The sequence below is a fragment of the Paramormyrops kingsleyae genome, chromosome 4 (assembly GCF_048594095.1).
Source record: "Paramormyrops kingsleyae isolate MSU_618 chromosome 4, PKINGS_0.4, whole genome shotgun sequence".
In the NCBI taxonomy this organism is placed as follows: domain Eukaryota; kingdom Metazoa; phylum Chordata; class Actinopteri; order Osteoglossiformes; family Mormyridae; genus Paramormyrops; species Paramormyrops kingsleyae.
Genome location: NC_132800.1, coordinates 21,028,036 through 21,316,393, shown reverse-complemented (window position 1 = coordinate 21,316,393; position 288,358 = coordinate 21,028,036). Strand labels below are relative to the sequence as shown.

General features: G+C 45.0%; 9 protein-coding genes and 1 long non-coding RNA gene across 51 annotated transcripts in view; 4 read left to right on the top strand and 6 right to left on the bottom strand.

The window, feature by feature from the left end:
• The window catches only part of ptprn2 (protein tyrosine phosphatase receptor type N2), a 132,236-nt gene extending 65,015 nt beyond the window's left edge, over positions 1-67,221 (top strand). Inside the window, exons 12-23 of the mRNA XM_023804876.2 lie at positions 12,284-12,348; positions 38,579-38,791; positions 46,413-46,604; positions 51,554-51,701; positions 51,815-51,888; positions 56,238-56,315; positions 57,070-57,189; positions 57,441-57,607; positions 60,462-60,515; positions 61,565-61,629; positions 63,490-63,563; positions 64,948-67,221. Coding sequence (XP_023660644.2) covers positions 12,284-12,348; positions 38,579-38,791; positions 46,413-46,604; positions 51,554-51,701; positions 51,815-51,888; positions 56,238-56,315; positions 57,070-57,189; positions 57,441-57,607; positions 60,462-60,515; positions 61,565-61,629; positions 63,490-63,563; positions 64,948-65,019 — 1,322 coding nt within the window. The 3' untranslated portion in view covers positions 65,020-67,221. The remainder of the gene's footprint in view (positions 1-12,283; positions 12,349-38,578; positions 38,792-46,412; positions 46,605-51,553; positions 51,702-51,814; positions 51,889-56,237; positions 56,316-57,069; positions 57,190-57,440; positions 57,608-60,461; positions 60,516-61,564; positions 61,630-63,489; positions 63,564-64,947) is intronic.
• LOC111840239 (uncharacterized) lies at positions 57,601-78,704 on the bottom strand. Its single transcript, XR_002837370.2, has 3 exons — positions 78,477-78,704; positions 77,883-78,034; positions 57,601-57,894 (listed from the first exon to the last, which is right to left on the bottom strand). It is a non-coding gene; the product is annotated as an uncharacterized lncRNA (long non-coding RNA).
• Positions 78,705-84,783: 6,079 nt separating this feature from the next.
• On the bottom strand, positions 84,784-101,070 carry LOC111840242 (dnaJ homolog subfamily B member 6-like). 2 transcript variants are annotated; one of them, XM_023804881.2, is made up of 8 exons: positions 100,910-101,070; positions 90,765-90,849; positions 90,549-90,658; positions 89,126-89,182; positions 87,410-87,520; positions 86,459-86,602; positions 86,081-86,240; positions 84,784-85,776 (listed from the first exon to the last, which is right to left on the bottom strand). In XM_023804881.2, the coding sequence occupies exons 2-8, from the start codon at positions 90,827-90,829 to the stop codon at positions 85,671-85,673; spliced, it is 753 nt and encodes a 250-aa protein (XP_023660649.1). In that variant the 5' UTR covers positions 90,830-90,849; positions 100,910-101,070; the 3' UTR covers positions 84,784-85,670. The 2 variants fall into 2 exon arrangements, with proteins under 2 accessions (XP_023660649.1, XP_023660648.1); XM_023804880.2 differs by having other exon boundaries at positions 100,905-101,069.
• A 3,671-nt stretch (positions 101,071-104,741) lies between these two features.
• Positions 104,742-202,619, bottom strand: ube3c (ubiquitin protein ligase E3C). Of its 6 annotated transcripts, XM_023804820.2 has the most exons (25): positions 202,489-202,619; positions 151,663-151,742; positions 122,656-122,776; positions 122,277-122,330; positions 121,804-121,878; positions 120,572-120,724; positions 119,678-119,793; positions 119,408-119,565; positions 118,003-118,156; positions 117,520-117,740; positions 116,967-117,118; positions 115,566-115,753; positions 114,059-114,145; positions 113,553-113,710; positions 112,849-113,090; positions 111,108-111,212; positions 110,643-110,730; positions 109,408-109,505; positions 109,189-109,321; positions 108,660-108,907; positions 107,777-107,989; positions 107,350-107,538; positions 106,344-106,410; positions 106,126-106,256; positions 104,742-105,670 (listed from the first exon to the last, which is right to left on the bottom strand). In XM_023804820.2, exons 3-25 carry the CDS (start codon positions 122,719-122,721, stop codon positions 105,500-105,502), a joined length of 3,267 nt encoding a protein of 1,088 aa, XP_023660588.1. In that variant the 5' UTR covers positions 122,722-122,776; positions 151,663-151,742; positions 202,489-202,619; the 3' UTR covers positions 104,742-105,499. The 6 variants fall into 6 exon arrangements, with proteins under 6 accessions (XP_023660588.1, XP_023660587.1, XP_023660593.1 ...); XM_023804819.2 differs by lacking the exons at positions 151,663-151,742; positions 202,489-202,619 and adding an exon at positions 126,687-126,807; XM_023804825.2 differs by lacking the exons at positions 151,663-151,742; positions 202,489-202,619 and adding an exon at positions 124,231-124,585.
• Positions 126,299-131,788, top strand: LOC111840216 (motor neuron and pancreas homeobox protein 1-like). The gene is made up of 3 exons (XM_023804839.2): positions 126,299-126,840; positions 129,960-130,120; positions 130,712-131,788. Exons 1-3 carry the CDS (start codon positions 126,381-126,383, stop codon positions 130,823-130,825), a joined length of 735 nt encoding a protein of 244 aa, XP_023660607.1. The 5' UTR covers positions 126,299-126,380; the 3' UTR covers positions 130,826-131,788.
• Positions 176,695-231,478, bottom strand: rbm33b (RNA binding motif protein 33b). 35 transcript variants are annotated; one of them, XR_011989964.1, is made up of 20 exons: positions 231,297-231,478; positions 229,770-229,848; positions 229,106-229,172; positions 227,776-227,843; positions 227,193-227,391; positions 225,821-225,940; positions 225,137-225,308; positions 224,066-224,205; positions 217,696-217,852; positions 217,299-217,432; positions 216,576-216,653; positions 215,803-216,045; positions 214,337-214,828; positions 212,499-212,636; positions 209,366-209,397; positions 206,222-206,355; positions 205,957-206,127; positions 205,571-205,684; positions 179,043-179,275; positions 176,695-176,879 (listed from the first exon to the last, which is right to left on the bottom strand). XR_011989964.1 is itself a non-coding variant. In XM_023804827.2 (18 exons), the coding sequence occupies exons 1-17, from the start codon at positions 231,313-231,315 to the stop codon at positions 206,236-206,238; spliced, it is 2,313 nt and encodes a 770-aa protein (XP_023660595.2). In that variant the 5' UTR covers positions 231,316-231,478; the 3' UTR covers positions 205,988-206,127; positions 206,222-206,235. The 35 variants fall into 35 exon arrangements, 9 of the variants coding, with proteins under 9 accessions (XP_023660595.2, XP_023660597.2, XP_023660596.2 ...); XR_002837340.2 differs by lacking the exons at positions 176,695-176,879; positions 179,043-179,275 and adding exons at positions 203,683-203,814; positions 204,061-204,106; XR_011989970.1 differs by lacking the exons at positions 176,695-176,879; positions 179,043-179,275 and adding an exon at positions 204,061-204,184 and having other exon boundaries at positions 214,337-214,549; positions 214,640-214,828.
• On the top strand, positions 197,428-204,247 carry shhb (sonic hedgehog signaling molecule b). Its single transcript, XM_023804838.2, has 3 exons — positions 197,428-197,982; positions 200,415-200,676; positions 202,257-204,247. The coding sequence occupies exons 1-3, from the start codon at positions 197,680-197,682 to the stop codon at positions 202,949-202,951; spliced, it is 1,260 nt and encodes a 419-aa protein (XP_023660606.1). The 5' UTR covers positions 197,428-197,679; the 3' UTR covers positions 202,952-204,247.
• A 4,424-nt stretch (positions 231,479-235,902) lies between the features above and the next one.
• On the top strand, positions 235,903-248,540 carry cnpy1 (canopy FGF signaling regulator 1). 2 transcript variants are annotated; one of them, XM_023804726.2, is made up of 6 exons: positions 235,903-236,003; positions 238,575-238,683; positions 242,244-242,359; positions 247,043-247,252; positions 247,810-247,906; positions 248,346-248,540. In XM_023804726.2, the coding sequence occupies exons 2-6, from the start codon at positions 238,584-238,586 to the stop codon at positions 248,384-248,386; spliced, it is 564 nt and encodes a 187-aa protein (XP_023660494.2). In that variant the 5' UTR covers positions 235,903-236,003; positions 238,575-238,583; the 3' UTR covers positions 248,387-248,540. The 2 variants fall into 2 exon arrangements, with proteins under 2 accessions (XP_023660494.2, XP_023660495.2); XM_023804727.2 differs by lacking the exon at positions 235,903-236,003 and adding an exon at positions 236,013-236,232.
• Positions 248,541-256,606: 8,066 nt separating this feature from the next.
• On the bottom strand, positions 256,607-264,455 carry en2b (engrailed homeobox 2b). Its single transcript, XM_023804743.2, has 2 exons — positions 260,984-264,455; positions 256,607-258,653 (listed from the first exon to the last, which is right to left on the bottom strand). The coding sequence occupies exons 1-2, from the start codon at positions 261,453-261,455 to the stop codon at positions 258,337-258,339; spliced, it is 789 nt and encodes a 262-aa protein (XP_023660511.1). The 5' UTR covers positions 261,456-264,455; the 3' UTR covers positions 256,607-258,336.
• A 19,955-nt stretch (positions 264,456-284,410) lies between these two features.
• On the bottom strand, positions 284,411-288,252 carry insig1 (insulin induced gene 1). Its single transcript, XM_023804883.2, has 6 exons — positions 288,094-288,252; positions 287,518-287,860; positions 286,733-286,857; positions 286,289-286,455; positions 285,925-286,024; positions 284,411-285,837 (listed from the first exon to the last, which is right to left on the bottom strand). Exons 2-6 carry the CDS (start codon positions 287,846-287,848, stop codon positions 285,808-285,810), a joined length of 753 nt encoding a protein of 250 aa, XP_023660651.1. The 5' UTR covers positions 287,849-287,860; positions 288,094-288,252; the 3' UTR covers positions 284,411-285,807.
• Positions 288,253-288,358: the final 106 nt, after the last annotated feature.

Sequence of the window (288,358 nt, the reverse complement as noted above, 5' to 3'; positions counted from 1 at the left end):
TAGGCGTCTCCATATTGTTGGAGGCGCCACCTGATGTTGCCCGGATTCTCTGGGAGTGTCGCCGTGGTGATTGTTGCCCTGTTGCCATGGGCAACGCACAGAGAGAGCCTCGGGGCTCTCTTGAAGCCCAGGGACGGAGGGCTGGGGAGGCAGACGTAGAAATGAGAGCACAAACGCCAGTGCGATTTTTACATACAGCCTGCATATTTCTGATGAATGGAGAAGGTTTCATCGAGGATTCTCCAGACAGTCCATGCCACTTGCATTTCATCCTGGGAGACAGACCACTAAGCATCATTTACTCTGATAGGATCTACAGACTTCATCATTAAAATTTTTATTGGGCCTAAATTTTGAAGGACAGACCTTCAAACACCAACACACCATCCGTCTGAAAGGTTCGCTTCGAAATCACCATGCACAAACTATGCTAAATTTCATAACTATAGAAAAACATTCTTTTGGCTCATTAAGAGGTGCCTCTGTAGTCTCTCGGGTGAATTTTAAAACAGGCACTGGATTGGACGCCCTGATGTGGAAGGCCCAGAGGACACTTTCAGGACCTTCAGGCTCTTCAGCAGGCAAACCGAATGATAAGCACACCATGGGACAGACTGTAACATATCAGCCATTATTCTGAGAAGCAGAAAAAGGCACGAATCTAGTTGCCAATATAGATACAGAACAATAACATACTAGGACATTTTGTCTGCAAAAAATAGGACAAAAATAGTTGAATCCTGCTGTTAATGTTGAATATGGACTAAAACTCAATTCATGGATAAGATTCACCTAATAATGCTGTGATATTAACGTTGTTGGCGCCTAATTATGGGCTGTAAGGTACAGAAGTCTCCAGCTTCAGAATCCCACAACAAACAGACGTGGCCGTAATCTGACTCTCAGTCTCCTTTCTTATATCTGTAAGGAGGACAGTTTTTTTTACAGTCTTAAAATAGAATCTTCCACATTGATCAATGTGTGTTGAGTTAAATATGGACGAAAAGTGGAGTCTATTATTTATTTCGATCAGGCCTTCTATATGGGAGAGAATTAATTAAGGTAGGTGTCTTTGAGCAGAATTTAGCAGGTAGCAAAAGAGATTGATTTCTTAGTTTGAGCATTATTAAAGTGTAATAAATCTTCTCCCCACTGCTAATTGAAAAAAAGAAATTCTTTTGCAAGGTTTGGAGAATGTGATTTCCTTCCCTTCACCTCTGGTTAAGAGAGATTAGGTCTGCGTTTGCTCTGTTACCTGTGTGTTCATTAGGTACGGAACCAGGTCCAGTATGATTGGTTCTTAGGATTCATCTCGCACGTGTCATTAGCTCTGCAAGGTGATGCTAAGGATGGTGGGGATTGTAGTTTTTGGGCTCACTTGTGTGGCAACAGCTACAGAATGAAAACATGGAGTCATGTGACATTTGGAGGAAAAAAACAACAACACTGTAGCTTTGCTGGGGCTTTATATACCTAATGGACATTATTATGGAATACAATGTATCATCAGAACATGGAAATTTCACGAAGAATGCAGCAATATGGCAGCTTCTGTAGTGTCAGATCTCTGAGGACATTGTTAATGAGTGAGATAGTGACAGCGTTTCATGATCTCCTTTTCTCCCTCTCCCTTCTTAGACTCTATTTAGATGCACGAACACACCGGGGAAGTTAATCGTTTTGCATAGACGCCTGTGTTTATTCAAACTGGGGGGGTGAATCGCGTGGATCCATGGGGCAGCTACGCAGAGCAAACAGGTGCGCAGAAACATGCAGGTGTGATTCAGTAATGCGGCAGCATCCCGCATGACGCGGGTGTTCCCACTGCGCCTGGGCCTCACGCGCATCCCTGAAGCGCATGCTCAAGGGATACAGCAGTGCAGGATGCAAAGAACACACGCAGTTACCTGTGTGCCGGTGCAGGGCTCTGTGCCTCTCTGCCAGAGAGCACAGTGTGCCTTTATTCTCAGTGTAGTTAATTTGTCACGTTTGCAAAGTGACGGTTGCAAGAAGAGGGAACTCGGGTAAATAAATGAGAGCAGGCAGCACAGGTAAATAAATGTGATGAGGCAGCAGAGGCGAATAAACGTGAAGAGGCGACACATGCGAATTAACGTGAAGAGGCAGCACAGGCGAATAAACGTGAAGAGGCGGCACATGCGAAATAACGTGAAGAGGCGGCACAGGCGAATAAATGTGAAGAGGCGGCACATGCGAAATAACGTGAAGAGGCGGCACAGGCGAATAAATGTGATGAGGCGGCACAGGCGAATAAATGTGATGAGGCGGCACAGGCGAATAAATGTGAAGAGGCGGCACAGGCGAATAAATATGATGAGGCAGCACAGGCGAATAAATGTGAATAGGTGGCACAGGCAAATTAATGTGAAGAGGCGGCACAGGTAAACTAATGTGAAGAGGCGGCACAGGCACATAAATGTGATGAGGTGGCACAGGCAAATTAATGTGAAGAGGCGGCACAGGCGAACAAATGTGATGAGGCAGCACAGGTGAATAAAAGTGAACAAGCAGCACAGAGGAATAAATGTGAGGAAACGGCACAGGCAAACAGCTCATATCTCTGGTGTTCACCACTTGCTAATTTCATCGCTATTCATGTCAGGAACAGCAGCGGTGTGTAAAGGGGGGGGGGGGCTGGAGTGGAGCAGCTAACCTGTTAGAAACACCCACCTGCGTACACTATGCCCCCTCCCCCCCCGACCATGGTAACGTGGCGGCGATGAAAACGTCGCTAACGGACCGTGAGGCTCACGCTGTGGAAATTACGCCTTCGCAGCAACGCTGCACCTCCTCTTTAATCCATCAAGGTTAAGGATCCGTGCGACGGGTTTTATCCGGGCCTCGCTTTTTACAGGTCGCGGAACATTCCGGTGTCGCCGAGGCTGCTGCACTTGCACCAACTGGTTTGAACCAGTCTGGGCCCGGGCTGCGGATTTCAGACCACTTAGTGAGTGGCGGCGACCCAAAGGTTGGCCCTCGGGGGGGGGCATAGGAGGCGTTAAGTGCCGGGGGGGTCGGCTCGCGGTTCTCCTGCCGTCTCTGGTGAGCACTCCCAAAGTGCTCCTGCCTCACAGACCTGGGGTAACTAACCACAGAGGACCAAGATCCAGTGCAGGTCCGACATGTTTCTCATGTGGAGACGTGTTTTGAAGCTGTATTTCGTTTTCCTCCATCCATCCATCCTTCCATCTTCCAAAGCCAGTTACCCAGGGCAGGATCTCGATGACCCTGGAACCGATCCCAGGAAGGAGAAGTCTTTAGGCAGGAGGCACCCTGGAAGAGATGCCAGTCCACCCCAGAGCTCACATGCACTGTGGGAAACTAAGCATCGCCGCTGTGCCCGACTTCCATGCATTTCAGAGTTTTGTCAAATAAAACTGTGCTGAAGTCCAGCTCTTTTATTCGTTGTATTTGAAGCAGCACATTTAGACTGTTAATACAATCTGTTTGTGTGTAAAATAAAAAGCCATGGAAGCCATTTGAAGACCCCAAAGGTTGATGGTTCCAGTTCCATATCTGCCGTCTCCATGGAAACTTAATCACACTTGTTGCTGTAGTGAAACCTCCAGCTGTGTAAAGGGGCAAGCGCATCACTCCCCGCAGTACAGTGCTGAAATGCGATTGTCGGCCCCCAGTCTCGAAAAGATGTAAATCATTTGGTGCACCAGCCATAGTCGACTGGCCTCTCCGGAAGCCCTGTGTGACATCACCGACGTCTCAGACGGCGAACGGCTTCTGCTGTTACGGCCGGGATCTGCGGACACGCCCCTCGTGGACCCCCCCCGCCATCTCCGGAATCTGCCACAAGGGGATGTGATTAGAAATGTGTCATGGGACATTATTGGAAGGGGACAATGACGGCGTGTGACCTGCAGAGCCAGAAAGCCAGACATCGCCGGGGATTATGGGTATTAAAGACAATGCCTGATGGCACGGACTTAGCACCGTCGCTCATACGCGCCTGCATAGCCAGTCATTCCCGATTAGTGCGGATTACAGGCAGCTAACGGCTAACGGAAAGTCTTTTTCCATTGCCAATGAATTGATGGATGGGGGCCCAAGTCACATTGGGGGGGGGAGGGGGGTAACACTGCATGGATACTTGATCCTTCTCTCCGGTCCCTGATGCTCAGTGCCGACCAGGATGAGGGCTTCCATTTGGATCTGCCGCACCCGCAATTAGGCCTGTGCTCGGATCTGACGTTCCGCCCAGGGTGTACTTCACCTCACCCCCAGTGCATTCTGGGAGAGTCTCCCTAACACTGCAGCCTTACTTGGAATGAAAGTACTTCCTGTACAAGGATGGGTGAGAAACATTTCTTGCTGATGTGAGATGTTCTCAGGAAGTTTCATGCAGAGATAACTCATCTATCACTCTGTTTGGTTCTTTTTGACACAAGCCTAGCTGGTGGATTCCAGTAAAGTACTGTCGTACATACTGCTCACTTAACATTAAATTATCTTCATTTGGTTTATTTTTAGGCAAGGCAAAAACAGCAGCGAGTAAAAGTAAACCCAGTTAGATTATTGAATTGTGGTAATATATGAAGCAGAGAGTGATTCCCGCTCCGAGATCCAGCTAGGACAGAGCTGGTTGGTCTCCATATTTCTCTGCTGAGTTTCTTGGGTGGGGGGGGGGGGCACATAACATGCTTAACAGCAGCGTAAATGAAAAACCGTCTATTTACGCGATGCAATATTCTAATCTGACACTGATGCATGTACAGTATGCGGTCGCCATTTTTAAGCCGTTAAAAGTAATCATCATGCTGTTTTCAAGCAGCCCTCATTAATTTCCCTTTGAATTATTCTTATTATTTTCATTTAAAAAGGGCTTAAAAAACATTTATTAATGTGGTTGTCCGACAGAAATGTTGCTCACCTCAGTACTTTGGACTAGAGCAGGAGGATTAACGGCGGCAGCGGACGTGGCGGGCAGGATGTTAGCCGTTTGTGTCCCTCGATGTTTATCTCTGCCGGTCGATGCGGGACACGCTGATAATGAAGCCGATTTTAATCTCGTTTCTCGCCATCGCTCTGCTCTCCGCCCCGCCAGGGTATCGACCACTTCAGGAGTGGGGGTCGGGGGGGGGGGGGTGGTTATGGAGTGACCACTGGAAAAGTGGTCGCAGGAGCGGAGCGGAAGTGAACGAGATCGTCAGAATCAGGAGTTGAGTGCTAAAGCCTAACAGACAGGCAGGGAATCGGGTGAGCCCCCTCTACACCGGCGTTTCTCAAACCAGTCCTGAGGGACCCCCAGACAAAATATGGACTGTGTGGCATGGAGCTGGAAGGGAGCAAAAATGAAGACCATCTGGATATCCCCGAGGAGCAGATTGGGAAACGTTGCTCTGTACATCCTACACTCAGTGGTACCAGAAATTGGCCAGACACACAGGAGAAAAATCACATTTTAGAAGCAGGTATAACATTTGTGGTAAAGAGGAATGAACCTTTAACTGGACCGACGAGAGCGGTTTGAGTCTGATTTCCAACACAAACGACTCTCCCCGCCACATTATCGTAAGCGAGACTAAACATCGCTTCACCTTTGACTGGGACTGTTTGCATAATCTGTAAAAACACACATACCACAAGACCACAACCTGTAAGTCAGTGCTCCGCAAGACCACAACCTGTAAGTCAGTGCTCCGCAAGACCAAAACCTGTAAGTCAGTGCGCCGCAAGACCACAACCTGTAAGTCAGTGCTCCGCAAGACCACAACCTGTAAGTCAGTGCTCCGCAAGACCACAACCTGTAAGTCAGTGCTCCGCAAGACCACAACCTGTAAGTCAGTGCTCCGCAAGACCACAACCTGTAAGTCAGTGCTCCGCCCCACACCAGCAGGGAAGGCTGATTCAGAGGCACCTCATGATGGTTAGATGTATGGAGGTCAGCCCCCCCCCCCTTCTTTCTGTATGTATTATTTATCCTGATCTCACCTCAACCCTGGTCCGAGTTATTAAGAAACCCCCCCTCCACTGAGAGAGGCGCAGGGCTAGCCTTACACACGCCCACAGAATCGCCGCCGACAGCCAGCACACCCAGCCCCCCCCACCCCCAGACAGTCCGCCTTCACGATAAATGTTTCCATCTCGCCACGTCGAGGCAGAATCGATGGCGACAGGCAGGTAACCTTGGAATCGTGGCGATGGGGGTGTGCCGTCGGAATTAGGAAATCAGCGGGGGCTTTCAGGAAGCCATGCGATCCACGGGTGCGAGACGCATCTCATCCCGCATCTCCTGCAATCTGCAATTCAATCCCATTAAAATAGAAACGCCCAACAGTCGCATTCAGTGAATACCGGGCTTGATCCTGCGACTGTGGGGTTCACCCTCAGCCCTTATAACACCTGCAAATATGCATATACACACTATATACTGTATGTGGACACCAGCTTGTCCGATACCTCATTCCGAATCTAGGAGTATTAATATGAAGTTGAACAAAATCATTTGAAGACAGAGAGGTCTGTCCTTTGTTGTTCTGAGATTTACCATTTGCTGGTGGGATTTGCTGCCATTCGAGTTTTGGTTCGTTTGGTTAATTCAGGTATCGATGTTGGGCTATCAGATCCTTTTCTGTGAGATCCAACCACTTTGGCAGCGGAAATGGCTCCCATCACTTGAATCACTTCAATTGCATTTGAACGAGGCAGCTCTAACGAGGCAGTTCTAGCGAGGCAGCTCTAGCGAGGCAGCAATGCAGCGATCTTATTTATACGACCACAAATTCTGCTGCCAACGTTTGTTGCTGAAGATTGCATAACCGTGCATAATTATACACCTGTTTTAGCAATGGGTGTCGCTTAATTAGCCAATTCCTCTAATTAATAGGAGTGTGTCCACGTACTTTTGGCCATATAGTGTTTATTTGGAAAATATTTGGATTCATACTCGGGTTTTCTGTTTAAAACCTCAGGAAGACTGGAGGCAAGATGCTTTTCCCATTAAAATGGACTCAGTTTGACCCCCAAAAGCAGGACCTCCTGTCCTCAGTGTCCACCTGAGCATCTGATGCTCTTCTCTTTGCTTGCGTAGGCTTATTAGAAGACTAAGATCAAAAATTCAGCATCAGGAACACCCCCCTAGAGATCCTAACAAGCTGGTGGTTTGTCTGCTTACCCTTCAAGGTCATCACAAAGCTCATGGGAGTTACACGAAAATGTTCTGTGGGCAGAACGAAAAATGATTGGTTCAGAAAGATAACCAATCAGATTGTAGAGGAGGTGGGCCCAAGCAACTAGAGAAGGCAGGACAACCAATCAGATGTCTTGGGCCCACCTCCTCTATAATCTGATTTGCTATCTCTCTGAACCAATCATTTTTCGTTTAACAAAAACAGCTTAACAAAACCCCGTCTTTTAGGCTGACCCCAGACATCTTCAATGAGACGGGTGAAGGTCCCATTGCGCCCTAGGATAGCTCCCTCCTCTCCTCCTCTTCCTCCCTGCCATGACTCTGTTTCAAGTAGCTGAGTCGCAGTGTGAAAAATATTAGCGGAATTTCTGTTATTGCTTATGAGCTGCATTTCTTTTATTTGCTTATGAGCTGCATTTCTGTTATTGCTTATGAGCTGCACATGCTAACTTGCTCTGATTCCCTGCTTGGGGCAGGAGGTTGGGGTAAAATGATGGCTGACCAATTTTTGGGTCTTAATCTGAGATGAAGGCTCCACGACGACCCCTGCTTGATCCCCTCCCCCCCATCCCCAGAGGCCTTCCCAAGAAACATCTCCTAAATCCTGCAGCTGAAGGAAACGCATCACCACGAGGCTGTTTTTGCAGATTTTCATTCGAAAAAATGAAGTCCACTCTGCCCGGCCTTCCATAGCAGAAACCCCACCCACTTCCTGTGAAGGGCCCAGCCCCAGGTGTCTGCAGATACGGTTCCATCCCCTGCTTTTAATTTTATTACATATTAGCTATCATACTGCCTTTGCGAAGCTGTACGTCTCATATTGCTTGTGCTCCATATTGCAGTTTAAATTACTCAAGGCAATACGAACAGGGAGAGAAGAATCATTTGAACAGATTGAATGGTGAAATGTTGATATCAGAGATTAAATTAATGCAAGCGAAACCAAAACAATATCTAATTAAAATCATTTGAGAAATGACTTGAAAATTGATTCTGACATCGGCATTTACAGAGCCTGTCATAAATATCACTAGATGTCAGGCGTGTTTTTTTTTTTTTTTTTTTTAACACTCCATAGAAAATGAACGGGAGCAAAAATGGACACCGGGCCTCCTTTGTTTTCCGTCAAGGCCCGAGGCTTGTCACGTCACAATAGCACTTTCGTTTCCACGGCGATGGGAAGATGCTCTGATATGATAGGCCGCCGTCAGGGAGTCCCATTACGCCTTTGCACCCTGTCATCAAAAAATGGGTTGTATGGGGGGGGGGGGGGGTTCTGTATTCCCCTGGGGGGGGGGGCATTTCCTTATTATTGTCACCTGAGATGCATACAGAAAATGGTCTTGTGTCTGGCACAGTCATGAGAAAAAGAAAATACACCCCATTAAAGTCTATGCTTCTGTTTATCAGGGGCTGAATAACGATTGTGACGGTCCTCAGCAAAATCCACGAACAAACAAATATAACCTTGGGTGACAAACGAAAAAACACGACAGATTTCGATATGTAAGCAAGCCACCGTTCAGAAAGTAGGGCTATTCTCTCACACCAGCCCCCAACGTGTTCTGCAGGCATGAAGAATTTTGTTCCCTGGGGCCCTGCTGTTATTTTATCTTTTACATTTAGCAGATGCTTTTGTCCAAAGCGATGTCTAATTGAGAAAAGCTTGGGGACAGAGAGCTGGGTGGGATGCCGTCCCTGGAGTGCTTGGCGTCAGCTGTGGGATTTGAACCCACAACCCTCTGGACACGGGCGCAGAGCTGTAAGCCCCTGGGCTGCATGCCCCCTTTCCACCCCTCCCACCATGAGAGCTGATGTAACAGGAAGCAGGCAGCGTGTCAGGTGACTTAATTCCTGTGTGGAGGATGGGACAGAGAACCCTGCTTTCTTACGGGTTACTAAGCAGTGACGCGCGTCGTGTGAGCGGTGGGAGTCGGGAGATGGGGTCGTTCTCTGTTACCAGGCAGCCTCTGGGAACCTTTCTCCAATAGCCTGTTCAATTTGTATTTTACTTAGTTTTACATACAGCTTGCTCCACTTACATTGCAGTGCCTGGTGCTAGAGCCGCAGTGAAGCTGGAATGGGCAGCTGTCGGTGTGGTTTCTGTAAAGAGCACCAATAAAAGCAGCTAATTAGCTTAATTGATCATTTTATTTTTTGACGGGCACAGCTATTTGGGCCAGCGTCGACAGCCGAAGTCTGGGACGTTCCAGGTTAAGGACATGTCCGTGAGGGCATAGAAACAGGTGCACGATGAAGAGGAGGAAATCCCGAATCGGAGGAATTATCGGAATAAAGGGTGGCATCCCCCCCGTCTCATATATAAACGTACACACATATGACACCTAATTCAATTTAACACCTACCGTATTGTTAAAACAGACGTGTTCGCTGTGAGAAATGCGCTCATACAAAATTCAGGGGATAACTAAATGAATTCTTTGTAACAAGAGATGGGGTGTGTGGGGGACAGAGACTGTAAATAGATCAATAGCCCTTTGCCATCCTGAGCATAAAAGGATCTTTTAGGGAAGGGGATTCTTAGAGGGTGATAAGGATGGAGAAGCAGGCGAAATGCGTGCATTTTATGGAAGCTCCGATAAATCATTCGGTGCATGTGTGGAGTTCTGCATGCATTTAATCCTGTAATAGAGTTTATCTGTGGCGAAGAATAGTCTGGGGTTCACACAATTATACACACACAGATACACACACACACACACATATATATATCCTACCAAATGTCTCCCACAATGTAATAAAAACCTATTATTTTGACCTTGTGAGGACAATTTTTCAGGTCCCCACAAAAATTTGTGAATGCAATCAAAAAAGTAAAAATGCTAAAAGTCTCATATTTTGTTTGGTTACTAATGGTTAAGGTTAGAGTTGGGTAGGGGTTAAGGTTGACATGTTGGGATTAGGGTTTTCCCCATAGAAATGAGTCCCAACAGATATAATTACAAACCTGTGCGTGTGTATTTGTGAGTGTGTCTGCGTGTGTGTCTGTCTGTGTGAGTGTGTGTGTCTGTGTGTGTGTGTGAATGTGTGTCTGCATAAGTGTGTATGTGTGTTTCTGTGTGTATTTGTGATTTTGTGTGTCTGTGTGAGTGTGTGTGTCTGCGTGTGTGTGTTTGTGAATGTGTGTCTGCGTGAGTGTGTATATTTCTGTGTGTGAGTGAATGTGAGTGTGTGTGTGTGTGTGCGCAGAAACCCTCAGACTGGGTGCCTGGCGACTAACAGAGACACAGGTCTGGCCTCACATTTTCCCACTGTCCAAGATCTCTCTAACTTACGCTCATTACGGCAGAACTCTGCACTTCATAGCCGCTTAATAGACTCACCACTCTCCGGTAGAAACCTTAATTAGGACCTCTGCAGTTTCCCTCTTGATCGCCAAAGGAGATACACTTGTAGTATTATCGGAATGGAAAAGCTGAAAGACCTACGGAACTGAGTACTATTTATTTTTCTTTTTTTCCTGGGCATTATTTACCGCCTTCTTCTGCTTAGAAATACGCTTTCTCGCAATTATTTACGACGGCAGTCTGTCGCCGAGTTAAGTTACCTAAAATGCACAGAAACCGGTGTTGTACTACGTTGGTGCTGTTATACCGACGCACCTTCACGTTGTCCAAGTGTCCATATGCTTTTATATGGGTGTTCCTACCGGGCTGTGATTGTTACACACAGGTGCCTCCTGTTGATATTATAACGGCTCTATTAATTTGATCATTTTACAGACGCCGGTGTACGTGGGCGGGTGTGCGGGGCGCTTCCATCTCTTTTTAAAAAAAATCTCATTTCTCCTCATCCTCTTCATTTTTAAAACGACGATACTTTCCAGTTTACAGTAACGCCTTTGCGACTGCGTCATACATTTATATAAACTGAGCTAAAAATGTAAATACACATAGGTGGGCTACTTAAATGATCGAAACGAATTACTTTTGGAAGGAAATCTTGCATGTCTAGCTTTGGTATTAAGAACCCCATTAAATTACCGAAGACGTCGTTTTAATGCATCCTGTGTTTAACTTTTTTTTTATTTGACTGCTCTTCAAATCATATAAATTAATGCGCAATATTATTTTCACTGTTGCATATTCATTACCGTCAAGTAGGCCTATACCTGCCTGGAGAATGTCAGTTTCAGCGTGTTCCATCGGTACTTGGTTTGTGTAAGTAGGCTACTTTAATAAAGTAGATTAAGCGGGAGAATAATACAGATTATGCAGCATAATGGCAATGCCGCAGATCCATCAAAGTAAGCGGAGCACTTCGCTTAGAAATGCTTAAATGCACGCCTCCCTCCTCGGCTGTATACGGCTTCAAGATGAATAACAATAAAATAAAGAGCGGCTTTAATGCGTGGAAGTTAATCAGGTGCAATTAAGCAGATGCTGTCTGAGGGGATATACGCGAAGCAAGACTCTTCGCTCCAGTATTAAAATTTAATACCCGGTACTAGAGGGGCATCTCAGGGCGGGTCAACGCGATGGTCCTGCAGACCGGCCGCCCGAAAAGGAGTGCTGACCGACCATTAAGGCGCCCTATTGTCCATGCGATCACTCTCGGAATAACCGCCTAGAAGAGCATCAATCAAATTATTCCTCTGATGCTGCAGTACGTGCATAATTATATGGAATACTGCATATAAATTCTCAAGTGCACGGAATTATTCTGATAGATTAAAATACTAATTAGGTAGGCATTGCAGACTTTTGAGAACATTACAGGGTTCAGCACGCTCGCGTGATTTGCATATTCTTCATCTGGCGAATGTGTCAACAAAAGGACTTTTTCCCCCCCTTTGTAACGCATTCATATGCAAACAAACAGCCTGGAATTATGCATCATTTTATAAATGCGTTTCTTTTGCGTGTAATGCATCGAATGCAAAAAAAATGCATTTGGTGACGGCTTAGTAGGTTTTGGTAAGTCCTCATATCACCAGTCCACTGACATAGGCCGCTTGTTAATCTGGCAAGGGTGCTCTTGTTTGGAACTTTAAACTTGGGGAACATGCCCTGTTGTGTAATCAGGCTGCATGATAAGTTTAGAAGCTGTCTCTGTCCTGATCGCCCTCTTTCCACACTGAATCCCTGTTCTTTTTCACAGCTAAACAGGAAGATAACCTGGGAAATGAATCGGCAGTGCGCATCCTACAAGCAGGAGTCATGGACGTAAGTCTGGATAAAAATTCCTGTTTATTCCCCTTTTTATACGCTACTGAAAGACGGTGATTCATTATGCTTGAAAAGCACACACAAATAAAAAGAAATACAAAAAAATAAGGGCGAGTTCAACAAAACAAAAACAATGGTGAGTATTCATGCGTTACAATGAAGCGTGTGTGTGTGTGTGTGTGTCTTATTTAATATTTTAGGGTCTCAGCAGATCTACGGCATGTTAACATGGCACTCACAGTAACATTGCCCGTCAGCACTGACGTGATCTGCTTCTTTGTAACCGGTTAGCACTCATTCACACCAGCCGAGGCGAACACAATTCTGTGCCGCCGACTCCCGATTTTCCGGCCATCGGCTCGGGAGGGGTGGCAGACTGAGGCGGGGCGCCGGCAGGGTCCCGGGCTCCATTCAGCCTCCCGTATCACAGAGCCGGTGGCTTGGGAGGGGTGGCAGACTGAGGCGGGGCGCCGGCAGGGTCCCGGGCTCCATCAAGTCTCCCGTATCGGAGCCGATGACAGCGCCGCGCCGCCGCCCGTCTCCTCGCTCCCGTCTGCGGGAGCTTAGTGGCGATTTGTCCTACGTGACATGAATAGATGGATGCAGGTGTTGTTACATAAACACGTACATAAATAATATATTTGCATTTAAATTTATCTTGAGCGCTTTTCTGAGTGATCAAAAAAAAGAACCGTCAACCTAACGAATGGTTTTGCCCAGCTGACATAAATCAAATATTTTTCTTCCAGCAGAGAATAAAAAAAGCCCATCTCACAGCTGAGCGGGGGCTTGTATTCTCATAATCCGAGGGTTAAAGCATCATTTTTTATTTTATTTATTTATGGCAATAACTCTCTGAATAGCAGAATACTGTCGATATCTGAGGTTTTTGTAGCATCGCTCTGGAGTAGAATTAATCCTATTCCCCATATTCATGCTTTGCTTCTGTCTAATACCAGGCACTTTAGGTCTCACGCTGTCTGGAGGGAAATTAATTAGGAATAGAGCTGTTTTTAGGTTGCAGATTGAACTTACTCTGTGAAGAGCGGCTTTCGTACTGCTGCGTTTTGTGTAAGATTGAAGATTTTAATATATAATCTGCCAAATTCCCTGCTAAGGAAGCGTCTGCTTGAGATGCCGTTCTGTCGCAGTGACGCTCGCTCTGATGTTTTTAATGATACTTCATTATTTAACAGGGATTGATATTTTTTTGTATGGATTAATGTAAAATTCATTCTGACGAGCCAAGGTGCTTTGATGAGCGTGCTTTGCATTCGGTTACAGTTTGTCTTGTATGGAGGGACAAAAACGTTAAGTATAAATGTCTTTTCGAACGAAACCGGGTGAACATTGTGAATCTAAAACTTGCATTACGATTTTGAATATCAGACTGATCAGATTATTTAATGGGAAAATCCATTCCGCGCGCATTTTAAAGCCGAGGCGCCGCATCCAAACAGGGTCAGATATGCAGATGAGCCGGTGCAGCCAAAGGGACGCTGGAATTGCGCTGGAGGTGTCCTGCTCAGCATCGGGCATCTGGCATCTGGCGCTGCTGTTGATAACAACCGAACAAAACGCCTGGGTCACCTCCTGGGTCAGCACCCCCCCCCCCCCCCCCCCCCCGAGCCCCCCTTCAGCCTGACACCCCCCAACCCCCACTGGCTGTCACCCCCTGCTGGCTCTCCTGTGTTAATTGTTTCTCCACACTCCTTTCGACATGCGCATTGGGTCGTAGCTACCTGTTTGCGGGTCTATGTGTGTGTGCCGAATTAGTTTGTATTACAATGTGGGGACCAAATGTCCCCCCACAATGTAGTAAAAACCTATTATTTTGACCGTGTGAGGACAATTTTTCAGGTCCCCACAAAAATCTGTGAATGCGGTCAAAAAAGTTAAAATGCCAAAAGTCGCATTTAGTATGGTTACTTATGGGTAAGGTTAGGGCTTGGCAGGGGTTAAGGTCGTCATGGTGGGATTAGAGTTTTCCCCATAGAAATGTCCCCACAAAGTACAAACCTGTGTGTGTGTGTGTGTGTGTGTTTCTGTCCGTTTACTTGAAAATGGTGGGTAACTCCAGCACCCATCACCAAAAACAGGCAGCGGTGGAGAATTTTTCTGCTGTTTTCCTTTTTTTTCCTCTGGAAAGTCACTGTGAGTCGGCTGGAAATTAATTCGCGCCGCGTCATTAGCGGAAACAAAGTGTCCCCAATGTGTCACCGTTGTATAACGTTACTTTATAAAGCTTTTACCTCCGAATGGAGAGGTATATAAATTAACCTGTGACATTCCTCAAATCGAGGTATGAAGGCGGAGAGTGACAGTGAAGCGCTCTCCTGAATGGGTCCGATTCGCCGACAGGTTCCTCGCCTACCCATGGCGTCTCTGATAGGGGGAGGGGTACCTTCCTGTCACACAGTCTCCCAGGTGTCATTTAAATGACAGCAGAAGGGTTTATGAGCAGAGTCTGTGATGGGGAGGTGCAAACGCAGGGCTGGAGCCCAGGAGGGGCAACGCAACTGGGCAGCTGATACCGACACCAAACTACTAACAGCTCCATATTATCATTTATTATTATTACTATGATTAATATTCAATTAATCTGTTTTCCTTAACTGTTTATCTTGGGGAATAGGGGTAAGTTTGGTGCCTGTCCTAGGATGCACAAGACTCCCAGTATTTATTATTATTATTATTATTATTATTGGTAGTAGTAGTACTATTTATTGCTTTCAGACGGACTGGCATCTAATTCAAGGTTTGTGCCCCCATGTGCTGTAAAGTGGGGGGAACTAAGGAAGAATCTTATCCTGTGTTCAATTATCTCTCGGAAGTCTGAAATTCCAAGGTGCGTGACGTCACGTCCGACCAATCTCCCGTTCGAGCTACACATCTCGGAACAAACGTGGCTGCCTTCATCAACACGCCGTTGTGTGTTTTTGCTTTATATTTTAGCAGATTTGGAGTGAGATTCTTTTTTTCTGAGAGACAAACAAACAGCTAGAGGAGGCAGGACTAAGACATCTGATTGGTTGGTCCACTGAACCAGTCATTTTTCCTTATGCCCTCAAAACATTACTGTGTAAGTAAAACTCCAATGTGCTATTCCAAGGGCCCCAAAATGTTGGAAAATAATTGGATTGGTTTGGCTTGGGGGGCCCTGGATGCTCTCCCCACACAACCCTGACCAAGATAAGCAGTTTCAAGATGGATGGATTATTGGTATAATGAAAGTTAGAGGTGCCCATCTGGGCCTTGTGCTACATACATGACATATGTCATAGATGTGTAAATCCCCTCGACTCTGACAGTCAACATGAAGATGGTGCCCAAGATAAGATTAAGTCAAACTGAAAGATGGATCAATCCTGCATGCTGGACAGGTGCCGCCCGGGAGAGGCTCTGAGTGGCCGGACCGACCAATGAGGACGGGCAGGGTGAGAGGCCAAAATGGCTCCATTCTAATGGTGTCCTGTTATGTCACAGCGGTGACTATTGATCCAGTTAGTGTGTCGATGTTCTAGCTATTCCTGGGTGAACAGAGAAGTCAGAGATGGAGATCGAGATGGCTCAATTGCACGAATGGAGATTTATTTTACCGCTATAGTCTCCGGCATATTAGGAATTACTCATTTTCCCTTCCCCCAACAAACAGCTTTTTGACTATTTTTACACAGGAGTGTGACGGACTGGTCGGAATGCAGCATGAGTGGCTGTTATACGATACTCAGAGAACAGCGCAGCAGTTGCGATTAAAAACCCTTTCAAATGGCACAAAAGAGACACGTTCCCCTGAGGCTAGAACCCGGAGCACTTCTTTCATTGGTCCAGACCTTAAACTGCAGTAGAAACAAATAACCCTCTAATGTTTTGGTCAAAGCAAAAGCTCATCTACAGTCACCATACTGCAGAATTTATTAATCAGTTTTTTTTTTTCCTCATGGACATAAACCACTTTTTTTTCAGTTTGAAATTATTAGGGAGGAAGAAGTCATAGAATAATGCATTGTAAATAAAAGGACACCTCTATTGTCCATAAATGGCAGAAATTAATTGAGCCACATCCCTGATTAGTATTTGCTGTCTTTTTTTAATTGGTTCTCATCTTCAGCTCGAAGGAGCAGAGGCGCTGTATTATCTGCTGAAGTCTTAGAACTCAGATGACATTTTTGCAGCTTTTGAAAACAGCTTTGGTTTTGTTTTATTTGAGTTCAGCCACAGAAGGATAATTAGGAGTTAATCAAAATAAAACACAACCTAGCTAATTAGTCAAACAGTTTAATGTTTTTTTTTGGTTTTTATTCTGTTTCTACTCTTTGTGTGAAAGTAGCAAATTGCAGTATGCTAATTCTTGCAATTATGAAATAATGTCGCTTATAATAAATGAATAATATAATACATCTAAATTTAAATCTAAATTTGAATTGCATTATTGTTCTTTAGAATTGCTTTACTGCACTGTTTGGACTGTAGAGGGTGTAGTCATTAAAAAACTGAGCTAATTGATTAGAAATCGCTCAACCCGCGTAATCTGGTGAGCCAGGGGCATGCTGGGATAGCTCTGGAGGTGTCCGTCTCATCTTAAATTGCTGCTCATGGGAGTTTTACTTACGCAAAAATGTCCCTTCTGCCCAAGGAACATTTTTTGCGTAAGTAAAACTCCCACGAGCTAAATTGCTTCAGTGCATCCAGAGAAACGTTTATAATGATTAGTTCGCAAGGGTTTCTGGGTAATGTCATCTTAAGGGACAATTTAGCATTGTTATGTTCAGACACACAGTTTACAGCCCGTCCTGAGACTGCCGGTTTATGCCTGCGCGGCGGAGGACCTGGACGTCCGCTACGGCGGCGGCGATTTTTTTTTTTGAAGCCCCCGGTCATTAGCATTTATAGTGCTGTTCCGTGCCTTCCTGGTAATTCGGTCCCCCCGGAGGATTAATGCCACGCACTGTTTGGTCCAGCAGGTACCGTTTGCTCTCCTTGTTCCGGCTGGCGCCTGCGATCTCCTGTGAAAGGCAGAAAATTCTCCAAAAAAAAAAAATGCCAGACGTCCGAGTCGTTTCGCATTCGCCGGCTTTGCTGACGCAAAATGTAAACCGGAGTGTGTGTGTGTTGTTTTTTTTTCCTTTGGTGTGCGGCTGGTAGATGATATTAAAGCTATTTGTCACCAAATTAAGGCTTACTGACATTTGGGCATTCGTTAATCAGGAAATCCCTGCGCTCCGCATTATCGAGCAGTACAGGAGGCGTCGGGTAAATTAAACATGCTGGGGTGTGCGTGCGTGCGCGTGTGCGCATGCGCTTGTGCGCCCGCCGAGGGTCTCGGTGTCACGCCTCCATTGCGGCACCTTCACGGCTGTCAGTTAACCACATAATGGAATTGGACGGCAGGTACTTAAATACATGCATATAATCTCAACATACGGTGAGTGGGGTGGAGGGGACTCCCCTCCCCCTCCCAAAGACAACGGGGACCACTTACGGCAAAGGTCAGCGGTGACCTCACACTGTTCAGACTGTTTTCATCAGCAAACCCCTCCCTAGGTTAAAAGGGGGGCTGGTTTGCTAGTGGTGCCTGTCACTGTCATCAACTGGTATGTTTATCTCCATGGAGAAATACAAATATCTGCCTTAACAGGTGCACAAACTTTGCATACATGAATACATTCCTAGTAATATTTGAAAGAGCCTGTTGTGTTAGCTGCTACATTTTATGAAGAAATTGCAGGGGGGGTGGTCATTTTATCACCTAGTTTCATAATAGTTTCTTCACTTTGGAGATAATCACCAGCAAACTGCACGTTTGCGAAGCGACTTGTTGTTTTCAGACGCCTTCCACGGCGTGACGGGGGGGCTCGTCTGTTTACAATCTCAGAGAGGCTTCATTTATTACCTAAAGGGCCCCCGGGGCTGTTTTCCGGGGGGGGGGAAAATCACCAGCTTGGCCTTGCCGTTTGCATGCCGCGTTCTAGTGCCTCTCCCAGGCTGAGGCTAATTTTAGCCTTAATGCGCAGCAGGAAAATGTTTCAGCGCTTAGATTCATATGAAGCACTTAGTCGGACGTTTGCATTGATGCAGTATGTAAACTGATGCTGATGAAACTGTTAATTGTTAGTTTAATCTCGCTGCTATTAAATATTAAATGTGCAGTTAATGGTTTCTCCGGTAATAGCAATAAGCTGATCCAGGGTCAGATCTGTGAATGTTGTCATGCTGTTTACGTCAGGAAATTCGACACTTTTACCCAAAGCAGATTTAACTCTCCGCCACGTATCTCCTCCATTTTATCACTTGTGCGGTTGAGGTTAATCACGTTCCGCTTCACTGGGCTTAAAGCAGACGTCTAACAGTACGCAGCGTATCCTCGGTTTCATTCCAGCTGAGCCTTTAATTAATTGTCCTTTAATTAGCTCTTGATTGAGCGAATTGCGTAATTCAAATCGGGTTAAAACAAACACGTGCGGCAGGAGGCGGTTCTCTGTGCCGCGGTTAAATCGGAGCCTTTCGCCGACGTGCGTGTGCAGTGGCCGAGGTTGCTGCAGCTGCTTGAGCGGAAACGTGTGTTTTACGAAATCAGAATAAATTAGTACCGACTCACAGCAAAAACAATGGTAGCGCTCCTTTATTTTAATTACGTGACTTGTGCAGTTCCTCCAACAGCGTCACAGGTATCCAGTCGTTTAGTCAAAATCAGTGTTTCTCAACCCAGTCTTCAGGGAGCCCCAGACAGTCCGCGTTTTTGCTCCCTCCCAGCTGTCTGGCCCCCAGAGGACAACGTTGAGAAACTCTGCTCTAAGTCATTTAAAGTCCCCAGGACGATGGCCAAAAATCTTCTTATTTGGATGCAATAATGAGGTTCCTCTCAGCATAATATAAGCCCATAGTCTTATATTATACCATAGTCTAGTATTGAAATTTAATAGTAGATTTGGTCATTTGATCATTGTTGAATCTGGGTGACGGTTGGGGGAGGAGGGGGGGGGGGGAAGATTTTATGGAACTCTCTAAGCCCCGCCCCTCTGGTGCATTTCATCATGGGTGCGTCACCGGTGTCCGTCTTCAGTAATAACAAAGCGCTGTTAACGCCCCCACCCGTTTTGCGGGGTCCCTTGGTGTAATAAGGCAAAGGGGGCAGTAGAGCTTCAGTGGTGGGGGGTGTTGATGTACTTCTTTTTTATTATTTAAATGATGATTAGCTGTGATATTAGTATTGTTGTTCCGTGGGTAAATTGTCCCGAGTTTAATCAGGACACAAACTGTTTAGCGCGCTATTAAAATGCATCGTGGTTATTTCCCCTGAGCGGCCTGTTTTCACGCCAGCCCGGAATCAGCGGGACGCGCGTCTGCTGCTGATTTTTTGAGTGCCTCTTAATATGATGAGCGAGCACTTCCTGTCACATGGTCCAAAGGCACCTTATGGGATGGAGGGGAGGGTGGGTGTGGCTTCCCCCTCTCCTCCTGACCTTCGTCGCCTTTATCATCTAATTGCTTGTGATTGCATCATTTCTGCGGGGGTTCCGACATGTTCGTCCATTTAAAAGCCGCGCACATATCCTGCCCCCTGGGGTCACCTACCTCCTGGTCCACGTTCCATCGGGCTGATCGCTGCTAACTTGGTGAGTTTGGCTCTGCGGGAATCACCCTGAACCCCAGGCCCCTCATCACACTGATGCTGACACAGACTGATCTGTGGGGCATCTGTGGCCCCTGGGAAGGGCGGGGCCGATTCGAAGGGGCCCGAACATGAAGCAGTTACATTCAGGTTCAATCAGGCCGCAGCCGTCATGCACACCGATCACGGTCGTCACGGGTAATGAGCGTGCTTCCTTTCCGAGGTCCAGTTACCAGCCAGCTTCTGATCAAGGCACCAAAGCCAAGCTCGGCAATCCTGCTGTTACGGGGGGGGGGGGGGGCACTGGAGCGTCATTTTACATCTGTCAGTTTATTCTAATTACTTTTGGCTTTAATTTAATGCATTTCTTCAATTCATAGCATAGTAACTTGTGCATTTTTTAAAGCAAAATATATCAGGTGAGCTGAGATCGATGGCCGTATTTCAGACTCCGTTTGTCTGCAGACTGGGAATCAGCCCCGGAATTCACTGGGGCGGATTTTCACTGCAGCATCCTGCATGTGATGAGGGACCGGCCTGGACGGCCACATCGGTGCAGACAGACCCGTTCGTGTCTCGTTTCATCTCTGAAGATGCAGCGCCTCTTCTGAAATCCTCCGTCCTCTTTTCATTCAGACGAGAAAAAAGAAAAAAACACGCCGTCACAACAATTGCAAAGCCAATTCATTACCCGACACTGAGTCGGTTTGCTAACAAGAAATTTGGTAATGAAATATTAAATTATTTTGCTGCTTCGTTTTGGATTTAATTTAGAGAGGTGCTCCATGCTGTCACGCAATCAAAATGCTAATGCTGGCTGGGGTGTGGTTCCAGGCTTAAACTGACTATGAATATTTTATTCTTACTCACGTCATTGTTTTTCTACTTTGTGAAGAAGACTTCAGAATACCATGGTGGGGCTTTATGTATCCCCGTGGGCTTTTCAGAGACCCGTGAGAGACAGTGACACGTGTTTACAACTGACGAGGGAGTGTGGGGTATGAGAGCACGACCAGCCTGTGTCCATGGAGATGTTGGGGTTAAGGGTCTTGCTTAGATCCTTTAATGGTGGTACGATTATTCTGCCAGCCATGGGATTTGAGCCCACAACCTTCCGGATACAGGCCCTTTACCTGCTGAGCTACACAGAGTCCTAACAATTGTCTGTCTCTGGGAATCTGGAAGTGTGGTACAGTAGTTGTCAGGAGGCCGCGGAGATATTCGGGTCGAGGTGCAATGATTGGTTGAGCCCCGTGTGTAAGTTGCACCATAGGGTTAAGGCATGCCGGACAGCTCTGCCAGACCAGATCAGCGTGAGGCTTTGGTCCAGAAGCGGCTGGTGGGGCAGCGCGTTGTTGAAAGGCAGGCTGGTGATGGTCTAAGGGGGAGATCTATAATTCATGACCTTTAGCCACTGGGTGACCTTTTCCGAGATGGAGTTCCATCGACTCGCCTCAGAGTCAGGCCCATCGGCAATGATGTGCGTGCTCTGCCTCATGTTGGGGGTGCGGGGGGGGGGGTCATCTGGTAGTGTGGCAGGGTAGCATGATTAGCAGGCCACCTTGTGTTGTGTGCATCACTACCGGGGACGTCTGCTTGCTGCCTGAGCCCTACACGGGGTCCGACACGCACACACACACACACACACACACACACTTGCTTGCTCTCACTTTAATATACTTGCCCTAACAAAATGCAAAGTTTCATTTTGACTTTTAATTTTACCTCCGGGGCCTCTTCAGGGTCTGCCTGCCTCGGGTTGCTGTCTCTGTGGGTGGCTGGGACGCGTTTAGGATAAACACGTACATGAACGCACATCGCAGCCCGATGGCTCCGGCCCGCCGTCCCGGGGGCCCGCCTCTCCCGAAGAGTGTGCCGTGATGTGTGGGTCGGGGGGGGGGGGGTGTAGCTAGAGCAGAGTGGCCCGCCTACGTTTAAGTGCCGAAGCTTTCCTCCCCCCTTCCCGTGTGTCGACCTACCGCTGGCTGAATAGATCTGGCAACCCTGGTGACGTGGACACACCCACAGCGGAAGCGGGTTTGTGTGTGTGTGTGTGTGTGTATGTGTGGGTGAGTATTGCCATGTGTATATTAGATGGTGGGGTCTGAATGTCCCCACGATCTGATAAAAACCTGTCATTTTGGCATTATGGGGACCACTTTTTCGGTCCCCACAAGGGGAAATGGAATTTTATTTAAAAAAATCTGTGACTGCAATCAAAAAAGTAAAAATGCCAAAAGTCTTGTATTTTGTCTGGTCACTTATGGTTAACGTTAAGGCTGAGTAAGGGTTTGGGTTTTCATAGTTGAGATTAGGGTTATACCCATAGAAATTAATCGAGAGTCTCTACAAGTATATAGATAACTAGTCTGTGTGTGTGTGTGTGTGAGAGAGTGGACAACAATTTCCCTTTGTTCCAAGATGGAAACATGGCTTTTTCCTATACATACAGAGGTCTTTCTTCATTATCCAGAAAATACATTAAACTGTGGCACATATTTTAAGTGAAATTTGCAACACGCCTATATTATATTATAAAATATTTTATTAGATTAGGCAATCCCTGCTTTGCAAATAACATATAAACCAGGAGGCTTAAATAATAATATTTCATTTTTAAATTACCCTGGTTAATAAGTCTTTGCATTTATTCCCACAGCTTAATTGAATTGATAGCACTGCAGCAAAAGGAAACTTAGTGATTCTCTGCTTCCCCTTCATGTTAAGACCATAAAAGCGGCTTAGATCTTCAAGGAGACGGACGCCAGCGGAGAGCGACTTATCGAGCGCGGCGTCGTTCAGCGAAAGCGGGCGAATTAACACGATGCAGCCGCCGATAGTGCCGGCAGCTGGGAGGCGCCGGCGAGCTTTAATGTGATCAGAGATAAGGTGGAGGGAGACGCCGGGCCCCGCTGATGGGCAGAGGGGCTGCCGGACACATAAACGCCCATGGGGCGGCGGGGCTGGGGCGCGACCATGGGGCGATAAGGCTGGGGCGCGACCATGGGGCGGTAAGGCTGGGGCGCGACCATGGGGCGGTGGGGCTTGGTTGCGACCATGGGGCGGTAAGGCTGGGTGGCGACCATGGGGCGGTGGGGCTGGGTTGCGACCATGGGGCGGTAAGGCTGGGGCGCGACCATGGGGCGGTAAGGCTGGGGCGCGACCATGGGGCGGTGGGGCTGGGGCGCGACCATGGGGCGGTGGGGCTGGGGCGCGACCATGGGGCGGTGGGGCTGGGTTGCGACCAAGGGGCGGTAAGGCTGGGGTGCGACCATGGGGCGGTAAGGCTGGGGCGCGACCATGGGGCGGTGGGGCTGGGGCGCGACCATGGGGCGGTGGGGCTGGGTTGCGACCATGGGGCGGTGGGGCTGGGGTGCGACCATGGGGCGTTAAGGCTGGGGTGCGACCATGGGGCGGTAAGGTTGGGGTGCGACCATGGGGCGGTAAGGCTGGGGTGCGACCATGGGGCGGCGGGGCTGGGGTGCGACCATAGGGCGGTAAGGCTGGGGTGCGACGCTTTTCCCAAAGGCTCCATGCTGATTTACTGGTTTGTCGGTGCCGGAAAAGTTCGAGGGATGGTCTTTCTCGGGCCCCTGGCATTTCCTGGTCCTCTCCTTCCTGAATGGGTTGCATACCTCTTCAACTCTGATCATCCTTCTTCGCAGACCATAATAAGTGTCCTTGGTGATGCCGGTGCAGGATGTGCTCCTCCCATTTCCCCCAAGGACGGACCCCCAGCCTGGCAATCTGGTGCAGCGCCTGCTCAAACGGGCACTATCCCGCAGACTCCGTTTCTAAGTGAAATGGCATCACGCCCCATGCCCTTTGTTCACTCGATAGGTCACTGGAACATCTGCCTACCTTTTTCTAAAACAAGCACAAACGGCCCTCTTCACAGTCAGTTACGTAATCGTGTGCAGTAAATAGTAGCCACAGTGGAAGTAAAGGGTGTATGCAAATGAGGCTCATGAATATTTAATGAGGTGGGGTTAGGGGCGTGGCCAGCCCTCACGCCATGCTTTCAGGGGTCCCTGCGAGGTGCTAGATAATGAGTGAGGAAAGCGCACGGCGGCCTTGAGGGGAGCGTGCTCGGCTATCGGAGCAGCTTAAAGGCTGCTGTCAGCGCAGGGGGGGGACACATCAGCGGCCGACCCGCACCCCCCCCCCCCCTTCTCGATTGGCGTCGGCTCATTAGCGCTGGCCGAGCTCCTTCAGATTAGCGGTAATTAAACTGTGAAATCAGGGTGATTGCCTCGAGTCAAGACACCGTATCGGGCTGTCAGGAGGGATGACCGGGAGGGGGTCTTGGTGTGTGTGCTGGCACCTGGCCATGGGAGGGAGGGCCACTGTGGGTGTCCACTGCTGCTGTGCCCTGCTCGTGGCGCGAGGGGCGGGGACTTGAGGCGTTGCCATGACAACTGCGGGGGGGGGGGGGGGTGGGGAGCAGGGGACTGTTAACAAAACGCAGTAACGGGCTGCTCCCTCAGCCTGCACTGGGGCCCGGCCCTCCTAGGGCGTTGCTCGGCATGTTGGGAGTACACTCCCCCCCCCCCCCCACACCCCTGTCTTATATAAGCAGGAGCTGAGCAGAGCAGGACCTACCTGGCCAATCAGCTTCAACAGCATTGATCCCCCCAGGGAATAAGTAAAAGGGACCGGGCAAAGACTCTTAAATAGCCCCTCCCCCCCAAAACAGCCCCATTGCTGTGTCAGTCTGCTGGATAATCCTGTTAGTGTTGCTATATATATATTTATTTATCTGCCAGTTGTTTGTTTCCGCGGCAGGTTAAACATGGCAGTCAGTACTGTAGGTATTTAGGGTAATCTCCTTGATCAGCCCTGAAATCGCACCCCGAGAGGGGTGGGGGGCAGCCGTTTGGGACCCCATATGACTGGGATGCGGCCATGTTCGTACCGTGGCACAAGCTAGAATGATAATCATGCCCCCCCCCTCCCCCGTGAGTGGTGTGGTAAAACACAAAGCGCTAATCCCTTCCCTTCCCGCGGACGTGTAAGCTCAGCCCCCTGAGCGCTCAGCCGCCTTGTAAATAATTGATCAGAGCGCCAGCGGCTGTGGCCCCGTCTGCCTAACCCCCCTCCCCACCCCGTCGTGCCGGGCGTTCCGCTCATCAGCGCCACTGCACTCGAACTGCAGCTCAAGCGTGAAGGAAAACGCACCTCACTATGCGTGTGTCTGTGATTCTGTGTGAGAGTGTGTAAGTGTCTGTTTGTGCGCGTGTCAGTGATTCTAAGTGAGGGTGTGCACATATCTGTGATTCTGTGTGAGGGTGTGCACATATCTGCGATTCTGTGCGAGGGTGTGCACATGTCTGCACTTCTGTGCGAGGGTGTGCACATATCTGCGCTTCTGTGCGAGGGTGTGCACATGTCTGCGATTCTGTGTGTGGGTGTGTACATGTCTGTGATTCTGTGCGAGAGTGTGCACATGTCTGTGATTCTGTGCGAGAGTGTGCACATGTCTGCGATTCTGTGCGAGGGTGTGCACATGTCTGCGATTCTGTGCGAGAGTGTGCACATGTCTGCGATTCTGTGTGTGGGTGTGTACATGTCTGTGATTCTGTGCGAGAGTGTGCACATGTCTGTGATTCTGTGCGAGAGTGTGCACATGTCTGCGATTCTGTGCGAGGGTGTGTACATGTCTGTGTTTGTGTGTGTGTCAATGACTCTGTGAGGGTGTGTACATGTCTGTGATTCTGTGCAAGGGTGTGTTCGTGTCTGATTCTGTGCGTGGGTGTGTACATGTCTGTGATTCTGTGCAAGGGTGTGTTCGTGTCTGATTCTGTGCGTGGGTGTGTACATGTCTGTGATTCTGTGCGAGGGTATGTAGGTGTCAGTGAGTCTGTGTGAGGGTGTGTACATGTCTGTGAGTCTGTGCGTGGGTGTGTACATGTCTGATTTTGTGCGTGGTTGTCATGTGTGTCTCTGTGAGGGTGTGTGTGTGTCTGATTTTGTATGTCTGTATGTGAGTGTGTGTGTCTGCGATTGGACATAGCTATAAGGGTGTTTACGTGTGATTGTGCATGTGTCAGTAATTCTCTGTGTCTGAGTCTTTGTATCTGTGTGAGAGTGCGTATGTGTCTGATTGCATGTGTGTCTGTAATTGGATGTGTCTGTGATTATGTGTGTGTTGTAATTTTGAGTATGTGGCTGTGATACTGTGCGTGTGTCTGTGATTTTGTGTGTGTCTGTAATTGGATGTGTGTGGTCTGTGTATATGTGTCTGTGATTAGATGTGTGTGGTCTGTGTATATGTGTCTGTGATGGTGTGTCTGTGATGGTGTGCTGATATGGAAGTGACGTGTGTGCCTGTAACTTTGTGCGCGCATAGGCATCTGTGATTGTACATTCGTACACACCTGTCTAGAATTCTGGTTGTGTGTGTCTGTATTTTTTTAAGTTCACCCCCCCCCCCCCAATAGAATAGTCTGCTGGGTTCTGCAGCGTGTTCGGGATTCCCCACATCGGACCTGACCCACCGGGCCACATAAGAGCCACATAAGAGTCTTGCCTCATCGGCCCCTCATGGCCGCTCCTGGACCACGGAGGGACATCGCCCTTCTTTTTCATTCATGTCACGTATGAAACACGTGTGATCTGCCTGTTCCGCCTCACGTATATCAGCGTGGATGAACCCTGCCGCTCGTCGCGTTTGATTCCCTTCCATCACGCGACGTCACGAGTTTGCCTGCTCGTGGCGTGAGACGGAAGTGGCACCCTTCTGCTTGTAGCCCCTCACCAAACGAGCGGAAATTAAAACACGTGTCTCCGTTGGGGGCTCGGGGAGCATCCTGCCGCGGTTGTAAAGTCATACACTCCTGGTTTTTGTATGGTATTTCCAAAAGGGGCTTACACCGGCACAGGGATTAGGTTAATGCTCCGTGTCACCGACAATGCCGAGATTGAAACCAAACCCATTCTGTTCCCCGTCTTTCTGCGGCGTCTGACAGAGCCCTAGCTCGGGCTGAGCCGGACGATCTGGTCCTGATGCAATCTTAGCGCACCCAACAGCAACCGGAGCAATGCCGTTTTAAGGAGATCTCCTGCATCGCCAAGCGCGCCGACTTCTACCTGCTCACCTCTCCTTTGTTTTTTGTCGTTTCGTTGTTTTTCTTGTGTTTTTTTGGAGCTGTCACAGAGCGGCCGGGACTCTGAGGGCTCCGTTCATCACGCTGCCGCCGCCGCTCCCCAGCGCCGAGGAGCTCAGCCGCCCCGCCTGGCGTTACAGCACCTTTAGCTGGCGGGGGGCGAGTTGCCGAAGGCACCGGGATAATTACGCGTTTGCTGGTCACGGCGCCGGCTCTCCTGTTGGTCTCTCCAAGCGCCTGATTCTGCTGCAGTCGATGACCCCTTTTGATTTACGCCGCACGCAGGGCCACGTCTTAACCCTTCAGCCCTCCGGATGTGTCATTCGTCTTCTTTTAAAGAAATATGAAGGTTTGATATTTAGCCTTACAGGAAAAGTAAGTAAATAGTGAAGTGGTATTGGTGGGGAAGAAGTGACATGCCTCTGTGTGTGTGTGTGTGTGTGTGTGTGTGTGCAGGGACGCCCCCAGTATCCAATGCTGCCCCCACGAAGAACCCGGCCAGCTATTTTCCTCTCTGACTGAGCCTGTGAATCCTGCTTCCTGGCCTTGTTCGGAGCCCCTCTGCGCACAGAATTATTCCTCATTTAACTCCTGGACGTAGTTATTGTACGACAGAGGGGACACAGGAGGCTGTAAATTACAGGGCGGGATAGTTTAATCATAGTGGGGCTGCAGCTTCACTTACCGGCGCTGATCGTTTTTGAGTGAATCTAGTATTAGAGATGTATTTCTGTACACCGACTTAACATGGCGATTAAAAAAAGACATAAAATGAAAGGTATTGTGTGACGTCTGTAGGTGTACTTCTGATGTTTTTCTTTGCCTAGAAACTTGATGCCTGCCGTGCTATTATAAACACAGAAATGTCCCCTTTACGTCTTCGTGCATAAAAACCATAGATCAAAGTCAAGGCGACAAAGATTGAAAATGAAAAGTTTAACTTTTAAAACCAAAGCAACTCAATTAGTTTAATGAGATCTAAGATTTAAGGGGGAAAAATGACATTATTCCTAGTTTTTTTGTAAGCCATACATCAAAGTCAAGAAGCCGAAATAGGAAAACAAACATTTAACTAACTAAGGCGTATTTCAAATCAGATGAACGTTGATAAATCGATTTAATTCCCGGTGCTGGTATAGCTCAAACCTGAAAGTTGTGCTGGTGCCGCGTCTGTATGGAATATAGGCCCCGCCTCTGAGCAGGCATTCGGCTACGCCCACCTCCTATTTGGAATGGACTAGAACGGTTTCCTGCGCTCGCAGTGTCCTGTCTAATACAGGAACCCATGTTACACTCACCCGGTCTGAGTGATCACCCAACCAATTAAGTTGTGTGATAGTGGTGAAAGCTCTTGTGAGAGTTGTGGTGAGACCTGCTCACCATGAAGCCTTGGGGCTCCAGCGTCCGCCCGCCCTCTCGGGGTCACGTCCAGACCGCCGGCCTGTTTGATTATGCTCGCATGCCGACTGCCTGGCTGCTGCTATTTGCTGTTCTCTAGCACAGAAATGCCACGGGTCCCGTGACCTTACAGGGCTCCAGCCCAGCGGCGTGGAGACGTTTTAACATTTCTGCAGCATTTCTGCGTCTAAAAGCTCCTCTTCGCTTTTTTTTTTTATTTCACGAGTAAGAATGGCGAAAGGTGAAAATCCCCGTGCTCTCATATTTACACGGTCACTGTTTTCAGGTTTTTCACTTTAGCAATTTTCTTTTATTTGCTTTTTTTCTTGCTCATTTAGGCAGTTAATTTTCTAGACTGGGTCTCGCTTTCAGCGTTTATTACTGAGGACACCTTCCTCTTGCCGCTGTGACTATCACATTGAATCGGCCCTTAAATCTTCACAATTATTGTATTCACCGTCGCCGTAATGCTTTGATTCACACCTACCGATGCCATTATGGTTGTACCACGTCGATTTTGAAATTAGTTTTGTGAAGTCTGCACTCCTGTAATGGCGTGGAAAATTATTTTTTCGAAGACAATCTAGCAGGAGATTAACAGTATTTTTATTTTTTTTTGGGTGGAGTCGGGTTTTTGGTGAGCCAGAGTCAGCGTTTAGTTAGCTCTCACCTGACGACCCGGTTTAAGCCTTTAGTTACGTGGTTTAAGCCTTCGTTTAACCTTACTTCGGTGACCACGAGTAAGCGTTTAGATACCCTTAATCTCGTAGACCCCCACATCCCATATAGGACCCTTTGCTGTATGGCATAGCCCACAGATCGCCCCCCCCCCCACCGTCCCTGGGCTGCCTGACCTGTCTCCAGCTGCCTTACACAGAGAACAATGGGAGAGGGGAGCGGGGAGGGGGGGGTGCTGAAAGTACAGATAGAGTAGGGAGGCCTCACCCCTCCCAGGGTCATCTGCTCCTCACAGGACCCCTTCATCCCAGCCTCAGCAGTGCCCCCCCCCCCAAAACCTGTGCCCTCTGCCACACAATTACTGTTCATTCACTGTTCCTGTGTCGTTTTCCCCGCAAACTGTATATGTTGTATTTAGGATGCTGGATTAGCCGGACATGCATCTTGCGCCGAATGAGCAGAGGTCGTGTGCTTCTTTTGCTCCTGGTCTGAGGGAGCGTGGCTTAATGGCCAAGAGGAGCTCCTGGGGAGTTAGATTGGGCCTCGGGTACGAAGAGACCAAACGCCTCGGATAGGCACAGCGGCGCCCCCCAGAGGGAGTTACGGGAAAATAAAAGATTCGAAAGGGCATTTTTAAAAATCATTTATCTGTCTTTATGTTGGTCCTGGGCACCATCTTAAGCTCTGAGATTTTCTCACCGTTTCTTTTTAAATCGGTGTCGGGCTCCTACGAGGTGCGGGGGGGGGGCGCAATTCAAACAAAAAATGAGAAAAAGGGGCCCTAAGCAGCTTTACAAATGAGTGACAAAACCAGGACCCATTCACTTTCCCCTTCGGCCACCAGCTGATTAACATCCCCCGCTCTATAGACCGTCACCGTCGGCAACATGTGGAGGTATCGCCATAGCAACCAGTGGATGTGACATGTGGTACAGACAGGCAGCGGACGGCTGCTATAAGGAGGGGCTGAGCCCCACGCTTGGTAATCACAGGGAAAAAGGCAGCCTCCCTCCCTCCCTCTCTCCCTCCCTCCCTCGCTCTCTCCCTCTTTCTCTCTCTCAATCTGCCGGCACATGGCCGCTCAGGAAGCCTCCACGGAGCGCGCTCACTCGGAGCCAGGGAGTCCTAGTGGGCTGGGCTTTTTTTTTTTTTTTTTCTCCCCCCCCCCCACCACAGCCAGACCCCTCCCCTTTCCCGGCGAGTGCGGGGTGCCCGGCCTTTGTTGCTGCTGAAGTGGACGGGAGGCTGGTAACTTTTAGGCGAGGGCTGGTACAGGGATGCAGTCAGAACGCAGCCGCCGGTGTCACCGCTGCCGCTGTCCGTCAGGAAGCCCCGTGTCTGGAGTAGGAGACGCCCGCCCGGGCACCCCCGCCCCGCTGACAGAACGCTACCTCCGGGGACGCCCCCTAGCCATGGATCCAGGTAAATGCGTGCTCGTGTGATCCGCGCGCGGCGGCTCGTTCCCGTTCTCCATCCCGGCTCCGGCACCCGGTTTCCATGGCGCCCGCTCTCTGCGCCTCCGTGGCGGGCGGCACCGGAGCGCTCCGGCCTCCCCGCCTCCCTCTCCCACGGCGGTCCGGAGCGCGCGGGGGCTCTGTGGCCACTCTGCCGGCGACCGGCGCGGCTCTCCGCGGATGCGTGGCTTCCCCGCAGGCCGGCGCGTGCTCCAGATGCCGGTGGCTTCCTCGCCATCGCGGAGCCGCCGCGCACAGACAGCCGCGTCTCAAACCTCAAGATGGGGCGTGTTTGCGCGGCCGGGGCTGTGCGTTACGATACGGAGGCGATACCTGGATCAGGGATATTTCCCATATTTAGCAGGTGCAGGGAAATGCTGGGCTTTTGGTTGTGTGTATGGGAGTATGTTACATATGACTGCATATATGAAGCATTGAGGGACATTTGGATTAGTAATTATGGGTATTTATGGAGCAGTCTGGCAGGATTTCCAGCCTTCAGGGTGTTTTGCTGTGTTCTTCGCATGCCAGTGCAGTTTGTATGTCAAATAGGCCGTGAGTATATGTCAGGTCAGACACTCTTCCTATTTATGATGGGGTGTCTTGCGGATATATTTACTTGAAATCTCGAAAAAACTAAATGCTCCTTTTTTTGGAAAACCCATGGATAGAATTAGAAAAATCTTTTTTTATTATTATTTTTAAAATATCTAACAAAGTAGTATTTTGGTTTTTTTTTTTATTTAAGATTATTTAAAATATTTTTTAATTTAATTATTTAAATTTTTTACTTATCTCGTATATAAAAGTAATGCCTTCAACAGTGTTTCACTTTCTAACAACATCCTATATCTTATAATGTTTTTTTTATTTCAAACTTCCTGAAACAATTTAGGCCAGTCTTCTGTACAGTATATGTGTATGTGTGTGTGTGTGTGTGTGTGGGGGGGGGGGGGGGTGGTTTGCACAAACCTGAAACTTCCTTACTTACTCCTAATTTTTCAGGTCCCCATTTGGATAACCTCAATTTCACAAAAATATGTGAATGCGATCAAAAAAAACTCTTGTGTTTTTTTTGATTACTTTTGGTTAAGGTTACCGCTGGGTTGGGGTTAAGGGTGTCGTGATTGGGATTAGGGTTTTACCCATAGAACTGAATGGACGGTCCCCATTTAGATAGGTACACCAATGTGTGTGTGTGTGTGTGAGTGATTTACAGTCCTCTCACTAAAATATAAGTACAAGATTGTTTTAATTGCATGATTTCAGATCAAGTGTTTAAGAAAAATCATTGTGAAAAAAAATCACCTCTTGAAAAAAATCACCTCTTTTTTCATATGTACATTCTGGAATCTAAGGCCTTTTGGAATCCCTACCTCTAACAAACCCTTCTTTTGCCTAACATGTCAGTTGTTTAATCACATGCACGTAAATCAGAGTTAAAAAGGGCCAAGCTCATTTTAGATACCGTAGTCCAGTGCGGCGGGCTGGCTGCTGATTGTGCATGTGGGTCTGAGAGTCTGTCTGACAGATAAATATAATTTTTGTTTTTAACGTTAGCAAACGGGGGCTGAGGATAACTTTGGCGAAGCTCGGTTTGGCTCCCTGAAGGGGCCCGCCAGAGATCATTGTGACTTCACAGATGAACGCACGAGTGGCTCTCCTTGTGACCCCTGTCAATGATTAGAATAATCCAGAGCCTCTGTAATCCATCTGCCCTTTGTCTCGCGCAACTTTCCTGAACGCCCCGAGCCCATTCTCCAGCAGGAGGAGCAGCACCGGGCCCCCCCCCCCCGCCCCAGCGCGGATCCAAAATGAAACGCACACACACACAAAAAGAAAAGGGAATGCATGGACCGTCAGACCTGACCTTCTCACGCGTACCAGACTGGTCCAGTCCACTCCGCGCTGAAGGTGGACTGGTTTTGGCAGTATTTTATACTGTCACTCTGGTTCATACTCTGTTGCGTGTTAGTATAGTGGCCTCCAATCATTAATGAATGCTTGTTTAAAATCGCCAAGGTTTCGCGGTGCTTATAAATACTTCAGGAATATGGCTTTTGTTTTGTAACATTCACCTTATACTGTCATGGTTTATCCGTTTAAATGTTAATACAGCAAATACAGAATAAAAATGACTCTGAATGTAGTCAAGGTTCTGAGATATACACATAATGATACACAAAATTGTGTATTCGTTTTATTTTCTATTTTATATTTGTGTTTTCAGTATTTGTCCGGTAGTTTAAAGGCAGCATGGCTGGTTGAGCTCGGGTGGGGATGTGGAATCACTGGCAGGAGCTCATCCACACTGACCCAGCGGCTGCCCTCTTCCTCAGCCTCACAAATCCCCAGCGCGAGTCAGAATTTCAAAATTTGCAAGTACAATTGCCTCCGGACAGAGGGACAATAGATCCACTTCACCATAAAAGGGAGTCCTCTCCTCTTGTTCGCTCAGACAATACTTTTTGTTTTTGGTTTTTTTTTTTTTTGAAAAGGACGCGGAGATGTGAAGAGTTTAAATGATTATTTCTGCTTGGTTCAGCGTGGGGGTTTTAACAGAGGGAAAGAGCTGGATGTTTAAGTCGCAGCGTCGCTGAGACCCTGAAACCATTTTAAGGGAGAGTTTTAACTTGCAGGTTTTCTGACTGAAGAAATGAAAAATAAGTGTCCAGGCGGCTAATACAATAGAGTAAAATTAGCAGCATGTGGGAAAATACTGAATTTGTGAATTAATTAACAAGATGCTGTTTGTTTTTTTGCTTATTTTAAACATCACTATGACCCTGTGCTGAATCAGAGGTGATGGATGGATGAATGGATGGATGGATGGATGGATGGAAACTCGTCCAAGTATGCACTGTCCAGTGAACCAGTAATTCCCGTCTTGACGGCGTCTTATCCGCAGTGCTGCCGTCAAGAACATGCCGTTTCTTTCAGCCATAATTACGTTCCCACTTCGCCGCTTGTGTTCCTCTTCATCCGGAAGCTTCCACTGACTCCGATAAGACCTGCTACGCTGGACAGACCTGTTTTCAGACAAGATTTATACCTGCCTTCTCATTTATACTTCAGCGATAAATAAAGTGTAAATAAATACAAATAAAGTGGTAGAAGCTGTAGGCTTAGAGGAGTCAGTCGAGCGTCACTCAGTCAGGCAGCCGGCCTTCGGTTCAGGCAGGGCCGTTTAAGCCCTTATTATTCTTGTTTGCTATCGGTAGGTCACCTCAGGCTTTGTCCGTCCGCTATCTCTTTATCCATCCACCCCTCCGCCCAGGACATTCTCCGTCCGCTATCTCTTTATCCATCCACCCCTCCGCCCAGGACATTCTCCGTCCGCTATCTCTTTATCCATCCACCTCTCCGCCCAGGACATTCTCCGCCCGCTATCTCTTTATCCATCCACCTCTCCGCCCAGGACATTCTCCGTCCGCTATCTCTTTATCCATCCACCTCTCCGCCCAGGACATTCTCCGTCCGCTATCTCTTTATCCATCCATCCCTCCGCCCAGGACATTCTCCGTCCGCTATCTCTTTATCCATCCACCTCTCTGCCCAGGACATTCTCCGTCCGCTATCTCTTTATCCATCCACCCCTCCGCCCAGGACATTCTCCGTCCGCTATCTCTTTATCCATCCACCCCTCCGCCCAGGACATTCTCCGTCCGCTATCTCTTTATCCATCCACCCCTCCGCCCAGGACATTCTCCGTCCGCTATCTCTTTATCCATCCACCCCTCCGCCCAGGACATTCTCCGTCCGCTATCTCTTTATCCATCCACCTCTCCGCCCAGGACATTCTCCGTCCTCTATCTCTTTATCCATCCACCCCTCCGCCCAGGACATTCTCCGTCCGCTATCTCTTTATCCATCCACCTCTCCGCCCAGGACATTCTCCGTCCGCTATCTCTTTATCCATCCACCTCTCCGCCCAGGACATTCTCCGTCCGCTATCTCTTTATCCATCCACCCCTCCGCCCAGGACATTCTCCGTCCGCTATCTCTTTATCCATCCACCCCTCCGCCCAGGACATTCTCCGTCCGCTATCTCTTTATCCATCCACCCCTCCGCCCAGGACATTCTCCGTCCGCTGTCTCTTTATCCATCCACCCCTCCGCCCAGGACATTCTCCGTCCGCTGTCTCTTTATCCATCCACCCCTCCGCCCAGGACATTCTCCGTCCGCTGTCTCTTTATCCATCCACCCCTCCGCCCAGGACATTCTCCGTCCGCTGTCTCTTTATCCATCCACCCCTCCGCCCAGGACATTCTCCGTCCGCTGTCTCTTTATCCATCCACCCCTCCGCCCAGGACATTCTCCGTCCGCTGTCTCTTTATCCATCCACCCCTCCGCCCAGGACATTCTCCGCCCGCTGTCTCTTTATCCATCCACCCCTCCGCCCAGGACATTCTCCGCCCGCTATCTCTTTATCCATCCACCCCTCCGCCCAGGACATTCTCCGCCCGCTATCTCTTTATCCATCCACCCTTCCGCCCAGGACATTCTCCGTCCGCTATCTCTTTATCCATCCACCCCTCCGCCCAGGACATTCTCCGTCCGCTATCTCTTTATCCATCCACCCCTCCGCCCAGGACATTCTCCGTCCGCTATCTCTTTATCCATCCACCCCTCCGCCCAGGACATTCTCCGTCCGCTATCTCTTTATCCATCCACCTCTCCGTCCAGGACATTCTCCGTCCGCTATCTCTTTATCCATCCACCCCTCCGCCCAGGACATTCTCCGTCCGCTATCTCTTTATCCATCCACCTCTCCGTCCAGGACATTCTCCGTCCGCTATCTCTTTATCCATTCACCTCTCCACCTTCATTCCCAGCAAACACTAGTTAATTGTGGATGCTGCTCCACTGGCCACAGCCTTGGTGTTCACCATGTAATTCTGGTAAAAATGATGGGTTTCCTTATTAAACCACGGGGGGTGGGGGGGATTAGACCATCCACCATACACACTGTCAGTCACTGCGCTACAGGGAAAGACCATCTACCGTACACACTGTCAGTCTGCGCTACAGGGAAAGACCATCTACCGTACACACTGTCAGTCTGCGCTACAGGGAAAGACCATCCACCGTACACACTGTCAGTCAGTGCGCTACAGGGAAAGACCATCTACCGTACACACTGTCAGTCTGCGCTACAGGGAAAGACCATCTACCGTACACACTGTCAGTCTGCGCTACAGGGAAAGACCATCCACCGTACACACTGTCAGTCAGTGCGCTACAGGGAAAGACCATCTACCGTACACACTGTCAGTCTGCGCTACAGGGAAAGACCATCTACCGTACACACTGTCAGTCTGCGCTACAGGGAAAGACCATCTACCGTACACACTGTCAGTCAGTGCGCTACAGGGAAAGACCATCTACCGTACACACTGTCAGTCTGCGCTACAGGGAAAGACCATCCACCGTACACACTGTCAGTCAGTACGCTACAGGGAAAGACCATCCACCGTACACACTGTCAGTCAGTGCGCTACAGGGAAAGACCATCTACCGTACACACTGTCAGTCTGCGCTACAGGGAAAGACCATCTACCGTACACACTGTCAGTCTGCGTTACAGGGAAAGACCATCCACCGTACACACTGTCAGTCAGTGCGCTACAGGGAAAGACCATCCACCGTACACACTGTCAGTCAGTGCGCTACAGGAATAGACCATCCACCGTACACACTGTCAGTCAGTGCGCTACAGGGATAGATCATCCACCATATACACTGTCAGTCTGCGCTACAGGGAAAGACCATCCACCGTACACACTGTCAGTCAGTGTGCTACAGGGAAAGACCATCCACCATACACACTGTCAGTCAGTGTGTTAAATATGAAAAACCCTCTCAGATATTAGAACCATAACACACACAGTATATTGTACTAGAAAGAATATGTAATAATGTTAAAAAACAAACATTAATTTAGGTAACATGTAAGATAATCAAAATACTTTTTTTATTTGAATTTCCTATTTTAGTAAACAGCAGTCAAAAGCCACCTGTGTCATAAAAGTTACTAAATTAAATGTAAATTAAATGTAACAGGCTGTTGACAACGCAGGAGAATGTAGGGGATGGTTTTTCTTGCGTACCTTAAAATTCTCCGTAAACAGCTTCCACACTAACAGCTAAAACACTAACTTGATGTCGCTAGCTTATGTTGTGTCACGTTCCAGAATCAATGCACTCAGTGTGTGACATTTTTCACACTTCCATCACTCAATATAACTGCGTCCACGAGTAAATAAAATGTTATCGTTTAAAATTGCGTTGTCTTTAAGTGTCTCGCTGCAGCAGTGCCCCATGCGCTGATGAATATGTTAGCAAGGATCTTGAAATGGATTAGCATATGCTGTTAGCTGTTCTGCCGCGTTCATCCTAATTGCGGTTCGACTTTTAGTCCTTTTGACAATTTCGTTTGCGTTTCATTCAGCAGAGGCAGACATAGGTGAAATCAACGCGAGCCCGGTCCGATCCGCCACGGCTCCCTGTCGGTTTCACGCAGTGCTGGACAGGGGAACCTTAACAACTCTTTGCCTGCTGAAAGGCCGACACACACGCAGACTGTGTACAGCTGGACGCCTCCTCTGCAATTTAGCTCCGTGATCGGACAGACGCAGAACAGAAAGGGAATCTCGCAAAGCGTGACACAAAGAACAGGGAAATGTTCAATAAGATCTGTATGTGGAACAATTACTGGCCCATTGGTGCAGCTAGCTAATATAAATAAACGTCTTGCCTAACTCTGTTAAAATAGTGAAGGGAGGTAGCTTTGATATAACTATATGTATATATAAATACAATATGACACAATGAGCTTTACTGATCACGGGGGATATTTTTATATAAACATACTGTAAATTCAAACGTAAATAATGATGCACAGGTGGTTTGGTTGACGTGATGCAGGACTGACCTGGGCAGGCCTCAAACATGGTGCTGCCGTTTTTTGCTGGTATCGCACTAAGAGGGTTCCGGAAAGATCTGGAGACACAGCCTTTGAAAAGCAGGCCGGGTGTCGTTCTGTCAGAAGACGTCATTACGCTTTCCCTCAACGGGCACCTTTCCGCTTTCCCGCGTTACGAGAGTGCGCCGGGAAATTATTAAATGATGAAATCCTGGACAAGGGGGTGTTGAGATGGCTTAGGTAGGGTGGCAAGGGGAGCGACGGGTCGCTAATTATTGCCGTCATGTGAAGGCGCGAATTTGGCCGGTTGCTTTATTTTCCCTTTTGTGCATTTTTTTTTTAGCGATAATTGTGGGGTGGGAGTGGCTGTGCGCGCGACTGTGACAGGCATTCACAAGGGACGCCCTTTTTGTTCTCGGCTCCCGACGACGGCGGATCATGGGGACGTTGTTTTGCGTATGTGGGAGTGAGGCAGAGAGCCGTCTGGCTGTTAGCCACGGGCCCCCCCGGGGGCTCCCAGCGGGCTGGGCATCGGCTGTCACCGCAAGGACGCCGAGAGCGTCGTACGACTCAAACCCTGGGCTGCTTTTCGCCAGGCTAGTGAGTCATCTAAAAGAAAAATAGCCACAGGGTTTTCGAAGACGCCTCGTTCTAAATGGGGTAATTCGGCTGTTTATGTTATTTTAAACACCCCGTCTCTGGTTTTATTTCGGAAAACGCGTTTGTTCCAATCGTGCGTTACCATGGAGACGACGTCTCCATCGCTGACGGCAGGACACCGGCCCCACCGTTTTCATTCATCTTACGAGGCGTCGTGACCGTTCATACAGACGGTAATTTCGTACCAGTACGTATCCTGTGAACCGGCATCATGTGAAATCACAGGACCCACAATCCTCCAGGAGTGGAGCTTCAAACCCCATTAAGGTGTGCGCATCTATGTCTGTGGTCCAATGTGGAACCAAGGTGTTAAGTGCTTTCAGAAGGCCTATAAAAGCGTGTGGTTTTAGACGGCGAGCTCATGCAGCACCTGCTCCTGTGTCCTCCTTGCAGAAGAGCAAGCTGTCGGAGCTCCCCACCAGGAGCAACGAGGCCGAGTCCACCAAGTTCCTCATCCTGACGGTGATCTCCATCGTGTGCATCATCGCCGTGCTGCTGGCCTCCACGGGGGTCTACGTACTCCGGCATCGCTCCCACCACAAGCTGAAAGAGAAGCTCACCAGCTTGGGCACCGACGCCAGCTCCGGGGCCTCCGCCACATACCAGGTAGGCACGCTTTCAACTGCCAGGATGCCAGGGTGCGCGCGCCAGACCGGCGCGGCGCTAATTAGCTTAGCACAGCGTAACCTATTGCAGCCGTCTCAGGATCTGAATCCGTGTGACGCTTTCCTGACTTCTGATTGGCCGGTCTGTGAATTTTTTTTTCCGCAGGGCAGGCTTTCATGTCCGAAAGTGTCTCTTAAGAGAATAACAGAGTGCAGCAGCTTAAGTACGCATGGTACGGCTTATCGTGCTGTGTCTGACCATTAAGATGTTTGGTGCTGCTTTTGGAGAGGATAATTTGTGTGATGGATACAGCGCAGCAGCCCTTCAATAAAATTCACGGCTTTCTTGGACAGTATTAAATAACGATAACGCCTGTGATGAATTTACTGTTTTCACTAAACTGACAGTCTCAGGTCCCTAAGTAAATTGTTTGAATTTTAATGAATGTAATATTTTAATATAGTGACAAGCTATTTATAATTTGAGGAAACTTCACAACGTCAGTGAAGGATTAAGTCGGCCTATTTCATTTTTATAAACACTACTAATTCGGGCTGTCGTGTCTTTCCCGTCCTCGTGCTAGGTCTGTTGTAGCTCAGCATCGCCCCCCACAGGCTGTCGCTCCTGCCGCGCGGGAAACATTTAAGCGTCCGCCCCCCCCCAGACAGCCCCCGCGCGGTTTCTGTGCCCGGGCATGAGGGCGTGTCCCAGACGTACCCGTTATTCCCGCGGCGTGATAAGCCAGCCGCCCGCCCGCTTCCTGGCGCGGCTGATTAAAAGCGCGTTTAACGGTTCGGTAAAGGGTTTACCCGCCCCGCGCCTCGGACGGTCATTTACATCCGCCTGGCTGCTCTAATTAACATGCCATGAAAAGCATGATGACAGCCCTAATGAATACAGTCCATAATTAAAAGTGTGCCTTTTATGTGGGGAAATAGTTTAAATTTCACTGGCTAACCCCCCCCCCTCGCACCCCCCCGCTACCCTTCGTCTGGGGGCCTGTGCAGTGGGATATTGATTTTATAATGAAGTCAGCTCTTCAGTGGGGTGCTGAAGCGCTGGATTTTTAATGCACCTTGATGGAGAGAGACGTGTTCCTTCCTTTGGGTGCGGCTTGCATTGCTCTGTTCTTTCTACATCTGACACCAAGCTGCTATATGAAAATCCGTGTCGTTTTCCTATTTTTATTGCATATGCTGGAGTGGAAGCCATACCCCCCCCCCCACCCTCTGCTGGATGGATGGATGGATGGATTTGGCATCTACTCTGACATTTTAGAGCTTAAATAGTGGCATTTTGTCAGTCAAATACCAGATATTACTTCTGAATTCTTATCACGAGTAAATTTGGCGCCGGTGCACGCCCACGCGTCACACTCACGATTTACGTGTCCCGCATCCTGCTGCAGATGCTCCGTGGGGCTCCGTACCGGCCGAGAAACTTCACAGGTCGACGGCCGCTAAGAACGGGGGCTTCCCTCCAGAAACGGGAGGCTGCCGAGGCCTCGTGCGATGCGGGCAAGGTCGCCCCCCCCCCCCCTTCCCAATCCCAGGACACAAACCCACACGCCGCTGGCCAGGCCTGGGCGCATACTAATGAAGCAGTCATTCACCGACCCGTTTGAACATTCCGGTCACGGCATTCTGCTCGGAGGTTCTAGAATGAGAATCGCGGATGCGTTCCGTTTAACGAGCTCGGATACGGCTCGTCCGCCCGGCGCCTACCTCTGTCTGCGATCGTTTAAGGTCAGAGAGGAAGTAAGCACAGAATGGAGGATAATCCTGGGGGCCCCTGTTTTTATAGCACAGCGGTGGACAGTCGAGGGATCGCCGGTGGGCCGTGAGGTCCAGGCATGGGTAAAAGGTCAGGGCCGTTAATGCCGTGTTCAGACACTCGGGGCTGTTTGTGTGTTTATGAACCAACGTGACTAGGATGGAGATGGACTTACTGCGTGTGGGGAAGTCACTGGGGAAGGAGGAGACACTGAGCACTGTCAGGGAGCAATGTGGGAGGAACAGGCAGGAGGTGAGATGGGGAGTATGTTTAGATGAGGATGAGATAGAGAGGATGTCACAGTGGGATGCAGGAAGTCTGTTCAGATAGTAAAGGGGTATGTTAAGGTGGGATACAGGAGGTGTGTTCAGGTAGTAAAGGGGTATGTTAAGGTGGGATACAGGAGGTGTGTTCAGGTAGTAAAGGGGTATGTTAAGGTGGGATACAGGAGATATGTTCAGATAGTAAAGGGGTATGTTAAGGTGGGATACAGGAGGTGTGTTCAGGTAGTAAAGGGGTATGTTAAGGTGGGATACAGGAGATATGTTCAGATAGTAAAGGGGTATGTTAAGGTGGGATACAGGAGGTGTGTTCAGATAGTAAAGGGGTATGTTAAGGTGGGATACAGGAGGTGTGTTCAGGTAGGATAAAGGAGCTGTGTATAGATAGAAAAGGGGTGTGTTAAGGTGGGATACAGGAGGTGTGTTCAGATAGTAAAGGGGTATGTTAAGGTGGGATACAGGAGGTGTGTTCAGGTAGGATACAGGAGCTGTGTTTAGATAGAAAAGGGGTGTGTTAAGGTGGGATACAGGACGTGTGTTCAGGTAGGATACAGGAGCTGTGTTTAGATAGAAAAGGGGTGTGTTAAGGTGGGATACAGGAGGTGTGTTCAGATACTAAAGCAGTGTGTTAAGGTTGGATGCCTGGGGCGTTTTTCAGATAGTAAAGGGGTATGTTAAGGTGGGATACAGGAGATGTGTTCAGATAGTAAAGGGGGTAGGTTAAGGTGGGATACTATAGGTATGTTCAGATAGTAAAGGGGGTGTGTTAAGGCAGGATACTATAGGTATGTTCAGATAGTAAAGGGGGTGTGTTAAGGTGGGATACTATAGGTATGTTCAGATAGTAAAGGGGGTGTGTTAAGGCGGGATACTATAGGTATGTTCAGATAGTAAAGGGGGTGTGTTAAGGTGGGATACTATAGTTATGTTCAGATAGTAAAGGGGGTGTGTTAAGGTGGGATACTATAGGTATGTTCAGATAGTAAAGGGGGTGTGTTAAGGTGGGATACTATAGGTATGTTCAGATAGTAAAGGGGGTGTGTTAAGGTGGGATACTATAGGTATGTTCAGATAGTAAAGGGGGTGTGTTAAGGTGGGATACTATAGGTATGTTCAGATAGTAAAGGGGGTGTGTTAAGGTGGGATACTATAGGTATGTTCAGATAGTAAAGGGGGTGTGTTAAGGTGGGATACTATAGGTATGTTCAGATAGTAAAGGGGGTGTGCTAAGGTGAGGTAGAGAAAGCGTGTTGATGTAATGAACAGCCAGTGTGTTAAAGTAAGATGAACTGGGGTTGTGTGTAGGTGAGGAGGATAAGGTGTAAAAGGAGAGTTTCAAGGAGAGATTTGGGGATGCAGTATGTTGAGGCTTTTTCTCCATTTAGCACATTAAGGCATAGAGAATATATGTCCAGGTGTTTACCTTGGAATTTGTCCTGCTGAAAGACATGAAGCTTTGAGCAAAGCTTTCCTTTCCTGCAAAGAGCCACGGATATTTTTGGCATTTCATTACATTTCAAAAAAGCAGTTCGCCTCATTTTAGGCAGGGGGGTGCGGTGTTTAGCAGAAAAGGCCACAGCTAGCCAAGGAGCATAGGTGTGGTCCCAGGGTCCTGAGTGACAGCTGAGGTCCTTTGCGGAAGCGATGTCCGAAGGGGGTGCTGGGTTAGGGACAGGGAGCCCTCACTTACACGCGTGTGGGGGGGGGGGCTTATAGCCCGTTCTGCTGCATGTGTCCAGTCATGACATCGCTGTCAGGAGCTGTGAGATGTTGAGGTGTGGTGAGACAGTGTGTCCCTCACCAGCGGCGTAACCCCACGCGCAGTCAGGCACAGAAAGTAGGCTACCGACAGAGCGGTTTGAGGACTGGGGGGGCCATCGGCTCACCACTGGGGGGGGGGGTGTATGTCGAGTTTCACTGGGGTCGCTGTTGGGCTGTGAAGTGAGGTCAAGCACAGGGAGGAACAGCAAGCCCTACTGACTCAGATGCTTACTGTGCTGCAGTGCTGTACAGCCTGTGTGCAGACACACATTTACAGGTATTCGTGTGTGTGTGCGTGTGTGTGTGTGTGTGTGGCCTTATTGTCATCCATCCATCCAACATGCAACCATTATGCAGTCCAGGGTCCCGGTGAACCTCGAACCCGCTTCAGGAAGCTCAAGTACTGGGTGGACGCTGGAATAAAAGTGTTGTTCCTTACTGGATAACGACATTAAACTGGGGAGTAAAAATCCCATCTTAGTGCTGCTGGAAGGGCTAGGGGGGGGGGCCTGGAAAAAACCAATCACACACAAACCATTTAGGGAATTGGGAATGTCTCAGAAATTCAGCTGTCTTCCAACTGTGCGTGTGTGTTTGAACAGCGGGGCTGTAAAAACATTAATATTTCAGAGTGTCAGACTTTCATTTCAGATAAATTCCAGCTTGGTTAATTTCAGTGTTATTTGAGGTCTGAAATTCAATCTAAAGTGTAGCACTTCTGATGTGATACTTGTCAACGAAAATATAAATGGGAAAGTAATATTTATTTGTTTATAAATATTAAATGATTTATTATATGTGTATGATGATGTGATTGTATTTGGTCTGATAAAAAATATTTGATTGTTAATGGTAGAGTGGTGTGGTGGACAGCTCTGCACCAATAGGGTTGTGGGTTTGAATCCTGCTCTGTGTGTGTGCGTGTCTGTGTGTGTGTGTGTTTGTGTGCGCAGGCGGGTACACCTTACCTTATGGGGACACAATGTCCCCACAATGTAATGAATACCCGTTTTTTTTTTCCTGGTCCCCATAAGGGAGAACTCAATTAAATAAAAATCCATGACTGCAATGAAAAAACTAAAAAATGCAAAAACTCTTGTGTTTTGTTTGGTTACTTATGGTTATGGTTAGGGCTGGGTAGGAGTCAAGGTTGTTATAGTTAGCATTAGCATTTTTCCCATGGAAATGAATGAGCGGTCCCCATAAAGATATGATCACATGACTGTGTGTGTGCGTGTGGGTTTGCATAGATCACATCTGAGGACCAAATTGTCCCCATTTGGATAACCTCAGTTTTATAAAAATCTGTGAATGCAATCAAAAAAAGTCTTGTATTTGGGTTGGTTACTTATGCTTAAGGTTAGGGATGGGTAGGGGTTCAGGGGGTCGTGATTGGGATTAGGGATTTTCCCATAGAAATGAATGGACGGTCCCCATTTAGTACCCCGTCCCCGACGCATGAGTGCATTACAATTCACCTTGTGTAAGAGCCCTATTACAGGCTGAGGTACAATAATCCCACACACATTAGACATCCATATATGCCGCTTAACTGCACACGGTCAGCAATCAATAGGCCATAAATAGAGATGGATGTCGTCGCCCTTCACGAGGCTCCCGCTCGACATCTACACGCCTTTCTTATTCAGTTTGAAGCTGACCTTGAACGCTGATTTTTCTTTTAATTCTTTTCTTTTTTGGAGAGTAGATTTCACTCCAGAGGAACTATTCTTTTCTTTTCTTTTTTTTTTTTTTTTAGAAGTATCAAAGATTCAGTCAGGGAGGCGTTACAACAGTGTAGTACCACCACCCCCCCAGACATGTTCTCCAGCAGGTGCTCCGGAGGCAGTACCCCCCCCCCCCATCCCCCACCCACGCCAATCCAAAAACAGGAGATGATTTGGTGTGCGAGGCTATTGGCTGAGGCTGCTGACCTTTGATCTGCAGGCACTGCAGGGGGCGCCGGAGCGGGCCGCCCTCACCCGCCCCCCCCACGGTGCCTACACTCGGAGACCCTAACAGAAGCACACGCTCTCGGTGACCCCCGAATGTCCGTCTAATTGGCAGAAGCCTCGCTTCCAGATGCCTGTGACTCGTGTAAAATGCGCCGGCCGGCGGCCGCATCACGTCCCGGCACTTAAAGGAGAAACCCCATGGGGGGGCGGATCCAGAGTTGCAGCTGACCCCCAACCCCCCTGCACCCACTTCGATCTGAGGCTAAGGAGAGGTGCGTGAGGGCTGTGCTGGCTGGCCTCTTACCGCGGCTGGCCCCGCCCCCAGGTGCCAGTCTGCATCGTGATTGGCCGACGCCAGGGGATCACCCATTGGCTGGGGTCGCTTGGGTGATTCCCTCAGGGCCCAGGGAAGGCGTAAGTGATTTCCTGTGTAGGAGTCACATCTGCTAAGTAAAACGCAGCCGAGACCCAGGGGTCCTGCTCCAAATTAATGGATGCTGCCTGTCTGTGTTTCTCTGTCCTTCTCCCATGTGTCTGTATGTCTGTCTGCCTTTCACCTGCGAGGCCAAGCCAGCAGATTAGGTAATACGCTGCTCGCTGGTACACCTGAGTCATTTTTCTTCTGCGCAACTGCTGTCGAAGAAGAAGGGACAGGAACATAAGGTCATTAGTGACAGCGGGTCATTAATGACAGCGATTATTACTGAGAGTTCTGTCATCCATTTCATTTTTATTCCTTCACCTGCCTGGCACCCGTCGATTTGCTAACATTTGAAGTACATCCATCCATTTTCTTTAGATAAACTGTATTAATCTTCGTGGGGAAATTCAGTGCTGTCATTAAGTGCTGAATTGCAGGGCTGTATATACACTCTGTATAAATATGAGTGATACAGATGGATCCGCTTTCTTGGGAAAAGTTTCTTGTAAAACAGCATTTCAGTGCGGAGTTGATGACTCATAAGGAATGCAGACGGGGACGACTCCAAAACTGGTGACATTTACGAGCAGACGCGAAAGCAGCGAGAGAATTAGCAGGACGGCCCATAAAGACGTTATGCGGCAGAGTGGCGTCGTTTTGGGGGGGGGGGGGTAGCTCTCGTGACGGATGAATGTGAGATCTGCCGATGCTCGTTAATGGTGTGGCGCTGTCACGATGGGAGATGTCACGGCCATGCTGTCTGACTTTATTGCATTTTACTGTCGTCAGATGTGGACATGAATATTATTATATTAAACTGTTTTGCTCAGGGCTGTTTATTGTTTTCTATAAATGTACTGTGAGTGTGCGTGTTTGCGTGTGTGTCAGTCTGCGTGGGTATGCTTGCGTGAGCGTGTGTGCTAATTGCTAATGCGCTAATCGCTAATGTGCTAATCGCTAGCCGAGGTAAACAGCCGGATTCTGTATCGGTGTCGCGGGGGGTAAGAGAGATGGATGATGCTGTAAAGCGTAATGAACAGACTTCATGGCACAGCTATTTTTTTTTTTTTTTTAAGAAACTGTTATACCTTATTATACACAGGAGTGGGGGGGGGGATTTGAACCAACAACCTTCTGGACGTAGATCTCCGAGCGACACGCCACCTGGCAGTATGGTTTGTGGGTGCACCGTGAAAAAGCAGAAGAATACACAGAGCGTTTGGTTTATTTTGTCGAATGACGCAGCCCACGCCTGCCTGGTAGAGCCACGCAGGGCCCTGCTCAGACAGCCGCACGCCGGGCCACGTGGGGGAACCTTCAGGTGCACTGTGTGTTTGTTCAGAAGGCTAAACGCCGCAGGGCAGGAGCCGAGCGTCTGCGAGGCGGGGCGGTCTGAGAGCGCCCTTCCCACGATGCAATGCGCTCCACAGGAGCTGTGTCGGCAGAGGATGGCGGTGAAGACGGAGCGGCCCGAGCCGGCACACGGGTCCCGCATCAACAGCGTGTCGTCGCAGTTCAGCGACGGGCCCATTCCCAGCCCCTCGGCCCGCAGCAGCACTTCCTCCTGGTGTGAAGAGCCTGTGCAGTCAAACATGGATATCTCCACCGGTCACATGATCCTGGTGAGTCCCCGCCCCTTTTCTGGATCCACGCTGTCCCACACACACACACACACACACACACAGCCCCCATTACATCATCCCTCCATTCCCACCTTCGTTTCCCTGACGACAGGAGAGAATGACCTTTCCCAAGTGAAATACGATTCCCTCATCGACTACCACTTGATCACTCTTCCGTTATTTTGCCGGCTTCCCTCCAATTTATATTTTCCATATTATTGATGACATCTCACTCTTTGGCAAGGGGGGGGGGGGCACGGAATGCCAGATACCTTCCAGTTTGTTTGTTCACGTCCACGGTGGATTTATAGAGCTGCGATGCTTCTGCATGATCTCAGTGATAGAGCCCCCACCAGGCCAAATCGTTTCGGGGTGGGGGGGCTGTTATCTGATGCGTCACCTGCACCGCTTACGTCTCTGTTTCCAGCCGCCCCGCCCCCCCAGCGGCTGACTAGGCGTGAGGGATCTCTGGCTTTCGGCACGCATGCCAGCGCATGATGTCACAGTGGGTTTGAGGCACAGCCCCCCCCCCCCCCCCCAGCCATGCCTGCTCATATTTACCGCACGGGGGTTTTCACACTGATCACCGTGTGTGAGCCGGTCCACTGTGGAGGGGCGGAGTTTCTGTGGGTGTGGGTGGTCGGGGGACCCTCTCCCTCTCTCGCCCATCTCCCTGCTCATTCTCTTCCTCCCCTTCTCTTCCCCTTCTCTTCCTCTTCATCGTTTTGTATCCATCTCCATCTGTCTCGTGGATGTTGTACAGCATCCCCGTACGGCATCTACCAGTGATGAGCTGATTGGTCGGTTTTCCCTCCTCCCTTGCTCAGTGAGTTTGGGACGCACTGTAGATGCCTCTGGACAGCTCCATCGTGTTGTCCTTCTCCCTCAGGGTCTTTTCTGGTGTCCTCCGGTTCCGATTGGACAGTCTGTGGATGAACCAATGACAATTCGGAGTGAAAGATTATGTCCCCGCCCACTGATAATTAACATCTGCTCTTTTACAAGCAACATCAAGCTGTCTTCCCCTTACCCCCAAACGCTCGACCCCCCCAAAGCAGCATATTTTCCGATCACATTTAGAAAGACTCATCAGCTGACCGGGATCATAATTACCGATTAACGAACCATCTGCAGAGCTCCGCTAATTGCAAGACTTGAGTCCTCAAGTGCAGTTAAATCCGACCCCCTTCCCTCTCGATTATGGATATGGTTGAAATTTCCCACAATACAGCTGGAGTGGGACTGCTGTGTGCGTGATGATCATCGAGGTCAGAACATTCTCAAGAGTCACAAATCTGTATATGAACAAACACACACACCCCGCCGAGTGTTCAAGCCCCCAAAAAAGTGCGTTCATTAATAGCCAGATTATGACCCTTTCTAAACGCGTATGGACAGTCACTTAGAACAGTCCTTGTGTAGAACGTTCTGGATAAGCCGGCGTCCTTCCCTGCGTCAGAGCAGACAGGGACGCGGAAAACGTCAGCCGACATGAGCCGGTGTTTATGACACTTGGCTTGTTTTACTTCCTCTTATTGGCTGAAACTCAAAGAAGGGACACATTAAGTATAAAAAGGGGGCACGCCACAGGTGACCCCCGCGCCGAAATCACATTAGGGAGCGACCCGCTCTGTTTACAGCGCGGCTTCCCTGCGCCCCGTGTCACTGAGAGTAACCTGAGTTCACGTCAGGGCTTACTGAGAATTAGTTTGTTTTAAGAGGATTAACTTTCTCTCTGTCTTTCGTTCTCTCCCTTTTAGTGCTGCTCTCACTGTATATACATTCTGTGTGAGTGTGTGTGTGTGTGTGTGTGTCTGGTCATGCCCTCACAATGTGATAAACACCTGTCATTCTGGTGTTGTGGGGGCCGCTTTTTTCAGTCCCCACAAAGCGAAACTCAGTTTTATAAACATCCGTGACTGCAATCAAAAAACTAAAAATGCTAAAAGTCTCGTATTTTGTTCGGGCACTTATGGTTAAGGTTAGGGCTGGGTAGGGGTTAAGGTCGTCATTGCCGGATCGCTGGGGTTAGGGTTATGCCCATAGGAATGAATGGAGAGTCCCCACAAAAATATAGATACCTGATCTGTGTGCGGCTTATAGATTTGCGGTGCAGGCTGCGTGGAGATTGGGTCTTGATTTTGTGATGAATACCAGTTTGATACCAGCACACATGTGATAGTTGTGAGGAAGCGCTTGACTGTTCCGCCGGTTCTCCTCAGCTCTATCTGCCTCCGTATTCTGGCTCCTGAAGTATCTCTTCGGATCTCCACGGCGACCACAGAACCGTGAGAGTGAATCTGCTGTCCGGTCCGAGCGGGCCCTCCCGGGCTTCCACGGGCACGTCTTGGCAGCCGTGAGCGGAAAGGGGGTGGGGGGGCGGATTAAATACTGTCCGTTGGAGACGCAGCGATCCCGCCATCTCCTGATTGGCCTGCCGGTAATCCCTTTACTCGTCACGAAACCCCATTAATTTGGCATTAGCGACGCGCCAGGAGGGCAGTCGAGGTCCAAAGTGCCAGATAAGCTGCGCGGCGGGCAAGGGGTCCTCGATGCCGGCCTCCGGAGATACGGGCGTCTGTCTCGCGCCTGTCTCCCCAGGTGGGCCTATGCTGAATGCACTGAGACGCCTCCCTGAGTGTGAGGATTAGCCGCGTGGGCAGGTTGGGGGGGGGGTCACTGTATTGGGGAGCTGGGGGGAGGCACGCCCATGTCCCTTCTCTGTTGGAGGTGGGGGGGGGGGGGGCATCTTCCTTCCCTGGACGTCGGACTGGGAGCAGTCGCCGTTGGCGCTCTGGGAGCCCCCTGGCACGATCGGTGCGCGAGATCACATGACCATGCCCACAATGACTTAATGCCATTAGAGCCGTCCTCTGAGTAATGGGACCCCTAATTTTTTATATATATATATACACACACACACGAGTCCTTCAAGGAGCAAATCCTAAAAATTTTCTAATTTACTGTGACAAGGTGTGGTGCTGTATAATTATACAGCTAGCTATCACAGTTATAGTAATACAGATAGAAATGTTTGTGAGAATTAGCCTAGACAGACAGGCATTTTCTAAACCCATCACAGCATAAAAGTGTAATTTTACTGTTGGCTGAGTCTTCGCTGGGTGTCCGGCTAGCTGGACAGGGTAATAACAGAGCCCCCGGTGTCACTGCGTGTTAAAACAGAAGGTCCGCGACGTTTGGCGCCGAGTGACATGAGGGGGAGAGAGGGCAGAACATCAGGTGTGCCTAGGAATCAGAGCGGAGCGTCTCTGGAGCGGAATGCTGCGTGAGTCTCTCTGACTCCGTCTGCTGTCTGCGTGTCTATTTTCCGTAGTCTCTCTGAGACCCAGATCCGCCTCATTCCGGATGTCCAATCAGCATGTGCAGCACACCCGCCTGCCCCCTGCCTTGTTCCCGGGAACCCCACGGCTCTGCAGCCATTGCGGCTCACCAGTTTCCTTTGATTAGCAGCTTTTCAGCAGCAGGTTCCTGAAACTGCCGCTCAGGCCCGCGGCTCAGGGACGTGTCGCTAATGCTAAGTCCGCGCGTAAGACGCTCACGTCCCATTAAGCTGCTGTTTCCACCCCTGTCGTCAGATGTGAAATCGGAGAGGACCGTGATCTCTCTTGAACCACGGGGTGACCGTGCCCGGCGCTGAGTAGGCATGCCGCAGAACCCTGGCTGAACACACTTATATCGACAGCCCACGGATGGCACACCGTCCTGACCACGCCACCGTGACCGCGTTCCTGTGGTCACACTATCACAATAAACACACCCCCGACCGCACACACTGACAACACTCACACACCCCGATCCCGCACCCAGCCTCACCTTGTCTCTGTCGAGCTGTACAGTCAGCGGTTTCATAACCAAAAAAGTGCTTTTTCCTTATTAATATCACACTCGCAGAGTGAGGGCTGCCCTATTATAGGTACAGAAACGGCAAGCTGAAGCTTCGCATGGCATATTTTACCCTATATTTTACCATATATAGGCCTTGGTGTCAGCTCGAGGTTGAGGTGTGGTCAATATGAAACATAGACTACATGGGGGGGTCACCTCACTTTCTCATTGATCTCGCGACACCTCCCTCGTCATCTGTCCGAAGGCGGCTGCGTAGCTTTTAACTTAGCGTTTTGACGGCTGAAGCTGGGTCACATGGTCACATTTTGAAGTCAGGGGCGCTTTGGTCACATGGTCCCATTCTGAAGTCACGGGTGCTTTGGTCACATGGTCACATTTTGAAGTCAGGGGCAGTTTGGTCACATGGTCCCATTTTGAAGTCAGGGGCAGTTTGGTCACATGATCACATTTTGAAGTCAGGGGCGCTTTGGTCACATGATCACATTTTGAAGTCAGGGGCAGTTTGGTCACATGATCACATTTTGAAGTCAGGGGCGCTTTGGTCACATGATCACATTTTGAAGTCAGGGGCGCTTTGGTCACATGGTCACATTTTGAAGTCAGGGGCGCTTTGGCCACATGATCACATTTTGAAGTCAGGGGCGCTTTGGTCACATGGTCACATTTTGAAGTCATGGGCGCTTTGGTCACATTTTGAAATCAGGGGTCCAGGCGTTTTGGGCACTTGATGAGGCCTGAGACATACCTCCGCAGACCGTCTTGTTTGTGGCAGACCCTCTTAGGGCACCGGTACGGCCATCTAGCCATCAGCTTCAGTCATTTTTTTTTTTTATATTGAAATTGCAGGGCTGATGCTATTTGCCGGATTCCATTTAGGCACAGCTGGAGAGTATTATAAATGGCTCAGACCCCATCCACAGGCTTGTAACCCCCCTCTGTGTGTCAGACACCCACACACACACACACACACAGACACACTCTCTCGCAACGCCACTGATACAGAAAGCCGCCATTCCCATAATCCTGTGTGCCCTGCCAGCCACGCCCCCGCTGTACTGAAAGGTCGGTGTCTGTCTCCACAGTCCTACATGGAGGACCATCTGAAGAACAAGAACCGCTTGGAGAAGGAGTGGGAGGCGTTGTGCGCCTACCAGGCGGAGCCCAACGCCTGCACCGTCGGCCAGAGGGACAGCAACAGCAAGAAGAACCGCTCCGGCACCGTGGTGGCCTGTGCGTCTCATCTCCATGGCAACCCCGCGGCGTGCACACGTGCCGTTCCCGTGTTCTCCCCGTCCGTGTGTGGGTTTCCTCCCATAACACACACATACGCCTCTGTGTTCCAGACGATCACTCGCGAATCACCCTGAAGGCGGAGAACAACCAGGGAGGCTCAGACTACATCAACGCCAGCCCCATCGTGAGTGTATACAAATATATATACTGTGTACGCACACGCACGTGCGCGCCCTGCGGCTCAGAACTATATTTACAGTTGAATTTTCATTATCTTCTGAGTATTCTTACTAAACCATAAAACAATGGACATTTTAAATTCGAAAATCAAATTCCCACCATAACTGCCTTTTACAAATCTACACAGTATAAAATAAATTGATATGGATAGCATTATGTAACCATATAATTTTACACAAACACTGTATACTTATACGCCTCATTTGAAGGGGCCACAAACTTTTTATTTTTATTTTGTGTGCATAATACACTAAATCATGTACACAATTTAGCTTAACGTGCCCATAGAATGATAAAATAAGCTCGTGCAACCCTTAAGATGTCAGCCCAATTTATTTTTATTTCATGCAATTTGCTATTTCAAGCTCTCAAATTAATTACGTCGTCCTCGTGTTTTGGTTATTCGTGCCTGCAAAGCTAGGATCCGGTGCATACATGTGTAAATGGTAACAAGATGACCACAAAGCGAAGTTTATGCCCTTTAAAAAATACAGGAGATCAAGTCTGGAATGGGAGACATTCTGCATTATGATAAAGGCTCAGAGATGCATACATACTGGTTATTAACTTGTGCGACATTAAGGATTAGATGACCATAATCCCTAATTTCCAGTATAGAATTGTTCGATATTTTGTGTGGACATGTGGCAAATCTGCCAGAATAACAACAATCTGGACTGGAGGGCATATTTTGCATTATTAAAAAGATAAGTGATATATGCATGTTATTTGTTATTAAAGTATAGAATCTGACTGTAACCCCTAATTTTAACAACAGAACTTTGTATGGCTACTTCTCATATACGGAAATCCATTTTCAAATTGGAACGGGAGACGTCTCATCACAGAGATTTACGCGGATACATTTCCTATGGTGATACCGTAGCGAACGCGCGCCCGCAAACTGTGTGGGTGACATGTCCGCAGTCCCAAGTGCACAAAGAAGCAAAACGTGTTCAATTAATTAACTCCGGAGCTCAGAATAGCAAATTTAGAGGACGAAAAAACGGTAAATCCCGCTTTTAGGGATTCCGTGAGCTCGATCGAGCATTTTCGTGTGCGCATTAAGCTAAACTGTGCACACAATTTAGGGGAAAAAAGAAACTGTTTGTGACTTCATTCCTCAACTGTAACCCTTCAGCATTTATTTATATACACGCAGACACACAGAAACACGCACACACTCTAATCCCAACAGAACACCCCTAACCCCCACCCAGCCCTAACCTTAACCATGAGTAACCAAACAAAACATCAGACTTCTGGGAGTATGAGTTTGTTTTTTTTTTATTGTATTCACAGATCTTTATGGGGACCTGAAAAATGGTCCCCACATCAAAAAAACATTTTTATCACATTGTGGGGGATATTTGGTCCCCACAATGTAATATAAACACAATCCACATACACAAGTACATACTACTGAGCAAGAAAATAGGCGAAATGTAGATGTTGTGCAATTTGGGTTTGTCCCTGTTTTTGCCGAAGAGTGTATATACGCAAACATATACACCGTGTTCTGTGGGTGTTTATATAGGTGTCTTCCTAATAGAGCAGCATGGAATATAAAACATTTATATATACATTTATCATAATTGTTTGGCTTGTGTGTCTGTTTCCCAACATAAAAGGAGGTTGTATATATTACAGATCCGTGTGTGTGTGTGTACACGTTCGCGTGCTGATATACACGCACACGCGTCGCCGCACTTTTCCGTGTGCGTGATGTTTCTGGTTCACGCCACGTTTTCCAGGCGGATTCTCCGGGAAGAGCCACTCGCCCCTTCATTCCGCGCGGACGGGGATTATAAGGTGCAGGGAGGCGGGCGTTTCCCTCTGCTCCGGGACAGACATGCCGTGTGATTTCCCCGGGGGGGGCAGATGGCGGGGGCCTCCATTAGAGGAGCAGCGGAGGGGCTGCATTTCAAACACAGAAGCCCCCCCCCACCCCCCACCCCCCAGAAGCCCAGACTAGCTGCTTCGCTTACAAGCGGCAGGGGATGAAAACAAGGACTCCTGCGGATTATTCGCAGCGAGATGCTGGAGCTGCCAGCTCCACTCTGTGTTAGACGTTTGCCGGAGCACAGCCCCCACACCAGCGCTCACGGGGACCCCCCCTCCGCGACGCCAGAACTCGCTGCCGGAGATGGACGCCGTAATGTTCCCTGCGTTCTCTGTGTCCGGAGTGTGTCTCATCTCCCCTTAACGCCCCAGCCTGCGCTGTTTTTATCCTAAAAGGCGCCCTGATCTGTCAGCATGAAGCTCAGACCGTCGGACGGGACGGAGGGCAGCCCCCCCCCCCTCCCCACCTCCATTTCTTATCTTCCGCTGGGGGAAAGGCTGCGTGTGTTTGCACTGTTTTATTTCCGTCAGCTCAGGGACTCACTTGTGCAATGAGAGAGTTTGATAAACCCTCAGGAATATACTTTTCAACTGAAACAGCTCACTTTCTCATGTAGGGTGTAATGCAGACCCGGTTAGTATCACTCAGCCATAACCCGGTTAGTATCACTCAGCCATAACCCGGTTAGTATCACTCAGCCATAACCCCGTTAGTATCACTCAGCCATAACCCGGTTAGTATCACTCAGCCATAACCCCGTTAGTATCACTCAGCCATAACCCCGTTAGTATCACTCAGCCATAACCCAGTTATTATTGTATTGCAGTAGTAACAGAGTTACTGGTATTGTGCAGCCATAACTAGGTTATGCCTGTGCTGCGCAGTCATGCCCAAGTTTTCAGTGCGTATGCGTGGTGCACTAAGTGTGGGAGTGCGTGTGCTGCGCAGTCACGCCGGAGCGCGTGGCCGTGCATCTGCGTGATTGTGCCAAAGCGTGTGAGCGTGACTCTGGATTACTTCATCCCAATAACGGCACAAAAAACCACACACTTCTTAGCCTTAAATGCCCAGTCATTAGTATTCATGAGATGGAATAACCCCCCCTCCCCACTTCCAGCCTGCGTCCCCCCCCTCACAGATCCCGGCTGCTTTTCCTTGTCTGCATACATTTAACGTTACATATTTGTAAAAATGTGTCATTTTTTGCATTAGACACTAGCAGACTTTATAGTGTTTAATTATTTAACGAAATTACAGCGGGGTATTATTACGTTTCCAGCCATTCCTCATTAATTACCCGTCCAGTGGAAACATTATCCGTGCCTCATGAGTCTGTGGGCGTTCACCTATAGCGGAACATGGGCGGTATCTGCTATGTTATCATTTTCAGTACGCCTTGCTGCACTGGCGGTTCACGGCATCGACGCATCGTTTAATAGCACCCCCCCCCCCAATTAACAGCTGCTGTGTCTGTAGCGATTGGGAAATGGCTATTGCTCTGCTTTCCGTTCACACCAAAACCAGCAAGCAAAGGGCCTTTAGTAACACTTTACTTAGAGCAGCCCTCATAGTGCATTATAGATGCCTTTATAATGCATTATAATGGTCTGTATAAGCATTAAGGATGCTTTAGACTCGATTATTAAGGTATCTATAGTGCATCATAGATGAGAGCTTCATAGAGCATTCATAATGCATAATACACATGGTTATAATGTATTACGCCTTTTTATAAATAGTAATAGCCATGTTTATAATACTTCATGAATGCGTTATAATGCATTATAATGCAAGTAAAGTGTTACCAGGCCTTTTTATTAGGGATCAGTCAAGCTAGCATAATAACAATAAATACTGTAGCATAACAAAAGCCAACCTTTCCCGTTATTTACCGGAATGAAAGTCCATGAGGAAATGAGGAGAGGAAGAGACACATGGTGGACACAGGGATACAGATTCCCTCCTCCTTTTCTTAGCATCGTGTTCAATCCAAGGACCAGTTCTGCCCAACTCCATTCTTTTGAAGGCTGCAGACACATGACTGATGAAGACAAACTCTGCAGCAAACGGCTACTCTGACTGGAGCCTTTGAAACTAATGATAATGAGGACTCCGGTTACCTTGCTGCAGGTTTCAGCAGCAACATCTGAGGTTTTATTACATACCAGTCGCAAGTTATTCATTTTCGGGAGAGATTAAGCCACGTAGGGATGCTGATGGTGTGAGGTCAGGTATCACACCAAACCCTGGTGCTTTTTGTGTCATTCGTGGACACGTCTCCAGTAAATATCCCCCGAGAAAGTTTCTGGAAACAGCCGCCGTTCTGTACGTCTACCACAGATTTGCCCCTTCAGAATCTCCGCGAGCCTGTCGCCATGGAGTCGAGGGCGGGCCTAAACGGTCTCCATGACGACATCCAGCCATGCCCACCTTCTTCATTTCTCACTCAGATGGACCACGACCCCCGAAACCCCGCATACATCTCTACGCAGGGACCTCTGCCTTCCACTGTGGCGGATTTCTGGCAGGTAACAGAACTCCCAGCTGGGCACTAGATCTTAGATGCTAGATGAGCTTCCGGAGCATTCCGGAGCGTTCAGGCCGGAGCGTTTCCTGGTCTAAGATGAATTAAAAAGGTTTTATTCCAATTGCATTCAATGAATTTACTGGACAATGTACTACGCAATGTGAACCATTAATGATCGCAATTACAGTTCTGTACATTCATGTCATGTCTGTAACATTCATTCATTATTTTGCAGTAACTTTCTCCCAATAAACACAGCTGTTTTATGTGTTCAGAACACTTAAATGTAATTAAAGGTCCATTAGTTCAGAATGGATCGCTTGGCCTGCACAGGCTGCAATGCTTCTCATGGGCTGCAGTGCCGGCTATTAAGCTTCCCGTCAGATCATCGCTGCCTTTTTTATTAATGTCATAAAGTTGGCATTTGTGACAACCTCAGCAGTCCCACGTACACCTAAGAGTGCATGAAATTCTCAAAATGAAACCCTGTAATGTGACTGGGAGTAACGTTGTGTGAGTTAATTGTGAAAACAAGTTCGAACCACGCCGGAGTCACTCCTTCATGGAGCGCTTCGCTGGCAGTCGATGCAGCACGGCGTTTCGAGGTTCCTCTGCGGCCGTTCGGCCTAAAGAGCGCCCCAGTCTCCTCGGCTATTGATAGAACCATTACCAAAGGGTGTCATGTTAGACGTCAGTTACCTCCAATCGTCTGGAAGGATATATGTGTAATTCGGCTTGTTTGTCTCCGTCCGCAGATGGTCTGGGAGAACGGATGTGTGGTTATCGTGACGCTGACACCCCTGACGGAGAACGGAGTCAAGCAATGCTACCATTACTGGCCAGACGAGGGCTCGAACCTCTATCACATTTACGAGGTGCCGTTGACAGCCCCCCAGGCTCTCTTTGTTTTTGTTTTTAAGGCTGTTTTGCTGTTCCTGCATACATGTCCCTCCCTTTTCATTTATTGTAATGACTCATTTAACACGTCACTTTTAAAAATGGCTTAAATTTCTGGCAAAGTGTCTGAACCGCAGCGTGATTAATGATATATTCATTCATTATGCAGAGTTCATTATAAGAGTTAATGATCAGAATTTTCCTTCTGTGAATTCCCCCCCCACTAAAGGTGAACCTTGTATCAGAGCACATTTGGTGTGAAGACTTCCTCGTGAGGAGTTTCTACCTTAAGAACATGCAGACAAACGAGACTCGCACCGTGACACAGTTCCACTTCCTGACCTGGCTGAACCAGAACGTTCCGGAATCTAGTAGGACCCTCCTGGACTTCCGCAGGTATAGGAGCTTGCGGGCACTCGGGGTGACCTTCTGCCTGCCTTGTGGCGGTTTGAGCGGGTGCCTTGTGTTCTTGCGCTGCCTCTGGTCCTCTCTGCCCCGTTTCCTCGTTAACGCGATGCTTGGCTCTGCTGTGCGTTCGATGGCTGGCCCGGTAGCCGTCTCATGCTCCTCAGCCCCAAGGCACTGTTGCATTGGACAGGACAAAGCCAAATATCTGCCCCTCCCCCCGATTTACCAGTAGAAATTTCACCAGTGGGTTCCCCCTCCAAGTCCTCCTGGAAAACCTGAAATGAGATCCCCAAAATTAGAAGATCCATGACATGCGGACGATGTTTTGTTTGAAGCCCGATAAAGCGGAGTGACCGAATTTAGTGCTGTGGACTGGCAGCCGCAGACACCGGTACATGGTTACGCTCTCAGGGGAGGGGGGTGTGCTGCCAGCACCCCGGTGATGCCCCGGTTATAACTGCGGGAGCCGAAGCAGACTTTGTGTGGGAGGATGCAGGCTGAGAGCAGATGGAGAGAGATGCTGTCCTGGGGACCTAGCAGTGCAACACAGACACATACTCACAGACAGACTGTCACACAGATACACACAGACACACTCACAGACAGACTGTCACACAGATACACACAGACACACTCACAGACAGACTCACACAGAGATACGGACAGACTGTCACACAGATACACACAGAAACACTCACAGACAGACTGTCAAACATACACACAGACACACTCACAGACAGACTGTCACACAGATACACACAGACACACTCACAGACAGACTGTCACACATACACACAGACAGACACACTCACAGACAGACTGTCACACAGACACTCACAGACAGACTGTCACACAGATACACACAGACACACTCACAGACAGACTGTTACACAGATACACACAGACACACTCACAGACAGACTGTCACACAGATACACACAGACACACTCACAGACAGACTGTCACACAGATACACACAGACACACTCACAGACAGACTGTCACACAGATACACACAGATACACTCACAGACAGACTGTCACACAGATACATACTCAGACTGACAGATACGTATCCACAGACACTGACACACAGACACACACCCAGACACACAGACAAAGACACGCACACAGTGTTACACACACAGATGCATACCCAGACAAACTGACAGACATATATCTGTGCATTATTGTTTATGGTGTCAGACTTACCCAGACAGACAGACAGTACAGAGACGTACAGACTGATATACTCACAGCTTCACAGCCGCCCTCATTAGCTTCTCACTAACGCGTCAGTCTACACTTCGTGCCCATGCATTTTTATTAGATTCCTTATTTTAAAATTAAAATCGGATCCCGCCTCACCAAACACACCACTCACCTTTAAGTGGCTCGTCGCTATGGAGGTTTGCTCGATACATGCGGTTACACCTAATTAAATGCTTCCTAAATCCTACAGGGAGCAAATTAGCACAAAGGTAGAAAGTAATGGAAGTACACGCAGAAGCTTTCAGAGATATAAACTGCGGCCTCATCTTTCCGGGCGTGCGGCAGTATTTACTAACACGACTCCCGACCGAATGGGCTTTTTTTGTTTTAATTTGTATCCCTTTCCGCCAGCTAATTAGCGGTTGCCAGTGTCATTTTTGTGATGTTGCAGCTAGTAATATGAGCCCAGTTGCATAGTCACAAAAGTGATCATTGGAGACTGTAACTCTGCAGCAGGGGCTTATGGGAATTCCCTGTCCTATTTTTTACAGCCTCTGACCACCTCTGCCCTTTCGCTTTCGCTAATGATTTGCATGACTATCTCCTCTTTGCATTTTTATCGGCCGGCAGACTAAATACCTGATTCCTTTCAATGATTTACGCTTCTGGTTTTTGCATCGGTGACGTGTCTCTGTGGGTCAACTGTTGCTTACTTGGTGTTTATTTTTTTCCTCTGATCTGATTGGCTTTCGAGATGATCAGCTGCTTGTGTCGGTTCTTCCCTAATGTATGTCATCGCTCCTATTGAGGAAACACAGACTTTTCCTACAACGTATGCCGTTTATTTCTAAGGTTTTCAGGGCATTTGCGGTTATTGAAAGTATTTGGGGGGGAGGGAGTTCATTCCCCTGGCAGCTAATTACAACCTGAATTCAGTCCTTTTATTGGATTTTTCAGTCATAAACTCAGGTTTGTAAAAATGATAAAACAGCATCTTTCATACTTGGTATAATTATGTTCTTTTAACTTCAAATATTTTATATAGACATTAAACTTTACTGAACGATTTTATGATTTGTTACCTCAAAGAATTCTTAATGTATTCTGCAAAAAAATATATAATTAGGTTGATATATCGTTGAAATTAATCATTCTTAGATGACTTTTTTTTAAGTCGTCTTTGAAAGGTTGGTCTGAATTCCGTGTGTTTTAAATGTGCATTAAAAACAGTGGGTACAGAATAATTAACAGGCTGGCTGTCGCCATGGGAACGGACCCTTTGGACCTGCACATCAGTGAGGTCTGCGCATGTTTAATTCTTTTTGCAAAGGTCTCACCTCAGTGCTCCGCACCCCCGATAAAGCTATGCTTAATTTGAAGGCGCAATTAAATTATTTTAATTGCGTGATGGTCAGACCTGGAGTTGTAGGAGGCCTGTGGACGCCGTCAGTCCGTCAGGTAGAACATGCGAGACGAGGGCTTTCTGTCGCATTTCCCATGTACATTTGACTGGGCAACTCTGAGGGATGAGCTCGTCCTCAAAAGCTCACTCAGGCCTGTTATGGCGTAATATTATTTATTATTATTTAGATATATATTTTAATATTTATTTTTCCTGTTTCTCTTTTACAGAAAGGTCAACAAATGCTACAGAGGTCGATCTTGCCCAATAATTGTCCACTGCAGGCAAGTATAAAAGGAACAGGTGTGTGTGTGTGTGTGTGTGTGTGTGTGTGTGTGTGTGTGTGTGTCTGTGTTTCTGTGTGTGTGTCTGTGTGTGTGTCTGCGTTTGTGTCGGGGGGGGGGGGGAATGGGATTATCCCTTCATTTTAAATCGTATGATTTTGATGAATGGTCACATAAATACTTCTTTCTATCAAGCTGCAAATTTTGATGAAACCCAGTCATTTTAACGTGACATTAGTGACAGACTAAATATTGACGGGTTTAGGCAGTATAGTTGTTTAATGTCCATGGTGGCTTCGCCCTCGTTTATGGCTGATCGCCCACCACAGCCTGTCAGCAAGGTAAGCCGTGTGATGGTGTAAAAAGCATTCCATAAAAGCATCCGTTTACTTCCCAGGATAACAGTGATTTTAGCAACACAGCGTGTTTTTACAGAATAACAAAGAATAACACTTGAATTGCAGGTGGCTTTGGGGGCATGGCCTCTGAGGGGCGGGGGGTGTGCCCTGTGGGGTGTGCCCTGTGAGGCATTGCCTGTAAAGGATGTGGCCTGTGGGGTTGTGGCCTGTGAGGCATTGCCTGTAAGGGATGTGGCCTATGGGGCATTGCCTGTAAGGGATGTGGCCTGTGGGGTTGTGGCCTATGAAGCATTGCCTGTAAGGGATGTGGCCTGTGGGGGTGTGGCCTATGAAGCATTGCCTGTAAGGGATGTGGCCTATGGGGCATTGCCTGTAAGGGATGTGGCCTGTGGGACATTACCTGTAAGGGATGTGGCCTGTGGGGGTGTGGTCTATGAAGCATTGCCTGTAAGGGATGTGGCCTGTGGGGGTGTGGTCTATGAAGCATTGCCTGTAAGGGATGTGGCCTGTGGGGGTGTGGCCTGTGGGGCATTACCTGTAAGGGATGTGGCCTGTGGGGGTGTGGCCTGTGGGGCATTACCTGTAATGGATGTGGCCTGTGGGGGTGTGGCCCGTGGGGCATTACCTGTAATGGATGTGGCCTGTGTCTCAGTGCTTCATCATGCTAACAGTCCTCTCCTCTTGCTGCAGTGACGGCGCCGGCCGCACCGGGACCTACATTCTCATCGACATGGTCCTGAACAAGATGGCCAAAGGTGCGAGCCGCCCGGCATTCCCCTTCCTCTGAAACGCTTGCGTGGAGATGTCACCATGGCAACCCCCAGGCCTGGGCTCTCGGGGAGAAAGGGGGGGCATGCAATGCATTAAGGGATGAGTGAAGATTTTCCTGAACGCTAAATGGATATGAAGATACGGGGCGGGGGGGTCGCAGAGACACATTAGCGGTTCTGTGTTAGATCAGAATAAGTGTGTTATCTGAAGGCTGTGATATCTCAGGAGGCTTCTGTCAGCTGGCTCTTCAGGTGTTTATGCTGGCATCTGCTCTATTTGCCTGCTGTTACTAGTCAGTAGGGGGCGCCATGAAGCTCCAAGACACCCCAGTCACATTATTCCTTCTAGAAGCCTCATTTTATAGCACCAATTGGACACAATTTTATTTGGCATCTTCTTATTCTACTGCACTCCTCCTGCCTTCTTTACATCTGATAAAAATGGACTTTTTGTGGTCGGCCATCTTCACAGATCGGGTGCCGCTCGTCTGATGGGACTGTACGGTCTTAGTGTTGTTTATTATGGAATAATTCATGTGAAACTGCCCCAAAAGCAGGAAAGCCTAGAGCCTCCCCCCCCATGGGGAAAGGTCACCCATTTATTTGTCCTTAACCCTCCCCTCCCACCCTCGTTCACTTATGGGCCGGACGAGTGGAAAAACTCCAGCGTCCCTCGCCTTGAGGACAGATCAAAGAGCGAGGCGGCCATCTTTCCCTGCTGCCGTGGCCGTTCTCAGGCTGTTGGGCGATGGGCCGGGGGGGGGGGCGGTTCCGACAGGAATTTGGGCCTGGCCTGTTAGGCCCGGGTCCCTTTTGTTCGGGCCTGAGAATGGAGGGGCCCAGGTTGCCACTCCAGCCCGCCTCAGCTTGATCAAAAGGCCCCGCGGTCCAAACGGCCAAGCCGTTACCCCTCTCTCTCCCGGGATGAATTGTAAACCGCCCAAGAATGCTGCTTTCACTCCCCTCCCCAAAAAGCCCCCCTTTTGTACCATCGCACCCCCCCCCCCCCACCCCACCCTCGGCTGGGGAGTCCAGCACAGAGGGCGAGGCCGTTTTCAGAAGGAGCTCAACTATATCCCTAGCCTCCTTTCTTTGAAAACTCCCAAAGGACTTTCTGTTGGATTTCCTTGGAGGGATTGTGTGTGTGTGTGTGTGTGTGTGTGTGTCCCAGTCAATCTCAAATGAACCATTATACCTCTTTTCCAGAGTTCAGTTGATTAGAATCCTTCTAATAGTTCGGTTGTTAAGTTGTCCAAACTAAAGGTGGAAAAGCTTTTTTTTTTCTCCCCCTGCTGAAAAAGCCCATTTTTCAGAATTCATCGGCTGCATTGTCCCCCGCCCCCCCCCCCAGAATTATGTTCACATAACTGCATAATGGGCCGGCTGCCGGTAAGAATCGACTGGAGCACAATGCACCTCACAGCGCGCTTTCAAGTGGGAAAATGACACGAAAGAGCCGTTCGTGAAAAAAAGAATAATTTCCATGTTTGTGTGGAATGGAGATCCAACTTTTTTAGTGAGAAACAAGGGCCGTGTAAGAAAGGGGGCGCTCCATGGCCTGGGAACAAAGCAGGAGGTCCTGAAAAATCCCAAGAAATCTTTGTTAGCGACTTTCTTTCTGAAGCCGGCCACCATTGGCCAGTTGGGGCTGTGAAGGGGTGATGTCAACACAGACCAATCGCCGCCTGTTTTTGCTTCAGGCGGGATTTCAGTTCTGAGGTGGAGCCTTGAACAGAGGCCCTTGTGAAGGAGGCACTTATCCAGAAGTACTCCTTCGGCGCGAAGAGGCGCAGCGCGGGGCTGCCATGACCCCGCTAACCCTGACCGGCCTGCTGTCCTTTGCAGGTGCCAAGGAGATTGACATCGCCGCAACTCTGGAGCACCTCCGGGACCAGAGACCAGGAATGGTGCAGACGAAGGTACAGACCGCCGCTTCAATGGAACCCACAGGGGGCGCTAGGGAGCAGACTGCCAAGGACTGGGGGGGGGGGGGGGGTACTGGGACAAGAGGAACCGGGAGCATCTATTACCCAGAGCAGACCATCGGCGCTGAATGCCGTGGTCCGCTCCCTAAGGCGCGAGGCCCAGCGATTTGCAATTTGTACCCAGAGAGTGATGTATCCAGCCAGGGAGTGTGGCCAGTTTGTTTCAGACAGAGACCCATTGCACATTTTAATAGCTCCCAGCAGCCCCAGCGGGGCACAGCCCCCTCACTAACAGCGCCTCTATTTATAATCTGTATGTCAGCGCCGCCCTGCTGGGGGGGTTAGGCGGCACCAGGCAGAGCTGTGACCTTTCTCCCTTAGGCCTCGGGCTGTGGGGTGGCCTCTCGCAGGGCCGTGTGCCCCCCCCCCCCCGTGTGGGGGCAGGTGTCTGCTGTGGATGGATTTAAATGTAATCAGGCTTCTGCACCAGTAAGGACCCCTCAAGCTCATTTAGGGTTTAACGTCAGCCTGAGGATGGTGAGATGATACTAATGCCCGATAAAGTTATGAGACACAAAGACTCCTTATCTCTGAGAAAATTCAATCCTGACTGACGTCCCACACTATGGGTTCACATTGGCAGCGGGCTGGAGTCAAACGACGTGCGGTTTGTCTCCCCCTAGTGGTGGTTAAATTGAGTGGCTAAAACGCTGCACAGCACTTATAAATCATAACATAAACTGATTATTGTGTAGCAGCGCAGTTTCAGTATCAACTTAGATTTTATTTCATAACCAAGTGCTTCAGCCTGCATAGCTTATGTCTGTAATGGATTAAAGCTAAAATACATTTGAAGCCCCGTGTAGCAGGGACTAAAGGAGACTTTAATTTACTTAGCTAAACAGACGGTGATGGATCTCATCTGGCCTGAAGTGACAAAGAGTTAGCTCAGGCTTCAGTGATCCAAAGAGTTAGCTCAGGCTTCAGTGATCCAAAGAGTTAGCTCAGGCTTCAGTGATCCAAAGAGTTAGCTCAGGCTTCAGTAATCCAAGATGCTCATCTGCTTCCATTAGCTGGAAGGCCTAAAACTGTAATTTTACCTTAGATTTTAAAAGTATTTGACAGAAGGCATCTGTATGCTAAGACGAAGAACATAAAATGAAAGGGCATGGTCAAACTCAAGGCCCCGCCCAGCTTCCTGTTAGGTGAGTAAGAGGCTTCACTCTACACCGACCCCCCCCACCCGAGCTGTCAGCCTCACAGTGCCTAAGCAGGACAGCTCGTGGTCAGAATGCGGTCGATTCTGGAAATGGGCGGTTTCCCATGATGCCTCAGAGAATTAAGGGTGAAACAACACTGTCTGGTTCTCTCCCCGCAGGAACAGTTCGAGTTTGCGCTGACAGCTGTAGCAGAAGAAGTCAACGCCATCCTCAAAGCTCTTCCTCAGTGAGAGGCTTCTGGCCCTGTGCCCTTCCTCCTCCTCCTCTTCCTCTCTCCCCAAGGACCACCCAGCCCTACATGTCTCTCTCTGTGGATGTTGCACCAGAACCCTAACCTATTCTTAGCTGTCTCTCTCCCCTAAATCTCTCTCCCTCTTTCTCTCTCTCTCTCTCCCTCCCTTCTTTCTCTGGAGTTCTTCCCAAGCTGAAACTTCAATGTTGATAATGAAAACAGCTTAAAAAAAAACACCATTTCTGTAAATAGAGTACAGTAACTATCAGATTAAAAACGGTTTTAGATTGTGAGTGTGCATCATAATTTGGGTCAGGAAATCGTCACGTTTAGGCTGCCGGTGCTAACGGAGCCCAGGCCGTTCTGACCTTAGATGTATTTACCTGAGCTGTACCTATTATCCCGGCTTTTTAAGATATTCGGCTGCCGGCTGAGGTGTCGAAAATAGCCGTGCGTGAGCGTGCTTCCTCATGTGACATTAGGGACCATTAGAGGTGTATAGAAGTGCCAAGATGTGCGATGTTTCATCATTTCATCATTCGTTTCAAGCTGGTGAAGGCTAGACATTTTTCAGTAATAAATTACACATAAGCAATATAACGTTTCGTATTTGACGGCTAACTATTTTATTTGGACCCGTGTACAGTTATACGCTTAATGCGCAATCGGACATGAAGCCCTGCTCTACCATAATCTGCTGTTAGTACTTTGACCATCTTTGTGCTAATTAAATATTAGCCACTATCTCGGTTTTTTAGCTAACGTCCAGTTGCTGCTGCCGGTTTTGTGTTTCCCGCCCTGTGCTGTGATTGCCCGTATCTCACAGCCCGTGTTCTGCCGCGGGATTTTTCGGCTAAATATGCGCAGTGACGCTGCTGGTTTCACCCGTCTTGTTAACCGTCAGGTGAGCCGGACGAGGGACTTCTGAGGCATCGGTTGCCAGAGCGACGCTGATCTTGTGCCGGTTTCCGTGACGCCGTCTTACTATGTAGCTGAAGAATCGCTCTGGGAGACGGTAAAGGCACGTGCCGTGTGGAGGCCACTGGCATCGTACTTAGCCAGCTGTGCTAATGTTCATAGAACAGAACAGCTTTAGATGCCAAGCAGTGAGATCTGTTGTGCAAAATTAATGACCTGTAGCTTAATGAAACGCTTATTTTTCAAGCATCACCTTCATTTGGGTCAATTCACTGGAAAAAATGGGTTTTATTGTGATTTTTGGAATTTGGTCCAATGGCGTAAGGTTCTCATTTTGCAGAGGCTTGAATTTGCGCCCCTATAATTTTTGGGTCAGTGGTTTCAACCCGCTTTCCTGAACAGTAGTGACTGAGTAGCCGTTTCCATTAATTTTTTTATCAAGTCCTTCACCAATTACGTTTGTTTTGGTTTCTTTAAATCAATTATCACGTTTAGAAAAAAAACAGGTTTTGAAAGCAATGGTAAGATTTATAAGCCAGATGTTGGATCGTATATCCACATGGATCCTTGTGAAATCCGGAGAACATGACTCACGTCGACAGTCACTCAGTCTTAACGCCGTCCGTCTGCAGCCATACGGGGGGGGGGAAATAAATGCCGTTTGGGAGAGGAATCCATCCTCCACCGCGTGAGCGAAAGAGAGGTTTGAGGAGCGGGAACGCGGCTCAGCAGGCAGTGAGTAAGATGTGAGCGAATTAGCCCGGGAACGAGCCGGGAATGACGATGAGGACACCGCCATTGTGCCAGAGATACCCGAGCCGTCAGACGGCACGCGTGGGCCAGCAGATAAGCCAGTCAATAAACAGGTACGTCAGGGGAGGTCGGGGCCGCACACAAGCCAAGGATACTATCGCCACATTAAAGCTGTTTGTTTATCTAACGTTTTCACAGCAAAGGGTTGAGATAAGGTGCCTGTAGAAATATTTATCCTGATGTAATCCTTTGCATTTCCAAAGCTGAAGGTGACATTCATGGGGCTTGCGTTCTCCATCATCATCACTCCGTGATGCTCGTTTGATAACCGTACGTGTGGCTGATTGCTCGACCCTCCATTTTCTCTGCCCGCCGCCCTCGTGCGCACTCCCATTATTGTCCAGTTCTTTGTACATAACGGCCGAAATGACAGAAAAAGATATTTTTGTTCTATCTGTGTAAACAAAAGGGGAAAAAAAATACTTGTGAATAAAGTTGCTTTGTCTGTGGAAAACTGTGAATATTGAAATTGCGTCGCTGTCAGTTTTGCGTTAATAATTTCCACACTCGTGGCGAAAGACAGACTTGTTTTGCCAAGCCGAAGTGGATGTGTCACAAACACGCTGCTGTCATTGTGAGTAAAGAAGCACCTACACATTATCCCACGTCAGCCTGCTGACAGCGTTGCGGTGTCTACGGCGATGGACTGTACTCCATTTTGACATCACCTTCACGATATTCGACATCAATGCAATGGGACTCATGAGAATGCGGTCCGTTCCATTGTGACATCACTAGTAAAGCTGGGCCAATGGTCCCAAGTAGGTGCTTTTCAATTGGCAGGGAGGGGCTATTCCTCGGTGGACCAATGCCTCAGGACAATGACAGGATTAACAAAGCCACTTATCGGGTCTCAGAGCATTAACATAGCTTACTTGTCTAAAATTATGAGCCGGTTAGGTCAATCCGTCATACTCAGACGGTTTCAGAATTGGCTTAATGGCATCAATGGTTTATGCGCCAGGTGCTGTTTTTAGGTGTGAAATGCAAGGCTTGTGTGGGTACGATTCTTGGCATAAATGGCAGGGAGTACCCTTTTACTACACTGGGCATTCTGATTTACGGGGTGCTTTGGTGGGATTTTACACCACTGTGTCAGCCATCGAGTCGGCATTACAGTTTGAACTCCGTGGCACTATCCTCCAGGCATTTATAACCCGAGTGAAAAATTGATTTCGGTACAGAAATAAATGTAAAAAATGTCATTTTTTCTGATAAAATGCTGCATGGCTTCGTTTAAGATGATTCACCCCTATTTACGCCTGGGTCCGGAGTAGAGGTCTCGCTATTCTGTGATTCCTTAGAAATCTGTTTGGTTTGATTGCTCCTTTCGAAATCAGAAGGTGAAATTAAACTAAAGCTCGAGTGCCAGAGAAGCCCCTGTCAAAAATCATTTAACACATTTTTAAGTCTGGGGGGGGGGGGGGGAGGCAAGCATGCCGACTTTCTGGACCTGAAAATGACAGCCTGCTAAACAAGTTGTTCTGAACTTTCAAGGTTGAAGACGCAAAGTCCATAGCCACTACACACAGTGTGTATTAAAAAAGTAATCAAGACCAGCTGTTTGTGATAATCCATCCTTATTGTCTATCCATTCTCGAGGCAGAATCCCCCACCAAAAGGTTCTCAGTCCTAAAAGCTGTTCTTTTCTTGGGCCCTTCATCAAGGTACCACAGTAGCTCTTCAAATTTGGCATTAAAAAGACATTATGACCCAAACCGATTTTACGCCAAATCTCATTTCAACCCAAGCAGTTTTTGAAAAGATTGTTTGCATTAATCACTCTTTGACAGCTGAGCCATCAACCCCAAATGGCAGATTTAGGCGGTCAAATAGATTTCTTTTATTCTTTTAATTCTTCGGTGGATCAGGGTAAGTCACATTAGAGGGTAAGATTTAACTGACAAGAATCATTGAATACAGATTATAGAGCCTCGATAGCCACAAAGCCAGACTTATGAATATGTGTATGTGAGGTAACATTTACTGAGTGGATTCTGAGTCCACGGGTTCTCCGGAACGGGTTCCTACGGAACCGCGTCCGACAGGCCTGCCGTTTTAAGCGCGGCGCGTACACCATTAACGTGCCGCTGAGCTGCTGTCCTATAGCCAGCTCCGTGGTCGGCATTAACGGTGATACGCGGTGCCGTGACTCATACGGATTCAGTGCAGGCTGAACCGCGCTTCTCGAGAAATCCAATTATCCCGCTGACAACACAGAATAGCTCTCTCTGAAAATACAGACTGCAGACACCATTAAAAACAACTCGCGGGTCCCAGTATAATTCGGGGTCCACCACTGGAAATTGGATATAAAGAGACCTACTTTCTAAAGTCAATAAGCCCTGATTATGCACCCCCCCCCCCCCAGTAAAAAGCAGCCTCAGCACACCATCTGTGTGTCGTCGTTAGTAGAAGATGAAACCATGAGCTACGTAAAACGGGCAGCCGGGAAGCTAGCAGGCTGACATCCGATCTGTTTAATGTATGTTGTCGGGTTGGAGTATAAATAGGATCTCGACGCTTTTTTGTAGTTTTGTTCTCAGTGAGGGCAGTGGGTCTAGCAACCCGTAATTTTCATTATTTACGTAACTCCGTTCTTCTTTGAAGCTAGCTAGAAGCGATGTAAAACATCTGTAGGTGTTGTGGATTCAGATGATATCTTCTACGGCCCCTCCTGGAAACAGGCAAATGAAATGGGCCACTAGCGTTCCGTGTGTCCTGGTTAATGGCGGGAACATCCCCCCCCAGCCCCGTACCGAGGCTCCCAAACGGCTTTTAACAGTCTGGCCCAGACGCTCCCTCTGCGCGAGGACCTCTCCCCCGCCATCTTGCCGGTCATCTTCATCAGTGTCATCTCTGGGGGTGCCCGGCGCGACCCCAATACTGCGACCTGCCACTCACCGCGATGGAGTTTACCCACACGCCCGTGCGTCCCTATTCACCGGAGACTTTAACTATTTGCATACAAAAATTGCTTTCTCCGTGCTTGATGAAGAAAGCCTCCTCTACGTAATTACAATCGATAAGGAGATCGCTGACAATTGTGTAATTGCAAATTAGAATGAAAATCTAAATTGAAAGGGAGAATTAGAAAGGGGGGGGGGCAAGCTGTGTCAAAACTGAATGCTACTTATATTATCTATCTTTATATCTATATCTGTGTATATATGTGCATACAAACCTAGATATAAATATATAGATAGACAAAGTAAGTATCTTCCAGTTTGTGTGTGTGTGTGTATATATGTGTATGTATATATATATATATATATATATATATACACACACACACATATATATTACACACACACACACACACACTCATTGTCCTATCTGCATATATACACATTAAAACATTTGACTAGATGTAAGACTTGCAGTCGTAATATCGGTGAATAACCACTTGCATCATTTAAATATAACATGCAAGAGTTATATAACCACAAACGTATTATGCAGTTGCCTGGACAAGTTTCTTTTGTATGCTAATGTATCAAACTACTGACATGAAAATCAAATCTGTTAGCAGCTCCACTGCCGTCTGCGGGGCTGCTTCACCACAGTGTTTGAAACAACAAAAAGACCAAAAATCATCATCCAGAAGCCTACAATTCATCCTAGACTGCGTGTAGAAGTGAGAGTGTCTTTGAATACTGTGACACGTATGCTGTTTTATGCCTATAAATCCTAAATGTTGCTTCAAACTGTGCAAAACTCATGTCTGTTTACAAGTTCACATTCTTCTAAATTTGCACATGTCCTGTATCAAGATAATTATTATTTATTGAACTGCGACCATCACCAGGGGCAGAATGAATCTGATTATTAATCAATTCCTTGCATTTCTACAATAACGCCAAGTATCCTCAAACTGTGTTCTGCGACATTGACTCAGAGTATCTATGGGTCCATGTGATTGTTCACAGTTGTGGGTGAAACACCCTCACTGTGGAGACCCTCAATCCTCCAAGCTCTTTGGCTACATTCTGCTTTTTTTCCACCCGTGGTGCCTCTAGTTGTCCTACCAGCCTTTTGTCACGCCTCTATAAATAATCCCAGGGATCAGAGTAATCATTGTCAAGCCCCCCACTCTCCCCCAGCTTTCCAGGAACAAATAACTAATATTGACCTTTGACCTTTCCTCTGCATACAAATCGACATCGGTATTCTGGAGCCACTGTTGTGGCAACTGGGACAACGCAAACGCCGGCTCCCAATTTAAAACTCCCGAGTTTTTAATGAACCTAGAAGAAGAGGTTTGAGGGAGAGTGAGCCTGAGCTCATCTGCATTACAGATTAGGCCTCTCTGAGAAAATCATCCATCCATAATTCATTACATGTTTCCTGCGGAACCTGGAGACGGCGGCGATCCTAGCAACAGAATCCTAGCAACTGCAACAGCTCTCCCCAGCCAATCAGGAGCTCGGGTGTCTCCACCAATTCAGCCAATCGAAAGAGGCGAGAGAGGTAATGTAATGTAATCCCACCCACAAATGGCTGAAATGACATAGACCGCAATGCAATGAACTTGTTAAGCCCAGACTTACTTTTAGCAAATTAAAAGAGGTTTTTACAGTCAAGTAAGAACTGTAAGTAAGGTAAGAAATTCGGTACTGGTGGGAATGCAACACAAATTTGAATTTTAAATTATGTTATAGATTATTCGTATTTCAAAGCGATTAATCGTGATTATGGTCAGAAGTAGTGGAGTCATTATAAAGAAAATTATAGAAAATAATAAGATAAGACAATGATATTCGCCAACCCATAATTATTATAAATATATTTCGATGTGTGATTAGCACTGCTGCCTCATGCGTCCAGGGTCGAGGGTTTGAATTTTCCACATGCTGCATGGGATTTCTCAGGGTCCCTGGAATGGTTACATTGCCTATACTGTGTGCATGTAGACTAGCATCTAGGGTGATCACCAGCCTTATGCTGCCTGGAATATTCTCCAACCCACCGCCTAACTGGGGTAAATGGCTCTAAGACTCACGGCTAATTCACTTAGAGGGTGTTGTGGAGCCCTGTGCCCTCATACTTCCAGGTTCTTGACTGTGAAGTTCACATGCTGCTTAGGTTATCTGCTGGCTCTAAATAGCCCTTAGTGCAGGGGTGGGCAATCTTATCCAGAATGGGCCGCTGTGTGTGCGGGTTTTCGCTGCAACTCCCTAATTAGGTCGCTAATTAGAGGACTGATCGGCTGAAGAGTCCTCACACCTGGGTTTGAACAGCTGACCTACAGGTTATCCCAAAAACCTGCACAGACACCGGCCCTTTGCGGATAACATTGCCCACCCATGCCTTAGTGTGTGACTGTGAGTCCTTATAAACCATCCTGTCTGGATGTGTCCCTGTGATGGATGAGTACAGCTGAGGAAATGAATGCATGTGAGTTATATCTCAGCTCACTAATCATATATTATCATGCTCGAGCATTGACTTCTCCGCTTTTAATCTACTTTTTCATTTTCACTTAAAAAAGACCTGTAGCTTATTATAAATAATGAACAGTACATGAAGTTAAGAATGATGCAGATCAAGTCCAGTGTACAGTATATATGTTACGCAACCCGTGTTCTTAACCGGGCGTCAACCCGTTACGTTCAGAACAAGCCACGTGTGTGTGCCCAATTCTCTGCTACCACACCTCCAAATTCCAAGTTTTCTGTCTATCCCTGTAAACGGGGAACGACCCTTAGTCTTTCTGTGATGCCGATTCTCCGGAGCCATGATCACCTGAAAGACCAGCAGATGTTCCATGATTCCTTCAAGGGAGAGCTGCCTCCAAATAGCCTTCATACGTAACATAACAGTCTAAGCCAGGCCTTGGTGTAAGTGGTGACAAGCACATAGAGACGGGATTTTAACGATTCGCCACAAGGATAAAATCCCTAACCCTAACCCATCTGGACTGGAAAACATCTCCAAAAAACTTTCTCTTTTGGCATATTTTTTGCTCATTAAGGTAAGGCAGACTGATGAATCCTGTGTAGGATGAGCTCACAGTCCACTTTGTGAGGGTAGCTGTGGGTATTTGAGTGAAGTGGACATCCAGTAATGCACTTTGGGACACCTCTAAGAGGGAAAGACAAGTCATTACGGGCGTCTTGTTCATTCTCGTGGGTGGGCAGGGACATTAGCACCTCCGAGATTACTTTCACTTAATTGGCATTTGTGAAGCCGGGATTGTGGTCACCGACCCATTATACATTGTGTGACAAAGCGCCCCCCTCCCCCTTCTCCCCCTTGACTGGCTTCAGCCCTCTAATCTAGTTTAAATAAGCAGGAGCTGATGACTGAATCCACACACCAGCAAGCACATCCAAAACAATTTAGTCTCACAGAAACACACGCGGCCCCTTCAGCCCCCAGCCCTGTGTAACCTCGGCAAATCGTGCAACTTTGTCAAATCGTACTTTTGACGTTTTTTTTAAACAAGTAAAACTAAGTTTTTGTTAGTGCTTAAACACCAATACTAGGCTCAGATCTGTGCTAGTGTAGTCTAGTTAAGCTGGTGTAATCAAATCAATGCTACTGTTATTACAAGTAGAAGTGCAGTCTCAGGAATCTCCTTTGACATTTTTCCATTAGGAGAAAGAGGAAACTACTCTGGCGCCCCCTGTGGTGAGACCCTGTTCCCGCATGTTCTTGATAGGAGATAAATCCATTGGTGGCAGTGACACTTTAAACTCAGCCACCAGACCCTTGTGAAAACTAAACATACATAAATATAAATGAGCCTAAATAACTGGCAGCCTGTCCATTGCCCAGAATTACGCCAATTGCTGCCTGCAATACCCCCCCCCAATCCTGAGCAGGATTAGTAGTTGGAAGATTGCTCAACCTAAATCAACATGCATGCATGCATATATATATATATATATATATATATATATATATATATATATATATATATATATATGTATATATATATATATATATATATGTATATATATATATATATATATATATGTATATATATATATATATATATATGTATATATATATATATATATAAATTAGTGATGGAAATTAGCCTGACTGCATGTGTTTGGACTCCAGGAGGAAACCTGCACAAGGGGGGGGCGCGCAAACTCCACACCCCCAGAGCAGAAATAGGATTTAGACCTCGACCCGGGAGGCGAGAGGCTACAGTGCCCCCCAATGAGCCAGCGTGCCCCCCTACATTAAATATACATTAAGTGTGGTTTACTATGATGTTTTTAATTTCTAGCATTTTGAGATTCGTTTCAAATGTTAAGTGCTTGACAAATAAAAACGATAATAATAATAATATTACATTAAGTATAAAAGAGCTGTAAAATCTTTCATGGTCTATGACAGGTTCACATCTGTTGGACAGCTGTGTCCCAGTGGAGACCGGCCCGATAGGAACGTGACACTCTCACATCCCAAACCCCAAGTGTATTTTGTTCTGGTCACACATGAACAAGGTGTGTCATACCCTGCTTGACATTCACTGACATTCACATAAGGAATCCCTTGGTGATCTATGACAGTTAGAGCACGGTATGAGCTTGTATTTATTGATAATTACCATTGATTCGCAGTAGTGATTAATGATAGTGATTATTAAGAGTTCATGAAGCGAATCCATCTTTGTGGTGTCTCCTCACTGAGACTGCAAACAGAACTGCGTAGCCAAAACCGATACAGATTTGTAATATTTCCATTTATCAGGCAGTGTGTGAATAATGCCCTTTGTAGAAAGTTATAGTGTTAAATACTGATTAAAGCATCTGGAATTAGATTATGGAGAAATCCAAACAGTGGCTGAGGTGGGGAGGGGGGCCGGTGTGGGGGAAATTAAACTAGGAGTGAAAGCAAATGGGATCCTGCCTTTCCAGTCGCTGAAGGCTGGGAGTCAGCAGGAATGTGGCATGAGAGCGGATGGGAGTGGACGTCACTGACAGAATTCCAGTCAGGATCAGAAGGGGGCGCCCAAGCAGCAGTGAAGGACATGGAGCTCGGGGGTCACCAAATAAAAAAAGTGTTTTTCATCTTTTTCATCTGACACTCCCCCCCCCCCCCCCACCACTCAGCAAAGTTTTACCATAGGGAAACCGCCCCCCCACACACATAGCTGAGTATCCCTGAAATACAAAGTCTGCTGTTACATTGCTGGTTTGGGGGAGAAAGGGGTTGTGGGACGTGAGCAATGTTTTTTTTTTTTGGGTGGGGTGGGGGGGGTACACATCCTCACCGGCTCCCACACGCCTGTTTAGATGTTTGAGGACCACTGATACAGAGACAGAGAGAAGAATGAAAGTGACGATGGTCATTCCTACAGCCCTTTCGGAGTTCAGCTGCCAACGTTTCATTCACAGTTTATTCCGTTCCTGTGTTGCTCGAATCGATGCTGGGCACGTTGCTGACAGAGAGCCCAGTTAAGCTGAAGCGCAGCTATCTCACAGGCTGTGCTTCCACTTAATGTGCACGTAAATCTCATAAAAACACTCCCTGTGCCACGATTGTAGTTTTAGTTTCCATCGATCGTCCCTTTGCGATCTTTTGATCTTCTGTAAGAGCACACATAAACAGGAAAGAACAGGTGCATTATGGGTGCGTGCAACTGTGCAACTGTCAGTATTTTGAGATGTTTAAAAAAATGTATCCATCTTGCATGCAGAGTTGTAGCCTGGTACATTATATGGACAAAAGTATTGGGATACATCTCTTAATCATTGAATGCAGGTGTTTCATTCAGACCCATTGCCACAGGTGTACAAAATCAAGCACCTAGCCATGCAGTCAGGTTTACAAACGTTTGTGAGAGAATGGGTCATTCTGAAGAGCTCAGTGAATTCAAACATGGTTCTGTCATAGGATGCCACCTTTGCAATAAGTCAGATATTCCACGGTCAACTGTAAGTGGTGTTATTGCAGTGTAAGTGTTTATGAACAATAGAAACTCAGCCACAAAGTGACAGAGCACATGAAGTAACAGTGCGGGATTGCCGAGAGCTGAGGGGCATAGTGCATGAAAGTCACCACACTGCCACTGGACTCTGGAGCAGTGGAAACGTGTTCTGTGGAGCGACTGGCCCACACAGAGTCCTGACCTCAACCCCATAAAACACCTTTGTGATGAGCTAGAATTAAGATTGCAGGCCAGGTCTTTACATCCAGCATCAGTGCCTGACCTCACAAATGCTCTTCTGGATCAATGGACAAGAAGAGTGGCAGCTGTTATAGCTGCAAAGGGGGGGGGGGGGGAGCAACTCCATATTGATGCCTGTGGATTTAGGATGGGGGGTCATAAAAGTTCCTGTGGATGTAATAGTCAGGTGTCCCAGTACTTTTGTAAATATAAGCAGGAAGCATGGGGTGACACTTTAGACAAGTCAGATGACACTTTAGACAAGATTGCAGGACACAGAATCATACATGTTATCACAGACTAAGAGCGATGTAGAGATTCACCAGTGTGCTTTTGGACTACAGGGGGAAACTCGTCAGAGGAAAAAAGTCACTGGTTTACTATTCACTGTCCTCTAGTCACTGTATTACGTGGGTCATTCAAGTTTCACTTTGTGTACTTCGGAAGTACTGAGGACCTGGGCTGTATTAAGCTCAGAAAGGCCACCACTTGCTGTGGAACGATCCATTTTGAGACCTTCTGTGGGAATGATCACGCAAGTAGAAAAACCCACACCACCATTTATTCACACCCTGCATCGTCCAAGTTTTACCTATTTAACCTTTATCTTACTGATTTATCTCTCCAGGGCATTTTCATATTTTCATTCAGGGACGTTTGACTAAAAACGGGGCTTTGACTGAAACCGTTCTAGCTCAGTTGGCACATAAAAGATTTACGGAGCGGCTAAGAAGGCCTGAAAGAAAGCAGATGAATTGCATGTTGGGCAAATGGCTCTGAACAACTGTTATGTGAAACCCCTCACTCAGCCTGAGCATCCATTATTGAAGGTCTGTTCCAGGCCAGTGAGCCAGTCCAGACCAGTTCTTGTCACTGACCTCTCTAGTTTCTCAGCTTCCTCTACTTGGTGACGTGGAGTCCTGGTGGGAGGTCAACACAACGCAGCAGCCAAAACGAAGAATTTACACAGCGTGTTACCGCAGGCTCTGCCAGCCAAAGCCGCTTCCCTTCTCAGTCTCTCTAAAGATCTCTTCTCTTATTCTCTTCTGTACACAAGACAATGACACCGTACTTCCACATATAGGCGTACTGTCAAAACTCAGCCAATTCAAATTAAATTAAAATAATACATATTTTATTGTAAATAACTGTCTATTAATATAGTGCATTGCTTCCCTTATGCTGATTTTAGTCTTGCTGAGCTCTCAATTAGTTAAGCTTGATCAAGATATTAATTGAATTTAGTGCACAATTCAAATCAGATTACAAAATAGATTAAATGGGAACTTGTAATATTTCTTAATTGGCCTGAACCAAATTAAACATGTTCCAGTTATTTCATCATTTGTAAACTTTAGCACATATGAGTATACGTTGTAATTAATTAACATTATCTTGTTGAGATTGTTGAGATAATCATTAACTGAATGATCATTGACCATGACCATAATTCATTTTAAGGGCCAATAACTAATTCTTTTTAGCACTGCGTTTGTTCTTAAAAACATTTAAAGCCACAAATTAAAAATATTCAGTTCACACATTAAGCTCAACATAATTCTGATTGTGCTGTTACTTTAATCAACAGCTCAATCAGCTTAATTAATAAAGAACCCAGCTGGACTAAAATCCAGCGTGAAGACAAACAGTGTGAGCCACCGACAGAAATTGTTTCAGTTGTTTCTACAAAGCAGCTCAATCCTGTCCTTGTCAATCCTTGTCAATAGTTTTAATCACTATGCTGTGTGCATCATATAACCATGCTACAAGAAAATCACAAAAAGCGATTATACTCCTCGTACCACACCGGGGGTTCAACAAAGCCAACTCCCTACCTGTTTGTGCTGAAAGGATAAGAATTATGTTGCTGACCGATCAAAGTCCCTAACATGGCACTTGGCACTGGGATGGCCCACTAGGGGGCGATATCCTTACTAACGCACAAACAACCCCGCCTCCCGGTTTTCTATGCAGAGGAGAAGCTGTTTATAGATTCTTACCTCCAATCTGCTGTGGGGTTTGCGGCTTGTTATCTTCTTCCTCCTCCGCCTCCTCCTCCTCCTCATCTTCCTGGGGAACATCGGCTAGGACGCGGCCAGACCCAGGCTGTCGCGCCCTGTATCCTCCAGAAGCGCTGCATCCGCTGCACCCGCTGCACATTGACAGGCCAAAATTCACTGTATAATTCTTCGAGCACAGACATTGACTTTCCATGCATAAACCACTGGCTTTTTAGCCTCATCCTTAACCCTTTTAAACATTGAAAGCAATCACGAGTTTTAAAATCCTCCGACTACGTTCCATTTTGCAAGCCATAAAGGTGCATTATTCATATTATGATGTAGGTCATCTGCTTAAAGTCAGTGGAAATTATTTAATGAGTCGAAAACAGGTCCAGTTATACACAGTTAAAACAGGACAGAGGCAGATGGTTGGTGCAGCACAACGCCAAAGTCAAGCGTCACATGGTATTTATTTCCCCTCTGAAACGAAACATTAAAAAACAATCAATATATTCAAAACGCTCAACGTTTCGTTGTTCGCCAGCCAGCTGTTCCACCATATTGTATTCAGTTCTATAAATAATTTTCTACCTTGGTCGCCCTTGATTTGGGGTCCCGGGGGGCTGCAGGGAGGGTCTTTGATGCTAAAGATGCTGAATCCTTAATGAATTCGCGGTCCGGAGGCGTCCAGACTCGCTCTTAAAAAGCCCTTTCTTTCTTTTCATGCTCCCTCCTTCAATATTCCGTTCACAATTATTGTGATTAATCATGTAAATAAAAATGAGATTTCTTTATTCCTTTCGCCTAGCGATTTACATTTATATTGAATTAGCGGCGGAGGAGGGAATAAAGAACGGTGATTATACGGCGAGATTACCGGCAGATTGCGCCGCCATTGTGTCGGGTAATTAAAGCGGGGGTGGGCGAGAAGGACTGCGTGCCCCCTGGCTTCGCTCGTGTCATTTACAATACAGTCTGCCACCTTCCCTTGCCCCTGTAAATATTTAATAGTCGTGTATGTTTAATAGCCACACAAATTAGACAACAAAGATAAAGTCTCGGTTGTAAAATCTTAGTGCTTCTTTATTATTTTCCGTCTGCTTCACGTGTTCTTAAAATAGCCGGTATTTTAGTTAAACAAGGGGCTCGCCGGAATAATTCTTTCATGGATGAGACGTCTTCATTTTGTTGCAGACTGCAGGTTAGACATAGTGACCCATGCAGACGCCCAGTCACTGCGCCTCATTTTACGGCACGTTGCCCAAGGCCTGAAAAGGAGGGGGTTGGCCTATAATTTATAATATGGCTACAATAAAACTGGAGAATGACAAGGGTGGTGTGATCTAACACGAAATATATATGATAAAGCATATTTATCAGCGCTCATCGGCAGTATAATTCAATTCGCTTTCTAATGTTATTTTAAGAATTTCTAGCGTAAGTTTGAGAATTATTGTAATATTGTAGGATGTAGGTGTCTGAAATGAAGAGTTGCTTTGATCGCCAATTACAGGTTACATTGTAGCGATCAACAATAAATATTCTTCCGGGAAATTAGCGCGTGTAAGACTGTAAGAGAGACGTCAGCTCCATCCCCGATTCATCACCATAGAAACGGGTGATTGACAGCAGCGATGCCTTCGGTTGGCGATCTGCCCCAGTGGGCCGGATAACCGAAACCCGGTGGACCAGGAGGGATCCAAACATCCACGAAATTTAAAAAGCACCGTAGCATGCAAGTGTCACACTTAAACATCCGAAGTCGCGTCGTGGATTTCATTATGGGTTATCAACATCACACGTTGTGTTGTTTTAGGCTTGCTTTCAAATGAGATCTTTCTAAAGCATGTCTGGGCCCACATATAGAGGTTTGTATGTGCGAAGACAGGTCGAGTTTTTAAGATCCCTAATTAGGCTACGTCCTTTCCAGAAAAGCCCGGACCCGGCTTGATGCTCTTACAAAGTCTTATCTCGTCACTTCGCGAGCTGCATACGAAAAGGTGATTATAGAAATCAGAAAGGCAATAGAAGTGCAGGGTCTGGAGAGGAGCTCGCTGAGTCACATCTGAGCGCAGCGTGAAGAGGGATGACGACGTGAGTGTCCCTCAAATTAGCCTTAAAACCGCTATTCGTCCTTCACTCCCAACGCCCTGCACTAATAACGATGCATCTGACCGCTCCATGATAAACGCTCTAATTATGCACTATCGTGTTTATCCAGATAGAGAGATTTTATTTGCATAGCCTACATAGTATACACTACTTACTTAATCAGTGTCCATTATAACGGCAAAACCTAGTGAAGACTAATATTGCAAAAACAAAGCACGCTAAGAAAGAAATTATCATTCAACTAAAGAACAAGAAATGAACCATTCAGTATTTTATACCCACTGAGTGTGTCTATTGGGCTATTTTCGATTTCAAGGACCCGTTTTTATTTAAGAAGCAAATTGCTTGCGAATGCTCCTGCTTTTCGATGAACGAAATGACAGCCGTCGTCGCTCTTTTGAAATTCTTGTCCCTTCAGCGGGCTGTCGGTGCCCCGGCGAGTGGGGGCGCACTATAATTAACACGCCGCGCGCCCCCTGACCTCCGCACGCCGCGCGCTTCCTGACCTTCGGCGTGACCAGCCGGTTCAGACCCCGCAGCGCAGGCTGCGCTCGATACCCCTTCGCTCCGCTGCCTCTCGCCTGCTTTTTTTCTCGCCGATCAAGGCTGTGTAACTTGTTTAATGCAAAGAGAACTAAGATTAATAAGGTCCATTATAGGGCTGACATCGTCGCGGATATGAATGAGTTTTTTTTTGCATGATTTTTATCCTTGACATATGATAGTCCTTTACGTTCGCTATGGCTACTTTAAAGGTGCATTTCTTTCTCCATTACAGAACAAAATACGGAGTTGACGTATTGTGTTAGGAAACAATGAGTGAATTCAGAATGAAATTCGTATCGAGAACGTGTAATCCGAAGGTCTATACGCTCGTTGTTTTGTATGATGCTATTATATTTCATATTAACTTTGAATTTTGTGGGGAAAATGAATGACATGAAATATGTACCCCCCCCCCCCCCCAATACACACACATACACACACTCCCAACCTCCAAAACAGCTTAAAAGCTTTATAAATCTATAAAGTAAAAGCAACGCCGTCGGGTGCACTAATTACTTTGACATTTTCTATATAAACGTCTTGTTGGCAGTGATACCCTGGGGGGAAGATGAAGGTTGCGAGGAAAAGGCATTATTTAAAATTCATTATCATACACGGAAACTAGTCATGAATAATACAACCTTTCAGCATCAGTCTTCTGTCGAGGATGGTGGATTCGAATTATATTTAAGTAATGTAATTTTCACATAATTACTTTCATTGCTTGACAAAATAGAGTAAATATTTGTTAACCAAAACCTATTCCGCCTGGGCTTCAGACTTCAACCCCCACTCCCCCCCCCCCCACGCGCGACCCCATTTATAAGCATAAGCTTTTGGATGGACAGATGGATGGATGGATGGATTGATGGATGGAAAGCTCAATGAACATTTATAGCGTCCAGCAGAGGGAGATATTGTATTATAAAAGACGCTAAGCCTAGCGTAAGGACGGCTAACGGTACTTGAGTCACAAGCGTAAAAAGTCCTCATCATCCATAGCTTTAATATTCAGCAGTTGAAACAATATCAAATGCCATTATTACGAATAATGCATAGGCCTACTAATATTGCTATTAGTATTTTATTTTAAAATATAAAATTATCTTTCTAGATAATTTAAGTAATACCTGCTAATACAATTTGCTAATAATATTATTCGGATGAGTTGTTCAAATAATAAAAAAATCTTTTCTAATTCAAACAAAACGTGATAAATCCAGGCCAATTTACTGCACCACCAATCCGTTTCAATAGAATTATTTTACTCAGTAGGCTAGTTTCATTCACAGTCAGTATTAGTTACAAAATTAATGTATAATTTATGACGCATGTTTTTTTTCTCTGTTTTTTTTCTTCTGTTTTTGTGTATGTGTGAATATGGAGCGACGCATGTTGGTGAGTATCCTGTTTTTCACTAGATCTACTTTCGCATCCCGGCTGGGTGTGTCTATGGTTGTGTCTTGGCGGTCCCGACCCCCCACCACCACCTGTCATTACGTCACCACAAATCTCCTTTTCGATTGGCTGATTCCGAGATTACCACTTCCTTCAAATGGCTTGTTAAACACCGATGCGGGAAACCATTCACGTTGCTTTTGTTTCGTACTTTTCTAACTGTAAACTTCTCCCTGGTCATTCGTAAGTATGCCGTTTGTTTGATTTATCTTGTCCTTCTTTATGCCGGGGTAGGGATGTTTTGTGTATTTATTTTAAACTTTCTGTATAGTCAGGTTTAAAAGCTTATTCTATTTAGTGTTGGCCAGGTCGGCCCCCGAAGCACCCGTATTTACCTTCATTAATAAATTGGAAATAGTCAAAATTGTTGTGTTCAGTGCTTTGTTACATTTAATTTCTGGATGTGGTTTTAATCAGTTAGTTATATTAGCTTTGCTCATTATTTCTCAATGGGCCATTTCTCACCCTGGTCCTGAAAGTTATAAATGCGTTGATTTGAGTCGGTGAGTTTGTGATTCATTCCCCTTCCATCTGGTGCATTCAAGTGTTGTATTAAGAAGTGAGGATTGTGGATTGTGCTATACGGGTGTATTTGCTCGGGGTCTGTGACTGGAAGGTCGGTTGCACCAGTAGGGGGCGATCAGTACCGCACATTCTAGCATTAACGGTGGTTTCCTCGACCATTCAAGTGCCAACTGGACACAGCTAGTAACCAGTTATTGATATAACTGGGGGCGCGTTTCCCAAAAATAGTTAGATCTATTAAGTTGCGATGCAAGTGTTTGCCGAAAGCATAGTTCGAATTATGGTGATGCAGGTGTTTCCCAAAAGCAAAGATAGCGACCATCTGCGAACGTTCTTTCTAAGTTGTGCATTTCGAGCTGCAGCGGTCGAGCTTTAGTTAGAAGCTTAGGTGTTATCGATGGCGGAAAATGCAGCCAATGGAGGGTAATCGCCTGCTGAGTAAGGGGGAAATATTAATCTTGCTGTACACACCTATGTATCGTGTCGGGTGCTTTGAAAATGTAGTTATAAGAGTACTTTATATGTACTTCTCCGTTCACGAGCATGGTAGCCAATGATTGGAGAGGATGTTGTTTACCCACTTTTTGTGCTATATGGTAGAATTCACTGCATCTATATTTAGGGCTGCGAGATTAGTATATCTCGATATCACATCGAGTAATATCGCGAAATGTATAAAACTATAAGCATTAAATTACCCGAAATGAACGCCTGCCAAATAAAACTTAACAACAGAATGAAGGTGGTGGTGGTGCTGCCGAGAATTGTGGCGACAGAAAGCGACGAGATTATTATATTATTATACAGGCGCGCGTTGCCACAAAGCCGTCGAAACGCAAGGGATCTACGTCAAATTTGTGTTATTTCATTATAAATGGAAAACTCGAGCCGATCGCTACATCAAAACCTTTGCGGTGGTTTGCAAACCCTACAGACTATTTACATGTAAATGCGTGTGCAGACTTGTCTGGAATTGAAAATCCCAGGCCAGTAATCTGACCAAAGTATGGAAAAAAATATGGGGAAAGCAAAATAAAACACAGGCAAATTAATGATTAAAATATTGAATCAGTTCTTAATGAGAGCTTTCATTGCCATATGAAAATAAAAAAGAACGCGGTGTCTGAATAATAACCCATGGCTGTGAAGGCGTGTTTATAGTGCGATTGAAATTACATAAACGTATTTAGAGAGCATATTTCACTAAATACATTATAATAACTAATAGTTCCATGTTTTTTTCTCTACAAGAAGCGTATCATTATTATTACGTCACTGCTATTTTGGAATTTTTAATATTATATGACAAATTAATAGTGTAATACAGCCACAGCTGTCATATTTAGGAATAATAATATAGAGGTTGTACGGTTTTCCACGCTTCGGGCTGTAAAAGTTAGACCAAGGACGTCTGGGACCATTGCAGTTCGGCCTACTGTGGTACTAAAAGTATTTCAGATGATAGTTTAATGACGCGTCGTACCATGTAATTCAATTCAAACCCCTGTCGTTGTACCGGAAACGCACCCTAGGTGGCAGTACTGGTTTGTTGTAGTGTCTAATAGTCTGTGCTGGGAAGAAGGGGAGAGTAAGCTGTGTGTGCCGGCTATTTTAGAGGGGGATACTGGAGGATGACTGCCCTCAATGGACTGGCATAAAGTGCTGTCCTTAATAATCTTCAACGGGCTTTTGTCTGTACCCTTGTATCCTCACTGGAGGCTCTGCCTGTTGTTCAGTTGCCATTGATTTGTGGTGATTGTTTGCATGCATCTATTTGGATAAACACTCTGTTTCTCCATAATTTGTCTTTAGAAATGTATATAATAAAATGCAGATAGTGACCGGCAGTGCATATCGTCATCCCGCACTGCAGCATGACGCCGAAACTATTACTTACGACTGAGGTCACTGCGCCAGTGAATAAATGATCCTCCAAAAGCATAACTGGTTCAGTGTCGCAAACTGGAATTTCCAGTCACCTTTGTCATGCCTTCTGCTTCCAGTGATGGTATACATCGTAGAGAGTGCCTCCCTTTTAAAACACTTAAGAACCTAGAGTGGAGGTTCTTAAGATGCTGTCACACATCAGTTCTTGCTTTCCTGAAATATTTCATTTAACCCAGGGGGAAAATACTTTTTTTTTTTTCCCCCACAATTGTTTGTTTTTCAGTTTTTGGCCATTTTGTGTTTTGTACTTTTTATTGAAGTTCATTGTTTAAAAAAAGCCATCAAATGAAAAAACACAGCACAAAAGGTGTTATGAACAAAGGCTGAGCTTTAATAAACGTTGTAAAACCAAGAGCATAAACCATTGAAGTATATATTTTAATAGGGCTGCTTTCACCTCTTCAGAAACGTGTATAGCAACCTGTCTAAGCTAGTTGGGCTCCTTTAAGCTAAACGCCACACATTCAGCCACTTGCATCGTACTCAAAATGGTTCGACAGTTCTATCATGTTTGCATCCAGGTCGCTGCATATCCGTGTTTAATCTAATCTCTTTAGACTGTGTTTCAGTCTGACAGGGGCACACACCATTACATTGGGCTACATTGACTGTCTTATTATCAGAGGAAGGATGTTTGGTAGGTGTATAGGCTGACAGCATATAGGCAGGTTTTTAAACTAACACAGAGGTTTACAAAATGGAAATCGATATATGACCACTCCGCCAACCACAGAATCTGAACCTGCCACTTTCTGATCAGTGCTAACCCACAAAGCCAAACGAACATTTTTCCTTCAATGAAACATTAACCCTCAAATGTAAAATCATATCATGCTTTATTCAAATGTACATTCCCCCCCCCCCTGGATAAAAAAGGCAATGCACATCCACATATAAACTGCAATACTCCAAAGTGCATACAAAGGCTGGTCCCAAACAAACCACAAAAACAACCGGGAAAAAAAAAACGAACAAAACAAGTCACAACCAAATGCACTCTTACACAAAACGTTTAATCCCCCTCCCACCTCATAAATACTTTGAATTAAAACATGGACGTTTCACAGAAGGTTAACCTTGCATTACAAATGCCAACAGAGAAAAAATTAAAAAACAACAATGAACAAACAGACAAATCTGAACATCGCCATGATGACGTTTTGGCCCACACAGGTCCTCACATTGATTCAGGGACTTTTACTTGTTATCCAGTTGCAGCACCTGCTCCTTACCATTAACAGACAGAGATTTCAACTGTCCGTCCTCTTCCACCTCTACCCGCTCCTGTCCATTCTCCACAATTCTAAAGCACACAGAGTGGAAGAAGTGATGCTGGATTATCATTCAAGGATTACAGGATTCTGCCTGTGGTTCTAAATAAGATCACAACATGCTCTAGACATTCTGTTAGCAGTTAGGCGAGACCAGCTAGGGTGAGTGTAGAGTTACGGTACAAGATCATGTTCGCAATGTGAAATTCAGTAGGGTATAGGCTATTTTACTTATTTAGCAGATGCTTCTGTAGTGGTACAAGTCAATGGAGGAAGCTTCATTGTAAACTCGGAATGAACACTGGACAGGAGAAGGAAAAAATGCAAGAACTGTACCTTTTAGTTGTGATCTTTCTGCCGTTGATATATTTGGTAGAAGTGGATACGGAGCGGAAATTCCCCATCCTACTCCCGCCCCCACCTCCACCACCGGCCAATGATGTGGAGGAGAATGAGGTGAAGCCCCCACCTCCCATGTTGCCGAACGAGGTGAACCCTGAGTGGACGAGACGTGAAACGCTGCAGCAGAAAATACCAGTCCTCTCCCCCAACAGGCCTCTAACTCTGCTAACACTTAAAAGCAATCCCACAATGCATCAGCAGTTCTTTGCACATTCTCCGATTTAACACTATAAAAGCAAGATACTAGCACCAAACACAGGGTCACTAGGTCTAAAACAGCCAATAATCGTACACAGGGACACGGAAACTAACCTGTATCAAACCCTGAGAATCCAACCCCGAAGGGTGGAAATCCACTGAAACCATAGAAGAAGGGACCACCGGTGCTGCTCCGGTGAATGCCGCGCTGGTTCCTGCTACTTCCCCCGAAGAAGTCGTCGGCGAAGGGATCGGGGCCTTTAGGGGGGGGGAAGGGGAGATCACAGGGTGACCGTGAGAAGGCTCCGGAAAGAGAGGGGGGGGGGCGGGGTGTATGGTGACAAACAGGGCAACCTAGGAGGTTTGCATTGAGCTCCGGCACTGAAGTGTTCAATCACGCTTAGACAGGGACGAATATGACAACCTAGACAGCAATAAGCACGATAATCAGGAGAGAGGAAACCGTTACTGCCCCCCCCCCACCTTAATCCTGAACTGAAAATTTCCCAAAGATAAGGCAAGATATAACATTGACATGCCCACTTCTGTGACTGCGACACAAGTGGATTTACTCACTCAATATAAAAAATGTTACCTTTTTCGGTATATTGATTTGGCACCTAAGAGTCTCTAACAGCCAAAACACTAAACTTCGCACAATTCACACACAATTACAGCACAGCGGAAACATCAGTTAACTGACCTGGGGTGAGTTTCCCGAAGTCTCCTTAACGCTACATCGTTCGGAAGTTCTACGTTAAAAGATAACACTACGTCGTCCGTAAATTCTAAGAATGCTTTGGGAAACTCGCCTCTGATTGTGGCTGTGGTACGGTAATTTTATATTGCTGATGCTGTACCGTGGCCAGTAACAAACTCAAAAGCAAGACGACAAACATGCTTGATGTTTAAACTCCACATTTCGACATCTGTCCAGTTCTGGAGAAGCTCTTAAGGTAAGCTGTGAGTTATCCAAGGAAGGACATTCAGTATAAAACACAGGCACTTTTAATAACGATATTCATTAATCCACAACACGGCTGAACAAGAAGATGGGAGACCCACCAAAGAAATCGGCAAATGGGTCCCGGCCTCCGAAGAACTCCCTGAAGACGTCTTCTGGATTGCGGAAGGTGAAGCCCCCACCCATGTGATCGCCATTTTGGTAATTCCCCCCTGTAGAGTTAAAGGGGGCAGGTTGGCGTTCAGATGCTCTCAGTACTCACAAAGATCCTGAATGAAACCTTGACAGCTACAATCCTGGGAGCTTATTGATCAAGGGCTCATATGAACAAAAATGACGAGAAACATTCGAGTGAAACGCACATTTTATACAAAGGAAAAACACTCTGGGGGGGGGAAAAAGTCTGCACAAATGGTCCAGAACAGCCGCACAAACATTTTGGAGGAAATGGGGAAAACACAACAGCTAAAGATCAGATTGGAATGTGCATCTATGTTGAATAATTTTTTTAGAGCCTGGTGAAATGCATGTTAAAATAGAAACATTTTTATTATATCTGATACACAACTATTTAAACCAATATATTTATGGAACAGAATGCAAGTAAGAGGTGTGTGTATTGAAAAGTCAAAGTCACTAGGCACCAACACGTGTGCAGACACACGTAGCCTAACCGGTATAGAACTGCCCATGTGTACGTATGTCACACGTAGCATCATCATGTCAGGTCATATTTTGCTTTGTTAGAGGACCTTGTGCAAACACAACCGAACACAAAAGAAGCAAGGAAAACATCACAATGATAAGTGGCTAAACCGGTTTGAACCAGCAAGAGTGATTCTGGTGGAATCGTGTGATGTTCCGGCCCCGGCTCTTGAATGACCTACGTTACGAAATCATGCTGTTCCTGTCCATCTTTATGTACTGACAAGACTTAGATGGTTTTTTTTTACATACAGCAACATATCAATGGGACCTGGCTGACAGATCAGCGATATCCCAACCCATTATTTTTCAAGTTTTTCAAGACCGCCTATGAAGTTTCCCTAGAGTGGCCGTACAGGCAAAGACATTACAATACAATTTGCAGCGACGTCCGACTTTGTATATAGGAGTTTTGCGTTGACTGATTTTACATGGAGACACCAGTTCTGAAGTTTTGATTATTAACCCTATTTCATCAACCATATAGATAAGAGGAACGTCTGTTCTACAGCTTTTACATCCAGGTCATTTGTGTTTTTTAAATTTTTGTCATTGTTCGGCTTGTTGAGCTGAACACTTTAACGGCAGCAGTCGCCGGCAACCGATTATTTTACTTCTGTTTGTCACACCGGCAGATGCACAACCAGATAAAATGGGATTGGTGTTCATCAACCTCAGACACTATCAAGTCTGCTTCTCACAGCCTAAGAAATTCCCTTTCCCCCCCCTCAATTGTAGCTCCATTGTCTCTAAAATGCTGTTACAAACATAGTATATGCTTGTTAATATATACATGACTAATATGCTTTGCCAATTTAGGGAACTTTTTAGGTGGGGGTGGGGAAATCTCTTAAGCATACACACATGCAAATGTTTCTGTTACGCGTTGTGCAAGTTATAAACTTATCTTACATAAGGTTTTACAAATCTGACTGTTACTGCTCATGTGAACATCGCATACAAGCGTTTCCTTCTTCTGCAGGAGTGTATGAACATTTTTATATATATATTATATATATATATATATATATATATATATATATAAATAAACGAGCTCCCAGCTTTCTCTGCATGCACTTGGCTGGGATGTCTGTAGCAGCCAGATGACTAACCTCCATTCGTGCTCAGGCCCTCTTTTCCGTACCTGTCATATGTGTCACGCTTGTTGGCTGCAACGGGAGAAAGTATTAAAAATGCATTAAATTCACGAGGGAGGCCATGCAAGGTGGTCAGAACTCTATGGCTCATCTGCTAGAACAACTATTATTGTGGATTTGTTTCATCTACCAATAATCATATAAATATTAAAGAAATGACAGTTATCTGTCCAACCTTGTGGTTTCTAACAGTGTAACCTGGTCGCCAGGAAACCCCAGACAGTTCAGATTTTAGGTAAAATGTGGACTTTGTGGGAGGGACCGGTCTGAGAAGCCATGTTTATACGACGCCAAAATTGGAAGAACATGCGGGGTGAGGGGGGTGGCTCAGCAAGTTAGGCATGTGATCGGGAGGTCGCCGGTTCGGATCCCATCCTCAGCAGGAAATTCACACCTCCATTGTGTCTTTGGGAAAAAAAAAATCCCTTAACCTGCTGAAATGCTCTTACAGCGTCATATAAATGGTTGGTGTTTCGCTCTCACGTTTACCTGTGTGTGTGTGTGTGTGTGTGTGTGTGTGTGTGTGTGTGTGTGTGTGTGAGACATACATTGTGAGGACCAAAGTCAATCCCCACAAGGGAAACCCAATTTTATAAAAACCTGTGAATACAACCAAAACACAAAAAGGAAAAATCTTGTATTTTGTTTGGTTACTTAAGGTTAGGGCTGGGTAGATATTAAGGTTGTCATTGCTGGGATTAGGGTTATACCCACAGAAATGAATGATAGTCCCCACAAAGCAATAGATACCCAATACATGTATGTGTATGTATCTGTGTGCGTGTGTATGTCCCTAATGGAGAGCAAGACGGAATGTGCGAAAACTGAAAGAATAATTTCAAAAGAATGATTATTCTCAGACAATGTGAAAATGATTGTCGTCATTTTGTCAGATCCCTTCACCAGGGGGTGTCCCTAGAGATATTTGGCCCCCAAATCATACCAATCCAATTATGTTGGATTCGGGCCCTGTCACTTGGGGGCACTTAGAATCACCTCCCCCCCCCCCCCCCCATAACACACCCCCTACCACCCTCAACCGTGTCCTTTTGCCATTAGATAAAAATGAGTTACCTGCGATTCCTTCCCATTTAATCACCTACACCCGCCTCTGTCTTTGAGCTGCTGTTACTCACAGACTAATCAGACCCATCAGTCCGTACCTTCATGAGTCACAACACAAAGCAAGACTCCGCTGAAGACCACAGGTCTCAGACAGTGACTCCCAGACCTAAAGAGCTACAGCGACTGGTACAGGGCCGGTAGGGTCTGCATTCATGATGCATCTGTGACTCTTATGGAGAGAGGGAGAGCATGAACAGTGCAAGGCTGTCACTTTTCATCTTTCGCTCTTTAGGTTAGAATTTAATTGTCTCACCATCGGACAGAACTTCATACGCCTCTGAAAGCTCCTTGAATTTCTTCTCTGCCTCGTCCTTGTTTTCAGGGTTCTTGTCAGGGTGCCACTTGAGGGCCAGTTTCTTGTACCTGCGTCAGGAGAACAGAGGTGTTTCACTGTAGTGTGGAATGCAGGCCGGGCGTGTGCCGGTCAGGAAGTCTGAGGACTGAAAATAGTACAGAAGATTCTACTCACGCTTTTTTGATATCGTCCTGGGATGCATTTCTCGGCACCCCAAGAATGTGGTAATAATCTACCATGTTCTTACTGGAGGATGAGTCTGCAGGGTAAAGAGAACAACGTGAGATCTTCTACAGACTGCTGTGGAAAAGGGTGAAGGTGAACATTCCCTGTGGTGGAGTTAAGAACCTGGTATGACAACAGCATAGAATTAGTCTGTCGAACCCATTTACCTTCCACTAAAGGAAAACACAAAGGATAGATGGTAGACAACAGCAAAATCGGCCCGCATCATGTCTCGAACAAACAGACATCGTGTACTAGGTCTACGCCCGGATCAGTGCCAGCCACAGATGTTGTTTGGGGGGGGGGGGGGCTGATGTGAGCCAGACAGCAGAAGCACACTTGTTCCCCGCACCAGGAGGATTCTTCTGGAACAGTTGCATAGTAAAGAGTGTCAATTACCACCCCACCCCCCACTCGAATTTTATAGGCCAGTGAAGTACACCACTGTGGCCACCCAGCAGCAAGTACTCCACAGATGATATAACCAAGCAAACGTGCCACCGCAGAACACATCCACCATGACACATGGAGCCCCAGGAATGTCTCTCTACCGAATCCAGAGAAAGAGGTAGACAGTATCCTTGACACCCTACGCCAGGGTGTTTCGCTCTCACGTGTGTGTGGGGGGAGGGGGGGGATTCGAATCCCAGGGCCAGCAAGGTGATTTCACCAGTGACCGAGGCCGTTAAGTGTGAGCCTATTTCTGTAACAGATGATTCACATAAAGTCACCTGCATCCTCTGTAACATTTCCCTAATCACACAAAGGGCCATTTGTAGAAGTCAGGATCAGGAGGGACTGAGGTTAAGGGGACAGACTGGAGCGCTTGCAAGGCACAATGCCAGGGGAGACAGACCTATTAGAGCTGGTCAGCCACATTAGGTACTGAAATAGAACGGTTCAAGGCCGCTATGGCCTACAGCGGGTCAGACCTTCACAGTGTAGCACCCAGAATCGAACAGAGAGAGAGATTAATAAGCAGATGAGTGTCATGACAGTCTGGCAGCCTTATCCAAAGACATCATAGCCCGCCAAGTGTTCCACCACAGGAGAATAAATACCCCCCCCCCGGGGTCTTTCTGTGAGGGGCAGCATGAGCCTCATGGCAAGCCCCTGATGGGACAGATGGAGACCCCTTTCTGCTTCCAGTAGCTAAATGCCCTTCTGTCACATCACGGTACGGGGGGGCGATTGTCAGACTTCTTGTTGACAGTCACTAGGCAACAAACTGGCACTCCTGACTGACAGGACAGACGGGGGACACTCGTTAGCGTCGGTGGACAGATACCGGCACCGCGCATCCACTGCCGGCACCAAATCCCGCAGCCCAGCAGGCGGAAAGAGGCGGAACAAAAGCGCACCTGCATGCAGGCCACCGATTGGCCGTGTGACGCCGCGTCTAATCGCTCGAGGTGAGCTGTGGCGGGCGTGCTGACCGTGGGCGGGACCTGAATTCTGGGTGAGGTGTAACTGGGGGTGCGAACTGCACATTCGATTTACATCATTTACAGCATTTAGCGGATGCTCTTACCCAGAGCGACTTACATTTTTCTAAATTCAGGGACAGTCCCCCTAGAGCAAGTTGGGGTTAAGTTGCTCAGGGACCCAGTGATGGTAGTGCCAGAGGTGGGACACGAACCCGCGATCTCTTGGTCCGGAGGCAAGCACCCTAACCACTAGACCACCAACAACGCAAAATGACCCACTACTCAACAGCATGAAAAGACTCAGTAGAAGAAACAATAAAAAAGAAAATCTGTAACGTATGGCAGCGCAGTGACGTATGGCAGCGCAGTGACGTATGACAGTGCTCTCTCTCTCCACACCCCCTCTTGGCCCGGAGGACATCAGCAGTTCAGAAACCCCACAGTTCCTGGTCGCTTCATTCCCTCCAGTCCAGTCATGATTCCTAATGGGTTTGTTTGGATTGCCTGTCATAACTTCCAGAAAAGTACAGTACTGTGAAAGCGATCAACAAAATTGTTTATTATAAATTTGATTAATTGTTCATATTATTATTATAATTATTGAACACTTACAAAACATACAGTAGGTTGATGTCAGATCATCGGAAAAAACAGAACAGAAGAGAGAAAATATAAATACCAACAATAATAATAATAATAATAATAATAAAAATACAATGACAGAACCATTACGCGACTGTTGAGGTTGCATATTAATACTTTAAAATGTTTAAAGCGATTTATCCTGGTAGTAAGTGTACATTTTAAATAACAATAAAAACTAAAAAGAATGTCCTCTGTTCTCCAAAACGTCACCGATGTGCTGTTGGATTGCGGGAAGAACAGCGCTTCAGGTACCAGATCTCTCCTCTGGGGCACCACAGGCATTCTCTGTATTTGTTAAATTTCACCACCATCCTTCTTAATAAATTAATTAGTTAAATGACTCAATGAGGTAATCAATAGCTAAACACGGTACGCTAATTGCCGAGTAAGGAAAAAAATACATGGTGTATTAGACGGTTGCTGGAAATTCTGGGTGAATTTTTTTATACCAAAAGGAGATCGTTTAAGCATCATCATTTTCTTGCACTTTTGCACAGTACAGTGGTACCTCAGTTCTCAAACTCATTAGAACTCGAATTTCTTAAAAGCCGAACCAGCCAGTTCGAAAAAATATTACCTAGAACTTGATCTGAATCTCGGAAGTCAAACCGTGAACGCCGACCTAAGAACTTGTACGCGCGGGGAAATGAGTCACGCGGCACGTCTCTCAGCGGAAACAAAGGGTAACGCTTCAGTCTCAGCCTCGCATTCGCTGTGATAGCATCATGCATGTTTATACTAGCTGAATACTAGGGGTGTAACAATACATTGATTTGTATCGATATATCGATTCAACGGCAAACGATCTGATGCATCGATGTGACCACATAAATATCGATACATGCGTTTTTCTTTTCTGGCCTGTTCCAGTATTGTTTTCATGATCCACTCCGACGTATACATGGTCTACACCAGGGGTGCCCAATACGTCGATCGTGATCTACTGGTCGATCGTAAAGGTAGTGTGGGTAGATCGTATGGCATAAAAAATAGAGGATGGATGACGTGTTCAACCGTATCAGCTGCTGCAAGCTACCGAGTCGCCTAGTTAACCTCCAATTTATTTCTACTAAACTTAAGAAAGGGTATAAAAATTAATGGGGGAGCTGGACCAAGTAAGAAGCCTCTAGCACACGAGAGGGTCATACGAGCAGCTCATGACAGTTATGGACATACTTTTTGTTACACTTTTGTATTTGTCTGGAGAAGACTTGATTCTAAATATAAATTATTCACCATGTTAATCTACATCCATCCAAAGTTTTAATTTTTACCTTATTGCACTTTATTTTGCTTGATTTATGGGGCATACTTGACTACACTAGATTTTGCTTACAGTTCCCGATAAAATATGATAAAATGCTAATTATATTTGCCTTTTTTAATCCATTGAAATGTAAAGGATTGTGTGAAATTTCATGATTTCGACTACTATCCCCAGTATCGAACTGAATCGAATCGTATCGCATCATATCGTGGGAATTTCTGAGGTATCAAAAAAAATCGAACCGTTGGCTTAAGGAATCGATACTGTATCGTATCGCGAGGAAAGCTGTGATTTACACCCCTACTGAATACAAATACTTAGACAGTAAAAAATACATTTAGACAATGATAGACAGTAATTGTAATTATTATATAATAAAATACATTTTAAAATAAAGATTTCTTATTTTAATATTAATAATAAACCATTAAAACATTTATTTATAATGATATTATCCTGCCGATCAGGGACGGAACGGAGACAAAAGCGCAGACATCAGGGTATCGGGGAATACGGGTTTAATTACAGGTATGGCAGGCAAAACGCAGACGGACAATACAATGACCGGACTGGGGAAACAAACTGAAACGCGGACGAAATACAGAGGACTAATGACAACAACCAGAAACAGCTGATCACACGGGGTTAACGAGGGGGCGTTGCACACGAATTAGGGATGGCACGGTTCATGAAAAAAAACCGAACCGTTCGGTTCGCTTGTCTCGGTTCGGAGCATGCATGCGTCGCACGGTTCGACGGTTCATGACATGCGCAATGTAGCCTCGTGCCCCGTATGTGACGTCAGTGTGTTTCCCTTTCGCGCGAAAGAATAGACTATATGCACAGAGCGGTGTGACGTAGCTCCGGTAAAAGTTCAGCCAGCTAAGTAATTTCCGGTAGCCTTTCGTTTGCTGCGTTTAGCTCGTGTTTTCGGCGTTACCACCCTGTCTCCGAAGAAAACGTTTAAATTTCAGCCAACGGATAGCACAACATCTGAACACTGTTGTGCGCCTTTGTTGTGTGACTTTATTTAATGTGCGGTTAGGCACTTTGTTAAAGAAAATTAAGTTATCTGTGACAAAGCACTCCAGTGAGTGTCATGCCTCGATCGTCCGCTCTTTCCGTGTGCCACGCCCCCTCGTTAACCCTGTGTGGATTCCCCGTGTTTACCAGCTGTTCCTGATTGTTGTCAAATTTGTCATTACTCCATTGTATTTAGTCCGCGTTTCCGTTTCTTTCTCCAGTCCGGTCATTATATTGTAATTCTGCTTTACCGCTCGTCTGTGTTCCTTTTGCTCATTAAACCCCACATTCCCCCGATCCTAGGTCTCCTCGCCTCTGCTTCCCCGGTCCGCGTTGTAACAGTGAGCCAGCTTCCATGCTGCAATGTGAACATTTGCCATGTTCCTAAAAATTCTGTTTATTGCACAGTGTCTGACCAGTTCGATAAATGCAAGATATTCTGTAATATTGCAATCTTTGTGTGCTAAAAAGGCACATACATTCATGTAGATGGCAATACACGTTCTCCTTTTTTTGCCAAATAAATGAAAAGCATGTTGAAATCATCAATGTCTTTCCTCTTGCTGTATCAAAATCTCACCTAGCTTTCCTCAGAGATGGTCCCAATAATGTGCTCTAAGTCAAGTCAAATTCAGTTTATGCATGATTACATGATATAACTTTTTTAATACTGTATCCTAAATTGTGGATAATTAAGCTATATATCATACGCTGAAGTACATTTCTGGAGTGTTAAAGATTAAAAGAAAAAACAACAAGAACCGTACAGAACCGAAAACCGTGACCCTAAAACCGTGATACAAACCGAACCGTGGGTTTTGTGAACCGTGCCACCACTAACACGAATGGAGCGGACGATCGGGGCAGGACAAATGTTTTTTTTTTTTTTTTTACACATTGTTTGGATACATTTATTTTCTTACTTTACAAATTACTGTTTTGATAAATGTGCTTAGATGTGTTTAGTACAGTATATGCTCTTCTTGTTTTATCCGGTTCATTTCGTGTTTAAATGCTAAAAAAAACAAAAACATATTTAGGTGTAATTTTTGGGGGCCGGGAACCAATTAATTCGTTTTCCATTATTTCTTTTGGGGAAAATTCGATCACAACTCGAACTTTTTAGGATTCGATCCGGAGTTCTGAACGGATTAAATTCGAGTTCTGAGGTACCACTGTACTGCGGTTCTACCTGATGCTACCCCTTTCCACAGAGGATGGACATCATAGCTGGGCTGCCATTACCACGAGCGATGGGGAAACGGGCCATTTGGCCTCCAGCACACAGAGGATGCAAACGTCACAGGGAGATTCCAGAGATCTTCCAGCTCTCTATTCTGCTTATTGCAGAAATCCTTATGCTGGTTAGACCGGTAATTTTTCATTCATTTTATTTAGTAGAAGCTTTTGTTCAAAGCGATGTGCTATTTGCCTCACTAGTGCATCACAAACGTAAAGCCCTCAAGAGGTGGACTAGGCTGAGCTTCCAGGAATGGCCAGGCACAAGAGTGAACAGTAGTGGGGCTGTGTTGTGAGCTATAATTAGTGAACAGTCATTTGATAAAAGATAAAAAAATAAAAAATAAAATAGTTTGAGGATTATCAAGTGATTTCTCAGGATCCTCTCATGTGAATTCCAGTAGGACAGAAGTTCGTTTGAGGTAGTTGAGGTCACAAACAGGGGCCGTTACCATGAAGCACCATTAAAAGGACATACTATCTTTAGTAGTACCAATAACCTTAATATAAAGCAGTTAATTGTTAACTGGGTATTTTATTATGGCAACAGACTCTACAAAGGCAACTTGCTCCCAAGCAGGTTTTGTTGGCAGTCAATGGGACACCTCCTGGCCAATCGGATCCCAGGAAAACACGACGTCACCTTTCATCAAGACTGCATTGTAAGAAGATCCCTTAGGGCAGACTTGATTTACAGTCAGATAAAATCCTTCAGCCTTTTGTATTTGTGTATCAGGGATATACATTTCCTCTGAAGTAAAAAATATTTGTGCCTACCACACCCATACGCTAACCTGCCGGAACGGTGCACCACCACAAGATGTGAATCTTCAAGCACACAAGGTGTGACTTGTCCTCATGTCTCCTGAGCAACTCTCCTGTTTTTATCTGCGCATTTAGCCAAACACAGCTGCTCCTGGAATAACGTGAGCCTTTCATAGCACCTCTGCGTTCCGATTCCACATTCGTACCGCATTTTCATTTACGTGATTTCCAGTCCAGTCCATGTTTGACGTTCCCCAGAGCAACTGGGGCAACTCGCCGCACACATATAGTAATTAGGGCAGCCTCGGGGGATCACAAGGCTGACTACGTGAGCAGGAACCCTGTCCACAACACTGATGTGCAGACACCGAAACAAGCACTGCATTTCTGAACAGGATACAGGAGTGTGGAACAAGGGGTTGGGTATTTCTCAACTTAAACACAGCGTTGTATTTGAAGCTATTCACTAGCTGACTATTAATATACCTCTTACACAGATGACATGTGACCATTAGATCTTCTGAGAGTCTGCTTTATGTAATGCCCTAGATCAGGGTAACTATGAAATGCATGTCAGTATATGAGGGATCTTCTCCACAACTGTTCTCTAAATGTTTTTGGTTCACGCCTGTCCAGCAGAACACAGCCGTGGCCTACTTGTCGGAGATGGAGGGTGCGCCTGCCAGTCATACCCGATAACCCCCCGATCCCGACCCAGCCTGGGACTCAGAATAGAGCTGACCTTTGCTATTCTGATTGAAGATTCAACTGCCCTCAATTTGCTCAGGAGCCTGAGGTGGAGCGCAAAGCCGCTAGACCACAGACCACAGACCACCAACGGCAGCGTTGTCATAGTAACTACTTTAGAGGGCACTTTACCCAGTTACATATGACCCTCCCCCAAACTGAATTTCCTCCATCTTTTCTGGAGCTCTATTTTTTCCCCATAATCTATATCTGCCATTTCTTGCCACATGCAGTATGTGTGGTATCGGTGAACTTAAAGCCCTCGTCTAGGATACATTTCTCCATTGTGTTGGGTATGAATGACGACCATCATCAACCGATGCAGGTCTGCACCCTGTGCAGCTTATTCACTGATATTACTATTATTAATCAATTATAAAGCAAATTCTCACGAAAAGTTAGCACATCAGTCCCCCCAGCATGGTAATACACCACACTCTGTCCCTCTTAAACCCCCCGGAGCAGAAACAATCACACGCCAACCCCCAGCCTCCCCCCCCCTCGCCCACAACACACCCTGCAAGGCTGCTGAAATCCAGTGAAATATAAATTGCCCCTGGTAGACTCACACAATGGCAAGTAATTGTAAATGCCATACCTGTTTGTCATGCTTGAGCTGTTCAATTTCCAGTTTAATTTTTTGTTACTTGCAGCTGCTTAAATGATTATTTCAAGCTCCAGACTCCTTTTGCAAAGAGAACTCGCAGGGGTAGCTCCCACACCGAAAGCAGGGATCCATTTAAATATCTCCAACCCGTCTACAATCCTGATCATTTACGCTTTTGTTGTGGAAAAGGTGACTCCCCACTTTTTTTATGTCAATGTACACCGAACCAAACAGACAAAGCCAGAGCTGACAGAGTGTTAACAACCCTTGAGCAAATCCCACATTTACTGGACTTCCTGAGAAACACCGGCTGTGTTCTGTTAATACTGAAGAGAATCCCAGATTCAGAGGTGATTTGGCTTGCAGATTCCCAGGGGTATCTTACAGTGGCGAACTTATGGACTATTTGTCATTTATGGATGAAACTCTTGGAAAAACACCTAGATACCCCAGAACTCCAATGCCACATAATATTTAACCAATACAGACGTCCTGGAGATTTCTGTGTATTCATGGCGAATACAGATGGCTCCGTCCGTTGCCCCCTGTTCCCCTCTCTGCAATGTAATCAGTACAAGAGTCACCCTCATTAGCAATGTTCTGAATGTCTCTCTGTGCTGCCCACTTACACTGCCTGACAAAACCAATTGTTCCATCACGTACGTCAACATAAAAGGACCGCGGAGGGCCAAAGCAGCATAAGTGTCTTCAGGCAATCAATCGCGTTCCATCTGAAGTGATTTCAAGCTCAACTTTCAACCGCAAATACGCAAAACAGTCCATCTTGTGGTTCCTGGCTGACACTCAGCGTGACAGAGACCGAGGAGAATATTCTCCAATATCAGATGATCCAGTCAGGAAGTTCGGCATGAAGTGGAGAGCGCTACCACGCCTGATTGAGAGACCCAGTCTGATGGGGGTTTTCCAAAGTCACACTGGGTGTATTGCATAAACACACGCTTAATGTAAACGCCATGCATCTCCGTTCTCAAGTCCCAGAATCGGAGACCGAACCCCTGTAGCGTAACAGCTGCTCCAGGCATGGTCGGCTTGCGGTTTTCACGCCTAACATATGGCAGCAGTGCATTGAGGGCTTGGACATGTCACTGAAAGACTGTAGGCTGGAGGCCAAGAATGACTCCTTCATAAAAATCAAGCCATAAAAAAAGATAATGCTATTCAAGTATTTTCCACCACAATGGCAAAACGCAAATTATAACCGAATCATGTCAGCTTCAAAGTTTACAGTATTCTTGGTGGGCAAGTGACCGTTGCGTGATTAGTAATTCTAGAGTCACTTAAATATCTCTCCCACCCAAAATCACACTACACAAATACAGGTAACTGAAGTCTGTAAAATAAAGACAATTACCACAACACTCTACTGACCCGTTTCTTTCACAAAGTTTAATAATCCAATGAATAGGGGGAATTATGTTAAAATTCTTCCCTTCCCTGAAACCAGACCCTATAAGACTGTGGTTCTCTCTGTGAAATCTGCTGTGTAAGTATCTGGATTTGGAAGCAGATGGTTTTCATGTTAAAACAAAAAGGTGAACGTGCGAATCCTGATATGAACACGGGACCAAACATCAGGTGGATTGCAAAATAATAATAATAATAAAAAAAGATTAAACTATACATGCGACTCTGGGGAATAAAAACACACACTAATTAAATCCATTATACAATGCAAGGTAATCTACAAAGACAGGCTAGTGGATCCAGGTCAAAGCCGAGAGCTGTCGTGCCAGATGCTCCTTTTACACATTCATTGTCCCCCTAACTAATAACGTCACAGCACGTCCTTACACATCATGGTCAACAAGCACAGTAAGCAAACTAACGTAGGAACAAACCTGCAAAGCCACGCAAAACCTTCCAAAAATCGCATTTAACAGCGAACCGGGTACTAACGACAAAACAAATTTTAAGTAACAGCTTCCAATGATACCTGTTAACGCTTTTCTGTATGAAGTGTGTTCTTTTGAAAAACTGAGTGAAGCTTTCTTGCTTATTTGACCTTGTTGACCGCGTGATTACATGGACATACCTGAAACGACCACATTAATGCACATTTTAACCTGAGCGGGGGGGGGGGGGGGGGGGGGGGTAAAACAGCCCACACACCTGGACCCAACTGCCCTGTTGCACCTCCGACTGGGCTGTCAGCGTGAGCACGAAGCCTTACTACAGAAACCGGTCACCGGTTCGCAGGTGACAGTGACTGCGGCAACACTGTAGTTAACGCGGTGACATTGTCGCAATTGTCTCGGTATTGTAGAAGCTGTCCTGAGCGGTTTATATGCTGCAAAGACAGGCAATGTTATCACATTATTACCACATATAGCCGTATTTTCTCCGCTCACCGTACTCTTTAGCTGCCGGCAGTTCCTCTGCGGCGTCCTTTGTCCTGCCCCCGTAAGTGACAGCGCTTCCTCGGTTTACCCCAACTAGCTACCTTTTCAGTAATCAACCGCCCTTTTTACCTCCAGCTAGCTGCCTGTTTACGGACCTGCGCAGAAGCTCCGTCCCCCGGAAGTTGCGTCGCGTGCTCTGCGAGACACGGCGGCGCTCCTGTGCTCAGCTCGCGACGCGGTGGAAATTGAGGGACACAAGCGCCGAGCCGGACGAAGAGTTTTGAGCGCTTGGTCTACTTGGATTTTTTTTTTGCTTGGAAACTCTTGCAGAAATTCAATGGCCCGATTTACCTGACTTGACGTCATAAAAACTACAATCATGGCGTCCTCCGTCGTGACTGACGAGAGTAATATTACAAACGCCGTTTAATTACTTTTAACAAGTAATTTGCTATTATATGTGATGTGTTTGCATTTTTCATACATTAGTGAAGTTGCCAACGTTTTAGTGTTTGCAAAGATGTCTGTGATAATTGATATTAGCCCACTAGTCTACTCGAGCTTCATTGATAGGGACACGATTGGTTATTTATGTGATTTAAGATTAAAAAAAAAAGCTCAGTCAGGCGAGCGATTGCAATAACTTGTTTATGCGTTGCTTGTACAGACAACAACAAAGCGCAAAGATGTTGCTGCAGGCGTTCATATCGTTTTCCGAGTTGATCGTGTCTATCACAGCTCCGACCTCCGAAGTAAACGGAACGAAGCATCCAGTGATCATGACGTGTTAGAAGGCCGGAAGAGGTCAGTGTGGCGTGATATGAGGGTAAACTTAGCCATTGAAAACCTCAAACCTGAACGGAAACGTATATACATAGAAATATAAACTCAGCAAAAAAAGAAACGTCCCTTTTTCAGGACTGTGTATTTCAACAATAATGTTGTAAAAATCCAAATAACTTTACTGATCTTCATTGTAAAGGATTTAAACAATGTTTTCCATGCATGTTCAATTAACCATAATCAATTAATTAACATGCACCTGTGGAATGGTCGTTAAGACCTTAACAGCTTACAGAAAGTAGGCATTTAAGGTCACAGTTCTAAAAACGCAGGACACTAAAGAGACTTGTCTACCGACTGTGGAAAAACACCCAAAGAAAGATGCCCTGGGTCCCTGCTCATCTGCGTGAACGTGCATTAGGCATGCTGCAGGGAGGCATGAGGACTGCTGATGTGGCTAGGGCAATAAATTGCCATGTCCGCACTGTGAGACGCCTAAGACAGCGCTACAGGGAGACAGGAAGGACAGCTGATCATCCTCGCAGTGGAAGACCACGTGTAACAACACCTGCACAGGATCGGTACATCCGAATATCACACCTGCGTGACAGGTACAGGATGGCCACAACAACTGCCCGAGTCACACCAGGAACACACAATCCCTCCATCAGTGCTCAGACTGTCCGCAATAGGCTGAGAGAGGCTGGACTGAGGGCTTGTAGGCCTGTTGTAAGGCAGGTCCTTACCAGACATCACCAGCAACAACGCCGCCTATGGGCACAAACCCACCTTCGCTGGACCAGACAGGAGTGGCAAAAAGTGCTCTTCACTGATGAGTCACGGTTTTGTCTCACCAGTGGTGATGGACGGATTCGTGTTTATCGTCGAAGGAATGAGCCTTACACCGAGGCCTGTACCCTGGAGCGGGATCGATTTGGAGGTGGGGGGTCCGTCATGGTCTGGGGCGGTATATCACATCACCATCGGACTGAGCTTGTTGTCATTGCAGGCAATCTCAATGCCTTGCGGTACAGGGAAGACATCCTCCTCCCTCATGTGGTACCCTTTATGCATGCTCATCCGGACATGATCCTCCGGCAGGACAATGCCACCAGCCATACTGCTCGTTCTGTGCGTGAGTTTCTGCATGACAGCAATGTCAGTGTTCTGCCATGGCCAGCGAAGAGCCCGGATCTCAATCCCATTGAGCACGTCTGGGACCTGTTGGATCGCAGGGTGAGGGCTTGGGCCATTCCCCCCAGAAATGTCCAGGAACTTGCAGGTGCCTTGGTGGAAGAGTGGGGTAACATCTCACAGCAAGAACTGACAAATCTGGTCCAGTCCATGAGGAGGAGATGCACTGCAGTACTTCAAGCAGCTGGTGGCCACACCAGATACTGACTGGTACTTTTGATTTTGAGCCTCCCTTCATTCAGGGACACATTGTGAAACATTTTTAGTTTATGTCTTATGGTGTTGACTCTTTTAGTGTTCATACAAATAAATTTATTTACACATTAAGTTTACTGAAAGTAAAAACAGTTGAAAGTCAGAGGACGTTTCTTTTTTTGCTGAGTTTATATCAGCGACTGGACTAAATAACGGAAACACCCAACAATATATGGCAGTGATGACCTAATGGTTAGGGACGCGCACTTGTTCTTGAAAGATTGCTGGTTCGAATCCCCAACCAGCAAAATACCTCTGAGGTATCCTGAGCAAGGTACCGCCCCCAAGCACTGCTCCCCAGGTGCTGAATTAGCTGCCCCCTGCTATGTCATGATGTCACATAAGGGTTAAATGCAGAGGACATATTTTGTTGTTGTGTGCTGTGGTGTGTCAACAATGATAACCAGAGGTGTTGCTAAAAATATCGGGCCCCCCACTCCAGACCAATCCAGAAATGCTGTCCTACAAGTCTTGATTTGTGTGTAATGGAGTATTCAACCATTCTTCAAAAAGAAAAGCCTTCAGCTCTTTAAGAGATGAAGGTGATGGAAATCTATTTTCTTTTTTACTGTGTCTTGAGACATATTAACTGTCAGTGTAGGGTGTACCATGTACGCTATGAACCGGTTTGGAAAATACAGGATTTTGACAACATAATAGTAAACATATCCTGATTCTCTGTACGGCTACAGAAGAAACATGTGTCTATCAAAAACCTAGTCTGAATTAATTTCCATACTTTAATGAAACCATAATCAAGACAAATGCTGCAGGAACAGAGCATTCACTGATTTGATTAAAAATGTACGCCCCTGTAAGATCACCTTGAACCCTGCATTTTGTGAAGTGTCATCAACACACACTTAACTGCAAACTATTCTACTAATGCCATTCGTATTTCAAATTTTATGCTAATTGCTTCTGATATTTAAGCGATATATTGCAGCCAAATCACCTACGCTTAATGTATATTATACAGTCATCATTATGCCAAAACCGGGAACCATCTATGTAATTTGTTGTATTGCTGCGATATCCTTATCATTTAAAGTATTACAACAGCACCACCTAGTGGCTATGGCAGTAAGAGTCCCACACAGTCTAATCAAGGGACCAGAAGCTCATCTATCAAGGGTGCACACCTGGAAACTCCATCTCTTAAAACCGCATGCAGATCCTTCAAGCAACGTGGGGGTCATTTTCTACCCCCAAACACGCCTTACAATGGACAAACTTAAAATGGAATAAAACGTTTGATGAAGTTTCCATTCACGTCAAAGGTCAGCCCCCACAAACTGCCTTTAGAATACCGCATCTGAGACATGTTCTTAATCTTCCCATATTCGAGACAGATCAGCATTCACTGACTTTACAAGCTGGTTATTTAGAGCAGGTAATGGACATGGGTAAGACATGCTGGTTTGTAATCATCCCAGTGCAGAGAAACCTGAAAAAATATTCGCCTGAAGGACTGAGTGTGTCCTAATTTCTGCAAAGAAACAATTCGCATGGAACCGAAATGCACGACCTCCGGCTTTAAAACAGATCCGTTTCGTGGTTTATTTCTAAGCAATATGGGCCACGAAGATGGTGCGAGTTTAATAAGTCATGAAACAGAAGGCAGAGGTTTTATTCAATGCACAGGGAAAAAAAAAAACTGTACATGTACTATGTGAAGGACATCAAAAACACGTACACATATTCACAAATCCATCATCAGGTGCCCAGCTCTGATAATACGTGTCAAATCAACACTACAGAAAGGCCAAAGCATTAGCATTCTATGGTGTTAATGTATAAAAGATAACACTCATAATATAAATCACAAACTATGTGTTTTTTTTTTTTGTTTTTTTTTTAATTCTGTTGTTGCTGTTTGGGATTGGGACTGCCGCCAGTGAAGATGGACAGGATTTAACAGTCTGGCATCCTCTCGAGAAGCCCTGGCACAGACGCGGACGGTGGCACTCGCCCACTTGCCACCCCTCCCCTTTTATTGCCGTGTCGCTGCACCGCCTGGTGGGTCGCGGGTGTGTCTTTGGTGAACGCGCTGTCCGATTCGCTACGACCCTCCCCCAAAGCCCCGTCAGCCCCTCCTCCTTCCTCTTCACTTTTCTTTCATATTCGTGAGAGCAGCAATGGTTCAGCCGTCGATGTTCTTATTAAACACAAGTAAGGTTGAGTAAAAATGAAAACATTAAAACCCAAGACAGTACCCCCCCCCCTCCCCCCCACAAGTGCATTTGAAATGACCAGTCCGGACCCCACCTGGCCATCCCTCCCCCCTGCCCTTTCCGGGGCAGCTTATGTAAAATGCCCCCCACGGCCTTTCCTTTCGTTCCATTCCCACCCTTGTCTCCAGGGGGCGCCACTCAGCTGAGCTCAAAGCCTGCCGAGGACTCTATGGCGTACAGGAGCTTGTTACGCATCTGCTGCGGGTCACAGAACTCGGGCAGCTTCAGTAGGTTCATGCAGGTGCTGGACGTCGGAAGCCGCTCCAGGTCGTTACCCCCATTGTGGATGCAGAAGGCCGGATACAGCTCCTGTGGGTGGGGGGGGGCAGAAAAATGGGTCAGCAAACCCCCCCCCGGGTACAAGCCTGCACTGTGTTTAACTACATGCCTGATTCTACCCGACAATGGCAGATGCGTTATCGTATACGGAAAATGACACAAGAGACTAACACATGGTTTTGCATACACTTATCTGCCTGGGGCACCTGTTCCAACAGCAATTAAAAAGAAAAAAAACACCCTAAGAGTCTCCCTGGAACTCTCCAGAAATTCCTTGAAGTCACCAGGTATTTATGGTTGACAATTAAGTACCAGCACGATAACCTAGCCTGTAATTTTATTCATGCATGAAATGATAAACAAAGATGACTAGATGGACTAGGCTTCCGACCCAGGGTTAGGTCAGCATGATACTCTCACACTGCGTTTTCAGATGGGGTGCCCATACTGCCCCCTGCTGGTAGGAGAGGAAGGTGCATGCTCACCTTGAACCCCAGGAGCGGCGGCCTGGAGCAGCTGGTGACGAACCTCAACAGCTTGCGCTTCTCCTCGTCTGTGAAGCTCTCCACCACCTCCCAGAAGATCTTAATGACGGGGTGGGTGGCGGAGTACCCGCCTGGCGAAATAAAACACGGTCCCGTTAGCGCGCCGATCGACCCCAAACAGCCACCGCCTGCGCCCGTCCGCCGGGACCATGTCTCACCCGAGTAGTTTGTGAACTTCTTCAGGTCGTCGAGGCAGATGGGGATGTGAGCGCCGGAGATCAACACCTGGACACGACGCAAAGAGCACAAGTGTCAAATCCTGTTTACTGCCGGCTATGGTGTCAAGTCACGGTTAAGTGAAAGTTGTGCGACTCATGGAACACCTGTAATTATGGGAAGCCGCCTGCGTTTATACCCCTCAAAGTCATTTTTCACATTTATTGATTTAATTATTGAAAGACTGATGAAAAACTGAAACATCTGATCACAGATTCACTTGCATAAGTGCCTTATATTCTCTTAATCCAATCATTCGCAAAATAAAACTAAAATTAGTACCGATACATAATTTGTTATCCAAACATATTCTAAAAGTTTTTCTTTCTGATTTGTAGTCAACTGTGAGTAGAACATAATAAAAATACTTTAATCCTTGATCATATATATGTATTTTTTTAAGTTTCCAGTTAATTTCATCCACTACTAGCACGATCAGTAGCCTATATACACACACATGCTGCTAGGAGTGTCCGGATGTTGTCGTGGATACTGGAGACGTGATTGGCAGAGAGGATCGCAGCCTCTGACCTGTCATTAGTCTATGTAAATTTTGATTGCACTATGGTTTAACATTCACCTTTACTGCAGTGATTTTACATTCAACCTCTAGATCAGGGTTATTCAAATCACGGTCCTCGAGGTCCGAGCCCTGCTGGTTTTCCAGCCTTCCTTTACCTGAGAGCCAGGTGTGAAGCCTCTGGCCAATTAGAGCCAGAAATTATTAAGCTAACTACCTGGGAGAACTGAAAACAAGGCCTGGGTTTGGAAACGAGGGCCAGAGTTGAATAGGGGGGCTCTAGATCAATGGTTCCCAATCCGGGACTTCCTGACAGGGAGCTGGGAGGGAACAAAAACGTGGACCGGCTGTGGGTCCCCGAGGACCGGATTGGGAAAGAGGCAGATGCTGCCCTGATGCCCCCCCCCTGGGGGGTGGCTGGACGTTACCTGGAACTCCTGCTGGTCAAACATACGCAGCCACTCGAGATTGACCACATTGGCGAGGCCCTGGCGGAAGGCCAGGCAGTGCGGTCGGATCTGCTTGTTGAGCCGGTAGTCGGCCACCAGGTGGATGTACGCGATACGGTTTCCGCTGGTGACTGTGATGTCCTTGCCCCCTGGCTTCAGCTCGACCACCTGCGGGGTGGGGGAGGGGGGGTTAGGCTTAGGGTTAGGGTTAGGCGACAGCACATTACAAGGATTCTGACCATCCGGTGGGCATCCTACTCAACACCACCCAACAGCCTGTGCTCAGTAGGAAATTTAAAATCTCAAAATACTCGTTAAGCATCGGCAGATAAAACGGCAGGGTGTTTCATACGTCAGCGCGTGTCCATTCGTGTGGGTCAGCTGCCCCTGCCCCCCCCCCCCTTACCTGTGCCTCCCCCAGGTCGTTGTTGACCACGGTGAAGTTGAGGCCCAGGTCCTCCACATCCTCCTCGTAGCTCTTGAGGAAGAGCAGGTTCCGGTACATCTCCGGGTCCAGCGAGGCCAGGTGGTGGATGTCTACCTCCGCACTGGTGCCCAGCAGCTTGGACAGGAAGAAGCTGGCAAAGGGCAGCTCCACCAGCATGTTCTCGTAGAGCGCCTGCCCCACACACACACAGGTCTCTAATGAAACACCTCACAGCCAAAACCTACAACTGACCATTACAGTAAAGCATATCTAAATGTATTAAACAATTTAGATTGGAGGGTGGCAAAGAGACTCAGTTGGTAGGTGCAGGCCTCCAGGGTTGGGGGTTTGAATGCTTCCATGTTCTCACAGCATTGCACAGCATTCCTCTGGTTCCCTCCCGCAGCGCCAAGACATGCCGTTAGGTTAACTGGCGTCTCTGAATTGCCCAGAGAGTGTGGGTGTGTGCCCGCATGTGCCCGCAGATAGACTGGCATTCTGATCAGGATCTACCCCTGCCTTGTACCCGGTACTGCCTGGGATAGACTCCAGGCCCCCTGCTCACCCTGTACTAGTTAACCAGCTAGAACATGGATGGAAATTAGATCAGGTACCAGGGCACAAGTACAGCAGCCCAACCTGGCAGCATTTCTGGTCGTAGTCCAATCCAGGGGTTATACGAGGGTGAAGCCACAAGGGCTGAAAAGATGATTGGCCCCAGATTGCCCTCTCCCCTGTCAATCACCATTTCAAAACATATCATTGGCTAAAGATAAGGTTTTGCCCCTGTATGAATTATAGCCCTTTTTAAGCCCTTTTATAGCCCCTAGTCCAAATGGATTTCGAAATGAGCAGAACTCACCTTGCCCAGGATGCGGCCCAGGAAGTAGTAGTGCCTGGTGAAGGAGTCTCCGACCAGCATCTCCGCACTGGGGCTAGGGTACAGGAGGCCCTCGTTGGTGGTCTTGAAGAAGCCCTGGTTGGGGTTGAAGCCCGACTTGAGCAGCTCGTTGAGGAACTCGCGGAATATGCCGCCCCCGTCGATGCCGGCCTCGTCCAACCCGTGGGTGTTGAGCAGATGCACCCGGATGCGTTTCTTGAGGTCCGGCTCTGCGGAGCGGTCAGAGGAATCAGTGGAAGCCATGGCCTCTAGGTGGCGCTGTTGTGGTCATGTTTACCACCCGGGGATAAGCTTGTGTGACTGACCAGAATAATTTCAGGTTGAAACTCAATTAATAGCAATAATAAGGCACGCTAACCTCAGAGGAAAGAGCAACAGGAGAAATACAGCAGCTATTATAAGGATCGAGAGCCACAATGGCATCCGTGAAAACAGGAAACGTCACGCATGCCATTCACGCATCTCCATTTTGACCAGTCTCCTCCCGTACCATTCTCCGGAGACAGCTTGTCATAAGCATCCTCGTAAATGTAGTTCCGCCTGATGGTGACGTTGATTCCATCCGGAAAGGGTCCGTCGCCCTGCACTTCCCGTTTGTCTGCATAGATCAGTCGCTGGAAGATCTTAAATAAAGACACGCGGCAGATTAATAGACTCAAAGTTGTTAACGGGTGGTGATTAGCTGGAGATGGGCTGGGGGCGGGGTTACCTTGACCCGCTCCTCAAAGGGGACGACGAATGGGAGCTCGGTGAGGATGGCCAGCTGCCTCTCCTCACACACCGAGAGCTGTGGGGGCTCCAAGCCCACTGTGCACAGAGACAGACGCGTTACTAATGACCGAGGAACTGTGCGCACACACTGACATAGAAAAACACATACACTTCTGCTGCACTCACACATTCCTCCATAATCTCTTCAGGATATAGAACAGGGGTCACCAACATGGTGCCCACGGGCACCAGGATGCCCCCAAAGACCACGTGAGTCGCCCCGCGGACCTGTTCTAAAAATAGCTCACCAGTGAGCAGCGTTTAAAATCCTGTTGCTATTCTTCTTTAATCACATTTGCATTTATATAGATTTGAAAATGACAATATAAAAAAAAAAAAACATTTATAACACGTTTATTATACATGAAGTTCAGATAAGTTTAGGAGGGTGTGTCTAACTGGTAGCCCTTCGTATGGCTCAGTACCCATGAAGTAGGTCTCAGTTTCAAAACGGTTAGTGACCCCTGATATAGACACTGTGTCCCTCTCCCGTATAAAAAGTAACCTGTCCCCCTCCCCACTCACACACTATGACAATCCCCCCTTCCCCTCCACCCCTGCTCTCCTAACAGACTAAATCAATCCAGAGAGACATGCTGTGTGTAACCTCATGACGCCGAAGAACCCGCTATGTGTGTGACCTCATCACGCCGAAGAACCCGCTATGTGTGTGACCTCATCACGCCGAAGAACCCGCTATGTGTGTGACCTCATCACGCCGAAGAACCCGCTATGTGTGTGACCTCATCACGCCGAAGAACCCGCTATGTGTGTGACCTCATCACGCCGAAGAACCCGCTATGTGTGTGACCTCATCACGTCGAAGAACCCGCTATGTGTGTGACCTCATCACGCCGAAGAACCCGCTATCTTTCAACCCCCTTCAATCAAACAAGCTATCATTTCTAAAACACAAGAGGGAGGGACAGAGTCCTGCTGACACAAGGCAGCCAAGGTGACGGACCTGCTCTCCCGCTGCCCCCATACTGATGTCAATGACTCCAAACCAGTAGAGGGCGCTCCTGAATTTACCGCAGTGGCATAAAGGAGGAAACCTCATCCAGGCAGCTTATTTTAATTCAGATAAGAACCTACTGATCAACAAACCAGTCTTGCTCGCTTTTTCATATACATAACTACATCAAAGATGAAGTTGTAATGTCGGTCTCTCACCATCGAGCGTGGACTGCAGCGGTCCGATCCGGCCCATTCGGCGGGCTCTCCACACGTGCCGGGCAGACGGAACGTACAGCTGGGTGACCTGCGAGCGGAGAATCAGCCAATCAGCAGTCTCTTACCTCCCTACCTGCAGCACTTCAGAATACTGACCATCCGTGAGCGTCTACGAATTTACACGACTGCTGTAGAGCGACCCCTGGTGTCAGCAACCAGAAGTTCAGCTCCTATCTACGGGGCCCCCTGCCATGCCTGCATACCCATAATGCTAACATTTCATTAATGCTGCTTATGACAGTTGCTTTTTAGTTAGTGTTTCTTGGAGCTCGCTGTTCATGCAGTGATATGGCAGCCGTAGCTGCAGCGTGGAGGAGCACAAAATTGCAAAAACAGATGGGAGCACACAGCACCGGACAGAGATACAACCCTCTAGATTGACCCTGGGCTGCAGGGATCTGGTACCTTATCAGCTCGGATGTTGACCTCCTCGGAGAGCCAGTGGCCCGAGGGGCAGAAGGGCCGCCTGGTATCTCTCGCCTTCACCATCTTCACCAGGTTGGTGATGACCTGAAAAGCCATTTCAACATGTCACCCTCCTTAAAGGAATATCTACATTTGTATGACACCCCCACTTCAAGAATTTCTCTTGGTATTTTTTGAGATTTTTAAGATATGAAACCCTTATTTAACGCTATTTTCTTCAGAAGGTGGTGTTAATCTCCCACCATCAGTGATACCTGAAGATTCATCTGAAGCCATTTTACAACCAGGTGCTAAGTCAGCTGACCTAATAGACGCACATCCCGACAGAGCTCTGAGGAAAAGCTCGACTCCCCCTCCAGGACGTGAATGGCTTAACTATAGGCCTTCAAAACCCCACCCACTCAGGCGTAAAGCTCATCACGACGCAAGCAGGCAGAAAGCGGCCGGGATCATGGCCTGATCTGAACGCAAGCTCGGAGCCTTCCATCCAGAGGTGGAAATTTCAGGTCCAGGAAGTAAAAATCCAGAGCAAGATTTTGTTCCATCCAACCAGTTCATTACAAATAGTCAAAGTCACAGAGTACTGAACTGGTTGGTTGGTTGAAACAAAATCTTGGTCTGGATTTTTACTTTCTGGACCTGAAATTTCCACCTCTGCTTCCATCAACCGTATTTCTGGACACCAGTGTTAAACACATCACCTAAAGGTTAGTGTAGGAATCAATCTTTAAATCTGCCATGAGCCTCTCACTGACACCAAGCTGACACCTTCTAGACACTTCATTCATCCTCACCCTCACCCGTATGCAAAGGGCATCACACACCATCCTTCCTCCCCAGAAGAGCTAGAGATCTACTGCAATCACACAAATATTCTAACATATTCTACCAGTGCTGCTTCATCACATTCGAACCTCATTAAACGCAATGAAATTCAAGTTTGAAAACACAATGCAGTAAAGCTGGCACACGGTTTAATAAACAAGCGTGTAAGTGAAACACAAACATCTGCAAAGTGTTTCCTTCCAACACAGATGGTTCTCTTGGCTGCATTATGCTGACAGACTCCCGAAGAGCTTTGGAAATGCGTTCTGGCTCGTTTACACGGCCATCGCCACGGCGCTGTGCGAAACACCTGGACCACAGGCAGCACCTGCGAAGCCATCTGTCCAAAACGCGAAGAAGCACCAACACTGCGATGTGGTGAAGCGCAACTTCGTAAAAATACTCAGGGGGTAAAAACTAATAATCTCCACACGTCAACAACCCCAATCGCCCTGGTGCGTGGCTCAGTGGGCTAAGCCTCTGAGCCTGTGATCAGATTTAACCCTGGCATCAGCAGAATAGTTACATGCCGGGGGGGGCTCTTAAGGAAGGCCTTAACCCCCCCAGTGCCGGGGCGCCGCAGATGGCTAACCCATCACTGTGACCCCCCAAGCTTGTTCTCACCTGCATATGTGTCTCACGGAGAGCAAGATGGAACAGACAAAAGGAGAAATTTCCCCATGGAAACCAATAAAATATCATTACACCTGAAATTCACGTTAACTGAGCTAGAATGGATTAAAAACTTTTAGAAACTTTTAGCCCTGATACTTTTAGAAACACTTATGTGTGCTGACTTACACAGTACCGTATTGGGACAGGGTTTGATGAAGACAATGATTTCCGTACTGGGTGAACCTTCACACGGTCAGGTCTGGAGGACACCCCAGCTCACCTTGAAGAGCTGCACCCAGCGCTTCTGCTCCGCCTGTATGCGCTGCTGCACGGTGGCACTGGTGCGCACACCCACGCTGCGGAAGGCCGCCACGTACTCCTCGCGGTGCTCGGGCTTGGTGTCCGGGTAGGCCAGTTTGATGATGCCCAGGCAGGCATCTCTGAGGCAGCGAGAGAGTGACACCAGCTCCGCCGGAGCGAAAGGCATCACCGACGGCCGGCTCAGGCCCGCAGGGGTGGCGTCTGGGATGGGGAGCATGACTTGGGTCAAATCCCCACCTTGTACTCTTTAATAGCCACCTACTCCACTATGCTCCACAGTGCCCCCTTCAGGCCATGCCTGGTAACAACGCCCCCCAAAAAAAACAAAGGCTTCTCTTCTTCCATCTCTTAATGAGCTGTTTTTCTTGCATGTGTATATTAATAACATATCCTCTAACAAGCTGATATCCTGACTCGATTAAACGAGGTGCTAGCAAGGTAGCTTATCAGAATATATTATTGATGTCAGTTAGCTTGGCTATAGCAGGTGTTTCTTGGGACCAATAATTCTTTTTAGGTAGCTGATGGTCCACCTTAAGAAAAACATGAAAAAGAACACCAGGACTGGAAACCACAGCCCCCAAATTCAACAAACGTTCACAAGCGGTGACGTTTTCCAATGATGCGGACAGTGGCGGTTTCCTCAAATGACAGAGCCGGTACCTTCAGCGGAGTAGCCGAAGAACTCGCTGTCGTGCACGGAGATGAGCAGGTGGCTGAAGAGCGAGCTGAACAAGTAGAAGAGCGGGATGATGCGGTTGGAGTCCTCCAGGGACATGGGCGAACCCCGCGAGATGACCTGCAGCAGGGGCACCATGGACCTGAGAGGAAGGCGAAGAGGAGCAGGAGGAGGACGGTGAGACAGGCAAGACCAGGTACACCCACCCAGCAAAATCTTAAGCACCTATAGGCAACCATACTTCAAATTTGTTGGTTCCTATAAAGGACAGACACACCTGAAGAAGAGAACTGCATGGCTAATTAGGATCTACAGTTGGACCATACCCAGTAGAAAGGGGAACAAGACAAGGATGTCAAGGAGATGCCAGGAGTTTGTGCGCTAGAGACCACCGCATGGGTTCTGGCATTCCTGACCATACTCACATCAAACATCTAAAGGGTTAGACAGGCAGAGGGAGGCAGGGATTATGGAGAGGTTTAGGTCCTACCCTGTGATCATCTTGGTTGTCATAGATGTTATGAGATGCCACAGGTGCCTCAGGAACCTGCCGTTGAAGGCCAAGCTGTAGAGGAGCCTGGAGGGGCAGGACGGAGAAACAGGAGCTTGAAGACGTCGGTAATATTTAACGAAAAAGCCAGCATGGACCGGCATGCACAGGAGATACCCTGTTACTGAACCAATCACATTCTAATCAAGTGCAACCCAACGTTCTATAATCTGATCAATCTGCCATTTGTGATTCCACTAAATTAGGACCAAGGGTTGATCAGCAACTGAAGCCCCACCCCTTCGGAGAGTACAGCTTTGGTGGAAACCCGCTGATCTGGGACGTCCAGGAAAGACCAACAAGGGGCACCTTGTTAAAAAGGTGTCAAATTCCTCATGCAAAGTAGGAAAAGGGGGCAACTCGATGGCCCTTAATGCCGCATTGAGCCGGGTATCCGTCCACCACTAGGGAGGCTGGGGGGTGATGCACACTGGGGTCGTAAAGCTGGCGCTGCCTTCCTGCCAAGCATGTCTAGGTTAACGACGCCCGCACGATGGGAAAGGTCCGCATCATCGGCAGCGAGGGGCAACCCCCAAAATGGTTGCATGCTTTGACGCTTCTGTGGAAATGCAAAATAAAACTGCGGGGGGAAGTGATGGCAATTAGGGGCAATCAGCTTCCAAACACAGCGACTCCAGGCCCAGGCTGCATTTCCACAGTAACTAAGTAACACAAGGCCGCTTGTGTTTCAGGTCACAGAGTTTCAAAGATGCCCCCCCCCCCCCCATATCTCTCAGAGAAATATCACCAGCTTGAATATCGTCCTCCTTTGGTGTGAAGTTGATCACCCACACAACACCGGCAGGCAAACGAATACGTGTCAGACTGCAGAAGGGAGGGTGGCTGGTGAGGTTCTAGAAGGTTCTACGGTGGCGCGTGTTCTCCTCATTTTCATAGTGTGACAGTACTGAAATGACTAACGAAGCCTGTATGTTTCTGAGGGACTGGAGCGATTTACAGCTGTGGAGACAAGCAAAGCTCCCAACCCAGAAGAAGCAATATTTACGTGACAAAACACGGAGTGAGAGGAGGAACCTGACAAAACGTGACCATAAAAGAAACTTTAATTACAAAATCCCTGCAATAGACTGGCACCATGTCCACTTTGTACCTCTGTCCTCTGCCCTGTGCTGCCTGGGATAGACTCTAGCCTTCCTGCGATCCTGACAAAGATAACCAGTTTGAGGATGGATGGGATGGACTACTCCCAGCAGGGGAAAAAAAGGAGCTGATGGACAAAGAGCCTCAAAAAGCTCTACTTTCAGGTTGGTAAGCAGATAGGGCCACCATTACAAGCCAATTATATCACCCCAAACCAAAATCAGGAATACCCTACAGCAAAACACATGAAATATATAATTTTAAATATGCAAAGTATAATTAAGTGGATAAATACGAATGGATTAATAGACAAGGAAATAAACCGAAAAGGGCTGAAGCCGCTCACCTGACCCGGGGCACCATGAGTCGGTGCTGCACCATGAGCGTATGGCAGACGGAAGCCATCATGGTGAAAACCTCCTCGCTGGCGGAGTCCCTCCACACCAAGCTGAGGAGGGCGTTGGTCTGCTGCTTGGAGTCCAGCTTGCGGATGCACTCCTCTGTGATCAGCTGCACCGACACGCGTCCGTCCTCCTGCAGCCCAAACAGTGCCAGGTCCTGTCGCTAAGGGTATAGCCGCTCACGGGGCAAAGCTGCATCGCTAAGGGATTAGCCGCTAATGGGGCATAGCTATGTCTCTAAGGGTTAACCAGCTCAGAGAGTAAAGCCACAATACTAAGGGTCTAGCTGCTCATGGGCCACAGCCACATGGCTAAGTGTTAACCAGCTCAGAAACCAAAGCTACATTGCTAACAGTTTAGTCACTCATGGGGCACAGCCACGTCGCTAAAGGTTAACCGGCTCAGAAAGCAAAGCTACATTGCTAACAGTTTAGTCACTCATGGGGCAAAGCTACGTCACTAAAGGTTAACCGGCTCAGAAAGCAAAACTACGTCTCTAAGGGTTTAGCTGCTCATGGGCCAGAGCTACGTCGCTAAAGGTTAACCGGCTCAGAAAGCAAAGCTACATTGCTAACAGTTTAGTCACTCATGGGGCAAAGCTACGTCACTAAAGGTTAACCGGCTCAGAAAGCAAAGCTACGTCTCTAAGGGTTTAGCTGCTCATGGGCCAGAGCTACGTCGCTAAAGGTTAACCGGCTCAGAAAGCAAAGCTACATTGCTAACAGTTTAGTCACTCATGGGGCAAAGCTACGTCACTAAAGGTTAACCGGCTCAGAAAGCAAAGCTACGTCTCTAAGGGTTTAGCTGTTCATGGGCCAGAGCTACGTCACTAAGGGTTTAGCTGCTCATGGGCCAGAGCTACGTCGCTAAGAGATTAGCTGCTCATGGGCCAGAGCTACGTTGCTAAGACATTAGCTGCTCATGGGCCAGAGCTACGTCGCTAAGAGATTAGCTGCTCATGGGCCAGAGCTACGTCGCTAAGGGTTTAGCTGCTCATGGGCCAGAGCTACGTCGCTAAGGGTTTAGCTGCTCATGGGCCAGAGCTACATCTCTAAGAGATTAGCTGCTCATGGGCCAGAGCTACGTCGCTAAAGGTTAACCGGCTCAGAAAGCAAAGCTACATCTCTAAGAGATTAGCTGCGCATGGGCCAGAGCTACGTCGCTAAGGGTTTAGCTGCTCATGGGCCAGAGCTACGTCTCTACGGGTTTAGCTGCTCATGGGCCAGAGCTACGTCGCTAAGAGATTAGCTGCTCATGGGCCAGAGCTACGTCGCTAAGAGATTAGCTGTACTCCTGGCACTTTTACCTTCCCTTCCCATCAGTTCATCACCACACACATGGCTCACCTCTGCAGTGGGCCCCGTCACACCGACGTCATCTTCGTCCTCTGAGTCGCTGGTGACCTCCTGTCGGACATTGGTCTCCGACACGGGAAGCAGAGGCAGCAGCGACTGCAGGGCCTGCAGGTAGAGCAGAAGCCCCTCCTCTGACAGGCGGCCTGCAGCACAGAACCGGTGCGGCGAGTCAAATACCCATGGGGCTAACACACACCAGTGAGGCACTATACCCGCGAGGTACAAAATCCGCAAGGAAGCACTAACAAAGAACTGGACAGCGGAAAATCACAGCCAAGCAGTGCTAACGGTTTCAAAGACAAGCTACAACTCTACTAATTTAACGAATTATGCAGCAGTAAATCAATCATTTCATCATTTGTTGTTCTTATAGCGTACAGCTACCAATTAGTAGTCTATACTACTAGCTATATAATACTAACTTACGCAAAGGGTTCTTTGTTTAAAACATGCAACGTTGAAATAACTTTTCCAGGACAATTTAACGCGACGGTATCCTTCAGCCGACACCCTCCAGCACCCTCTAGTGGCGACTTTGCCTTACCTATGTTCTCCTCGCCGACAGCCAGCACGAAGTAGAAGAGCCAGGGGGCCTGCATCTTGGCGACCTCGGAGGTGACCAGCGTGCCCCGGAGGGAGGCCAGGAAGCCCTCGAACGGGAAGGCATGCCGTGGATCGGCCAGTGCCGGAATGAAGAAGTGAAACATCTGCTCCGTGAAGGGGCCCGTCAACAACTCCTCGGTGAAGACGGAAAACACGTATTGTCTTTGGGGGGGGGGGAAAGGAGGAGGAAGAAGAGGGGAGAAAACAAGGGAAGTGATTATAAGCAGCACCAGCTGACATTATTTATCTTCTATGATACATTAATCACCTGCATAATGATTTGTCCTGAAATTATTTAGGTCAAAATGCACCCCTTAGATTAGGCGACAAGAAATACAAAGTATCTCTTTCATTGTGTTAAAAATGAACTGACAACACATACGTTACATAACCTCATGGGCGCCTCCCACTGGCACAAACTGACCTTGCGCCTGCCGTGCAGGAAGAGTAGGTAAAGTGCAAGGGTTTGAGCGTGTGATCCAGCAGGGTGCCGGCCAGCGGGACAGACGGGGAGTCGCTGTAATCCAGGCTGGATGGAAGCTTGTGGTTCACCAGGATGTACAGCGACCTGTAGTAACCTGAAAAGCGCGCAGACGGAAAGGGCAGCGTGGTCATGCAGGGCACGTGGCGACGGAGCTCGGCACCGAGGTGGTTCCCCCTAACAGGCGTTAGATTACCACTAAGAGCGAGGATCCTATGGTCAGCGTCAGGAGGCTATAATGGGTGCCATCTCAGAGCATGTTCAGGGAACAGGATTAGCTACCAGAAACACTACTTGCACGCTACCCAAGTGAACGATAGTGATGTCCGATTAGTGAACGAGTCGTTCTTTTGAACCGGTTCTTTTCAGTGAATTGTGCACCCACACAATTGCACAGATCAAAGTCTGAAATTCTAACGATATTTGACAAATTATCATATGAACACACACAGCGTCCTTTTTAATTCACGTACATTTGCTTTTCATAGACTGTCTGTAGCCATGTTGCCTGCAGTGGCATGTCCGGCCACTTGGTGGCAGTGGCTCACTACTCCCGACTGTCGGCAATCGACAAGTTATCGAGTTTGGCACGTCCAAGTAGAAGTGTATAATACGCAATTCTTATGGGGCTCAAAAGACCCATAGGAAATGTTTATGATATAACTTATTACTGTATTATTATTTCTTATTGAAAATGCATATAAGACATTACTGGCCACTTGAATCACTGTTTTTATTGTTTATTTTTTGTTTGGCGTAAGTTACTAAGTTTTGGAGTCGCATTCCCCGAGCCCAATTTTTCACATTGGAAATGTGTATTTTAGTAGGTTTTCCTTAGTCGCAACGTAGCAAAACTGGCTGTATATTACACTAGAGGAACTCCTTGGAATTACGCAGGATGTCAACAATAACAGAAACGTTCTCCTGGGGAAGGGGGGGGGGAATTAGACATATTCGCAATACTGTAAGTTCCTTGAAAATGTGATACTATCACCTACAAACCTGTAGGATGACTGCTGTATCAAACCAGGGCTGAGAAACACTATGTCCCCTTTCCTGCAGGCCAGACTTTGGGGGCACCCACCACAGAAAAGGGGCAATTCATATTCAGGGTTGTTGAAAAGAACAATTGTATTTATACTCAAAATATTGTGCAAAATGCAGAAACCAAACTGCTACCACTTTAGCCAATGCATCCATCTTAATTACTAGAGTCCATCTTCAACTGAAAATGACTAATTGGCACCTAACGAAGGTGCTGGTTGAAATATGAGCGTGCAGGAGCGAGAGATGAATCATCGCCAACGCAAACCATCGACACGGTAAAATCCAGTAGAGGTTGTGTTACCTTTCTGTACCATATAGTGCAAAATCTGCTCGATTAGAGATGCTACACAATTAGCATCTTGGAGAACGGGCAAATAGGTCATCTCCGAGGAGAAAGTCTCCAGCATTCTCATTGGCGCCGTGACGTTCAGATTCTCTTGTTTGCAGCTCTGCAAAAGCCTGGCAGGGGAGAGGAGGACAGATACGTTGAAAACGAGGCAATTCCCGTATCTGAATTGTTCCTTCTAGTTATGCTTTCCCCGAAATGATCCGGGGCCGGATTTTCTCTCACCTGCAGCACAATCCCAGAATCCTCTTAATCTGAAAGACGCACGTGTGCTTCTCAGGTCCCGACAGAAGCTTCACGAATTGGGTGTTGGCTTTTACCAGGCACTGGGACATCCATATCTGCGAGGGAGGTGGGGGATTGACAACAAAATACAAGGCCCATTAGCAACAGGAAGCAGGAAGTCTATCACTGGAGTGCCGGAAATACAGGAAGTCGCATCGCTCAGCAGGTTAAGATGCTGTGCATTTGATCAGAAGGTTGCCAGGTCAAATCCCAAGACTGCCAGAGCGATTTCACCATCAAGCAAGGAGCCCCAACTGCTTCTGGGATTGTCTGATTTGAGAAACACCTTATTGGTGCAGAGACACGGTGACCCCTATACGTTGCATTGGGTAAATTTGCCTGCTATATCAATAACTAAAGATATGTTTTGTTCCTCTCTAACCCTTACAAGACAATTAGATTCATTATACTATATTGCAGAGCACGATGTTTTACAGCAGTGGTTCTCAGCCTTTTTGCACCGCAACCCAATCTTTACCGTGCCAGTTCAGTCACGACCCTATATCAAGTATAGGTTTAAATTAACATGCAGTGCACTCTGCAATTAACGCCAATCGATGCCTATCGCACAAATCTGACTGGAGGTGCCAGCGATTCTTAAAGCATCTGTGGTTTAGCTCCATGGGTTTGGCTGAATGTTCATTAGTTTTGCCCTAAGCTTTTGCAGACCCAAGACCAAGAATCGCTGTTCCGGAGATAGCTGGCATATAATTACTTAGAGACACAAAGACTTTGAGGCATGATTTTGACATTTCTAAGACCAAGGATTCCTCTCTCTAACTGGCACAATGGAAGGAGAACTGAGTGCGGACAGAAAGTTCAGTTGAGCCTTACCAATCGGTGCGAGTCTTCGCTCTGCCGATAGAAAAACAGAAGCTGGCGCACTAGAAGGCTGAGGCTAGCTCCATCGCTGACAGGGACGCCCCCCGAAGACTGTGCTTGACAGACCGAGACCGAATGATCGAACTCGCTCCTCTGAAGGGCGTACTGAGGACGAGAGTAGCAGCAAGCCGTGAATATACACACATGTACGTTACATGCACCACTGTTTGGAAAGACAGAAGTCTCAAAGAGCTTCGATATGTTGAAATGACTGACTACTTCAAATACTAATACTAGGGTAAGGGTGATACGGCGAAATATTTTATCATGATAATTTTTTATCAGCAAATATGGCTAATTAACACAATACAATTGAAGTTTCTTTACTTCTGGGCTTCATATTTGATGATTTGTTGCTGGGTTTTTTCTGACAGCCTCGCTGTTCATTACAGGGAATGGGCTTTTCCCACCTGTCTTGTATTGAAAAATAAAATGCAGCACAATCCCAGAATCCTCTTAATCTGAAAGACGTACCTGTGCTTCTCGGGTCCTTTTACTTTTACTTTTAACCAACATGGGAGGTCAGATCGAAAGTGGAAACCTTAACTGCTGGTGCGGGTGACCATAAGCAGTCTCTATGTTCTACTGGTTGGCAATGTTTCAAGAGGTGAAATACATTCTTCACCCACACTCAACGTTTCCTCTGAGGGAACATTCAGCTCCTGCCTTCTACCAAAAGAGCAGCAGGAACTCTGCTCCACTAACTGCGTTTGCTGGGCGAAGGTGATACGTTCTTAGAAGCCTGCCAATTAGTTGGAATTGCGTTCTTTTCTGTGTTATGAGGCCGACGTGTGTTGTTATAATAATGCTCCTTATCGTCACTTTACCAAATGTTCTCATTTTCTTATCCTTTAAAACTTAAATCATTTTTATCGCCCAGCCCTACCTAGTACTATTCAAAAATGGAAGGGCATACAAGTAAACTAGTTCAGACAAAGACTTGGACTCTCCCTGCACTTCATAAGTAATTTAAATACCATAAATTACGCTCTAAATCAATGTTTCCCAATCTGGCCCTTGGGGACCCACAGACAATCCACAGTCTCCCTACGGGAGCTGGGAGGGAACAGAAACATGGACCAGCTGTGGGACTCTGAAGACCAGATTGGGAAACACTGCACTAAATACACAATCAAACCAGACCAAGCCTGAATCACCAGACAGAAACAATGCATGTTACACACCTGCTGTTTCCTGTCCTTATATCCTCGGACATACGACTGTATAATTATCGCATTTCTCAGTCTTCGTCTTTCATCCTGGAGAGGAAAAACATGCAGTCAGCAACACATTTGTCTGTTGCATTCCACCAACTCTTTCAGTACTCAAACCAGCTGTCAAAAATCAACCCAAGCTAAACAAAGGATTAACGTGGGTGATCCATGTGCCATTTTCCTATACCAGTGTTCCTCAACCCAGTTCTCCCTCCCTGCTCTCAAAACACTTGCCCAGGTATTTGGCGTTCTTCATTGGCTGGGAGCTGGCAGGGAGCAGAATTGTGGATTCCCAGGCGGTCTCCGAGAACTGGGTTGAGAAAGCTGTCTTATCCCACTATATCAGTGCTGTCCTTAAGACAAAAGGACCACAATGCCGCTTTGCACTGTCTGGGCTAAACGGATCACAGCTAGACCTCATTTACATTCCAGGAGCTGCGTACCTCTCGCTTTTTCCTTTCTTCTTGTGTGCGATGCAAGAGGGAAGCCTTTTCTTCCTTTAAGAAAAACAGGCACATCAAGTCCAGGAAAATATCAAAACAAGCATTACATCTTTAAACGTTTTATCACGATTAAGCTGGCTTTTTCGAAAATAAAGCAGTCAAAAAAATCACCCAAGACAATACAAAATGAATAACCTGCTACTCGTAATTCCTAGTTTTGATGTGTCCTGAGAAAACGTTTGTACTAATATGCCACATTTACTTAAGTCTAACCATACAAACAGGAGAAACTTTCTTTAATGTATGCGAATCTTTGGGCAAAAGTCTTCAACGAAGCGCTAAAAACCATTTAAGTGAAATGACATGGATGACGCCATACCTTTTTGCTGGCTCCGCCGAGAGACACTTTGGGTCTTGTCCTGAAATCTCCCTCAAAACTGAACATGGTTTAAGTGTTCATTTAACAAGCTGTTGGCGTCGCGATGCTACCTGAACTGTAGCTGAAACAGAAAGAGGACCGTCAGTTTTACAGTAAACCGAAAAACAATGAGGACAACAAAATAACAATCCTGTTACTCACTGACTCAAACTTAAAGTCTTTCTTGAGGTGTGAGAATGATATGACTATGGCACTAAATAAATGAGAGGAATCAAACTGCCTGTTGGTTACCAGGATTAAAATTAAGATATTTACATCATTTAAACACCTACAACCATATGCAAAATAAGCAGTTAGAAGACTGATGGATGCATGAAGATTATCTAAGAGTATCTGACCTGCTGTCATCCTAATATTAGAGGATCGTTATTGCGATCACTTGACTAATCGCCAGAGTATTTTCTTATTGTTGACCAGATTCTTAACGAGACTGTCAAGCATTCAAGGTGGTGAATGACTTCACCTTCCTCCTAATGACACCCTACCTGAACTTACCCCGTCAACACTGCTTTCCCTTCACAAATTCCGTACCTTGATTGAAATCTTATATACCTTCTAATTAAAACCTAATAAAATGACCCCCCCCCCCCCGGCCCACGTGTCTTATGTTAGTACAGTCACCGCGCGCCGTGAATATAACCCTGGTCAACATGCTAGTTATCCGAGCAGGTTCCAGTGTCACGAGCGACTGGTAACGCCTACTTACCATCATTTCGGGGAAAGCATAACTAGAAGGAGCAATTCAGATATTACACAACAATGACGGGACTGTCGAAATCTGATTCCGTATCACTGCTAATTACAGTACATACACAATCACGAATTAAAGAACATACACCATCACGAATTAAAGTATATAGACCATCACGGATTAAAGTACATAGACCATCGCGAATTAAAGTACATACACCATCACGAATTAAAGTACATACACCATCACGAATTAAAGTACATACACCATCACGAATTAAAGTACATACACCATCACTAATTAAAGTACATACATCATCACGGATTAAAGTACACAGACCATCACGGCTCTTCGCCGGATGAATGAGGCAGACACCTAAACCTGCCGCTCTGTGTTACCGGGGGGGAAACTTCATCAGTCACTTTGAATGGGTTTCGGGTTTGCTGACTGCGTGTTAGTCTTCGACCATCAACACACCAAACCTTCCCAAACCTTCCCAAACCTACTGACCAGCTGACTGCAGTGAAAAAACACTTTCAGTTTCTTCCCATGTAGCTAGCAAAAATGACTCAGCACAGCCTCCCCGCTCCTATGCAGCTTATACCATCTAGCCGACGGAGGGTGTTTGATCACTTCTACACACACCGGCGGCGATCCCCTCCAGCCCGTCTTTAGCCAGCCATACAAGTTTCCAGCCCTTAATTAACACTGATCGCTTCTCTTTTATTTTCATCTTTACAAGATTAGCGAACTTGCTAACAATCTAGCGCCACTGGACAATCTATCCTGTCATTGTTCCGACATACAAGCGCACGATTCTTTACCTGAAAATAGGGAAATTATCAACGGAAACCACACACTGCAAACAGGGGGGAATATGAAACGCTGTAACACAAAAACGAAATCTCTCCCTTTTCCCCTTCTTTTTCCAGAAACACAACACGGCGACGCGGAAGTCCCGCCTCCTGCTATGGCTGATTCAATTCTAATTGGACGGCGACGTTCTTGCCGCATTGTCATTCGCTAAAATAAGTAATTACGGAGGAACCAGTTTCTGCAAACGTTTCTTCCTTCCAGGGAATGTGTCAGATGCAGAAACTCAGTAGATACGGAGAGATGTACGGTCACGATTCAAGAAATAATTACGGCTGGACCGAGGACAAATTGTACCTTGAAGACATGATGTAGTCGGGAAATATTGAATGTTACCTTGCAGTTCAATTTAAACTTAGTTGAACGTCTGCATGTAACAAATACCATTAGAAAAGCGAACCTCAATGCAAACATAATGCACACTTTGGACATTAATAATGTCAGTGATGCAAAATAAACGCTGTATAAATGTGTATGATTCAAACTGTAAAACCAAATAACAGCAACACATTTCGTTTACGCCAGTTAATTTTCAGAATAGTCTGTCCCTTGTCAGGCTCTCGGTTAAGTTTAATTTTATTATCCTGACACTTTTATTATCGTCTTAATCGTAAATATTTGGTCTATGCAATAACAAAGGCCAGTAAATCAGGGAAGACTGAACACTGGAAATACGGCTGTTTGCCCCCCTAGGCACTGGAAAGATCTTACAAAAAATTGGCTGCTAACTGACTGACAGAGGGATGTAGGAACTCTTTAATGTGTATTCAGGACATCTAATTTTGGTCTAGTTTTATTCAAAACCTTAGATTGAGGTTCTCTAGTTGTCCTCTTCTTCCCTGTCAGAAGGGATTATATGCGACTTTGAGAGTTTGACTTTCTTTATATTCCGTGTCGCCCTGATCTCACTCAGCTGTTTTACTGCATCTATTGGTGGTCTCCTAAAAAGTTTACTTAGTTTGTCATAACTTAAACCTTGTTTTCTCCTATACTGGGTTTTTAGTTTATACAAGACACCAGTCCATTACTGGACACACACACGACCATACACTATAAGCACTTCAGAGATGCCAATTCATCTAACAGTGTGTCTTTGGTGAAAAGTGGAGTGCGTGGAGTTTGCATGTTCTACCCTTATTGTGCGGGTTTCCATGCAAATCATCACACGTCGCTGATGTGGTACAATGTTCAATCTGTGTGTCATGGCTCCTGGGTTGTGGATTTCAATTCCAGCTCACCTTTGTTTGGGATTTGTATGATTATCTCCTAAACCAAAAGAGGTTGCTCATCAGTTGAGCTGGTAAATCTTCTGCCTGTTTAAGTAATGCCCCCCCCCCCCCCACACACTCCCAACATTGGACCTGCTTCCTTTCCACCATAGACTTCTTGGATTACACATTTGGTTGTACTTGTTGTGTGTATTTGCCAATAAACCAAGCAGAAGTTTGTATATACAACAACAACAACAAATTTATTTTTGTATAGCGCATTATCACAACATTACATCGTCCCAAAGCGCTTTACAGCATCCCCACCCAAAGCGCCCAGTGAGTAAGCCATAGGCGACAGTGGCAAGGAAAAACTCCCTAGAAGGAAGAAACCTTGGGAGGGACCAGACTCAAAGGGGGAGCCCATGTAGGTCGATATGTAGGCCTATTCTCACACATTTGTAGGCTAATCGAAATTGTATATCTCTAAATATCCACCAGCAGTTGCCAGGGAAAATGAAACGACCTTGTAGGCTATGGTAGACTAATAATACCGGAATGTTATAGTTATGATACTGGAAGTTATATGACAGCGCCATTGCAATGTAACATATTGCATAAATCATACACTTATGTACGTCATGCCAGTCTTATAGTTTTAGTCATACCGAGTTTTCTCCTATGATTACGGCCGCTATGGTCGCCTCCACACCCCTTAGTAAAATAAACGGTTAAACTACAAACCAATTGCACATAACTGAAGCGGAGACGCGCAGCCAATCACCTTCGCAGCTTGAAAGTGAAATTCAAGTCTTGCTTGCCAAATTTGCCCAAGAAATAGAGAACCGACCAGTTAGTCAGGTCATTGTCATCGCGCCGAGACCGCTAATCAGATGGAGAGATCCAGAACCTTCCACATCGACGCGCTCCTGGCCACCGAACCATCGAAGGCGACTAACCCGAAACGGTCCCTTTCTGCTTCTGGAAATCGGTCCATTTTTGAATCTATTAACAGCACCGGTAGATTCTGCAAAACGACTCCACTGAGGATTTCCTCCTGCGCCTCCATCCCAAAACCGGGGTGTTTAAGTACGCAGTACCCAATCCTTGAATTGCATACACCCATCTCGGCGGGCCTCTTCCCCCGGTACCTCTACGGCCACCAGATCTACACCCATTCAGCGGCTTCTTACGGTTACCTCCCCGTCCTGCAGTCTTACACCTTTCCGCAAGTCGCCCACCGGCATCGCCTAAGCCAACCTGTCACGTTTCCTTCGGAAAGTTTTCAGCTGGACCACTGGCTCCGTTTTTCCGCGGCAGAGACGATTGTTCCCAGAATAGCAGGCTTGGCATGTAAGCACTGGCGTGCACAGATAGAGACGAGGTGGTGCTGAAGCACTTGCCCTTTTGCCCTCAGTCCAAAAAAGTGCCCTTTTGAAAGACGTGATTTTTATTTTTTTTTTAAAGCTGCGCGATTTAAAAAGGTGTGAAAATAATGGCTTGATTTGTGCCCCTTCTTCAAAGACACCCGAACCCTGTCGCTTTTTCACTGTCACCGTGTCACGTGAACACGCTTGCAGCTCATTTGTTGTGAGGCGTGTAGCAGCGGCATGACATAGGACTACTTGGAGTAGGCATAGTAGGCTAACTATAGCGACTGGGAGCCACGGCGGACAACACGGCAGCTCTTTCCCTTCCCAACCAGTCAGGTAACCCATGAATCGAGTGAAATTATTCTGTTTGCCCTCTAAGACCAACCTGCAATTGTTTTGTTGTGAAGTAGCCTGTCAGAAACTGCACATGACAAACTTTGCCAGCTTGCCCCCTCCATCCATCCATATGGATAAACAAAAAAACGACACATTTAAAATGTAACCTAAACCATTTAGGCAACCCCACTCTCCATCAATTCCGACCTTTTTGCATACACTATTGAAAATATCACGTTATGCTATAGGCTACATGCCGTTAGGCAGAGGGCTCTTTTGAGCCCATTTTTCGTTACAAATTTTAGGATGATCTCACGGAAATCTGTGAATAAATACAACGTTTTCAAACTGAAGTCAGTGACGGGAAGACATCACACTTTTTAGAGATGGAACTGCAGAAAAACCTAAAACCTTGACATGATTATGAATAATAGAATTATGGACGTTTCTCCGTTTTTGTGGATTAGCCTTTCCATAACTAACGTCAACTACTGTCCTACTTTGGTAAGATTGAAATTAATGTCTTTGACTGTCTTTAGTAGGTGTCTCCTGTGAGAAAGTTAGAACACCGTCCAACTGTCTAAAGATGCAGTCTTTAGCCTAACTGGTTGTTACTGACTCAGCGATGCTCGCAGACATTTACGCACTGTGTTGTGACCTGATTGTGACAGAACAGTGACGTTGTTATTGGTAGTTTGAAGGGTACGGTGTTGGGGGTGCATGTTAAAAGTTTTGAGAAGCACTGGTTAGACATGTTAATTTTTTTTGGTGTAACATATTGGCAACATTAACACATTAATTTGCTAAAGGAAAAATAGGCAGTTCCCAATTGCCTGTGAAAACGACCATTCTGCCCTGTTCTTGTAATGACCACAGTCAGTCTTATTCGTTCTCATACATTTTGGTCTATTTTTAGAGAATGTTTTGAAATAAAAGTCAAATTGCATTTAACCTGTGCGTTTTTTTTATTATAAAAAGAAAAGGTTTTCCACATATGCAAAAAGTGCCCTTTTTTCCCCCTGGAGCACTTGCCCCCCAAAATGTCTGTGCACGCCACTGCATGTAAGTATGCCTTAACATTTTCTTTGAATTCACTTTGCCGTTCCATTATATTGGTGGATTCATTACAACCTATCATGCATTAAAGCAGTTATAGTTCTCTGTGTTGACAATCTGTATTTGGAAGCATATATCAAACCCATTATTTTTATGAATATACGCACATACACACACTTATTCGGTTTATGGTGCAATTGTACATTTATGAAGAGTGCTTTACTGCAAGCATCCAGTTTGTACGGCAAATACGTTTAACAGGAATAGGTAGAACCTAAAACCAGGGCCGTACAGAGACGTTTAAAGGGGCGGGTGCTCAAAGTTAAAAAAGATAGAACAGGCTGAATAACAACAACTCACATTCATGACGAATCTAATATGGAATTATGTGGATATCCATATTAGATCGTTTTTAGTGAAATAAAAGCCCTCCAGAAAAGAAGGGAAAAGTCCTGTAACTTACTTTAAAACAAAACATGTTCCCTAAAACGGTGGACAGAGCTACAGACCCCCTTGTAACACCCTTACCCAGTTAGCTAGCAGTTAATGACCACCACTACTTGTGCAGTTCATAAAAGTACAGGTAATGTTTGTCGCGCTGTTGCACAAACAGCACGCTCATTTATTTCAATTCATTTGTTGTTATAGACTATAGTGTGCGCTGTACACCCTATTTACTGTTTTGTTGCAGTCCGCACCTTCCAATTAATTTGCCTGCTTCTCCTCCAGCTCCGTACCACCCAGCCTGCAGAAAATGCGCGTGCACTTTGCGAGCTCGTACCCGGCTCGTAACGAGCGCGCTCTGCCCTCAAGGGCGAGCATTGGTTAATGGCAGTCATGTGACTGATGCAAGCCAGATCCTTTTATTTAGCAAAATTGAGATTAATAGTTACATTTTATTGTTGAGGGGCAAAGACAGGGCTCCATACGCACATACACATAAAAAAAAACAACAACAAAAAAAAAAACAACAACAACAAAAACCCAAGAAAAGGGCACTTGAGGCATCCTGGAGGAAAGGGGCGGGTGCTCAAGCACCCTCCGCCCCCCGCCCCCCCCTCTGCACGTGCCTGCCTAAAACAGTAGCATTGCTTTTATAATTTGGACTCCACTATACCTGTTTACCAAGAAAAAAGAGAGGTGACTGTTGTTCAACGAGAGGAAGAGAAGCTCAAGGGACAGATAATGGACACTTTGAAAGTGGCAGTGAGGTGTGAACATTAAGCATCGTAAACTGCGTACAAGACAATGGCTTTTTGTTACTTTACACATTTTGACTGATGTTTTCAAAGACATATAGGTGGGGAAATTTACTTTTCACCCGACTCGATTATATGGAAATGTTATTCGACTCACTGACGATGATGTGAAAAACTGTGCACAAAGTGAAATTTTTAAGGTTCACACTCAAAACAATACAAATTAGTGATGTAATAATTGGTTGATTGAGGGTTTTTAGAACTAAAAATGACAATTCCCCTATACTTTCTTACCCCACACTGAGTATCAATGTGAGACTCGCATAATTTCTTTTTTAGATTTAAATGAACAGGGTTAACACATCATGTCATATATAGTTTTTAAATCTGTTTTTGTTAAAAAAAAAAAGAGGAGGCTTAATAGTTTTACAACCACGGCTGTTTTTACGTTGAAATTTCAAAGCTATTCAGGATGGGAAAATAGGATGACCCCATACTTCTTTTCCAGATCAGACACAACCTCATTTACTTGGGAAATGCCGAAGACCAAGAACGGCGTTCACGAGAGAGCAGCTGTTGGAGCTCGAAAATCACTTCCGATTTAATCAATATCTCTCCAGACCGAAACGAGTTGAACTGGCCACGTCATTGATGCTTACAGAAACACAGGTAAATATATATCAGCAAAATCAGTTACGTTCGATCGGTCATTGTGCCCATCCAAACGGATCTCTAAAAAAACACTTGGCCGAATGGTGTTCGATTAAGGAACTACGTTTTTATCTAGGCGACTTTTTAATAATTTGATTTATTTATATAGGCATATAATTTTAATGGAGGACGCAGTGAAAATCAGAGAGGGAAATGATGTTTTTGTCATCTTTCTTAGAATAAGGACAAAGTTAAAGGTATTACATCTTGCTTTTCCAAATAAGAAGGAACCATCGTTGCAATAATCAAATACAGTAATACAATCTGGATATTTTTAAAATTATAGATACATTTCACGTTACATAGAAAACAAACGTTTAAGGGATTCTTAAAACGGAGAGATTTCGAGATGATTTATTTAAACATAATAGACCTATTAATCCGTATACATTAATTGTCTCCTTAAAATATGTAGGCCTATATTCTGGTTAGGTCTTTGATTAGACAAAATAAATTCGCTACACGTCTATGATCTGGTTACACCACGAACAGATCTTAGGTAGAATTTATTTATTTTGGGATATATATATGAGGAATTTCTCTTTGCAGATCAAAATATGGTTTCAGAACAGGCGCATGAAGTGGAAACGAAGTAAGAAAGACCAAAAACAAGCATCAGAAAATGTTGAAGAACAAAAAATAGACAAGAATGGTGTGGGTTGATTTTAACAGAAAAACCAGACTGTCTGACTTAATTGATGACGACGGAGGTTTCCCGTGTGACTATTGAAATTGTTCATCAGAAGATGAATTGGATTATGGCGTGATATCAGCCCACGGCCATGCGAGCGCGAGGCTGTGTAATGAAAACATCTTGGTAAATCCGTCGACAGATGATCTTTTCTTAATATCAGTAGCTGACAAGTTGTGTCATGCTTGCAAACTCTACTGGAAAATGTACATTTAACATGTAAAATGACTGTTTTTGTATGTCGCATTTTGTGTAGTTCATAAGGGCACCTTGAGTTATTTACGTATATTTCTTACACGTTGTATATGCCTAATAAAAATAAAAAAGGGTAGAAAAGCCTTAGCTAATCGATGATGATGATGATGATGATGAATTACTAATAGACATGCATAACAATGTATAAACAATATGGATATGTATAACCGTAATATTGTTATATATAGCATATAACTACTGTGAAAACAAATCAGCACGTTCGGACAGTATAGGGAAGAAGGTGCCCTTGATTCAAACTCCAGCATAAGACACAATTACCTACAGCTATATGGTGCAACTGGCAGACCCTTGAGGGTACAGCCCTAGTGACAAGGAAAGGTACAAATTGGTACTCTTTTTTCTGACAGGTATATTATGGGTAAATGGGTCAATGTCATGGTTAATTCTGATGAACATTTTGATCAAAATGCAATTGTACCTGGTAATTTTTAAACGTAGTCTACATATTTTTTCCCATTCAAAACATTTTGCCACGAACACATTTGATTGACGATACCTGTATGAGCAACGTAGAGACGCCACTTAACCGTGTTGTATATAACAACGAAACCGGAGTATCTCAGTTGAACCTCGCGGGGAGACTATGTTGCCCGATGAACTAGAGGTATGTCGCAAGAGTGGTATTCACTGATCACATTATTATACTTGAACGAGCGCCACATTTCAACAATAAAGCCAAACGATTTAAAAACTTGTTGTGTTTTATTTGACACGATTGAAATATTCGGAATAATCATATATTGCATAGAAAGCATGTATGTTGTTCCTACTAATGCGCTGCGTTTCCCTGCAGTGCGCACTCCCATTGAGGGCAATGAAAAATGGATACAAAGGCAATTCAAAGTTTGTATGCGTTTTTGACTCCCTCCTTTCCCCTACAAACACTAGAGACAATCAATTATAATCATAGAAACGGCCAATACAGCACAACATTAAAAACACACTTAGACGCACATGTAAGAACGTGGACAGTTTATAAAAGAAACTTAATTCATGCGGGGGAAAAAATTATGAAAAACGCAGTACAAGGCTTCGCGATTTTCATTGCGTTTTTTGACTTCCCTAGTGTGAACAAACCCTAACAGAAACTGTATTTGTTAGTGAGGATTTTGGGACATTGGCCTCCGCAAAGGCCACGTTATGTTGAATTAATCGCTTAATGCAGCATCGCCACGTTTACGGCTGTCCCTCCTCAACGGGATGCAAGCGAGCAAAACAAATAGATCGCGCAGCTCTAAGCACATAAACACAGTGGACCGATTTAAACGTCCATCAACAACACCCAGGAGAGGAGTTAGGGTCCTTTGAAGGCTGCGATCACAGTCAACATTAGCCCATATAGAGCAGTGGGTTTTAAGAGATGGGAAAGGAAGCTGTAAACTAACTTAATTTAAGGACGTTTCAAAAACGTGTTAATATTTCCATCTACCCGATTTACCGCAATTTTGCACAAAACCTTCTAAACACTGTAATCACTGTTGCACTTTACGTCACTGTGTCCTTGTTCAACTGCTATGTGTGCCTTAACTGCCCCTTGGGGACAAATAAAGTTTTTTTTTAATTGAATTGAATTTTATTGAGTTTAATTGAATTGGATTGAATTGAATAAGGACGTGTCACTCTAAAACAGCTGAACGGTCACACTTGGCCAATATGGGCTCTCGCCCTCTATAGCCTAGACAGGCTACACGTGAACAAAAAGCTTGTTTGCGTAGAAATGCGTGGAGAGTGCGTGTGCAATTACATTACATCATATTAAATGTCCAATAAACTGGATAGTTATTGAAATTGTTGCTGTGCCCCAATCACATTTAATGCATCCGTACCTGAATCGCGTCTCTTGAAGTTCACTGGAGTGTTTCTTTTAATAGCTATGTGAAGGAAAACTGTATTTTCCAATCCGCTAAAATGTATGTGATATCTCTCTGCAGTACCAAACATTTGAGGAAGATGTGGAATGACGGCTCGTAATAGTGGTGGAGTAACCGGGACCTTAATGCTAAACATGGAGCAAAGCGTGGGAGCAAAACGTTCGTAGGTTAAACTTCACACATAATTTCATACGAAACTACTCCGCCACCCCAGAACAATGGAGGAAACGTCGTTTTGGTAGTTGTTTTTGGGGGGTGGGGGGGGGTATTATTTATATTATTTTTTATATTAATTATATTATTTTTATATTATTCATTATTTATATTTAACTTAGATAAATGTAAAACAGTTTAATCAGCTGGACTTTTTGCTCCGCTGCATCTCTTTTACTGCACTTCTCCATAACTTCCAGCGCCGGTGCTTGTGGTCAACTCAGCAAGCTTTCACTGAATCACTGTAAAAGAGAAAAGGCCTAAAATTTCACGGGAACTTATGAGTTTTGAGGACTAGAACTTTTAAGTTTTGAAGAAAAACACCCAGTGGTGGAATAAACACAACAAACATTTGCAAAACCATAAACACCAATCATAAAGACCAAGCTTAATGTAATTAATTAAATTAATGAATCTAGGCAACTAATTAAACCCTCACATTACAGTATAGTGAAGTTGATACAAACTAAGCTTTAATATGACATGCATAGCCTGCTTACATGCATGCAGCAGAAAACTAATGACTGGTTCTCCACATATACACTTACCACACAGACTTCAAGCAAGAACTAGCTTTGCTAAAATAATAAAACAACACTTTAATTCAGCATGTGCACTATAAGATACATACGTACAAGGACGCTGTCTAAAAGCTGATCTATATCAGCAGGAGCAGGGCTCGTGGCTAATTTGAACGAGACATGGAGCAGACGGTGCGCAACGCTTTCATGCTGCTATTTTTTATGTACTGCAAGTGTGTGACCACCTCTCATTAGGAAGATAATACAGTGTAATATGCTATAAATACCTGCTTAACTCCTGTTGTTATCAACACTGCGGGTTGGATCATGTATCGGAACGCGCGCCACTGCCATAGCTTTTAGCCAATGACGTGTCAGTAAGCAGCGCGCACAGGGTACTGCTGCGTCGGGATGCTCGGAAATTACAGTTTTCCGCTCAAAGAAAAGACAATAGGTTGGGACAACTTTTGTTGTTAGCAATAATTAGTATGTACAACTAAACATTTGAAGTTTTTATAGATATGAAAGATAAATTATCTGAACGAAAAGTAATTACTCGGCATAACAATAGGTGGTTTTCTTAAAAACTTAGAAGCTTGAGTTGTCCTCAAAACTCAAAAATCTAATGCAGTAAGTTGCCTTGAAATTTTAAGTTGTCAACTTTTTTTTACAGTGTATAAAAACCAGTAACTGAGACTGTTTAAGTACATGTAACTGTGTGTTTTGTGCATGCAACAGCATTTAAGGCTGATGTGTAAAGTGCAACAGTACAAAGTAAACTTCAGTTCACAGTTCAAGTGTGGGGTGTGGGGGGGGGGGGGGTTGACAGTGTGTTGAGGATGGCTTGTGGGAAAAAGCTCTCACACTGTCTGGCGTGTACAATGCAGGAGGTCATTTCAGTGAAAGAGGAGGTGTTGGTGGTCCGGATGAAGTTGTCTCAGATGTGCACTCCCAGAAGCCTGGTGTTCTTACCCGTCTGTACCGTGAAAGTCGACATTCATTTCTTTAGACTTGTCCAAATTCAGAGACAGATCGTTCTCACTGCACCACACAGTCAGCTGAACAACTTCGCGTCTGTGCGCTGACTCGTCGTAGTGACCGATGAGGTTCACCACAGTTGTGTCATCAGCGAACTTGATAATGTGGTTGGAGCTGGGCATAACAGTGCAGTTGTGGGTGAGTAGTGTGAATAGTAGTGGACTGAGAAGCTTCTCTTCTCAGCCTGATGGTGCTGGAGATGCTGCTACTGAAACAGACGAACTGAGGCCTCTCTGACAGATAGAGCAGAATATTTCACTCCTAGTTGATGCGCATCTTACAACTCAGATGAAAAACAAAACATAACGAGACAAAACGCCGAAAAAATACAGTTTTACTATATTATTTCCTTCAGGGGTGCCACTAAAGATTTTGGGCTCCGTGGAAGCATTTTATATGGGGCCCCCAACCCAGAACAATCGGATTATGTTCCGAAGTCACTCAGGGGCCCATGGAATCGTCCTAACTTTCCCGCTTTAGGGCGCCCTCGATTCCCTTCGCTGCCTCTCGAGGCGCCGCCTGAAAAAAAAAAAAAACGCGAGATCGGCGAAGTTGGCGAGACTAGGGGGCAGCGGCACCAGCCGTCCAGAGAGGGATACGGACGCGGTCGGGACGGATCCTACAGGCGGTCCAGTTAACGAGGAACGCTGAAGCCACCGCAATGCAAACGTGTAAATTGAAAATGTGTGCATTAAGAAACTAGTCAAACAAAACTGGAAAATAACATAGAAATGTATATTCAAAATTCAAAAGAGTTGCCATTTGTACACGCACAGACAGTACGGGCACATGGGAATTTTCGTGCGATAAGCACACAAAAGAAGCACTGAGAAGACATTGTAGAATACAATAAAAATAAACAAAAAAAAGTGAAGGACACTTTTTTCCTTGGATCTCAGGAGGATAAATAAAAACATTGCAAATGTACACAGAACGGACGATCGGTAACCAACAAAGATTCTCAAACCTTCCGCAAACACTGACGCGAATGCTGTTTTTATCCAGGGCAAGCTTCCATATCTCTATACCAGGGGTATTCAACTAAAATTTAAAGAGGTCCAGTTAGAGAAAAAATCTTGAAGCAAAGGTCCAGATGATCATAAAGTCTAACTATTTAATAGTGTGATATATATTTAAGTAGCCAATTAGTTGCATCAACGTTGTATGTAATCAGTACCGGACTGTCAAATCAAATTAATTCAGTACAATTCAAAAAGTTTTGACATTATTTATTGTCACGTGACATAGAACTTCGGCCAGCTGGCTTCAGCTTTACGATTTCAGGTTCTACTGCTAAACCTCTACCAAAAAGACTACAAACGCTGCGCCGGTTAAAATAAAGCGCCCCGTCAGTTTTGAAATAATAACTAAATGTTTTGGCTGTCGGTCCGGGTCCGTATGGGACAGCTTCTGGGTCCGGACCCGGACCGCGGTCCGCCTGTTAGTGACCGCTGCTTTATGCCAAGGTGCGCGCATTTGCACGGCTGTTTGCATATGGTGCGCGGGCAGCAATCCGTGTGCCGGGCTCTGACTGAGAAATGACTAAAACAGACATAAAATGTTGCACTGTGTGATCGATGTGATACTGTCAGTTCCCTCTCCCTTACCCACGCGCTGTAAAGGCTGCTTTTATTTGGCCCTTATAAGTGACATTCCCTTGGATTTTGTGAAATTTCCTCAACACCAGAGGGCGCAATTGTCCATGCAGGCAGTAGTCCAAGGGTGTCGAACTCCAGTCCTGGGGGGCCGGAGCCCAGTGTAGCTTAGTTCCTTCCCTGTTCCACCACAAATGATTCAGCTCAAGAACTGTGTGGTAATTAGCACGAGTTGTTGAATCAGGTGTGTTAAATGAGGGGAAACCCAAAAATGTGCAGGGCTCCGGCCCCCCAGGACTGGAGTTTGAGACCAGTGCAGTAGTCTATTCACTGTGTTCATATGTATCCATTCACCTATCCATCTGTTTTCAGTAACCGCTCGTCCATTTTGGCTTGCTGTAGTCCAATGACTATAAGCATATATACAGTGCCTGACAAAAGTCTTGTCACTTCACCAAGTTGTAGGAACAACAAATAATAACTTGACCTGTAGTTAATCAGTTGGAATCAGAAATGGCTTATAAGAAAGGCAAAGCCCTCTAGATTATGCTTATTATACCAAAATAAAGTTTTTCATCATTCATTGAGTTTTGTCATGTAATTAGGACAGAAAGGTCAACTTTTGCCTGGACAAAAGTCTTGTCATATACAAAAATAATGTAGAAATTATACATATACTTTATTTAGAATACACAAACATGCTACAATAACATCAGAACATAAATCATGATGCCTTGGAAGAAAGAATTAATAACATGTATGACTTCCATGAGCTTGGAGGACGGCATCCATACGTCTTGGCAATGACTGAAATAACTTGTTGATGAAGTCATCTGGAATGGCAAAGAAAGCAGTCTTGCAGGACTCCCAGGGTTCGTCTAGATTCTTTGGTTTCGTCTTCCAAGCCTCCTCCTTCATCCTACCCCAGACATGCTCAATAATGTTCATGTCTGGTGACTGGGCTGGCCAATCCTGGAGCGCCTTGATCCTCGTCAGTTTCAGGAACTTCAATGTGGAGGCTGAAGTATGACAAGGAGCGTCATCCTACTGCAGAATTTGCCCCCTCTTATGGTTTGGAATGTAATGGGCAGCAAGAATGTCTTGATACTTCAGGCTGTTGATGCTGCCATCCATTCTGCAGATCTCTCAAACACCCCCATACTGGATGTAACCCCAAACCATTTTTCCTCCACCAAACTTGACTGTTTTCTGGGTGAATCTTGGGTCCATGCAGGTTCCAACAGGTCTCCTACAGTATTTGCAGCATTTGGTATGCAGTTCAATGGATGATTCGTCAGAAAAATCAACCTTCTGCCACTTTGCCACTGTCCATCCTTACTGCAAGCTGTGGGCCTTAGCAAATTCAACACGGTTTTTTTTGTTGTGTTCTCATTAATGCTGGTTTCTGTGCACTAATTCGGCCATGGAGACCACTGCGTGCGAGAATTCGAGAAACTGTTCTTGTAGACACAGCGGTTTCTGGTGACCAGTTCTGATGTCGCTCTACTGCAGTTGAAAAAGGGTTGGCCCTGGACATTCGAAGCAACAAACGGTCCTCTCGAAGAGTTGTCTTACGTGGTCTGCCTGACCTGGGCTTGTCATGAACATCACCAGTTTCTTTATATCTTTTTTTAATCCTCTCCACTTGACGTTTGGATACATTAACAATGTCTGCCACCTCAGCAGCAGACTTGGTCTGTGGTTGAATCTTTGGCATGTTTTCAGAAGCCAGGCTGCACTTCAAGTGAAGGTCTGGTTTGCTGGGGATCTTTTTATACACACCTGGGATTATGTTAATTACAATATTTGTCAAAGGTGAACCTCTAATCTGTGATTGGTTGAATCATTAAAAGACATGACAAGACTTTTGTCCTTGCAAAAACAGGTGTTATGGACTTTAACAAACTGTGAACATCAGGACACTTTTTGACTGTTTCATTTTGCACCCAGTTATTAATGTGAAAGTCCTTGGCATTAAATTGATCCATTTATCGTAACAATTGATTGATTATAAATAAAGTAATATGCCTTTTTAAGTTACTATGTCCTTATGTGACAAGACTTTTGTCAATGACTGTATATATCAAGGCTGGGGAGAGAATGGTTTATCTGGAAAAAGTTGAATTATGACTTACTACTTACTGCTACTGTGGAACCGATCCGATTAAGTGTGTGTGTGTGTGTGTGTGTGTGTGTGGGGGGGGGGGGGTGATAAAGTTATATCCATTTGTCTGTTTTCCTCTGGAAAACTGATAGAAACGCCAAGTAAAACTAGAAACTGCAGGCAGTTACTGAAGGGTCCAAAGGGTATGACAAGTAGGACAGGTAGGACAGGTAGGACAACAGATGGTTTGAGTAGAAGGTAGAAATCAGGATGGAGATTGTTGAGTGTCCGTCTAACAGGTCAGGAAATGTAGGACAGAATGTAGGACCCTGTGGTGTAGTGCCTGAACCTGACTGAATGTAATGTTTTGGTGAGATAGTCTGAGTAGTAGGTAGAAATCAGGATATAGACTAGTTAGTATCGGTCTAACAGGTCAGCAAATGCAGGACAGAATGTAGAACCCTGTGGTGGAGTGCCTTAGCCTGACTTAATACATGTTTTGGGTCAGATGGCCTGACTAGTTGGTAGATTTAGGGACCTTCATACCTGGTCTGGTAAGTGTAGATATTACATAGTTGCTTTTTTATACTGCCTGTGTAAACATAGGCTGTGTTGCATATTCTTAACAAAGTGCTGAGTTGCGGGAGTGTGACATGTAACAGCAGTAATATCATGCTGTATGCTATTCTAGGATGTATATTTAGACAGGAGAAAGGCTAAAAGTATTGAAGGCATTATTGAAATGGAGCGCTGACTCCACCTGCTGGCCAATTTATTATAAAATTGTAATTGCTGTAGTGTACACAGCCTGAAGAAAGATTAAAGTTTGAAAGATTTGTAAAAGTCAAATGGCAGGAGAATATAAGCAGATTAAAAATATGGACTTAGATGAAGGTTAAGGTGATTAATATTTTAATTTTTAAATAAACAATAAGCAGATTTCAGCTGCATTAACCAAGGTTGGTCTTAGACATATTATGACAGTGGCTGTAGTGCCCCCGTTTGACTGATTGCCACCAAACTTGGAAGGTCTTTTGCAGCTTGGCTGAGGCAGTCTAGTAACACAGCCGTGCATCAAATTTTGTGAGGATTGGATGAAGCATGCCAGAGATATAGCTATTTGAATGAAATAGGCATGGAAACAGTGTGGCCAGCAGGTGGAGTCAGCGCTCCATTTTAGAAATTGTATTCAATACTTTCAGGCCTTCTTATGTGTAAATTAAGTCTGATAATGTTCTATGAGGCAAATTGGTGAAAAATGAAAGTGAATAAAAAATATGGACTCAGGTGAAGGGAAAGGTAACAATTCTTTCAAGGTTTTATGAGAAATAAGGACATTTCAGCTGAATTTGCTAAGGTGGGTCTTAGACATATATGGACAGTGGCTGTAGCGCCCCTGTTTGACCGATTGGCACCAATATTGGAGGGTCTGTCTGAGGTCCCTTACTACATTAGGCCGTCAAATTTGATGAGGATTGGCTGAAGCACGGCTGAGATTCAGATGGTTGATTGAAATGAGCATGGATATGGTGCAGGTTTGTTGTAGCTGGTGGCCATAGCATACAGGTCAAGATATTTTTATGAATTATCCATAAGGGCAATGTCCTGATTGATGTACTACCAGAATGACCTACTTGGGCTGGATATTGTAGAAGTTACAGTAATATGTTATTTATTAAGTTATTAAACATCACAAGGGAATGAAAATGACTATCATTGGGCATTGCATATGTCTTGATTTGGCATGACTCACAGAACTGGCAGTACAAAATATTTTAACCAGTAATATGTCACTAGAACAGAAATGAGATAAATGTAAGTTGAACTGATTTTCAAGGTTTATACAGACATGTTATATTGTTGTAGCGCCCCCGTTTGACCGATCGGCACCAAATTTGGAGGGCCCTTCCGGACTACTATTCTACAGGATATATTAAAGTTTGGTGATGATTGGCTGAGGCAGGCCTGAGATATAGCTGTCTGATTGAATTGGGCATGGCACCTGTATGGTTTGTGTGTGGCTGGTGACTATACCTCATGGAAAGTTTATGATTTTTTTATGAATTATTTATTATGACTGTCTCCTGATTTAAATGATACCAGATTTGTGTAGGTTTGGTGAAAATCCTAGGAGGTTAACGAAATGTCTTGTTTTCAGACCAATATGAATTATGCAAAAACGCAAAGATGCAGAAGCAAGTTCTACATGTTGTTTGATTTGGCATGTCGTACTTAATTGACCGGGCAACAATTAGACTGCCATAACAGGATGGAGATTTAGCGTAGCTCTAATGTGACAGGAGATGTAGGGCAAACCGTAGAGGAGGATACTAAAAAGTCAGACAGAACTACAGGTCAGCAGATGTCAGACAGAACAGAACTTGTTTAGGTCAGATGGTTTGAGTAGAAGGTAGAAATCATGATGTAGATTGTTGAGTGTCGGTCTAACAGGTCAGGAAATGTAGGACAGAATGTAGAACCCTGTGGTGTAGTGCCTGAACCTGACTGAATGCATTGTTTTGGTCAGATGGTCTCAGTAGTAGGTAGAAATCAGGATATAGATTAGTTAGTATCGGTCTAACAGGTCAGCAAATGTAGGACAGAATGTAGAACCCTGTGGTGGAGTGCCTTAGCCTGACTGAATGCATGGTTTGGGTCAGATGGCCTGACTAGTTGGTAGATTTAGGGACCTTCATACCTGGTCTGGTAAGTCTAGATATTACAGAGTTTTCTTTTTTATACTGCCTGTGTAAACATAGGCTGTGTTGCATATTCTTAACAAAGTGCTGAGTTGCGTATTGTGACATGTAACAGCAGTAATATCATGCTGTATCATATTCTAGGTTATACATTTAGACAGGAGAAAGGCTAAAAGTATTGAAGGCATTATTGAAATGGAGCGCTGACTCCACCTGCTGGCCAATTTATTATAAAATTGTAATTGCTGCAGTGTACACAGCCTGAAGAAAGATTGAAGTTTGAAAGATTTGTAAAAGTCAAATGGCAGGAAAATATAAGCAGATTAAAAATATGGACTTAGATGAAGGGAAAGGTGATTAATTTTTTAATTTTTAAATAAACGATAAGCAGATTTCAGCTGCATTAACCAAGGTTGGTCTTAGACATATTAGGACAGTGGCTGTAGTGCCCCCGTTTGACCGATTGCCACCAAACTTGGAAGGTCTTTCTGAAGTCTAGTAACACAGATGTGCGTCAAATTTTGTGAGGATTGGATGAAGCATGCCAGAGATATAGCTATTTTAATGAAATGGGCATGGAAACAGTGTGGCCAGCAGGTGGAGTCAGCGCTCCATTTTAGAAATTGTATTCAATACTTTCAGGCCTTCTTATGTGTAAATTAAGTCTGATAATGTTCTATGAGGCAAATCGGTGAAAAATGAAAGTGAATAAGAAATATGGACTCAGGTGAAGGGAAAGGTAACAATTCTTTCAAGGTTTTATGAGAAATAAGGACATTTCAGCTGAATTTGCTAAGGTGGGTCTTAGAAATATATGGACAGTGGCTGTAGCGCCCCCATTTGACCGATTGGAACCAAAATTGGAGGGTCTGTCTGAGGTCCCTTACTACATTAGGCCGTCAAATTTGATGAGGATTGGCTGAAGCACAGCTGAGCTTTAGATGGTTGATTGAAATGAGCATGGATATGGTGCAGGTTTGTTGTAGCTGGTGGCCATAGCGTACAGGTTAAGATATTTTTATGAATTATCCATAATGGCAATGTCCTGATTGATGTACTACCAGAATGACCTACTTGGGCTGAACATTGTAGAAGTTACAGTAATATGTTATTTATTAAGTTTTTAAACATCACAAGGGAATGAAAATGACTATCATTGGGCATTGCATATGTCTTGATTTGGCATGACTCACAGAACTGGCAGTACAAAATATTTTAACCAGTAACATGTCACTAGAACAGAAATGAGATAAATGTAAGTTGAACTGATTTTCAAGGTTTATACAGACATGTTATGTTGTTGTAGCGCCCCCGTTTGACCGATCGGCACCAAATTTGGAGGGCCCTTCCGGACTACTATTCTACAGGATATATTAAAGTTTGGTGATGATTGGCTGAGGCAGGCCTGAGATATAGCTGTCTGATTGAATTGGGCATGGCACCTGTATGGTTTGTGTGTGGCTGGTGACTATACCTCATGGAAAGTTTATGATTTTTTTTATGAATTATTTATTATGACTGTCTCCTGATTTAAATGATACCAGATTTGTGTAGGTTTGGTGAAAATCCTAGGAGGTTAACGAAATGTCTTGTTTTCAGACCAATATGAATTATGCAAAAACGCAAAGATGCAGAAGCAAGTTCTACATGTTGTTTGATTTGGCATGTCGTACTGAATTGACCTGGCAAGAAATGTCGATTGTAGGCTTCACCGTTCTCGAGAAATAGGCAGAAATGCAAAAGTTGTCACTGTTGCGCCCCCATCTGGCCGAGTGAGGTGTCCTTTACAGTTTAGGCAGAGGGTCAGAGCACAAATGTATCACCCAAATTTGATTTAGATTGGTCATTGAGAAGCCTGTGAAATGCCTGCTTGATTTTGATTGGCTGATGGCGGCCACTCTTTAAGGAATAATTACTGCCATTGTAGGTGACTGACCACAGGCTGCTTCCTAGTACATATCTACCAAATTTCAGTTAGATTGGCAAAGGCAGTCAGGAGATATTGCCAGTTTTTAGTTGTAGCGCCCCCTATTGACGAAATGCGGCCCGCCTCGGACCGTGTCCCCAGAATGGTGTAGGGAGGTAGCATTTCAAATTTGGTCAAGGTAGGCCAAGGCACGGCCAAGTTATAGCCGTCAGACCAAAACGGGCCAAATTTGGACATTGTTTGGGCGTGGCTAATGGCCGTAGGATATAAAAATGTCTGAATTTTGTGGATAATTCTTGATCAGCAGAGAATTCTGATTCGTCTGACACCTCATTTGTCTGATTTGGTAGGACAAGCCAGGACTTTAAGGAAAAAGTAGGATTGGCAAATTATGCAAATTAGCAAAAAATCTAAGTAGGCGGAGCTTCATAGTCCAAATGGCAAGTTGGTAGGGCTTTGCTGTCTGTATATGTAGAACAAAGAATTTCGATTGTAGGTCTAACAGGACAGGAGATATCGACCGAAACGTGTTGGGGGGCGCTAAGGCGCCCCCATCTGGCTGGCAGGACTGGGTAGGACAACCTGAGTAGTGGGTAGGAATTGACATCATCTGACCAAGTTTGGTTGGTCTAGCTCTTACAGTTTAGGCTGTACATTCAGTTTTAGGGCAGAAAAATAATAATAATAATAATAATAACTAGAAACTGCAGGCAGTTACGAAAGGGTCCAAAGCGCAGGACGATCGGACTGGTCGGACAGTAGAGGAATAACGGCAGTGAACCGGCGGCCAGGGTAGTAGAAAGTCAGACAGAATTAGACTGCCATAACAGGATAGGAGATGTAGGACAGAGCTGGACGGTCTCAGTAGTAGGCAGACATTAGGATGGAGATGCTTTTAGTGCAGGTGTAACAGGCCAGTCAACATCAGAGAGTACACTGTGCACATCAGGATACCTAGCTGAAATACAAAAATACTAAGCTGGGTTCGAACCGGCGATCCTCTGATTACAGGCACACAGGATTAGCACACTGAGCCATCCGCTGCTGTGGGTAAGATGACTGAGATCAGTAGACACCTTCTGGTAACTCGTTTTAGCTCAATGAGCCTAGGTGGGTCTTAGATGTATATAGACAGTGGCGTAGCGCTCCCGATTGACCGATCGACACGAAGTTTGGAGGGTCTCTCTGTGGTTCAGTCCTACATCAGTGAGCCAAATTTTGTAATGATTGGCTGAAGCATCCCTGAGATATAGCTGTCTGATTGAAATGGACGTGGCACCAGTAGAGTCAGGGTGTGGCTGGTGGCCATACCTTACCAAAAGTTTCATTTTTTTCTCTAAATCTTTAAAAGGACTATCTTCTGATTTGAAGGACAACAGATGTATGTAGGTTTGTTGAAAATCAAAGGAGGTTAACAAGAAAAGCTGTTTTCAGACAAATATAATTTATGTAAAAACAGAAAGAGGGAGAACCAAGTTATATATGTTGTTAGATTAGTCATGACATAGTTAATTGTAGTCGCAATAAATTTCAACTGTAGGCTTGACAGGTCTGGAGATATAGGCAGAAATGCAAATCGGGGTGCTGTAGCGCCCCCATCTGACTGACTGGGACGGGTCAGTGGGACTGAGTAGTGGGTAGGAATAGGAATCTTGTTGCCAAATTTGGTCAGTCTAGGACTTACGGTTTAGGCCGGGCATTCAGTTTTAGGGAAGAAAAATAATTATTGTTCAACCCTCTGGAGTAGTGCCTGAGCACGTCTAAATTAACAATAATATAAGCTTCATTGATCATCGTGGGGAAAACGCCTTCACGTATCCCCAGCTCACTTCACGGAGGGTATGCTGTGCACATCGGGCTGCCTAGCTCGAGGACCCACCTAAGCTGGGTTCGAACCTGCGACCCTCTGATTACAAGCATACAAGTTTAGCCCACTGAGCCACCCGCTGCTGTTGGTAAAACTGGAGAGATCGCTGGACACCTTCCTACCTGATCTGGAAACTCATTGTACCTCAAGGAGCCTAGGTGGGTCTTAGATGTATATAGACAGTGGCGTAGCGCTCCTGATTGACCGATTGACACGAAGTTTGGAGGGTCTCTCTGTGGTTCAGTCCTACATCAGTGAGCCAAATTTTGTAATGATTGGATGAAGCATCCCTGAGATATAGCTGGCTGATTGAAATGGGCAAGACATCAGTACAGTCAGGGTGTGGCTGGTGGCTGTATCTTACCGAAAGTTTAAGATTTTTCTGTAAATCTTTAAAAGGACTGTCTCCTGATTTGAATGACACCAGATTTATGGATGTTAGTCGAAAATCCTAGGAGGTTAACAAAAAAACCTGTTTTCAAAACATCTGTAAATCATGCAAGAAGGCAAAGATGTAGAACCAAGGTCTATATGCAGTTTGATTCGTCAGGACATAGTGAATTGGACTGGCAATAAATTTCAACTGTAGGCTTGACAGGTCTGGAGATATAGGCAGAAATGCAAATCAGGGTGCTGTAGCGCCCCCATCTGACTGACTGGGACGGGTCAGTGGGACTGAGTAGTGGGTAGGAATAGGAATCTTGTTGCCAAATTTGGTCAGTCTAGGACTTACGGTTTAGGCTGGGCATTCAGTTTTAGGGAAGAAAAATAATTATTGTTCAACCCTCTGGAGTAGTGCCTGAGCACGTCTAAATTAACAATAATATAAGCTTCATTGATCATCGTGGGGAAAACGCCTTCACGTATTCCCAGCTCACTTCACGGAGGGTATGCTGTGCACATCGGGCTGCCTAGCTCGAGGACCCACCTAAGCTGGGTTCGAACCTGCGACCCTCTGATTACAAGCATACAAGTTTAGCCCACTGAGCCACCCGCTGCTGTTGGTAAAACTGGAGAGATCGCTGGACACCTTCCTACCTGATCTGGAAACTCATTGTACCTCAATGAGCCTAGGTGGGTCTTAGATGTATATAGACAGTGGCGTAGCACTCCTGATTGACCGATTGACACGAAGTTTGGAGTGTCTCTCTGTGGTTCAGTCCTACATCAGTGAGCCAAATTTTGTAATGATTGGATGAAGCATCCCTGAGATATAGCTGGCTGATTGAAATGGGCAAGACATCAGTACAGTCAGGGTGTGGCTGGTGGCTGTATCTTACCGAAAGTTTAAGATTTTTCTGTAAATCTTTAAAAGGACTGTCTCCTGATTTGAATGACACCAGATTTATGGATGTTAGTCGAAAATCCTAGGAGGTTAACAAAAAAACCTGTTTTCAAAACATCTGTAAATCATGCAAGAAGGCAAAGATGTAGAACCAAGGTCTATATGCAGTTTGATTCGTCAGGACATAGTGAATTGGACTGGCAATAAATTTCAACTGTAGGCTTGACAGGTCTGGAGATATAGGCAGAAATGCAAATCAGGGTGCTGTAGCGCCCCCATCTGACTGACTGGGACGGGTCAGTGGGACTGAGTAGTGGGTAGGAATAGGAATCTTGTTGCCAAATTTGGTCAGTCTAGGACTTACGGTTTAGGCTGGGCATTCAGTTTTAGGGAAGAAAAATAATTATTGTTCAACCCTCTGGAGTAGTGCCTGAGCACGTCTAAATTAACAATAATATAAGCTTCATTGATCATCGTGGGGAAAACGCCTTCACGTATTCCCAGCTCACTTCACGGAGGGTATGCTTTGCACATCGGGCTGCCTAGCTCGAGGACCCACCTAAGCTGGGTTCGAACCTGCGACCCTCTGATTACAAGCATACAAGTTTAGCCCACTGAGCCACCCGCTGCTGTTGGTAAAACTGGAGAGATCGCTGGACACCTTCCTACCTGATCTGGAAACTCATTGTACCTCAATGAGCCTAGGTGGGTCTTAGATGTATATAGACAGTGGCGTAGCACTCCTGATTGACCAATTGACACGAAGTTTGGAGGGTCTCTCTGTGGTTCAGTCCTACATCAGTGAGCCAAATTTTGTAATGATTGGATGAAGCATCCCTGAGATATAGCTGGCTGATTGAAATGGGCAAGACATCAGTACAGTCAGGGTGTGGCTGGTGGCTGTATCTTACCGAAAGTTTAAGATTTTTCTGTAAATCTTTAAAAGGACTGTCTCCTGATTTGAATGACACCAGATTTATGGATGTTAGTCGAAAATCCTAGGAGGTTAACAAAAAAACCTGTTTTCAAAACATCTGTAAATCATGCAAGAAGGCAAAGATGTAGAACCAAGGTCTATATGCAGTTTGATTCGTCAGGACATAGTGAATTGGACTGGCAATAAATTTCAACTGTAGGCTTGACAGGTCTGGAGATATAGGCAGAAATGCAAATCAGGGTGCTGTAGCGCCCCCATCTGACTGACTGGGACGGGTCAGTGGGACTGAGTAGTGGGTAGGAATAGGAATCTTGTTGCCAAATTTGGTCAGTCTAGGACTTACGGTTTAGGCTGGGCATTCAGTTTTAGGGAAGAAAAATAATTATTGTTCAACCCTCTGGAGTAGTGCCTGAGCACGTCTAAATTAACAATAATATAAGCTTCATTGATCATCGTGGGGAAAACGCCTTCACGTATTCCCAGCTCACTTCACGGAGGGTATGCTGTGCACATCGGGCTGCCTAGCTCGAGGACCCACCTAAGCTGGGTTCGAACCTGCGACCCTCTGATTACAAGCATACAAGTTTAGCCCACTGAGCCACCCGCTGCTGTTGGTAAAACTGGAGAGATCGCTGGACACCTTCCTACCTGATCTGGAAACTCATTGTACCTCAATGAGCCTAGGTGGGTCTTAGATGTATATAGACAGTGGCGTAGCACTCCTGATTGACCGATTGACACGAAGTTTGGAGGGTCTCTCTGTGGTTCAGTCCTACATCAGTGAGCCAAATTTTGTAATGATTGGCTGAAGCATCCCTGAGATATAGCTGGCTGATTGAAATGGGCAAGACATCAGTACAGTCAGGGTGTGGCTGGTGGCTGTATCTTACCGAAAGTTTAAGATTTTTCTGTAAATCTTTAAAAGGACTGTCTACTGATTTGAATGACACCAGATTTATGGATGTTAGTCGAAAATCCTAGGAGGTTAACAAAAAAACCTGTTTTCAAAACATCTGTAAATCATGCAAGAAGGCAAAGATGTAGAACCAAGATCTATATGCAGTTTGATTCGTCAGGACATAGTGAATTGGACTGGCAATAAATTTCAACTGTAGGCTTGACAGGTCTGGAGAAATAGGCAGAAAGGCAAATCGGGGTGCTGTAGCGCCCCCATCTGACTGACTGGGACGGGTCAGTGGGACTGAGTAGTGGGTAGTAATAGGAATCTTGTTGCCAAATTTGGTCAGTCTAGGACTTACGGTTTAGGCTGGGCATTCAGTTTTAGGGAAGAAAAATAATTATTGTTCAACCCTCTGTAGTAGTGCCTGAGCACGTCTAAATTAACAATAATATAAGCTTCATTTATCATCATGGGGAAAACGCCTTCACGTCTCCCCTGCTCACTTCACGGAGGGTATGCTGTGCACATCGGGCTGCCTAGCTCGAGTGCCCACCGAAGCTGGGTTCGAACCTGCGACCCTCTGATTACAAGCATACAAGTTTAGCCCACTGAGCCACCCGTTGCTGTGGTTAAAGCAGGTGAGATCAGTTGACACCTTCCTACCTGATCTGGTAACTCATTTGAGCTGAATTGGCCTAGGTTGGTCAGTAATATAAAAACAGTGGCCATAGCCACTGTTTACAGGGTAGGCTGAGGGTCAGAGGACAAATGTACCAGCTAAATTTGATTTAGATTGGTCATCATTAAGCCAGTCAAATTGCTGCTTGATTTTGATTGGCCGATGGCGGCCACTGTTTCAGGACTCATGACTGCCATTGTACGTGACTGACCTCAGGCTGCGTCCTAGTACATACCTTCCAAATTTCAGTTGGATTGGCCGAGGCAGTCAGAAGATATTGGCAGTTTTTAGTTGTAGCGCCCCCTATGGACGAAATGCGGCCCGCCTTGGACCTTGCCCCCAAAATGGTGTAGGGAGGTAGGATTTCAAATTTGGTCAAGGTAGGCCAAGGCACGGCCAAGTTATAGTAGTCAGACCACAATGTGTCAAATTTAGATATTGTTTGGGCTAGGCTAATGGCCGTAGGACATAGAAATGTCTGAAATTTGTGGATGATTCTTGATCAGCTCAGAGTTCTGATTCGTTTGACACCTCATTTGTCTGATTTGGTAGGACAAGCTAGGACTGTAAGAAAAAAGTATGATTTGCAAAATATGCAAATTAGCAAAAAATCTAAGTAGGCGGAGCTTCATGGTCCCATTGACTTTTTGGCAGGGCATGGCTGTCTGTATCAGCAGAAAAAAGAATTTCGGTTGTAGGACAAACAGGACAGGAGATATTGACTGAAACGTGTTGGGGGGCGCTACGGCGCCCCCCTCTGGCTGAGTCGGACGGGTCGGACAACCTGAGTAGTGGGTCAGAATTCCAATCATCCTATCAAATTTGGTCGGCCTAGGACTTACGGTTTAGGCTGGGCATTCAGTTTTAGGGAAGAAAAATAATAAAAATAAAAATAAAAATAATAATAATCCTAACAAAAACAATAAGGTTCCATAGCACTACGTGCTTTGGACCCTTAATAATAATCCTAAGAAAAACAATAATGGTCCATAAGGACTTCGTCCTTTGGACCCTTAAATATTGATATAATTCAGGCTTTTAATAATACAGTTTTATCAGTTTGAATTACATTTCATGTCATTTTTTGTGATTGTTCATCAATGCATTCTTAATGATTCTCCAAAAGAACCCACCCGACCCCGTTCCGCGGTCCATAGGCGCTTTCACAGTGCCGGAACCTGTGAACTTTTGTCGCGCTCATACAGCAGGAACTCATCCCGCTTGTAGCTCATCGGAGGCATTTCCTGAACCATTTTTTAGTGCCTACTCCAGACTTGGTACTCGGTACTTCGTTCGAACACGATTTAGGCTACTGCACACAGCTTGCCGATTGGGCGAACACGATTTACTGCATACAACTTGCTGATTGTGATCACAAATATCGGCGGTAAAACTTGTAAGTTACGCGGAAGTGCGGGGAAAATGGATATACTGTAGTCAGCGGACCAAAAAAAATGAGCAGATGTAATTATTTCTGTACCCCATTTGATGCATCGATGAATACATTTTTGTTCACCGGGGCTAAGTTCCGAAGCTTTGGTGTGAAAGCGCGTTATGATTTAAAGTGCTGTATAGTACATGGATGCCGAGCACTATAAATTCGTATTTGTAAAGGCCTACCATTTTGCACCATAAGATGGCGCCTCCGTTTAAGACTTGCCAGTTTTATTTAAAGGCGTTGTGACAATTTGATTTCTGCCACAGGATCAATGCGCATTTCTGGTTAAATCTTTTAATAAATATTTACTGGTTTTAAAATGAGGTTCCAAGACAATTCAAAGTCATATTTCCAACAGTGTTTAACATATGGTACAATATGCATACTCTTTGTAAAGATAAACGCTGGAATAGGTTATCTGACACACAGCACATGGCATCATAGAATGTACAAGACAGGGTTGGAGAGCAGGTCAGCCAGCATCTGTGAATGCCCAAGGCCCCAGTGGTGATATGATTTCTCTTTTGTGCTGCACAGGCAATCAAAACAGCCAGTACAACCTAAAGATTTGCATAATTTTCCATTCATATAAGCATGGGCGTAAATTATGGGGGGGATGGGGGGGGTTGTAGCCCTCCCAATAAATAAAAACCAGCTAATACAACCCCCCCAATAATCATGTTTCCCCTGTAATGGGTGGAGACCCCAACCCCCCCAATGTTCCAGCCAAAGTTACGCCCTTGCATATAAATAGATTAGATTTATATAACTAGATTACTGAAGCAACTTAATCCAAATTAATCAATCGATTCTAGAGCTATATTTGCTGTAATCTGAACCTGTACCAATTTGCACTCTGGGAGGGTTCACTTACAGTCAACAGCTACCAGTGCCGTATAGACCCCACAACCTTACCTCACCGTATACTATCATCCTTGCCTGCTCTGGATGGCCATTTTCGGGGGCAGTCAGCCATAATTGAATATAGTGAGTTTCTGAGATAGAGGCAGATGTGTGTGAGGCAGGTGAAGGACACAGTGATGTGGTTGAGTTACTGGCCTAGTCACCGAGACACATAACCTGCAGAGATGCAGTATTGCAAAAGCACAAGGCACGATTTGCATTGCTGCTGTTCAAAAGAGTCTAGAATAAAAGCAGTAATCAGTGTCATTTCAATGATAAAAAAACACTTGAATATTCTTTAAAAGACATTACATTTATTTTGGACCAAAACCCCTTGCAGCTTGTTCCCCTTCTCTTGATCAGTACATTATGGGATTTAATCTAAGATCATCGCGATGTGGTTTAGGGAACGTGGACAGGTTATTTTGTTTGCACGTTTACCCCATGTCACCTGCTTCCGCGGCCACTCCGTTTTTTGCGCAGTACAGCGCACAGTTCGGTAAATTAGCATATCTAAAGGATATGCAGTGTGTGTTTGTACGTGGTGATACGTACCGTACCATAGACTGGCCTTCTGACCAGGATGTTCCTCCGCCTTGCGCCCGAATCCTGGGCCGGTACCCGACCTTCGACACCTGCGTGGGAGCAGATTGTTTCAGTAGTGCACCGTTGAGGCCGCTCGATTTAGAAACGTCCAAATTCGCCAGAAAAAATTTCAAAAAAGCAGTGTAACCATCGTGAACCTTACCAGGGGAGTCCCACTCCCTCGCCATGCCGTTAATTAGCAGCGAGGGCTGCAGCCCCGATTCAGATCGTCCATAAAGCCGACGGCACAATAAGGTCGGAACAAAGATTTCCGTTTAATCCACTTCTATCCTGTGTCACAGTTTGAAACGTTCCTGGTTTATGTCTGTCTTGGCAAACATACATAAAAAATTAGCATGTACTGTAGTTTACGGTCCGGGCACGTTTTCTGCAACTAATTTGTGTCGGGGGAGGTTGGGGGTGCCGTAATAAAATAATGGCCAAAATCGGAGGAAGCTGGACCCTGCCTCTGTCTTTTTATGGCTTTGAACTCTTTCATTTTGCTGAAACCGTTTCTTGCTACTGATCATCCATCCATAAATTTGCAGGGAGGAAGTGCTGTTCAGTGTTAGCTACACGTCTCCGCATTACAGGTGGGCGGCAGGGCGACTTTCTGCGCCGATCCCTGCCCGAGAAAGGCGCCCTGGACTGACATCAGTGTTTTAAGTAGCTTGTGTCTACCCCACAATTGTCCATCTTCCCGATAATGCTACGGGACACCGCCTTTGTTTTCTGTCACTGTTTCCCAGCTGGGATTTTAATCTTCCCCAGCTAAGTGAACGAAACGATAATAACGACTTTAATGTGTTGTTATAAATCTCAGTTTATGCCCTATACTTTATTTCGTCAATGAAAACGCACGTCCGTTTTTATGTTATGGGAATTTAATTTATTTCAGGAATGGCAAGGCTCTGACCTGAAGACTGACTTTTGCTTACAGAAACTTTGGTTTCATGGCTGGTGGTGCGATTAAATTACAGAATAAAAAGCTCCCCCCCCCCTTTGCGTTATGATACTCCCCTTAATATTCATCATGATCTCAGCTTTTTGTACTCACCTTTATTGCTTATGGATTGATTGGTATGCTGGGGTCCAGGAACTTGTTAAATTGTTAAAACTAATGAAATAACTACAAAGTGTTAAATACGAATGGTTTGAGTAAATATCCGTTTAAGCAGGTGCGGCAAAACATTAATTCACCATTGATATAAGCGGTCATTTAAGCAGGCATTTTACACAATAATTACGTTTACTTTGACCACCTGCCATGCAGTTTCAAAATGGTGGTTCCAAAATGAGAGTTTTTGTATGGTTTGTGACCCTGACAGGATAAGCAGATGGATGGATGGATGGATGGAATGTAAGCCCAAATTTACATTTCTGTGTAATTATCCTGCCCTGTTGGTACTCTTATCTTGGAAGTTTTCTCAAGAAAATGATGTGGGCTGAAGACAAATAAAAGTATCACATCCAAAACTTTTTAAAAAAAAACTCTTTTTTTTTTCTCGTACAAGAAACGAGATCCATGTTTGCAATCCTGTGTTTACTTAAGACAAGATTCACTTTGAGGGCAGCCAATGTTGTGTTCACTCGAAGATTTTAGGTTTTTAAACGTAAGTATCGGGTGATGTTATATAAATACCGGGGAGTTTAACCGCTTAGAGCGACTGACGGGTTTATTCTGCAAACAGTAAAAAGTTATGAAGGATCTGCGTCAATCGAACCAACAAATGTTGCGTTTTATCAGTGTTTTGTCGTTTCTGACATGGAAGTCAATAGCTGGCCTCCCAGTTAAGTAATTTGGAAAACGTATATGCAGTACAAGGGGAAAGTACTTCAAAAGTGGCACAATGACTTCCTGGACATAAATCCTTAAAGTAAAATTTGATTGTATGGGGCCGGTTCTAGTCCCGAAATACCTCTTTCCGAAGGCCTGGTCTTGGAGGCAGCCTGAGTGGACGAGTGCTTTTTTTATTGCGGTGTTTAGCAGGCGGCACCGTGGCCCAGACGACGCACAGCGACCCTCCCCGCCGGCCCGACCCGGCCCGGCCCGTTCCCCTGGCTTTATTGCCCTGCCCCGTCTGCCAGCTCTCTGCTTTCTGTCTCCGACACAGTGCCCGCCAGCCTCAGCTAGGATGCCCTAATCATTGCGGCCTGACATCTGGTGACTCTTTAACGGGACTAAACTCCGCAGTTGACGTGATAGCGAGCCCCCCCCCCCCCTCCCACACACACACACACACACACACCTCCTCTACTGCCCTCCTGTCCCCCCAGTAGCCCTGTCCAGTAGCCCTTCTTCTGCTCCCTGACCCTGGGCTCTTAAATGATACTTAGACTCGTGTGGGATGTGCAGCCTCCGCTGTCTTTCCACATCTCCCGCATCATCGCCACTTGCCTTCAACACGGTTTCCCCCTCTCGGCTGACCTCCATCTCCCCATAGCTGATGCCCACTGGGAGAAGCTTGAGATGTGATGACACTCTGCAGCTGTACAGTACCAGTCAGACGTCTGAGTACCCTTGCTGTAAACTACCTTGTTCCCTTTTACATCAGATACGGTATTTTTCTTGTAAACAACTGACATTACAATATACAAGAGAAATTATACGGAGTACCGAAGCAGAGTTCTCTCTATCTCCGTAACACTCACAATAGCAGCACCCAACAGCGAAATCACTCTGCTGAGTCTGGGATTTGAACCAGCAAACTTCCGTTTACAGCATCCCAACCTACTGAGCTATACACCAACCCCCCCCCCCCCCCCCATTACAGGTTCAGTGGGATTTAAGTATGAAGACAAGTCAGGCCAGGTCAATAGTTTGAGATACCATTCACTTTTCTTCTTTTCCCGATAGTCACCGCCTGGCCTCATATGGTCTTCACCACTGCTAGTTTGTTCGAAATATTCAATGGTCTTGGTCACTGCAGTTATAGACCCCCTGCCCGTTGTTGCTATTTATCCAACAAACCTAGGAAAATGTGTCAGTTGTAGGAGAACTGGTCTGTTATCCTCAAAGAGGTAAGAGATCCACTGATCCAAGGTGACGGGAGACACCATGGTGTTAGAACTGTGACGATAACCTCTAGTGTCAAAGTTTCGGTAAGTTGAGTTCGACTGTGCAGCCCACCCCTGAGAAGCGAAAACAGTCTCCCAGGGATAAACTTTTGGAGAGCAGCCAATCAGACTTCAACATCAGCTTCAGCTAATCAGACATCAACATCAGCTTCATCCAACTGTACAGATGCGAGACGGAGAAAACAATGAGTGTGTGCTGAGCACAGGGTGGCCAATCAGATCTCTCAGCTGATATCCTTGCCGTTGGTGCAACGACACGCTAAGGAAGCTTCATCCCGCTGAAGCTTCACGCCAGAGAGAAGCGGCTCAAGGGAAACAGCGCGAATCGCGGCTCGATCCAGACGCAGCCTCTGATCTCTCCGACGTGGCTCAGTTTTTGAAAACAGAACGCCTCGGTGCATGCTTCTGAAGCGGCAGGGTAAGACCCCCGCCCACTTTCACGTCTGTGCAGAAAAGGGAGGGTTACAGAGAGCGGGGCGGGGGCGGGGGTTGGTTGCTTACTCCTTATCAAGAGATCCCTTTTCCGACATGCTTAGGTGACGATCACAGCACCCTGCCTTGTGTTAGGTCTTTTGCCGTAGGATCACAAAAAGTTCAAGAGCCACACACTGTGAAAAGCCTTCGTTTATGAAACGGGAATGCAAAATATTCACACGAGTTACTATTTCATCTAAGATATTTATAAAATAAAATACTTGGATATAGGGTGGCGTGGCGGCTGAGTATCGTGGTCTGTGTGTGCAGTCTGCATGTTTTCGTCTTCTGGAAACTCCCAAAATCATGTGGTTATGACGACTGATATCTGTAAATTGCCCATAGTGAGTGATTGTCTGTGTCCTGCAATGCACTGGCACCTCATCCAGGCTGTCCCACACCCTGCGCTTCCAGGGTTGGGCTCCAGACAAACCTGTAGTGCAGCGCTTCCAAATTCGATCCTCGGGGACCAAGAGCCGGTCCGTGTTTTTGCTCCCTCCCAGCTCCCGGATCCCTGAGGACTGGATTGGGAAACACTGCTGTCATGGATAAATGCTTAGAAGATGGATGAATTACAATACTGAGATATTAACCTAGAGCTTCAGGTCAACTGTAGAGTTCAAGAAGCCTCCTAAACTATTTTTCCAGCCAAGTTACTCTTCCAGGAAAACAGGCAGCAAAATGTCAAAGTGCTGACTAACAGGTAACTGAAGACCTGGAGTAGATGAGGAGTTACATTGACCAGGGTTTTTATTAGACCTGAGATATTTGTATATACTTTTATACAAATACGAATCCATTTCTCCTATACTGGTTGCAGTGAACCCAGCACCAGTGACATTAATGTCCCCTGCTTCATCTCACTGTCCACCCACAAGCCACCCAAATGTGATATGCTTACTGGTTTTAGCAAACAGTTTGACAGTCATACCCAGGGTGGAACAGTGACGGGAACCATGAGACACGGGGACAGGACAGGGACTTTGGGTGCAGGCATGGAAATGGGTTTCATAGAAGAGAGGGGAGGAATGAAAATGGCTTCAGCACCAGGGAAACACAGAAGGGGGAAAAAAACAGGCATCTTGGGCACTGCAGAGTCACTGCGCATTACAGTGGAGAGAAAACAAAGAAAACCACAATACTATAGAATATAAGACACAGGCAAAGTGAATGAATGTATCACATGACTTCATATCCCAGGATGCCGTGCCTCCATGCAGAGTTGGGTAATTCATGTCCAGAGAGTAGAAGTCCAGACAAGGATTTTGTTTCAACCAACCAGATGAGCATAAAGCAGGGATGGGCAATCTTATCTGTAGAGGGCCGGTGTGTATGCGGGTTTTCGCTGCAGCTCCCTAATTATATTACTAACTAGAGGACTGATTGGCTGAAGAGTCCTCACACCTGGGTTTGAACAGCTGACCTAAAAGGTTACCGCAAATACCTGCGTACACACCGGCCCTTTGCAGATAAGATTGGCCACTGCTGGCATAAAGAGTCACAAAATCCCAGTCTGGACTTTTACTCTCTGGACTTGAATTACCCAACTCTGCCTCCGTGTTACAGCCCACAAATGATGTGATTTTGTTAGTTATTAAATAAGACTCAGTGACAAGGATGATGTACGACTCCTTCCTAAAATGACCACGAGATGTACAAACAGCCCAACATGCTATAAGGTACATATTATCAGAAATGAGGGCATTTATCACGAAGCCAGACAGCAGGACATACATCACCGGACATGGCCGAAGGTGACGTTCTGATGGTTTTTTTACCCATGACAAAATGATGCTGCTTACTGATCAAATTCAGTGACAATTCAGTGTATATTTTTAGAAAATGCGGGTTTCCACCTGAAAAAAAGTAGATTGTAAGAGCTACATTTCAGCGTCCCTCTGAATGTAACGTCACTCTGAATTGTACTGATCCTCACGGCCCTTGACTGCTTCAAACAAACAGGCACTTCCTCTGCCTTACTTTGCAGTATGAGGATGCCTCCGCTGATAGACGGTAAACGGTTTGACCTGGATGACGGCCGTCAGCGGAGGGTAAGTTCAGATGTGCAGAGGGGACCCTCAGGCGGGTTTTATCTCATCGGTTTTGTTTGTGTTGATTTGTTCGGCTGAGGTTTCACATCAGACACCAACAGACAGCGCTAGGAGCTGTCGGGTGTCATTCTCGTTTTGAAAGTGAAACCGTAGAAGGTGCCCCGCGGTTTCTGACGATTACCGGTGTTCTTCCGCCAGGTCTGAATTTCCTAAAATAATCCAACTTTGCATTCTTGTTTTCTTTAGCATACCAGTCCTGAGTAAAATCCCCTAATTACTCTTGCAGTAGGCGGTGTTCCTTCTCCGGCACGCCTGCCCGCTACAGTAACTCATTTTCCTGCCAGACGATCTGGACCCGTTCCCCGCCTTTGATCTCCATTCAGACATCGCAGATATCCTCCGTAGTGCTAATCGATAGTGCCGACCGCTGGATAACCATCTTAACCCTGACATGTCGCCGTGTTCCCTCTGTGCCTCATGCACAGTCGACGGACAGTGAAAAGCCCGTCACGCAAGTGGGCATGCGAATGGCTTTTTTTCTCTCATTTTCCTCCCCGCCCGTCTTTTGTGTCGGAGACGTACATATCATGTGCCGAACTGCAGATCAAATTGTCTGCTTGGCTGAATGATACAAGATTAAGGGAGAGAACAGATGGAAATGTCCTGAAAATTCTAAACGGCATGTGATGCAGCGGCTGAATAGATGAATTCGATGAGAATGGCTATGGAATAAATTCCTGGTATATAAAATAGTTTTAACGTTAAAATTGCTCAAAAATGTTCAGTTCTTGCGGTTTTCCCCTTTAAAATATGCTTAAAGCAACCTTCTATAAATCACCCTGCCAGTGCGGAAACACCAGAGTGGGTTGTGACTGACTGACTTGAGCACTGCAATTTACCCAGAATTCCTCAGGAAATATTCCAGTGAGCAGCTGACCAGGCCAGTGGATGGAGCAGTGGTCACTAGCCTGCTTTAAGAGAAGCCAGTATCGCTTATCCCAAGGCGTCATTATCGAAAACAAAATCACATCTACCTGCTTTACGTGCTAAATATTTCAGATTCAGCTCCTTTCCAAATCCCAACTGCAAGGAGACAAAGAACCAAATACTAAAGAAAATGTCCCCTTTTTTGCTTTGTTTATCCTGGTGTTATACACTGGTGAATTTACAACAACATGGGTGATTTAAGGCACAATTAATGCTGGAACAGTGACCAAACTATATATTTTGCCCCTCATGATATCAAGGAACTGGTCCTTACAGTGAGGTATCAGACCATCACCCAGTGCAGCCATTGCACAGTTTCCTGGCCAGTTGTGCCTTCATACACTGGCACTGCGTACAGTGCAGGTCGACTTGGCCTCCCTTCTCGCCCCCACTGCCAGCTGCATTGTCATCCTCTGGCATTCTCGAAGGACCGGACAGGGCTCCTCCGATTAAGCCAGCTTTGTTCTGTGTGCGGGCAGCTTAAACACAAACCAAAGGGCTCTCCAGAAGCGAAGGGAGTTCATTGACAAGCAGTGTCACTGGGTGCTTTTAAATTAGTAACACCTTTGTAATAAAATAAAACACCAAACATTCGTGTTTAGTATCCCTTTGGGACAAATGACTACAATTGCAATTAATAGCTAAATGAACTGAGAACAGAACTGAATGAGTCTGAATGAGAAAATTATGACACGTGTGGTTCTTCAGAAGCCGGGTAGGATAGAAAACCTGCTGGACAGTAGCTCTCCAGGACCGGAGCTGGAGACCCCTGGTCTAGTACGTGCACCAGCTTTGTAGTTACCCATTGGCTACTCAAGCAAGGCCTTTAAAAACCTCTTCTCGGTCGCCGTATGAATGGCTGACCTTGTGCTGTGACTCCAAGCTTCATTCTCCTCCATGTCTCGGAGGAGTGCAAGATGGGAGCTGCGAAAACGAAAGAATTCCTGTGTGCTTGTACAACTGGTGGATAAAGTATCATAATTATCATTATAACCTTCTTCCATGCAGTAAGAATACACAATTCTAAGGTTCTATAAACAGATAAATGAAAAGGTTTCATGAAATAGAGCCTTATCTGCACAGGGCTCTCTGCCAAACGAATCAGTGCCAATAGGAACCAACAGCCTGACATGCTGTCATTTTAATTACAGATCATCCAGTCTGAACAGGCCAAGTCATCAGCCAGGGCATCAGATGACTTAATCCAGGGTTCTTGCCAATCTAGAACTGCACAAAAATAGAAAATCACTAGTGTTCCCCACCACATCTAGCTGTACTTTTGGGCCAATATCCCTCAAAGCAATTCCGCTATAGGCCTGTCATGTTGGCATAATACTGTGGCAGCGTGTGATCTTGTTGTGGTTCTGGAGAAATTGCTAGAATAATTTCCTATTCACTGCTCCTACACGCTTAATTCAAATTCGTAACTTATTTGATTTATCATTGCTGTGCGATACTATGTGAAAATGAGTGATCACACACTCTGATGCTCCACACCGTATTGCAGTAGTCTTGGGTGCAGAGCCGAGAGTCGAGTCTTTATGCTTTTTTTTCACCCCATGATTTACAGTCTGGCTAGTGAAGCAGGACCATAAACCAGATTCTGGCCCCTGTAAAGAAGAGTCAATGTAGACAGATTAATCAGCCTATAAAATTATACTTGGTAGCAATAAAACCACAATAAAAACCGGTAATCAACATTCAGGGTGATGTTTTCAGTCCTCCACGTTGAGGTTATGGTGAGAAATTGTTCAGCTGGGATCCTTTTATGTGTTAATCTAAGTGGTGTTAAACATGCACTTGAATCCTGCTTTTGTGTCTTTGAGCTATAGCTAATGAGCTTGAACCGGGTCTGTATAGGCAGCACTGGGACTCAGCCAGAGTTTGAAGTCAGGATGTTCTCCCGACATCACGTGGGATCCCTCTAGGTTTCCAGTGTCCTGTTTCAGTCGATTTGGATTCTCAAACTTCTCATACTTGTGCGAGCGCCTGTGTGCCCAACAGTAGTAGGCGATGCAGGGTGTCCTCTGTCTTTTCCCATCTGCTTCCTGAAGTAAACTCCAGGTTCATGGTGACCGCACACTTGATAATCAGTTGGAGGATGGATGGATGGATGGATGATCCAGTATAATGTCTATCGTTGTACACTAACACAAACATAGCTGAAGCAATGCACTTTTAATAATTTAACATCAACTGAGAACCTTGGAACACTGGACATATAGAACCCTACCATATTACAAGTCTGGAACCTTGGAGTACTGGAGCTTTAGAACCTTACAACACCGGGAGCTTAGAACTGAACCATAATAAAAGTTCGGAATCCTGGTACACTGGAACCTGAATAATCGAGAGGACCACAGTATCAGCACATCATGGCACAGGAAAACTCTGAGGATATTGTGGTCTGCCATCAACCCTCTGGCATGGCCTGAGGGTTGAGGGTTTAAAGGTCCATGACATTTAGTTTTTGTACAATTTCTCTGCTAAACCTTCTCTATATCTTTTCCTCTGTTTGCCCCAGATGTGACCTTTTCAAAGACTATTTTCCATGACACTGCTTCCTGGGTGGGTGCCGCTCTAACATTGTGCTAAAAGGCCACCAATTTAATTGCCAATAAACCGATCGTACAGAAAATGCTAAACTCGCATCAAAATTCGGCAGTGTTACAGAAGTTAGGAAAGAATGCATGAGGTCTCCATTGTCCTTTCAGTGTGAATAAGGGTTTTTTTGTCATTCATTTTCAAAAGGGACCTTTAAAAGTCAAAAACCTCTGCAGAAAACATTTTTCTGGATTTTCTGAACAAGCTTTGGCAAGTTTATGAATGGCGCACATTTTTTTTTCCCCCAACAGAATTAAAATTACACTCCTATTCTCTTTGATGGCTTTATTTTAGGACATCACTCAACGTTCGTTCGCCACCCTAAAATGTTTTCCTCTGATCCCTTTCTGTGTATCTGCGCATGTCTTTAAACTCATAAAATACTTTTCTGCCTGATGACATGGAGAGTCTGATTCCATTGTTAACTAAGCTGAGCAAATAAACGCTCGTTCACTTACAGCCTCCTTTACTGCTGTCAGCAAAAATGTAAACCGAAGTAAACTCTGAAGCACATTTAAGGTCTACATTTACATTGAACCAACCGAGTACAAGGTGATGCCTCTGATTCCCCTACAATAGAGTTATCTGTAGAGAAGGAGCTCTACCGTCTTAGTAATCTTCAGACAAACACTGAACATCCAGGAGACAAGCAACCAGACATAATGATCACATGACAAGTGTTCCCATCTACCACAGATGGGTTAGCTGACTCTTAATAACCATCAAGAAGATGGATCATCTGTCTACACCAGTGGAAAAAAAATAAATCTTCTGGACGTCTTTAGTCAATTCTACTAATGGCTGAGATATGTTCCAAACCATGCTGGAGACACTTGTCCACCTGTGCCTTGACGTAGAACTGTCTGCCGAGACGTCCCGCAGGTGCCTGTCTGTGACCAAAGGTGTATTTTCCTGAAAGCTTGCTCAAGTTCCTCTCACTCGAGAAGGTATGACGGCGTAAAAGACAAAAATCACACGCTCTCACCTCATGCCAAAACAAGAAGGATGTTTTTAAAGCGCGGCCGTAACTCATGTCGATGGTGTCGATTTTGAAAATGGACAAAAGCAAGTAAAACTACACCTTCATTATCCATGAGAAACACGACTCTTCGAGACAGTGACCACACTATGGCCCACATTACTTCAGCTGAAAAGGGTGATTCTTGTTTGCTGTGCAAGGCAAAGCCTACAGCATTGCCTCACTGTGACTTTTCGTTTGAGCTCCTTGGGTGAGATTGACTTTGAGGTCAAGGCAAATGAATGACCTTGTAGGACAGAAAAAGATGTGGGATTGTCGCAGCAGTGAGAAGATTGTCGTCTCAGACACTGTTTACACCAGTTTAGACAACTGATTACTCAACCTTGGTGTTAGACAGTCTGTTGGTGATTCTATATTGAGACTGTCAGTCTGGACTTTCATTCCGGGCCATTCCACTGTGTTTGCAATATCTGTCGCAATTAATGCGGAACTTATGTGTTAAGCTTATGGAAATGCCGGCACAATGCAGCAATGAAATGCGGCATTTATTTAATCCGCTGACAAACAGCTATAGCCCTCAAATCCATGAAAAATGTCAATAACTTTGAAAGGACTGAATTAATTAAGGAATTACTGGGGAGGGAAGGAGAAAAATCTTGCAGGCACATGTCTGACACCCCACCCCCTGTAGGGATTGAGTTTGACATCCTCCTGACATAATTACGTGAACGTGTCGACTGGGCCCAAGTCTGGCCCTCGCTCGCATTTTAAGCAAACAGTCGCATTAAAAGACGCAGAGGGGTGAGCTCAGCGCCGCATAAAAGGGCGCATTCTTACACCTGTCATCAGAGCGGATTTCGGAGCCTTGCCGTCCACACTGTTTGCCTTTTTCATAAATACCATTTTAAAAAAAGCTTTTCTGTTTAACTTTTGTCTCTCTGAACCTTTACCTGAGCGCGGTATTTAAAAAAAAAAAATAAAAAAAAAAAGACAAACATTTTTTGTGTAAAGAGCCGGCGACTTAAGAGAAAAGTAGAGGGGGCCTTGGAAGGCTTGTGGGGACGTGTGTAGGGTACGGTGCCTAAATAAGAGCATACCTCCTGAACGGGAGGTGGGAATGGGAGGGAGGCAGGAAGGGACACTAAGGCTGTTTCTCGATATGCGTACTTGACTGTAGGTGCACTCTCACATACCCGCATTACGTCATCTTTCACTGCCAAAGATCGGTAAAAACCCCCGGATGTCGTTCTTGCCCCGCCACAGATATCGAGGATGCATCGGTCGTATCCTTGCCAAATGAGACCAATCCCATGATTCACTGCGCCCCAAGTTCGTTCTTGGGAGCCAAGTTAGCAAGACCGGTCTTGTCAAGACCACAAGTACGGTCTTTGCGTTCTTGATATTGAGAAATACCCCAAGAGGACAAGGTTGTATTATTGGGCCAGCAGGACTTGCCATATAATGCACGACGAGGTGCATCCAGGTGATGGGGCTGATTTTGGGCTGCTTAGGCATTCTGAAAAGGTTTATGGAGTCCTTAAGGATATTTATACTCTGATGTTTGTACAGCTCACTGTCAGCAGGGGGAGCTGAAGCAGCTACACTGCAAGAACGAACTCTCTGAACCGCGACTGACCACCCAAAAGTGACTTATTCTGAATATAAACCAACCAGGACAAGTAGAGGAATGATCACTTGTTTGACCATGACTTATGAACTTGGGGGAAGCTTGACACGAAGACTTAGTTGCATGTTCAATGTTCGACAGAAGGATGTTTGGCAAAAATGGCAGTTCTCACGGCACTGCACTTCCAGCTGAAACTCTCAGCCAGTTAGCATCGCCTCACCGGACGACATCTTCCTCCAGCAAACACCGACATTTTGAACAAAGACCTTTCTTCATTCGGCCTGGCAACCTCTTGCATCAGTGACCGGTCCGATAATGGACTTGAGCCATCTTCCATCCAGGAGCTATGAATCGAGCTCCTTGCTTTCTTTCATCAGACTGACAGAAACTCACCTGTGAAACAGTGACTGCAAGTGTATGTCTTGGCAGTCGACCGGAATGTCTTGCCTTTAGAATCTCTCAAGCAGTGAGATGTGAGATCGCAGCCGTGTCCTGTTTGGGTCTGCGTGCCCTGCAGCTGCATTCTTTAGGACCCCGAGGGGAAGGATTTCGTTAAAAAATAGGGCTGTGTTTCTCCTCTATCTCCGAGCCTGATGATTGACTGGAATGACACGGGACCAATGGGGTTGCCCGTCGCTCTATCGCATCACCTGGTCTGCTGCGGAGGATACTACCGCAGTGTCACCTACCCGCAGCAGCGCAAAACAACAGATAAAGCACAGCGCCGAGCTGATAGAACAACCCGAATTTCTTTTTTTCCTCTCTTCTAACACGTTTGTATGCATTCTTCACATTTTTGGGCCGGCTTCAAAGGGACCGTTGCCACAAAGAAAGCTTTTTCTCTCAAATTAAACACTCCGGAGGATAAAAAGGCACGAACGGAGTGTTATAAATGCAGGCCGCTGTCAGAGTAAGGGAGCATGACGTGTCCACTTTAATGCAGCTTCCTGTGTGCTTCACGTCGGCACCATAACAGAAGCGAGACCTACATCACTCACATAGCTGAGGCAGGTGAAGACTCTATCTGACTGATTCTGCACAATGCCGCTGAGATAAACCACAACTTTTCAGCAACCTTGCCATCCCGCAGACGGTAAACGTGACTGAAAACGTATGGAGAAATTAAACATAAGTTTTGCGAGGCAGGAAAACCTGGAAGGGTCAAACTGTGGTCTATGTACTGGTGGACTATATGCTAAGCCCAGGCAGAGTCATGTGACCAGGCAGAGTCATGTGACCAGGCAGAGTCATGTGACCTACCTGAACCACCTCTGTTTTTATGCTGACTGACAAGGACTGAAAGCTACTTCCCAAAGTCTGACTATGCCTGTCCATCAACAGATTAAAGTTATAGCCCCTGTTATTACCCCCCCCCCCCCCCCCCGTTCCCCAGCCCCTAAGCCACCACACACAGTGCCAGCATGTCCCTGACAGTGGACAGGACTCATGTGGGTGGAACATGGCACCTTGAAATCAGCTTGGGTCTCACTGACCAGCACCTCCTCTCGATTGTTCTTGCTGACGTGGGTTGTTGCTGCTCATGCTCCCCCACGTACTTTACGCCAATCTGGAGGATTTAAAATTATGTCCACTAGGAGGCAGCGTGAGAAATGATTGGCTTGGAGAGCATATGCAGAGCTTATGGAAAAGTAGCGGTAACTACACTAATCTTTTAACATATACTTTATAATCTTAAAATGAAACAATCTTTAAAATGGCATTGTCTCCTATGACAGAGTATAATTGTTACAGCAAAGCTAAAACCCGCCTTTGCTCGGCAAATTTTATCTCCGAGATTTCTAACTGAAAAACAACGTTGCTTTTAAAAATACATTATGCTGCGTCAAAACATCCATGCAGTGTGAAGGCATGCAAAGGCCTGATCTCAACCCAGCTGTCATGGTCCTTGCAAAGTAAGAATTGCACGTGCATAGCATGTAATGTCAGTAATAATACCGCCCAGCCCTAGTTAGTATGTGTTGTATTGTAACATTGCACAGTGATATTAACTATCTAAAGCCTGTGGCACTCAAGTAAGAATTTCATTGTGCTTTTATACATATGGCGCTGCTTTCTTAGCTCAGACTGAATTGGGAAACAGAAGAAACTGGCATTAAATTTTGGAAACACTGTATATGGCATTTTTGCATTTTGGTTTCCCAAATTTTATTGCCACAGAAGCAATAATTTGTGTCCGAAATATTTTTTCTCTTCCCTCTGAAAGTATCCTGTTTTGATCATCTTCCAGCCAAGCATTCAAACAAAATAAAATCCTACTTTAATCGCAAATGTATTATCCATAAACACGTAGTCCAGTGACAAAAGTTGACCACACTGCCCCCAAGATTTTTGGTGGTACTGCATCTCGCGTACGCATGGCGCTAATTCCACGAGTAGCTGCACAAATAATGCATGTTGCGAGCGTTGAGTATAAACCAGCCCTAACACTTCCATCCTGGTCTAGATCAGATTGCAAAACCATCCCTTACAGCCCCCCCACTGGTCTAGATCAGTTTGTAAAGCACCTGTGTAACCAATCAATCAGTCAATGGAGCCACTGATAAATCTTGATTGCCCAACCAGCCGTCTGGTCTTGCAGCTGGGGGCGTATCCCCCGAAAGGAGACACTGAAGTAGGTTGGGTGCCACTGAGACAGATCAGCGAGATAAGTGGGACGAGGAGAAGGACCGTATTTACACAGGTGACCAAGCCCATCTGAGAAGATGCGACGTGCGTTTCGTGTGAGGCCGCTTTGCTGAACTTACCAGCATATTTTCCATGGAGCAGTGACATTTTATACGTAAAATGAGCCTCAAAATTACAATCACATTTTATTTGCGTAATGGACACTTTTGCGCAAAGCAACGCGTTTTCTGAGAACCCAGCCGGTCCTTGGAGCAGTTGTGGCTTAGGGGCCTTGCTGAAGGTCTCAATGGTGACATCACTCTGCCGACCCTGGGATTCGAACCGGCGACCTTCTGATCATACCGATCCTTTATACTTACATCTGTTTATTTAGTAGACAGTTTTTGTTCAAGGTGACATACGTGCAAGGAGTCATCCAGCATCCAGCAACCCTGGAGCAATCGGGTTTAAGCAGGCGCCATAAAGGTGAGGGGAGTGACAGGGGGCCTAAAAAATTTGGAACATAAATTGGATTGGTCTGGGTTGGGGGACCAATATGATATTCATACAAAATTTCTAGCGATGCCCCTGGGTTTAAGGGCCTTGCTCAATTGACCAACGGTGATATAATTACTCTACCAGCCATAGGATTTGAACTCATGACCTTCCGGACATAGACAAAGGTATTGTCAGTATTTCCATTAAAATCACTAAAGCACATTCACCGTCATTATACTCTAACACAAGAGACTTTCTCAACTCAGGAGTCTTTAAATTAAATAAAAAAAAATCCATCTGTAATTTGCCTTTGTTTCATGCACTTCATTCTCGTTGCTCTCTCCGACAAAATTATACGGCGCCTCTGCGGATCCTGACAGGTGCGTCGCCCTCCATTAATCAGTCTGACTTACGCTCCCTGACAGTTCTTTTTTCCGCCCGGGAAAACGTGAAGGGGCAGGGGGTGTTTTCTGACTCGCCGCATGGCGTCGGCCCCTCGGAGCCCGAGAGCTGTGGAGAACTGGGGAGCTTATGGAAACCTGTGACGTTGGGAGGGGAGTTAATGGTTCTTATGGCTGGAGAGGATTGGCGTAGAAGGGCGACACTGTAACTGCAAAGCACCGGCACTGGGAAACGTGTCGTGGGAGCGGAGGATAACACAAGTGGCATTTAAAAGGGAGACACACGTGTCCCTCGCACTCGACGCTCGGCCCCCATAACCACCCTGAGGACTGGGAACACGTTTCATCACCACGGATACCAAGCGACTCACTGCAGAGCTGTTTAAACATCAGCGGAGCCCGTGTTCTAACCAAGCTCCCTGCCTTGGTTTTAATCCTGATCTCCTGGAGACGACATGAGTAGAGCAGTCCTGCCTCATGCCCACGTCCTTCATCTATACTGCTGGATTAGTCCATGGTAGTTTTACTTACACAAAAATGTTCTGAGGGCAGAAGAATAAATGACTGGTACAGGGAGATAACCAATGAAATTGAAGAGGAGGTGGGTCCAAGTAACTGGAGGAGTTGGGACGAACCAATCGGATATCTTGGTCCTGCCTCCCTCTAGTTGCTTGGACCCACCTCCTCTACAATCTGATTAGTTATCTCTCTGATCCAATCATTGTTCCTTCTGCCCTCAGAACATTTTTGTGTAAGGAAAACTCCCACGAGCCTCTTGGTTAATGCTGGAGTCCAGTAACTCCTGAAGCTTCCGTGACGTCCTCCGCACGTCACTATCGGTGACGCCGTCTCCAATGGAGGTGTCCCCGTCTGTAACCCATTTGTCCTCAACGGCCGTGTAATGAAAGTCTGCATTCCTCAGCTCCTGCTGCTTTTAAGGTAATGCGTTGGCAGGGCGGACGGGATTTTTACTGCAAACCCTGAGATGAGTCAGCAACCCCCCCCCCCCCCTCTAACCACGGGGACTGCATTCACTGAGCTAATACACTAAAAATTACGTAACCCTCCATCACACTCAGGGAAGATGCTGGTTCTGCAGTCAGCGCTTAGCTAAACTGGTTAAGAAGCTGGTTTAAGTATATGTTGTCAAATGTGAACAAGAAATGCAACGACATAAAAATAACCGCCAGGGGTAATCGTTCTAGATCAAAGAGGGATCATTATTTTAAACCTGGTTTTTAACAAAATTCGTCTCGCTAATTGACCAATCATTTTGTGTGGGTGGCACCAACACACTATGATTGAGTAACTAAGTAACAACTATCCCCACCTCAGGATAATGTGGTCCCGTGTCTGCGCTGATCGCTGAGTGACAAGATCTCCGCTGAAGGGAAGCGGTTTAGCTTGTGGTTTGGGGCTTTTGTTGATAATACCCTCTAGCTCTTATCAGGACCCAGATAACAGTCTTAATTGCATTATCAAGCCCTAAAAATCTTACAGCGCCACAGTTTCCAATGTTAGCGGCCACGTTCAGGTGCGTCGTAACCTTTTAACACGACTCGCCAAGGGTTCTGTCATTCACGCCGGGTAGCAGGCATCCAATCCATTACTTTTGTTCCGTCGTCATGGAAGAACGCGGCACCCGCGGGTGAGAAGGTCTCGTTCAGCCCAGATCCACCGTCCCAAACTGTGTGCAACCATTGTTCCGTTTGGAGGAAGGGTTAGGAGAGTGGGATCGCGGTGACGTTGGGATTTACGGCCTGACGAGGTAATCTGAGCCTCTCATTTAGGATGCATAACAATGACATCGTGTGTTTAATTCCATTAATCGTTACCCAGCCGTTCCTCTCAATGCCGCTCTCCACAAAAAGCTCTCTGTCCGTGATCGTGCCGCTGTAACATTACAACAATAGCCACATATTTCTGTCTAAGGGGTCATTTCAGTGGCTGTAGAAATTTACACTTGTTTCATTGCACAGAAAAAAATATATGAAAATGCATTGTAGACACAGTGGACTCACACATACAGGGCTGCAAGATATGGGTCCAGACCCACGTTGTGTGTGAAATTTGAACCCCCCCCACCCCGCCTCGATCCAATGAAAACCCTGTTTCCAATAAGCAGTTAGAAGGTATGGATGGATGGATGGATGGATGGATATTTTACACTATATAGACAATAGTATTTGGACATCTGGGCCCTGTACTACGAAATGAGGTTACTGGCTTATCGAGGTAACTTGTCAGATTTAAGGTAGTCTGGGCAAAATGTAAGTGAACGAATATGAAGTCCATTTAAAGTGTGGTACCTTAAATCCAACAAGTTACCTCGATAAGCCAGTAACCCCGCTTCGTAGTACAGGGTACTGGCCATTACACCTACAGGAACTTCTATGACATCCCATTCTAAATCCACAGGCATCAATATGGAGTCCCCCCCCCCCTTGCAGCTATAACAGCTGCCACTCTTCTGGGGAGGCTTTCCACAAGATTATGGAGTGTGTCTGAGGGAAATGTTTGCCCATTCATCCAGAAGAGCATTGGTAAGGTCAGGCACGGTACCATGCCTGAATTCACTGAGCTCTTCAGAACGACCCATTCTTTCACAAATTTTTGTAAACCTGACTGCATGACTAGGTGCTTGGTTTTATACCTGTGGCAATGGGTCCGAATGACCTGAAATTTACCAACGAGAGGAGGCCCATCAAGCTCATTTGGGGAGAATTAAACTAATAGCTTGAATCTGTTAAAATCTTATCTAGCTCTGATTTAGAGGAACCCAAGGTTTTAGCTTGCACTACACACTGTGACATTACAGCTGAAAGCAAATGGATTAAGTGGAAACCATGACTAAGCACAGACAGCTACCCAGAATCTCAGGTCCTCAGCCGTGATCATGCTCTGACTCCGCAGGACCCGGTCCTGCGACAGGGCGGCTATCGGGGCTCTGCGCACTCCTGAAACACCAAGGGATTCAAATTAATAGAAGCGGTTTTCCTAAATTAAACGCTCATCATAAATTTTAATTGTGGACTTCATTTGCTAAGTGGTACATTACCTCATGCTTTGGTCACAACAATGGATTTTCTATAAATCTTGGACGCGGCAGAAATGTGAAATGGGCGCAGGTATCATTAAAGCTGGCAGCCCACATTAGCACTTGAGAAGTTATCGACCGCCGGTTTGTGATTAATCTTTTGCGGGAGGCGCTGGCGTTCAGCCCCGCGGTGCCGTCGGCGCTTTCATTTGCAATCGGTGTAGGGAGGAGCTGGCTGAGCAATTGGTTTCCAGCAGTATGATTATTTAAAACCATCTTATTTGCCATTTCCTCTTTCGGAGTTGTCTGTTTCGACGGACGACTTTGCCTTTACTTGACTGAAATCATATACAGAAAATGCAACGCGCAGCGACTCATGCGAAGGAAAGAAATTAAAAATGGAAAATGGTGAAAGCGAACAAACAGTCCGTGATCGCGCCAGAATAAAAGCTTACTTTTACTAACCACTTAAGTTTTTGAAGTTTGCATAAAAACACAAATACCACAAAGCGCTCAGGTATCGAGCGTAAACGGAATTCAAAGACCGCTGAAAACAGCCTCGGAAATAGAATGATTACGACTGTCGCTGGGCCAGCAGCCCAATTGGTCGTTATATATTTATATTTTTATTGTATTTTATATCCAGATCGGGGCAACACAAACAAGTGGACCTGATCACCCTGGGAAGCATCTTCCAGACTTTGGACAGCGTGAGCTGCTTGGAGGTCAGACGCTCCAGTCACTGGGGGGGGGGTGGTTCTAGACCATTTCAACTTGGGGGGTGCGGGGGAAGACTGGTGACGGTTGTTATCTTAGGTGGGCCAGATGGATTTGACCTTAATGTCCTTCAAGTATTACACTAGATTGTCAGCATTAAGAAGCAAATAAGTTATTTATACAGTCTGTTCCCAACGCACAACATTTTAGCCCACATATATAATTGTGAATAATAATAGTAATACGTTTATTTCAGATCCAAGTAGCATACTTTTTTTTTTTTTTTGCGGGGGGGCATGTTGTCACTGGGGCACTGCCCCAGCCCCCAGAACTGCCCCTGCCTCTGATTATTCAACAAGATTTTATGAGTTGTTATATATAAAAAAGAGTGACACATATGAGGGAACTCTCATTTCCTTTTAATAAAAGGGGGTCTGATCTACCTGCCACCCCCACCCCTCGGATTTACAGCCAGGTGTGTCACAATATGTTATTCGCCCACCCATCTTCCAATTGCTAGTCCTGGGATGCTGGCGAATAGTCTTGACTGAGTAAAATGACCTGGAAGTATCTAAGTGGCAGTCATCATAAGAGCTGTTAGAATTCCCTAAAATGCTAAGGTGCTTCAGTGGATCCTATCTTATCTCCTATAGCACAGGGTATGCTGGATCTTCCTTTCTGAGATAACAGTATCCCACAATTCCTTGTGGGAGCAGCATTTCACGTGATGGTTTTTGTGGTTCATCCTCGGAGCATAGTGTCACGTGGCTGACCCACGTCAATGACATCTGCCATCGAATAACTGTGTAGCCTATTATAAGTGCTGTCAGATTCTCTTAGGACCATGGCTCTCTTTTCCTAGTGTAAGTGCTGTCGGATTCTCTTAGGACCACGGCTCTCTTTTCCTAGTGTAAGTGCTGTCGGATTCTCTTAGGACCACAGCTCTCTTTTCTTAGTGTAAGTGCTGTCAGATTCTCTTACCACCGCAGCTCTCTTTTCTTAGTGTAAGTGCTGTCAGATTCTCTTACCACCGCAGCTCTCTTTTCTTAGTGTGAGTGCTGTCAGATTCTCTTACCATCGCAGCTCTCTTTTCTTAGTGTGAGTGCTGTCAGATTCTCTTACCACCGCAGCTCTCTTTTCTTAGTGTGAGTGCTGTCAGATTCTCTTACCATCGCAGCTCTCTTTTCTTAGTGTGAGTGCTGTCAGATTCTCTTACCACCGCAGCTCTCTTTTCTTAGTGTGAGTGCTGTCAGATTCTCTTACCACCGCAGCTCTCTTTTCTTAGTGTGAGTGCTGTCAGATTCTCTTACCACCGCAGCTCTCTTTTCTTAGTGTGAGTGCTGTCAGATTCTCTTAGCACCGCAGCTCTCTTTTCTTAGTGTAAGTGCTGTCAGATTCTCTTACCACCGCAGCTCTCTTTTCTTAGTGTGAGTGCTGTCAGATTCTCTTACCATCGCAGCTCTCTTTTCTTAGTGTGAGTGCTGTCAGATTCTCTTAGGACCATGGCTCTCTTTTCTTAGTGTAAGTGCTGTCAGATTCTCTTAGCACCGCAGCTCTCTTTTCTTAGTGTAAGTGCTGTCAGATTCTCTTACCACCGCAGCTCTCTTTTCTTAGTGTGAGTGCTGTCAGATTCTCTTACCACCGCAGCTCTCTTTTCTTAGTGTAAGTGCTGTCAGATTCTCTTACCACCGCAGCTCTCTTTTCTTAGTGTGAGTGCTGTCAGATTCTCTTAGGACCATGGCTCTCTTTTCTTAGTGTAAGTGCTGTCAGATTCTCTTAGCACCGCAGCTCTCTTTTCTTAGTGTAAGTGCTGTCAGATTCTCTTAGCACCGCAGCTCTCTTTTCTTAGTGTAAGTGCTGTCAGATTCTCTTACCACCGCAGCTCTCTTTTCTTAGTGTGAGTGCTGTCAGATTCTCTTAGCACCGCAGCTCTCTTTTCTTAGTGTAAGTGCTGTCAGATTCTCTTACCACCGCAGCTCTCTTTTCTTAGTGTGAGTGCTGTCAGATTCTCTTAGGACCACGGGTCTCTTTTCCTAGTGTAAGTGCTGTCGGGTTCTCTTAGCACCCCATCTTGTACGCTATGCCTTCTGGGATAGGCTCCAGGCTCACAGGTACCGAATAAGGGGTTGGAAGATTAATGGATATATCGATTACAGAATATTCAACATCAGTCTGTAGTAAATGTATTTGTAGTGCAATTATATCCTAATTGCAGTGAAAAAGCCTTCAGAAAACAAATTAAAAAACATTTATAATGTACAACAGTATCCTGATGTCTGGAAAAAGGGTAACACTTAAATATAGTTGCTGCTTGAGATAAAAGATGCATCATGATTCATTAATAAAGAACAAATATGAGATTAGTACAGACGCTCCTCTGCTTACGAATGAGATATGTTCTGAAACGTTCGTAAGTCGTTATTTAGCATCATTTTAAGGGTGTACGCAAGTACTAAGAACTAGGATGCTGGGAGTACGCACGCTACGCTGCTGCGCGGCGGGAGTAGCGGCCAGGAGTCGTACTAGGTGGAATTGGCGTGCAGAAAAAAAATTTGATGTTGCGGACAGGAAACGGGAGCCCAAGGAACAGAATTTAGACTTACAGTCCTCTTCGTTCGTATGTCTGAAAGTTCGTAAGTTGAAATTTCGTAAATAGAGGAGCGTTTGTATTTCAGTTGTATTTATTGCTTGTTCCTTTAATAGTTCCTTAGTAGTTCCGTTAGTAGCTAACAGAGGTTTACAGAGTTCACAAATATAGTAACAAATATGGTAATTTTTTGGGATGAAAGATGTATCACCATTCATTAATGAACAAATATGAGATCAGTATTTAACTTGTGCTATTCATGGCTTATTCCTTCAGTAGTTCCTTCAGGTTTACAGAATTAACAGATATAGTAACAAATATAGTAACTGCTTGAGAAAAAACATGCATCACGATTCATTAATGATGAATTAACATGAGATCAGTATGTAACTAAGACTTAGTTTGTGGTTTATTAATACATAAGTAATAGTATAATACAATATTATCTGTGCCCCCTCGAGTAAAATGTTACCATAAAAAGAATTGACATGAGGTTAGTAGCTATGGTAATCTGAAGGACACTGAAAAATACTCGGAGGTGTAAGATTCCTGAGGCACAAGTAATGAATTACTTGCTTCATTACTTCATTGGTTGTGAATGGGAAACCTAAAGATAGACAGGTCTTGGGTGGGCTTCATTTTGGAGGATCTGTTGGGAGGTGTGTTGACCATCTTCCCCCATGTTCTTAAATGGCGTTCCTAATTAATGCTCATGAATATTTAGAGTGCAGTTTTCTAAGATTTTCATAGATTTTGCTATTATCTCCATCCCGTTAGGTGCATTCTTCAGTTTGTCCAAGATTTTTATCAGACACACATTTTTGCTTCTTAGATTAGGATGGTGTGAAAACGAGTTCAGGACAATACAGTGAGAGTACACTGATAGATCATTGGGGAGTCATCTCTCTCTTCCTGAAAAACAGGATGATCTATCGCAGAGTAGGCAACAAATTGGTCATCTAAATGATGTACAACATCTTAACTGTGAAAGGTTCAGTCACTGCATTATAAATCACTGTGACCTACTTTCGTCTTGTGCGAGACAAATCGGCCAAATGAACTGATGCGATGTAGCGTGCCCCTGTAAACATGCATTGATTTCAACTACTTCCAAAACATTATACAGTATTTGTAATTCTTGACCTGTGTTTCTCTGATCTTACAAAGACAAGGTAGTTATTTGTTGGAATTTGCCTGAAACCTTACATTTTCCTGATTTTTCAGACTGTATTCTAGAGCTCAGTGCTTAAATTGAATGTATCCAGTAAAATATGCATCTTATAGATGAAAAACTAATCAAACGTTCTTTGGATAAATAACATTGATTTCATAGCTTCCGGTGTGTTAAAGTTCAAACTGCTAGCTTGAGCAAAGAGGTCGTCATCACTTTCTGTTCAGACTTACGGGATCCATACCACTGTTGCCAAAAGCACTTACAGATCAGTACGGTTCAGAGAAAATAATGTAAAGAACGACCCACGTGCAGCGTATCTCTCAGGAGGCAGGCGGGACGTGCCCTGTGGAGGCGGAAAGAACCGGCAATGCCTGACATCAAAGGTGAATGGGTGCAGCCTGTTTTTCTTCACATTTTCAGGACCATTGGACTCTCGGCCTTCGGGAGCGAGCGAGCAGACACAGCAGTCTGTGAGGTTTGGGCCGGTCCAGCCCAGCTCGGTGTGTTTCGAACTGGATCGGGCAGGTCATCAGCATACGGACATCAATAATTAATAACACCAAGTTTGATAATGTTAGTTTGATGGAGCCAACTTTTGCCATGACCTCACCTTATATTTCACTGTGCTCAACCATCGACTGCTCTGTTAGGACTGCAATAGACTGTGTTAAGGTTCGAGGTTCTTTATTTGTCACATGCATAGTTGTACGGGCACAACATGCAGTGAAATGCATCCTGTGCCGCCCTTTTGACTGTGCAACTCTTAGAATGATTCAGGAAGGAATACGCAAGAATACAGTTACAAGGGATATGAAACAAAAAATAAAAATAAAATTTTTAAGATGGAACTTTGAATATAATACAGATTGAAACAGATGCGCTATATGCAGTTATAAAGTTAAAGTCCTCCATCAAAGCTGTAGTTAAATCTATCTACCTTCTAACTGCTTATGTCACAAGTAGGGGTGGCTTTGGTGTTTCTACGACCCCATTCCAAAAAAACTCATTTCGGGGCCAGCTGGCTAGTTAACAGGACATGTTGCTTCAGCGCCTCCAAAATATAGAACTTGTTTAATTAATATTAAGTGTAGTGACTGTCAGTGGCCAATAGGGGGCCCAACCTTTAGATAACCCCCAGAAATGCATGGTTTGAGTGGCGGTAAATGCCACTGCATGGTCAAAACAGGATGTAGTTGCTTTTGAAGTGACGCCAGGTCGTCACAGTACACACACAAAGAACAGGAGCAGTTTAGAGCCTTAAGCTAGTCTAACTGGGGCTGGTGCAGTGGTCAGCATTGTTGTTTCACACCTCTGGGATCAGGGTTTGAGTCTCTGCCATGGTTCTGTGTGTGGAGCCTGCATGTTTTCCCTGTTTTGTCCAGGTGCCCCGGTTCCCCCCCCCCCCCACAGCCCAAAAACATGCTGAGGTTAATTGGAGTTAACAGATCATTCGTAGGTGTGAATGATGTGTGAGTCGCACCCACAGCCTCTGGGATTGGCTCCGGACCCCCCCCCCCCCGTGACGTTGAATAGGATGAACGGCTACAGAAAATGGATGGATGGAATTAGATCGGCTGCAACCAAAATCCCACATGACACAGGCAAACACAGCAGAGGGTGTATTTAAAGGGTGTCATCTGGCCTGGATCCCTTTGGATCTTTGAGAAAACGGAATCAACAGTAATTGTCACTGAATTGTTATTTGAAAAAATGTGCCATGAATTGGAACAGGAAACTGGAATCAGTTTGTAGACGCAGCTGTCAGAATATTGGCACTACGACAGGACTTTTCATTATGTATGTTAAAAAGCCTAAATAGGGTAAACAGGGCAATCTGCCTAATCTGGTTCAGTTAGGCTTTGACACTGTATTTTCTCTAGCAAACTCCATCATAAATGATTTCTTGGAGGTCAGGTACAAATATTAGTCTCCACATTCCTCGCATTGTTCCTCTTCAGCGGGTCCGAAGCCAATGTTAGGCCGTGCCTGTTTGTGTCGGTCACGCTTGTGTGACCAGTTGAAGAGTAAAGACTTGCACGGCCTTTGTTAGCCTGCGGTGTTACATCACCGAATCGGCTGAGTAGAGCTGTCAGTCTGGAGAAAAACCGCTCGTCCCATCGTTTGCTAAGGGGGGTGGGGGGGTTGGGGGTTCCTTGCCGTAGACTTTGTTTTCCTTCGGTGGTTTCAGTGTGTTTTTACAAGCCCCGCCAACCCGCAACATGAAACCGTGACAAGACTCGACACAGACCAGCGGTCAGACGTGCTTCGCATGGCCGGGGCAGCCGGGTCATGTGACCTGTCAGTTCGGTGTTGATGGACGACCACGGCAGGGCCTGGCAGTGCACGCGCTGAAACACAAAGGAGCGTCCATTTATAAAATAAAAAAGTAAAAAATAAAATAAAATAAATAAATAAATTCCCGATTGCATATAGCGGCAAATATAATCGGCATGGTTTGAGAATCTCCCCACGGAGCTGGTCAGGAGATGGAAGCCTTTCCATACCTCTTCACGCAGAAGGAAGAGTTTAACCTTCGTAACGTGTTTCACAGCAGTGAAAAATATACTTTGCGGCTCAGGTTTCACAGCTAAGGAAAGACTCCTCCAAAGGTCTCAGGATATTGCTGTTAGTAGCCAAAGCTAACTCTTCTCTTACGCTTCCTGGAGGGAGCCTTCAGGGCCCATGGTGGCTGGAAATAGCGTTACCCCACCTTTCCCAACCTATTTTTTTGACAATAATTGGTTTCCTCATGATTAAGAGACAGCTGAGTGTACCTAGAGTGACAGTCTGACTTTTTTAAGTCAGACTTTCTGTACTGTTTTTAATATTTCCCAGCTCCTGTGGTTTTTAAGTGAAATTTTATACATTTTTTTGAGGAAGGTGGTGTGGTTGTTTCAGCAGGGAGTCAGGTGACTGTTTTTCTAATGCTGATTCGCCACCTGTTTCCAGTTCATAACTAACTTTAATTAGCCTCTGTTCTGACCTATCCAAGCTCGTTTGTTACCCAACTATACCCTGAACTCAAATTCAGCCAATATTTCTCTTTCTCCTTGATTTTTTTTTTTGCATTTCCACATGCTACTGTTTAACCTCAGGTTTACAGGGACTCAATAGAGATGAAGTTACCCTAACTTCCCTGGTTTTGTCTGCCATCCCAACCAGAAGAATTCTCACCCTCTCTCTGGTACAGAATTAGAGAGGATAAAAAACAACAGCTATCGCAGCCTTGGCTCACTCAATTTATAATTTAGCCACAATACCCAGCTGAATAAATCACCCCAAAAGTTTGGCTCATACACAAACGTTCCCATTTAGCAGCCCTGGAAAACCTGGAAGTGTTCTGTGACCTTTCTGACACATTCCCATCAGTCTGCTCACTGTAGCGCTACACACAGAGGCACGGTGACCTTTGACCCGAAGATGACTGGACATCTTTTTTTGGAAGGACTCCACCTGATTGGCGGAAAGGAAAGCACATGTGATGTGGACATGGAGTTTACACACATCCCACAGTGTGCCTGGCATCCTCGGAGACGAGGTTGGGCGGGGATTAAAAATCGGCCCTGGATTCTGAGGTCCGCCACGTCCCCACGGTAGATTTTACCAAGCGACACATTTTGCCAAATGGCAGAGAGGGAGGGGAGGGCTGATGGCAACATATTCATCGGCCCACAAAGAAAATGCCCGATCCAGCAAAGCTCGGAGGTCACAGCAACGTTTCATCAACATATAAATGCACAGGAGCACCACATGATCTCATCCTCAATGAAACGTTTGTGTCTGGTAGCTATATAATCAAACACGTCGTAATGTTGTGTAGAGCTTTCGCGATTACTCAAACTCGATTTTAATTCATCAATCGAAATTAGCTTTTTTGATTTGTGAGCAGTGTGGCGGAAGGAACACCCCACACACAGGATAAGGTTCCAAATAAAGAGCAAAAGCATCACTTGTGTGGAAGCATTTCACGTTAAAAATCTGTCGGTATTGCAAAGCAGAACTTAAATATTACCACAGCGCAACTGCAATGCAAATACATCTTAACAGAAGACATGCAGGTTTGAAGGACTCACCCAATGATGTGACCCCAATAACAGCAAGCAGTTAGATGGATGGATGGATAACATGATATTAGAAAGTTTTTAAGAGGTTTTTAAAGACTTAGCAGCACCAAAAGTGTTATGCAATTCTCGCAGCAATTAAAAAAAAAATTCATTAAGATATCCTTACTGCTATTTGGGATTCTTTGATTTTTAATGTAACTAGAAACATTTGGCTGCCTTTCTCGACGAAGCACTTTGTGAAACAAATGTACAGAAAGGCAGTTATTCTACCCAGAATCCTCAACTCAGCCGGCATCCTCTACTCTTCCACCTTTCCCAGTCACGCTGCGTGCCGTCGGGTCGGACAGGAGCTGTCCATCAGAGGGCGTCTTCATTAATCCCGGACAGACATATTGATTTTGTCTGCCTTTCTTATTACCCTCCTCCACACGGGATATTTTCGTTTACCTTGTGGAAATGCTCCTAAATCCCAGTCTGAGGTCCGGGATGGGGGGTTGCCATGGCGATGATCTGCCGAACTCAGGTTCTAATGATTTTTTTGTCTTTCTGCTCCTGTTGTCTCCACGCTGCATCATTCTACCTGTCACTCCAGATGAGGCTGAGGGCAGGTCACCTCAGGCCAGGGGACACTAAGTCACATAAATATTCGTCACGTAAACATTGACCAGTCGGAGATCCATCTGAAACGCAAATCGGTGTATGTCTTTAATTCTTTGGTACAGATTCCAGCTGAAATATGTACAGAATCCCATACATCAATAGCACAATACCTCCAATACCTCCTGCATACAGACACAACTACCTGGGTAAAAAAATAAAAAGAACTGAAAATTCTTGAATAAACACCTTAAGCTCTGTCTGGTACACAGAATCTAGGACATGTCGCATCACTATCATTCAAAGAGCGGCACTAATAATTTCAAATGGATTGCAAAACTATTTTACCTCCATTTGAAAAAGAATCCTGTTGACCTTTGTAATAATGTTCAGCGGCAGAGTTAGGCTATGTGTGGTTCCAAAATGGCGGTTTACTCGGAGAGACTCTGGGAGTCATCCACGACATCATTTCCCCACGGGAAACCACTTTGGTCGGGTTAGGAAACCCTCATTTAGAAAAGCTTGCCTTTAAATACTTTTCTCTTTCATCAACCTCTATTCAGTTGGCATTATGTGTATATTCCATAGATAATGCTGCGTTATTTCATTGGCTATGTTCTTTATGTATGACTGTGTGTGTTTATGTTTCTATATCATTTTTGGTACCCGCCTTGATATGTCGGTCTTTACATTTAGAACCCAAAACACCAGATATGTTCTTACTGAATTGCCCCGTCCTGATTCAGCTTTACCCTTAACAGTAACAAAAACTCTGTGGCATATTTGCAGTTTATTAATAGGTTCAGAGTTCCGACAATGAACCAATCTGCTTGTGCCCTTTCTGATTGGCTGACGCCTAATTGGCTGACGCCTAATTGGCTGACGCCTAATTGGCTGATGCCTAATTGGCTGAATAATAAACAAGATCACACAAGCCGACCAGAATGCCAGGCTACCCTTAGGTACATAACCTGCACTATGAAGACATTGAATCTACCTGCTGCTGTCATCTAACAAATCTATTAATAAACTAGGATGGGATATAAAAAAATAAATTAGGGAAAATGTCTCGTCCCTGGGAGAATAATGACCCCAGTTACCTCTAAGGCTGGAAGGTGTTGATATGAACCTGCTATATATGATCAGAATGAAGATGTTTGCTGTGTTGTGGAGGTTAGTCTGACATCATCACCCTTCGTGTTTTCTGGCAGCTTTTCAGATGCATTTCCTCACTAATCCAGCTGGTGAAGAATCACTCCATCCAACCAGAGTGTCCTGTGAGGGACTGGCATCCATCCAGAGTGTCCTGTGAGGGACTGGCATCCATCCAGAGTGTCCTGTGAGGGACTGGCATCCATCCAGAGTGTCCTGTGAGGGACTGGTATCCATCTAGAGTGTCCTGTGAGGGACTGGCACCCATCCAGAGTGTCCTGTGAGGGACTGGCATCCATCCAGAGTGTCCTGTGAGGGACTGGCATCCATCCAGAGTGTCCTGTGAGGGACTGGCACCCATCCAGAGTGTCCTGTGATGGACTGGCATCCATCCAGAGTGTCCTGTGAGGGACTGGTATCCATCCAGAGTGTCCTGTGAGGGACTAGTATCCATCCAGAGTGTCCTGTGAGGGACTGGCATCCATCCAGAGTGTCCTGTGAGGGACTGGCATCCATCCAGAGTGTCCTGTGAGGGACTGGCACCCATCCAGAGTGTCCTGTGAGGGACTGGCATCCATCCAGAGTGCCCTCCTGCCCTGTGTCCTGTGATAGACTGGCATCCATCCAGTGTGTCCTGTGATAGACTGGCATCCATCCAGAGTGTCCTGTGAGGGACTGGCATCCATCCAGAGTGCCCTCCTGCCCTGTGTCCTGTGATAGACTGGCATCCATCCAGTGTGTCCTGTGATAGGCTGGCATCCATCCAGTGTGTCCTGTGATAGACTGGCATCCATCCAGTGTGTCCTGTGATAGACTGGCATCCATCCAGAGTGCCCTCCTGCCCTGTGACGTACTGGCATCCATCCAGAGTGCCCTCCTGCCCTGTGACGGACTGGCATCCATCCAGAGTGCCCTCCTGCCCTGTGACGGACTGGCATCCATCCAGAGTGCCCTCCTGCCCTGTGACGGACTGGCATCCATCCAGAGTGCCCTCCTGCCCTGTGCCCTGTGACGGACTGGCATCCAACCAGAGTGCCCTCCTGCCCTGTGCCCTGTGATAGACTGGCATCCATCCAGAGTGCCCTCCTGCCCTGTGACGGACTGGCATCCATCCAGAGTGCCCTCCTGCCCTGTGACAGACTGGCATCCATCCAGAGTGCCCTCCTGCCCTGTGATGGACTGGCATCCGTCCATAGTGCCCTCCTGCCCTGTGCCCTGTGATGGACTGGCATCCATCCAGAGTGCCCTCCTGCCCTGTGATAGACTGGCATCCATCCAGAGTGCCCTCCTGCCCTGTGATGGACTGGCATCCGTCCATAGTGCCCTCCTGCCCTGTGCCCTGTGACGGACTGGCATCCATCCAGAGTGCCCTACTGCCCTGTGACAGACTGGCATCCATCCAGAGTTCCCTCCTGCCCTGTGCCCTGTGATAGACAGGCATCCATCCAGAGTGCCCTCCTGCCCTGTGCCCTGTGACAGACTGGCATCCATCCAGAGTTCCCTCCTGCCCTGTGACAGACTGGCATCTATCCAGAGTTCCCTCCTGCCCTGTGACAGACTGGCATCCATCCAGAGTGCCCTCCTGCCCTGTGACAGACTGGCATCCATCCAGAGTGCCCTCCTGCCCTGTGACGGACTGGCATCCATCCAGAGTTCCCTCCTGCCCCGTGACAGACTGGCATCCATCCAGAGTGCCCTCCTGCCCTGTGCCCTGTGACGGACTGGCATCCATCCAGAGTTCCCTCCTTCCCTGTGACAGACTGGCAGCCATCCAGAGTGCCCTCCTGCCCTGTGCCCTGTGACAGACTGGCATCCATCCAGAGTGCCCTCCTGCCCTGTGACGGACTGGCATCCATCCAGAGTGCCCTCCTGCCCTGTGACAGACTGGCATCCATCCAGAGTGCCCTCCTGCCCTGTGATAGACTGGCATCCGTCCAGAGTGCCCTCCTGCCCTGTGATAGACTGGTATCTGTCCAGAGTGCCCTCCTGCCCTGTGCCCTGTGATGGACTGGCATCCGTCCAGCGTGCCCTCCTGCCCTGTGCCCTGTGATAGACTGGCATCCATCCAGAGTGCCCTCCTGCCCTGAACATAGAACATTCTAGTTCCTCATAACCAACTGAGGCCATTTCTTGCATCAACCAGGATGCATATTGATCTGGCATTTGCCAAGTTGTTAAACATCTCCACATCTGTGTACATATTATAACTCTGAGAAAAGGACTGATACAGGTAGCTTGTGAAGTCCACCATGATGTTGCTGTTCTGGGAATCATGCTCTCCTTTTCATGTTATTTAACATCAAAGCCTCCCCACAAGGTGTTTTTGCATGGATCCGTTTGCAGGTACCTCGTTTCTGACTAGTGGAATGCCTTCCAGGGGACAGACCTGACCTGTTTTAAAATGAGTAAGATAGCGTTTGTTGACCTAGATCTAAATTAGCCAACCAGGCCCACAAGGACACTAAACCAGTGTTTCCCAACCCAGTCATCGGGGATGCACAGACAGCCCATGTTTTTGCTCCCTCCTAGTTCGCAGTAGGGTACTGGGAGGGAGCAAAAATCTGGATGGTCTGTGGGTCATGGAGGACCGGATTGGGAAACACTGCGCCGAACTATTGCCCTGGTGAATAATGTAAGTGAAGCCTGGTTGTGTGTTGGGGCCGGTAGGCAGCTCGCAATATTGTATTTTTTTTTTCTTGGGGGTCTTGCAATGTCCCTCAAAGCCGAAATGATGTCCCCACAAGTAGGACAGACAGTCCCATGCTTTGTGGAGGAATAACTGATGATACTCATCCCTGCAGGGCTAAGGGCTTCCTGGGATTTCACTCATACCAGCACACACACACACACACACACACACACACACACACACACACACACACACACTATACATCAAGAACACTTTGTCTCACAACAAATTTGGGATGACATTGGATTTTACCTGTCAAACATACACTGTTTGTATATGTATCCTAATTGAGAAATCAGTGTGTGTGGGGGGGGGCTGTTGGGTTATACATAATATGTTATAATATTGTATGCCACCCACTTGTCCAGCAAATCTCCAGCCAGTTCTCCACAGATGTGTGGGGTTCTGTGACCCGACCCGACCCCCCCAGGTCCTGACAGAGTGTCAGCTTTTGGGCCGGGTGCCGCTGGGTCTTTTATTTTCAACTTCGGGGCTCAGGTTCGTTTTTTAATGCATGATTTTTTTTATGTGCAAATCCCTTTCTGCACTTGCGAGGTCATTTGCTCATTTGCACTTTCCATACCACCCCTAATAATCACCCCCTCCCCCTTCCCGCCTGCCAGCTACGTAGCAAGTATCCAACCTGCAATGGAAGAAATACAGCAAAAGCTTGCAAATCTCACAGTTTACAATTATGAGTAATATTTCCACAATTTCAGGTTCAGGTTTAAGATCTGCTAGTACCATTCGGGCCGGGTCGAGTTCCGTCTCAGGGTCTCGGGTGCGGGCTGGGTTCGGCCTTTAATTTCAGGCCCGTACAGGACTCTAGTGTGAGGAAGAGGATGGAACTACTGAAGTATCATGCTCTTCATTAAACCCGATTAACCAAGCCTGATGTAGGGAAGTATCTGGACATTACAGAAATTCATTCACTGAAGCCGGTCTAGTTAAAACAAATTATCTCAAATAGGGATGATTTTCATGGGAATGTCAATGGAGACCCATTCTGGACCTTCATGGAGTTTATGAATGGAAGTAATGTCTTCTGTAGTGCTATCTATACACACAATGGACTCTACAAATGTAATGACTGATGTCAGAGGCTGTGAAAAACATCCATCCTTTTCCATAAGCGCTATCCTGGGGCACAAGGTGGGCAAGATGCCAGTGCATCAGAGGGAAGGCACTCACAGTCCGTTATTGAGACTATGGGATGAACCCAAGGGGAGAAGATGCCAATCCCCCACACACAGAGCCATGTGGGACTTTAACAGTTTATAAAAGAGAGACAAGGAGAGTGAACAGTGTGAAAGTCAAAACATCTCTTGCTGTGCCTGATGGCTAGTAGTGTGATTAACGGTCATATTATTTTTCATAGATACGATAATGCATTATGGCAGATGCATCAGGGGAGGCGGGTGAGCACGGGCGTGCGTCCTTGCTAATTAACAGAGGTGAGGGGGTGGCGATTTTAAACAATCCCGGCAAACCGGCGGAGTGATATGAAGAGCGAGGCTGCGGGTCCTTCCAGAAAACCGGCGGAGTGATATGACGAGCTAGGCTGCGGGTCCTTCCGGCAAACCGGCGGAGTGATATGACGAGCGAGGCTGCGGGTCCTTCCGGCAAACCGGCGGAGTGATATGACGAGCGAGGCTGCGGGTCCTTCCGGCAAACCGGCGGAGTGATATGACGAGCGAGGCTGCGGGTCCTTCCGGCAAACCGGCGGAGTGATATGACGAGCGAGGCTGCGGGTCCTTCCGGCAAACCGGCGGAGTGATATGACGAGCGAGGCTGCGGGTCCTTCCGGCAAACCGGCGGAGTGATATGACGAGCGAGGCTGCGGGTCCTTCCGGCAAACCGGCGGAGTGATATGACGAGCGAGGCTGCGGGTCCTTCCGGCAAACCGGCGGAGTGATATGACGAGCGAGGCTGCGGGTCCTTCCGGCAAACTGGCGGAGTGATATGAAGAGCGAGGCTGCGGGTCCTTCCGGCAAACTGGCGGAGTGATATGACGAGCGAGGCTGCGGGTCCTTCCGGGCAACCTGCCGGAGTGATATGACGAGCGAGGCTGCGGGTCCTTCCGGCAAACTGGCGGAGTGATATGAAGAGCGAGGCTGCGGGTCCTTCCGGCAAACTGGCGGAGTGATATGAAGAGCGAGCCTGCGGGTCCTTCCGGCAAACTGCCGGAGTGATATGACGAGCGAGGCTGCGGGTCCTTCCGGCAAACTGCCGGAGTGATATGACGAGCGAGGCTGCGGGTCCTTCCGGCAAACTGGCGGAGTGATATGACGAGCGAGGCTGCGGGTCCTTCCGGCAAACTGGCGGAGTGATATGACGAGCGAGGCTCCAGCAGTCTGAGGACGCAGGGTGTCGGTATGCCAGAGAGGTGTTTCATTGCTTTTACTAGGATTCTAGGGCCAGACAGAAGGTTAAAGTCATAAATCAGCCGAAAGAGGGTAGAAAACGGCTCTGTATTACTCAGCACAAAAAGGGCGTCTGATGAAGCAATAAAGCAACAAAAATCATCAAAGGAAACACTAGTATTTTTACTATTATTAATAACTGTTAGTCATTAATTACTGGCTTTATATTTTATTGGAGAATTAAAGCATTTTACTGGAAACTGTATTTCCGTGTCTGTCCGACACTAGAGAGCAGCAGAGATGGAGGAAAGCTCGCTTTATTCTGAGAAACGTTAGAGGAACTCATCCCAAAGCCAGGCTTTGCAGGTGGACCATGAGCATCTTAACACGGTGTTTCACTGAGTGAGTCACACATGTGGCGGCTTTCAAATATGATCACTCTTTAGATGATGATTTGAAAAAATAAGTAATCTCAGTCCCTAATGTTAAGTATAGCCTTTACCCTACCTACAAGACTAAAGGTGTAACCAGGGCTAGGTAACTGGCCCCCAATTCCGAGGGCAGCTCCCCCCCCCCACGTGTCGCAGGTGTAATAGATTTAGCAGCTTAAAAGGCCTTAAATGTCGCCTGAGCCTGATCGCTACTCTGATCCAGGCCATGTTAGACGCTCGTTTGTTGCTGTGGATTCTTCATCCAGAGTGGGACACCCGAGCACAGAAGCCGTAGATGGTGACAGACTGAACGGCTGACGTAGCAGTTTACACAGGCCTATTTATGCGTGATGCAGGGTCTGGATGGTCCCACCTTTTGGGCCCTGTTTTCATACCACTCAGGTTCTGCAACTACTGCTCCCAAATACCATGTACCTCTCCAGCCAAAAGATTCATTACAATAGAATAGAATAGAATAGGAGATACCTACACTCAGATGGGGAAATTGAGTTTCAGCATATCCCATCTTTCTCTCCACGAAACACACAGATGCATATAAAAGTGAGACCGCTTGAGGGTCACAGCACTGGGTCAGCCAGTGTGCAGCCCCCCGTGGAGCAAATGGGGGTTAGGGGCCTTTCTCAGGAGCCCATTATGACTGCGATGGTCAGATTTAGCAGCATCATCTTCCACTGCTGGCGATAAATTAGTACAAGTCAGTGCAAATAGACCACGTCTAGCAAGAGGATTCAGCGTCGGTTGTTCATCTCACCGTGTCTGACAGCACTAACGTGTGACTCTCAGTGTGATCGCGGCACCTTCACCTACTCGCTCACTTACAGACATCAGATATCACATCACATCATCGTTTTCTGGATAAATATGAATGGACAGTTTCCGAGGATTTGTCTCCTCTCAAAACCCATTGTGGTAAAATTAAACACTTTGGATTCATTCCCAATTACTGACCGTTATCTTTGCTGCACAGTTCAGTCTTTCAATAAAAGAAAATAAAAAATTTTCTTGGCATTGGTCTGTGATATATAAGACTGAGGCTATACTTAATATAGTGCTTTCCAAAAGAAACAGCACAGTTTCATTCCATTATACTTATATATGGAACAGAAAATGCATTTTTCTCTCTACCTCAGCAGTCTAATTTAATTGGTTAAATGTTGTCACGTGATCACCGCAGGTCACCATTAACTCCCTTTTAAGAAGTTTAAGGGACTTTACTTTCACATCCATGCCAACATCAGTGGGCCCAAGACATATCACTTACAATTCATCTTGGCATACAGGAAAGCTACTCTAACTCGGCTTAATTTGCTGATTCAGTAGCGGATGGAGGGAAAAGGAGACTAAACTGAGTTTAAATGATTAATTAAGCTTTTCTTGGTAGACAGTCTACAATGCTGCCAAATGGTTTTAGCCAATACCTCAGTTTTTTTTCTTTCTTTTTACAAAGTGGCACTTAATGCTATATTAAGTCGTTAAGTTAGTGAGGCTTCATTGTGAAGAGCCCCCAGGCTAGAAACTGTAGGCTGATGGGGAAGATTTGTGGAATATCCACCAGATGCCATTATCACATTGTATCAGCCAATGGGGATCGCCGCAGAGAGGAAGGCCTCACCTCTGAGCCGCTGGGCGCTGAAGAGCCACGTCTTTAACGCATTTACAGTCGGGCTCAAAGACGTCTGATTAGCTCTCATTTTCCAGACAACTCCTGTGATTACTGCTGATGTTAACTATACATCTCCTGTAATTACTGCTGATTTTAACAACATATGCCATTATTAGCGCTGATTATGGCTATACATCGTCCATAATTGCCGCTGATTCGAGGTGTACGCCCCCCGTAGGGGGCCTTTCTAAAAGGTGCAGGAGTGCAACCCGGTTGCCTCACACCTCAAAGGGTGGGGGGTTGATTCTCAGCCCTGCTCTTTGTATGTGGTGTCAGGAATTTCTCTCCATGTTTGTACCATTTTCTTTCTGAGGTTCAAAAACATAGTTAGGTGAACAGGAGTCTCTGAATTGCTCGTAGTGAAAGCGGGATACATTTCTGGCTCATTGGAACCCTGTACTGGATCTGTGGTGATGGATGAATGGATGGATGGGCGTAGGTTTGGTTTCAGCATTGGTAAAGATCAAATCAGCCCCAAACCCCTAAACACATACAGTACTCCCACAATATCGGTACATGTTCCTACCATTCATACTCAAATCTACTCCCTTCGATGGATGGAGAGATACATAGAGAGATGGATGAAGGAGAGACGGACAGAAACATAAACCCCAAAGGCAGCTTCAAGTTCTGGGAAGGATCCTACTGTTATAACAAAGAGTTAAAGTATTCGGTTGAATCCCTTCAGAAACATCTGACAATTTAAAAGGGCGATAGAAATGTAGAAATGGCCATTTGGATCAGAGTGTCTGTCGATGCACTTTATTCAGAGAGAAGCACCAGATTAACATCACGGAGCGAGCCTTTCTGGAGATGTGAGCTGTGAGGAGGGGGGTGACCTAAAAACCCCCCCCCCCTGTCTATATTCAGACACACCCCGCAGGTCCTGACAAGGCTGAACGCAAAGTCGGATCTCGGGGGGGCAGCAGAGGGCCGCTACCAGCGCTGACCGCCCCCACAGACACCGAGACACAGACACATTCCAGAAAGAGGTCACTTTTCAGAATAATACCACCAGGTCTGCACATTGTACTGACCGAAATGAAAACCTTAATGAAGACTGCATCTCCTGAAAGGTATTAAGCTGTAGGCCACAGCTCACTCTGAGAAGAACTATAACTATCCGGACATCTACTAGCTGTAATCAGCAGGAGTGAGATTACAGGAACACCAGTAAACCACCAGTTAATTTTAGCGATAAGTCATGGCATTTGACGTCTAGAGCAGTGCTCTTTTTCATATTGATTGGATGGTCTGTTGCCTTTTCTCACAGTAGATGTACGTCCTGTAAAAACCATTCACTCTATTGGAGGCTGGATTGTTATCAGTTCTTTGTACCAAAACGGCTGACGTTCATGCAATACTCAAATTACATGTGGCATATTTTGTATTTAACCGTATTTTTATGCATGGGAAATATTTTTTATTCCAACCTATTCCAATTTCATGAATATGTCCCCATAAATCTCACAATGAAGGCTTTACATAAAATGTACTAGAATTCTTGTGCCATGTTTTCTTGATTTCAGTGTCCTTGCGCATTTTGGACGGACGCCTCCGTACGTGCCCCGAGTGCAGTTAATCACTAGGCACTGCAATCATGCTCTTTCATGGGTTAATTTTACGACCATGAAATAAAGAGCATAATTTCCAAATTACAGGCATCACTTGGGGCTTTTGGCAGTAACGATTTATGTCAAAAGCCTCATCTTGTAGAGGGACTAAGTACCGGCCGAAAAATGCTCTGAAGTAAATAGGGGCTGGATGATCACGTCCTGTCACTCAGGATAGCTGTTTAGTCTTGGTTAGCGACGAGTGGGAGGGTGCAACAGCAAAACTGACAGGTCCGATCAAAATAAACTCACTTTAAAAGTCACTTTACACGACAGATGCTGTCACCTGGCCATCGTTTTACTGTGTGGAAACGACTAAATGAATCCTGCCGAACACAAAATATTACGGCACGTGCGTATGAATTTGCGTCAAATTTATTATCATTACGTTTATACGTAATTTACCACCTCATCCGGTAATGAAGATGCGAGACAACTTTAAAACAGTTTTCTAAACTGCAGTTACATCCTCTGTCTGTAGCAGGCGGCACCTTGACTGTCAGTGGTACTTTAAACACAAATGAATTACAAACGGCGAACATTTTAAATAGTGTATAGTAGCTATACCTGCCTCTTGCCCTGTGCTGCCTGGGATATTATCCAGGCCCCCGCCACCCCACTCCGGATAAGGGGTTAGGAGACGGACAGACGAACCTATATTTATTTATACTGGATCACGGACTTCTGTTAAGTTTAAGTTTGTTGGGTACATAACAAAACTAGTGTCAATGGAACAAAGAATGAACACTTATAGGCTACATCGGGTAAATGATAATGGTACAAAATGTACATCTTTGTACCTTTTAAGCCGAACTTTAAGACAATCGGCAGTAATCACCAATAAATTAATTGTATGTAATGTTAAATTGTTCTGAATTCTGGTGAAACCAGTAATAATACAAAGAATGAATCACACGGTTAGTAAAAATAAATATCGACAGCACCACATAAACATTAAACTATGAAATATTGTGCATTTCACTTTTTTTTTCCGTACGTACAAACCGCGCCAATTTGAGCCTGTTTTCTGGCGGGGTCTACACGGGCTACAGCTTTTCCGACAGGTTATTTTTGTCATTCCTCTGCTCTCTCGTTAAAGGGATGACTATGTAGCTAAAGCCCATTTGGGCGCCTCGGAGCACAAAGAGCACGTCTCCGAGGGCACGGCCAGCCTTTAGTGACAGCCAGGAGCCCCCCTGCCACTTAGCGGAGCCCAGGGTCCAGCGGTGGCCCTTTCTGTTTTCCTTAAGCCCCAAACAAAACAGGGCTGCACTCGGCCGTCATCACCTCCGCCGGCCGTGAGCGGCTCCCTCCGCAAGATGTTTGCTTTGCGAGATTCGTGCAGAGAAGTTTTAAAACGCAGCGTTGCGCTGAAAAGCATTGGACATCAAAGAAGCGGCGAGGATTTTTCTTTGTTTTTTTGTGTGGATGGAAAAGCCGATTGGATCTTGGATCAGGCCCAGGTGATTCATCATACTCCCTGACAGAGACCTTTTCCACAACACGACTCTAACAATGCCGCCGTGATTGCAGAGAGGAGCTCCGATTGAAAGATACGTACATCTAACACCCGGAGCCGAGCGTCGCCGATTACCAACGTCCGACGACGGCCACTTTAGACGCATCTACAAAATCCGGACCCTGTCGATTTTAGCTCAAACAAAACTATTTAAGACCTTCTTTCATGAGAACAGGAACGGCAAGTAATTGTAGTGCAGTTACAACCACGCTAGACGTTTTATTCTGTTGTGTATACAGGTTGGAACGTTATCAGTGCTTTTGATTGTAAAAACCTTGTAGTTTGTTTAAAGAACTCATGGCTATAGGACTAAGTTGTTCTTTAAAGCTGGTGTATCTGAGAGAGGCAGCTTCCCAATGCCAGTTTTCTCACCCCTTGTAATCTAACCACAAACTGAAGCTACTTGACTGCATGCATCAATCATCCTCCAAAATCTGCAACCATTTTGGACACACGGCTAGTTCCTTCTCCACACGCTTCATGGTCTGAGAACATGAGCATATCTGTGTTTTCTGCACGAGGGATATGTTGCTACAGACCATATTCACACAGCCCTCCAAAAAAAGATAAGAATTCAACACCAGAAAGATTCACTATTATTCCCAAGGCTACAAGACATGTTTATTCGTGATGTGTAATGCATTTTCGCCGCATGGACTCAATGTAACTGCTCAGGATAATTTAAAAAAAAAACATCGTAAAGTGTTCGAGTTCATCCCACTTGAAGTGTGTTAATTGCAAGTATTGGCATTTTTCTCCCTTGATGACACTTTGGGACACTCAAGGTTCTGGAATACTAAGGGGCAGACGGGGAATTGTTTTATTGGGAACTGGGCTTTGAAGGCTCTAATGGTCCTTTCTGGAGCAGATGTGAAGGTTGAGGAATAAAGTAGTCATCACAGTATAAAGCTGTCAAACAACTATTCAGGAAAGCCAGCTGCTCCTTCCTGTGGCCTGGTGTCAAGGGTCTCGCGCTATGTACAGCGTTGTTGAACACCTCTTCCTCGGTAGGGTTGACGTTTAAACTGACCCCTCCAGCGTCCTGTAACTCTTTGAGCTACACCTGCTTCTACAGGTTTGCCTTTGCAAAAAACATCCACCCACCCATCCATCCATCGGTTTTCCAGTTGATCATCTAGTAGTGGGTTGCAGGGGGGTCTGGAAGGGGTTCAAGGCTGGGGAGTATTCTGCACAGGTTGCCAGTCTGACACAGGGCAAGAAATCCACTAACCCACCCATCCATCTATTTCCCAAAGCTGTTTATCCAATATAGTGTTTTTCTCCTTATAAATGATAATTACCGCAAACATGCTGTGGATAAGTGTTTTGAAAAATGTATGGATGGGTGGATAGATGGATGGGTGTATGGATGAATGAGCGGAAAGATAAATGCTAATGTTTATGACCACAGTTCAGTCACTATTTTGGTTTATTCTTTGCCTGTATAACTTTAAAAAAAAACTTAATGCCGGACATAAAGATTACGGCTAAGGCTGCAGGTTTCTGAACCAAGATTCACGCGAGGAAAGTTTCATTTAACAAATTGGTCCTCTGCTTTTTCATTTTGATCATTCAATCTTTCATTGCATTGCGCTATTCAGAATGTGTGGGATGAAGTCATCATCTAATCCCGAAGAAAAATGGATTACATATTCTCTTATTGAGTTAAATGAATATCTGAATGTAATGGTTCTCCTCATGCCAAGATTAATGGTGTCCATTTTACTATTAAGGTTTATTAAACCCAGTTCAGAATCAGTGACTGGGCAGTTTTTCCGGATTACCGTTTGCTTGTCACGCTGGATGACGGGTTTGGCTTTCGATTCCGTGAGTGTGTTGCATTTTAAAAAGCTGAGTGAAGTTTTCCATTACGATTGGCGACGTTCAGCGGCTTGTGACACCATGCAGAGGAAGACGATTTTCTTTAAAGACACACAATGAGCAGTTGGCCCCTTATCTTGGACAGGAGAATTTGGTTCATTCTAACAGTATGTTGTGTATTTTTAAAGCAACATTGTGGGAACACAATGGTCCAAGTGGTGAAAAGTATTACTGCAGGCAGAAAGTGTGACTTACTGGGAATTGCTGGGAATTATGGCTCAGGGCAGGTGAGCGGATGGTAAAGTTACACAGGTTCTCAAATCTGCATGTGAGCATGCGTGATATTTACCCACTGTAGAACGTTTCTCTAACATATTTTAATCCTCAAGACTTTTTCAAGAAAGCCTCTTAACGTGTGTTATAGCTTTTGTACTAATTTAATTTCTTTCACTGGTAATTCTTTGTCCTAAACATCTTTTTTTTTTTTAAGTATGTGTGTTAGGTCCAAATTCCTAGAAAGTTCTTGACTGTTCTTCGCGCCACAAAAATCTGGAAGTCTTCAGAGCTGAAGAGTGAGTCTGCTTAGCGCTGCAGACCTGGTGCACCTGCGTGGGACAGGAGAACCACGCGAGGCCTGATACTGACCCTGTTCTTACGTCCTGGTTCTGCGGAGTAATGTACAGCTGTGGGTGGCTTGTAAAATCATAAGCTGTGTATTTTTTTTATGAAAATGGTAGCTGCACCATGGAATAACTCCTGCCCTGTGGTGCCTGGGATGAGCTCCAGATGCTCCACAACCATGATAGATTGATAGATTTAGATAGAAAGAGGAGGATGGATGGATGAAATAACGTGTGTCTGAAGTGAAGTTGAGGACACAAATGAGGCTTCTTCATAGATGATAATTGTGTGTCCTATACCCCGCCTATAATTTATGATGACAATTATTCTGCCATAACACTGACCTCTGATCAGTGTAAGGTTAACGTACAAAGTCTAGAAGGACGTCTAATTGCCCTGGAACATCTAACTGTTTCCTGTGCGTCCTGTAAGCCATCAAGCACACGCTATTCCAGTGCTGACCTGGGAAAGTGCAGCACACGACCCCCCTCCTTCTCAGACAGGGAAGCAGTGTATCATCTCACAGGAGCAACAGTTCAAAGGTCACCGTGCCCTCCGACGCAGGTTAGAGCCTCGCGTGGCTGCTTCACTGGACTGCAGCATAAACTCACCGGTTCCAGAAAGTTCTTCTGCTCCCTTTGAGCTGCTTCAAGGCTTCAGCTCAACTATTAAACACTTCTATCCTGATCCCTCTACATCCCCTCCTCTCTGCTCCGAAATTCATCGGCCAGAGCCTCCCGCGGGCTCTCGGGAAGGGGGAGTCAGAGGTGAGATTCAGACTACAATCACCACAAGACACGTGGAATGGGGGTGCCTTTCTCTGAGGTCAAAGTTCATGGAAGAGAGTAACCACCGACCAATTTGTTCTGTTACCGTGGGAACAGGTGGGTCTGACGTCAGTCACATAAGAAGAACAGAATGCGGGTCAGTAAAAGAGGACCAGACACTCCTGCGGCCACAAAAAGCCGCTTTAATGGCAGCAATAATAATGTCTTAGTGACGCTTGCAAGGCCAGTGGCAGCAGAGACATGAAGCAGGGTGCTTCTATAGTACTGATGGAAGTGGCTTTGATTCTAATTAACAAGTAATAAAATTCTGAGGGATAGTTTCCTGTGGTTTGAGCAAAATTAAGCTACTAATTGAAAAAACTGTCAGTCGACGTACAAAAGATCTGGTTTGTTTTGGGGGGGGTTTAGTGTTTTTTTTCTTCTTTTTTTTGCCGTTTCCAGTTACTTAATTTTACAATAAAAAGACTGCAATGATGAATGTTTAAGCATCAATGTAAGTCACGGACGCTTTTCACTCACGCCGTTAAATAAGGCTGGATATGATTGTCTGCATGTCAGTCTCACTCAGCCACACCTTGGCCTACAAAGAGCCGCTCTTTCGTCATTCCATGAGTAGCTCTCCGGCTCAAGGTCCAGCATGAAGGTGCATGGAAGAGTGATTCCACCAGCCAGCTTTCCTATTCACTCACCTCACACTTTTATCCCAAGCGATCACTCACATAATTAGCTAAATATTCTCTGTGAGGCAGCTTAAGTGTCTACAGATTCTAGAATCTGGAGTTTTGATTTAATGCCGGAATCAGAACTTCAGTGCAACATTTCAGTTCCAAGACGAATTTCCTAACAACCCCAAACCCTGCTACATGCTCCTTCTCAAACTATAGGAGATGCTTATTTTGGTCAGTTTTGCTGGCTATATCTTGCCTTCTGAAATCGGTTGGGGTGACAGTAGTTTGGTTGAGGCTTGACGGAGGTCTCCATGACCGACAGCAACACTGCATGGAAGGGTGACCTTGTGGTGTCACAGAGAGCCAGCATTTCCTGCCAGCCATCCAACAAGATCTGCCATATAGCCGGCAGGACCTGAAAGCCATCTCCTTTCATACCACCCCAATGTCAGTGTGGCCATCTGATTTAATGCAAGGGAGGGAAGATGGTGACAAAGTACATTCTATTGAAGTAGCACAAAACATTGAAGAAAACTTTCAATTCTTTCAGTCACTATCAGAAAAGTGGAAGGTATCCCAATCCAAAGAATTGAACAAATCTTCTAACTTATTGATGCATCGAGATCATGACTGTTACATGAAACCTTAATTGACATGAGTAATACACTGTAAGGTGTCTAAGTTCTGACATTCCTGCGGCGGATTCATGGTCTGAGGTCACTGGTTAAAATCCATTCAGGCTACTGTTAGACAAAATAGCATGATACCTACTGACAGGTGACAGTCAGTCATATGAAAGCACTGTGCTTTGTATTCTAAAAATAGAGCTTATGTAACAGTTAGATATCAATTCAACTTACGACTGCTTATCCCATGTAGGGTTGAGCCGAGTATTTGGGACCTATATCATAGGGCACAAGGCGCAGTCGCGGTGCACCTTGGACAGGACACCAGTCCATCACTGGGCACACTCAAAGTCAGCCATTATGGGCAATTTACAGATGCCAGTTAACGGGAGGAACCCGCACACGCCCAAGCTTCTGCAAAGCATCGGCGGACGGCCAATTGACGCTGTGAAGTGACAGGCCAAGCAGGTCAGCGGGTCCGACCTTCACAGGATGACAGCTAATCAAATGCAAGTGCTGATATGCTAATCTGGCATCATGGAGCTGCTATAGTACAGGGGTGTCGAACTCCAGTCCTGTGGGGCCGGAGCCCTGTGTAGCTTAGTTCATTCCCTGTTGTACCTCAAATGATTCAGCTCAAGAGCTGTGTGATAATTAGCACAAGGAGTTGAATCAGGTGTGTTAAATGAGGGTGAACCAAAAACTGTGCAGGGCTCCGGCCCCCCAGGACTGGAGTTGACACCCCTACTATAGTATGTAGGCTAATCAGCCCCACTTCAGAAAATTAATTTCCCCACCGGAAGCCAAAGCTTGCCCTACCTCCTTACGAAATATTAGCAAAACAGAAAGAAGTGGGAGAGGTTAACGTAAATTTACATCTAATCCTCCTTTTTGGATACTTCCACAGTGCAAACGGAAAGTGGGGTGCAGGCACTGCGCGTGGAGCCGCCGGGAAGGCACGAGGCTGCGTGCGGGCGGGGAGGGGCAGTCTGACGGAGTCCTCGTGGCCGGTGACAGCCGGGCTACTGCTTGTGCATTTAAATGATTGGCTGTTTATTCTGGTTAATATATTGTGATATAATGTTTGTGATACATGACCAGGCATTTGCCGTAATTGGTCGTGTGGTTTTCTCATATTTTAATGCTATTTCATTTGCGGTAATGCAACTAGGAAGTTAAATTGGAGAATCTGGAACCTTCGGTGGAGTTTCTCCAGTAAATTATTTGCTGCTGTCACCCAGGATATTTCTACAGATTAAAAAGTTTCCTCTCTATTGTAACTGACCCAGGCTAAAACATACATCCATATATTTTCATTAACTGATTATCCAGTTAGTCTTACGGACAGGTGGGAAGCCTCGTTCGCGCATTTAACATGTCAGGTTTCTTTCGGTTACTGGCAGTTCTGTGTGCACAGCAACCCAGCGAAGCATGTCTAAATAACTGTCAAATTATTGTGTGTCCTGAATACTAATATGTTAAAATATATTTGCAATTTAGTAGGCCTATTTTAAATAAACCACTTTATAGGTTATGTTCGATAAGCACGATAAACTCCATGCGGTCTTTCCTTCGGGGAATTATTTTGAAAAAGACCCGCTGTGTGTTATGATTATCAATATATGGAAAATATTGATCCGTCTCATTTTATACCGTTACGTTTGCATCGCCACAGCTGTTTTACGTGTAACAGCCACCTGCTGCACATAATATAAAAGAAAAATATTTATGTATTTTAGGTTTATACATTGTAATTGTTTATGACCACTTCTTTGAGAATTAATGTTTCAATTTGATTTTCTTGTGCACGAAAAAGGTAATTTTACTGGCCTACTTAAAATTCCGATGTCCAGTTGAATCGACAAGTTTTAAATACGGTTTAGGCAATTAAGTCAATGTAAAAGTCAATTTGACCACATGTAAGCAAATCGTGTGCGCTCGTTCTTTATAGAATACTCACATGAGTCAGTGTTGAGACACAAAGAATATGTATATATATACACATTTTACAGGAAAGCCAGTGTCTGAAAATTGTATATTTAAGTTCTATCATGCTTTTCTGAATGCATGACTGATGTTTTCCATTGAATTCAGCCCCTCCCTTCAAATCCAGCCTTCAGGTGAAAAACAAAAAAAATCTAAAGATTTAAACATCAGAGGGGGTTGTCTGGTTGAGCCAATCAGCTGTCTTCCCCGCCATAGATCACAGCTATAATACACAGTATTAAAGCCAGACTCCCCTCACTAGCGGTTGTATCCCGCTTAGAATTGCGTCCACAAGTCGTTTCTTTTGTAATCTCCTGCTGCAGACACTCTGTTCCGATGCCTTTAGTTACCAGCAAAGCAGACGCTGCCGTTTACACACCTGCATCGGTGCGGATCACTGGATAAATACCACAGCCGGAGGGAAAACGCAGCGCTGGAGGGTTTACGGGACGGAGCGCAGCAGTGAGCCCGAATACTGCCGGCTACATGTGCAACGGCTTATGAATTATTTCAGTCAGCTGGCGAAATGCAGACGTTAATGAGGTTTATGCTGACGGCTTTCGTCTGCGTCTCCTTGGCGTCCTCCGGCTTGGCGTGCGGACCGGGCAGGGGATTCGGCAAAAACCGGAGACACCCGAAGAAACTGACCCCTCTGGCGTACAAACAGTTCATCCCTAACGTCGCTGAGAAGACGCTGGGGGCCAGTGGCAGATACGAGGGCAAGATCACGAGGAACTCCGAGAGGTTTAAGGAGCTGACTCCTAACTACAATCCTGACATTATCTTCAAGGATGAAGAGAACACGAGTGCGGACAGACTGATGACACAGGTACGCTGGGGGACTCGAGCTTATTCCTTGGATCGTACCTCTAACTAACCTTTAAATGATCTCCAAAGTTTAAATCCACTATCCATTTTCTGTGCTTTGTGTTGCAAGAACTTCCATAGTAGCAGTTGAAAGAGAATTCATAAATATATCGGAAATCACCCGGCACAATTAATCCATTAAAAATATGACGTCGCATCTCAAATATGTATTACAAATTCATGCTGCGCAAGTTAAATTGGGTTTTCAATGGGTAAGTTTAAGTATGCATAGACGCACAATGTACATACACTCATCTTCTAAATTTAGTCCACTCTCGTTCTCTTGCTCTATGTCAATCACATGACATCTAAATATAGACGGGAATAAAACACGCCGGTATCCTACAGGAGTCTGGACGTCAGAGGTTAACTGGCAGGATACACCTATTCTCAGCTGTGTTCATCAGGGAAATATCGTCGTTTCTAAGAAGGGATGTTCTGTAGACCATTACGTTGGATGGTGATGGACTCTGGGACTAGATACGAACATAAAACCTTTGTCTACAGGTGAAAATGTGGTGATCCGCTTATAAGGGAAGGTGCATTTAAGATTATTTGGAAAGAAATCTGTGACTTCTGGTTAGTATAAGTATCTTCCTGTCGTGTTTCGCGTCTCTGGTATTTTAAGCGGTGATGCCCGTTGATGTTAATTGGGTCTCATTATACACTGTAAGTGTATGAGGAAGCGTGGATCTGTAATCTTCTGATTCACTAGATGATATACTTAGGAAGCCTTTTTACTTTTCTGTTTTGTACGTCCAGATGATAATTGAATGGATTTTAAATGCATGATATGCAGGATCGCGGATACATTATCTTTTATAAGACAATGACGGAACGAACCACTTTAATATAGTCTAGTAACCTGCGGTCATCGTCGTTCGGGACTGTGGTATGTACAAAGGAAAACACTTCGGTTTTTGGTCCTTTATCGCTCGGGACAGGTGGAAGTTGTATTAGCAATTCGGTGGAGTGTGTCCTGTCGTACTGCATTGGATGGATGGATGGATGGATGGATGGGTAGTTCTATGAAGGTGAATGTAGCTTTGATTGGAAACTGTCACTCTGGGACGAGTCTGTCCTTCTCTGTATCTTTTCAGGCTCATGGCGATCAGTTTCCCGCGACTCATTCTTCATTATGTATTGAAACTATAGTTAAACTGTCCCAGTTTTAAGTGAAGTATTTTAAAAAGGGTACAACTATATGCTACCTCCTAAGATATTTACTCAACTCAAAATGTTGAGTAAAATGTAAGATCGAACGTATTATGTTTAAGTTCCACTTTTACAGCAGCGACAGACTGAAAATCATTATAAGCTGCAATATGTAGTATGAAATTCTTGCAAATCAAGGAGGAAATTTAACGAGCTCATCTTGATTGTGTTATTATGTCAGGTAGCTGTTAAGTGTTTCCAGCGCCAGTTAATCTGTGAAGAGGTTAGGAGGCTGTAGTAAGCGGTTGTCGAACAAATTTATCTGGGCACAAAGCCCTAGAAAGAGCCCCGCCGAGCTTCGAGGTAGGCGGGCAGAATGCGGCTTGATTTGCGGCGCATGATCCCGTGAATTAATACATAGTCTTGGCGGTTCTTTCTGAACGAGACTGAAGACGTTTCTTATCCCTGCGCGCCACATGCAACGATTATCTGCATCGTTTGTTCCTAATATTTTACAATGTCTCTGACAGGTCACCTGTAAATGCATGCAGATGTTTCAGGTTTTATTGCAATCGTGGCTTTAGTGTCGTCTGCTCAGTTCTTTAGAACTGGTGGAGGTGGCGCGGAGGTGTTTGGACCATAGGCCCACGCTGAATGGCATAAGTACTGATAAAATGCAAAATATGTAATGTTTCTTGAATTACTATCCGGTTTTAAATGGCTAATCGTTTTATTCTGATTAATGGACACGGGATTTGTTGTCTTAAAAACAGCAAATCATATGCAAACTTTAACGTTAGAAACATGTCTTAAAATGTAATTGATCAACACATTAGGCTGAGCTTCAGGCCATTCTACTTCGCGATCATACTGACCAAATCAATGGCTGCAGTCAAGATTTCAAAACTGTACTGCACTCAAAAAGAAGGTATCTGTAAGGGATGTTAATTTAGTAAATGTAAAAATAAAAATGCATTGTTTTCATCCAAGACCATTCCAAACAAAGCAATACCTCGGGTTATGTATATTGATTTAAATACCGCTTTATCTTCCCGCTGAAACTCAGGACTTGGCCATTGCATTGCGGTGTAAATATTTACACATCCATTCATCCGCCCATCTTCCAAACCGCTTATCTAATACAGCCTGTATTATACAGGGTCGCAATGAACACATGTTATATTTAAGATCAATATCATTTGCACGTTAATTTCTTGAAGGTTCTCTCTCTTTTCTCAGAGATGCAAGGATAAGCTGAACTCGTTGGCTATTTCGGTCATGAATCAGTGGCCGGGAGTCAAGCTTCGTGTGACAGAAGGCTGGGACGAGGACGGGAATCACTTTGACGAGTCCCTACATTACGAGGGAAGAGCCGTGGATATAACCACCTCTGACAGAGACAAAAGCAAGTACGGAACCCTCTCCAGGCTTGCGGTGGAGGCTGGATTTGATTGGGTTTATTATGAATCAAAAGCCCACATTCATTGCTCGGTCAAAGCAGGTGAGGGCGTTGACTTTACCAATGTTTACAGTCTTTGGGATAATAAAACACAATGGAAGTTCCGAGTTTGTGTGGGTGCATATCCTGTGTCTCCCCAAATATTTCTCCAAAGGCTTTGGTGCGGAGCATGGAGTTATCCTCGCGACTGGATTATGCGGGTCTGTCCGTTTAACCCGAAGTGCTCATTAGTGTTTACTAATTAAAACCCTCCACATTTAAGAAAACATTCAAACGGGTTGCGTTTCAATTGTTATAATCATTATACATCCAGTTATGTTTTGTTTTAGGTGTACTGCAGCCGCTACAAATACATCAAAACTTTGCACAGTTGTTTATTAAGCTTTAGCTTAAATATCTGACAAATAAACGTAGACGGTACCAAAATATGTATCAAGAACCATTTCTTCATCGTTTGTCACCAAGTTCCACTATTATTGCACTTAAAAATGAATAACGCCCCCCTCCCCCCAATAAAATGCTACTATTTGGCCTGCTTATTCGTAAATGCAGCAGTCAAAAAACGAATCATTTACACAGAACAACTGTTTTATCGATGCAAAAGTGGCGCTTTCGTTAATTATAGTGCTTATAATTACGATATACATATACGAATTCTGGAAAAACAGCATCCTAAGTTCTATTCGCAGTCAAGCCTATAACGTATAAATTTAAAATTCATCCTGAGATCCTTAAGGACAACATTGTAAAGCTTGTCAATTATGGGATCTGTCCCTGAAACGATTAAGACAATGACATATTGGAACCAAGGCGGGATCAGATTTTCAATTGACTTCACGGCCAAGAACTTGCATTATGAATAAACGCTTAAGTGAAAACCGGGAATTTTGATTATCTCTGTTTACCGAACGCAGGCCTTTGCTCCCAAACGCCGGAGCACAATGAAGCTCGCTCCGAAAACCTGGATAGACAACGTAGCGGATTGTGTTAGTAGGAATAACAGGGCGTCAGTGACAGGCTTGCTCTAAGTATTTAGGGCAACTATACTTTAATTTGCAATTCAAACGCAGGACTTCGTTGCCTTGCAAAGTCGGCTCCGCTGTGCAAATACGCGCTGCAACTGCCAGGGTGTCTGGGAGTATGTGCGTGAATTAGCGCATGGGGGCTTCTGCACCTGAGCAAATAGGGACATAGCAGCTGGGAAACGCAGAAGCACCAAGACAAATCCGAATTGCTTTCTAATTAGTAGCGCTAAGTCAGCCTTTCCAAGACACGGACTTACGCCCATTTTATTTAACCGGTCGAGAGGCTTAGATAACAAAACTGGCTTTGTTCAGCTGCATAGTTATCTTCTCCGTGTATCTCTTTAATAATATGCAAATTAAGAATTAGCATATATTAGAAACCCACTTTAAAGTATTTCTCTAAACTGCATACGTAAGCCTACAATAATATAGGCCTAAATGTGCATATTTTACATTTTAAATTATTAAAAGATATCTACGTTTCATTGAGTTATTTACATTTCATATTTAGGCCTATGTGGAAAATAAGTTTTCTGCTATTCTGTTATCGCGGTATTATTTTTTGCCGAGTTAAAAGTGTAAGTGTTCTGTTTACAGAAAACTCGGTTGCAGCTAAATCCGGCGGCTGTTTCCCGGGCGCGGCCTTCGTCTCCCTCCAAGACGGACGTCGAAAGCGTATCAGCGACCTGAGGGTCGGCGACAAGGTCTTGGCAGCTGACAGTCAAGGGAACCTCGTGTATAGCGACTTCATTATGTTCATGGACCAGGACGTGAACACGTCGAGAGTTTTCTATGTGATCGAAACGCAGGAACCCATGAGGAGACTCACCCTCACGGCGGCCCATCTCCTCTTCGTCCTCGACAACAGGACGGATTTGTTCGGCGGCATGAGAGCCGCTTTTGCAAGCAGCGTGAAACCAGGACAAATGGTTCTGGTAGCGGATGACCTACGAGCCCAGCTGAAGGCAGTCACCGTTCAGAGGATTTATACGGAGGAACACAGAAGCTCGTTCGCTCCGGTTACAGAACAAGGGACCATCGTGGTCGATCAAGTACTAGCGTCGTGCTACGCGGTAATAGAGGACCATGCGTGGGCTCACTGGGCTTTCGCCCCCGTCAGGTGGAGCTACAGATTCGTCTCATATCTATTTCCAATAGGCGGCGCAACGGCAAACGATGTCCTGAAATCGGACGGCATTCACTGGTTCTCGAAGCTTCTGTACCAAATTGGAACGTGGGTGCTGGACAGCCACTCCTTACATCCTTTAGGGTTGCCAATAAACTCCAGCTGAAATAAGAAATATCGTGACGTCGCACAACAAAAAATATATACACAGAAAGGCCAAAAGCCCGGAATAATTTCCGGATATTTATTTAACATTTAAAACTCACCATCTTTAAACGAATAAAGAGATTAAAACTTATTTCGAGTAATTTATTATCGAACTGTCAAAATTAAATGAACTGTCGCTGGAATCATACGGACTAATCGAGTTTTTGAGCAGAATTTATTTTTGTGAACTTAAAAAAAAAAAACAGACATTACAGACACAATGCCCCACGGATTTGTGCACTTGCCTGTTTTACTGTGGAAAATTAACGGAGGGAAAATAAATTATATTTTTTTACAGAATTGTAAAATAGTTTATTACTTAACCATGTCTTGGAAACAGTGTAACATATGATGATATTTTATTTAAATTCTAACTGCTGCAAAATATTAAGTCTAGGAAATCGTTTAAAATTAGGTTATTGTTGTTATTATGATGTAAGCTACCTGTTCAAATGCTAAAATTGGTCAGTATCCACTGCGTTTTGTGTCTTTTTTTCCAACAATGCATACATGAAAAATAAAGTATAAACAACTGCTGTAAGACTAGGATACAAGCCGATATTTTTTAATGTTTAATACGGAGAAAATCTAATATACATGAAAACTGTGAGATTCACACTTACGTTGATCATATACAATGAGGCCGCACGCCGTTTAACTGTCCAAAGTGTTAATTTGTAAAGTTTAAAGTGTGTGATTATTTCAAAGTGAGAAAACATTCAGTGTTCTCATCTTTCTGTTAAATATGCTGACATTTATGACAGAATGTAACTGCTGCATTTAGTTGTGACAATCTTCAAATGTTTCCAGGTTGTTCTGCAGCTGAAAGCGAAACATATTTAAATCATCATGCTTTCCTATCGTTTCTTTCAGCTGAGCTCTCTTTCTTACATCTATCTAGCAAAAAGAACTGAAACTACAATGGACCTACTTCTTTTTGTTGGAAAAGGAAATAGTAAATATCGATAACTTACTTTTAAGAATCATATCTTACATAACATACATTTACTTTTAGGTAACTGAAGAAGTCGGTCATTCTAAAGGTAACGCCAATGCACGTGACCTCACCCGCAATCCAAGGACGTTCACGTGGGTGGACACGACTTTATGGCGTCTGTTGGTTCAGGAGAAGTTACATGTCAAACGCAAAAGGGGCGCTGCTGGGTCCTCCACGCTTTGTAGTGCTTGCCAACTGGATAAATAACGGTATTTGTCCCTATTAATGCAGTTATAAAATAAATTTCTGTTCTCTTTACATTGTGGACTCGATGATACAGCAGTGCCATCTTGTGGTCAAGTTCGGCTAAGTATCATTTTGCAGATATGATTGTATTTCGTTATTTATTTAATAGCGGACACATTTTCCAAAAAGGCCATAACGCAGGGTTTGCCACTCTCACGCAATTGGCGCGGCACTCGCGCTTTCAGACTCTCACGTTCAAGCAAGAAATCTTACGGCAAATCTATATTATACAGTTATAAACCTAAACTTAGCTACGTCAAAAGCGTTGGGGTAGTTTGCTAACCCTACAGACCAATTACAAGGTTATTAAACTGTTACATACATGTAAATGAGCGTGCGGACTCACGCCAGCAAGCTGACCAAAGTTGACGACACTGGTTTAATTATTTAACCCTCCTGAAAGATTAAATTGTTTTGATATTGTGATATTCTGACAGATAAGTGTATTAATGCCATCACATATACCCGATAGAGCTCTTCTCCAAGCCCAGAACAGCTTGCATCATCCTGTTCACATTGAGCCTCATTCACCAACCGTTCTTACAAACAAATTTGTTCTTAAACTCCACGTACAGACTTTTTTTTTACAAAGATTCTGACATTCACCAATGTTTCCTTATCTGAATTTGTTCTTAGCTAAGAACAGAATCTACGCACATTCAAGACCATTCGTACGCACATTTGAGTGATGATAGTTTGTTCAAAATAATTGGTTATAGCAGTTTTGTTCATTCTACAGTTCATAAAATGATAGTATTTTAATAATTTATAAAAGTAAAATAGAAAAAATAATTTTAAAGTGTAAAAATTATTTTCATGGTAGTAACGACGATCATGCGGATTATAAATAGGTCAGAATCTTTGTAAAAAAAAGTGTGTACGTGGGGTTTAAGAACAAATTTGTTCGTAAGAACAGTTGGTGAATAAGGCCCATTGTCTTTATAACATAGTGTTAATATCAGTCACAGGTTCTCACAGCTAAACAAACATGTCTGAAAAACCACATAGTATCAACTATAACACACCTTCAGAAAAGACAACGCATAGCAGTTATAAGACGGTTATCATGATAAAATTTTGCTGAACGTCCAAAGCATGCAACATCACCGAGTGCTGATAAAACACCAAAGGGCTGAAGAATGGCAGCTGCACTTCGACAAGCCTGTGTGCTTCTGGTTGCTAACCTCACACTGCGTGGTGAAGCAAATGGGTTTTTTCTTGGTAAGCCTAGAACGTGTTCTCCTGCCTAGAACGTTTTTTCTCCTGTCTCCTGGTGTCACGACAGCCGGGCGTATCATCACAGTCTCATGAGAACATAATCCACTGGATGCATACCTCTCTGCGATGCCACCTGCCAAACGGATGAACGTGATCACAGGCTCAGCGGCTTCATCTGGCCTGAGATGCATCGTCATTGCGGGGAGATCCCGGCAGAACTTACGGAGCACCCTGGGAGAATAGGAGAAGGGAAGCATGTAGGCCAGCTGCTGCATTAACCACCTGGTCTCCAGGTGCCAACAAGTAGAGCAGAAATTTAATCACAATATAGCTTCAGGGCTTCTGCCATTGAGCTGCTAGCTTGTGCTAGCTTATGTTAGCCTTACTGGACTGCCCCCCCCCTACCCCGAGTCAGAGATTCTCTCTCCCTGCCCATGACACATACACACCAGCTAAAGACAATTAGGATAAATGTGCAAATACACAGTCAGCAGAGACAGAACCTGTAAGGTTTCCTCGGACAGCCAATAAGATGTCAGCATCATGAGAGATCATCAATCTGGCCACTTAACATCCTCCAGTAAAGCCCTGTTTCTATAGAGCTGCCCCAGCATCCAGTCAATGCACTTGGGACAAAGACAGGTGGCTAAATACTGATGAATGATCTGGACAGGCTGTAAAAAGAACAGAAAAACTTTAATTACTTAATGGAACAGGAAAGTCATGGCCTGCGAGCACTGTTACAACAAGAAGCGGAATTCCACCCACGTCTCTCAAGGATCCTACGTTCTGTTGACACTGCAAAGCTGAAACATGCAGGAGACTCGGGAGCTAAGAGCAGCTGTGACCTCGGCCACTCGCAGGTACAAAAGGCACCGCGGGACGGCTGCATTCCTCGGGAGCTGGAGAATAGACCTGTTAATCTTCCGAGGGTTTGGAATCTTGCGGATGAGAAGCCAAACAAGAGATTCCCAAACGTGGGCCGTCTGGCCCACTGCAAACATTGGGGAAATTTCAGGCTTCTGTGGCGAATGAGACCTGAGTAAATAAGTGTCAAAGGCAGGTGACACTCATTTCAAGACGGTCCCCCACCCTGCGTTTACAAAATCAGGCCTGCAGGGAACAAAATGATGTAATCGCGAATTTGTTTTGGGGGCTTCCAAAGAACATGTTAGAATTACAGTTCTAGTCGACATAATAGCGGCTCTAATGTGCACATTTACACCCCATCAAAGGTGTCACTTCGTGCTTCTCCAGACTCACCCTCAACCTGTGCTAAATTACTGCCTGTGGAAAATGGACGGACGGACGGAGCATTTGTTTGTCCTGTAATAAACCGGCATGCCATTCTGGGTGTGTCCCCTCTCTTCTCCATTGGGTTTCCCTAGATAAGCTTTCAAAAACTAAAACATAGCGTTACACCACAAGGCGGCGCTATTCACTCAAAAATGACATATGAAAACCGTGAAATGCAGTGACTATGGAAGAGTATTAAACGCAAGCTGACATATAAATGCACAGATATGCGTATAGTGCGCGCACGCACGCGCGCACACACCTACGCATCACGAGTGGCGTGAGGGCTGAAGAGGCACAATGCGCTTTCTATTGCCGGAAATGTTCACTGACAAAAGGGCATGTGGTCAGGCACGAAGCGCGAGTCTTCAGACATTTTCAGTCGCTAGGAAACAAAATGAATTCTTTGGTACACGCAGCTCACTGACCTCCCAGTGCGCAAGCGAGTTAGTGTACATGTTTCGATTAAGAAAAAAGTCTGATTTTAGCAGCCTTAGAACGTAATAACTATAACTTGATCGATGCAGACTAAATATCTGCATGTTGTGTTCGAAAGAAAAAGCAAATTACTGTGTGCACCGTCAGATTACCCCGTCTGCCTGATTTACGTTTTGCAATCCGAAGGAAAGATTCGAACATCTCTGACTTTGTCGTTCGCATAGGTGTGTCCCCGCTAAAGAAAAAAAATGGCTAAAATGTCGTTACCTAATGCAAAAATGTTAATTTTACCGCAATCAAAATAGTTATTCGGCTAAAGCTACAGGATATAGGTTCAAACGAGTACATTAACCGGATCAAATGCAATTAGAAACCAGTAATTTAAATGCGCACGGGGAGCGAACATCTTCAAATATCGTAGTGATTTCTCAGTCCTTGTTGTTAAAAGCTTATAAAAGAATTTATCTCGTCATTAAATAAAGGGCTGTACTGCCAACCAAGACGCACCTTTATTGGTGACAGATCTTCGGGAACGTAATCAAAGATTACAGAAAACGTAAATGTTACAAAAATGTTGAATACTGAAAAATGACACCACTGTAAAGGTCAGATCAGCATTTCCTGGACTCAGCGAAGAGCTCGTCCAAAGTCATAAGTTCATCTCAGCAATCCTTTAGAGACGATTGGCGAACAATGAACCCAAGATGTGAGATGCATAACTTTCAATGGAGGATTAATTATAACACCCACAACGGAAATCCTATATGCTTAGTGCAACTATTTTGAGTCACCATAGCTGATCGATGTAATGTGTTCGGTATTGAACCTTAATTGTTACACACCGATAGGCAATACTGCTTAGTATATCTCCATGCGCTATGGCTTCGAGTGGTGTTTTGTGATAGGTTACTGAACGTCACAATTTATGCTCAATTACTGAAGCCTGGTCCCTGGTGCCCTGGCATTGCGCGCGCCTCGATGAACGCCACGCTGAACTGAGCAGGCGCTTACGTGTCAGCTCTTTTCCCATTATGCAAGAGAATGGGCAATGTCATTACCTTAATCAACGCGTGAAAAAAAATCCATACCGTATCGGCCCTTTCTCAACAGGATAGCGACCTCACTTGTTTTCCCAGACCGAGGGAAAGCTTACCGCGACAAAATGGATGGAATCTGCAGGGGTCCACGATCAATAACAGACAATCAAAAGGCCAACCAGTATTCATTACGGCGTAATAGGTAAACTACTGGGGTCAAAATGCGCGAGCGCTCCTGCTGGTAACTCTAATATTGCGACGATCATTTGGGTTAGTCTCCAGTCCTGTCCGACCCGTTTTACATTGGAAATTAAGACTCACTTTCAGGGATCAAAGAACACATGATCCGCACCTTGCATGGGGCTGTGTGGAGGAACAGTTAGGTGGGAGAGTTCCATATCAAAGTCCATAGTTAAAATGCAAACCCACCCATCAGAATTCATTACGATATAAAGATGGTGCAAACAAAATTGGTTCCATTGTGACTGTATCTGAAACCCTCAAGAGCAACAACGAAGTCAAACATTTTAATAGACCCAAGAAACATCATGAATTATTATTTAGTATTTTAAACAGACAAGAGAATGAGGTATATTTATACTTAACAAAAAAGAACCATTAGTAGCTAAAAATTATTTTTATAACTTTCCAGTCAAGATGTCCAATTCCAACAAGGGACTGAACAGAGCAGCAAACGGCTGCAAACACAAACATGCAATGAACACAAAAAACATCTTAAGATTACATCATCTGGTACGACTGCAAACTGAAGATGTAACAGATCGCCATCCCACGTGGTCCGGGTCACCAGCCTTTGCTATCTTTGCACAGTTCCAAATGTGCGCATCTTTATCTGTGGGTCTTCAACAATTGATGTGGACCACAAGACTGGAGTCCCCCCTAGTGGTAGCTTCGACGCATGCGCTCCACGCCCCAGAGCCCTGAGCCCTGGAATGACGTGGTGAGGGGGCCAGCTTTCATAAACAGGGCTCCGTGATCGACTGACCCGCAAAGTTGGCATTCAGATTAACTGCTTTGAGAGTCAAACATTTTTAGATACTTCAAATCAAAAAATAACAAGTTGAAGATTAATCTAAATAAACTAAACAAGTCATTCCTTGGTTGCAGCTTCATCACTCACGTTTGGTGTCCTCTGTCCTCTCCAGGCTGAATCTGCCATGGGAACAGACAGATACGCATGAGACACAGGGCAGGTAATGACACAGCATTAAGAAAGGCACAGATTAACACACCTGTCGTTCACACAGTTATGGTATCAGAACCTGTGCCCAATACCCATCAAGCCTTTAGGTGACATATCTGAGGGGGTGCAGACTTAGCAATGCCTGTACCCTCAGCCATGGGCTTAAGTTGACCTGCTGCCTCTTAAAAAGCTCTTTAAGTCCAAAATAATACTGCTTCATTTGTCATTAAATAAAACAGCAGCAGGGGGAACTGCAACCAGAAAGTTTTTAGTTCAAAATCTTGGGTTGGGAGGTGTCTAGCGTTAGAGCTGAGTTCCAGCAAAACAGCCAGTTATACAAATAAATGACAAGGAAAATCATCAAGTGCGCAGTCAGATGTAAACATCCTCATTATCTTAATGTTTAACCAGGAAAGGTCAAAACAGAGTCCATTATTACTCTATTGATAAGCAGTTTACACACTAATTACTAAAGTGTAAGATCTAGATCATAGTTTCCCAACCCAGTCCTCAGGGAACCTTGGCCAGTCCACGTTTTTGCTTCCTCTCAGCTCCCAGTGCACCTGATTCTGTGTTCCTGATTGGCTGGGAGGGAGCAAAAACGTGGACTGTCTGGGGTTCCCCAAGGACTGGGTTGGGAAACACTGATCTAGATAACTAAACTGACAAAATATCAATAAGAACATATCTGTAAATGTGATGAGATGTACACTATATGGACAAAAGTACTGGGACACCTGACCATTACATTTGCAGGAACTTTTATGACATCCCATTCTAAATCAACAGGCATCAATATGGAGTTCCCCCCCCCCCCCCCCTTGCAGCTATAACAGCTGCCACTCTTCTGGGGAGGCTTTCCACGAGATTATGGAGTGTGTCTGAGGGAATTTTTGTCCATTCATCCAGAAGAGCATTTGTGAGGTCAGGCACTGATGTTGGACGTGAAGCCCTGGCTTCCAATCTCCCAAAGGTGTTCGATGGGGTTGAGATCAGGGTTCTGTGCAGGCCACTCAAGTTCTTCTAAACCAAACTCACCCAACCATGTCTTTATGATTTCCAAGACATTTTGGACAATTCTGTACTTCCAACTTTTGGCACTTTTCCACTAGCACTGGTTTTTTTGGCACTGGTTTTCCGTTTTAAAGTATGCAAGTCGTTCCCAAGCCGTAACCACGCTGACATGGCTCTGCTTAATACAGGGGTGGGGAACCTGATCCATGGAGGGACGGTGCAGGTTTTTGGGACGGCCTCTCAATCAGCCAATCACAGTGGGTCCCCAGGACTGGAGTTGAGAACCACTACTTTATTATTGGCTGATTGAGAGGCCATCCCAAAAACCCGTACCGGCCCTCCATGGATCAGGTTCCCCACCCCTGGCTTAATGGAACAAGGGCCAAAAGCGTGACCAAACCGAGCTGGTTACATCACCTCCATCTGATTGGTCAAGATGCCTGGAGATACTGGTGTTCTGCGGATGGATTATCTGAAGGAAAAAAGGGTACATTCTCTATATCATTAATTTTTAGTACAGGGGTGGGCAATCTTATCCGCAAAGGGCCGGTGTGTGTGCAGGTTTTTGGGATAACCTGTAGGTCAGCTGCTCAAACCCAGGTGTGAGGACTCTTCAGCCAATCAGTCCTCTAATTAGTAATCTAATTAGGGAGTTGCAGCGAAAACCCGCACACACACCGGCCCTTTGCGGATAAGATTGCCCACGCCTGTTTTAGTAATATCACACATTGCGATGCATTCCTGAAAATTTACAACCTTCTACTTAAAAAAAGTACTACAGAACAGCTGAATGACACGGTTTCGTAATGGAATTTTACGGAAGAAGAATGCTAATTGCACATTATAATTCATGATGTACACCGTGTGCACAGTGAATAATCAGCGTCTCTTCAGTTTTACATCAGTGTCGCTCTCCAAACTCAGCAGCACCTTTACTGAGCCGACCCATCTGAAGTGGAAAGCCAAATGTCCCAGCATGACTTTTGCCCCAATGCACAAAGCAAGGTCCATAAAGACATGGTTGGGTGAGTTTGGGGTAGAAGAACGTAACTGGCCTGCACCCATCAAACACCTTTGTGATGGACACCTTCACGTCCTGACCTCACAAATACTCTTCTGGATGAATGGACAAAAATTCCCAGACTCAATAATCTGTGCCTTCCCAGAAGATTGGCAACTGTTATCGCGGCAAAGGGGGGACCAACTCCATATTGATGGCTATGGATTTAGGATGTGATGTCATAAAAGTTCCTGTGGGTGTATTGGCCAGGTGTCCAATACTTTTGTCCATATAGTTTACACATACAGTGAGGAAAAACTTTCAAAAGCATGGTAAACGGGAAACACACACACACATACACACACACACACCGGTCCTCCAAAAGTGCTTTTATAATCCTGACAGGCAGCATAGAAGAGGTGGTTTAGCTGGCTTCACAGCAAACTGCGCTGATACTATCAACCTTCCAGGTCGGGGGGCCGTCCGAACGCCCAGGGGGAGGGCCGGCTACGGCATCCCACCTCGACGGCTCGGACTGATATCAGCAGGCTTTTTAGTCGGACGTCGGCAGCTGACGGAGGAAGCCCTTCAACTGACCGGGGCGGCATGCAGCCCGGGCCTCCGGTGGACAGGAGTCCCGCCCGCATGCCGCCGTGCCCATCTGGCCCCCGCCGTGGCCTGGCAGGGCAGCCCGCAGTGAGCACGAGGAGTGGGGCCAGACGGCCAATTTAGTTTGCCCTTCTGCCGTCTGCCGCCGCTGTCAGCGAGAGGAACGCCGCATGCACCGCACGTTGCCGTGGATACTCTCGTGCAGCCACGTGCACATTCCCTCACAGCCCTCCTCTCGGCTGTGATAACCGGCCCCACACAACCCTGATGTCCTCATCTAACACGTTTACCTTATCGAAAGGTCGCACCTGCAAATCAGAGGAAGGCAGGCCTAAATTGGCCCTAAGTGCTTCTTTCAGAGGGAGTGTGTCAGTGCAAGCTGCATGTACTCAGTAGGTGTGAATTGGGCCAGGACCCACAGCAAATTGGGCCTGACCTGGCACTGACCCAGTTTGTTGGGGGGGCTCCCTCGCCATCTCCCCCCCCAGGTGTCGTGGGCTCCTGTTGGATGCACCTCCTCAGGGTAACATTCCTCTCTTGAGAAGTCTGCTTTCTGGGGCGGGAGTCCCCGTCGCCCCCTGCTGCCTGGCAGAGAGAACAACACCACCCGCAAGTTGAAGTCGGTTTAACAAATTCCCGGCGAACACAACAGCAGTAACCAAAAAAGGATTTATGAGATCCCAACATTTAAGCAATGGGCCGTTTCACGAGGTACATAAATGATTATGCGGGGTTGTTACTGCATCGACGTAAATGCTGAGATTTCAGCAAACATCACAGACTCCCCTCTCATTGCTGAGCTTCGTGCTGGGAGACGGTAGCTAGCATCCGCCAAGTGGGCAGCACCAGGCTTTGTCCCTCCTCGCTACCGTTCCTCGGCAGACGCAAAATGAGCAATTCAGCACAAAACTTCAAGAGCTTGAGAGCCATACCCATGCCCCCCCCCGCCAGCCCACACCCCCGACACGTGCACATGACCTTCCTGCTCCACATATGTGCCTCCCCGCGGCGAAACCTCTCCCGGCGCAGCCTTAATGAGAACCTCGTTGGCGTAAACAAACGAGCGCTGCGGTGCGCGCTGCCTCGCTCGGCCCCGTCGCCACGCCGGACAAATGGAGGGACCTGCACATGCTGTCAGGACGCGGCGGACGCTGGGAGCCAACCGCGCGTCGCCAACCGTGCGCCACCAACCGTGCGCCGCCAACCGCGCACCTACGCCAGGCGACCCTGTATGCACCGACCGGTTTGCCAGGGAACCCAACGCCATGCCTCCTTGCTGTCTTCTCAATAACAATTAGGACGACTACCCACCCCCCCCCCGGCCCACTCCCAAGGTCTGTCAAAGATCTGATACGGTGCATCTCATCTCCGTGCTCCAGGGCTCAGCGAATGGTGATACCGCCGCCCCGCGCTCGCTCCACTGGAAACTGATTAATTGTTGGTCCCGCGGACGGGGCAGCTCCCAGTTAGACGGGCGGGCGCCATGCCGGGCTCTGCAGCGGAGACAAAGGGGGCCCGCCCTTGCGAGGAGCGCCCTTTGTGCCTCGCCCATTATTCCTGATGAGGGAAATATAATTAATTTCCCTTATCGGTGATGAAATTCAGGCCCCAGCGATGTTTTTTGTACGCGGGTATCACCGATCCGCACCCCCCTCCCCGTCCCGCAACGGCCTGATCCAAATTAAAGATTAACGTGCGTCTCAGAGACATCGACGTCTGCACACCTGAAAGAGATTGGATGGGGAAAGCTGGGCGGGTGGGGGTTAGTGTGTGTGTGGGGGGGTGGGGTGAGGGACAGATAACATTGTCAGGGCACAGAAAGTGACAGCAGAACAATGGCCCGCGGGCTTTCGGGTGGATCAGCCTTTCACAGATGGGTCTCTGTCAAAAGGGCGGCCATTGATTCCAGCGACGGAGGCGACGATTCTGGGGAGGACCCCCCCCCACCATTAAGACTGACACTGTTATCTTTATTGACAGCACCCCTCACCGTTGCACCACATTGTCCGGCAACGGCCACTTGCGTCCACCAAGGTTCTCACTCTGCTGTAGAAAAAGTTTCTCCGAGCCATTTAACATGTGGGTCAAACATCCCTCCCTGTTGGTGGAGGAGTTAAAGCAGCTAAAGTACTGGGAAGGCTGGGGAGCTGATGCTTACAGAGCTGGCTACCCAAACCTGCCTTTCTCTCTTGCAACCTCACCTCCTGCATGTGCCCACATATCTTATTTATTACTTTTTGATCTTTCACACCCAGGGTAAGTAAAACAGAACCTGGAAAGCACACCTGTACTTCGAGGAGCTGCACCACCCTGACTTTGAGAGGGTGACTGACATCTTGCTGCGTCACGATCCGTTTCAGTCCGGTCCTCTGGTCAAGCGGTGGGCTGTATCTCTGAGGCCAGCGGGCACCGGGTCCGCTCGCGGATCGCCACTGGCTCGGCAGGAAGGTCGTCACACCCAGCTGCCGCTCTGAAGAGACGGGCATTCCTGAAGAAACCTGCTGGGCCGCATTTAGTCTGAAGGGGGCGCTGGTGGGTGGGGCCAGGTGCTGGACTCTGCTTGGGGCTGCAGCTGGCAGGCTATGTACCATGAGAGGACGCACTTGCGGTTCACAGCCTGCAGGGGGTGCTCCAGCCAGCTGCAGGAGCTCCTTCTTGCGCATTTCAGCCTGCTGTCGCCTCCGCAGCTCCTTGTGCTGTAACAGCTTCTCCCGAAGCCGCCTCTGTTCCTCCAGCTTTTGTCCGTACCTCCTGGCTTCCTCATCCTCAGCAGACCCCTGGAAACACACAGGCTCACGCATCACAAGGTGACTCTGGTCACCACAGCGCCATGTGGTGGCGACATCCTGCCATCACGCCCTGAATTTATGACAAATTACACAATTTCAAACATTTCACTGTGTTGTTCCACAAAGACTTATGTATTAAAAACAAAAATATAAGCAACCAGGTGGACATTAAGTGATTCATTAAAAAAAAAAAACAAGGAAAGACTAACTAGGTGAATCCATTGGCTAAAGACCCTGTCAATAAAGACCATCGGCCAATTAGGATTATACATTTCTTTCGGCATGGGAAATAAAGGGGTCACTTTTACTGTTTGAAGATCAAATGGATAAAGAAAGAGAGAAAGCAAACAGCCACAATTTGAGCTGGGGGGTGGGGGGGGGTGGAAGGATGATTCCGACCTCTGATTGGCTGCCGCATCGATTGGTGGGAAGGGGCTGTGAAAGAACTCTGAGCAGATGTATTGATTTCTGTAAGCACACTGTCAGGCCGCCATCTCATCTGGGGCCTGATAATCGAGTGTAATGAACAGCCCCTGGCTGAACCCGCCTGACCTTGAGGGGATTCCGGCCCGGCGGCACCTCAGCCCCGGCGGCACCTCAGCCCCTGCGGCCAGGCCAGGCGGCAGTGTCTGCACTGCTGCATGCAGTCGCACCACAGGGCATCGCGCATAAAACACGACACGCCTGGCCTCCTGACATTTCAAACTCCTCCCCCCATACACTTCCCTTCCCACCCCCCCACAAGGTTACACCACCTCCTACAGCCCTAAGATTTCAATTAGTCACCTTAGGTTGGTCTGTGCTAAAACATCCAGGTAAGGAGGTTTAGCTGCTACGGCCCCTGCTGCGTTTAGCGGCACCGCGGGTGCGGATCTTCAGCGGAAACGGCGACGCCACGCAACCGTGTCCAGTTTCCAGTGGCGGCGAGGGGTGATAGTGGTGGGGGCGGGGAGCTTACTAACCTCAGGGCCAGATTTCTGAGAAAGGTCAGCTGGCGCCCCCCTCCCCGGGTGCACGCCGGGCTTGCACTCTGCCTTGGCAGTGCACACGGGCGTCTCCTGTGTGCTGCGCGGCTGCCTGGCGAACGGCCGCACTTGTGCTGCGGGGGGAGGCGGGGCCAGGAGGCCGGTCTGGCACTCGCTCCCATATGCTTGCCGGATGGGGGCCCGGGCTTGCTGCAGGGGGGTACTGTGAGATAGTGGGGGCTGGAGCCAGGTGTTTGGGAGGGGTTAAAAGACGGCAGCACTGGGTGAGACTGTAGACACTGTGAAACACTGCAAACTGCTCCAGGTCTGTGACCTTTAGAACACAGATAGAAGCTCTGACGGCATTAGCAACTCCTGTAGCGTAGCAGAATGCTGCGCTAACCTGTTGCTATGGTCACCGTCTGCTCTTGCACCATATTATTACGATAATGCCAATATTAGGATTAAAATAAGCTTTTAATCAGCAAAGAATTTCTTTAATTTCAATTAAATGTAGATTAAAATTCTGTTACAGTGAAGACTAATGAGGTTCTTTAGTACACATCAATAACTATAACAGCAGGGTACCCGTGCTTTTCATTTGGGGCCTGATGGGGGCAGTGTGGAGCCAGAGTTGGGCTATAGTTTGTCTGTAGCCTGTGGGGTTGCTAGTAGGGAATGGTCACTCTTGGTGTGGGGTACCTTGTTTGGTCATATGTATGTGGGGACGTAGGGCGCCATATGGGGGGTGTGACTGGAACAGGAAGTACCATAAGGGGGCAGGGCTGAGGCACTAGCTGGGTGGTGCGGTTTCGGATCGGCCGGCGTGGCAGCAGATTTATGAAACCCTAGCAACCAAGAACAGACATAAAGGCATAAAGGTATCAACGAGTCATTTAATCAGTGAAGATTAACCAACCAGTCGATACATCAATGTGTCCATTCAGCACAGCTACTGCACTAACACAGAGGTTGCACCAGCGAGTCCTCAGCCACATGTACAAGCGTACAGCTTAAGCGAAGCATTTAATCAGCCGCGGCGAGATTTAAAACAAGGTATATTTAATGCCCATGTGCAGAGACATGACATCTCTTAAGATAACCCAAGCAAAATTACAGTCATTTGACTGAATAGGCGTAGAAGTCCAGCAGGACTGATGAGTAATTGTGGAGAGCATCTGACTCAAATAATGTCTGTGATCTATTGAAACATAGCTCAAGCAAAGGGCACTTTTGTGTGGGGGAGGGGGGGACACTAGAGGGCAGTCTAGCCTGAAGGTACAGGGAAAAGTCACCATGATCTACTAATGGGGGAAGAAAAAAATGCACTGCTGCTAGCTGTAGCGTGCACTAACCACGAAATGCAGCGGAACTCCGAAAGGGGGACACGTTCTACATTCTAGAACTACGAACGTCAGAATTCTCCATTAATGCTGCCATGGCAACGGGACACCAAATCCCCAGTGAAGGGCAGAGGGCGGAGCTCGCGGTACCTGTTTCCCGAGGCGTGCGCTCTGCGGTGGGCAGGTCAGCCCTGACGGTGGGAACAGCTGCTTGGATGGAGCCAGGTGGTGCCACTGGGATGAGGTGCGGTGGATCTTGGCCCACCCGGAGAGCGGGGAATCTGCTGAGCCGCAGAGAGCCAACCTTGTTAGCTATAGCAGCGTGAGATTCTTTTTCGCATCGTTTTAAATGAGGGGTGTTGGCAGTTTCTCTTTTTTTCTAAATCAACATTTCCTCGTGCTGTTAGCGTAGCCTCTCTGAAAGAGCGAAGATGAAAACTTTGGCACGGCAGGGCGCCGTGAGAGTGGTGCGTCAATAATTAAGTGCCTCATTTCTATAATGCACTAGAGTTGAACATGTAGCCAAAGTATTTCTGATAGGAGAAACCTGACTGCAGCTTTGTGGTGGGGTGGGGGGTGACTGCCTGACTGTGACTTAAGGAGGTATCTTGAATCGGCGAGAGGCTCCTCCACGAACCACGGGCCTGAGAGGCGGCCAGACTGAAGGACCCGGGGGGGTAGGGTGGGCGGAGAGACAGGGCTCCCTGTGAAAAAGACAAAGAGGGAGGGGAGTATTACTTCCATGCTCAAAAATTGTTTAAAATGCATTCTAGTGCTTGATAAGGCCTCAACCACCTTAGAAAATTTCGAGGCGAACCCCCCCCCCCCCCAATATCGATTCTCACCTGCTCCTCTCAGCGGGACTTTAAATCACACCCCGAAAACAGAAATCCATACCGCACACACAGGGATCAACACACATACTTCCAACACTTCATCTCATTATATGTTTATCCAGAAGGAGATCACATTCATTTATGCAGCGACATGACTTAAGAAACCAGCACAGGGTCTAAGGGTCTATTGAAGGAACCCCTACATTTCCCATCTATAGCTCCTGCTGCTGGCTGCAAAAACTTCAGCATTTTAGGGATTCACTGCAAAAAAAGGCAGAAAGCCATTTGATACAAAGTCACATCTGGTACACAATTTTAATGCCACTTGTACCCAAACTTCCCAGCATGCACCTCATGCCGTCTTGGCCCGGCTTGCAAATGCCCTCTTTTGTTGTGCTCCAACACAAAACGGCGAACGTGCCCGCAGAGTGCTGGCGGAGGGGCCCCCTTCCCCCTCCCTACATGCCGTGGGCCTGCGCCAACACCACACGCACCGCCGTACACGAGGGCCAGCTCGCCGCGCATGACACCCACCTCCATGGAAACCAATTCCACCTACCTTCTGAAAGGCAAATAAGATAATGCCCCCCTAATCCCTTCAAGGAGCGAGAAACCATTTTGTTCTGCCCTTTATCCCCCTAAATATCCACCCGCGTCACGAAATTGACCTGCTCCCGCCGCCTCGTGCGCGCCCATTGGGCTCGCACCTAGCCCCGCGCTGCTAAGTGCCCGATGCTATCACCCCTAATCCTTGTTCTTGGACGAAATTGATTTTGTTCACCGTTAGGTCCGTCGGCACCCAGGCCTCGGGGTCCCCATCACTTAACGGAGCACATGGGCAGGAAAGAATGGACCTCAGCCACAGCTTTGGAGGGAGCGCGAATACAATAACCACACGGTCTATACTGGTTCCCATTAAACATACCTGAACAGCATTAAGCATAATAAAAAAAACCTGGCTGCTATTTCCATATTCCTTGGACAGCCACTATTTCGAGGATTAAAGTGGCCTCACCTCCCGCCCAATCAAGACCAGCCTGCAGGAAGACGGGGGCCAGTCAGATGTGGCTATGCGGTTCTGCCCATGTGTCACTGAGAGGCACACACCTCCCCCCCCCCTCAAATTAAGTTTTAAACGTCAAGAAGTATTACCAGTGGAACGCGTCAGAAAATATTCAATATAGCGGCGAGGCAGCTGGGCACCTCTGCGTGCCATTAAACGCGACTGTATGATAATGTATGGTAATCATGGCTAACCAGATGCCTGCTGGCAACAGGAAGTACGGGCCGCTTTTGTCACCTTCGCCGGAGACGGTGGCATCGCCGTGGCAGGTGGATGGTGCCTGACAGCCAGGAGCTGTGTGTCTCCGCACATCGGCCCTCCTCTGCCCAGCCAATCCGATAGGACGACGGCTCCCCCCGCCCCTCTGTGATTATGACGCTCGGGCGACTAGCGGTTAGCGATTAGCGAGCTGTGCAGGGGCGTCCGGGGAATGCAGTGGGCTCGGAAAGAGCCCCCACCCCGGCTTCAGCCGGGAAAGGAAGGAGTCATCACCGCCGCTGTCACCCCAACCACCAGACTCAGCACAGGGCTCATTTCGATCCCCTGAATGGAGACCTATTATCCCCCCCCCCGTCCCCCCCCCCAAGCTTGGGGCATGATTTGCATAGATCAAGGGCTCTCTGTTGGCCCCCGTCAATCAGCTGCACCTGATGCCCGTCATTAACCGGCAGGGAAGCACAGCAACTGCATTTGGGTGAATGTCACTGGTAGGGTGAAGACTTTACCCAGTCACTGTGGCCAGTACGGTCATGTCCACCCCCCCATATCACCAGTCTGGCAAACCGCCCACCCCCCACCCAGCAGGTCTGGAGGCACTTTTAAATGAGGTACTGATGTTGCTGCGATGGACGCTGACTCACCATCCCACTTCACTCCGCCCTAAGGAAGCATCAGCTGGCCGGACCCCCGGGGGCAGCCACCATGTTTACCGGGCCGGTCGCTCCACGTGACACTGGATGTGCACGTACGCCTGCACACAGAGCTGCACCCGCCGGCATCGCATTCCCCTATCAAACATCCCCAGTTGCGCTGCCTCCTATCAGTGTTGACAGATTCCCCTGCCGTGTTTAGCCAGGGCCGCCAGCTAATTGCTATGAAAACATTTTTCCCACAGACAGGCAGCCTCTCTTTGGCTTGGCCTGTGTGGGGGGGCCACGGGGAGCAGCTGCAGCTCACTGAGAGCCTTTGGGAGGCACAGCGGGTACCAAGGGCAACACAATAGGAGGGGAGAGGCTGGTAACCAGGCGGAAAGCGGGCCCATCTCGCAGCCACACCAGCACGGGGACACCCATGCGTGACCACGCTGGGCCCCGCGAAAGGGAAGGCACAGGCATGTGTCCACACGTGCTGACACACGCACACGCACACACACACGCACGCACACACAACCCAATTTCACGCAGAATAGAAGCGGAGAGTGTGGTTACAACAGGCAGGACAAGGCCACAAAAAAAGCCAAAAATGCGCAGAGTCCCGTTCATGACACCATTAAATCTCACAGGAAGAGGAAGTCAGCCAAGGGGGGGGGGGGGGGGGGGGAGGCTTGGCATCCTTGACAACCGAGTTTCCCCGTGCCACATCAAAGTTTCTGGCCCGCTAAATTAAAGGACACCCTTAATTATGTCTTCTACTATTCCTAGGACTTCATTTTTTGTATTAACACATTTATACGCTAATGACATACAGCCTAAAGTAATAATCTAGAAATTCATCTGCAACCAAATAAAATCGGGGGACATGCCCCCCTCCCCCGTCCTCCATTAATCTCGGCTGGAGCCTGGGGGCACGATGGCATCTGAACTAAGGCATCCCCCACCCCACAGACAAGAACGCACGCAGGCGCTGGGTCCTTAATGGTAGAGATGAATAACCCTCGAAAATGGAAGGGGGGGGGGGGGTGTCACCCTCCCCCTGATGAGTATGAAACAAGCAAAACTCAAGAATAGAAACAGCCTGGCAGGTGAATTAATCCAAGTGAAAATCGTTAACCTCGTTAACTCATTAGCCGAAAGTAAAGCAGTGCCATCGATGTTGGATTCAACTGGAACTTTCAATTCAGTACTCAGGCAGACGGGGATGGAATACTGGGTTCTCGGGAGGTGGGGGGGGACCTCCTGGAGTGTGTGGAGAGAGAATTCAGGGTCACGGACAGCACCTAGGGCCTGTGAATAGCCCACCAAGCTCCCCCCCAGGTAAGGAGATGTCGATTGGGGCTTCACCTCCCGCTGGGCTCTTCCTCAGCTGTCTAGGTGCATTACTGTTGGTGGTGAGACAAGGCCCACACCAGCACACCGCGCCCGCGGATGCGGGGTCGCCCCGCAACACCTGGAACGATCTCCTGATCACTGTTGGCCAGGATCTAGGAGCCCAGAGAGGCCAGAGCATCTCTGAGCATGTTTGTGTCCCACCATGTTACACAGCTCATAACGAAAGTTAACACTGTTAACAAGAGTTTCATTTGTATAGCAGAACTAATCAAAAAAAAATAAAAATGCCTTCCAGAGCGAGTGATCCAGAAAACAAAAGTCTTCGCTCAAACGTAATTTCTGGGAATTAAACTTGAAATAACCCCTTCATTAAATTTAGCATCTTAACCACTATGCCCCCTGCTGTCAAAATGAGGATTAAGCAATCCAGGGCTGCCGCTGGTAACTGTCCAAGCTCACGCCAGTGGCTAAGCTGTCCGCAGTTAATGGAATAATATGCCATTTCATTTAAGCGCCGGATTTTCGCATCGTAGAGAGAAAAAAGCACCTGGTGCTTTATGTGGGAGGCGCATGACGGCTGTGGATAATTACACTCGGCTCCTGGCCTGTTCGGTGGGTAATTAAGTCAGGCGCGATAACGAGAATCGGGGACTTTTAAATTCAATTAGACAGGTGTTTATATTCCAGGCTGTATCTTCTCAGAGATTAACTCGCACAAATTTCATTATTCGGTTCTGTTATCCTGAATTACTGCAAGTTCACAATACAGACAGAATATGACCTGAAAAGGCTTCAAAAGGGATAGTCTGAACTCAAAAGACATCCCAAGAGCATCCCAATGAGCTAAACGAAGCGATTACATGGTCCAGTAGAGAAATTTTTTATTTTCCCTTTTTAAAAGTACATTACACTAAATCCTAAGTAAAGTGTGAATTAAATCCAACGTACAGCTTTCTGAATGGACCACGGCCAAGTTATTTAGTATAATCCATGTATCAACATGGGTGCGAGCGTCAAAATAGGCTGCTTAATTGACATTTTGAAAAGCAAACAGGGGCCATGCCGCCAGGCACAGTACAGAGGGAGTCAGATAAACATGCATAAATTCACAGCATGTGACAAGCTTGGCAGGACTGCAGGCACAGGGCAGCTAATATCAAAGGTAAATATCAGCAAGGATTATGCTTTCATCCCTGCTACCTATTAAAAAGGACGAATATTGAATTATTTCTGCTTGATGACGGCAGACAGTCCCAGGCTGTGCATCTTGAGGAGGCCGTAGTGAAAGGTTAAACCCAGAGTGCTAACGCTAATGGTGTATGACTTCGCTAACGGTGGATAATCCCACTAACGCTAACGGTGGGTGACCTCGCTAACAGTAACTCTACATGACCTCACTAACAGTAACTCTGCATGACCTCACTAACAGTAACTCTGCATGACCTCACTAACAGTAACTCTGCATGACCTCACTAACAGTAACTCTACATGAACTAACAGTAACTCTGCATGACCTCGCTAACAGTAACACTACATGACCTCACTAACAGTAACTCTACATCAAGTAATAGTAACTCTGCATGACCTCGCTAACAGTAACTGTACATGACCTCAGTAACAGTAACTCTACATGACCTCAGTAACAGTAACTCTGCATGACCTCACTAACAGTAACTCTGCATGACCTCACTAACAGTAACTCTGCATGAACTAACAGTAACTCTGCATGACCTCACTAACAGTAACTATACATGAACTAACAGTAACTCTGCATGACCTCGCTAACAGTAACCCTACATGACCTCAGTAACAGTAACTCTACATGACCTCAGTAACAGTAACCCTACATGACCTCAGTAACAGTAACTCTACATGACCTCAGTAACAGTAACTCTACATGACCTCACTAACAGTAACTCTACATGACCTCACTAACAGTAACTCTACATCAAGTAATAGTAACTCTGCATGACCTCGCTAACAGTAACTCTACATGACCTCAGTAACAGTAACTCTACATGACCTCACTAACAGTAACTCTACATCAAGTAATAGTAACTCTGCATGACCTCGCTAACAGTAACTCTACATGACCTCAGTAACAGTAACTCTACATGACCTCACTAACAGTAACTCTGCATGACCTCACTAACAGTAACTCTACATGAACTAACAGTAACTCTGCATGACCTCACTAACAGTAACTCTGCATGACCTCACTAACAGTAACTATGCATGACCTCACTAACAGTAACTCTGCATGACCTCACTAACAGTAACTCTGCATGACCTCACTAACAGTAACTCTACATGAACTAACAGTAACTCTGCATGACCTCGCTAACAGTAACTCTACATCAACTAACAGTAACTCTGCATGACCTCACTAACAGTAACTCTGCATGACCTCACTAACAGTAACTGTACATCAACTAACAGTAACTCTACATCAACTAACAGTAACTCTGCATGACCTCGCTAACAGTAACTCTGCATGACCTTGCTAACAGTAACTCTGCATGACCTCGCTAACAGTAACTCTGCATGACCTTGCTAACAGTAACTCTGCATGACCTCACTAACAGTAACTCTGCATGACCTCGCTAAAACTGACGGCAGACGACCTCACTAATGCTAACAGCAACTCTGGATGACCCGGCTAACACTATCACTGGGTGAACTTACGAACGCTAATACCAGTGGCCCACCATCGCTAACGCTAACACGCGTGCAAGCGCAGACTGCCTCTGTTAACCTGCCCGGACTGTAACAGTAAAAGAGGAGCAGACACTGGACGTCCAAGAAGACCGCCACCTGTCCTCTGTGACCGATGTCCTGCAGCCTGGGCGTAGAGCAGCCAGCCCTGCCTCCTCTCCCCCTCCTGCCGAGCCAGCCGCGTGTCCGCGTCGTCGCCTGGAGAAACAGGGTGGCTGCGGCCTCCTCCGAAAGCTCTGTGGGGGGGAGGGGCGGGTCAAGTGAAGGCGTAAGGGGGGCACGGCATGCTACAGAGGGCAGTGAAGACCATTTAACAAGACAGCCTGAGCTGGGAAAATACAGAATAAAAATATTTTAACTGAAACTTTAACACCCCTCCCCACCTCCAAAAATCTTAGGTGGAGTAAGGGGGGTGGGGGGTGGGTCTATATCATAAAAAAGTCTTTTTCCATTTTTTTGCTCCAAACATAAACAAATCCTTTCTGCACACCGTGGTACCCCCGAACCACCAATTACTCCCTCCGCGCTGAGTGTCAAGATTAATTTCACCGCGCTCCATAACAGCATGGTTTCGGACGACATCTTCAATCAGTGAGAAAGGGAGCTCTCCTCCACTGGAAATAAGCTGTCACATAAGGTCACCAAATGTCGACACAATGGAAATTGCATTTGTAACTTTAGCTGAAATGTCAATTGGCTTGTTAAATGTTTTTTTCCCCCCCGTTAGCCCTTATACGATTTGAGATGCAGGAGATGTTCTGGAGTTTTCTTTCGCAAGTGTCCAGACAGTTCCTTCTGTTTTGAAACAAACTAACATTAACACTTTGCTCTCTCAACTGATGATTAAAGACAGAAAAGCAATACTTTAAAACGGCTCTGGTATTACACAAATCAGAACTAGTGTCTCCACAGATCATGAGTCAGTCAGTACATCAAAAGAGTACTTCATACACTTGCATTCGATATTATTTTGCACTTTTATTACACATAACGCGTAACCAAAACTGTTACCTTTACCCAGACAGCATTACTCATTATTCATTTCTAATTTCTGTCTGGTTTCCAGTTTGCCTTGTTGTTTTTTCTTAACATAGCGGAACACGAATTCTCACATATAGCAAATTGTAGCACAAAGAACATGTTATTTCTTAAGGAGAGTTGGTGTACCTAAGGTTTCCGGAATGTTCCTCCGTTTGTCTGCCACGGATGAGAGAGGAACTGCGGAAGCGTCTTTTCGTTCTGTCTTGAAGCGGAGCCGATGGGATTCCTGGTCTTCCTCTTCATCCTCCTCCTCTGACAGCTCCGACTCCCTCTTGAGCTCCTCTATCCACGTTTCATTCTGCCACAGAAAAATGCAGTTTGAAACCAGTGCGAGAAACACTCAGATTGTCCACTATTTATTGGGCTTTACAGACTAGAGACATTTACTTATTTCTGCTATCCATTATTCACTAACCCCATGACTCTGCTCAGGTGGTTGGTAAGTGGATGGATGGATTATTTACTTAAAGGAGATATCCAAGCTATTTACTTAGTTCATCCCAAAATCAAAATCAAAAAAATTAAATAAATTCCCAGGTAGGCTGCAGTGCTTTTTATTCATCTAGATCATTAGGAGAGTTGCCTAGATATTTAGGAGAGTTTTACAGATATTTGGTCGCAGAAATGTCAGTCTTCTCTCGAATTTAATGGGACTGAATGGCATTCTTTCTGTGGCGATTAAAGCACCTTTTAAGCTGGTTAAGTGCCTCGCTCAAGGACACAGCAGCGGTTTCCGTCTGCAAGAACGCTACTGTCAGACCCTAATGAGAAGCCAGTTCAGGAAGGCATAGTTCACTTCTCTAGACACACCTCTTCCTCCTCGCTAACCGCTTCTGAAGTCTCCCCTCTGTCAGCCTCATCCTCGACAGTCTCCTGGACCTCGACGGCTACTGGCGGACTCCTGATAACTCCAGAAAAACCATCATCCACCTGGAAACCCAAAAATAAACAAGGGTTGCCAAAAGGCTTTCAAGTTAAACAGTGACAATGTTCTGAACAGCATTTCAAAAAGCAAATGTAATTAAAGGGCAATTAAGACTTTCAAACTATTTACATTCAGAAAATGATTTAAGACAAAGGGCACAACTCTCCAGAACAACTAACAGAACAGAACAGAGTAACTGGCAAAAGAGCTTCTAAAAGAACAACACCAGTATTTACTTTAAGTCAAAGTTTATAGGTTCAAACCCTGATGTTCTGCCCATTCATAAAACCACCTTAAGAACATCCAGCTGTATCAGAGGGCATAAGAACTTTCACTTTCTCTAAAGCCATCAAGACGTATTGCAAAAACATTTGGAAAAGCTTCAACACCGAGTGAAGAATAAAGATTTCACATTACGAAGAGCAATCCGGTCACCCACATGACAGTGAGATAATACACCCATTTAATCAGTATCAACTTAAAGACAAAGACATGACACGGCACATCGATCCCGTGGGAAAACAGGGCTAAATCCCCCTAAAAGGTTCCATTCGGCAGACCTAACCATCAGCAAACGAGAGTGGGAAAGCCCTGGAATCTGGCAGTAGCATCCCGCCTCGCCCTGTAACTGGAGACGCAAACAGGAATGCAGTTCTAGGAATTACGTTTATGTGCCATAGCACGGCAATGACAGTAAGGCCAAAAAACAAGAAGGAAAACCACAATTTGGCCAAATAATAAGGTCACAGAGAGCACAGCAGTCACCCTTCTTACACCTATAGGTCAATCCCTTTCTTCAGTTTCCTACAAGGTCAATAACACAAAAGAAAAAATAAAGGAATAAACAGACAAGAAGGATCAATCCCTTCCACAGCATTCAAACCCTACAGGTATGTTTTAAAAGGTCAATAATGTTCTCTAAGCGGCAGATTATCAGATCCCTCTCTGAAACCCTCAGAAAGAGCATCCCATCAGCCACCTCTGCCAACTGGCAGCGCATCACCACGACACAAAGCACCCCCACAAGGTCACAGCACTGCACGGACAGAGAATTACCTACCGCCAAACAAGCTGTCAACACGAACTTTGTCAGGAAACAGATAAACATGCTGGCAGACAGAGATAATGGATCTAATTCCCCTGCCCCTCCCCCAGCTCCCCGGGGACAGAAATAGATTTGAAATCCGTCCCAAACCAAAGCAGGGGGTGGTGGGGGGGGCACGCATTATCTCTGGCTATACAATGGAGAGGACGTACTTGAAATTCATTGTCCAACGAGCCACCAATTCCGATGTCCACCACATCCTCAGCGCTGACCCCCCCATCAGCAGGGGTGCCGGCCCGGTCGTCCACCCTGACGACACCCGGGCCCTCATCACCCCCGGGTCGTCCTGCTTTGGTCGAGGTCTGCGAGGTGGGGTCAAATGTCGAGTCCTGGCCGGCAGTGACACCAGGACTACGGGACGACACAAACCGCAAGCAGATACACGCGACACTCTCATACACAAGCACTGAAATATCGCGAGGAAGCGGAGCCGGTAGGTAAAAACCTAGCTTTCTATCCATAATGGTTATGCAGTTAAAGCCCTGGAGATCCCTGACTACTGACAACTGGTTACTGCACCTTTTATCTGTCAGATAAGCCAAAATCAGGACAAATCCACCCTTTTCCAGCTTAATAGTGGCAATTCATCCGAAACCTAAGGTTACCGGATTGTAAGTTGCCATCACGGGGATCAGGGTGAGATGATTATCAGCCACCTTGTTATGGATGGCAGTGGGGGAAATCCAACAGCCATTTATGGGTGACAGGCCTGGCTTTCGGAGCCAAACCCCTCACCTGGGGCCGTCGTCGTCACTGTGCAGAAGGTCATCGTCCAGCTCTTCATCCTGCATGTCGGAGAGGGTCTATGGGAAGAGCACACCCTGTAGGAAAAGTCGCATGCCAGACCAGCCACAAAATCGCTGCAAAATGACAGTTTCCCATCTGAACCCTATATAAATTACACACTCAGTACGCCAAAGTCAACACACCTGCATACATTCAAATGAGGTTTATGTACCGCCATGACAACACGGTCTCCAGGCAACCACAGACATGGCATCCCATAATGCCCTGTCTTCTGTGTTTCTTAAGGCTTCCCGATAGCAGGTACATTGTTGAGATGACTGATGTATGGTTCAATTCATTAAGCATTAATTACCAGAACTGCATATATGTAATTGAAATTTTTTTCAGTAGATTGAAAACAATATGAATATAACTGTGATTTCCTTAATTTCCGTAATGTTGTGAGAGGGTAGGCTTGGGTAAGTAAAGCAATCATTTATTAGAGGAGAAGATCCATGTCTGGAGTCTGAAGGCCTAAGCAATTCCTACCACAGGATTCCTTCCTACAGGAAGGGAGTATGGAACAAGATATATACAACACTCCTCGTGTTAAGTGTAGCTTGCCACATGTACTGTGTTGATTACACGCCAGTGTCCATGCGGCAACGAAGAGGTTAACACCGCATTTGTCACGCAGAACCTGGCGGGCTCTGTCTACACGGCTCGTCATTGGCCGAGGGGGAAGCGCCGAGATTCTTCTGGCATCTGAATCGGGGCCGATTCCCCCGTGGAGGAACAACCTGTCACGGGTTTGCAGACGGGAGCCTGTATGTAGGGGGCCCCCACCCCTACGTGTCTCGCGTCTACCACAGATGCCCTGGGCGGCCCCATACAAGAGAAAGGGAAAAAAAAATAAAAAATACGCAAACGGCAGCAGCAAACGGAAACGACACGGCAGTAATGCTGAGCTGTCGCCGAGCCGCGGGACGCCAATGGACCGTCGACTGACCTGCACGCCTCTCTGCTGGAATCGGCATGACCAGCGGTCTTTCTGTCCGCCCACCTGGCTGTTTAATTAGGCCGAGACGCCCGGCCGGCCAAAAATAGGCAGGAGCCACGGTGCGGCAGGCACGCAACGGCATCGCTGCGGCCCCGGTGACCTGCACTGGACCCGACACCCTCCGTTGTCACCCTCGTCTGACATTTCGGATCCCAGCGACCCGACGGTTTCGTAAGACGAGAACCGGCTGGCATGTGGGCTTTCCGGGACCAGGATGGAAGACCTGCAGACCCCGTTTCGGCTCACACACTCCCGCAGGCAGGTAAACGGCTACCTCACCTGTTTGGGTGCAAGCCATTCATCTTCAAAGTCGTCACCCTCCAGCTCACTCTGAGGGACAATTAAACTAGGGAAGTATTTATATACATGTTAGGACAGTCTGCTATTGCAAAGGGAGTGTCACAATACTTTAGGTCCTATTTTAAAAGGCATGAATAAAAAAAGAATTAACATAAACAGAGGTCACCAATGAAATTAATAAATATTGAATAATGTAAGTATAAATATTTATATTTACAAATAGATGCAATACACATGCTACAGATTATGCGTTTTTATTCACAGATAAGACGTCTGTTCAAGTGAATCAATGTAAATAAATAATTTTATACTTTTTTTGTCTCCTAAAATGATATACCTCTAAGCCAGCAGCAACAAAATTGAGCAAATTACACCCCAACACATGCCTGAAGCAAGTTTTACTACTTGCTTCGGGATGCAAATCAACCAAAAATAATTATTTCTCAATCAAACTTGCGCCAAGAACCCTCACTTAATGGAGACTGGCAATTAAGCTAAGCTAACACTGCTAATTGACGCTCTTAAACAGAATGGACAAGTGTCAGAGGTTAATCCACGCAGCCAGCGGGAAAATTTAACACGCCAGCGAAGGAGATTAAGGTCTCCGTCACGCCTCTCCCTGGCACAGAGCTGCAAGCCATACCTGCCCGAATTGTCATCGTCCCTCATCCATTCGCACCACCTCGTGCCCCCTGGCTCTTCACACTCGTCAAAGTCATCGCCTGGGAGACAAGGGGGGTGGGGGCGGCGGCCATGTCAGTCATCTGTTCGGTAAATTGTGATGTCACACAAAGAAGGTGATGGAATGCAGTGGTCGATATGGTTGTAGGAATGTCCATGATCCACAGACGGATGAGGGGCGACATTGGCCTCTGAACTCACGCCCTTAGTCCCATAGGGTCTGCAGAAAGCTCTATATCAATCCAAAAACGAGGCCAAAAAAAAAACCTCAAAACATTTTCAATGGCTGGGCTCACACTGAAGCTTCCATTTCCAGGTACCTGAAGTGTTCCCGGCCATTCATTTCTCTTCATCATCATATAGTTACTAATTGTCTATCCTATTTATCCCTGTGTTATAAAATACAGTAAGTCTTCAATATACAGCAGTACAGCTGCTGCACATCTTCTGATAAAAACATGCTAATACTGTTATTTGCTATTCACAAATTCATTAGGCTGTGGTCCTCCAGGAATTAAGCTTTACGGAAAGAGGACAGAAGCCACCCAGGGCTGATTTCCTGTAGGTGTCACAGCTCCCAGTTATATGTCAAATATCTGATGAGATACAGCATTATCATGAGAATAATGCCTCTGTGAAACGGCAAGAAAAGGGCCACATGTAACAAATATACAAATAAATTACACGGACAGAATGTCGTGATTTCAAAGGAATATATGCAACATTTTTGTACAATGGGATGATTTTCTAGTGCTTACACACCAAATGCTTACTCACATAAGATAGAAAGCACTCTTCGAATACATATTTATTGTACTGTTCCGGTTCATTTTATTGTATTTTAATTGATTTCCAATTTCCCTTCCTCGCTGATCGCTAGATTTCTAAGTTGCACATCAAGTTTTTATAACCACTACGCCCCCTGCTGTCCTTTTGTCGCCTTATGTCATGTCTGTAAACTGCAGCTGTTGTTAACTTTTACTTACAAAGGGTATTCACGCCGTGACTGGATAATAACGCCTGGTTTTGCTAAATATCCCCTTAGCTTGTTAGCTTTGCAGCGCCATGTTAATTAAGGGCGATATAAAAGACCCCGATTTAGACAGAACTCGGGTTCACCTGGAGACACTTAAAAAAAAGTAAATTCAGTCTTCCTGACAAATCTCGCCTATCGCTAGTCACCAAATAATCACCAGAGACAAAAAAAAATGGCGTGACTCAGTTATGAATGCACTATTTAAACCCATTACTGGTCTTTAGAAATAAAAACATTTCAAGTCCCCTTCGGCACCGGGAAAAACTTTAATAACGTCTCTTTAATTATGCAAATACTGTGTTAAACAATAGCGTTGTCTTATAATTTCATAGTTTATATTCAGTGGAATCAGATACCGAAATGCTTTCACGGGCGGGAAACGTGGCCGCCACGAGAGCTGGAAAAAGAGGGACTATAACTTATCATTTATGAGTACGAACTTAGATATCATACCTCGGGCGCTGCCGGCCATAACTTGTGGTCATAAACTATAGAATTTAACTAAACTTTTATACAATATTTCACAATAGTAAATTTAAACCAGCTAGCTAACTGGGCCCCACTGACGTTGCACCGCTTGATAAAAACGGCCAAGTAGGAGATTTAAACCCGGGCCAGAGAGTTCTGAGCATGCGCAGTAAATCCCTCAGAAGGCGCGGCATGCGTCGCTCGTTACATAAACCAAGGTTTTAAACCTGACTGTATAAATATGAGTCCACCCATTCATCCATCAACCAATCCATCAGTTTTATGTAAAAGCAATTATAGAAAGTACAGGGTCTCAATGACTGCTTTATAGACGTTCCCTAGTGAGCGAACTGCTTCGCCCTAAAAAAATCACACTGGAGACTGAGAGGTTAATGGTTCACAGGTGCCTTGACAGTAGTTATCCGAAGAGTCGCCAACTTTGGTCAGATTATTGGCGTGAGATTTTCAATTAGAGACAAGTCTGCACACGCATTTACATGCATGTAACCGTTGTATTACCTTATAAATAGTCTGTAGGGTTAGCAGACTACCATAACGCTCTTGATATAGCTAATTTCAGGTTTATAATGGAATAACGTAGATTTGCAGTAAAATTTCTTGCTTCAGAGTCAGAAAGCGTCAGTGTCGCGCCAGATGCGTGAGAGCTGGCAACCCTGTATCGGGTTAAGCCAGCTTGCAACTATCTCATTAATTGTTTATATTTTCTTTGTAGTTTTCCCATGTGTAATTTTAAAAGTTCTCTTATCATCATAATGTAATCTCCAATAATATCATCTTTTGGAAAGGATGAATTTTAGGTTATAACCCCCTAAAGCCATTGAGAGTAACTATTTTTTCATTATAGGAAGAAGAATGAGGATAAACTTTGCATATTACATGATTCTTTGCTGCTGAGTATACAGTGTATAATGAGGTAAAGATGGAAAAGGGTTATAAATCTGAAACAGAGACTGCTGCTGATATAGGTAATCAAAAACATGCATCAGTCCTCCAGGACCAAGTGACATCAACATAGACTACAGCAGACACCAAGAAGGTGAGGATAACACAATCTCATCAATATTATGGCTCATTATGTGGTCAGATGATGAAGAAGAAATGTCAATACCTTTCTCAGATCAATGCTTTAAGGCCAGAGAGATTTGGAAGATTCAAAATTTAATAAAGTGTATAGGGACTTTTCTTGAATAACACAAACAAAAAATCCCAATTGACTTCCCTGCTAGGGCAGTGATCCAATGTTCCCATGTTTTCACTCGCTCAGATAATTCTGATAAAACCTAGATCAGTTTCCTTTGTGTCCTTGATTTTATAACCAACATTTTTTTTATCACAATAGGCAAATAATTACTCAATGGCATTAAATATCCAACAATACAATGACTTATCGACGACTATTTGTTTTGAAATTGATAACTTGAGAAAATTTGCATGGTTTGTTAATATGTGGATAGCCTCCCATTTTGTGGTTCAGTCTCACTGGTTCTTTAGGCAGGGCTTATACATAGAGCTACTTGGCTTTCTTCAGACTGGGCCCAACTTAAAATATTTCAGAAGGACTAGGTATCGTTTCTATTCCTGCACCTAATAGATTACCTCGGAATGTTTGGTTTCAGAATTATGTCTGTTGATGGGAGTGCTACATGATTAAGTGCTGGGACCCCCTGATTTTACATTTTACTTCATGATACTTTTGTTTCTCCTTTCACCCCAAGGACAATAAAAATGTGGATTTAAACTTGAGTGAAAACTTGGACTTGACATCTCGCATGAAGTTGTAGTGAACTCTCATTTTCTACAATCTTGAAACACATGAAAAGAAAAAAATACTAACTTTAAAGAAGTTGATGACTTGGAATCATAATATACTCAAATGAAACCCTTTACATATCTTGACCACCTGATCAATGTTTCATGTAAAGGTTTTTTCCGATGTATCTTGGATATATATATATACATACACTCACCTAAAGGATTATTAGGAACACCATACTAATACGGTGTTTGACCCCCTTTCGCCTTCAGAACTGCCTTAATTCTACGTGGCATTGATTCAACAAGGTGCTGAAAGCATTCTTTAGAAATGTTGGCCCATATTGATAGGATAGCATCTTGCAGTTGATGGAGATTTGTGGGATGCACATCCAGGGCACGAAGCTCCCGTTCCACCACATCCCAAAGATGCTCTATTGGGTTGAGATCTGGTGACTGTGGGGGCCATTGTAGTACAGTGAACTCATTGTCATGTTCAAGAAACCAATTTGAAATGATTCGAGCTTTGTGACATGGTGCATTATCCTGCTGGAAGTAGCCATCAGAGGATGGGTACATGGTGGTCATAAAGGGATGGACATGGTCAGAAACAATGCTCAGGTAGGCCGTGGCATTTAAACGATGCCCAATTGGGACTAAGGGGCCTAAAGTGTGCCAAGAAAACATCCCCCACACCATTACACCACCACCACCAGCCTGCACAGTGGTAACAAGGCATGATGGATCCATGTTCTCATTCTGTTTACGCCAAATTCTGACTACCATTTGAATGTCTCAACAGAAATCGAGACTCATCAGACCAGGCAACATTTTTCCAGTCTTCAACTGTCCAATTTTGGTGAGCTCGTGCAAATTGTAGCCTCTTTTTCCTATTTGTAGTGGAGATGAGTGGTACCCGCTGGGGTCTTCTGCTGTTGTAACCCATCCGCCTCAAGGTTGTGCGTGTTGTGGCTTCACAAATGCTTTGCTGCATACCTCGGTTGTAACGAGTGGTTATTTCAGTCAAAGTTGCTCTTCTATCAGCTTGAATCAGTCGGCCCATTCTCCTCTGACCTCTAGCATCAACAAGGCATTTTTGCCCACAGGACTGCCGCATACTGGATGTTTTTCCCTTTGAACACCATTCTTTGTAAACCCTCGAAATGGTTGTGCGTGAAAATCCCAGTAACTGAGCAGATTGTGAAATACTCAGACCGGCCCGTCTGGCACCAACAACCATGCCACGCTCAAAATTGCTTAAATCACCTTTCTTTCCCATTCTGACATTCAGTTTGGAGTTGACCAGGACTACATCCCTAAATGCATTGAAGCAACTGCCATGTGATTGGTTGATTAGATAATTGCATTAATGAGAAATTGAACAGGTGTTCCTAATAATCCTTTAGGTGAGTGTATATATCCGGGTGCCATCACCCTTTCTTTTATACTCAGTGATGTAATTTATAAGGAAGTGGGTTTTAAAAGCAGGCTACATGGGTGAATTACAAGACATTCACACATCAACACACATTATAAGGCAGGGATGGCCAATCTTATCCAAAAGGGCCGGTGTGTGTGCAAGTTTTTGGGGAAACCTTTAGGTCAGCTGCTCAAACCCAGGTGTGAGGACTCTTCAGCCAATCAGTCCTCTATTAGTAACCTAATTATGGAGTTGCAGCAGAAGTCAACATACCCAGTGGCCCATTCTTCATAAGACTGCATGCCCACCCCTGTTATAAGGGCTAATCCTGGACAATATGTCTGTTCAATATGATAGGAAACTCAAACTTGTGAACCTTAATAACCACAATGAGGCAATAACAATCGCGTCATCTTGCTCTGCTCGGTTCCATTTGGTGTTTAAAGTTTTCCAGTATTTTTTCATTTACCATAATATGCAAGCCAAGCGAGGCAACTGGAATTAAAACCCTACCTTAAGCTTAAAAGATTAAAAACTCCTACTATAAATGACTGTATATATTTTTGTGGTAATTCAGGCTAAGAGATCTTGCTCTGCCATACAAAAACAAAGCCATTCTTGGGATCCTCTCACCCCCAGATCCACTGTGAAGCTGGTGATTATTTAAGCAATGCTGCTACGATTGAACCACAGTCTTCTGTTAAACACCAGCACACCGAGAACATTTTCCACTCATCAAGAAAGAGGCATTTCTATGTTGAACAAAGTCTAATAATAACATTGATTAAACTGCCTGTAAACAACAGGAGGCTTGGATGCTGAGATACCCCGCCGATCACAATCTCTGCCATTTAGATGCTCAGCAGGAATGGGTCACTGCAGTCAACAGCCTAAATATGGCCTACCTAATGAAAACCTGAACATGCCATTGGGAAGCCTGCAGACCCAGACAGAGGACAGAGCTGTCTAGAGAAATGCCTCCTATACGGCCTGACACCATCCCCCTGTTGGCAAAAACAGTAACTACACGATCAGTCCCAACAAATTCTTCATCTAGGTGGGCTCATCAGAACACAAACGAATCGGCCGAACTGTGCCTACCTAAAAACTGTAACATTTAATATATTTCAGCTAAACTTTCTAAAATGTTTATATTAGTATATTAATAGTGGTAAAGTGTTCAAACATGTCTGTTTTATGTAGTTACCAAACGTCAAAACCTCATTTAACCACCCGCAAATGCGCATCAGTATGCAAAAACGCAATTACTGAGACAGACTTAGAGTTAAACATAATCTTTGAAGGAGGACAATCGGTTTCCGTTTGTGAGTCAATGAATCGATCTAATCCGTCTCGCCGCACATCCGGATGTTAAAAAGTTATTCCCTCGCTTGTGATTGGACAAAAGCTCCGTATTTATAATTCTATTGGCTGTCTGGCTGTTCATCTTTCTCAGAGCCCTCCTCCTCGTCGATCGTGGCAGCGCCACGGACAAGCACGTAAGTGACCAGTGTCTCTTTATCTGATGCAAAATTTACATTCTTCCTCTAAATGCATTAATAGAGCCCAAACGGAAAAAGACACATCACTTTTTTGAAACTGGAATACAAGCTCAGGGCGTAGTTTGTCGGAGCAAATACATAATATCTAAACGTAATCCATTTATTGCCTACGCTGAAAAAGTTTCCCACATTCTTTCTCACCTTACAAGTTTTCATTTATACTCAGGTAAGGTAGCTGAACTTCTGGGACACCTAGCCGTTTATTTTTAACTTTAAACATTTAGTCTATTTTGTGTCTGCCTTAACATACGGGTAATGTAAAGGAACTTTTCTTACGGTAGAAAGAGGATTTAGCTACAGGTATCCGGTGGATTTGCTATCCACTTCTCATGTATAATTTCTCACGGGATGACTCATCGTTTTGTTTACCTAGCAAGATGAATACATAAAATGTGGGCTGCCATATGGTTAAATTAAATAAACAGGCAAATGAGCCTGTTTAGCTAAAGGCGGACTATTTTTTTTTTGCCTGCTTTTATCAAAATTTCGTATAAACAAGTCGCGGTTCCCTTCACTGATACACAAAGATTGAAGTAGATTGTTTTTAAAATTTAAGTTTTTGTTTTCACCCGCGATAACACTCATTTCTCCTAGTAAGTTTTTCTTTGAAAAACATCGTGTATGTTGAAATGTCGCTATCAAGTTTCGCAATACTAATGTTAAATAACTGAATGAAAGTTCTGGTAACTGTCCCTGATAATGTTTACATAGGGACATTTATATCTGCCCATATTCACGGTTAAGGAAAGCCTTGGGTTTTAAAATGCATTTTGCTGGGATCGGACTTCTGCACCGTCTTCAGCCGGTCTTTCGGGTTCCTGACGGACCTGATCCTCATGTCGCTGTTGGTGTAAAAGAGCAGGAAGCGGTGCGATTTCGCGGAGGTCCAGCGGGACATCTGGGTCTTTCTTACCAAAACAACAAACAATGCTTGACAATTGAAGTTTATCAGAAATCTGCTTACTAAATTACCAAGAAATGGTCATGTTTGTATGGGACTTAACTATAAATGAAATGGTTGTGACGTCAGTCCTTTAGGGACATTTAGGGGTAAGTCTTGCATTTGGACGCCGCGGTAAGGACTTTCCTTCGGATACTAAGCAAGCGGGTTGAAATACAAATGAGACAATTAAATAACTGATTTTATATTTTAGACAACTAATTATGCCAGACTTTATGTGTACAGTGCATCGTTTTATGCAGTATGTGCCAGACAAGCTCTGAATATAGTGTACACACAGTTCCCCTTAATTATACAACACAGTAAATATTAATTATACATATTACACTCGGTGCTTATTGGAGGTCATGTTTTTGTATTGCATTTTTTGTGTGTATGTCAAAGGTTAGCTCGCCATTAAATGAGCGACATATCTTTAGGTTAAATACCGGTACACGTGTTGAAAATGTTGCCTTCATATGACGATGTTCATGATGCACAAGCATCTCGTTTTCTTTCAGATAATTTTTCAGAGGTAAGTCGCCACCGATAATGTTCGCATGTAGTTTAGGCCTCTGAGAAAGACCTGCGTCTCAGTCGTCTACCTGTCACCACTGATACTGGCCAAATTTCATTTTTATGCGGGTGGGGAAAAATGTCCACCCCTCACTGGGGTCCCTAACTTGTACATAGCTTCTATGCATGTGCAGTATATGGACTTCAGTCGTTATATCATGGATGGATGCATGAAATGTTTCAGATTACCTGTATGTTAAGATGATTTAATTACAGATTCCTTATATGGCCTTATTTGTACTTTGAACTGTGCACTTGGTGTACAATAAAGACATTAAAAAAAATTATTTAAATGCATTTGTGTTAAAGTCTATCACAATATGCTTATCTATTCATGTTCTGGTATCTTTTATAAAAGTCACTAGAGGGATGTAACGCTTGCATCTCAAAGCACTGTCTCACATTGTCCGGCCCAGATTAACAGTGATGATTTTATTTAGTATCTACTGTCCTCGCTTAAGATCTGAGGATTTTGCGAAAAGTGCAGAATCAACTCTTTCCACACTAAACATAAAGAGTGCAGTCTGGACTCCTTTTCCAGTTTAACATTCACGCTAAAAACACCCCCATTACATTTCAGGAATTGCCAACCATCTCACTGATTCACGGTCTCAGCTCCAGATTATTTAAATTATTTGTTGAATACTAACTTGGTTTCTCTTACAGTAACTAGTGGTTTAAATCTGATTATGGCTATTATAACTAGCACCAGGGGTCCGTTATATTTGTATCTATCAAAGCTATTGGACCATTCAGAGAAAGCAAACGGAAATACCTGAAACTTAGGGTCTGTCGAATGCTTGATTAATTGGAAGGAAATTTAGGAGCATTTGTTTAAAATCAGCTTAAAATCAGCTCCAAGATCCTAAGATCCAAATGAAAAGTCGTAAAGATGAAAATAGCTGAAACGGCAGCTAAGGTGAAGAGTGTTTGAATCCAGTCTGTATATCGAAGCGGGTGCCTGTGTGACAATGTGTCCTGTTCATCCGCAGCCGGCTGAAATGGCTCCGTGCCTGGCTCGGATGACCCTGGTCGTCGTGGCGATGGCTGTCCTCAGCAAGACGGCGGAGGGAAAGAAAGATAAGATGCTGTACTGCTCAGGTGAGCTGTGAAGTGGCAGCGATGCTGTCTGGGCGGCTGGCACCTGTGCCCGGCTGTTAACGGCTCGTGTTTTTACTGACTACTGTCATTTTACACGGCAGCCATAATGTTCACATCAGTTCTGAGAATTTAAACTGTTCGTTACATCAGTTTCTGTCTCCGTGGTTATAGATTCAAAAATATTGTGTAAGGTTTGATAAACACCTATAGCAGTGCTGATTATATTAAATTATGCTACAGTACCTCAGCAATCCACCCAAACAAAAATATCAGCTGATTTTGGTCGTCCCTCAGTGTGTAAATCTTGCACACATTTAATTTAGATTTTGCTTTTTGTTTTTTCTTAATTATTATTTTTGTGGCTTTTCCTGATGCAGTGTGTGGACGGCGTGCAGTGCGCCCATTATCCCCTGTGGCGATTTTTCTATTTCCATGTTCCGTGTTTGTTTTATTGGTTTTTTGACGAAATGGAAGGGGGCCTTTGCTCCCCAGCGCCGCCCCCCCCCCCCCCCCCGGCGAATCCCGCGGCTTCTGCGGCGCTTCAGGAGGGCGGGTGACTGACGCTGGCCCCCCTCGCGGTGCCGCCGCCGCCGTCGTCACAGGGGTGGCGGCCTCCATTTTGACCCGTGCGGGTGTAGACAAAGCCTGTGCACGGGCGTTCCTAAATCTGGCTTCTCCTTGGTGCCGTTTAAAGGCCTCACCTGAATTGGGTCTTCATTTCCTGTCTTTATAATCTCCTAGTGTGTCCCAGCGGCTTTAGGGACTTAGGAACTCAAGCAGACTTTTCTGTCCATTATAATAATAATTTAAAAAAAAAAAAATCAAGTAAATTGGCCCATTATATGCCAGCCTGACCACCTATGATATACCTGGCCGGTCTTTGCTGCTCTATCCTAGACACTCATTCAGTTTCATTAAAATTGAGTCTGCGCCACGGTACGTCCAGTCACTGCAATGTACTAGTTTACACACCTCATTGTGTCTGACTGGCAGCTTGAGTCACTTGATCGTAACCGCCGTGTCACAGAGCGAGGAAGTGTTTCATTGTCCCTGTTAGAGACCGGTCTGTCCAGATTCAATGCCGGTTTGATACAGCGAGGCAATAATTCATTATCTGTTGAAGAGGAATTACATTTGTACTTGTATAGCATATAGTATGCAAGGTTTGGCAAGGCAGTTACAAAACTGGATTCGATTTTAGGGTGAATGTTTAGTCATTGTGAAGGTTAGATAATCGCTATGAAGGTGTGTGTTAATGACGCCGTTTGCTTGGGCCTGATTTATGCTGTAATCGCTCCAGCAGACTGCGACCGGCCTGAGAGAGCCGGTCCTGATCTCTCTGTGGTCATCTGACGCCTCTCCGTCTCATTCACGGTGAGACACCTCCTTGTGTTTCACTGAGGTGTCTTTTAAAGAGGGCAGCCGGAGAACTTGGATTAGCGAAGTGCCTTAATGGCGGCCCGCAGTTCTTAGTTTTCATGGCCCGTCGATGACCCATCTCGGCCAGCCGCGCATTTCGGGCTTTGCGGTGCGTTATGAGCGATAGCGGCTGACCTCAGGAGAGGGCTGATCGACTCGGGTCCAGATGAAATCTGTTTTTTGTCAGACTTGGTAGCCCTTTTTGTTCATTACCCTTTCTTTCCACTGTTTAGCGATATAGCCCCCCACCCACCCCCCTCCACAGGGTATCACTTCATCAGCATTAGGATATAACTCGAGCTAAAAACAACGGCTTCACGGAAATTAGATAAGACGCAAATGTACTCTGCTCCTTCAGAATGATTCTCTATAATTAGTTTAAATTCTCCTGCTATGAAATTATTTTCCCCACAGCTTATGTAATTACGCAGCGTTTAAAATTTGAAACTGCATTAAAAGTTTATGCAGGAACAGGCAGATTTGTATTAAATTATCAAGGATTTGATTGCACACTGATTCAGTGTTGTTAGTGGCACTTTGTAATGTAACTGGAAAGTACTAATTTTGTTTATTTGTTGTTGTTTTGGAGGGGTCAGTTTTGCGGGCCGAAAATGAAACGTCCTTTGACTGTTAACGTCTCTGAGCGCAGGCTGCAGCGGGAGTTACGCGCTTGGCGTTATTCGGCTGCGAGTCGGTTACGACGGCAGCTCTTGGCGCCCGTTTTCGCCAACGGCACATCAAACACATCAGGTGCCAGAAGTCGGAGTGCGAATCGCGCTGTAGACGGGCTGCCTGTCGTCTGCACGTCGGTATCAGGATTTCCAAACATTTCTAAGAATAAATTGAGTTGTGTGCATATGCAAATGGGTCACCTTGCAGGCCTACATATACCAAAGATTTATCCTGTTGACGTTTGGTAATGTCAGTCTTAAACTAATAGTAGGTGTATTTGAGTTCTTCTACAATATATTAGCGTTATCGTTAGAAACGAGCGTTATTTTTTTTGTTCGGTTTGGCCGTTTCGTGGCGCTTTTGCCTCCGTCACCACAGTGCTTGACAGACTAGGACCCAGGTGCATTGTGGGTTCATGGTTGACCGGCCCACTTCCCAGTGGGCGTGCGCGGGAGTGACTGCCATACCTGGGTGTGCCGGCACACCAGGTCCTCGTGCCTGTTTTGCCGCAGTTTTTACGGCTGGCTGTTCACTCGGTGAATATCGTGCCAGGAACAGAATCGCGCCACCGCCATCCCCCCCCCCTCCCCGGCCCAGTGGCCCCCATGCTCTGCTGTCATGACTGCGGCGAAACATCTTATAAGATTGCCTGACCTTTTGTATGGGCAGAACTGATTGGACGGTCACCCCATCCGCTATCACCCGTGGTGTGACGGTACCAAATGCCAGCTGCTATCCACCTTCCCCCAACGACACCCCCCCCCCCCACCCCCCCAGGACCCGTCCTTCCACTTTCTCCGGCCACTGGCGTTTGGCTTTTGACTTTGTGTGTGTTTCTATAGTCAGATTAGGTAGCTGACACATAACGATACGAAAGAGGGGGATGCGCTCTTGTGCGATTTGATGTACTGCGGTGCGTGCGTATATCCTGTAATGGTTTTTATAGCCTTATTTCTGAGGTTTTGTTTTTTAGAAAAACATATCGGATTTGGACCTGTCGCAGTAGTTTTCGGTTTTGCACCAATTAAATTAGGAGTTAACGGGGCAGCTGGTGTGTCAGCAGGGGGCAGAGTGGTTAAGGAGCCCGACTTATTAACGAAAAGCTGGAGGTTTGGGCTCGGTGAGGAGCCCCTGGCGTCTGACCCCTTGGCAAAGTGTTTAACCCCAGTGACTTGAGTGAAAACACTGAGTTTCTTGGGGTTACGGCATCTGACGTGAGTGTCCATTAAAACGGTATAAATGTGATATATGTATTTTTTTTTTTTTTTTTTTTTTTGAGTGCCTTTCAAACTTAGGATTAATGAAACGTAATAAACTAAATCATTTTTAATTATAATGTTCACCTGTTTTAAATAGATTTTTATTCCTTTGCACGAAGAACCTCTCTGTGGTTTTAATCCTCGTGTGGATAATTATATTTTTTATTGCGGATCTTGGTGTCTCACCTTGAAGTCACTTTGTTGACGCAGCCTGCAGGGCACTTGCTGATGAACTGAACTACTCCATCAGCCGAGTCGACCCGAAGAAGACCATCCACGTGGGGAGTTTCCGGCTCAATCCGGACGGAAGCCTGGATGACAAAAAGGTAAATCGCTGGGGTGAGATTTGAAGTAGTTTTAATCATTTAATGTGGTCATTAAAAATTGATTTTTTTAGTTTACACGCTGATGAAAACGTCTGACTAGTGAAGGCCATAATGTACAGACACTCCCCGGGTTACGATGGGGTTACGTTCCGAAAAAACCTGTCGTAAGGCAAAAATATCGTAAGGCGAAAATGCATTCTAATACAGTACACCTAACCTAACAAACATCATAGCCGAGCCTGCCTTAGAAACATGCTTAGAACACTTACATTAGCCTACAGTTGGGCAAAATCACTTTATAATAAAGTGTTGAATATCTCATACAATTTACTGAATAATCTCCTGAACGCGGGAAAACATTTAGCCATTGTAAAGTCAAAATATCGTAACACAGGCCATCATAACCCGAGGAGCGTCCGTATTAATTTTCTCGTCATAAAAAATACTTCTTGCAAATTCAGGTGTATCAAGCAGAATTAAATTAGTTTTCGCAGAAATGCGAAAATGACTATTTTGCTATTTTACAAACGTATAGGCCTTTGGATTCCTTCTTTCCTTCAGGGTCTTCCAGTTGATGGTTGGGGTGGTTTTCATGTTTTCCCTTTTTCCAAAACATTTTCAGATAGGAAGTCGTTTTCGTACACTGTTTGGGGCTTTTGCAGGTTCAGTCGTGCAAGGACGATATCCATCCAAAATCCGTCACTTATTGCAGAAATGTGTTTGTTTACAAATATCAGACTTGGGCCTGCAAATGTCTCACTTTCAATAGCAAAAAGGGAGATCAGCTCGAGTTTTTCCCGCAATAAACTCGTAATGACCCTGCGAGCTCGGAACACTGAGCTGTGGGTGCAAGCTGGAAGCTGAAGGTGTCTGTACACAGAGTGATGTTAATGTCACGCGTATTTAGATAAGAGCATAAATGCTATATACCGAACATTGTGATGTCCTTAATGGCTGTTTCCACGCTGCGTTCTACCGGTTCTCACTAACTTCAGTGAGAAGCGTTAGAACCTGAATCCCCATCAGTGGCTGTGGCATCCTGGTGCCTGCTAGCAGGTTCCGCTGCATGACTTATCCTCTTATGTGTTTGGATCGTCGTCGGGTTCCTGGGCCTATTGAAATTCTGTCCTTGTGAGACTCGCTGCCTGTGGTCCACTGGACTCGCCCAGCTGTTGAACTGTTATTGTACTCCCTTCCCCCGATGCTGTTCTGGGTGACCAGAACCAACCCCTACTGCAGTCCGTGTCACGGGCGCTGTCTCTTGGCCGGCTGGTGTTTTTAGAGCCCTAGTAAGACATAAACGTTTCTAAAAGCGTGCTGCGCTAGCAGGGAATGATCCGTTAAGCAGCCGAATACGGGCGCCGAAAGTCCTGAAAAGCATAAAATGATCTTGCGAGTTATGGGCCGGACAGCGCTAACACTGCTCATGAAGCACCTAGCTTTCGCTAAAGCTGCCAGCCCGCGCCGGGTCTGGGGAGGGCGTCTGCAGGCGAGTGAGTAGGCCTCCTGCTAACCTGAAGCAGGCCGATCAAACACCGAGCGGCCCCCTCCGGCCAGAGACTTCAGCGAGGAGTCCGTCGACCGCGAGAACGGCTGTGTTCCGCACCGTAGCTGAATGCTGCCAATGCAGCGCTAAGTCAGTCTGTTGCATTTCTGGAACACTTCGTAACTGAGCTACATGAAAATGTTTAAAACGTCAAAATTTACTGTGCTCAGTTCTGTCTTTTTCTGTAAAGTGATAAGCTGAACATTTAGATTCTTAGAACTTTTTACCATTATTCCAATTTGTTTTAAATTTTCACTTGTATATTCCAAAGCTCTTGCTTGACTTACAAATTAATCTGCTGCTACTATTTGTTTTTTATTATTATTATTATTATTATTATTATTATTATTATTTATTGGTCATTAATAAGGTTTTTCTTTTCACACATTTTTACTTCGCATCCCTATATATCACAGGGCAGGGATATAATTACTATTCGAGGTTTGAGTGTCTTGATTCACTTGGTACATTTGGATTGTATCTGGCATTTTAATCACTTAATGTATATTTAAGCATTTATTCTTTTTTAATGTAGCAATTAGTTTTCTGGAGTTTCCTCTGCCCAGCATTAAGAAATCTGGTCAGTTTGGGTGTTAGCTGTGCATAATTAAATAACGTTTGTTATTTAAAAGTAATTATATGTGTAAAGGCCTCTTTGACCCGGAACCGGGCCTTAGAGGGTGATAAGCTGGGTCTGTAAGGCTGAATGGTGCTGAGCTGATCTTTTCCTTCTCCAAAAATAAACCCTTACAGCAGTTTGAACACGTTATTTTGGTGGGTCACAAATGTCCTTGCACATGTCAGAAATGGGGCCTGGAATGATTGTGCTCATAATGGATCGTATTTTTAACTCCGTTACAGGAGCCGTGGAGAAATTTCAGCCTGAACTGGGGGTAGAAAGTAGCCCCTTCCTCTGGGGGATTCCCGTCTGACCCCCTCCGCAAACACAATTAACCGGCGCGTTGTGGGTGCGCTCAGCAGTCTGTGTAAACAAATTTGAGTGCAGTGCACCAGGTGGGGTTTCGGTTCTCGTTCATTTCACACAGTGACTCGAGTCCCCTTTAATCGTCATTTTTGCAGTCTCTCCGGGAGCGAAGGGGCCGCTCGCCTCTCCCTGATAAACGGGGAACAATTAGATCTTATCTGCATACTGTAGGAGGAGGAAGACGGGATTGGGGTGTCCCGAACGGCGAGCCGACTTAAATTGTAGCTGACCACAGCCTGGCCGACTCCGTGCGGGTCTGCGTGCGGGTCTGCGTGCGGGTCTGCGTGCGGGTCTGCGTGCGGGTCTGCGTGCGGGTCTGCGTGGGACGGCCGTTGCAGCCCTGCCCCATGTGCTCGGCGGGTCGGCAGGTAGGCGTCCGCAATAAGCACGCAGCCTCCAACATCGGAGACCCGTTAAATATTCACAAGCGTAACTGCAGATTAAACGTTTCCCCCCCCCCCCCCCCCAAATCTTATGACTTCCGCATCACAAAAGGTTCCCGAGTGACACGGACGTTAATAATACAGCTACAGCACGGGCCCCGATCACGCTGCAGACTTTACGCAACGATTAAACATTTGTGACTTTAGGTTTGCAAAAAAGCCTGTGTTCAGGGGGGAAAAAAAAAGTCAAACTTTCAGCAGTGCGATAAAAATGTAGGTTTTTTTTTTTTTTTTTTTTTCGCGTTTGGCATCCAACGCAGGAAATTAAAAAGCTCTCGCGCCGTGACAATGACGGGTGTCTCTGAAGGGGGGGGGCTGAATAGGGGACACCGGGCCTGTGAAGCCTCCTTTTCTCTGGCAGCAAAGCCCAACCTCCCCTTTATTCCTCTGCAAATTCCTTATTGACAGGTTCTATTCAAAACCCTCAGACTGTTAAGGGAAGGAGTTTAATTCTCTCTTCCCCCCCCCCCCCTCATGGATTGCTCCATAACTGCTGTCAGCTCAGGCCTCAGCATACCGTCTAAAAGATTGTGTTTATTTTTTTTTAATTAAGGCTGCACTCTCAATAACATGAACACCTTTTATGTCTGTGTAGGGCTTTTGAAGAATGTTCTTCCACCAAAGACAGTAAGCTGGAATGCACATTAAATGTTCCGTCTCTTGACGCGACAGAGGAAGCTCTTTCTTTACTGCCGTTCACCCCAGTGTTGACTTTTTAAACTTTTTTTTGTTTGTTTTACTTATTTATTTATTTTATTGCACAAACGTGCAAAATGAAGAAGGTCCATTCAGACCCGAAATTTTTGTTTGGTTTCCGAAGCGCGAGTTGGCTTCATGCTGGCCGCAGTGGTCACCTCTGCCGCTTTACACCTTTCTGTGTTGGTGGGGGGGGGGGGGGGGGTGTCATATCTGAGACCAAATGCGCGCTGGGGCTCATTCTCTCCCCGGCACATCAGCAGATGGCAGCAGCCCCGGAAGCCTCTTTGTGTCCGTGTGGCACACAGGCGAGAGAGGGCACCATGGCGCCCTAATGCAATCCGTGGGACCGGAAGGATCCGTACTGCGTCTCAAAGAGGACAATGGGGGTCGCGGACATATCCACGTCGCAGTGATCCAGTTCATCTGCATTTTGCCCCCCCGCCCCCCCCGCACGCTGCCCCACCCCACCCCTTGGGGTCACCCCCTACCCTAGCCTATCCCTGCCCTTTGCCCAGGCAGTTCACATCAGGGCTTCCAGCTTTGATCAGCTGGCCAGAACCGCTTTCAGGGGCCAAAGGATGACTCTCCTGTTTACCCTGCACTTGGCTGCGGTTGACTCCCCCTTCCGGAAGGCTCCGTGGCAGTGGGGGGGGGGGTGGTGGTGGATAGTTTCCATGCACTCTGCACCTTGACCTGTCTAGACGCTTCCGCGTTTCCCATCCCGTTGCCAAGTGAAAGGGTGACCTTTGACCTTTAATGTAGTTGGTTTAGGGGCACAATGATGGCAGTTGGGGCTTTTTTAAATTAGGAAAGGGCGGGGACATCGAGGTGACAGAGATGCACACCGATGTCACCCGCAGATTTTGCTAGATGATCCCAAAATGAACTCCACTGATCCTTTTTTTTTCCCAGTCCAAGTTCTTGTTTTCTCTGCAGCCTGCTTTAGATGGAATTACTGCATCGGACCTGCAGGTCACCACCTCTCCGTATGTCCCTGTTCTTTTGAATAGGTTCCTCTTGCTAGATCAGAGACTCACCTAACCGAGCTCCTGGAAGAGGTCTGCAATAGCATGAGTGACTACGGACTCCACGTGGACCCAGACACCAAGGAAAAGAGCTACAAGCGGTTCGCTCCCAGGGACAGCGGTGGGGGTGACTTTCCAGACCTGAAGCACTTCCAGTTTGACGGCCCCCACGGCTCGGAATCCCTGAAATTCGCCGTAAGTGCATCGCAACCCGGTTTCTCTGCATGAATGAATTGCATCATTCATGTTGTGTCATTGTACGGCGTGTAAGGTGGGATATTTCTTGTTTATGCAATTATCCGGTACCTAGTTTGTGATTTAAAAAAAAAAAATAATAATAATAAATTATACATATATATTTTTTTATTATATTTTTAAAATTTCAAACCAAAATGGCTGAAGAAACCTATTTTGCAGCGATTATCTGAAGCTGAATTCCTGAAGTTCTGTGCCCTCGTTGCTCTTGCATGACGAATGAATATTGTTACTCGGGCTAGAATACTGGGTCGCCGTGGGGTGGTGGTTGTGATCCTACGAAGATCCTTCATGCGGGGAAGTCAGAGATATGGACCCGACTGCTGTTTGATCTTATTGTAACTGTACTGAACTGCGCACTGCTTGTATTGCAAGAAAAGTTACATATTGCATATTCCCCAACCCCCCCCCCCCCCCCCAAATTGAGAACTTTATAAGGACGTTGTTCTGCCAGTATGTGGCACGTAAACACACTTTTTCCCACCCCCCCCCCCCAGTGTGAAAGCATAGTGGAGGACTATGAGGATGAAATCATCTCGCTCTTCACGCAAGGGGAGGACCACGTGGTCGACACATTGTGCAGCAAACTATCAGGTGCGTTCCTGGGGGTGGGCCAGGCTTTTACAGAAAAACACTCACAGAAATGCCCCACACAGCGTCTGACATTCACTCATTCATTCATTCATTCATTCATTATATATATTTTCAAAGTGTTATTGATGAAATGGAACTTGTGTGGCAATCTGACACTACTTGGTTGTATTTAAAGATTTGTCCAGTTATCCACTGTGAAACCAAGATGGCTACTGCTAATTGTTCTTCTTTATTATTAATGTGTCCCGCTTAAATTTATCCGAGCCATTTTAAAGTTTTACAAACATAGTACGCTAATAATTATTGGGTTTTTGCTTGCTCTTAAAACGGGTGAGTATTTTAACATTTTTTTTATCAGAGTATTCTAAATACCTGATTACTGGTAGACTTCTATGATATTTCCCAGTTCAGCTGAAAATGTGTCTGTTCCCATATTCAGGTCACTGCAGAAGTGCCTCATCCTCTCGCGCGGAGCTGTAATCCAGCTGATAACGGCGAAGTCGAAATAAGAACAAAAAATCCAAATATCATAACCATTCTCAGACTTAAAAAAATTGCTGGAAAGTATAACTTTGAACTTTTTGTTTTGAACTATTTTTGAATATTTTAATAATAAAGTTTCTATTTAAAGAAACTCCTGTATGTGTTCAATGGACCCTGTCTTGCACTGATCAGGTTTGCAGTATCAACCTTTAAAAAAAAAAAAAAACCTAGAACAATAGCAGTTATGTTTACAGTATTAACACTGATTCGACAGCTTGCGAAGATGATTAATGCGAATCAGAAGCTGTTACCTGTAGAAGTGTTCAGGTCTCGGCACGGCATGCACGTGCAGAGAAGGATCGGGACATGTTTTTAGCACTGACTGAATTACTTCTGTACTATTGAGTATCGAAAAATGTCTTTTCATTCCACACCACTTTTCGATACCTAAAGAGTAAATCTCATTGACACGCATAGTGGAAAATGCACTGATATTAAACAAGCATTTTAACCTGAAAAATCTTCCACCAAATTTGGTTACTACGATGCGTATTTTGTCATAAACGGCAGGTCTGCTGTAGTGATAATTGCTAAGAGAATATTTCACAAACTGCGATTAACTTGCAGCCTAATGTGCCAGTTTCACTCATAAACATTTTGTAGGTTGCGTGTGAGTAGTTAACCCTTAATGGGCTCTTGGGCTACTCGGCCTTTCAGGTGAAACCAAACCACATTCTGCATTGTATGCAGTGGTTCTACATCTTAAAGGAACAGTATCACAATAAGATGAACCTGTTATTTTTCAAACTTCTTTAGTGATCAGTTGAACCCAGATGATGCTAGCCTACATTTCTATATATATTAATAATGTTTTTTTTGCAAATCTACAAGCAAACAGATCTTTGTTTTTAAAGTGTGTACCATTTGACCACATTTATGCTGTTGTGTTTCTATGATTCATGCGATTTTATGCAGGCATTGTGAGGCAATAGGTGAATTGCTGACAGGAAAAAACAGGGAAAAACCCATATTGTGTTTTTTTTTTTTGATTGGCATAGCCAAAGAAACTTAAGCTAATAAATAAATTATAGATTGGTGCAAGCATGTTTTTTTTTTTTTGTAGAAATTTCTCAGCCGTTTTGTAACAAAACTTATTACGTAATCATCTTTGCATTTGTGACTCTGCCATCTGTGTACAGAGAGGTTAAAGAACCCGGAGTCCTTAGCAGAATTAATGCATTCATTCATTCATTATAACTAATGTTTCTGTTCAACTCCTCTGTATGCTGTTTGTGCTATATAGCTGTTTGTGCTATATAATATATACACACACACACACACACACACACATATACCCTGCCAGCACCAATGCTAGCCCAGTGAACTCCTTTACTTTCTTAAACTTAATTAAAATGTTTCTTATGTTATGAGTGCATAAAAAGGCCAGCAAGCTGAAAATTAAAACATGAGATTATAACCTTCTTTTGGTTAAAAATTTTAATTTCCTAAAATCTGTATCACAAAAAGTATCATTCAGGACCCGGTATGAAAGTCAAGGTACTGTTACTGGTACTGGTATCGAAATCTGACCGATACCCAGCCCTTGGCAGGGAAGGGGATCCTGTATCCCGAAAGGGGGCGGAGCCAGCGGCCGAGAGCTTTGCACGACGATGTCATCCGCTCATCATGGATGTCCAGTTAAAAGCCACTCTTCCTTCTCGTGGTTCAAAAGGTTTCTCATTTAGTGGAAAAATACTTTTGTTTTTTTTCTCACCTCTTTCAGTCCTACATCTGCAGAGTAATTTTTTAAAATGTACTTTTGAAATGTGTATTTTTAGATATTTATTTTGCGAGTAAATGCATTTTTTTTTTTTTGAAAGCACTGCTGCAGAATACTTAAAGGAATCTATATGGCTGTGTCACAGACTTTTACGTAATATTCCGCACTAAGAGAACGTAAAATGCAAGTCACCGCGTGCCTACAACATAGACTATTTGCTTTCATTTCTCGTCCTGTCATCCTGAGTACTGAACTAATTAATCTAAATCGGAGACCTACTTCTGAATGTTGTATAGATTCATCATTCTGAAATATCACGCCTACATATACATTTTAATTACAAGCTCTCTAGTTCCGTATAACTTGAATTTGCCTCCTATAAGCAGGCCTGCAATGGGACTGATGCTTAGTGGTTTATGCCAGTTTTTTTTTTTGTCCAGTACTATGCTCATTTACACAGTGGTTTGTTAATTTAATTTTGACCAGCTCGTAGATCTATACCCCCCCCCCCCGTCTACCATAAAGTATTGAGTGTCCCTCCTCACACATATTTTATTTTAACTAGATCTCATAGAGCTGTGTTCTCTCACCGGTCCCATACAAATGTCCCTGGGTCTCCAGCTACCTAATCTGATGCTTCTTTCCTCCTGTTATAACTGGGGGGAAAAAATCACTTATTTGACCGAAATACTCCACCCTTTGGTCAAATTATCTTATTTGTGTTTCCCACCTTTATTAATTTTACACTATCTGCTGTAATCATAAATACTGTTTATTTTTTTTCTGCCAGTAATCCTTTGAAATGTTTTGGTAATCAGGTGTCTGTTCGCTCCAGGCCATTTCATCAGCTCTTTGTCTGCCTCCAGTTCATTACGGCATTCGTTAATTGGCTTGGAATGACTGTTTAATGGCTGCGACTCCAGGACCAAATATACACATCTCTGAAGCGTCTCCGTCCCAAGTCTCCAAGGTGCCCCTTTACAAGGAGCCCATCGGTGTCCTTTCCAGTCTTTGTCCGCGAGATGCCTGCTATTCTAACCCTGCAGGTGTCTATCCTGCAAAGTCGGAAGAGCAGGTCTCTCAGCCGTCCCTTCCTGCTGTCGTTCATCGATAAAACTTTAGCTTTTCTTCAGTTCTGTAAGACTTGATCCATTTGTGTTTGTCAATAATACGCAGTATGAAGGAAACCCCTTGTACTTCATATAACTTTAGCTGGACTTTGCATGTAAAATGTCATTTTTGTTCATTCTTTCCTAAAGCCGGTCAAGACAATCTTCTGTATCCATAAGTTCTCTGTATTCCCACAATGGATGATCAGCCAAATGGCGGCTGCAGATGCTCCCAACTCCAGCATTCCAAACAGTTGGGGATAACCGGCCCCTTATTGAGTGGTGTTAAAACACTCTTCCTTTTGACTGTCATCCCTTGATGTACTCTGCTGTCGTTGATGCGTTACCTCTACGCACAATTGCCTTGTGTTTGTGTGCTGCATTACTGTCTCTGCCCTAAGGGTTATAATTATCATGTGATTTTTTCCAGTCCATCTTCACTTCAGGCATTGACCATAAATGAAATAATACATTTACACTTTAAATTTTATTTTACTGATTCACAGATTCTTCGTTCAATTTATTGTGCTGGTATATTTAAAAAGGAATATCTCTCATATTTCCGCACAGCAGGCTTACGTCAATGTTGTTCTGTACTACTTCGTGTTGTAGTATTTCATTGTTCTTTATCATAATGGAAGTAAATATTGTGATGTTTGACATTTTTTAAATTATGACTGAGGTTTAAATAAATCCTGCAGGAATGTGGATTTTTATCTCATTGTCTGACTACAGAATTATAATATTTTCCTTTCACGCAGGAGCATTTTAATCGTTTAGTATTTTGCCCGGTGAAATGTATTATCTTCAGGAGAGTGATTTATTTTACTATATTGCAGAAAATATGAAGTGTGTGTTATACTGTTATATAAAAAAATAGATTATTCTAATTCTTGAATAAATTCCAAAATGTAACATTTCTTAAAACGAACTTTTGTTATATCCTGAGTGAAATTACATTTGTTAGAAATTTTTTCCCTTTTTCACCAGAGCACAGTATATTGGTTTTCTGCTAAGACCATCTCAGACAGAATAATTAAAAATCCAGGTCATGCGTCTGCATATGTGGGTGAAGTTTGCTGTATAAAATAACTGGGTGAGAATGTGGATGTTCGTTTTCGGTAACGTGGTACATTGTTTTTCTAAACGATAGGTTTAATTTTGGCTGCATAGTAAAACAGATAATAACCTGCCAATTTTTTCCTGTAGGATGACTGTTGAATATGACATATTTTTCACTACTTAAATATTTTACTTTTATTATGTATACTTTCTAAAAGGTGAAAGAAGTGACCTCACATCTCCATGCTGCTGCTGCTGTTGTTTTTTTATTTATTTTTTAGTTGTTACATTTATTACGTTTATGCTGATATTTTGAGAAGTGCTGTTCAGCTACTCATCACCTACACATCAGCTACACATAATTCCCCGGTGCAAATCCCCACAAAAAGTGCACAAAACGTTGACATGTAAAATTGTGAAAAGTGCTGAGCTGGAGAGCCACACTTTCATCTGACAGAATCCTATAAGTCTTAGATCTCTTTCAATGATTTAACTCCTCAACTACTCAAAGACAACAATTACACACCATGCTAAATGAGTTTAGACAAGAGCTGCATTTAACAGAAAACTGCTCCAAACAAATAGGGAACCCTGTTTTGACAATCACTTGGTAAAGAATAAATTCTAGACCACACTGTCTGTAAAAATGCTTGGTTTGTCTCCTCTTCTCTGTGTACATCCGATGATTGTGATGTTTATGTCCTAAGGCTGCCAATGTAAGGCTTTTTTTTTTTTATTGCTGAGCAAAATATTTTCTTAGACTTTGTGAATTTCAGCTTTTGCGACTGATTTTTGACAAATTATGCTTGTGAAATTGTGGCACCTTAGAGAGAAGGAATATACAGACACACACTTAAAACCTAATGAATTCTTCTGCTGCATCAGGCTGTTGAAATGAGTTTGCTACTGACTCAGGAGTGTATCTGTTCTCCTTTGTGTGCCTGACCGTCTCTGAATGCCCAGGGTCTGAGCCTATATACATGACAGATCAAGGGTTGCCAAGGTGCTGGGGCGCGGGACTCAACGAGGCAGGACAAACCAGGCAGCTAAATACTCATTTCCTATGCGTGTCAGGTGCCTTCCAGGGGATTCGGGTGAGGTCGCTGACTCGACTTTTTTTTTTTTTTTGTAAAACTTTTTTTTGCGCAGTGCATGACCGGGATTGCAGACAGTTTTGCTAAATAAATTAGTAACTTAGAGTCAGCAAGAGTGCAGACGTAACCCCCTATTCACAAACTGGCGAGTGGATCTCTCCACTCTGACAAGGTTCAACCACTGAGCTACAGCATTAACTTGTATTCTAACAAGATTAAAATATATTTGTCCTGGGGATTAGCATACTTAAATGGCCTTTGCTTTTTCGGTGGTGGCAGTGGGCTTTGATCTACGTTGCGTGGCAAGACGGTGTCTTGGACTCGGCCATTCGAGTGCCAAGTGTGAAATTAGCCTGATGTCATCCCCATTCTTCACCTTTTACATCTTTCACCAGTTTAATCATATTTCCGCCACAAAGCTCGGCAGCTTCATTGCATATTCAAGTTTGACTAGGAAGCATTTTGAAACTATGGAAAATGACTCCGTGGGGGTAGAGGACAGGACAGCCTATTGTGTGCGGAGTACACAAGAGATGTCAATACGTTCCTGATATATATAAATCCTGCCTGACTTTCGCCTTCGGTCGGTGTCGAAGTTAAAGTTGAGTCGGTGATGGCGCGGTTGTGCACCGCAAACGCTCCCGCCACTGATGCGTTTGTGCGTTTTAAGTGTCTCACACGTGGCGTGAAATTTCCGGGATAAAGTTTCCTCGTTTCCCTGCACGTGCTTTGCTGAGGCTTTCTATGCTGAATTTTATTTTCAGCAATACTGGGGGGGAAAAAACCTTAGTAAGAAAAACGGTCTAAATCGCAAAAATGGGTGAAATGTAAGACCACTTAATTTACATTTCTCAAGATTGGGCGAAGTTAAATTCCACACTGTTAAGTTATTTGCATAATTTATTATTTTGCTCCGAACACTCAAATTGTTACTCATTAACGTATGGGTACTTTGAGGTTTGGTAAAGTCCTGAGGACGGGAGTCTTTGGAGGTTGGAAAACTTGGGAAAATGCCGAATTAATGAGATTCCTTTAAGGACGAGCTGAATTCAGAGGTGCGGCAGTGCACTGGCAGAGGAAACGAGCCACCTGCAGCTGTGACAGAAGGCTTTGACCTTCATCGGGGTCCCCCGGACACAGACGCCTTTCAGGGGCAGCGTAGAGTGTCTGAGAGGCAGCGCCCTTTCTCTGCCGCGAGCTCATCAAGTCAGTGACCGTTGGGCGTTACTTCCACATACAAGCTGCGCAAGAAAAGAAATGCAGATGAGCTTCATTCGCATTGAAGAGCAGGTCAATGCTGGGAAGGGTCGTCACAGATAGCCTCCTTTTGTATCATCGCTTTTCTGTTGGAAACTTTAAGAAAAAGTGTTTAGACGCATCAGGTAACACGTGTGCAGAATCTGCGGATCGCTTTTAACGCTTATAACATGGACTCAAATTCATGGCGCAATATGTAATAACCGGCAGTCTTCGGTCAGACACAACGTCAATGTTTATGACGTATTTAGCAGGATATATCTGTTTAAAAATATGCGACACGCTTGACTTCGACTGACTTGCATTCATATTTTAAACTTCACAATCAATTCGACTGGCGCTTTCTTCCTTCTGTGGGGAGAAAAAGATCTATTGACTAGGGTCCTTACGAATAATAAGGTCACCCTTTTTATAAATATTTTTTAAATTATAAATTTTTAAAATTCTGCAAGATGAAAATCGTATGTGGTGCTTTTACGGGAATTATTAAAATAAAAATAGGAAATAAAGTGCCCATTTATATTAGGTTATTTTTTATATATAATATAACCTATAATACAAATATCGCAGTTAGGCCTATGTAGCCTATTCTGGATTCTTAATTAGCTCTAAATGAATAGCCGCGTTGCTTATTTAAATTTTAGATATAATACAGAAATATTTCAACATATGATTTCGAGTGTTTGTCTTTATAAAAAATTGTGAAACTTAATTTATACATCACTAAGCAAGTTCATTCAGCTTTCAAGCTAGACGCTGCTAGTGTTTTTCTTTTGTAACATGTAAGTAAAACTATTTCTCAATACTGGCTTTATTTAGTTCTTTAAATAAAAAGAATGAAAATTTTTACAGCTGACAAGACAACCGACGAAGGTCGCTATGGTATATTATGGTATAATTCTGCTGTCATAATAAAGCAATTGGAACGTCTTTTGTGTCCATTCAGTGCAAAATTGATGATTTTGCAGAGAAACGCTTTAATTTTCAACTTTTTAAAATGTTTGTCGGCCTATTGTATAAGAATATCACTATGTGTCAAAATACGGCAGTACAAATTATCCCTACGTAAGCGATTGTATAGCCTAGTCCCGAGGTTTCATTTAATCGTGCTATGCGTCAAATATCATGCCTGTCTATTGCATTAGAACTTACTCAGACTCACCCCTGAATATCGCGTTAATTGCACCGTCTTAGTAGCACTCTAAAATGTATTTTTCGTAAAATTTCTGAAGCATGTGATGACGCTAATCAACATATAATAGTCATGCTTTGTGCATTAAATTTGTTTTTCTTGTATTCATTTTTGTAGCTATAGGCCTATATTGCGAAATAAAAAAATATTGAAAAACGCAATTAGTTCTGTAAACAAACACAAGGAAATTTCGGTAAACTGGAAAACCTTCAATATGGATTGGACATGGATTTGAATAAATGTTATCGATTCCATCAGACAAATAAGTGCAAAAGCTTAGCGGTTTCACAAAAATGTCATATAGGCCCTGCGAACTAGGCTATATTTATTGGCTAATTTATGGATTGTTTAGCTATGTACCCATAGCCTAGATAGCGCAAACATAAAAAACCCGAACCAGCAAACATGGAAAAATAATAACGCATTTTCGGCCATCTGTATGATGTTTTGTTTCAAAATCTGAAGATTAATAACCATGAGGCGCTGAATCAAGCAGCACTATGATCACAGGGTTTCAACGATGATGTAAACAAACATGACGTCATTTCCGCAAAGCTCTGCTACACGGGAACTTTCATACTTTCGGGTTTTCTTCTATATCTAAACAAGCAGGATGCTGCTTGTGCCTTCCTAGAGTTGCTGTACAGATTAACGAAACCTGTCTCACATATTTGAACACATACTCCTGGATTTTATCGATAATAAATAATGATCAGCTTTGAAGAAGAGTCCCTTCGAGGTTTATTTTTTTTTCTTCCAGTCATCGAGAGGCAGTTAAGTACAGTTAAACATTATACAAATTATATACATTTGTATTATATGAAAGGATACTTCAAATCATAACCACATAAAATTCAGTTACATCGCAGATATTTTCCCCCATCTCGTCCTTCTTTTACATTTATAAACTTTACTTTTGAAAATTCATTGTGTTGTCTACCTGCTTGTAAAGGCAAAATTCCTGATACAAACAAAATGCTTATTTCGGTACCATAGCACACAGTTCTGAGAAAAAAAAAGTTCTGTTTTGAACTTTTAAGGCAAGTGTGTTCAGTTTGGTGGATTTGAATTCATACACACTTTAACTATACAGTAAAACACAATTCACAGGAACGAAATTCCATAATTTGGTATACGATCTGCAACTTAGTATTTTATGATTTTGAATCTAGGATCATAAACACGGTTATCTGTCCAGATTTCACAATCTTCAGTTTTCATGCAAAGGCCCCAGAAAGCGTTCCATTCGCCAAACGAAGTTATTGCAAGACACACAGGCAATCTAAACACCTCGTGATCTACTCTCAGGAAGCAACGCCGGTTATTGGATAGTTTCAATATAATCTGTATGAATAAAACGGCATGTCACGATTTTGCCAACAACAACAGCATTTAACACCATTGTTACAAACTAGGGTGATTTTGATGCCTGTATTTATACTGTTTCATATGTATACTTCTATATATTTGTTATTAAAAGTTGTTTTTTTTTTTTTGCACAGATTAAATCGCGTAACGTTTGCTCTGAAGAAAAAGATACCGTTTTTTTTTTTTGCTTAAAAAATCAATCCCGTCATATACTGTATAAATAATAACTATTTTAAAAAGTCTTACAAAAAGGTTATATTGCTCTTGCATAAAAACTATATTTTGATGATAGAAGCCTTGGAAAGTATGCAGATCAAGTACAAAATGATTTCAGTTTGGCTCGGAGAAGGTCATTAGATATCGGGTTCTCTCCGCTGCGTCAGTAATGTAGAATATGGTTCGGTAACTTTGTATAGCTGCTGAATTAGCCAAAAGTACAGCTGCCAAACTTTTATGCGCTCCGACTTAGAATTCATTTGTAGCCAATATATATTTTTTCAGGAAATCAAAGTATACTCCATGAATATAATTTTAAAAATGAATTGTTTTCTGCTCTTGTGTGGACATAAATACAAATTTTAATCGAGACTCAAAAAACAGACACTTCGTTTAACACTACATGGAATAGCCAACGAAGTCGTTCCAACCAGCCAAACATAACAGCGGAATATAAAACAAACAAACAAACAAACATGGAAATAAAATATATCTTAACAATCAGCAATTTATTTCGATTCACAGTTGCCTGAATGCAGCAGAAAAATCTTTGGACTTCAGCAAATTGGTATTTAACTTTTTAACTGTCAAATTTGTCTAAATGTCAAGTACCCATGAGAAGCGATTGTTAGAAAGAAACTTAACTGAAAAAAAGCTTTTCCCAGTAATGGCGTCTAAAGTTTAACGATGAAAACGTCGATTTATAAGACTCGAAAGCGACTCTTATTCGTAAATTATATATACACAATATTGCAGAATTATATCTAATACATATATTTCAAAACATAAATGCTGGTATGTTTTATACACTGGCCCTTGTTATTTTTTACGAAATTATTGCATTGTATATTTTCTGTTGTTGTCCGCCGTTAATCGCTGTCTGATTTGTCGTCTTTTTCTGTGGTGGCGTGATTGTAAAGTCCCTGCGCCATCAAGTGCAGGGCCAAAGTGTTCTTGTTTCCCGTGGCTTTTTTAATTTTGGCTCTTTTGTTCTGAAACCAGATTTTGATCTGTGACTCGTTAAGGCCGAGTTCCTGCGCCAGGCTCTGTCTCCTCTGTTCTGTCAGGTACCGGTTCGTTTGAAACTCAGCTTTTAGTCTCTGCAGTTGTTCGGCAGTGAAGGCAGTCCGTGGTCGCTTGTCTTCCTTGCTGGCGGATTTCTTCTTTGGTTTGCGAGACCTCGGTCCTAGGGGACACAATACAATAAATATAAGGCCTAGATTAGATTCTACAGGGCGTACCGTAGCTTTCCGTTAAATTCTTCCGTTGAATTGAGTACAACTCGTCACTATAACACTATAGAGATCATGCCGTGTACTACTACCAACCCTTAAGAGTAATATACAAAAAATATTTTTAATATCCTCGTTCCTCTTAACACACGAGAGTATGTTCTTTTAAATAGGGCATTCGTTTACAATGGAGAGAGAGCGACATTCTGATTTAATAAGGACAAGTATAGCGAAACGATGCAGAATATATGTGAATTTACTGGGTACGTGGAAGCACACATTTAACATTCTGCCATTTTGAAATCGAATTATATTTGTGTGGGCGAGTTTGGGCGGTACAGGTTTCGGTGGGGGTGGGGACATGTGTGTTTGTATGTAGACCCGGCGGGCGGTGATGGGGGGGGGGGGGGGGGTGAGCGTGAGGCACCCCTTTCTCCTCGTCTCTGTAACCATAGGAACTAAATTCATAAGCAAGTTTTTCATGTACTTAAAAACTACATAAAACGCAAACAAACATGCATGGACAAAATATATTTTCACACAAACCGTTTATATATCAAATAAAGTTTTGAAAATTAAGCTAATACTAAATCATTCATCATTAATAATTTTGCTGTTGTTTATTGTTAAATGTCCTACGTAGAATATGTTTTAGCAGCTCCAGGAAAAAGTAGCTGCTATTAATTAGGCCCACGTTATTCAAAACATCGTCAGATTTTGGTCAATACTGCAAGCTACTCTTGCAGACCGAGATGTAATTCTTAATATGAAACGGTTCTTTGTTGAGCAGGAACTCTTTGAAAAGTAAATGTAAAACAGAAATAATTCGAATAAACAGAGAAGCAATGAAGTTCTTTATTACTTTAAATGTAGTAAGGACGGCAGTTAAATAAAGAAATGACGTTCACACATTTTTACCTTTTCCGGACATTAAATAGGCCTACATTTAAAAATATAAACGTCTGAACGCAATTAAAGTTATTACGTCACTGAAATATAACTTAAATGGTCATATTTAGTCTTTAAAATTGAGATTAAGATATTGTTGTATTGTAAAGTAGGCCTGTTTCAAATTACGGAATAGTTTCAATTTTTATTCAAAAGCATTGATGTTAAAATATGAAGTTTAAATAGTACTAAATATTATATAGGGCCTATGTATTTAGATTTTGGTGTGAGATCACGATTTTTGTAGGCAGATTAATTTGTTTAAACTGAAGGATGATAAAATATGAAAAATGCACGTAGCCTGAAAGCACACAATATGCGCCTATATCTTTCGTCTAATTTTATACGGAAATCTATTTACAAGGTCTACCCCGTTGACAAAAAATATGCTAATTAAATATGAACAAAGAATCCTACAGAACAATGGCGAAGATTTTACGATTTAATGGACATCCTAAGACAAGTTTTATTATTAAAAATAATAATTAATAGACGATTTCGCCTTCAACGGTGTGCTCGGTGTAAATTTCCTAAATCTATCTGTAAATAAGTCTACGCACGTTTTTTGTACAAAAAGTTTTTATGTCATTCTTAATTTATATTTAAAAAAATATACATTCTGATTTCCTTAATTTATTATCTGTAATCTATCAAATTGAATAAATTAAATTTAATTTCAGTTGTTAAGCACACAGCTCCAAATACTTGTATGAATATTAAAAATTGTACTTCAAATTATGTTCCTTTAAATAAGCAGCTAACATAAAGGTGCCATTTTTATTTTTCTATTATTATTATTATTATTATTATTATTAACAAGCCTGTTTGTGGCAGATGCTATTTTTATTTTACGTAACCATTTTTTTTTGTTATATATATATTAAATAAGAATCACATCATTTTACATATTATATGCATCAAATATTATGGAGAAAAATATTTGTTAGTTTTATTTGAAAACTTAGATTTTAATTTAGTACATAAGTTTGTGTAAAAATCTTTTATTTTAATTAGATCGATTTCTAAAACTATAACGGGAACTTATTCTCAGTTTTTAAGACCCGTGTTTTCGTTATTTTTTGAATGCGTTGATGGTTCACTGATCCTTACGGTATTTACTCGGTTGACTTCTGAGTAGTGTTTTAAAATAGATTTGGATTTATCAATTTATAAGTTCCAAGTTTACCTATAAACAAGGTATTTGTTCCTGTCGTGGGGAACTCAATGTCATAGCATATAAATCTCTACATTATTTTTGTTTAAATAACATCACTTAAACCTGCAGTCAATGTTTTAACCTTAATATAATTAATATGATGATCGAAATATTTCTTACCTGACGAAGGCCTGTCCGAATATCTGGTGCAATACACCCACGCTGGCCATAGCATAGGCTGCGACGAAGGCGTACAGCTCGCTTGAGAACTATCCGAATCGGAGCTTAGGCACTGGTCAGCACTTTCTCCGCGGGATTTCATACGGTGGTCGCGGGCAATTTCGGGTTTCTTGGTCCCGTTGACTGAAGGGCTGGAGGTTCCTTCCTCTGCCACCGTCCCTCCTACCTGCCCCGTTCCAGCGACCGAAAGACTACGGTTCTCTCTGCCGCCAAGGTTCCTGTCCTCTCTGTTAAAGATTCCCTCTTTTCTGCGGCCGAAGTCCGGTCGTAAAATATTATCGATGAAAAAGTTCGTTATTCGGTGTGGAAGGGGGTTTCCTGGCGCTTGCAAAAGCGGAATAATTGCTCTGTTTGACTCGTCACTTGATTCCTGACGCTCCGCATCTCTGTTGCTATGATCATTTTCTTCCATTCTGATCCGTTCCCAATATTCGTACTTTAACCCCTTTCTCACTCCAGACAGAAGTAGATAAATTCCAGCTTCACGGATCTTCTGCCGCCCCCCAACTCAAAACTGTTATTCAGTTAATTTAAATTAATTTTCAAAAAAATCCTTAAGTATGCGACGTTTAATTTAAACACAAAGAACCCCTTTCTTTTTCTGCAGACAAAGAAAAGTCATAGTTTTGTTCTATAATTCCAAACGGATCTATCCTTTATATCTTTGCTTAATAAATATCATTTGGGGAGCTGAATTGTTGAGATCCTGAATTGCTGAGTTGGTCCGGCAGGGCTGCTTCAATTATTTCACTACAGATAAATAAAGATGCGCTAACTGATTCTGAAATACTTTCACTCCGGATTTTTGTTCTTATTTTTAATACGAGTCCCCCGGGTGACGTCGCAGTCCGATAACCTAGACACGTGCCTGCGACCAATAGAATGAGGGAAAATGTATCACGTGCTTCTGTGACTCTGGAGTAAGTGACAGCACTCAACCTCGCCTGTTCTACTCCTCTTCCCTCCCCACTACCCCAATTTTTTAAAGCTGTATTGCGCTTCCAAAACCACGACGAGAAAATAAGTATGCAGCCAATATTCTCAGCTATAAACACCCGCCATACACGATTAGAATATTTGCTTCAAAGAATTCGAAGAATGTTAAAGAATACAAATAGGAATGCCTTACTTCTCCGATTTTTCGTTGGTTATTTTGATGTTGGCATCGTCTGGAGGGAGGGGGTTTAAGAATATTAAGCGGTTTTTTTTGTATACACTTGGGTTGTGACAAAACTTATTTTGAGCTGCAGCGTTTGTCAGACTGACAGGCCGTGCTGTTAGTCCGATTACAAGCACAGGAACATATCTAACAGCCATGAAACAGACATGGGCTGAAAATGGTGACTTGACGGTGGAAGACGCTAACACGCTACGAGACTTGCTAGGAAAAAAAACGAGGACTGATCTTCTTTGACAGTTTTGATATAGACTGGATGGGGCTACTTTAATGTAAACAGAACGGTTAACGTTTGATTTCATCAAACATCAAACACATTGACCGGTGTGGATCATCGTGGGGCATCAACTAGTCTGTGCAAGTAGCTGGCTGTCTAATTCAATAACCACGCAAGGTTGCCTCAAAAGGCATGAGTTTTGGATTGAGCTTTTGTCAGATAAGCAAATTCAGATTCATTCGACCGTACCTTCTCCATCGTCTCCTTAATTGACCGCTGAAAGTCATTCCAAGTGCAGGCGGAATGCTTGCCTGACGCGGATGGAAATGCGAGGTCACCGTAGACAAGATGCGAGTAGCGCTTTAAAAAAAAGCTCAATGATGCACATTCCACGTAGCACCAAAGACGATCCAGACCTGGGGATAATATTTCACCCCTCTGCAACAAACTGAGAAATGCGTTAGCTAGTTAAGCGGCACGGTTTCAGCAGCGGTTTTTGCTTCTCCCCAACACAGCATGAATTCACTTTCAGAAATATTGTTTTTGGCCAGCGGATGACTGTGATTTTATAGGTCGGGGTCGGTAATGCCTGCAGGACTCGGATTCTGGCACCGCGCGAACGTTTTACGGTGATATTGTTTATTACTAGGCTGTAGTGAGGGATGCCGGTAGTCTCTATAAGCAATCTCATTTGAACTCTCACTAGACTCACGCGGACTATGGTTTGTGGTCTTAGCCAAAGTAGGAGGCCATGCTTCCAAAAATACAATGTCTTCAAAAATTCAATGTATGACAAGCGTCTGAAAAGCAGTTATGTTATAGGCCGTTACGTTATATTATTCGCGTTCCGTCTATTTAAGAGGCTATGACCTGTCATGGGGTGATATTTGAATTGTTAATGTCCAGTGGCGGGCTGAAATACGCTTGTCGTAAATGCAGTGACGCTGGCTTTAAATGATAAATAAATTCGATGCCTTTTATAGGTATAAGGACAATAATGACTGTATTCCTATTACTTGAAATTTTGCTTAGAATCACCTTAACCAAACAGTTTATTTGAAACCATTATGAAACAAAAAAATGAGTAACATAATCAATTAATGCTTAAAAAATTACTTTCTGGGCTTCAGCCGTTAATTAGGATGCTAATAATATATACCAAAAAAAAAAGGAAAGGGAAGCCTTCCTTAGATATAAATATGCAAGCTTTTCTAATCAGCATTAAGTTGATGGTGGTCGTTGGTTCGCACCGCAACTGTGTGCAAAGTCTACAGCCCCATTCCCGTTCCGAGCGGATGAGGCAAAAGCCGGACCAAATAAATATAATTACGTGGCCTCATCGTTTTTTTCCCCTCACCTGCCGAGATCCTCCGTGTTTTGAGCGGTGGACGAAAGCAGGGGAGCTTTTGTTACAGAAGTGTTTTAACCCTTCTTCCTCTAAGGTTAAATACAAGCGAAATCTCCGATCGGTAATATCGACGTAAGTCTTGTATATTAATACCAACAATAGTTATAAACCATGTATATACTAACGCTTATTACTGAATGCTATATGAATAACAGTTAGTTAATGTTAATAATCTTAATAATGTTAATAATATTGATAATTGTTTATTAATTGTGAGCAGGTGACGTTGTTACTGTTACTCTAACTATAGGCCGTATAAATTATACATATTGTGTGATCCTCAAACTCATTAAACGTACTTGCCAGATATTCCTTACTAAGTTATTTGGTTTTTATTTAAAACGATTTTTACTTTAAATATAATTGCTTAATTTGCCATTTATGAGCAATGAATAATAAAACAATCTATGTTCACACGTTCTTAAGCATATTTCTTTGTCGTCGTTTTACAAGTTTGCCATCGCGTTTACTTAAATTACTGCAATATTTATTTAACAAGATAGTTTAGAATAGCCGACCTGAAACCAAAAGGTAAGGAAATACCATTGTTTTCTTTGTTTTTTAATTTATGAATTTATATAGCGAAGACTATTTTGTATTTGTGTTCGCCCTTTCTGGAAAACAAGGTTTGCATTTTCCCTAATAACGCGGACCATCAATCTGTATCTTTTGATGGCGTCCGGTGGAATTAGTCTTATGTTCGTCGTCCTTTGCATGACCCACACATACCAGATAACGATGAGCGCATTTTACGTTTATACGTATACATACTTGACGTGGTTTATATTCGCAGTTACGCCATCTCTCCGTCATTGATGAATTCCAGTTATATTTTAGTTATATACTGTAGGTATTTATACCATGAATACTACTTTATACCTTATTATAATACACTGGCCTCTCAAAAAACGCAATCAGTGAAATTAAATTAAATATATAACTGGCCCGGTTTGATTTCAGGTCTGGCTTTGAGTTCCCTTTCGGTATAACCTAAGTTCCTTGATATTTTGCCTTAGACTGACCTATTAGCAAAATGGCTGCTTGTGAAAAACATCACGAACCTGTTTACATTTGATTAGTGCGCCATTAAAAACCAGTCGCGTGGCGGCATCGTGATCAAGCACTTTCTTAATTATCGCGACCCTTAGAGGAAATTAACTTTATCTCCATAAAGCAAAACTTTTTGTTTTTCTTTTTCAGGTGACTGATGGCCACTATATGTCCTAAACGTGGCACAAAACAAGACACGGTGTTTGTGATTTTTTTTTTTCCACATCGACTTCTGTCAAGTACTGTGGATGACTTAAAGGCTGGAACATTAAAGGACAGGCCTACTGCACAACTGCTCAGTCGATTACAGAGTCGGTTTGGTCAACATCTATCAGTATCAATATCAATATCAATATCCGAAACCGTTAATCCCCTCAGACAAAACAAATTATAGTGACGGAGAATATGCACCTGCCAGCGAACCTCGTGGTGCCGACAAAGGAAACTGGATATTTCCCTCTAAAGGACTTTTAATTTCTCCAAATTCCTAGGGATTTACACCCTATAAGCCCCTAGTCTCCGATAACCGACTTTCAACGGCCAGTGTAGATATTTTTTATTTTGCTTTTAATGAAATAAATCGTTACACGTTGCAGTGTTTCCGGTAGCCAAAAGAGAGGCGCCCACCTTTTAATAAAAGCAAATTAAACCCATTAGTTACGGACAATCGGGTACAGACTAAAGATTACATAGGCATTCAGCAAAGTATCACAGTCGAAAGTGCAATGCACGAAATACAGCAAACCTATGAAGTATATGTATTAGTATCTATTGATGTTAAAGAGTTCAGAATTTCTGGAAAAAAAAAAATACATCAAGCCATCTTTTAACCGCTTATCCTGGTCACGGTGGCGGGGGTCCGCAGCCAAGGCCAGTTAACACAGGGCACAAGAGATTGGCGCTACCTGGACGGGATAAATATTAAAAATATGTTAATTTCAAACATTTCTGTGAGTTAGCACTTCACGCTTTTGATGACTAACAATCCACCAACAGAATGAAATACGTGCGATTGCAAGGAACACGCATAACAATACTGATGCTGATTACAAATACATGCTGCTAATTTCTTGAATATATACCTCTTTCCATCTCTATGTTTCATATGACATGTTTTAGCTCATTACGGTCTAGCACTCCCAATAGGTTGCATAATAATCACACAACAAAATTAAATTAAAATAGCCACACGTGCGTTGTGTAAATGCGAAGGATATGGCACATATATTTTCATCCCATTAAACATTCGGCGTTAATTGCGTAATATGCTTACACATTTTAGTTAAGGTTTGATGCTGTCAGACGCGCTGAGCTATGGTTAGTTCGACGCGAACGCGCACGATGACAGTTGTTCCCGCCAACATATCAAACCCTTCGCTCTAGGTTTTTAAGGTTGGCTGGTATCCAGGCCTGGTGCTTGTGCGGTGCCTCCTCCCGGCTCCTCTCAGTGCTCCAATTCTGATTTACACGATCCCCCGCAAGACACTTCTACGTTGCTCTGCTGTGCTTCCTTAATCACAATCACTACCACAAACTGACATTCTTGTGCCTTTAAGCACTAATCCCGCTTGCTATTTGTCTCCGTTATGATATGTAACGTGCCTTATATAACATCATGTAATTAGCTTAATTGTTGTGTTGCTTTTCTACGTGATTGTGTAACAAAATAAGACGCTGAAATATCGATTGTCTTTTGTTAGTTACAATCAAGTGAATGCCGCTATTTTATATTGCATAATATACGAGTAAACTGGCATTGTGTTTTCCTCAGGTGCACCTTTGGTCACATACGGCGAGTTTCAGATCTTTTCTGGAATACCGTTCCTTCCTGGAATTCCTTGCTTCTGTTCACGTATAGGCCTATTTTTAACATTAAAGTGCCGAGGTAGCCTACCTTTCTTTGCCAGAAGTTACACTATACGGCGATTTAAAAGGAATGGTGAATTTCTGTGCTTTTGATACCCAGTCACTCTTTAAAGGATGTCCAGGTCTTCAAACAGCTTTAGTTTTAAGAGTTGCCACGAGAAAAAAAAAAAGGTTACGCTCTGAAGAGGATTTGTGAATGAACCGCGCGCCTTTCGCCAGCTCGCAGATCAGAGCAGAGGTCCCCACACGGATACGGCCCAATGAATAGTGGTAATATCTGCTTTATTACAATGCAGGGGTCATTCGAAATCTGCCAGCTTCCTGTAGGCCTTTGAAAAAATGAAGACCTACACTGAGACTATACAAACGGGAATAAAGGTCATCTACCGCTTCCGCTTTTTGTCCCATATACGACGTTATGCGCACATTCCCAAAAAATAATTTGCTTGTAATTAAAAAAGGTAGTCTATGCGTCATCGTTTAGCGTAGCCTCTTCTGATTAGCCCCAAGTAATCTAGAAATACTAAACTGAAAGTTTGGAGAAAAAAAAGCCTACTTTGAAGTACACGGAATAAATTACTTGTTTCCGCACAAGGGAACACAGGAAATATCTTCAAAAATTTCTTTAGGCTACAGGAACTATGGAGAAATGACTAACCGATTTGTGCTTAAATGTCATACATTTTTGTCACAATTCTTTAGACTTTAATCCTGTTAATATGGTAAACTTTACAGTAAAATTAAATCCCCTGATTTCGTTCAAAGGGCCAAGAACCGCTGCTTTAAGATATTTTGTTCCCTAATCTCTTAATGAAATGTTAATAATGACAGTATCGATTTCCAACGCCTTAACCTGGCCTTTTGTTTCTTCACGTTTACTTTGAAGATGCAAATGAGGCACGCCGGCCTTCTCCTCGCCAGAGTGGACGCTTTGAAGAATGTGAGGAGAAGATCATTTATTGGTTTTAATTACTCTTTAATCCTACTGATCGTCCTGGCGGAGATAAATCCCATCTGAATGGCGCTTTTCTCAAAAGCGGGATTGTGCTATAGAACGTCTAATCGAGCTTTTTGCGGCGCTGTTTTACACGCTGTTGTAAACCGCGCAGCCAGTTAAGGGTCCTCAGATAAAACAGGACTAATTTAATACGCCCCAGCCTTTGGTCACCCCGTTTAGTTAAACGGCTTTATTTTCAGTCCAAAAAGAGTTAGGCCATTTCTCTGACTTTCAAATTGTTTTATTAGGGTACCGTGCCCCAAGACAATAGAGCTGTAAACAGTTTAGGCTAATTTTAAACAAACACACAATAAACATTTATTCCAGCATTCCGCATAGCAATAATGTAAGCGGCACATATAGCATAATATTACATTCGCCTATTTCAAAGCACGTCAATGACACCACAGAAGGCAGAAGTGCTGAGCTAAGGTATATTTAATGCCATAGTCTGCCTGGAACAAGGATATTGTTTCACATTGTGTGCAATCGTTTTTATTGGACAAATAGGACTATAGTTGAGTATGCATTAATAAATATAAGGATATCACGGCAAAATCAAGTTAAATAATTGTGACATTTAAAACGACCTAAGGCACATTTATTTAACAACACTCTTTAATTATCTTGTTGTTATGTTGCGTCAAGTGCGACAGTATAAAGTAAAGATAGTTTACTTTAAATATTTTATGTAAATAAGTTTACTTAATATGAAATATTTTTTCATTCATATTAATATACAAAACGTAATGCATAAAATTGGTTGCTTTTCATTAAGTAACAAATATAATTTAACAACGTGCAAATTTATAAGCCACTGTGATCTAGGCTATATTATTATTATTTTTGATAGGCCTATGTACTTTTTCCCAGACGAAGACTTATTATAATTATTAACTAAAGTTAAAATCCAAACACGTTTACCGTCAAATTCTTTAGGTTACTAAACTATATACTTTTAAGAGGGCGGTTGAACTTTTTGAGTGGAAGAATATAAAAACGGAATTTCAGGCGACTTTCATGCTCCATAACTAGCCCGTGATTGGACAAAGCTAATAGCTAAATGTATCGATATTACAAAACAACAATATGTGTATTAATTTTGCTTTGTTACCTTTCAGTAATGCGTGAAAGACCAGTAGTTTTATCTGTATTGAGTGGACAGACTTGTCTAGAAAGAGAAAAACTATAGTAATTTTGACTTCAAAATTGAGATCGATCCAAAATCGAACCAGTCACGTGTGCCCCACGCAAACCGATTTCGCTGCATTGTCTGTGAGCAGAAATATATTGTCGGCTTTTTGTCCATTGGCTGCATTCTCAGAACCAGGTGTGAAAACTGGAGTAAGTTAGGGCTAGCCAAGTTAAGGTTGCCCTTTTCTGTGTATCCTAGGCCCACCTTCATGCTTCATTGAACAGTGGGCGCTTTCTTTAATTAAAAAGAGATATTTCAGCCAAAGTCAAGAAGGTTTCCCGATATTTTTCAGATGTTCTTTGCATGCAAGAGTGAGGTTAGCATTTTTTTTTCCATAACTGATACTTCACCTTTCAGCCAAACCACTCAGTGCACCTTTATTTTCTTGGCACGGACATCACGTGCAGACGTTTGTCGACATTCTAAATGGATTAGTCACTGTTTTATCGAAGAAGTTGGCGAAGCGTTGTGCGGTCGGTTTTCTTTCTATCAGACCCTAATGAGCGTATTATTCACAGACTTTTCACACTTGAATCCTCCCTACTGCTGTTCACTGCCCACCACCGGCTCAAAAATATTTTTGGCGTTTTGCAGATTTTAACTTATGCAGTTTAACGTTTATGGGGCTTTTCTTTGCTCGGACTTTCATTAAATTTACCCACCAATGATTTATGCATGATGCTGTTAATCCGTCCACTTTTGCCTTTCCAACCTGAATGCATGTTTCTCTGAGGTATTTGCAATTGATAGGTCATCGATTTGAATGGGATAGCACACTCAAACATGTGTCTTGCGGTATATTATTATTGCTAAATTGCTTAAGCACATTTAACCTAATTAAGAGATTGATTCCCTTTTTCTAGGTATTTCAGGACATCAGTTATTCCTACGTTCAATGTGCGATTAACTTTTACGATCACGTTTCTTTAACTCCGGCATGAAAAACTGCGTCTGACCAATAATACGGTATTTCAGTTTCATTTGCACTAGTTAAAAAGTTCTATGGTAAAATATATCTGGGGTAAAATGCCGGCGCGTGCATGTGCCGCGGTCACGGAGGCGCGGATTTAACTTGGAACCTCCGTCAATCGCATATTGCGTTTTAAAAATGACATCCCGACGCATGCTGGTCAATCACTTGTCAAATAAAAGACAACATGCTTGTACTGCTAATTATCCATCAAAGGGCAGTTTCTCTTTTAAAGATTATTGCCTGATGAACCTTTATGGGAAAGAGAGTGTCAAAATGTAAAATACAGCGTGAAATATAGCTACCCTACGCAATCATGAGAAATTATTTGTTTGTAAATAAGGTGTTAGTGTATATTATAAGAGTGTTTTTTTGCAATTAGAAACTGTTGATAAATTAAGGTCCTGCAAAAATTACTATCTAAAAAATGTAAATGTTTTAATGTTTTAATGTCAGATTGCTGTCATTGATAGTATGCTATTCGAAGAGATAATTGCTAAGTTTCTGCAGCAATAAATTCGTGGCAATGAATTTAACCGTTGTTGTTTTCAAATTAATTTCAGGAGGAATGATATTTAGTTAAGGAAACAGTAAGATGAGTTGCGTAAGTAATCGTTCTTCTAAGAACAAGTTTGCTTAATAGACGGATGCCTTTTCCATGGAAAAATAATTGAAAAGTTCGCCTGTATTTAAGTCCCCTGGCGCTGAGATATAGTCTAACATCCTCTAAATAATACATCATTAGGCAGCCGCATTGCATGAACCTGGTTTAGATTCTATGTGGCCCCTGTGTCTCCTGTATTATTTCCTGTAGTATTTCCTGTATAATGTAGCGCATGCCATGCAGCCTACATACACACACACACACACACACACATACACACACACACACACACATATGTGTGTGTGTGTGTTTATATATATATATATATATATATATATATATATATATATATATATATATATATATAGTTCAAATAAAATCCGCTAAACTGTGAATCATCAAGGCGAAAACTAATAATCCTTAGATTGCTTTAGACTCATTTAATTTAGCAGGTGGAGAAAAATCCGTATACACTTCATATTTCACAATTTAGGTATATCAGTGGTTGCGTGTAGAACAGAAGTCTGGGTCCTTTCTGTATTGTTAATTATTTATTAATTATTTATTATTTATTAAGTATTTTATGCCTAATTAAATCAGAGAAGCACTACATCTATGGATTTTGAACTGACGTCGCCACTTTGGGAGTGAGGGTAGCATTTTCACTCCACTTTTCACACTATTTCCACTCTAGTTTTCAGGGTCTTTTAACACCTGTTAACCACATTTTCACAGTTTTTCTGGCTACCGAAACTGACCAGAATGACAGTTATACCGCCGGACAGGTTTACTTCACGTCGTCGACTTCGTCTATAGGCCTATTTTTCCCCAGTGAAAGCAGTTGACACAGGGATGGTTTTCATTAACATCTGGGGGTTTTAGCTAACAGATATTAGTGGTCGAAGCATTTGATTTCCATGTCAAATAATAACGAATTGATTTTTTAAAAAATCGTTCAGAGTGACTATACAATACAGTTTCGCTCAATTTTGCACGAGCCAGGCGTACATTTAGACGAGCACCCCGAATCAGAAACGGGGAATCTCTCCTCGAGCTTGTACGCAGGACTCTTAAACTCACTCCTTAATCATTACGCCACCTGCTGTCGCATCTCAAACTAACATTATATTTTTAATGAACATAATTTTTCCACGCGCCCTTGCAGAAGATGGATGGATGAATTTCAGTGTTTTGTAATTTTAATCGTCGCGCGTTTTTGATGCCCTTGCACTTGCAGTATTTTGTATACAAAGATCCCTAAGACAACATTTTAACTCCATAAAACACATGCAAAATTAAGCACAACAAAAAGTAACACATTTATGAATTTAGAGAAAACCAATCACATTATCTAAGTACATTTTAATTTATTTAAGTTCTTGTACTTGCTAGGTTAATATGACACTGTGCCTTATACCATTCAAAAGTCCGATTTATTAATTCTTATAATTTTGCTCATAGGCCTACTTTCAAAGATTCAATTCAGACTTAAATTTCTCCCCGAAATTGTTACTATCTCGTGTATATTTCTCGTGTATTGCTGATTTTATATATTATATATCTTTCTCGTGTATTGTTTCATATACTGATTTTAAATATTCAATTAATCTATCTATCTATCTATCTATCTATCTATCTATCTATCTATCTATCTATCTATCTATCTATCTATCTATCTATCTGTCTTTAAGGCGTAACGTAAAGCGTACTTGGATGTACAAGTATACATCCAAGATCAGCTACGAAAATAACATCCACGGCACACTTTCTGCGAATTTCTTCGCCCCTGGTTGTGTGTGAAGGCCTGCTAACCAAGTTCTAAAGTTGTTCTTAAGTTGTGGGTGCAATCCAACTACAAAAAGCCGTTGATTTAATTGCATGCCTACGCGCGACATTGACTTAAAGGGAAGATTAAAATATGATTGCAAAGGCCGTAAGAAATTTGAATTCAGATGCAGGCTGTTTATAAACTGGCACGATTATTTTTCTGTGTCACGACGTGGGAATTTCTCCTGTGTGTTTGTGGTTAGGCAGAACCGGCTGCAGCACAATAGTAGTAACGCTTTATGCCCCCGTTGAAATAGCGAATTTCCCTCTTAACTTTTCTATGTATTCTGGATCGTTCAAGTTTTAAAGTTATAGGCTTATCATTTGTGAACAGGTATTGCAGTTTTATGTGCGACAGGAGAAACAGTTTAAGATACAGTGAAAACATCACGTAGGCCTATATAGGACTAAAGATATAAATATGCCTTATTAGTTTTGTAAACAAATCCTGAACGTAGGCTATGCCTTTTCGGAGAATTTGCCTGTATGCCCGCAGGAAAATTAAACGAACAAATGCCGCTTGGACGCGTCCCCTGCATTTACTTATCAAGAGTCTCTCTGTCAGGATTGGGATGAAGGCGACATTTCCGCACAATTGTTTAAACGAGACTGATCAATATTCAATAAAGCAACCAAGGACGGGAGGAACTGCTATCTATTGAGGCTCGAGTCCCCTGGGATTTTCCCCCCTAAGTTTCCCTTCAGTGATTTCGTTTTGTCTCTGTCTAGACTTCCATCATGAATAACTCAGATGGCAATAATACCAACGCAGAGAATCATCAGGATTATGCTCAGTAGAAATGACATGGGCGAATCATTCAAATGCGCCCTTAAATATACTATACCAGTTGGGCAAATATACCGTATCTTATAAACCTGCTAGTAGCGCCCATGAGCGACCAACTTCGGTAAGTCGTGTGGGTTTATGCATTTTCTATTCATTTCTTATTTGCATTTGCCAAAACAACACATGGAAGTCCCATTAAGAGAGTTATAAATAAAAATCCTTACACGTATACACTAATTCTTTTATTACTGTTTTAATGATCATTCCCGGTTTTGCACGGTTCGCGACTTTAAATATGCTTTCATTCTGTGATCATACACAGGCATTATTTAACTTGATATCTAAGCTAAAATAGCAATAAGTTAAATAAGTCTACTTTGCTATCGTTACCACCGTCAAATAAAAAAGCCGCGGCCTTCCCCAGGGAAACTCAGTGCTGCCGCCTGTTGAAAGTCCTAGTTTAATCCTTCAGTTTACTTGGTGGAGTTTAAAAATGATACATATTATGTAGTCCTATTACTAGACAGGTTTTTTTTGTCCTTTTTGGTCTTTTGAGTGCTTTACTGATTACGAGATAAACACGTGACCTTATATTATTATATGAAGTTGCTTAATACGTGTGAATACACACGAAACACGGGACCGCGAGGATGGCTTTTATAAAATCTGTCACATAAGTCGACTACAGTCAACTCAATCGTGTAGATGTGTACAACTTGAATTTCATCTGCATTCTTCCTTGTGTCTGTGCATGCATATCAACCACAATTCCCTATCTATCCAGTGTTAATTTTTCCCCCTTAAATTATAGGCCTATAATAACTCATTTATTATAGGCTTATAAAATAACTTAAAATGTGAGTACACCGCTAGTAACAGAACGATTCGGTACCAAGTAGGCTACAGTGGTGAAGAATTATTTCATCCAGCATAGTTATGCAGACAAATTATCCGTGTTAGGCATTCTGTCATCACATCACAGTTATTACAGGAAACAGACTTCTGTCCTCTTATGTTGCACCATTGAATTGTACTCCACGTTTACTATCCGTGTTACTAAACGGTGAAAAAGCGGACGGATTTCACAGTGTCCCATTCATATTATCGGACTCTAATCAAAGGCAGATTTTGTAATACCATGCTATAGATCAATGTTTTTTTGTGCAATCTCCCGATAAATCTTCATTTACTCACAGCCCAGAAGGTTCTTGGTGAATTCCTCACACTTGTCATAACATGAGTCCCGCTATTCCGATCAGGTTATCAACCAGGATCAAAGAACTCTGTTACAATTCCTCTTTATTGTGGCTCTTATTCCTCCCGTGTTGCTGTTGTCAGGGGACAAAGATGCGTAGCTATTATTATTATTATTATTATAATAACTATTATTATTATAATAACTATTATTATTATTATTTCTAAGCCTTGTGTTCGCTGTTGGGAGATTTTATTTGCGCTTTTTATTTCAAGCGACTTTGACTCTTTTAACCATGACGACAGGTAGGTACAGGTTCACCTGCGTCGCCATTACTGCGAATAATGAGATGGCACCTTCCTCTCTGTCAGGTAGCGCGTTATGGAGTATTTGGCGCTACAGTGTAAGATCTCAGTTTCCCAGACATAGCATGCTCTGTGTCAGTAATGCCTGTCAGATGAGAAGACAGCGTTTCTCCGTTTTCCGGTGCTTTCAGTGACTCATATGCATCATTTTGATTTAAGAATCGTAAATGTACAGCGAGTATACGCTTTACAGTAACATTTACCACAAACATTTCTACATAACACGACAGTACACGCTCTATGCCAACAATATGTGTATATCACCATAGGCCTTAGTCCTGTGGCGTGAAGCGGCGTGGTAAATTAATGTGGTTAAATTATGTCTATATAAATATGTAATTCGTATTTATAACGAGACCTGCAACGTATGCATTAGTTTTAATTTCGCCTAATGTCAGTGCTTGAAGTGGGGAAAAAACAGGTGCCAATAGTCTCCTTATTATTCAGTAGATTATAGGAGGTGTCGGTATATGCAGAAAATGCTCCCGGTACTTTGATTAAAAGAAAAAGAAGTGTCGGTACCGCGTGCTGGTGGGTACTCGCCTGCTTTACCCACTGCCTATATATTTCTTCGCAAGTTTTCCGAACATTTTTTGAGCTCAGACTACACATTATAAACCATAATATGTTTTCGTACCTCGGTGTTCATCCAGTACTTAAAAAATCTCAAGCATATTAGCCCTGGACAGCAAATTGCATGTTCAAATCTTAGGAATGGTAGACAGCGACTTTTTATTTATGGTTCGTCTATGGTTGTCTCCACCATATTGTTAAAATATATAGGGTTTTTAATAGCCCTATATAAAATTAAAAGAAAACGTAAACCTTTAGGGCCCCTGGTATATTATATTTGAAGTCTGTATAAGGCAGTGTTCAGAGTAGGTATTCAACCCGTTTTCTGTTAATTGTAATTTTCGGATTGTCGGGCGACTGTCAAAGCTCAGTCAATGGACCTATTAAAAGCAGAAGTGCTGCCATGCGTAAATGACAGGTGCGTCACTTTCTAAAGGGACATCATTGACCACCTCAGGGATAAGCCGGCACAGTTTCGAATGGAAAGAGATCTGGCTTAATTCTAACCGCGCTACGGCGAGTCAGCGTGGCCGCGGGACCGACGCTGTTTATCTGACCCGCTCTCATTCAATGCGGCTTTTTCGGTGTTATGCGTTCTCCTGTAATCTGGTTCATAATTCATTAATACAATGATCACTTTATAAACTTTATTCTTAACTGTGAAAGAACCCTGAATATAATAACCAGTGACAGGACTGATCTAAAAATAGCTAATATGACAATGGGGGCGTTTTCGCTGGAAATTGGATAGATTTCGACATTAATCCGTTGCTATAGTGACATGAGAGGTGCACCTTTCATTGAGAGAGGGCCCTAAGGTAGTGCAGTACTAACTTCTCCGTAAATCTGATACACTCAATGGGTTACTGGGAACTATTTCCCGCATTTTAAAAGTTATCTTATTGTCCCGTCTTTTGCGTTATCTCGCGATGCTGTCGCGATCACTACAGAGCCACGCGCACTCTAAGAAAAAAAGGTAAAAATTTGTACCGTTGCTTGTCACTGGTGTTGTATGTACTTTTTGAACATCCCGAAGGTACAAACAGTATTAATGTACCATCAGTGGCACAGAAATGTTATTCAGAGTCGATTTCCATACCTTAAAATGTACAACTACCTACAGCTAAGGGTACAATTGGCAGACCCATGAGGGTACAGCCGCAGTGATAGTGCACTATCGTGAACATAGCTGGAAACTTTAGCAATAACTAAAAAGGCATCGGTTTTTGTAAAAGTGTCACTGCTATGCCTTTGAACTGACGAGTTGCTTAATAAGATCATAACTGCATTGTAAGTTGAACCTTCTTTAATAATACATCTCAGTATATTGTCGGTCCACGCTATTACCTCCATTCCTCTACACGAAGACGACGCATATAGCGTCATATTGGCCTACATTTCAACCGGACGGTAAAGGTATGAAGTGGGTGAAGTAATCGCTGCAAAGGGCGTTCAGCTGTAAAATTAGCGCTTCTTAAAACAGAAACTGACACTATTGCCACGGCTGACAATGTTTTTATTTCCCATAATGCCTCAGTGATGTGAGTGCCCCCCACCGGCACGCGCTCGGCCTTTGTATCAGGCCCAGCTCTCTGTCGCCGTGCAGGTGTATCCTGTCCCGTGTGCTGCCACCTGTTTTGGCAGCAAACTGTCAGTCAGGCAGTTTCATTTTAGCAGATTTAGCATTTTACCTTTCCCGCAGGCAGCTTGACACTGACCACCCGTTCCAGGGGCTTTACTGCAACACACTGTTTAAACTATTCGGATTATTTTTAAAAATTGACTTTAGCATGTGGTTCATTGTACTGTCAGATTTTCTTTGTTGTTTTTTCCCCTACTAGCTGTCTATTTCCCTCTACTGATGAATGTTACATGTGATTCTTGCATTTCCATTAGACTATACAGCCCCAGCAGTCTGCGATTCTCTTCGTGCTATTATATGACCCCATGCAGGAAGAGGAGGATGAAGAAACCGACTAAAACATCCATCAAAAATTTCCGAAAGAGAACAATATGACAACAAAATGCATGTCATACATTTTAAAATGTTACCCTTTAGAATGCATTTCGATAGCTACGCGTGCATCAAAATCTGATAATTGTAAATTTCAAAATATTTGCCTCCCCCAACTTGCTCTAAAGGGCAGCCACCCATTTCAGCGCACAGGGAGCTGAGGGTCAAGTGTCATGCTCAAGGACCCACGGATGTGCCGAGGCTGGACTTGAACCGAGGACCGTCCGTTTTAACGGTGCTCACGTCCTACTGTTTATCAACGAGGGATTTTAAGGAGCCGTGGCAGCAAGTGAACATGTTTACAAATTCGATCTTTTTCTCAGTGTCTTCTGCATGAGAATAACTTTACGTTTGTCGTGTATGTGCATGAGCACGAGCACGCTTGAGGAGAATCACTGAAAGGAAATACACTTGGCCGCCTTGATCGGTGAAAAGCGACCGATTCACTCATAGCACATTAACACGTTTCCAGTCCTATACGCTCAACATTTATCGGTTTATTTCTGTTTGTTTAGAATAACGACAGAGGGAGCAGAATCGTCTCCAGTTTGGTTCATTTTCAACGCCAGAGCTGAGAAAATCTGGATGGCTGTTCGATGCCAAGTACTAAAGTGCTATTTCGCGTTATTGTCTTTTTTGGTGGTTAGGGGATAGCATCTTGACAATACTTCCCCCCACAATCCACCGAATGTTGTGTGAACAAGCCAAAACAAAACAGAGAATAATCTTAACCTTTTCAATTTTTCTCCAGCGGGATTATGGTGATGTTGACAGCTTCGGTTGTCGTATATCGTATTATGGTTCTGTAACAACGAGAACCCCATCACCTTGACCTAGTAATATCAATTTAGGGCTCATGTTCACGTGGGCTTAATACTTATCACAACGTCCTGAAATGTTAATTTGTCAAGCTGGAATAGTTTAGGACTCAAAAATGATGTAGTTTTAACACAGGGGAGAATGCCCTAATTAAAATTGGAGAGTGTTGTCTCGCTTTTTTAATATATGCCCAGTGATTAGATTACAGTTTAAGTACTACTATACGTGAACCCATGGGGACGTTTCTCAAGATCTAGAACCAAAAGCACCGAGTTTTTTTTCTTATCGAATGATCGCTGCGTAATTTTCAATTAACAGGATGTTATTAAAACCTGACAGCCCCGATGCCAAGTAGAACTATTTCTTCTGAGACTTTTCCCCCCATTAATTCAATTATTTTACAGCCCTATTTAACTTCCACCAGTCAGCAGGTACTGTCTGCGTGTGGTTACAGATTAATAAAGACACGGAAGAAAAAAAACGACTGTGCAACAAGAGCTTTGTGAGTAATTGGCAGATTGCTGGAGGTAAAAAATCTCCACTGGGTAGGACACCAAACACTTTTTCTGGCACGTTGTCAGTGTTTTGGACCCCGGTGGTTTCACGCGCTTCTCACAACCATAGTTACGGCTTACATTGTGTCACATTTCACCACCTTGTTACAACTCCTGTCCGGATCCCTCGGTCCTTTGCAGCAGAGCGACTGGGAAGGCCGGATTAACGGCGCCACCTGGCGGTGACTTGTCGATTTCTCCTAATTGTATGAGCTGATGGATGGGTGCGTCTCCCGAAAGCTTCGCGACGCTAAAGTACAGTACTTCATTATCTCGTAAAATAACTACTGAGCAGAACCACTCGTTCTTTATTTGAACTTCTATCAGCTCTTATACACAGACGCAGAAGTAAAAAAGAAACACTCTGACGCTATTTATTTGGACGACGACAACAACAGCAATAAATAAATAAATAATAATAATACAATATTAAATTATATTTTTGGCTATAAAATTAGCATAGTAAGGTTAAAAAAAAGGACTGTGAATGTGGATTAAATTTCAATTGAATTTGAATATATTGGATTTGAATTGGATTGGAAACGAGATGCAGAATTGCAATTCGAATTTAAGGAAGTAGAACTAAAATGCAATTGAATTTACTCAACTCTAACAATACGGCTTAAAATACGAATTAGACGTAAACACACGGCATTTGCTGTGTCATTGCTATAAAAAAAATGTCGTTGCAACATTTGAAGCGCCGCATACAGAATAAATTAACTGTGATTTTGTGTACTATGGTGGAAGAGCACTGCATATACAGTCATACAAGTAACCGTTTCACAATCCTACCCAGCTGACAACCCACAAACACTCCCAAGAAAACTCTCCTCAGAAATGCTAGCTCATGTAAATGATTAAATATGCATGAACATTAAATTTGTGCCCATGAAAATGGATTTAGCTGGCTAACGTAAACCAAATGTATATATTTGCAATAGGAGAAAAGATATGCACGATTTTTTTCTGTTTCACTTATACAGTCATGTTAATATAAAGCACACTTTACTCACTTGTAGATATACAAAGTTAGTATATATATTTACCATCAATAAGGTAAATATATAATGTATGCTTTGCTATGTTAAATGGCATTGCAGTGATGTGTGCCTGCATTTAATTTCGTTTAAATGAAATTTATTGAATTGCTCTTCCTGACATTTCATTTCAGTTTAACATTCTTCAGGTTGCGGCCAATTCAGTCAAATTTCAAGTCATAAATTCTGACTTTCGCACGACCCTGGTACGAGGTGAGCTAACTCATCGAATCTGCTATATATGTATTCAGTCACAGGCGGCAATGTGGGAAAGTGAATCACCCTTTGCTACCAGCAACGGCAACTATCCAGAGATTTGACATGAGATGGCATTTCAGACGGCGCCATCCGAAAAACTAAGTTGCGGGACTAAATATTGTTTTGTGGACAGAGACGACCACTTGGACCTTCTCAGTAATAAACAATTAATAGAGAAATACAGGCTGGCCTGGGGTGAAATAATGAGCCTCCTTAGTCTGGTGCAGGATAAATTGATATAGGGACACACTGGAACTTTCCCGTCAGCACAGAGCTGCTTCTTATGGCTGTTTCTATACTCCCTGCAGACCGTCAGCGATGCACGTAGCCTTGGCAGGGCCGTTGTGTCCAAATCTGTGCATGCAGTGACCAGATTACTATTGTATTGAGTAATGAGGAGGCACAAGTCACTCCTTGGTGAGTCCGAATCAAGTCTCGAGTCAAAATATCGCAGGTCCGGGTCCATTCTCAAGTCAGGTGCCCTCAAGTCCATGTCGAGTTTCCATCGTTTTTCTTGTCGAGTCAAAAGTAATCAAATTTGTGACTCAAATCCAAGTCAAATGATAAAATGAACAATTATGGGATCCAGAGGGGGGGACTATAACCTCAAGTCATAGGGCCCAAGACGAGTCATTTACCCTCAAGTCCAAGTCAAGTCCAGTCATAAGTCATCAGATTTGCCAAATGCCACTGCAGGCCTGCCTGGTATTGTGGGGGTAGTGGATGGAGTGCTTTTCCCTACACATACACCCAACCTCTTGAATCCCATCTGCAGTGTCCAGGTGATATATAACTATCAAGGACTTTTTATAGGCATTGGGGCCCAGTGGCCTGGGAGCACGATGCTTATATCTGGTCCAAGTCTGGAGCGGTTTGCTAGTGGCTAGTACTGGGAGACAATGGGTGTCCTTTTCACGAATACCTGCTAACTCTGGTGTTGAATCCCCAAACCGTGACCGAGGAGAGGCATAAAAACACATAAAGAAACACTCTGTTGTAGCGTGGGCTCTGTGCTCAGGGAGGATGTGATTCCGGTGCATGTACAAGACATTCCTGCTGTTGTGGTTGTGCGAGCTATGCTGCATAGCATTGCAGTGATTATTTTATTAAGATTTCATTTTGGCCGCTTCTTTAAGTTGCTTTAACTCTTCTTTTGAGAAGTGTTGCTTCGGTTTCCTATTGCTGATCGACATTGTTTTTTTTTTTTTTTTTTGCTAGGGGGCCATATGTTTTGAGCCCATTTATATATTTTCGACTAACAGGTTAATTTTGGTCTTCGTTTTGGGTGATTTTGCTTGTTTCAGATGATTTATTTTCGTTTTTGTTTTCCACTTGCATATGTCTAATGTGATAATACTTTATTTGTATTGGAAAGAAAAAAATATGAACACATTAAACCCACATCTGTCAGCTATCCACCCATACTGCTGAAACTTGTATATATGACATCATACCTATAATGTACATGTAATGGACAAAGTCAAATGATGCAACTGACCCCATAGCAGAAGAGAGTTGCAACATTCATTAAAATGTAATAAATCATTTTTAACAATTTTGTAATTTATTTATGCACAGAAAGGGTCTTCCCCAAGTTAAACTAGCTTTATGAAGACAAAGTGAAAAGTAATTTGCATGTTTTGGTTATCACAGCACATTTCAATCAATCAATCACTTTTATTGACAGACATTTGAACTACAAAATGTATTTTACTACTTCCTAAACTGAACAGTGTGTGTGTGTAAGTGAATGTTGGAATATATTTTCGAGTGTGCGCCTGGATGTGTGTGTGTGTGTGACTGACTGTATGTGATGCAGGCCTGTGTGTGTGTGACAGAGGGTAACAGGAAATCCACGCCAGGTGAAGACTTACTGAAGTGAACTGTGTGTGTTTACGTAAATGTTGTAAAGTATTTTTAAGAGTGCCTTTGGATATGCAGGGAAGTCATCTGTGTGTGTGAGTGCATGTGAAGTAGCTTGTGTGTGTGTCACAGAGAAAGGGTAAGAGGGCAATTAGTCCACATCAGACTCGCAGTTGCGGGAAGTATAATCAGCTTCTCTTTCAGCGCAATAGCATGTTGGGACGGTTGCAACTGTCCCTACAGCAAAGAAAAAACTTGCTATGCTAACTTGACACAATAGCTTCGACACATGCTAACCATGCCTGTTAGAAGGTAAGCAAACACTGATTAAAATGAAGTGACTTTACAATGCTTCACGCAAACATTTTAGACAGTATGACAAAAACTTTACCTTGAGAAGTATTTTTGCAGTAGGAATGGTCACGTTTAGCTGCTTTCTTCCAGAAAGGAAGAGGGGCTAACGGCATGAATATCGTCACTGCAGCTCATTCCTGATTAGAGGAATAAGCCACGTTGCAGGCGCCCCGTTACCGACAGTCTGTGCATTTCTCACGTGGACGCCGGGGAGGATCAAACATAGAACCACTTTAAGTTCGTTCGTTAAATGTCGGATAACGAAGGGCTTTGGGAAACACTCGCGAATCCCACTACTTCTTGACCTACGTCGTTGGCTATTCGCCAAGCTCTTTGGTGCTGCATGGCGCAGGTGGGAAAAATGCGACGATCCACTAAAAATCAAAAAGGAATTTACTGGGGAAACTGAAAATACTGGGTGAAACTACGAAACAAAAGGACCACGAGGGGTCAGAAAATCAACAGGTTAAATAAATAAAGAATTAACTAAAAACCACAGAATAAACACAACAACGGAACGAAGCAGCACACAGGGAACAGGACGGACAAACACACAGTAACATTTACACGATGAATCATAGAAGGAGGGCAAGCGATTAAATACAAAATACAAGCGAGCTGAGGAAGATGTGACACACAAAGGCAATTAGCCAATAACAACGGCGCGGGGAAAACAGGCAACAGGTCCAGTAACTTATACTAATGAAAGACTAGGGAAACTGCAATTACAAACACTGCAAGTAAGAAACGCTAATTACACAATACGAATAAGTAACATGAAACCAAAACACAAACGGGAATGGATGAGAGCAGTGGCCTGTACTACGAAGCGGGGTTACTGGCTTATCGTGGTCGGATTTAAGGTAGTCTGGGCAAAATGTAAGTGAACGAATATGAAGTCCATTTAAACTGCGGTAACTTAAATCCGACAAGTTACCCCGATAAACCAGTAACCCCGCTTCGTAGTACGTACAGGGCACAGGACAAAAGCAGGGCAAACCTCTAACCGGGAAACAAAGTGACATTCACTGGGAAGTAAAACATAGGCCCCTGGCCAGCCTCAAACCCATAACCTAAAGGCTAACGGCTTCTGAGTCACATGTTCAACCATCTGAACTATGACGCAATCTGGGGAAGAGGCAACAGGACGGGGTCGGATGGTTACCGAGGAATGCAGACAGAAACCATCACCTTTCAGCTGCTTTATGCCCTGTTAGACTCAGAGTGCTGTTACGGCTAAATACATCAATTCGTATTTCAACAGCAGACGCATAATGTCGGATTACTCAGATTAATTACTGCGCTTTGTTTGTCAATCCTATACATTAATTATAAATTACTCCAGACCTACAAATGTGTCATAATCCAACTGCTGCACTATAGTCTCACGTAGTTATTGTGGATTTGAGTAATGCCCATAATTAAGACCCACGCACAGAAAAACCGTCGATTTGAAATACTCCTGTTATTTGGGGGATTAAGACAACGATAGAAACTTTTCTTCTACTGGAATTTCTACAAAGACTTAAGCAAAGCCATCTCGGAAACCCCACGCATATCATTTACATGGTGTTATACACTTAGCTGTGTTTCAATGTCATGGTATTTATATTTCAAATATCACATTAATTATGTGCCACACTTACTGAGAAAGAAAAAACAACGACTGACGACTTTAAACATTTATTATGCAGTTTGGGAAAACGTAATTTCTAACCCCATTTCAAAACAGCACGGATGCCTCTCGGCTTCCCACGTCGTACAGCATCTCCCACCGCGTGCAGGGACTCCCCAGTCCGTCAGGCTCCGGTCCCGCTGCGCCGGAGCTTGCAGAAGCCGGACTCCAGCGAGCTGTACCGCCGCACCGCTGCGCGAAGGAGCCGCCGATCGTCCCGCCCCGGCGCGCATCGAAAACCGCAGGGAATTTCAAACAAGCCCGACCGTAGCTCGCAGCGGAGATCAAAGACTTCACTGACTGATTTATCTTATTTTCTCTAGGCTAGAGTCCCAAGTAGGTAGCTGCTTCCGCCGTGAGCAGCGGTGGGAACTGTCCCACTTGCAGTATTTTATTCAGAACAGCATAATATAATAAAGACATGTCGTATTACAGGAGAAGTCACGTGGTCAGTATATCAGACCAGGGGCTCTGCAGTCAGCGGGGTTACAGCCAGCCGAACTGCACACGTGGATGGAGACACCGAGCACACTCTGCACGCCACAAAAGAGGAAACAAATGTTTGTTTATGTTTATTCAGTTCCTTGAAATCAAGGTAATAGAAAGAATACAGTTTAAAGCTGGACAATAAACACCACACCGATTTAAGAAAAACTTAGTCTTTTCCTTGTCGCCTGTGGTTAAGACCTGAATTTACGCCTCTTACAGCTGTAACGTTACCTAAAGCTGCTCCATCCAATCAGCTAAGATTCAAAGGCTTGAGTACCGGACCAGGCTCTCCAGAGACCATTGCAGCCCAGCTATGATGCAGAGACACGGTGGGCGGAGGGCAGTGGAACATCCAGCCCCCCCCAACACCTTAAGCAGAGCAGGCAAGTCCCATCACTGGCCACAGACTGAACGAATCATCCTCAGACATGGGACAGATGGCAGTCTCTTCTGTCACGAGAGACACGTCTAGTGACGTTAGTCACCCATATACACGTGGGTCAGACACACCATCGGGCAGAGAACCGGGAACCAAAAAAATACTAGCTATCCTTTACCTCCAGGGCAAGACAAAGATATTCTGACCAGATTTTTTGACACAGTTTACGTCCAGCCTGCATGTAATGAGTGACAGAAACACAGGAACATAAAAAATGATACAGGACAGGGACACACTTGTACAATAACGGTGACCCCGGTTAACGAGGCCCCGACACAAACTACGTCTTTGTTTTTCTTATACGCGGAAGCTCTGCATAAATGTGTTATTTACAATTTATGAAACTTCAACAGTGACAAAAGCACTCAGTTATATTACAAAGGCAATCACAGACTGCAGATCGCAGGGCAGATGCACCCTATGCCGTCGAACCTGGAGCAATGCGGTTGCCCCAATTGGCCCTCACGCGTCAGTCTGGTTCCGGAAACACGCCCCCTGCCACCACAGGCCCAGGTCTGCTCAGAAGAGCGGCCTTTCGTCAACACGTGCGGCGCCAGGGTGGAGACAGCTCAGAACTCAGCAGACGCACACCCCACTAACGCAGCACACAAGTCTGTATGTCAGGATGCGCTAAGGTAGGGGGCGCTAACACGCCAACAGCAGAATCGCCCTTAAAAGTTTCCTTTTTGACAGACAGCTCCGTGCTCAACATCAGAAGTTTTGTAGTGCCATTCTTTTCACAAAACACCCGTCCTTATACATAATATGAGAGCAAACACTGTGGATAGGTTTAGACCAAGATCAAATAATTAAAAAAGAAAAAGACACATGGTTTGGCCACAAGGAGACGCTAATGTTCCAACAGTCGGCTCCGGAATTGGCACAGTCCTCTAAAAGTCTCCAGAAAAGAGGAACTCGACATGAAAAACGTGGATCTTCATCCATAATCTCCTTCCAGGGGAAACTGCACATACAGGAATCTTCCCAGAGCACCCAGCCCCCCACTGGGATGAGAGACACCGTTTTCCTTAGTCGTTGTGGGATTTCTCAGCACTGGCCTGGGGGAGGGAGGATACAGCCGTAAAGCAAACAGGATGGGACACTGGGCTGCACGCGACGCGGCGCGAGAGGCAGGCATGACTTACCATAGCCAGCTGCCGCCCGATGTTTCCGACCGTGACTCCGCCAGAGAAGAAGATGCAAGGGAGCCAGGAGCGAACGTACAAGAAATCTGGCGAGGTGTACCTGTGTGACAGAAGAACGGGCAGCACCTTCAGAAGCCGCCTTATCCATGCAACCAGCAGGGTCACACTGAACTAACCCAGCTGGCCAGATCTAGGCCTGGTCAAAATGCCGTTCTCATTTCCGGAACACAGAGCAGAGACACAAGCGGTCCTTTGATCGCCAACATGAAAACTTTACTTCACCCTTCTGTTCCAGCTTCGGTGAAACAGCAACAATAGCTACATTCTACATGCAGCCAGCTTGGCTAGGGCACAGGATACCTACTGGTAGACACCGTTGTAGACCAGCACTTGTGTGACGAGCGTTGCTAGGAAGGCGATGGTAATGCCCAGACCAAAGCCACTCCTTGACCTGTCGAAAGTCCACCAGAGACCCAGTGAGAGGGCCGCCAGGGTGAGAGACAGCTGGACGTTGTTGGCGAAGTCTAGTTTCTGCAGCGGGTGTCATTAAGGACTACAGTGTTACTGCATTGTGACACAAATGGATAACACTCCACTAACCTAAAATGGATAAGCAAATGGAAAAATGAAAAACGTAACTCAGAAAGGGGGGGCGAGTGGATTGACCATCTTCTTCCCCCCCCCCCTTTTGCGAGCAAGCATGCTGATCTGGGGGCAAAATAGTCTGCAAATGACGGGCAACTGAGGCATGTTCACTGACAGTAGCCCTGCGAGGGGGGGGGGGGGGATGTCAGTAAATGAAGGATACGGCGCTTGCGTGGTTGATGCCCACAAACACTGCGATGCAGCGCATGACGCTTGCCCACTCCCTCTTGAATTTGTGTGGCTCCCCCAGGTGTCGGTCGATGCACGGATACAGCAGACCGACCACAGCTGCAAGAAAAATGCAACTTTGGTTACACACCATACGAGAGCAAAAAGTTTCCTAGGGCATATAACATATTAAATAGCATATGCAACCGCTTGGGAGCGCACCGTTTTCCGCCATTATCAAAATTCTTTCTCCATGCAGAATGGAGTTTACTACAACTGCGTTTGTTCAAATCCCCTCAGCGCGGGGCTTCCCCGTTCCTCTCCCTCGGCGAGTGGCACGTTCGAGCTGAGAGCCAATCAGCTGCCGCAACAGAAGCTCACCAGTTACGACGACAGCCAATCAGAAGGAGGCGCCGAGTTGATGCTAAGCCAACCAGCGAACGGGCAGGACCGTGAACGAGACACATGCAGGGAAACGGAACTCGTACCCCAGGGTCGTTTCTTTTAGTTAACACACAAAATAACTGTACAGATGCTATTTATGGCTCACTTACAGGTTATAGCTTGTTGGGAAGAAATGTGAAGCTTTATAGTGGAAGCATAACCTGCCCCTCGTATAGTTTAAGTCTCCATGAAAACCAGACCATCTCACAGTAAAACAATAATGGAAGAACACTAAACGGGATGCATTCGTGCTTTTTTTATATAAAGCATGCTTTATAAGGCCTGTTGCACATCATGCACGCTACTTTATACAGAATAAATAGCAGAGACACTTACCAGCAGCTGTACCGCAGCAAAGTGGAACCCACCATGCCGACGAGAACAGGATGGCCATGGCCTCCTCCGGGAATAAGGTGACGTTCCTCTGTACCTGCAGCAAATTCAGCACCAGCGCCAACAAGACCCCGACGGCGAAAAGCACAAGGCCCTGCCTGATCAAGTGCGTCGCCTGGACGCGGCGCAGAGTGTCCCGGACGCTGCTCAGGGGGGCTGAGACCGCGGCCATCATTACCGCCGCCGAGGCTATGGAGGTTACGCCTGGGGTGCTCTTAGCTTTCGTTCCTGTCGGACACGAACAGTGCCAGCACTGCGCTTCCAGCTCTGGCATTTGGCACTAACGCTGGAGAGAGAGAGGGGGAGAGAAAGACACGACCCCCTGTCACCCAGCGTCATCACTGCGGTACTACGGGCGATCCAGCGCCATAGCGAAAACATCAGGCGGCGCAGCCAAATCACATTTGTAAATTAAAACAGCACCAGCCCAAATATAAGCAGAAACTCCTAATACACTGCATTAATGTCACAGATATGTTGCTGATTTCGACTGAGGTATTGAAAAAATCGCTTTATTACCTGGGCTGCCCGATGAATCCACGTTCATTCAGAACTTAGATGTGAGTGAAAATAAGTTCGCGCAACTGAAGCTGTTTCATATCCCACTATCAATAACGCAAGAATGAGAGGGGCGTCGCTTTCTGATCTCATATGACAACAGCGTGGACCTGCGGAGCGAACGGACAGTCTGGTGAGTCGCGCCGACCAATGGGAGGACGCTGATGGCAGTGACGTCACCAATCACCACACCCCGTTCTGTTCCTGTATAGGGGCGCGCGCTGGA

Bases quoted from the DNA above. Each gene is read 5' to 3' on its own strand.
- LOC111840242 (XM_023804881.2), bottom strand. From the start codon at position 90,829: ATGGTAGATTATTACCACATTCTTGGGGTGCCGAGAAATGCATCCCAG. The intron at 90,659-90,764 runs GTGAGTAGAATC...CTCCTGACGCAG, and splicing joins CAGGACGATATCAAAAAAGC to GTACAAGAAACTGGCCCTCA. The intron at 86,603-87,409 runs GTGGGTCTCCCA...CCCCCCCTAAAG, and splicing joins CCCATTTGCCGATTTCTTTG to GCCCCGATCCCTTCGCCGAC.
- ube3c (XM_023804820.2), bottom strand. From the start codon at position 122,721: ATGTTCAGTTTTGAGGGAGATTTCAGGACAAGACCCAAAGTGTCTCTC. The intron at 119,566-119,677 runs GTGAGAGAAAAT...CTCCCCTGCCAG, and splicing joins ATTCTGGGATTGTGCTGCAG to GCTTTTGCAGAGCTGCAAAC. The intron at 113,711-114,058 runs GTAGGACCTAAA...CCTTCCTCTCAG, and splicing joins ACAACCAAGATGATCACAGG to GTCCATGGTGCCCCTGCTGC.
- LOC111840216 (XM_023804839.2), top strand. From the start codon at position 126,381: ATGGAGAGATCCAGAACCTTCCACATCGACGCGCTCCTGGCCACCGAA. The intron at 126,841-129,959 runs GTAAGCACTGGC...CTTCTTTTCCAG, and splicing joins CAGAATAGCAGGCTTGGCAT to ATCAGACACAACCTCATTTA. The intron at 130,121-130,711 runs GTAAATATATAT...TTCTCTTTGCAG, and splicing joins TGATGCTTACAGAAACACAG to ATCAAAATATGGTTTCAGAA.
- shhb (XM_023804838.2), top strand. From the start codon at position 197,680: ATGCAGACGTTAATGAGGTTTATGCTGACGGCTTTCGTCTGCGTCTCC. The intron at 197,983-200,414 runs GTACGCTGGGGG...CTCTTTTCTCAG, and splicing joins CGGACAGACTGATGACACAG to AGATGCAAGGATAAGCTGAA. The intron at 200,677-202,256 runs GTGAGGGCGTTG...TTCTGTTTACAG, and splicing joins TCATTGCTCGGTCAAAGCAG to AAAACTCGGTTGCAGCTAAA.
- rbm33b (XM_023804827.2), bottom strand. The intron at 214,829-215,802 runs GTTAGTAAGCTC...GTGTGTTTCCAG, and splicing joins CTCAGAAATCTGGCCCTGAG to GGGTCTGCTGAGGATGAGGA. The intron at 210,915-212,498 runs GTCAGTGCCAGG...TTTTTCCTTCAG, and splicing joins GAGCCCCCCCAACAAACTGG to ATAATCCATCCGCAGAACAC.
- cnpy1 (XM_023804726.2), top strand. From the start codon at position 238,584: ATGGCTCCGTGCCTGGCTCGGATGACCCTGGTCGTCGTGGCGATGGCT. The intron at 242,360-247,042 runs GTAAATCGCTGG...TCTTTTGAATAG, and splicing joins GAAGCCTGGATGACAAAAAG to GTTCCTCTTGCTAGATCAGA. The intron at 247,907-248,345 runs GTGCGTTCCTGG...TCCCATATTCAG, and splicing joins ATTGTGCAGCAAACTATCAG to GTCACTGCAGAAGTGCCTCA.
- en2b (XM_023804743.2), bottom strand. From the start codon at position 261,455: ATGGAAGAAAATGATCATAGCAACAGAGATGCGGAGCGTCAGGAATCA. The intron at 258,654-260,983 runs GTAAGAAATATT...TGTGTCCCCTAG, and splicing joins TTCGGACAGGCCTTCGTCAG to GACCGAGGTCTCGCAAACCA.
- insig1 (XM_023804883.2), bottom strand. From the start codon at position 287,848: ATGCCAGAGCTGGAAGCGCAGTGCTGGCACTGTTCGTGTCCGACAGGA. The intron at 286,858-287,517 runs GTAAGTGTCTCT...TTTTTCTTGCAG, and splicing joins TTGCTGCGGTACAGCTGCTG to CTGTGGTCGGTCTGCTGTAT. The intron at 285,838-285,924 runs GTAAGTCATGCC...TCCCTCCCCCAG, and splicing joins TCGGGCGGCAGCTGGCTATG to GCCAGTGCTGAGAAATCCCA.